The sequence below is a fragment of the Halichoerus grypus genome, chromosome 10, assembly GCF_964656455.1.
Source record: "Halichoerus grypus chromosome 10, mHalGry1.hap1.1, whole genome shotgun sequence".
Lineage (NCBI taxonomy): Eukaryota > Metazoa > Chordata > Mammalia > Carnivora > Phocidae > Halichoerus > Halichoerus grypus.
This window is the reverse complement of record NC_135721.1, coordinates 15,615,565-15,903,922: the sequence shown is the minus strand read 5'-3', so window position 1 is coordinate 15,903,922 and position 288,358 is coordinate 15,615,565. Positions and strand designations below refer to the sequence as shown.

The window sequence follows — 288,358 nt, the reverse complement described above, 5'->3', positions numbered from 1 at the left end:
CCACTGATGTGCCTTGGCCAAGCCACTCCCACTTACACTTTGCTCTGCCCAGCCCAGCACAGAGAGCATTATGAGGTTTAGATGAGGAAATAGGAAAACAAATGTTTTGTGAAATGCAAAGTTCACACAATCCTACATGGTTAGGAATAGCCATCCAAAGCCAGAAGCCCTAAGGACACAGTAGATGGGAAAATGATTAAAGAGCCATACATATTCTCTTCTACCTAATGCCCTTGCCACTCTGTCCCTGTTCCTGTTTCAACATCAGGCAGATGACCACTTCTAGCCAGGAGACAGTCCTGCTCACTGTAATATGAAGTAGTATTTCCCCTCTGCTGACATGGGACACAGGAGAAATGGAGAGGCAGAGACTGAGGAATAGGCTGCTGTATGAGCCAAAGACTCATCTTAGTGGAGATTTCCAGATTTAATCTATGAAAGAAGGAATAGTCAAGGCCAGTTGTGCACTTTGCTTGCCCTGACTTGTTCTGCATCTTAGTAGGGCAGAAGAGAAGCTTCAAGCACTGAATATGGAGGAAGAGAGGGGAGAGGAAACTAAAAATCCTAAAAAGCAGTCTGAATAGGTGAATCTCCTGCTAGCTTGTCTCCTTTTCCTTATTATGGAACAAAGTCTATTTCCTGTCCAGCCTTGAGTTATACTGTCATAAAGTAAAAATATTTTAATTTCTCAACCTTAGGAGGCATCAAGCTTAAAGAAGAAGAGGTGATGGGGTGCACAGTACATTTGTGTGGAGTAAAGCCTGGCAGAGTGCATGTTAAACCCTAACAGTGCTCCTTTCAGGGAGATAGGCTTTCTACCTGACCGTGTGAAGCTTTCTATACTACCTAAATTTTGCATAACTGTATGTGACTTCTTGCCAGAAGAACAGTAGATTCTTCACATAAATGGAAGCATAAAGAACTGTTTAAAGTGTGGTCAAAGTTGAAAGAAATTGAAGATGACACAAAGGGAAAGATATTCCATGTTCATGGATTGAGAGAACAAATATAGTTAAAATATCCATACTACTCAAAGCAATCTATAGATTTAACACAATCCCTATCAAAATACCAACGTCATTTTTCATAGAGCTAGAACAAACAGTCCAGAAATTTGTATGGAACCACAAAAGATCCCAAATAACCAAAGCAATATTGAAAAAGAAGAACAAAATTGGATGTATCACAATCTTAGATTTCAAGATATACTACAAAGCTGTAGTCATCAAAACAGTATGGTCCTGGCACAAAAATAGACATAGATCAATGGAACAGAATAGAGAGCCCAGAAATAAACCTACGGTTATATGGACAATTAATCTTTGACAAAGGAGGCAAGAATATGCAATGTTAAAAGACAGTCTCTTTAACAAATGGTGTTGGGAAAACTGGAAACCACGTGCAAAAGAATAAAACAGGACCACTTTCTTACACTACACACAATAAACTCCAAACGGATTGAAGACCTAAATGTGAGACCTGAAACCATAAAGTCATAGAAGAGAGCATAGGCAGTAATTTCTCTGACATCAGCTATAGTAATATCTTTCTAGATATGTCTCCTGAGGCAAGGGAAACAAAAGCAAAAATAAATTATTGGTACTACGTCAAAATAAAAAGCTCTACAAAGCAAAGGAAACAATCAACAAAACTAAAAGGCAACCTACTGAATGGGGAAGATAATTGCAAATGACATATCCCATAAAGGGTCAGTATCCCAAATATATAAAAAACTTATACAACTCAACACCCAAAAAAAACCAAATAATCCAATTAAAAATTGGCTAAGGACATGACATTTCTCCAAAGAAGACATCCAGATGGCCAAGAGACACATGAAAAGCTGCTCAACATCTTTTCATGCTTCAACATCAATCAGGGAAATGCAAATCAAAACCACAATGAGATACCACCTCACGCTTGTCAGAACGGCTAAAATCAAAAACACAAGAAACAACAAGTGTTGGTGAGGATGTGGAGAAAAAGGAACCCTCATGTAATATTGTTAGGAATGCAAACTGGTGCAGCCACTGTGGAAAACAGTATGGAGGTTCCTCAAAAAATTAAAAGTAGAACTACCATGTGATCCCATAATTCCACTACTGGGTATTTACCCATAGAATAAGAAAACACTAATTCAAAAAGATATACAAACCCCCATGTTTATAGCAGCATTATCTACAATAGCCCAATTATGGAAGCAGCTCAAGTGTCTATTGATGGATGAATGGATAAAGAAGATGGAACATTATTCAGCCATAAAAAAGAATAAAATCTTGTCATTTGCAACAACATGGATGGAGTTAGGGAATATAATGTTAAGCAAAGTAAGTCAGAGAAAGACAAATGTTCTATGGTTTCACTCATATGTGGAATTTAAGAAACACAACAAATGAACAAAGCAAAAAGAGACAAACCAAAAAACAGACTCTTATTATAGAAACCAGATGGTTACCAGAGGGGAGGTGGTGGGGGGATGGGCCAAATAGGTGATGGGGATTAAGGAGGGCACTTATCACGATGAGCGCGGAGTAATGTATGGAAGGGTTGAATCACTGTATTGTACATCTGAAACTAACATAACGCTGTACGTTAACTACGCTGGAATTAAAATAAAAAATAAAGTGTGGTCAAAGTCATTTGCTTTGGTCACTACAAACGAGCATGGAGGTGTGCACAGGGAAGCTCTGAGGGGACTGTAGCCAGGAGCTGCAGGAACTGGCCCTGGGCACAGTCAGGAGCCTTCTAGGCAGAACAAAAGAAATAGAAAGGCCATCACCAAAGAGACAGATGACAGGAGGGAGAAGGACAAGAGGGACGCCTGATACTGAACAGTATTCATTAATGTGACGCTATTGTTTTTAAACTACAAAGCCCTGTTCCTTTGGGAAATTTTGCTGTTGTCATTACTATAGGGGATGGGAAAGGAACCCTCTAAAGGGCCAGGCACAGAAATGGGACAGGATCTCCGTAAGGTTTGATTTTGTTTTGTGAGAGAGAGAGAGAGAATGGGGGAGGTAGGGAAGGGGTAGAGAAAGAGAGAGAATCTTAAGCAGACTCTGGGCTGAGCACAGATCCTCACTCTGGGCTCGATCTCAGGATCATGAAATCATGACCTGAGCCAAAATCAAGAGTCGATGCTTGACCTACTGCTGTCACCCAGGCGCCCCTCCATTAGGTTTTTAAAAGAACTAAACTGTTGTCCCAAATCAGGGAAAAGAAATGGCAGAGATTGTCATACTTACAAATAGCGAAGAGCTAGAAGAACCATACAGATCCTTCTAGTCCAGTCTCCTCATTTCCCAGGGAGGAATCGGGGATGCGGGGAAGTCCACGCAGGTGCTGTGGCCCCCCTGCACGCCCTGCCAGAGCCAGGCCCAGGATCTCAGCGGCCACCAGCCACAGCACACTTGCCCGCCTGCCCCTGCTGTGCTGTGAGGGGGCACGTCCTTCAGAAGTCAGAGAGGCGGAGCTGGATCCCAGGTCGCAAAACACCTTCTCGCTCAGAGTCTGAAGACAGGGCTGGACTCTCAGGAGACTCTACGGGACAGAGCAGGGGCAGGAGAACTCCTTGCTCAATGTTAAAACATGAGCTGCCACCTTGCTCTGGCCACAGGGTGAAGCCTCTCACCCCAGCCCCCACCCCGGCAGCCCCACAGCCACAGCAGGTTTCCTCCCCAGAACGCAGGTGCCGGACGGAGGAATTACAGAAGCAAGGGTAGAGGTGTGGGTGGAGGGAGTCAGAAGGGAAAGGTGGGCTTTATCCAGATCTGGTTTATACAGATTCTGCAGCAGGTTTGGATCCCTGCTCACCATTCAGGTGTGCGATTCACCTGTTTTTCTATAACTTCATGTTTATTTTGAGTCCCACTGCACTGGGATAGCAGAAGCTTAATCTCAAGCACCTCTGTTTTCCCCTGGACTGTGTGTGTTCTGGGAAGCTCACATAGTGCTAAGGGACTGGCTGGGAGGGCTCACGGAACCTCTGCAGGCATCCTCCCCCCGGTCGTCAGTTTTCAGTCCTTGGCAGGACGTCCCTCATGCCAGGCAGAAATCCCTTCAGATCTGACTATTCCATTAGCTTTCCTGTGCTGCCTATGAAGGCACAGGACTCATTTTATGCCATGTCGGGGCCGGAGAATCTTCCCAGACAGAATTGCCAACAGGTAGACCACAGAGCTCTCTATCCACCCTCCTTCCCCCAGGAGGGCCCTTCCTAAAGATGGCAGGAGTGGGCATCTTTGCTCTTATTCACGATGTCCATCCTATCTTGTCTTAACACAGAGTCCTTGCTTCTCCTTTAAGAGTTTCAGCTTCTGGAAACATATGTCAAGACAACCCTTCATTGTCTCTTCTCCCTACTTTCCCCATCCCCTTGCTGAGGGACTGAGTAAAGAACAGCCTTGTTGTTTAAACTGGTTGAGTGGAGAGGGAGGGGCAAATCGTTAACTATAGGGAGAAAAAAAAACCTCACATAAGTTAATGTCACAAAGTGTTGCCATGCTATGCATCCCATTGCTATAGGATGTGGATATGGAAGAAAATCCTTCATGCGCACTGCATCTTTGTGGGCGGGAGAATCACTGAAGAAGCTGAAAATAAATAGGGAAGATTAAGCACTTGTGGGCAATGGCAGGAGAGGAGAAATTCCTCCCCCCTGGTCTCTCCTTGGCCCTAGAGAAGCCTGAGGGTCCCCTGGAGGCGGAGGCCAGGGAAACACCAAGATGGTAAGGAGCACGGCAGACATAGCTTACAGTGCTTCTGGGCAAGAGGGTGCCCCTCTGAGAGGACAAGTTACACAAAGACGCCCCACCCTCTGGGCCCACACAGCCCAGGACCAGAGGGTAAGGCCTGGCCGGCAAAGGAGGGCTGCATCCCAGCCCGACAAGTGCCACCCCTCCCCGCCCCCCGGGCCATGTATTTTTACACCTCGCACCAACTGCATGACTCTGAGCGGGAACCGGCTACTTTTCATTACAAAACCATGTTGTACTTTCGATAAGATTTCAAGGGAACCTGCAGGAGGGCATGGCTTGATACTCAATAATCATGGGTAGTTAAGAAACTCAAAACACAAAACACCAAGGTCATCAGACATTAGCTGTCCAAGGACTTGGTTAACTTTGGTCTGTTGTTTTCGTTAAAGGCACCTCCACCTCTCAGGTAATGAGCCAAAGCTCAAGAATGGCACGTTCAAAAAGTTCTACACTCAAAAGCTTCCTTGCTACTCTAAATGGTTTTCATGTGTTACGTATCTGTGCTCCTCGGCGTCAATGCCGCGGGATGCTCTGTAGGGAACACAGAACTTTAGAAATCACCTCCCAAGGTTACAAAATGATAAACAAGAGCCAAGCAAAGACTAAAGTCGTTAGGCCAGCCACCCCCCCCCCACCCCCGCACAAGCCCAATTTTCTGGTAACCCCGATCATATCTGATGCAAAAGCTGCTTCTAATCAAAGGTGGTTGCATAGCTGTTATAATACTTTCCACATTGGACATTTTCACTAGTGCATGGTGTATCAGGAGGTCTGTGCATAAACAGACTGTCAGGTTGAGGAGATATGCTCTCTCAAAGGAAAGCCTGCAGAAACACATATGGAATGATAAACCTCCAAGGAACCTCCTGCCCTCGCTCACAATGACCCAGTGGAAAATTGCTGAGCAAGTTGCCAAGTTAACCTGATTCGAGGCTGCTTTTTACACTATGGAAGTGAACTGTTCAACTGAGGAGCTTTCCAGTATCATCTGAACCACAGAACATGAAAAATTACTGTAATGACTATTTTCCTACTTTTCCAAGGACGGCATATAACTGGTACCATTCCAAATGCACACAAGAGAAATTAGCTTGTTGTGTACTACTGAGGCTGCTAGCCTGTCGATCAATGAATGGAAAGCCAGCAGAGTGTTAGGGAGGGTGGGAGACACGGAAGTACAGAATGTTTATGATCTGATGGAGAAGGTTCTGATTTTGCACACATAATCAAGAAGGAAAAACTAACTCTGGCTCTGCAGAAAGGTCCTGGATGGTGGGGTTACTCAGTGGGCCACCACAGAGCGGGTAGCATCTAGCGTAAGGATGATGCTGTTGGGGGTCAGCTCAGCTGTCATCCTGCCTCACGTTACTCTGGGATAGACTGTGCGCAAAATCATGTAGAAGGGACAGCAATCAAATCCTTTGAAAGGCATGACTAAGAAATTTTGGAAAATGTGAGGGTGGGTTCGATGTCAATGGGGGATTAAGATAATTTTTCACAGAAGACACACGGCCTGCCAGGCCTTTGAAGGAAAATGTAATCAGTGCCTGGGGATGGATTGTTTCCATGTGTTTATTTGTCAACAGCCTAATGAAATAATGCAAAAGCGGTGAGGATGTCCCAGCCCCAGATCTTCCAACTTGGGGTGCTAAGCAGCCCACCAGGCTTGAGGGAGCTGGGCTCTATTTCCTCCCCCTGCTCCAGAAAAGCCTTCAGCTCTCAGAGCCAGGGTGATAGGGTTTCACGTCAGTGGGGACTTTGCCTTTTCCCCCCATTGATCTTTTCCTCATTCTGCCCCAGCACACACAGAACCTGAATGCCTTCTCCCCTTTGCTGGGGCCTCCTTCTTTTATGTAGAAGATGGTCCAACTTCCCTGTTGTCACAGAGTTGGGGGAAAGAGACTTTTTTAAAACAATGGGTGTGATAACAATTGCTAGGTCTAATGTTTGCTCCATCCATGGGCCAACACCCTGACCCTTTGGTATGATGGGGGATGTTACTTCGGCAATCCTGGGCTCTATCTCAGACCAGGTAATGGGCTGACCTGGGATAAGAAAACCAACACTGGCCATAGTCATTGACAAAGACCTGTAATCTTTTTAAAAATGTTTTGTAGTGAGTTCATTAGGTTATAAGGATGCTTTTCTCAGAGACACTCTCCTTAAGTCAATCAGTTTCTTGAAGGTGGGGGGGCGGGGGAGTAGTAAAATTATTCAGAATAACACAGATAAAAAAAAAGCACAAGTTTGCCTGTCCAGCCCAATGCTTAGGTATGCCTAGGCCATACTTTGGAAAGAGGTTCGCACCCAGGGAGTGCCCAGTATTTTATGTCATTCCTGATATTTCATATGAATATTTAATGAACTAACTAACACATGCTCCTTCTCCGAGGCCCTGGTTACACCATTCCCCTGTCTCTCTTGGTTGGCATGCTCCTGATGCTCCATTATTAACCATCTAATGCTTCACACACACCCAACAATGTGTGTCCATTGTTAGGGAATGATTTCCTCATCTGGCTCTGAAAACCGGTCACTTCAAATATCCATTCATTCATTCATTCATTTATCATTCATTCATTTGTTTATCCAAAATTACCTGAGGGCTTTCTGTATGCCATGAACAATGGTAGGCATCAGAAATAGATGTACTGGGCGCCTGGGTGGCTCAGTTGGTTAAGCGACTGCCTTCGGCTCAGGTCATGATCCTGGAGTCCCTGGATCGAGTCCCGCATCGGGCTCCCTGCTCGGCGGGGAGTCTGCTTCTCCCTCTGACCCTCCCCCCTCTCATGTGCTTGCTCGCTCTCATTCTCTCTCTCTCAAATAAATAAATAAAAAAAAAAAATCTTTAAAAAAAAAAAAAAAAAAAAAGAAATAGATGTACTGCCTTCAGGGAGCCTACAGTGCAATGGCCAAGACAGAGATGAACAGACAATTATGACACATGCAAAGAAATCATATGGCAGAAGGGCATACAAAGCAGGCACAGTGGAGGGGTTGTGAAGTTCACTCTATCAGGGATGGGAAGGGTACATGTAAGTTGAGTCTTAGAAGACTAGCAGGAGCTACCCAGAGCATCATCAGTCATTCCCAGGAGTTTTGATTTTCCTATTCCGCATCAGACCTGCTCATATAGCAATTTATAATTATAACAATACTAAACCCTCAAAAATTCTTCCCTAAGATGCCAACAGTTGTTGCCAAGTTGGCTGTCTATAACCACGGTGCTCTGGCATCGGCGAGCTGATGCTGGCTCTGCAATCACTGGGCCCTGAGTCAGCCAATCCCAGAGGAGGACTCTTTTAGGCTCACCTCACTCTACAAAGATCTCCCAAGCACACACCGTGTGACAGGGTCTGTGTATTCTCAGTCATTGTATGGCTGTCTTAATATCGGTCATTGTTCAATTTAGAAAAGAAACAAGTGGGTCCCTAGGGGCCTTTCCTCAGCTCCTATTGCTGCCCATGCTTGTCCTAAGGCCTCCTTCCCCTCCCATGGGTTCTGAAAACCCTCACTTCCACACTGCGCTTCCCTGAACACAGTGATTCCATCCTCCTGTTTTCTAAAATGGTGGATTACAAAGTAGCTGGAGAACCAAGGCTTTACGTATAGGAATCAGGAAGAGTTTTGAGGACGGTTCGAAGATAGAAGGACAATATTATTTTCCCAAATATGCAGGCCATCTGTTTTGCCTGTAGTTGGTTGGGGATTTCTTCTTTGCTTCTTAAGAACTACAAAATTCACTTATCTGTCGTCTATGCCTTCTGTCACCAAAACTCCCAACCTGTCCAGTTCCTCTACCAACCAGACACGCTTCAGTCACCTGCAGCTATTGGGGTATGGATGCTGGAGAAGATCCTTTGGGGTGGGATCAATTATATAATACTCCCTGGAGCCTCTCTCAGCTGCAATAGGCCCACTATGTCCTTCACTTGTAGGGACCTGGCCAAAGCACCAAGAGATAATTCACATGTGGTGTGAAGAACAGAGAGCTGCAGATGGGTTCCCAAGGAGCTGCCGGATCCAAGACAGAGGATCCTACCGTGGACAGTGGTATGGTCAGCCGGTTGGAGGGAATGAGAGGGGCGAAAGCCAGCAGTCATTCCAAAAGAATGCATTGGTGCCAGGGGTCACATGCCCCAAGGAGGCCAGTTAGACAAGGCTTAAATGGGTATCCACCAGAGTCAGGGATCAGAAGGCTGTTCATGAGCAAGAGTGGTCTCAGTGCGGTGGTGTAGACAGCAGCAGAACAGACAATGATGGTGTACTTAATGCCCCCGAATTATACACTTAGAACACTTGAAGGGGTCAGAATGGTGCCTCATATGTTATATATATATATATATATATTACCACACACACAGAGAATAAAACACCAAAGGTGGGCAGGGTGGGGGTGTGTGTGCAGGGGAGGCAAGGAAAGAAGAGAAGATGGAGATGGAAGAGATACGAAGTCATGAATTTCTGCTTTGTTTTAAGACGGGAGTGACTTGAGTGTTCATAGGCCCAGAGGAATGACTGCTAACAATACAGGACAGAAGACTCGATGGTCTAAAAGAAGGACAGATGAGGGAAATGAAGTCAAGGGCAAAGCAGAATGACTGGCCTTGGAAAGGAAGAGGACTGGATCCTCCTGCAGAGTCAGAGTGGAAGACGGGAGGTCAGAGCAAAGTCAAACCCCCCGGGGCCGCAGTGAGACAGCCCACGTGTGGTGTGGTGGAAAGAGCAAGACAGCTGTGGTAGGGCTGGAGAAGGTGCTCACCTAGAGATATGTGAAAGGTCCCCTAGTTTTCGTACCAAGTTTATCAAGTAAGAAAAGGCGGTGAGTCTTCTATCTACTCTTGGTCACTTGCTCTCATCCTGACTCCAGCTGCTGAAGTGTCTTCAGGAGGACACCTGGACAAGTGCTCCTTGGCCCATAGGTCAGGGTGTCAGGCCACCACAGCTGCGCAGAAGCCAACAGAATTCTGACCGGACCCCCAGGCTCGGCTTTGGAGAGCAAACACAGACTTGGGGATGACTCCAGGTTGGCAGCCCCTCCAGCAGAGTGGCTGGGACTGGGAGGACCTGCAGTTACTGGGCCCTATTACTTGGGCTTCCTGTCTAATTGGCCAGGACAACATGCACCAGACAGGGCCAGACCAGTGTCAGGATCCCCCCTTGGGTTCCTGCTTTTCTCTTTTATCATCATGTGGTTGTTGTGATTGCTGATGGTACTGTTACCATCATCATCATTATTGTAGTTGAATTCCACCCAATGGGATTTGGAGGCCAATGTGGAACACCGATGTGGCACAAAAGCATTTTTTTTATCTTGCCTGCCTCGTATATTAAGTTTCAGTTTTATGGGATTAAAACCAGCTGAGGTCTGAGGGACTCCTCAGGCCCACTTGACTACCTTCAGGCGTCCTGCTGTGGTTTGCCACCCACAGCGGCGAGGACCCTTCTGGGATGCAGACAGCAGGGCCTTAGGCCGGCAGGAGGGTGGTCTGGAGAAGCCTCTAATTAAAGCTCTTCAGACCTGCAGCCATGGGATCCTAACCTCTGTTTCTCAGTGTCTGAACACATCTCAAATCTCAGGCCTTTCTCAGGATTCTGAGGGACAGAAAACCCAAAATGTAAAGGGTCTGCACGGAGGGAGGGCACGGGGGCAAGGGTTGGGCTGGAGGCTGGGTCTGACTCTCAGTTGCCCTGATTCTTCAGATGGCAGACGTCAGTGCCAAGGGAGCAAGAACCACCATCATGGTCTGTGTTCAACTGCAGGAATAAGCCCCTGGGAAAGGAGCATAAACACACCATTCTAGAGTTTTTCGGGGAATCATGGCATCATCCCTGGGGCTCCCCAGCAATCCAATACACCTTGGCTGAAGCTCTGGAGTTGAGTAAGCATGGACATTCCTGCTCCCCTACTTAGCCACTTGCTCTTGGAGGCCCTGGCAAGGCTTCCTACACTGAGAGTCCCTCTTGGCGAAATAATTCCCTGTGAGAAACAGGCATTCATTCAATAAAATACATTTATTGGATTTCTCACGTACACCTGCTTAAAACACCAGACTCCAAAAGAGATTTAACTCTGAGTGCCCCTTAGAGATGGTTTTCACACTGGGAATGAGTTGCAGATCTCTGATAGGCAGAGAGCCAAGGGTGTGTAGTGGTGGACTGGTGGGCAGGTAGCTCAGAACAAGATCGGGCCTTGACTACCAGGTTCAAAGACTTCCCAAACTTCCTGCATGCAAAACTCCTTTGATGTCCTAGCAAGATGCCAGAGAACGCTTGGAGACTACTTTCAAGTTGGGCTTTCTGAAGGCTGTGATAAGTGTCCCTGGAGCCAAGACTCCAACCCAAGATGTCCTGGTTCTAAAGCATATGGTCCTCTAGCTTTACTTCAGTCTGACTTCTCTCTTGCATGTTCCCACAGATGGCTCCTGGGACAGCATGCATTCCCCGGTTATCTTGGGGGATGTGTGTTCCCACTGGATGTGCTTAGGGGTGGGCTGGAACAAGGAAACCTGCAGAAATGAACATGGTAAAAGATCAGTCCCCATTGGGCCACAGATAGATCCTCGCCCACTGCACTCAATTTTCGTTCTTCTTTCCTAGAGGGAAAATCCAGGCAGAATCCAGGGGCCAGAGAACACTGTTTTCAGAGAAGTTATTGGTCTCCTGGATGCTCCAAGCTAATGTGGTGGGAAGGGGAATGGACAAAGCTGGGGGAGTTGGAGAAAAAACTAGCCCTATGCCGGGAGTAGATGCACGTTATTGCGACATACCAGAAAGGAATAGGAACTAGTCTCTTAAAGGAAAAACATATTTAGGAATGAGAGGAAAAGCTTCTTCATGGAAGGCATGAAGTGTAAGATCAGAAGGAAGGAGAGGCAAACAGAAGGAAAAAATACCAGCAAGGGATTAAAACTAAAGAGAAATTACATGAAGATCCTAAGAATAAAGAAGTGACTAATGCACAAGAGATATGTTGTCAGAGAATAGCTAGCCTCTAATTTGGGTTTTTTTCTGGCTTCTTTGAGAGCTAAGCCTGTTTTCACAGGCCATGATCGAGGAGGGTCATCCCGGCTTCCTTGAGCATGTCTACTTGCAGAAGAGCAGTGACACTGAGAAAGGCTAGGATGGAATCAAGTCTAATCAGACCCCAGCATATCAGACCAGACCCCGATCTAATCAGCTCACAAATGTGTGTGGATTCATGTCATATTTCTGCAACTTACAGCCTTAAGACTTCGGGCAAGTTTATTTAAATTGTCTGGATCTTAATCTCTTCATCAGTAAAATCGATTTATTATCTACCTCAAGTAGTCATTGTGGGGTCTACATTAGATAAGATAATGTTATAAACACCTAGTAATATGCCTGGCATACAGTAAGCCCTTACCAAATGTGGTCATTCTACTGATCCATCTGGATTTCTTGCATTTAATTACATTTCCTGGAGCAAAATATCCAAGACACCTCAAAAATTAGAGTGAACTTAAAAACCAGGCAAAGCCCAGTTAACATCTAGAGATGTTCAGCCATGCTTCCTTTCAGTGGTTTTACCAACCTTCAAATGGCCAGAAAATAGATCCCACTACTCCCAGCCCCTACCACCATTAAATAACGTTTAGGTTATTTTTTTTAGCCCACCATCCCATTCATATGGGACTCTGAGCGGGTGAATGGCATGCTGCAGCCAGAGTATTAACAAATCCTGGCTTCTTTCTCCACTGGACGTGGTGAATGGTTAGACATACCATGCTACCCTTTGTGCTCGAGCATCGCTGTCATTTAAACTCCATGGTCAACATTATTTCAGAGGTGTAGTATGCAATGTGGGTTTTGGTTGAATGTGTAAAGAACTTACATGAGAAGCTCTTCATTCAATAGGCTTACAATGACGAAGGTAAAGTGTTTCCCAACACAGACATTAGAATCACTTCTTCACGTTCTTTGTATTTTCTACTGGGGCAAGTGGTTTTCTCAATAGAATTGCTCCTCTGAAATGGAATGGAAATTAGAAGGGAAGTACACATTTTTACTTTTCATTCAGTTTTTCATAGCAAGTAGAAGTAAAATAAGATGAATATACATGTAATGTACATTATTATATATAAAATACTGTGTTATATATAATGTGCTTTATGTATGAATTATGATATATATTACGTGTCTATATAAAATATCATGTATGCATAAAATACTATAAAGATTACACAGTAACCGTAGCAGAGGCAATAATGCTCACCATACAGTTCGTTTGCTCTCCTTCTAGCCTATCTGGTCAATGGATTCTGGTCAGAAATGAGACTTGTCACTTTCAGATCCATTCATTGAAGAGCAAATGTGATTTCTCTATGCTTCTCTCTTCCTCTGCTTTGGCAAATGAGGTGTGTTCCACATAGGTGTAGCAACAAGATGGTGGAGCATCCATTAGCATCCATTAGCAGAGCCCCCTCTCCTACCCAATCCTTTGGCTGACTCACAATGGACAGGCTGCATGAGGGGTAAACCCTTGTTGTGTTAAGCCCCTGGGGTGCTGCAGTTAATTTGTTATCCCAGTATAACTTACCCTAATCTTGATTGATACCGTAACTATTCCTTGGAATTCTCTAAATCAGACCTCAAGCAGAAATTTAAACTCAGAGTGAAGAGTAGCGGGTTTTAGAAGCAATGATTGCATTCTATGATCCTTTTTCAAAATGATGTTAAAAAATCAAGTAATCACACAATTTTATTAAAAATATCTAAGTGTTTTCCTCTTAAATCTGGATAATTTTGTTTAAAATTCCAAACTCTTTTATCTGGATGAGGTTTAAATGATTTTAAGTGTTCAAAGTTCCTCTTATTTCTAGACTACTTTCAAGCAAAGGGACTTTCCCTAATAACTAATAAGAATGTTTCCAAATCTAGTAAGACAGAGGGCTTAGAGTTGTGTCTCACTTGCTCTGCAGAAGGTATTCACCAGATATTTTTGTAACATTAAGATAATTGAGCTAATGCTTACAATGTAAAAAATAATAATCATAATAAAAACAAAAACAGCAAACTTCTGCCAGCTTTATAGTTTATGGGAGACAAAATGAAATGGTGAAGGAAACATTTTTCTATTATTATTTTCATTAACATATAATGTAATATTTGTTTCAGGGGTACAGGTCTGTGATTCATCAGTCTTACACAATTCACAGGGTACACCATAGCACATTTTTCACAATTCATCCACCCCAGGTGGATCCAAGTGATAGAGAAGGAAGCAAACACACTTCAGTGGTTTGAGTTTGAGACTATGAAGTGAGAATACTGTACTGCTTGCTGACTTCCTCACCTCACAGGGGTTTTCAGAGGATTAAATGGTTAAAACACTTTGAAGATGACAAATGCTTAAGAGCTAAGCATTATTATTATCTGAAACTATTATTACATCAATTCCTTGTATAATCAAGTATTATTACTGGAAGCGCTACAAGAAAATCTAATCTTTGGAGATTTTCAGCTCTATTTGCAGAACAAAGGGGCATGGGTATCATTCATCCTAAGTACTTTAGACATGTGAATCGAGAGTATCTAGACAGTGAGTGAGTATTTCTTGTTTGCCCATATTTCAACTAATAAGAACTTTGTATTTATTGGCATGACCCAAAAAGCAATATGGTACTTTGGGGAGGAAAAAACCCACAAGATTTAGATTCTAGAATAAGGTAAAACTAAAATGGAACCTACCCAAACATTTTCAGCTGAGATTAAAACCCCTCCTGGCTATTTGAATAAATTGCTCTTTAAGTAATTAAAACTGTAACCTATGGTCTTTAGTAAATTCTAGCAATTTCTCTGTAGTCAATTTCAAGTATTTTCTAACTGGCTTCTTTCCAAAGAGTACACCTGTGTGTTAGTTGAACAATGTCTTACTGAAAGATGAAATTAACTAATTTTGTTTGATTTGGATCTTGGTTAAAACTCTGAAGTTAGATATTTATATGCAGAGCCACATAAAGAATACTAGCTTAAATTATTCCACCAGGGACTATAATAAGATTTCCATTTAGCTAACAGAACATTAGAATATGCTTAGATAATGAAAACGATTTATCTGTTTTTCTATCAAACACAAGAATTGGAGGAGGGGCAAAGAACTATTATTTTAAGTATAGAACTTCTAGTATTTTACCTTTCTTCCCTTCCATGCCACATCCTCTTCCTAAATTTATTCACTTTTGTTTCTGAACTTTGAAAAGACCTTGATCTACTTTAATTCATGAAAACCCAATAAAACATTGTTTTGACTTTAAATAATGGGCCTTTAATGCCTTTGATCCCCCTTTTCCATGTAAAATAAAAGCCTAATGATTCCTATAAATGGGAGGAATAAAGTTTATTTCAATAACTATTTTCATTTTATGAGGGTAATTTAAGTTTTCACTTTTGTCCATTAATTATATGGGATGTCACAAGTGTTAGAAAATGGGATTTGTTTATGTTTCCAGTTTTGATCTCAGTTTTTGCTTTGTATGGAATTAACACATAAGAGCATGGATACCACCATCCACCCCTGTGCCACCTCAAGAGTGCAGGTGTGTGCAGTAAGGATCCGCCATTCACAACCCTACTACAATTCCTGAACAATCACACTTTCCATGGCCCCACAATGGCCTCCAAGGAACCCCCATCTTGCTGTCAGAACATGCAAGCTCTCCTTACCCTTGGACATGTGGACTTCATACAGCCTTGATGGGAACGAATGTGGCTGGTTTCCCATGCCATGTTCTCTGGGACCCAAACCTAGTCAAGATTAGGAGAGATACTCAAGTTTATGAGAGGAGATTTTTAACTGTGCCTCGTATGCCTCTTTTATTACCTCTCCAGTTTTTGTAGACTACCTCGGGGAAAGTAATAAATGTTTGTGATTTTTTAAAAAGAATATTCAATTCTACAATCAAAACATTAGAGAAACAAATAAATGAGGATAAATGAAAACAAGTATGGAAATAGATATCATGTGAGAAACATTTTGGAAAAAAAAAAAGTAGAACACACGTGTGCTAAAAACAGATTGGAATGGATGGAAGGCCCGAGTAGGCACTAAATATTCATGAGGCATGGGATGCATCAGATTTTCATGAGGCACTAAATAAATATTCATGAGACCTTTAATTAGCCACTTGGTGGTGGTACCCATTTAACCTCCATTTGTTGTCAACCTACTACTCAGTTTGCAAGCTTGTTCTGCAACAATATTATTCATGGGACACTAGTGACCCACAGGGCTGATGCCCCAAGAGTAGCATTTGCATCTTTGAAGGGCATATGTTCTAAAACCTTAAACACACACATACAAGAAAGTCCTAATTATATTAACATATATATAAAGAACTCTTATAAATCAATAATATAAACACAATAAAAAATTGGCAAGAATTATAAACATGCAGATTCACAGTAAGAGAAATATATGTTAAAGCATGTTTTAGAAGTATATAAGATCAAAGAGAGAAAGAGAGAGTCTTTCAGATACTCTCATAGCCACCCTCTTGTAGCTCCTCCAGGGTTGGGGTAGGACCAGGGAAAGGAAGGAAAAGGCAAATGGATGCTGCACCCTCTTCTCTGTGGGCTGTTGGGACCGACAACCCAATGGTGGCTCTCTCATCAACACACATGTGGTTGGAGGGCCACATACTTCTCAACTTTTATCCGGTTCACCAAAACAATGTTTTTCTAAGCATTCCCAGAGAAGTCTTATGTATGCTGCCTTATACACCTCGATTGCATGTGGCAGCTTCTATTCCAGTCCTTTTCCTGGAAAACTGATGCCTCTGCTTCAAAGGTTTCACTACCCTGAAGTCACGGTGTCTCCCTGCACAAAATGAGGAGAATGGACCACCCCACACTCTGCATCGCCCTTTGTCACACAGATTCAAGAGAAGCAAACAGCTATAATTCTTACAAGACAAAATTCTGTCATGGACCCTACTAAGGAGATTCAGTTGCAGAAGAATCTAAAGGACCTCCTCTGGAAGTAGTCCCATGGGGTGATCCACAGAGTAACCATTAGGATTTTATCCCTCCATCTTTCCTTCATTTCCTTCATTCTTTTTCTACCTTATGTTCAATTTATAGCGTTGCTACTAAAGTGGGGTCCAGCAACATTGCCTCACCCGGCAGCTGTTAGAAATGTAGAGCCTCAGTCCTACCCCAGACCCACTCCATCAGAATCTCCACGTTAACAAGATCTTCTGGTTATTCAAAGGTACATTAAAGTTGGAGAAGTACTGATTTCTAGAACAGAATTTCTGGATTCTCCTGCTCCAGTCTCTCAAGTCCATATGCATTCTTAGCTGGGGTGGCTCCTTTCTCCATCAGACTCCACCTCATACAAAGCTGTCCTTGGCAATATTTTAGTCCCCGTACCCCTTCTTTTCCGTTTTCTGATGCCCTTTCTTGTGACCTTTGTCCTTCCCTTCCTGTTGAGAAATGTCCACTCAGGCTCCTCGGCTCCACTTACCTTCCTCCCAGAGAGGCTAGAAACACACTCTGAGGATCAGCTGGGACTGGCTCAAAGGACCCCGCCCCACCTCTTCTAGTGCCAGATGTAATTTAATCATTCCCAGAGTTCAGAGGTTTATGACTTGTTTCTTGTAGTTCCAAATGTGCGGTCAAGATGCCCCGGTGTTGAGTTGGCAGGACTAATGGCTTATTTAAATATTTTCCAATTCTGCTCTTTCAGACCACTGTTTCCACATTGCTATCACTTGGAAATGAATGTAGTGAAATCATGAAGCTTCTGTCAAGTTTGCCTTTAAACTTTTATACTGATTAAGTCATTATACCAGCAGTTTCTATGAACTAAATCTATTCTGAAAGAAGGAGTATCTGGAATTGGGACCCAAAATCTTTCCATTGGTTCTTGGACATACTTTGTGAGTGTGCTTTTGTTTCCTAGACATGGCAAAAAAAATTGTATTTGAAATCCAAAACGGTCGTGGATGACTTTCTGTATTTCTGGGGCACTTGGAGAATCCAACTGCATCCACAGAGTGAAGTGCTTTTATCTGAGTGCGCGCGCACACACACACACACACACGCACACACACACACACACACGCACACACACGCACACACACACACACGCACACACACACAACTGCTGTACCTTATTGTCCAAACTTCTTGTCCCTGTCAGAGATGGAAAAAAAAAGGTTATCGCTAGGGGAAAAAATCAACTCTAATACTGGTGATATTATGCATTTTATATATTGGACTATTGAGAACAATTCAGCTGAAAGACATCACTAGTTACACAACTCAGATGACTGATGCTGTGGTTCACACAGGCTACAAAAGAAAAATATAGGTAAACTGGACTCCATTAAAATTAAAAACTTTTGGGGGTGTCTGGGTGGCTCAGTCGGTTAAGCATCTGACTCCTGGTTTTGGCTCAAGTCATTATCACAGGGTCCTGAGATCAAGCCCCATGCTGGGCTCTGCTCTCAGCACAGAGTCTGCTTGTCCCTCTCCCTCTGCTCCTCCCCCTACTCATGTGCATTCGCTCTCTCAAGTAAATGAATAAATAAAATCTTTTAAAAAATTAAGAACTTTTGTGCATCAAAAGACACTATCAACAGAGTGAAAAGGCAACCACAGAAAGGGAAAAAATCTTTGCAAATCATACATCTGGTAAGAGGTTAATATCCATAATATGTAAGGAATACCTACGACTTAACAACAGAAAGGCAAAGAGCTCAATTAGAAAATGGGCAAAGGATTTGATAGACATGTCTCCGAAGAAGATCTACAATGGCCAATAAGCAGGTAAAAAGATTCTCCACACCACTAGTCATTAGAAAAATACAAATCAAAATCACAATGAGATGCCACCTCACAACTACTAGAATGGTTATAAAAATGTCAAGTGGTGCAGCCACTCTGGAAATAGTTTGTTGGTTCCCCAACAAAACTAAACAAAGAATTTTCACATTGAACCAGCAATTCTGCTCACAGTATACATCTGAAAACAGGGACTCAAACAGATACTTTTATGCCAATGTTCATAGTAGTGTTATCCACAATAGCCAAAAAGTGAAGATAACCTGAGTGTCCATCAACAGATGAACAAATAGGTAAACAAAATGTGGCAAATGCATACAATGGAATATTGTTCAATAATAAAAGAGAATGAAGTTCTATGCATACAACAATGTGAATGAACCTTGAAGACATTATGTCAAATGAAATTAGCCAGAGTATCTAGAATAGGCAAATTCATAGAGACGGAAAGTGGATACAGTTTACCAGGGGCTGGGGGAAGGGAGCAATCAGTAATTATTGTTCAATGGGTAGGTCACTAGATTCATACAGAGAAGCCATAGACCCCTCCCCTTAAGGGAAGGAATCTCAAAGAATTTGGGGCCATGTTTTAAAACCACCACACTCTCTGTAATGGGTTGAATTGTGTCCCCCACACACACACACCTAGTCCTAAATCCTGGTACTATAAATGTGACCTTTTTTGGAAATAGGGTCTTTGTAGATCTAATTAAGTTAAAGATCTTGGTATGAGATCATCTTGAATTTAGGGTGGGCCCTAAATCCAATAACTAGTATCCTAATTAGAGAAAGGAGAGAGAAATTTGAGATGCACAGACATAGAGACCCAGGAAAGAAAGCTTTGTGAAGATGAAGGCAGAGACTGGAGTTATGACAAGCCAAGGAATGGCAGGACCACCAGAGGCTGGGAGAGGGAAGGAAGGATTCTTCCCTAGAGACTTCAGATGGAATGTGGCCCTGCCAACACCTTGATTTCAAACTTCTGGCCTCCAAAACTGTGATAAAATACATTTCTGCCATTTTAGGCTGCCAAGTTTATGGAAATTTCTTATGGCAGCTCTAGGAAACTAATACACTACACCTGTGAAGAAATAAAGAATTGTGTAAGTTTTTAGCTTTTACGTCTTCCAATAAATTTGGGGAACTGGGAGGTGCTGCTGTCAGGATAGAATCTGTCGCCTCTACTCTACTCCTCTCCTCCTCTATTCTACCCTGTTTTCAGATGGTGGGGTCTCTGATACAGCGCTGTCGTCTTTGACTATCCTTGGTGGCAAATCAAGTTCAAGAGCACTCCTGCTATCACTCTGCTCATGATACTCCCATCATTCCAAATAAGAAATTGTTGATTTTGCCCCTCAGGATGGGCCATCCACTTTACAGAACTCTCCTCTGCCAGCGTTCTCTGAGACATCCAAGACACACGCATCATCTCTTGGTTTCTCCTGGTTGATCTCCACCGCATTTCTTCATAGATTGTGGTTCAAGGTTATAGATGTTTCCTTTTTTGTTGAAGATGGGGATACGTCTGATTTTTTTTTTACTTTGTTGCTTTGATTTACTATCCAAGATGAGAAGGTAGCATAATCTTAACATTATTCTGCCTCTTAAAAACTGGGAGTCCAATCATGCCATCCCAAATTTTGATATTCTACAGCAGAGGTTGGCAAACTTTTCCTGTCAAGGGCCAGATAGTAAATATTTGAGGTCTTGCATTGCAACCGCTCAACTCTGCCATTGTAGTAAGAAGCAGTCATAGGCAACATGTAAACAAATAAGCATGGCTGTTTTCCAATCAAACTTTGTTTGTGAACAACAATGGAATATAGTACATGCAACGTGCAATGTGATTTTCGAGGCTGGGTCATAAAAGACATGCAGCTTCTGCCCTGTTTCCTGGGACACTGAGAAGTCTGACCATCCTGAACTGCCATGCTGGAGAGCCTCTAAAATCCCTAATGAGATACTACACACAGAAACATGTGAGGGAGCTCCTCTCCTCCTAACGGCCACCAGCACCAAATGTTTCTAGCCCTATGCTGTCCGTTACCTTACCCATGTGGCTAAGGAGCACTTGAAATGTGGCTGGAGTACCTGAGGAACTGAATTTTAAATTTTAGTTTATTTTAACATTAGGGTTAATGTAAAATACATCATTACTAATTTTTATACTAATGGCATGTTGAAATGATAACATTTTGGATATACTGGGTAAAATAAAATATATTATTAAAAATTAATTTTACCTGCTTCTTTTTCCTTTTTTTATTTTTTTTTAAAGATTTTATTTATTTATTTGAGAGAGAGAGAATGAGAGACAGAGAGCATGAGAGGGAGGAGGGTCAGAGGGAGAAGCAGACTCCCTGCCGAGCAGGGAGCCCGATGCGGGACTCGATCCTGGGACTCCGGGATCATGACCTGAGCCGAAGGCAGTCGCCTAACCAACTGAGCCACCCAGGCGCCCCCTTTCTCCTTTTTTTAAAATATGGCTACTATGGGGTGCCTGAGTGGCTCAGTTGTTAAGCGTCTGCCTTCGCCTCAGGTCATGGTCCCAGCGTCCTGGGATCGAGCCCCGCATCGGGCTCCCTGCTCCGCGGGAAGCCTGCTTCTCCCTCTCCCACTCCCCCTGCTTGTGTTCCCTCTCTCGCTGTGTCTCTTTCTGTCAAATAAATATTTTTTAAAATGTGGCTACTAGGAAATTCTAAATTAATTATGGCTCACATTATATATTTTTAATTTTATTTATTTATTTTAAAACCAGTATAATTAACATACAGTGTTACATTATTTTCAGGTGTACAATATAGTGATTCAACAATTCAATAGATTACTCAGTGCTCATCAAGGTAAGTGTACTTTTAATCCCCTTAATCTATATCACCCACCCTCCCACCCATTTCTCCTCTGGCAACCAGCAGTCTGTTTTTTTTTGTTTGTTTGTCTCTTTTTTTAAGTTTGTTCATTTGTTTGTTTCTTAAATTCCACATATGAATGAAATCATATGGTATTTTTGTCTTTTTCTGACTGACTTATTTCACTTAGCATTATACCCTCTAGATCCACCCACATTGTTACAAATGACAAGATACTCTTTTTATAGCTGAATAATATTCCATTATATATACCACATCTTCTTTATCTATTCATCTATCAGTGGACACTGGGGCTGCTTCCATCATTTGGCTACTGTAAGTAATGCTGCAATAAACATAGGGGTACAGAAATATTTTCAAATTCATGTTTTCATTTTCTTTGTGTAAATAGGCAGTAGTAGAATTACTTTATATTTCTATTGGAAAGAGTATCTCAAGCATCATCTCCAGGTTCAGGAGTCCAGAGCTGGGGACCCTAGGCAGTTGTCTCCCACCTCGCCAGGTGAGTCACTTGAACCAGATGAGCTTTCACAGGACTTTCATGCCTCTGCTGTCCCCAAGCCTGGAACAAACCTAAATTCACAGTGGGTCCTGCTGGAGGTTAAAGGACACTTTGGAACAGACAAAAAGTTCTTTCTTTGCCTGGTGCTGTTTGCTCCTCTAGAGCACTAAGGCATTTTAGAACAATTTTAGTTGCTTGCTTTAAATACCAGCTCATCTCATTATTAGCTGTCTGATCTTAAGTGTGTTTCTATACCTCTCTGAACATCTTATTCTTCATGTTAAAAAAAGAGAGAGAGAGAGAGATTTATTGTGAATCCATTTAACCTGCCCTACTCTGTGAGTTTCTTGAAGATGTGATGTGATCCCTGCCTGGTGGAGATATTGTGAGGATCAGGCATCAGGGCCCACCGAACATCTAATGCTCAATCAACAAATAAATAATACTCAGTGCCTAAGAGTTCTGAAGGACCAGGAGGGGAAAGCCCTCGAGAACACAGTACTGATGAAAGAGTTTACATTCGTGTGCGTGCGTGTGTGTGTGCATGCATATATGTATCACACATGTATGTGTGTGTGTGTGTGTGTTGCTTGGGAGGAAGGGGGTGCAGGAGACAGACAATAAGCAAATAAACAAATACGTACATAACTCCAGGTGGGGTCTGTACTGGGAGGAAGGATAAAGTAGGATGAATTGCTGCTGAGGGCCAGGGTGGAAAGGCTGGTTGGGGAAGTCTTCTCGCTAAAGGGACCTCCACCGAGGGTCAGCGTTGGCCATGTCTCCATTTCATCAAGTGCCAGGCCTGCAAGGATACAGCCTTTGGGCAGAAACCTGTCCTTTAACACTGCCTCTTTTTGCTTTTCCTGTATCCACCAACACTGTTTTTCTTTTTACTCCAAAACTGCCGGTATAATCCCAGAATCACCAGATCAGGGCAATTTTCTAAGAAAACAATTTAACAAAAGCCATTTCGCCTAAAATCAATCCCTCTAAAGTGAATTTGCATCTAGGCAACTTGCTCAGGGATGCTACTTACACCTACCTTTTTAAAAAAATAACTACTAGAGCTTTTTCTATGCAGTAAGTCAGTTTTATCCTCGTGAAATTTTTTTTCTAATTATTTTTCTGTTTCAGTCACTTGCTAAAACATCTCTTATTTTCCTGTTTCTGATAAATATGTCTGTGGTTATTCCCATATGATTAACCAAATTGATCACTCTTGCGATTTCTACCTGCTTGATTCTTTGTTTATATCTATGTGTCTCTCTGGGATTACGGACACAAATCACCCCTCCTGTGGTTGATGCATTTACTACTGGGACAGAGACAAACCATTCTGCAGAAAGCTTCCTAGTGGAAAGTTTTTACTATGTGCTTCTAGCTTCGTAAATTGGAAAAATAAAATGACAATTTCTGTGTGGCTGTGCACCTTAAACCCACCTGGCGAGGGCAAGCTTCGGTAGCCCATGTGTGTGGGCAGAGACCGGGCGAAAGGTTTTCTGACTCCAGACTCAGTGCGTCAATTAAGCACTCTACACTGCTTCCATTAATAATTTTGTAAATGTACTAGTTATGCTGCTAATTAGTTAAATAAGACACCGTTGATCTACCATTTGCTCAAACACTATCTCATTTGCACTTCCAAAAGGTCATTTCTTGTTACCACTATCACTTTAATGAGAAGGAGATGTGATTGAATGGATGAACAAATTAATTATGTAAAGCAGGGTTTAGAAACTTCGTCCAGTGATGGAAGAAAAAAAAGAAAAGAAAAGAAAAACTGAGCCCAGGAAATAGTTGAACAAAGTAACAAAGAAACATCCTCCTTTAGAACATATAGGCCAGTCATTCTCAGATGGGGGAGATCTTGTACCCACCCACGGCACCTCTAGAAATGTCTGGAAATTTTTATCGTCACATTGGAGAGAGGGTCCCACTGGCATCTCCTAGACGAGGTTACAGATGCCGCTAAAACACCCTACAATGCACGGGACAGCCCCTCACAAGAAAGGACTCTCTGACCCAAAATTGTCTCTGAGGGAGAAAAACCTGGATTTAAGGGCTGCTGATATAAGGAGATTAAAATGGGATGTGCTCTGAGGACTAACTGATCTTGAAGGGGATATTCTTCTCTGTGTAATGTGTCCCCAGTAGTCCCTTCCGTGTTTTGCCATTCACAGCCAAGCCCCATGTCAGAAAGAAATCCTGTTCTTATGTTCATTTTCTCAGCCTGCAGTCTTGGGTGAGGTGGTTTTGCTTCTCTGTTTTCTCCGGCACAGTCCCCTTCTCCAAGCCTAACTCTTGCTCTCAGCAGAGAGAAAGGCCATTATGTCCTCAAATTGGGTCCCTGCTCCCAGATGCGTTGTCTGGGCGAGGCTCCCCTGATCAGGCAGAGTGGGCGGGGTCTCTGGCTCAATCTACTCCCTTTCTGGCCAAGGCCAGCCTGAAACCAATGGAGGCAGGGGAGGGTTTTCTGTTTCTTTCCATCTGTCCTTCTGACACCACGCTCCCCGTGTCTCTGCTCTTCCTCGTCTTTCTTCCCTCACTCCTCCTTCAGACAACCTGTAGAATCCTTACCCCTGGCTTTCTGACCAGCCCGCCCCATGGATGTCTAGACCTCAGGCCTCCTTTCTTTCAGGCTTCCTTTTATTTTTTTATTTTTTATTTTTTTTTATTTTATTATGTTATGTTAGTCACCATACAGTACATCACTGGTTTTTGATGTGGTGATCCACGATCCATTGTTTTCGTATAACACCCAGTGCTCCATGCAGTACGTGCCCTCCTTAATACCTATCACTGGGCTAACCCACCCCCCTCCCCTCTAAAACCCTGTTTGTTTCTCAGGCTTCCTTTTAAACCCCATTCTCGGATAGGGTCACTCAGGAAAGAGTCAAGAAGTTGATGACTGATAATTAGTGTCTGACCCCTTCAGGCAGAGCTGCCTTTTAGCAAAGGACTGTGGCAAAGTAGGACAACTACCTAATGCACCCCAACAAATGTGCAACACTTATTCTGAGGCCTGCCTTCATCTTAGCCCTGCCATGATCATCTGGTTTCATTACTGTCTACAGCTGAGCCTCCTTATCCCAGCTGGCCTCTCCCTGCCCTTTCCCTCGAAACTCCCACCGCGATCCTACCATTCTTAGTCCAAGGTTTTGTTTTGTTTTGTTTTGTTTTCACGGGACATTTACCTGTTCCAAATAACTTTTTTATTTATTTATTTTTAAAGATTTTATTTATTTATTTGACAGAGAGACACAGCGAGAGAGGGAACACAAGCAGGGGGAGTGGGAGAGGGAGAAGCAGGCTCCCCGCAGAGCAGGGAGCCTGATGCAGGGCTCGATCCCAGGACCCTGGGATCATGACCGGAGCTGAAGGCAGACGTTTAATGACTGAGCCTGGCCCGACACCATCATGCACTGTGGGACAGAGGTCATTTTCCAAGGCCCAGATGGAAGAAGCATGTTTATTCTTTGAGAGAAAATTAATGGGTAGAAGTATCCCAGTGTTGGAAAGGACAGTCCTTTTTTTGTGGCTATGCTTCTCTCCATTGCCAGACATGCTAGGGCTTGTGCCTCTTGAACTGTGGAACAAAATCCCCCATTCTCATTTCTCGGCTCTTAAGAAATTAGAAATTGAGTCTCTGGTTCATTTGGTTACATCGGTGCAAAATGCTTAAAGCACATGTGTGAGAACACAGTTAAACACAATAGCAATTAAATCAGCACTTTAAAAAATGGTTTTGGTTTGTTAAAATGCTTGAGTCTAGATGAGGTGGTTAAAGCGTATTCTGAGATCCCATTTAGGGACTGTATTAGGTCATAAAAGTTCTTTGCAAATCCCACTTGAATTTCGTAGCCTGTTTAAATTATGTAGTATTGGACCATCATTGAAACCATTCCAGATCTAAGCGATTTGCCAACATGGCCTCATGTACCGTCTACTACTGTTGGATTATGCTTTGAGCCCACCAACACTGACGAAGCAAACACTCTGCAGAGAGCTAGCCACAGAGATCACGGGGCTGCTGGGAGCTAAGAATTGAGAGAAAACGTTAATGAGGAGCATACCTTATGGATTGTGAATTTGGGGAGCATTTTGAGGGGATATCTTTTTTTATGCAAAGCTTCTTTTTAGATTTCCACGCTTTATCATGAAAAATGACAAGGATTTTCAAAATGTGTCTTTGGCAGTGAAGACTATATTTTGGTCTGATAAAAATCTTAGCAGCTTCCTCTTTTAACCAACAGCTCATCTAAAACCTTTTACCAAATTCAGAATGTAAGAAAAATTACAATTAAGTCTGGAGGGTAGGAAACACAAAATCGGCTGATGGGAAACTCAGTTATGCTTGGATGCAGCCTGTGCAAAATCATATGCATTTCTGTGTCCAACTACACAGAGCAACGTCCGTGGTGCTGAACGCAAAAGCTTCAGGCACAAGGAGCAATGATTAAACTAGATCAGGTCCAGGAACACACATTGGGACTAGAAAGAGGGATCTTCCAAAACTCTGAGTTTTGCTTTCATCTGTACTCATCTTGCGAATAAATAGAAATTCTATTATGTGAAATCCTGGCACCTTGTTACTACAAAAGAGCCATGTGTACAATTACTATGAGCTATTACACCTTGTCAATTCTAGACCACAGAGAAAGAAGTATAGGTGCCTTCACATGGTTAATGATCTCCTAATGAAGTGCATTTCTGCATTGATAGGGACAATTTAAATATTTCTAACTGATTACCTGAGTTTCATTTCTCTGTTAAACAAATATCTGTAATATTGAATAATATGCTTCTGTTTGGGTTTATCTTGAGGAAATTTGAATTGTCTTAATATTTGCTAATCACGTACAGATTTCAAGCACCATGTTTTCAAATTAAGCTTGCTTTTGTTTGAGATCTTTCCTTTAAAAATATATAGATTTAGCTAACTAATCTACAATTTATTGTATTTTAAGCAAAGACAGAAGGAAGCTTTGAGGAAAAAGTTAGCATGCACTGTTTTCTTTTTTCAATAGCTGTAAAGGAAAATAGTATGATCAGCCAAAAGCAAATGACCAAAAGGATTGACAGGTTGTAAGATGACAGGTTTAGGAACTGGGTAGCTAAAACACACTGTCTTCTTCAAAGGCTTCAGAGAAGAGATTAGCTTACTTATATTTCCAGCAGCACGGTGGATTCAATCCTCTGAATGACTCCTGATAAACACCACCAAAATTTCTGAATAAAATAATTTTATTCACTTTTTTAACTTGACAGAAATGTCAGGAATCTTCAGAAGAAAAAAAAAGGGGGGAACTAAACAAACACCAAAGTCAGCTAAATGAAAGCACATAAGTGCCAGAAGAAAACACGAGTGAGCACCACTTTAACCTCAATGTAGAAAGAGACTTTCTTGCTGTAACTCAAAATCCAGAGGCAATAAAACTGGGAGAAAATATTCATGACAGGTATCACAGATAAAGGGCTCATAGCTCTAGTTTTAAAATTCGGGAGGAAAAAAGGACAAAACCACAGATAATTCACAAAAAGAGATATAAAAATGGCTCCAAACATGAAAAGGTGTTGTCCTTACTCATGATAAGAAAAATAGAAGTAAAACCATACTGAAATACCATTTTTTACCCAATAGATTAGTACAATTTAAAAATGTGGCAGTGCACTCTGTTGGCAAGGCTGTGGGAAATTGATGGTTTTGTACATTGCTGGTGGAGTTTCAAAAGGGGAAGGACCCTGTATAGAGAGCAGTTTGGCAATATCCAACAGAACCATGTATGCTTCTCAACCCATAAATCCCCCTGCTAGAAATCTACCTAGAGGATACCCCTCCAACAACACGAACATTCATGTGCACAAAGCTATTCATGATAGCATCTTTTGTAATTACAAAATGTTGGAAACTACCTGAATATCCAAGCACAGGAGATCAGTCGAATCAACTCTGGTGTATACACTCTATGGAATACTATGCAGCCGTTAAAAAAATGAGGGCGATCACTATGAACTGCTGTGGAGTTATTTCTGGGAGATATTATTAAGTGAAAAAAGCAAAATGCTGAAGAGTATGCTACCTTTTGTGAAAGGCTGAAAAAAAAATAAACATATATGCCTCTATTTGCCATTATAAAACAGAAATACAGGATGCATTCACCAGAAAACAATGAGGTCGGTTACAAGCAAGAAGGGAGAATGGAATGTAAAGGACATGAGAGGGAGTGAAATATCTTTGACTTTTGAAAGCATTTCATTGTCTTCGATGTTCAAAAAGGAAATTAAATCAATCAGAACAGGAACAGGATGGAGGAAGCTGGGAGTCACCTAAAACACAGAGCAAGAAAATGAGAAGAGAGAGGAAAGAATGTGCAAATGAGAAACCCAGTGGAGTAAAACATTACCAACAGGTGTATTGGGTTGAATAGCATCCCCCCAAGAATTCATGTCCTTCCCAGAACCTCAAAATGGGACCTTATTTGGAAATAGGGTTGTTGTAAGTGTAATTAAGGTAAACTGAGGTTACACTGGATGCACTCTTAATCCAGTGTGACCGATGGTCTTATAAGAGGAGAAGGGACACACGGAAAGACATCACTGAGAAAAAGATGAGAAGATACACCAGGGAGAAGGACATGTGATAAAGGAGGTGGAGATTGGAGTGGTCTGTCCATGAGCCAAGGGATGTCAGGATTGCCGGCAGCAGCCCCAGCCAGGAGGGCACATAGCCAATTCTCCACAAGAGCTTTCAGAAAGAGGGGGGCCCTGTCAACACCTTGATTTTGGACTCCAGCCTCCAGAACTGTTGGAGGATAAATTTCTGCTGCTTTTAGATACCCAGTCTGTGGTAATGTGTTACAGCAACCACAACAAACTAATACAATAAGCACATCTGGGTAAAGGGAAGAGAGGATATACCTTGTACTGTTTTGTTTTGTCTTCTGCAGCTCTTTCTAAATTTGAAAGTATTTCTAAATAAAGGCAAACAAACAAAAAAAAAATAGGGCTTCTAAGAGTCTTAAGAGCCTGGTCCCATTGATTGCAGTCCCTCAGGGAGCCTAGAGATTTGTGAGTGTGACTTTGGTCTAACAGAGAGACTTATAAATTGATACACGAAAAGCTCACAACATCTTTTCAGGAATTTTATCAACTTAGACTGAAAGCAACAAAGAGAACACAAAGCGAAAAGAGGACTTTGTACTCCCAGACTGCTATGGGCAGGAAACTGCCTTAAAAAACTCCCCAGCTCCAAACACAGACCGTTTCTTATGGAAAAGGACAGGTGACTCAGAGGGCAGAACCAAGAGCCCAGAGAGCAAACGGTCCTGGAGAACAATTCCCAGGCAATCCGACTGAGCCCTAAGCAAGGAACAGGTGACATATACCTGGCTGAATTTCAGAATTACTCTGACCAAGTAACTGCTGTGTACTCTCGCGTCTCCTGTTTTGGGATGGGAGTGTCTATAGCAGCTGATTTATGTGTGTCTCAGTCTTTCAGGCTGAATGCATAAAGGACAGAAAACTTGTCTCTTCTCTCCACAGGTCTTCAGGTTAAACAGAATGATACTCGAGGAATTGTACCTGAGGGACAGTATACCCCACAGAGGAGCTTTATCTGCACCTGGACCTGATATAGATGGTGAGATCCTGACTTCGAGGTGACTGTTAAAGGGATGAGAACTGGTGGTTTAGGGGTGAGAGATGGGTGTATTTTGCATATGTGAGGGATGGCAACACTTGTGGCCAGAGGGCAGACTGGGACAGGCAGAGGGAGGGTCTTTTCCAACTATGGGCACGACAATATTGTCATTTCATTTGCTCTCCTTACTATGTGACTTTGACTCTTCTCCCATCAGTACAGGTCTGTAAGAGGGTTGCCAGGCATAACAAGTGAAAATGCAAGAAACCCAAATAATTTTTTAGTATACCTATGACCCCAAAATTGTATGTGACACACTTAATGCTAAAAAATATTGTTATTTATCTAAAATCCAAATATAACTGAGCATCCTGTATTTTATCTGACAATCCTAGAATTCCTCCCACTGAAGTCGGTGGGCTTGTGATTATGGCAGAGATGCTATGTGAGTTCCTGGGCGAGGTCAGAAAGGATGGTACAGCGGCCTGGTCCTCTCCCTTAGGTTGTTTGCTGTTGGAATCTAATCACCGTGCTGTGAGCAAGCCCACGTAGTCTGTGGTCCACATGGAGGGCAACAGGGTTGCTGGCCCAACAGCTCTGGCTAAGCCCCAGACAGGGGCTGGCAGCAACTTGCTAGCCACATGTGAGAGTGATCTTCAAAGTGGATCTGGGGGCGCCTGGCTGGCTCAGTCAGTGGAGCGTGCGACTCTTGATCTCCGGGTTGTGAGTGCGAGTCCCACGTTGGGTGTAGAGATGGTTTTAAAAAAAAAAGTGATCTTTACTCCAGTGCATCCCTGAGCTAGCCCAGCTCAGCCACTAAGTTTTAGGGTTGTTTGTTATGTAACAATAAGATAACTAGAAAAACAGGTCACATGTTATATTAATCAGGGTTCTCCAAAAAAATGAAACCAACGGTATAAATATATACACACAGCATATATATATAGAGAGAGAGACAGAGACAAAGAGACAAAACAGAGAGAAAGGGGGAGACCAAGAGAGGTTGAGAATTCAAGGAATTGTCTTAAATGATTGTGGAAGCTTGGCAAGTCCTAAATCTGCAGGGTGGGCCAGAGGCTGGAGACCCAAGCAAGAGTTGCAGCTGCAATCCAAAGGCAATCTTGTGGCAGAATTCTCTCTTTCTTGGGGGTAGGGGGCAGTCAATCTTTGTTCTATGAAGGCCTTTATCTGATTAGATGAGGCCCACCTGCATTATGAAGAGTGACCAAAGTCTACCAATTTAAATATTAATCTCTTCTGAAAAATAACTTCACAGAAATATCCAGAATAAGTTTGACCAAATATCTTGGCACCATGGACCAGCCAAGTTGACATATAAAATTAACCATCACACACATCAAAGGCTTGTAGCTCATGATTTGTCTAAAACAACACTTTTCTTCTGGGCCCTAGAGAGGTCTTGATATTTTTGTATATATGACTTCATAGGAAATGACATAAGTACATGCTCTTTGCTGCCAAGATTTACCATGATTGGCATTGAAATTACAACTCTGGGGGGTAACATTCATTAGATGACAGAACAGGTTTGAACAATCCCCTTAACACCATACAGAGAATGACCCAAGTGGCAGGTATCTCTCTCAGAACCCCAGAAACTATGAGAGGAGGTCAAGACAGCTTTGATAAAAGGCATACATGTTTCAAGGCTTTGACACAAACGACCAGTGTCCAGAGATGAAAATGGATGGGAGGGTTACTGCCTACTTCCACTTACCCCTGACCTGTGGAAACGGGGTGGTGAGAACACGCAGTGCTGCTCCATCCATAGTTCTGGAATGTACCCAGCAAGGGATGGACATGACAGGAGCATCTCTTCCCGTCCTGTAAGAATCACAACGGTGGAGTGTATTGTTTCAAGGAGGCCTTTCTATCGTTCTCTTACCTCTCCACCTTTATGCTTTATTCTGGCCCCATCCCTCAACTTGCTTAGATGAAACAATTATTCCTCTTTGAAAGGAAAAAAAAGGGGGAACTCTTTATGCTATATACCAGAAAATATTTAAAAACCTAAACCCAAGGTCACAAGACTTTTGCTCTCACCACAAGACTTACCGACCAGGACTCTGCCTTCCTTCAGAGGGATCGTGGATTGTCCTAGGACATCAGAAGAGAGATAGTTCCACACAGTGTGATTGGGTAGAGCATGATCAAAAGCCCTGGAAAGAATGTTATAACTACTCCAGGGGCCACTGGTAGCATGTTGACTGCTGCAAGGAGGTTTCTCTTTGAGAAGCTAGCCCCAAGAGCAAGTGGCATAGCTCCTCAACCCAGGGGATACTCACAAGGAGTCTAGACAACCTGTGAGCACTGGCTTAACTCCTTTATGGCTCATGCATAGTGACTACCTTGGCTGCTTGCTCACGTGAACACGAATTTTCTCCAGATGCCATCTCTCTTCCTCTCCCATGGCCCATCCTCCTTCCCCACCTTCTTCCCTAACTAATCGTATCTTCCCCCTTTCTCTCTCAATGTCCCTAGCCTAAAGAATGTCTCCAAGCTTTCTCTTACCACATAATCTTCCAGTCAACAGTCCAGGTACTGTAAGGAAGTTCCTCCCCTTTCTCTGAGACTTAGAGTTTTGAAACACAAAAGCAAGGATTGCCTTCTTTCTGTTTTCTGCTCTGTCTTTCCTACCCTGCTTCAGGGAATGTGAAATGCCCATTCCACCAGATGGGAGAAGGGCCAGAAGGACACACCAGGGACGAAACTGGATTAGTTATTATTTCAACAGCATCATACCACAGGCATGCTCATTTTGAAAGCATGGAGTAGGTAGGAGACACCAATGACCCAATCAAGGTGAGCGGCAACTTCGCAGACTCCATCCACAGCTACACCTGGACCCAATGTTTCTCCTTCAAAGCGCTGTTTATTCATTCATTCATTCACTCACTCACTCAGTGATGTTAACATTTTAAATTTTATTTTGCTAACTACTTAGTCTGATTGAAGTGTGAGGCATAAACTCTATAATAAAATGAGTAAAGAAAAAAATCACTTGGGAAAAGGACATAATTTTCTAAGTCCACAGAGGTCAGAAATTATATTGAATGAGTGAGCAACCAAGTTCAAATTATCATGTTGAACGGAGCAAACACTTGTGAAGAATGAAGGAAAATATTAGCACTGACTGTAGAGCACCAGGCCTTCCAATGCAGCCAACGTTGATAGAAACAAACATTCATCTGTCAGCAGGTGGGGGAGGATATGGAAACGCCACACGCCTCCGAATGGAGCACCTACCGTAATAAAGGTATTTTCCCAACAAAGCCTTAGTTACAATTACAGTAAAACATCAAAGAAAAAAAGATTACATTGAAAATACAAGCTACTTTCCTTCAGGAGAAACAGCTTGGTAGATAGAGTTAGGGAGTGAGAGGGACTTACCTGTTGGAATCTCATTCACAGGATCTTGGAAAAACAGATGAAGAAGTGACTAAAATTGCCATTCTCCCAACCTTTACTGTTTATGCTATGGCTCATGGATGTCCTTGCAAATTTGATTTAAAAAAAAAAAACAAACCTGTGGATTTCTTCTCCCTAAAATTACATAAACATGCAATTCTTAAAATTTCTTTTATTTCATTGAAAATTGATTTGTTCAGTGACCTGATATCAATATTGGGTAGTGGAAAGAACACTGAACTAGCTCTGCCACGAGCATGGGCAAGTTCATGTAACCTCTGTGGATCTCAGTTTCTCATCTGTAAAATAAGAAGTTTGGACTAAATGACCTCCATGTGCCCTTCTATTATGATGTGTTCATAATTGAAGGGAAGTTCAGTATTTTTTAATGGACAGTCTTGCATTAGAAGCAAGTGCTCTTCGTGGAAGGGGTGGCTGGCCCCTTGATTCACTTTTCTCACCCTTTCTTCCTGAGTTCTCCTTTACTCTGTAGACCCTGGTCAATTTGTGCAGCTACCCTCATGCTGACTTCAGAAGGACTCTACATACCCTCAGGCTCAGGATGGAAACAGATGCTGCCTTGGCACTCCTGAATAATGCTTAGATAGGGCTGAAACATTTAAAATGTAAATACACAGAGAGAACAGCATGCATCTAGAGTGAATCAACTTATAAGCTATGGCTTACTCAATTTTACTCTGTGATGCACAACGGTCCCAACTTAGTCTGCATCCCCATATGCCTCCTCACCTGAAAGTGTCCTTATGGAAATCCAGACTCCTCACAGTTCAGGCTCAGAAGATGAGAAAGGCCCAGTTATTTATCAACTGAGTTCCCCCTTACAATTGTTCTGGTTTTATCTGAAGACTTTGCCTGTTCTCTAGATGATAGACACCAAGAATGGCCTTTTGGGAAGGCCCCATTCTCACCCCTCACCACCAATTCAAGAGTCATGTCCTGGCAGAACTCAGCATGATAGTCTTGTTATATTAGAACACAACACAGTAACCCTGGCTCTCCTCCTGCAAAATAACAGAGTGGGGGGCATATATATGAAAACAGATCAATATTATAACTTTGGTAATTGCTATAATGCGGATGCATTAGTCACAATTAGAGTTGGTGAATATAAGAGAAAACCTAACTAATGACTGCATACCATAAGCATATTTCAAAAGCACAAAGTGGATAAACAAATTTTTATCTCTTAGGTAAAAGAAGTTCAGAAGTACATAGCCCAAGGCTATTAGCTTTTAAGACAGCCTCACAGTGTCAATTGCTGATTTTTCCATCTTTCTGCCCCACCATCTCTAATACATGGTATTCATTCTTAACAGAGCCTTATGGTCCAAGATGGGTGCTACAGGTCCAGCCAATACATCCACATTCCAGGCAGTATGTAAATACAAAAAGGGTCAGTGCCAGCTGTCAGTCTGCAGTCCAAGATTTCTTGGAAGTTCCACCCAGCATCTATTTGTAGCTTATTGGCCAGAGATTGGTCGCTTGGACACAAGACGTTTGGGAACTGGGCACACTGCCACTCCAAATAAAATTAAAAAGCCTTTATGAGGGAAAGAGAGAAGAATGGATATTGGATTGGCAGTAAATTAGCCATCTCTGCTTTAGTAGGTGTGTACAAAGTACAGTGGGAATTCTGGAATACGCCTGAGGCAGGTAGGAAAGGCTTCCTTGAAAAGGTTTAGCATTTGAACTGAAGACAATTAATTAGCCTCCCCAGTTGGTGAAGGCCACCCAAGATTATACAAAATAGATGTGTAAAGACAAAGGGATCAAATTTAGCTTGTAGGAAAACTCTAGATTGTTCAACTCCTAGAGAAGGGGAGATGAGAACAGAATGGAAGATTGGGGCCAGATCATAAAGACCTTGTTTGCTGGATAGAGGAGTGTGGGTTTCATCCTATAAGTAAGAGGGAGCCAATGAGCAATTTTAAGCATGGGAGTGACACAGTCTGATTTGCACGACTGTAAGATTACTCAGCACTTACACCAGGATACGTTCATTGGTGAGTGGGACAAGGGGAATTCTGTCTTATCCCAAATGGCTCACCTCAACAGGGAGTCACTAACAGATGCTAAAAGGACATCTTTGGTGATGGGGAAAAAAAAAAAAGGAGGAGCAAGGCAAATAACTGGGCTAAAAACACTTTCCAAAACTTCTTGCAAAGATCACACACACACACACACACTACAGACAAACCCAGTATAAACACATTCCAAATCTGCAGAAGTTTACAGGGAAATTTTGGGATTCAGGTAAACATAAAGGAGGGAAAAAAATTAAGAGATGGATAAAAAGTCACAGATTTAATTCTGATCTATTCCTTTGTTCTGCCTTTTACAGATCAGTCTCCCCCACCACCACTTAAATTCTATCTCACTTTTAACATAATGGAGAGCCAATTTTTTAATCAAAAGCCATTTTTAGGATCAAAGAGAAACATATTTCTAGGCGGATAGTATGTTAGCTCTATCTTGTAATATCATATGGTGAGGGGTATTCAACTAAAATTAGAGATGATATTTACTGAAATTCTCAAAAAAAAAATCAAATGCCTCCAAATCCAGGGGAGGCAAATTGAATCTTTTTTCTTTTAGGATATTTTTCTCAAGTACTAGCGGAAGTGCTAATGAGAGACAGGCCTCCTTGCCATCCAGTGACAAATGTAATAGGTTACATGAAACCACAGAAAATGAGTCTATTTAAAAATGTCAGATACAACACTAAAGGAAAACTCAGTCTTGTATTTTTTCCTCTTGATCACGGCCTAATAGAGACAATTCAGAAATGATTTCTTCTGAACTTGGTGATATTCATGATTGAAATAGTGTTGCTAATGATAACAATGTGTAGAATTATTACATGGAAAGTACTAATAATGCAAATCATATGGTCTGTAGATGCAGCTCCCCGAAGATTATTTTTTCCTAGGCACATTTGATTACTCAGAGATTAGCATACTAGAACTCAGATTTGTACTAACATATCAAGAATTGGGGTTTATAAGAACAAAATTAGACATTTAACCAAATTTTTGCTTATGCCAGCTTTGCCATGTACAATAATGATAACACAGAAAGGGATGTACCGAACCAAAATTAATATTTTCAAATACTTTTGGCATCTTATGCTTTTGCATAAGACAAAATGTGTTCCATAAGACATAATATTAAAATAATTGTAAAATTACATAAGTACGCACCAAATAAAAGTACAACTCTTAATCTGTGGTTTCAAAATGAGATGCATATTTTGGAATCTTTAAACATTAGCTGACTTCTTGATGATGGTTTCAAGAAAAAATTAAAATGTTTTCTTTTTCCTATTTAAAGGAATTTTTAAAAAATATTTCATTTATTTGAGAGAGAGCACGAGCGGAGGTGGGATGGGGATGGAGGCAGCGGAAGAGGGAGAAGCAGACTCCCCACTGAGCAGGGAGCCCAATGCAGGGCTCAATCCCAGGACCCCAGGATCATCACCTGAGCCGAAGGCAGATGCTTAACCGACTAAGCCATCCCACTTATGGACATCAAAATAAAATCCTACATAAAATATTAGCCCATAGAATATAGCAGCAGATTGACATCATATCTTATGATTGTTTATATCTTTGAGAATACTCACAAAATAGTACCCTTCATTGCCATCAGTGTTCTAAAAACACCGAGAAGACTAGGAATAGAATGTATGGAGACCAAAACATCATCTGGATTTCCAATAAAGGCTATATTAGGGTCCATAGCTGGCATGTGAGTCCAAAAGGACCGCACAGTGAACCCCAGAATTAGATTTACCCAAACAGTGTTCTACTAGAGTGGAGACTTGCCCAGGTTATATCATGGAGAAGCAAAGACCTCCTATACCCAGTGCAAAGCTAGCTCCAAGAAGAAAACAGAGATGAGTTAAGCATGTACAGTTTATTCTTCCAAAACTTACATATCAGGCAAATCACACCACTTTCCTGGGCAGAGTGAGGGAGGGATTGAGAGAGGCCAGGAATGTTACACTTATTTAGATCCTTCACCTTGAAAAGAAACATTGAGAGTGGAAAAAATATTCCAGCTTTTTTTTACTATTATTCGTTTGGTTTGACCATGAGTCTATGGTCTATATCCCTCAAGAAAGAGACCCATAAGAAGAGTCCTGTTCTTACCCTCAGGAGGCTATTCTGCCTCTAAATGTTCTTGGGGTGTCCTGGGACTACGGATGGACAAGGTGGATTTCTCCCCCGAAAGGCTATGAACTGGCTCAGAAGAGTATATTATTTTTTTTCAACTAAGATCTTCTCTTTTTTTAAATTTTATTTTATTTAAATTCAATTAATTAACATATAGTGTATTACTAGTTTCAGAGGTAGAGTTCAGTGACTCATCAGTCTTATATAACACCCAGTGTTCATTCCATCATGAGCCCTCCTTAATGTCCATCACCCAGTTACCCCATCCCCCCACCCACCTCCCCTCCAACAACCCTCAGTTTGTTTCCTATAGTTAAGGGTCTTTCTCTGCATCCTCGCCGACACATGTTATTTCCTGACTTGTTAATTTTAGCCATTCTGACTGGTGTAAAGTGGTATCTCATTGTGGTTTTGATTTGTATTTCCCTGAGAAAAGTACACTATGTAATAAATCCAAAGCCATGAGTCCTCAAGGCTGAAATTTTATGCTCCATTCTATTTCCTATCTTAATTTTTGTCCTTGCTGTGCTGTTTAAAACAAAGTTTCTGCAATCAGTTTAAATGGCAATATTATGGTACTCCAATGGTAAAACACAAATCTTTATTGTTGTCCTAGAAGCCCCAGATTGGAACCTTGAGGATGTAGTCAGCTAAATCCGTTTTAGAGAAATTGAAGAAATTTAATAAAGACTGGGTAATAGAAAGATATTACAGAGTTATTGTTAATTTTATGAGGTGTGATAATAGTGTTGTTCTGTTCTTAAAAGTTCTTATCTCAAAAAACGTCCTTATTTATTAGAGACTCATACTAAAATATTCGAGGTTAAAATAATATGATTTCAGGAATTCGCGTTTAAATGTTCCAGCAAAAAAAGCAAACAAACAAAACTACAGTAATGTGAACATACTGTAGATGTAGTAAGTGCTAGACTCTAGATATGTTCAAGGTATCTCAAAAGCCCAGGAGCCTGATTCTGCCTGGGAATATGAGGGCAGTGTTATTTGTGTGTTGAAAGATGTGTAAGACTTTTCTGGTCTATTTGGGGTAAGGTTACCAGGGAAGGCAACAGCATTCTAAACAGAGGGCATGTGATATGTAAGGGCACACAGGTTTGCAAGTGGATGGTGAAATAGACATGGAGGAGCTCAGGGCAATTTTTCAGTAGAAAATGTGCATATTTAAGGTAAAAAGTTCTATTTGTTCTAATTGTGCAGAGTTGAGACTGAGTTGACTTTTCTCCACTGGATCACACCATTTCAGACCAGTTAATTTTGTTAAATTTTCTCCTCATCTAGAATGCCATTTTCTTTTTTCCTTTATGAAAATACCAGCTATCTTTCAAGACAGGACTCAAGAACTCCCTTTAGTCAAAAGTTCTCCTTACCCAACTTATAGTTCACTGAATTCCCCCTCTTCTGACTTGGCAGCAGACTTTTCATTGTGATACTGGATGATGAGCTCATCTACAAAACCAGGACAATTTTATGTCGATAATCTCATCGCCTTAGAAGACATTATCTCTAACCAAGCCTAGGACAATCCTTAAGTTCTTATAGGACTCATCTATGGGGCATTTCCCCAAACACAGGGAGGGAGAGGGCCAGATATGGGCAGTCAAAAGTTCATGCATCCACTCAATACCCACAGATGCTCTTTGGGGTTGATATTTCAGTTTTACCATCTGGGGGGAGAAATCCCCTAGAAAGGGAAAATGAATGTAATTCCCTGATGTTTCTGAAATGTTAAAAAAAATGGATAATATCAGAACTAAAAGCTGAGATGCTCTAATAATATTGGAATTTCAACATTTCTTTTAAATTTTTGTTTAACTTTGTCAATTTCACTTAAGATTTCTAAAGAAAATGATGAATTAAAATGGAATCTAAGAATGGATTTGAACTCTATGTTAACAATGCAACTACATTTTGGTTTTTAGGAACTAGACTATGAAAAGAAAGGCAAGCATGAAACTCTTTTAAAGGTATCTAAATCCAAGAAGGCAAGAGTTTAACAAAGAAACTACAATATAGGGTAAGAGAATAGTACACATTTAGTTCCTCTGCTATGTGGTACCCAGGATCATAGAGGGCAGTATCTCTGATGGATAATTCAGAGAGCTGAATTGTAGGCCTGGGCCTCATTAAAGCTATTAAATATGTGAGTTTGATTGGTTTGAGCTGAGTATAAAATGGTTTTGCAATTTTTAGGGTCACAACATACTGTAATTCTAAGCTAGAAACTTAGAAAACTAACACATATGGCTAAGCCCAAAGAAAACTAAGCATTAGAGAAAAACATATATTAGCTGAGTCAGTTGGCTTTCTCTCTGTCGAGACTGAATACATGTCAAAAGTCACATCAAACAGGAATATTCAGCCAACAGTAGGATAAAGGTACAACGAAGGGTAAATGTTTGGTGGAAGTAAGAGAAAGCATAGTATTTTGGCAAGAGCTAACACTCTGAAGCTTGAAATCTACCTGGCTAATATTATTCACTTGTCTACAAAACAGAAATGATCTAAGCCATTATTTAGTTGGTATATTCCTTTCCTATTGCTGCTGCCACAAGTTACCACAAATCTGTGGCTTAAAACAACATAAATTTACCATCTTACAGTTCTGGAAGTCAGAACTTCAAAGTCAACCTCACTGGCCAAAATCAAGATGGCGGCAGGCTTGTGTTCCTCTGGAAGATGTAGAAGAGAACGCACTTTCTTGGTTTGTCCAGCAATTGGCTGCCTGCATTCCTTGGTTTTTGGCCCCTTCCTGCATCTTCAAGCCAGCAGCATATCACTTTCTGACCTGTCTTTCTAAGAGTGTTGCTTCCACCTTCATATTCTCCTCTCTGATTCTTCCCCCTCCAATCCCCTCTACTATGGCCCCTTGGGATTACATTAGATCCACCTGGGAATCCAGAATAATCTCCCCATCTTGAGATCCTTAACACAGCTTAATCACATCTGCAAAGTCCTTTCTGTCATGTAAGGTAGCAGATCCACTGGCTCCAGAGATTAGGACATGGACATCTTTGAAGGGCCGTTTTTCAGTCCACAACAGTTCGATAAATGGATGATATGGGAAGACATTTTGATTTATGAAAAATTTCATTCTTATTTTACTGGGGAGTTTCCATTAAAAAATTAAAAAAGAAGAAATAATTTGTAAAAGTAGCAATATGATTAGCCCACAAAAACCTTACTGAACAGAACATTAGTTTCTGAGGAATCCAATAAAATGGAAGCATATAATACTCTAAAGGAATATTCATGTGTAGCTAGTCCCAAACTCTACTTTGTCTTTAATTTATAGAGATAGTTGAACTACCTATCCCATATTTTCTTATCCTCACCGTTCCCTGTCCTGACATTAAAAGCTTCTTTATGATGTGGTTTCATTGAGGGGAATTAAGGGATCATATCGATGGATTATAACAAAACATTTGGAGCTGCAGTTACATTATATATGGTGAATGACCCTAAAAGTGTTAAATGTATATACATATATAAATTGTCGATGGCCCAAACATCGAAATGTTGATGTTTGCCAGATTTTTAAAAATTCATTCTTTTTATAAGCCCAGTGCCTCTGTGAAGGCAATGCTATCAGTGAACAATCCTTTAGCAAGAATTTCCAAGTCTCACAGCTCAAGTTTTCTGGCTCTTAGGACCATCTATCTCTTTGGGTCTCTGCATAATTAAATGCCAACTAGAATAGGATAGCTATAATGTAGGAGTTAAATATGGCTTTGTCAATGGTTTAGCTACTGATTTTCAACTTATGCTTAAGATAAATCATTATGTAGATCAGTTTTCTTGATCTAAGGTGTTTGAAAAAGATACTAATATGGATTTCAGGGTGCACCAGAGCCATCTTATGGAGGCTGCATGAAGCAATCATATATATACAAGCTTTTAGAATTACCTATACTAAAAAATTTACAAAGGAGAAAATTCACTATTAGAGCCAGTGGAAAACCACAATTCAAAAGCTAACTGATATTTATGTCTAGTGATTCTATCTCTAGAACATATATTGAGAATAAATTTTAGTTGTCTTCTATATTTAGAAAAAAATCTTTATTTTCTTCTATTTCTTTGCTCTTTTTCTTCCTCTTGTTCCTTTTTACATAACCTTCAATCTCCATATCTTAGTTCAAAGGGGGTTTAACCAAGAGTTTCAACTTTCTGTGCAATGGAATAATGAGGAAGAGGAGAACATATTTTACTAGTAAGAACAGGTCCTTCTAACATCTTTCTAACATCCACCAGAAGTATTCTTTCCTGTCATAAATATCTAAGTGCCACACTTTTCTCCGTTTCATTCTCATTGCTATTGTGGGTCCTCCATCCCTTCTGCGAAGTGTCCCCAGCAACTTTCTTACCTTCACTAAAGGGTCCTCAACAACCATGGCACTTTCTAGTTGTCTTCAAGGGTCCCTACATAATTGATCGGGGCCATATCAGAGATGCTACCATTTTTCCTCTCTTTCTCTTCATTAACATTGCCCATTTCTGATACTACCTCCACTGAAGCTCCCTCCTCGTAAGGGCTGCATGTAGTCGACAGTCCCCTGAAATCACTTCATCTCCATGGGACACTGTGCAGAGGCCTCTCTGAGCTCAACAAGAGACATATTTCCTTGGTACCATACTCTGTCTCGGTAGTTCCTGAGGAGTACTGCCTTAGGATCCCCAAATCTCTCATAGATTATGTGGGAGAATTACTTCTTTCTGCTTCCTGCTATAATCCTTCTCTCTCTAAGACTCAGACATGAATTAGAATGGATAAAAGAGGAGACCATTTATCTGAGATCATCATCCTGAACTCTGTCTTGAAATTTCTCTTCCCCTTCTAAAACTCTATAAAGCATTTGGCACAAAACTCAGCACATAGTAAATGTTCAATAAATATTAATTGACAAAAGTCTCTCTCTCCTTCTGGTCATTTACAATCCTTAGAGTTCTATAATTAGCCTCTTCTACATAAGCCTCAATTTATAATTTGAAGCTTTCTTTCCATAAATTATACCTTGCCACCCAGTCCTGAAGTTAAATAATCAGAAAACCTTGGATTGCATCTTTTTGTGGACATTCCTTCATCAGTGAAATGTGGAGTCAGCTCCTGAATGCTTTTATAATGAGCCCAAAGATGCCCCTGGAGTAGGTCAGCCACTGGCCAGCAGCCAATGAGGAACAGTGACTGGCCAATAATCACATGATTGAGCTCAGCCGTGGGTTCTCCAGCCCCAGTGGAGCTTTGAGATGTCTGCAGCTCTGCCCAACCAGCTTGGCTGAGACCTTACAAAAGACTTGGAGCTAGATCTTTCCATCTAGGCTTCTCCTGGAGTCCTGACCCTCAAAAACTCTGTGGGATAATAAATGTCTACTGTTTTAAGATGCTATGTTTTGGGGTAATTTGTTAAGCAACAATAGGTAGCCAATGCACTCCTCTATCTTGATTCTTACCCTTTTAGTTCCCCCATCATTTTATATTAATGTATTTTCATTTATTTGCTGTGTTTCTGTGAGAGCAAGGGTTTTTCTCTCTGGATTGCTTTTGCGTCCTTGGTGCCTAGAAGAGTTTGGAATGTAACAGATGGTAAATAAACATTGAATGAGTAATAAGAGTCTAAAATTTTTATGTAAAAGGTTAAAGTGTTTCAATTTCATATACTGTTTTTAAATCAGTATACAATGGTCTAATTTTATAGCCATATGTTTACAGTAGACACCCTTGTGGAATATTTGCCTACTTACTATGATCCCCTTTACTGTAGCAGAGGGCCCCTCTGTATAAGGTACAGTATGACCCCTGGCCCTGGTCATTGATCATTGGATAACTGCTGGAAACCAGACACAAACTGAGCCAATCAGAAAATCTCCCCTGAGTATTTGGAATTAAAATCAAGAGAAGAGAAGAAAGAGCCTCTCTGTGTGGCTGTCCCCGTGTGTCAGTCTGCACAGGCGACATTTTACTGCCATAACAACACCAAAAATAACAATAGAGATGTATTTCTTTCTCTCATGTGTCCATCACAGGATGATCAGTAGGCTTTATACAAGAGAAGCTACTCAAGGATACAGACTGTTAAGACAGACACCATCTTGAATGTTGACATCACCTTGTCAAAGAAACAAGTGAAGCTTTGGAGGAACTCACATAATGAATCAACTGCTCAACCTGGAAGTGACATAACATTTTTCTTCACAACTCATTGGACAGAACTACTCACATCCTCTCAGTCACTCCCCTCCTCCTGCCCTCCCCTGAACTATAAAGGAAGTATATTCCTAGCAAGTGCCTAGACGGTAGAAAGTAGAAACTATTTGGACAGCACTAATGACTCCTCAATCTACAACATAGATTGCATGAGCCGTAAAGAGCCATATTCTGTCATGAACCTAGGGATCAAAGAATGATGACAAAACAGATACCCAGAGAGAAGTAAAGGCAGCAGAGAGAATTCTGCCTTGGTTCCCAACTGGTTTTTTTTTTCCAGATCCTGTTTCAACTTTGTACTTAGATCTGGATGCATTCCTGCCCTTGGAGTGGGAAATCAATAGTTCTGTGTGCTTTGAGATGCCTATTTGGCTTTCAAGTGGAAATGTTAGGGAGACTGTCTGATCTATAAGCCTGGAACCCATGGAAACAGTTTAGGCTGGAGATGTGACTTTGAGAGTTATCTATAAATGGTATTTAAAGCTGTGGGGGTGGGGAGAGTGTTTAGATAGAGAAGTGGATCAAGGACAGTGCTCTAGGATACAAGTCAGCTAGTATTAAAGGACAGTATGGAGGTTCCTCCAAAAATTAAAAATAGAACTGTATGATCCAGGAATCACACTACTAGGTATTTACCCAATGAATACAAAAACATTAATTCAAAGGGATTCAGGCACTCCTATGTTTATAGCAATATTTTCTACACTAGCCAAATAATGGAAGCAGCCCATGTGCCCATCGATAGATGAATGGATAGAGAAGATGTGGTATATATATACAATGGAATATTACTCAGCCATAAAAAAGAATGAAATCTTGCCATTTGCAACAACATGGATGGAGCTAGAGAGTATGACGCTAAGCGTAATAAGCCAGTCGGAAAAAGACAAATACCATATGATTTTGCTCACGTGTGCAATTTAAGAAACAAATGAACAAAGGGACCAAAAAAAGAGACAAACCAAGAAACAGACTCTTAACTATAGAGACCAAAATGGTTATGGGGGGCGGGGAGGGGGAATAGGTGAAATAGGTGACAGGGATTAAGAGGACACATACCGTGATGAGCGCTGAGTAATATGTGGAATTACTGAATCACTATATCATACACCTGAAACTAATATAACACTGCATGTTAACTACACTAGAATTAAAATTTTTTTAAATAAATAAATAAAGAGGGGTACCTAGGTGGCTCAGCTGGTTAAGCATCTGTCTTCAGCTCAGGTCATGATCCCCGAACCCTAGGATCGAGCCCTGCGTCAGGCTCCCTGCTCAGAAGGGAGTCTGCTTCTCTCTCTCCCTCTGCCCTTCCCCACTGCTCATGCGCTCTCTCTCTCTCAAATAAATAAATAAAATTTAAATAAATAAACAAATAAATGGCACAGGAAATGAGAAGGAATGCAGGAATTACCTTCCACTACATCTTCTGGCTGATTTCTTACCATTTAGGACAGCTCAGATGTTTCCCTGACTGCCCAACCTAACTGAGCCACTCTCTTTCACATTACCATTTAATTTTCTTTTTTATTTTTAAAAATTTATTTATTTATTTTAGAGAGAGAGTGTGTGTGCATAAGCATGGGTGGGGGGAGGACAGAGGGAGAGGGGGAGAGAGAGAACCTCAAGCAGACTTCCCACGAAGTGCAGAGCCCAACACAGGGCTTGAATTCACAATCCCAAGATCATGATCTGAGCTGAAATCAAGAGTTGGACACTTACCTGACTGACCCATCCAGGTGCCGCACCATTTAATTTTCTTTTATTACTTTCTTATTTCTTACTTTCTCACATATTGTTTGCTGTCCTTCAAGAAAGCAAAGACCTTTCTGTTTTGTCCCTAGCACCTGAAACAATACCCAGCACATAGTAGGCACTCAATATATATATTTTTGAAAGAATGGATAAATGAATGCTGTGGTGCAAATCTATTTCACAAAAATATTTTGTGGAACTTCTGTTGTGAATGCTAGAAGTGAAGACACTTATACATAGTCTTAGGTAAAAATGACTATAAGTCAAGACCATCGCCCTCCCACAAAGCATTGTCTCTATGCCCATCATATAATGCAGAGCCAGGAAAAGTATGACCTGAGGAATAGCAATAGTAGCAGCTTTATCTGAGTTTGAAATGCAAATTCTAGACCACCCAAGACCTACTAAATCAGAATCTCAGTTTTAATAAATTCTCTGGATGAATCTTATGCACACTAAAATTTCAGAAGCATTGATGGAGGATAATACTAGAAAAGATTATTTGATTTCAAAATATCCAGCCCTTCAAATAAATTAATATATGTACAAGAACATTAGCACTGTCTTTATTCAAGGACTGTATGGAGCATAATTTTCAGGGCAATCTCTGCCTTAATTAGACCTGAAAAAAGTATGGAAAAAAAGATACTCACACAAAAATTCTGAAATACCAGTTTACCTGGAACACATGCCAAACAGATCCTCACAGGGCACTGTACTCCACTTGAGTGGAATCACTTAAACATAGATTTATGGAATGCTCACCATGTCTCAGACCCTTTTCTAGACCTAAGGAATACAAAGATAAAAGAAGGAAGGGGTACTTGTCCTCTGGAATCTCACAGTCTGATGCTGGAGACAAACAAGCACCCTCACAGAAGAAAGCAAATGTGATACAGGACTACAAAGGAGGGACCTCACCACACCTGGGGGCACCAGGGAATGCCATGCCAAAGTGAATCTTGCATATATGTTAGAGTTAGTCAGGGGGGAATGGAGGGATAAGGAAGGGAACCCCAGCAGAGAGAATAGTGTGCACAAAAATATGAAAGCTTTACTGAAGAGAGCATGGGAATTCCAGAAACAGCAAGGAGAGAAGACGTAGAAAACAATGAGGCTGCTGCAAGTAACCCACGTGTAGAAGAGTAAGTGCTTCAACAATAGCAAAGGTGGTGGGAACTCATCCAAGCATGGTGTACTATATAGAGTTGTAGAATCCAGCTCTGCCAAGTGACCTCGGGCAAGTTAATTTCTCTGTGCCTTATTTTATCTTGCAAATAAAAATGGGGATAATAATAGAGTGGCCATCAGTCTGGAAAGATAGATTTTTTTTTTTTTAATGATTGAACTCCCTTGGTTAGGTTTTCTGGCATAGGCTTCTTTAAGGAAATCAGAGTCATAAATCACTTGAGCAGTGCACCACAAATGCACTTGCACTTGCAAGGATTGAAAGAAGGGCTGCATTAGTGAATCATGTTCATTGAAATGCACACATTGAGTTGTGCATTAGTAATGAGAGAGAATACCTTGAACATATCGCGTAATGCCATTGTAATGTAATCACTCATTTATTTTGTGTATTTGTTTCTAGACTCTGTGGTCACATGTTAATACTGACCTCATTAGGCTGCTATGAGGATTAAAAATGAGTTAATTCATTAAAAAAAAAAAAAAAAAGCTCCTAGGCCGTGAGAGGCTTTTTCTAAACTCATCATGTTAACTATTGTATTAAGGAAGTAAAACTGAAAAGTGGAAAGGTAATGAACAAGAGGTACCAGTCTATGCCAACAACTGGTTGGAGAGTGGTGCCTATCATTGAGATGTTGAATACAAAATGATCAAGGTTTCTTTCCTACCTGTGGATAAGTTTCACTGGTTTGCCAGTCTACTCATCTGCTTTTCCCCGACTCCAAAACGATCTCACATTCACTACTGCACTTTTGGACATCTAAACACTGATCACCTACTATGTGGCAGGTGCTGAGAATGGAACAGTTCACAAAACTAAGGTGACCTTTGTCTTCACAGAGGTTAGGTGCATTAAGTTCGAGATGAATCGACATTTTCCACATTTTGCTAAAATGAGGAGTAGCAGAGGTTGGCCATATTACTGCTAATAAACAAGGTCAACTGATAACCAACTGTCCTGCGTATGTGGGTAAGGGAAAGGAAGAGATGCAACCATTAACGGGCGTAGGAAAAAATGAGCACGGAGAACGGCGTAAGGGAAGCAGAAGTATATCAGAATGACTGAAATAAGAGGAGGAGACATTCGAATGAAAGGGAAGAGAAAATTCCAGCACAGCTACACCCTCCCAACGGTCTCGCGGGACCTGGAACACACGCCCCAAGCCAGGTTCAAAACCTTCCAACCCAGAGCAGGTCGCGCGTCTAAACGGACCGCCTCCCCGTAGCGCGGCACGGCGCTGCGCTGTGACGTCAGGGTAGGCGGGACTTCCGCTCCCGGTGACGTCAAAGCAGGAGCGGTGCGGTGGAGCCGGTTGCTTTGTAGGCGAACAGGTGAGGCATTGCTCGCAGTTCGGGGCGGATGATTTTGCGCGAGGGCTGACTGGCGAGCAGGCACATGGGAGCTAGAGCCCTTCCTTTGTGTGGCTCCTCGCAGAGCCCGTGCTGCCCTGGGCCAGACGGCCCGCAGGGGCATGAATAACCCTGCTGCGACCGCTCGGGGTTCAGAACCACTTTGGTGCTGTCCCAGCAGTCGCTCCTCTGGGCGCAGTAACGAGCCATTTGTACTGCTAACTCTAGCCTGCCGGCCGGGCGTCTTACAACGACCCTTTTGGGGGTTGGGGCCAGGATATTGGGCAACTAACCAGGAGGAGTGACTAGAAGGGGCCAAAGTCTGGGCCGGGGACTCCAAAAATCAGAGTTTTTGTACCAACTAAGCCTTCTAACTAGCCCTGGACAAGTCACTGTCTTCGCTCCGTGCATCTCAAGTTTCCTCACTTGTCCATCGGCGGGGTCATTAAAGGCTCTTTTGGTTTGATCTCAGGTTTTTCCGTAGGATCAGCCTCCTCCCCCAAATTTGTTACACCAGGTACCCTTGAGAATGGACTCGTGGACCAATCTTTGAACTTCACACGCCCCTAACCACATGCTTGATGTTCAGCCTTAGTTGCGCAAGTATTTTTCTGCGGCATAGGGGTGCCTTGGTGGCTCAGTCGGTTGAGTGCCCACTCTTGATTTCAGCTCTGGTCATGATCTCAGAGTTGTGGGATCCAGCCCGGAGTGGGGCTCTGAGCTCAGCTCGGAATCTGCTTGAGAGTCTCTCTCTCCCTCTGCCCCTCCCCCTGCTCACGGGTTCTCTCCCCTCTCTAAACTAAAAAATGTTTATTTTTCTGTGGCACCAAGGTCAGAACGGAGCTTGGTCCCTTGAATTTAGAGTGCAGCATGTTCAGGAAACCATTGAGGCTTTCAGTTGCCTCTACCACTTGCCCTGCATGGTGGTATTTTACGGAAGGCGTCTGTGCCTTAATTTTTCTCATCTGTAAAATGGGATACATTAGTATCCATTTGTTAAGATTGTTTTATTCATTGAGGTAATTCATATAGCACTTCGAACAGTGTTTTACACACAGTAAGCACTCATTAAACGCCAACTGTTTTGGAATGACAAACCCATACCCACAGCTCTCTAGAAGGTCTTTGCGGCGGGCATCTGGTACTCACACTGCTTTACAATCACCCTTCACCCTGAGGCCTTGACTGTAAACTCTCACCCTTGAATTTTTTATTTTTCCACACAAGGCAGGATGAGACATGTATTCTTTGATTCACAAATTCATTTCTTCCCACAGGAGTAGTAACCTGACACCTGCTTTGTGTCTGGTATGCCAACACTGGAGAGTTCATAGTCTAACGTCGGGACCCGTAGTTCTTAGCCACTTTCATTGGAAGAGCAAATCCCTATGGTGAAAGTGACAGGTATAACAAAAAGCAAAAAGAAACCCAGAAAAGTTAGGAAAATCTCTGGAATCTTTATTCATGAAGGTTTTTTTGTTTTGTTTTGTTTTGTTTTTTAAACTTCTTTCTGAAACAATAAATAGGAATGTCTCTTTTGGATTTTTTTTTTTCCATTTTTCCACCTAAAGATAAAGAAGGGTTATAGACCTAAGGCCCCTCTTCCCAGCATAGGTATATAGGGGGGCAATCAAAGCAACACAGTAGGTGCTCCTCTAAAATTGGTATTTATTTTGATAACTTAGACCTTTGTAATAGGTGATTTTCTTTTTTTCTTCCTAAGAGCCCATCCTCTTTTCAGCATTTTCTCATTTGTAGTAGTATTATAATGTATTTAATTCTGAAATCTACTTTAAGTATACTTTAAAGAAAAATTAGTATATCACTTTTAATGAGCGTATTTAATATATAAATAGAGCAGGTCATACAAATTTGTAAAATTCTTGGTTTTCACTGATGTCCAGAAGCTGAAAGCTCCTTTCTGGGGCATTAAAAAAATTATTTTGTGTGTGATTACAATACAATTTGAAGTAATAGTTGGTAGCTTAAATCCCCAGAGGAGTTATGAAAAAAAAAAAATTTTTTTTTTTGCCTTTTTCAAGAAAAGAGAAAAGATAATTCTGCAAGTTCATCATGAGTGTAGTATATGCTTCAGTTTTGATATTTCCGCAGTGGGGGTGATAGACTTTATATTCATCATATAAGCTCATCCAGTTATACAGGTTGAGAAGAATCTCACTGGAGATTAGTATGCAGTCATTAAAATAGCAAAATCAGATTAAATATAAAAGTTGTAAAAAAAAAAAAAAGTTGTAAAATTGCTGGCCTCATGACCACTTATCAAGAGACTGTTGCACAGCATTTTGGTATAATATGCATCATGCCTTCCTTCTCTGACCTTCTACAATATTATGCTATGTTTTTGGATTCTATAATACTGCATAAAATTTCAGAGTGATATGTGACTGGAAAATACTGGAATAGGAGTCAGAAGACTATAGAATTGATTTTGCCATTTAAAAGCCCTATAACCTTGGACAAATAATATTACAACGGTTGTACTGCCTCGTTTGCAGGCATTGTTAAGGTCAGATGAGAAGGATGAGAATGTACTTCACAAATGAAAAGAACTACAAAAAAGAAGGTGGTTTTGGTGCAGTTGGTGAGATGATCATCAAGTCAACATAGAAAATGATTACTTCCTCCAATATGTTATTTGGAGAAAGATGGGATAGAGATAAATTTAATGGTTAGAGCAGATTGTAAAAAAGGTTCTGTTCATACATTTGTATTATGTGTTGACTTTCAGCTGTATGTTTTGAAGCTTACATGGGGCTGCGTGGCAAGATTCCCAGTTTTTCTCTTTAATTCCACTTAAAACAATTGCAATTAAATAAATATATGTGTAGTTTTAATTTTCTTATTTTGAAATAATTATAGATTAACAGGAAGTTGGAAAAAACTGTACAAGGAGGTCTCCCCAATGGTAGCATCTTGTATAACTGTAGTACAATTTTTAAATCAGAAAATTGGCATTACTATATCCACAGAATTTACTGAGATTCCCCCATTTCACAAGCACTCATTTGTGTGTGTATACATGTATATAGCTTCATATAACCAACCATCTCATCCCACCCCAGTCCCTAACCGCTGGCAACCACTAGTCTGTTCTCTAACTCTACAGTTTTGCCTATTTCAAGAGTGTAGTATAAACACAGTCATACAGTATATAACTCTTTTTGAGATTTCTTTACTTTGCATAATTCCTTTGGGATCCATTCAAGTTGGTGAGTATGTCAATAGTTTGTTTCTTTTTATTGCTGAGTAGTATTCTGTGGTATGATTGTACCAGTTTGTTTAACCATTCACTTGAAGGACATTTGGGTTGTGTCCAGTTATGGGCTATTATAATTACAACTGCTATGAACCTTTGAAGTTTTTGTGTGAATATGTTTTTATTTCTCTTGGATAAATGCCCAAGAATGCAATTGCTGGGTCATATTGTTTGTATTTGTTAATTTATATGATCATATGCTTTTTCTTCTTCAGCATTTTGATATGGTGGATTACACTGATTAATTTTTGAATGTTAACCATACCTGGAAGAGGTCGCACTTGATTGTGGTATGTAATACTTTTTATACATTGCTGGATTCTTTTTGCTAATATTTTAATATATAGATATAAGAGGTATTGGTATATAGTTTTCTTTTTTGTGTGCTGTCTGGTTTTTACTTTATCAGTGTACTATTATTCTGTAGAGTCTTTAGTGTTAAACCTGTTTCATTCCTGATATTAGTAATTTGTGCCTTCTCTCTTTTTATCTTTCTCAGTGGAATGTTATTGATTTTATTGGTCTTTTTCAAAGAACTAGTTCTTTATTTAATTCATTTTTCTCTACTTCCAATTTTATTGATTTTTGCTCTGATATTTATCATTTTCTTCCTCTGCTTGCTTTAGGTTTATTTTACTCTTTTTTTTCTAGTTTCTTCATTATTGATTTGAGACCTTTCTCATTTCTAATGTTAGCATATAGTGCTATAGATTTCCCTCTCAACATTGCTTTTGTTGCATCTCACATATTTTTATATATTGTATTTTCATTTTCACTGAGTTTTCTGTATTCTTAAAATTTCCTTTGAAACTTCCTCTTTGACCTGTGGGTTATGTAGACATGTGTTCTTTAGTTTCTGAGTATTTGGAGATTTGTCTTGTCTTTCTATTGTCTATTGTCTTTCTATTGTGTTTATTATTGTCTTTCTATTATTGATTTCTAGCCTTATTCCATAATGAAGACATAAGCTATATGATTTTAATTCTTTTACATTTACATATGTTGTATAACCCAAAATATGGTGTATCTTGGTGAGTGTTCCATGGGCGCTTGGAAAGAATGCCTGTTCTGCTGTTGTTGGATATCAGTTACGTGTCAATTACATCCTGTTGGTTGATGGTGTTGTTCCATTCTTCCACATATTATTGATTGTCTATCTAGTAGTTCTTTTCATTGCTGAGAGATTCCCAACTATAATTGTGCATTTTTCTCGTTCTCCTTTTCAGTTCTATTAGTCTGCTTTGTGTATTTTGAATGTCTATTGTTCATTGCATATACCAGATATCTTTTTGGTGGATTAATCCTTTTATGATTATGACATGTCCCTCTATCCAATTATTTTCTTTGCTGTGAAGTCCACTTTTTCTGACAGTAATATAGCCAGTGTTGCTTTTAAGAAATAATATTAGCACAATATATCTTTTTTCATTCTTTTATCTTCAGGCTACCCCTGTCATTATGTTTGAAATGAGTTTCCTGTAGACAACATATAATTTGGTCATGTTTCTTTTTAAATCCTTAATACCAATCTCTGCCTTTCAACTTGTATAATTAGACCATTTATATTTAAAGTAATTATAGCTATGTTAGGACTTAATTCAGCCATTTTATTATTTGTTTTCTGGTTTTTTCCTCTTATTATCTTTCTGTTTCTCTTTTCTTGCCTTGTAGGCTACTTGAATATTTTTTAGAATTCCATTTGGGGCCACCTGGGTGATTCATTCAGTTAAGCATCCAACTCTTGATTTCAACTCAGGTCATGATCGCTCAGTCATGAGATTAACGCGCCCCCCCCCCCCCCCCCCCCGTTGGGCTCAGTGCTGATCCTGGAGCCTGCTTGGGATCCTCTCTCCCCCTCTCCCTCTGCCCCTCCCTGCCCCACTTGTGCTCGCGCTCTCTCTTAAAAAAAAAATTCCATTTGACCTATTTATAGAGTTTTTGAGTTTATTGCTTAGTATACTATTTTTTTAGTGATTGCCCTAGATATAACAGTATATGTACATAACGTCACACTGCCTACTAGTATTGATATTTTACCACCTCAAGTGAAATGTAGAAACCTTACTTAACATTTAGGACCTTTTACCCTCTCCACTTTTTATATATAATTGTCATGTTTCCTCTATATACATTGAGCACCACATCAAATGATGCTATAACTTTTAGTTCAATCATCAAATATGATTTAAGAAATTCATAAGGATAGTCCCGTATTAACCACTGCTTTTAACCATTCCATTGTTCGTCCTCTTCTGAAGTTAAACTTTATTCACTTATTTCTGTTTGGAGAACTTCCTAAGAATAGGTCTGTTAGTGACAGATTCCTTTAGTTTTTCTCCATTTGAGAATATCTTTATTTCCCCTTCATTTTTGAGGGGTCATTTTTCCTGATACGGAATTTGGGGTTGACAGTTATTTTCCTTCAGTACTTGAAAAATGTTGTGTCACATTTTCCTGGCCTCCCTGATTTCTGATGAGAAATCTGACATTCAAATTATTGTTCCCCTATAGATACTATGTCATTTCTCTCTCTGCTTTTAAGATTTTTTCCCTTGTTTTGGTTTTCTAAAGTTTGACTATAAGGTGCTTTGTATTTCTGTAGTTAAGAAGCTCCCAGTAAGGGGCACCTGGGTGACTCAGTCGGTTAAGCGTCTGCCTTCGGCTCAGGTCATGATCCCAGGGTCCTGGGATCAAGCCCCACATCAGGTTCTCCCACTCCCCCCTGCTTGTGTTCCCTCTCTCGCGGTCTTTCTCTGTCAAATAAATAAAATCTTAAAAAAAAAAAAAAAAAAAAAGAAGGTCCCAGTAAGTATGAAAATTTATTATATGAAAAAGATTGCATTTTAATTCAATGGAGAAAAGATGGTTTTAGCACATGTAGCTCTCTATCTGAAAGAAAACAAAGTGGATACTTACATAGGTGGATTAAAAGTTTAAATGTGAACACTAGAATAATAAAAATGAAAATAAACATCTAGGAAGTTGTATGTAAAATGTAGGAGCCCAGAAAAGTGTTGAGGGTCAGTGGTATACAAAATTCTCTTACAAGCCAATAAGAAGAAGATAAATAACCCATTTGAAACATGGGCATGGAATATAAATAGTTCACAGAAGAAAAGTTCAAAAGCCCAGCAAACATGAAAAGATGTTCAAATGCACTAGCAGCCAAAGAAATGCAAACTAAAGAGTGAGATATTTTGTACCTGAAGACTTAAAAATAGTGGTACCACTTTTTAATGATAGGATTATAGAGGGAAAATAGATTGCTAGAGGAAATGTGATTCTTACACTCTTTTTCAGAAAACAATCTGGCAATACCTATTAAAATTCTACCAAGTAATTCCACACTCGGGAATCTGGCCATTAGAAACAAAAGACCTGGTATATATGGATATATGTAAGAACATGGGAGATTTAAGAGTACGTACTGTGACATTGTCCCAAAACACTGGGAACTAATTGAGGCCTGTCAGCAGGGAAATGGTCACATGAATTATAGTGTACCCATATTATACAACCATTAAAAATAATGAATTGGAGTTATGCTATTTGACTTGGCAGGATTTTCGTGTGTTATTAAGTATGAGAGCAAAATGCATTGAAGTGTGTATAATATGCTTCTATTTATCAAACACTGACAACTCATATTTATCAAAATGTGTATAAATGCTTATGTATATTTGTAGTTGATTATAGAAAAACATGGAAGACTTTATACTGAGTTAATAACATGAGTTTCTGAGTGATATGCATGGAAGTGAAAAGAAGTAGAGATGAGGCATGTAAAAGATTAAAAAATAATCAGCTGTTTAAAAAAAATCCCAGCATATATTATATCTCATCCATTCAAATGAAATTATATATATATATATATGTAAAATTTCTCAAAGAACATGACCTCTGGAGTCATTCAGACATCTGGGTTCAAATTCTGGCTCTACCACCATCCAGCTTACTAGTTGTTACATAATTTCCATAATATCTTTCAGTTTTCTCTTCACTTGTTTTGTTGGGGTAGAGGGAGGAAACAATAGTATACATCTCATAAGATTGTTTTCAGGGTTAAGTGGTACAATATAAAGTGCTTAGCACAGTACCTGGTTTATAGAAAGTATTCTTAAAATGTGAGCTCTTACTATTGCCTCATTTCTCTTGCTCTTTGACATTTATATATTTTTAAAAATTCATTACCAGCCCCTAACTTACTTGAAGCATTCCCCCATGACTTACATGATTTTACATATCTTCATAGTTCATGCCTATTTTTAATTGTTCCTTTTCATTCTTTTGCTGGCTTCTTTTTTTCTTGCTTAGGGATATCCCTCCCCACCCCCTACCCCCTCAAATTCCAGCAGGAGCTGTCTGTCAAAGAATCTTTTGAGTTAGGTGACTGGGTGAATAATGGTACTCTGAATGGTGACAGAGAAGTCAGGATATAGGGTCTGTAGAGTTGATTTTTGAAACAAAATGATTTTTATTTTTGGCGCTTATTAAAGTTTGATGCATCAATGAGGCACCCAGATAAGTGCTCAGTAGTTAGCACGCAGAGGAAGAAGAGGGCCCAGGGCAGAACCTTTGGGTACAGGGAATGGGGGAGGAAAATGTTCTCATTGAAGATGGGGAGGTATCAGTGAAGCCAAGATAAGGGAGCTCCTTAAGAAGGAGCTGGGCAAATCATATCTCTACTGTGACCTTCTGGAGCTTTAGTTCTGTGGCTCCCACTGCCTTCTGGTCTTGTCCCTTATTTTTTTGAAACTTACTATGTTTGTAACTGAATCAATTTCCTTTCCTCCAGCTAACTTCCCTTCCCTGGTAGTTCCCCTTTATGTGCATAGTGCTTCCATTCTCCTCATCTTTAGCATCAAAATCCAAGTCATCTTTGTCATTTACCCTTCCCTGGCTTCTCATATAGAATCATTACTAAGACTTGAGTCTCACACTCACTCCTTTATTCCCACCCTCATTTCTTGCTTAGGTTATTTTGATAGTTTTCAAACTTTAATGTAGTCTTCTGTTTTTTTCTGTCTTTCACAATCTTTTTAAAAGAACTACATTAATCAAATCCTTCCCCATTTTATTTTTTTTATTTAAATTCAATTAACCAGTTTATAGTACATCATTAGTTTCAGATGTAGAGTTCAGTAATTCATCAGTAGCATATAACACCCAGTGCTCATCACATCACGTGCCCTCCTTAATGCCCATCACCCAGTTACCCCATCCCTCCACCCACCTCCCCTCCAGAAGCCCTCAGTTTGTTTTCTATAGTTAAGAGTCTCTCATGGTTTGTCTCCCTCTCTGATTTCTTCCCATTCAGTTTTCCCTCCCTTCCCCTATGGTCCTCTGCACTGTTTCTTATATTCCACCTATGAGTGAAACCATATGATAATTGTCTTTCTCTAATTGACTTATTTCGCTCAGCATAATACCCTCCAGTTCCATCCACATTGATGTAAATGATAAGGTTTCATCCTTTCTGATGGCTGAATAGTATTCCATACCACATCTTCTTTAACCATTCCTCTGTTGATGGACATCTGGGCTCTTTCCATAGTTTGACTATTGTGGACATTGCTGCTGTAAACATTGGGGTGCAGGTGCCCCTTCAGATCACTACATTTGTATCTTTGGGGTAAATACCTAGTAGTGCAGTTGCTCTATTTTTAACTTCTTGAGGAACCTCCATACTGTTTTTCAAAGTGGCTGTACCAGCTTGCATTCCCACCAACAGTGTAAGAGGGTTCCCCTTTCTCCGCATCCCCGCCAACATTTGTTTCCTGACTTGTTAATTTTACCCATTCTGACTGGTGTGAGGTGGTATCTCATTGTGTTTTTGATTTGTATTTTTCTGATGCCAAGTACTGTTGAGCAATTTTCCACTCTCACCACTGTTGTTCAACATGGTACTAGAAGTCCTTCCCCATTTTAAAAACCGTCAGACTTCCTGTGCCTTCAACATTTTCCCAAACCATTCAGAAAAAGTGAGATATTAGTAAGAAAGGTTAGCAGGATCACCATTGACAAAATTGGTCAAATTGCTTTTAGAAGGTTGTATGTATACTTTGTCCCTCTCTTAAAGGTTCAAAAATTCTTATTAGTGTAATTTGAAAAGTTCTGCAGAACTGAAATTTATATATCTTTGTTTAACCTATTTTGGTAGATTGTTTTCCAAAGTTGGCCACAATAACTCCCATGCTGCGTATTCTTCCAACAATCGAACTTTGACATGCCCTCTATTGAGAGAGGTCCTTTTTTCCTCCCTTTGAACATGGGTGGGCTATGGCTGACATGGAAGTGATGCCGTGTGACTTCTGAGGCTGGGTCTCAAAAGGTCACATGGTTTTAATCTGGCCCTCTTGAGAAATTGCTGTTGAAACTCAGCCATCACGTTCTGAACAAGTCCAAGTAGTCCATGTGGAGAGACTGTATATAGTCAGCCCATGTATGTGTTCCTGGCCCAAACCTGACAACAGCATCTGTCATCAGACATGTGACTAGAGGTACTTCCAGATGACAACAACTCCGGCCCTCACTGAACATATCACACCCAGCCGTTGAACCTTCTCAGCAAAGGCCCCAGACATTATGGATTAGAGATGGGCTATTCTTGCTGTGCTGTTGTCAATTCCTGACCCAAAGAATCTATGAGTATAATAAAATGGTTGCTTTAAGCAACTAAGTTTTGGGGTAGTATGTTATGTAGCAAGAGTAACTGGAACACTCATAAATATATATATATCTACATATATATATGATATATATGTATTATCTTGTTATTTGTGAATGACAGTTTTCTTTCTTCTTAGCCAATCCACATACATTTATTTCTTTTTGTGTTGTCTTACATTGGCTAGGACCTCAAGTACAATATACAAGTGCTAATAGCAGATTTCTTTGTCTTGATCTCAAACTTTCAGAGGGGCTTTCAGCATTTCACCCTTAGTAAAATGTTTACTGTAGGTGTTTTTTTTTTAAAGGTTTATTTATTTATTTGAGAGAGAGAGAGAGCATTGGGGTGGGGGGAGGGCGGGAAGAGAGAGAGGGAGAGAGAATTCCAAACAAGCCTGATCTCATAACCCTAAGATCAGCACCTGAGCCAGGACCAAGAGTTGGGTGCTCAATGGACTGCGCCACCTAGGCACCCCACTGTAGGTGTTTTTTAAGATACTTATATTTCATCAAGGAAGATCCCTCTATTTCTCCTTTTCTTAAAGAGATTTTTCATGATTCTTTATTGTATTTTATCAAATGTATTTTCATTTCATTCATTGGTTGAGATGATTCTATGATTTTTCTCCTTTATTAATGTGATAAATTGACTAAATTTTGAATGTTTAAACAGTCTTACATTTCTGATATATACACATTTTGGTTGTATGTATCACTGGATTTGGTCTGCTAATATTTTGAATAGAGTTTTCGCATCTCTTTTCATAGGAGAGGTTGGCTTGTAATTGTCCTTTCATATGAAGACTTTGTCAGGTATTGATATCAAGGTTTACACGGCTCATAAAATGAATTGGGAAGTGGTCCCTCTTTTTCTGTTTTCTGGACAACTCTGTAAGATTGGTGTTATTTCTTCCTTAAGTGTTGACTCATCTGGACCAGAAATTATGGATTCAATGTCTTCTATTGGACTGTTAAGAGTCTTCTAGACTTTTTGTGTTTTAGAATTTTACCATATCAAATTTATTGGCATAAAGCTCTTCATGATACTCTTTCATTATCTTTTTAATGTCCATAGAACCTAGAGTGATAATCGTCTTTTCACGTCTCACTGGTTATTTGTGCCCTTTTTCTTGATGATTCTTCTTGGGGGGTTATTTATTTATAGGTCTTTTCAAAGGCTAGACTTCAGGCTTTGTTAATACTCTCAAATGTAAACTTTTTTCCTATTCTATTAATTTCTATTCTTTATTATTTTTTTCTATTTTTCTTTATTTGGATTCATTTAGTTTTTCTAACTCCTTAAGATAGGTGTTTAGATCTTTAATTTCCAGCCCTTTTTTCTAATATTTTAGAAAGCATTTTAAGACTTTGAATTTTCTTCAGTCATGCCTTTATCTGCATCCCATACATTTTGATATGTCTTATTTTCATTATTTCATTATTATTTAGTTCTCAATTACATTGTGAATTCTTCCCCCACTCATCAGTTATTTGGAGGTTTATTGCTTAATTTCCAAAATTTGGGGGATTTTCTTACTATTTTTGCTATTTTTAGCTTAATTCCACTGTGATTAGAGAATATATTATTTCACTTTTTGGAAATTTGTTGAGACTTGCTGTGTGGCCCAGTATATGGTCAGTTTATGTTCCATGTGCACTTGAAAAGGATGTGCATTTTGCCATTATTTGGCATAGAATTCTACACATGCCAATTATGTTCATTATGTTAATATAAACAATTATTCAAATTTTCTATATTTTCATTGACTTTTTTCTTTGTTTATTCTATCAGATACTGAGGTATGTCAGAATCTTCCATTATGATTGTGGTCTTTATTTCTCCTTTTACATTTGTCAATTTTTAATTTATCTCTGGAGGCTAAAATATTATGTACATGCTAATTGAAAATTGTTATGGTCTCCTGGTGGATTGACTTTCTGAAATGCTCCTGTTTATCTCTCATGTACTTCTTACTTTAAAGTTTACTTTTTAAGTTTGATTTCAGTATAACTATACCACCCCTTCATTGATTAGTATTGCCGTGATATGTTGTTTCCACCCTTTCACTTTTATTCTTTATTCTTAATGTGTATCATTTATAAGTAGCATACAGTTACTTGTTTATTTTTATCCAATCTGATCATCTTTGCCTTCAATTAGCATAATTGGTCTATTTACATTTAATTTATTACTGATATATTTGGGTTTAAATATAAAATTTTACTACCGTTTTAAATTTTAAAAAAATAAAATTTATTTGTTACAACTGTTCTATATTCTCTGCTTTCTTCTCATTTTCATATTAAATATATTCTTTACTTCCTCTTTTATTACACATTCTTGAATGATCCTTTTATTGGTTACTGATTTTTTTTAACAGATTTTTTTTTCCAACATTTTTTTCTGGCTTTTCAAATTGTTCTCAGTGGAAGGTTGTTTCAACACAAGCTAGTCTTTCCTTGCTAACACGGGATTGAACTTAATTTTAGTGTACATTTTAAACTAAAACAAAACAAAACAAAAAAAACCCTCTAATTTAAAACAACTCCCAGATTGACCAGATTCATAGAGATCGCCAGCATGTTAATGTTAGCTACTAGAGTAACTAAAAATTTACAGAATTTAAATACAGCTTCTGCTGCTGTTTTTGTACATATGTGTACTTCTTATATTGTGTTTTGAAAACAATTACAAATTTTGTGTCTTGTCCCCGGGACTTGAAAAATTTAATTTTCACTTGCTCAGTCACTAAATATTTTACAAGTAGTTTTAGTATTAGTGCCCAGAAATAACATTAATTAAGTGCCAGGCAGAGCTCAGAGACATGCATAGTATATGCTTTGTTCTGTGTAGTTGTGGGACAATAACACAGCCTACAACTTGTATTTAATAACATTATGTATAAAGTTTTTGTCATCTGAAAAAGCTTAGGCTTTTTAGCTGCCTTGTTTATATATATGATAAATAGCACAAGTTATTGTTACATATTGTTAGTGTTTCAACTTTGAAAGAAAATCATCTCACTACCTCTATTTCAAAGGTAGTATAGTTTAACTGAAGACTGGACGTAGCAGCACAAGTTTGTTTGGTTTTTTTGTTTGTTTGTTTCAAGTTTTTAATTAAATTCCATTTAGTTAACATATAGTGCAATATTAGTTTCAGGAGTAGAATTGAGTGATTCATCACTTACATACAACACCCAGCACTCATCACAACAAGTGCCCTCCTTAATACCCATCACCCATCTAGCCCACCCCCCACCCACCTCCTTTCATCAACCCTCAGTTTGTTCTCTGTTGTTAAGTGTCTCCCTTTCTTTTTTTTTTAATCCCCTTCCCTTATGTTCATCTGTTTTGTTTCTTAAATTCCACGTATGAGTGAAATCATATGGTATTTATTTTTCTCTGACTTTGCTTAGCATAATATACTCTAGCTCCATCCATGTTGTTGCAAATGGCAAGATTTCATTCTTTTTGATGGCTGAGTAATATTCCATTGTGTATATACACCATCTATTCTTTAATCTGTCCATCAGTCAATGGACATTTGGGCTTTCTCCAGAATTTGGCTATTGCTGGTAATGCTGCTATAAACATCCAGGTGCATGTGCCCCTTCGAATCAGTATTTTTGTATTCTTTGGGTAAATACCTACTAGGGGGCACCTGGGTGGCTCAGTTGGTTAAGCGACTGCCTTCGGCTCAGGGCATGATCCTGGAGTCCCTGGATCGAGTCCCGCATCGGGCTCCCTGCTCGGCAGGGAGTCTGCTTCTCCCTCTGACCCTAACCCTTCTCATGTGCTCTCTCTCATTCTCTCTCTCTCAAATAAATAAAATCTTTAAAAAAATTTAAAAATAAAATAAATAAATAAATACCTAATAGGTATTGCTAGGTTGTAGAGTGGTTCTATTTTTAACTTTTTGAGGAACCTCCATACTATTTGATCATCAAGTTTGCATTCCCACCAACAGTGCAAGAGGGTTCCCCTTTCTCCACATCCTCGCCACCATCTGTTGTTGCCTGTGTTGTTAATTTTAGCCATTCTGACAGGTGTGAGATCGTATCTCATTGTGGTTTTGATTTGTATTACACAAGTTTTTTTTTTTTAAAACCTTTCTTACGTGGATGAATAAAGCAGAATTCTTATTGAGTAGCCAAAATAAAATGCACACATTATTTGGATTTGGATGCTAAAGCTAAATGAGACTCATTTATAACTCCACTTTCAAATATTTGTGTTCATTAGTATAGCCTCGTTGTTCTCACTGGCTGACTATATAATAAATAAATATTATAAATTTGAACCTCTAAAATTTATACTGATCAAATGCTTTTCTGTTTTATATATTGTCTTGGTTTGTTTAAGATTTAATTGGAAAAAAAAATTTTTTTTTTTTAAAGATTTTATTTATTTGACAGAGAGAGACACAGCGAGAGAGGGAACACAAGCAAGGGGAGTGGGAGAGGGAGAAGCAGGCTTCCCGCGGAGCAGGGAGCCCGATGCGGGGCTCGATCCCAGGACCCTGGGTATCATGACCTGAGCCGAAGGCAGACGCTTAAAGACTGAGCCACCCAGGCGCCCCGGAAAAAAATTTTTTACTAAATAAAATTAAGGTCATCAATATAAGCAGATGAATACCTATATTTAAATAAGGCGTGCCTTAGTTGTACACATTGTATCCACACTTGGTTTTTATCCAGCCTAAGTCTTGATGTTTATCAAAACTGATTTCAGTGGAGATTGCTTGTAGGCTGTGGCTGTTAGGTGGGGTCATCAGCCTCCACTATTATATAATTAGAACACATTGTCCCTTAATCAGACACTTGTTTGCAGACTGAATTACCGTGGATTCTTAGGTAGGGAAGATTTTGAATTCTCATACTCTAAGGTTTCCTTTGCCGTTTTTTGTTTTGTTTTTTTGGGCAGTGTACGATTCAGAAACATAAGAGTGAAGTAAAATAAAAAGATGTTTTATAATATACAGGTTTACTCCATGTTTCTCAGTTGTATTTTATTTGAGATGTTTTAGAGGTGTAGTTACTTTTTTGTTTGTTTTCCAAATTCTATAGACTGTGTTTGAGTTTCATATCTATTTGAATTCTCATTAATTTTGTGGCTAATCAAACTCTCAAGATGTCATTTGCTTAAAGTTAACTATTTGTGAGTTGAATATAGTTAATAACTTTAGATTCTCTTCTGGTGCAAGTATTCAGTTTACCAGTGTCTTCTCTGATGGTATTCTACTATAAGGCCGTATAGAACAGCTAAATCTAATGTTGTTTCCAATGTTTTATAAATGTCATAAGACCTTTATAAATATAATGTATTTTGTGACAGTTTAAGAGATTGGACTACAGTGACATTTATTAATAAACTAAAAATCAGTCCTTAAGAAAATGTGAGATAATACTTTTATTTATATAGTCAATTTATTTTGAATGAAGAGGAGTTCCCACTTTTTGAGTGAGAATTTTTTTATTTTCTAAGTAGTTTTATTTAAGAGACTTTTGGTCATACATGGAGATTAGAATATGTTTATTTCTTCCTCATTCCTAAATCCAGTAGAATGATGGTAAAATTAATAAGGGCATAATGAAGAAAATGAAAGAGGCAACATAATATCTGACTAGAGAAGTGAGGTTTTAGAAATGTTAGAAAGCAGATGGATAAATTATCACCATTTAGCAGAGCTGAGCAGTTTTGATTGAACATAATAGTGGTCAGAAGATTGAACTGTAACATCCCCCTGAATGTTGAGTCATATATATCATTTTTAGTGTCTGTATAATGAATTATCATATTTTAGGTAACCATTCTCCCATTAATGAACATTGAAGTTCTTCAGCTCTTCAGTGTTGTAAATAGCATTCCATGCATTTATTCTTTGAAAAATATTTTAGATTTCCTTTTTAAAATTGTTTCCCCAAAATTGCTGAGTCAAAGTTTATGTCTTATGGATATTGCCCCCTTCTGCCAGACTGCTTCCCAAAGGCCATTCTCACCATCACCATGAATGTGGAATCTCTGGTGTTGCTACACCCTAACTACCATTACGTTTACCTTAAGGTGGGTGTCAGGGGAGGAGTGGGTGGTCTTGCCGTAGATTTATTGACTGTTGTGCTGGGAGAGACATGAATAACAAGTGTACAGATTTCTAGGTAGAGTTGACCTGGCTACCTTTACCATTATTGACTTATGATAACGACAGGTGCTATGAGTTTAGAGGAAGAGGAGATTTCCTTTATTTGAGATTTTCAGGGAGACTTCAAGTAGGAAGTAGAATTTGAGCTACATCTAAGATGGCAAAGATTTGAAGAGAAAAATTGGATAGACAACGAAAGATATGTCAGTCTAGATCCATTCAGGAGACAGAAACCACACAGTAACTTAAATAGTTAAGAAATTACTAATCTGTGGAAAAAGAGAAACTCTAAAATTACTATATAAAGAAAACTCTCTATATAGAGATAGCCTAGGGCTGAGGGAGAGTACCCAAGAAAGGACAAACATAGAATGTGGGTTTAGATCTCATTGAAGAAGGTGTGGTTGCAGGTGAGTGGTAGAGAAATTTGGTGGTTGCCTGCACCAAAGCTGGTCCCCAGGCACTGCGTCAGCAGGTGAACCAAGACTGGTGAGAGGTTGTGCAGAGTGAATCAGGGAGCTGGTGCAGGTGTGAGGTCTGGAGTGGTGGCGCATCTGTTGGAAGGGCCACAGTAAGCCACTCTGGGATCCATCCAGGTGAGTTGAGGCTGCTAAGCATGGTCAGAGGAGGTTGGGGCACTGCTTTGGGTACTGCTATGAATGGGCGGTTGGAGAAGCTTCCCTCTTAAGCAACTCAGAGCTCTATTGGGCAGGGCGGTTCCAGGCTACTGTGTGGTCAGGTGGCTGGTTCTTTAGTGTGCCTGTGGGCTGAGGAGAGGATGCAGGGAGCAGCCGCCTGGTCTGAGGTACACGCCTGTGCCATCTGGGACTCTTGCTGTATTGTTGCTGTTGCTGCCAGAAGAGAGAGCAGGAGAAAGAGGAAACACATAGCAGCCAGCCAGAGGCTGGAGAAAGCTGTGCTCTTCAGGCACGTTAGCACTAGAGCAGGGTGTTTTTTCAGTCTTGATGCTCTTGACTTTTTGGGCTAGTTAGTTCTTTGTTGCGAGTGCTGCCCTCAGCACTGTAGGATGTTAGGCAGGATCCCCGGCTAATCGGATCCCGAGTCACGCTCCTGTCTAGTCTTTCACTTCACTGAAGACATGTCTGTTTCTCCTTACTCGTAACGGTTCGTTTTAATTTTGTGTGTGTGTGTGTGATCCTATAATCAGAATACTTGACTAGTCCTATACCTCCTGCATTTGCTTGTCTGTGTTGAAATTCGCCTTTTTTAAAATTCTTGAATATTGCCTTTGGCTCAAAGCTTTACATTTTAGCGACTCACTATATTGTTTTTCTCCTCTTATTTAGAAATGGACTCGGAAATCAAGGAAGAAGTTCCTGTACATGAGGAATTTATTTTATGTTGTGGAGTTGAAACCCAGGTTCTGAAATGTGGGCCCTGGACTAACCTCTTCAGTGAGCCAAGAGCCAATAGGCCTAAGCTGCTTATTTTTATTATTACAGGTAAGTTTAAAAATCTGGATGAGGAGTCTTTCTACAGATACTTAAAATAACTTTTTCAGATTTTAAAGAGAAATTAATAAATATAAAAAAACTCTGTGGAAGGAAATAAAATTACTCAAACCATTGATAACAACCACCCTTGGTCCTTTAGTGGCTGGGCTTTTTGGGTTTTTTCTATGCATTTATATTATGTATGTTATGTTGTCTGTTATATGTATTTTAAATCATAATTGGAAGTATACCATACATATAGTTTTGCAATCCACTATTTAAAATTCCTTAATATTTAGAATAATTAGAACTATCACATTTTGACAGTTTTCTTAATAGTTTTTTCTGTCTCACTCCAAGATGATTATAAGTTTAGTAGAACATTTATTTATCCTGAGATTTGGCAACTGAATCATTTGTGACTTTTGCTGGATCACTATCAATAGAATGTTAGGTAGGGGTAGATGCTTGATTGTAGGTATTCAAAGTGCTTTTAAAATTGTGAGTTAGAACATATTTATATCAGCCTGAAAGATTAAAAGCGAAACTGTAAATATGTATCATATCATATATAGCTAAGTCAATGGGGTATTATGATTGCATTTCTTTTCTTTTCTTTTTTTTTTAACAATTTTATTTATTTGAGAGAGAGGCAGAGATAGCGATAGAGAGCACGAGCAGGGAGGAGAGGGAGAAGCAGGTTCCCCCTGGAGCAGGGAGTCTGACACAGGGCTCCATCCCAGGACCCTGGGATCATGACCTGAGCCCAAGGCAGACGCTTAGCCAACTGAGCCACCCAGGTGCACCGCATTTCTTTTCTTGTACATTTTTTCTTATTTGTTCTCCCTGGGTTAATGATTGTCTTATTTGCTTAGTTTTCTGTTTTTGAATCACTATTTATCCTAAAATTATTCTCTAGGAAGTGGGAAAAAAATCCTCTTACTGCGTTTGAGTAATCAGTCAGGTTTTGTGTTTTTCTTTCTTTGGAGATATCCTTCACAGAACTCTGTTCTTTGGCTCCAGTCTGGACTGACTAACCTGTGGGTCTGCTGTACAGGCCATCCTGGGGATTCTTTTCACTTTCCTCCTGGGTTAGATTCCATTTCCTGGATCCCATATTTTCTTATTTCTTGGTTTATTGCTTAAGCACATCTCCTAGTAACTTCCTGAGAATAGGTGCATGGGAAGTAATCTTTTAAAGATCTATCATGTCAGAAAATGTTTTAGACTTCTAGATTGCAGATTATTTTTCCTGACAATTTAGAGGGCGTTTTAGCTGTTTTCTAGGGTTCAGAGCTATTTTGAGAAGTCTCAATATCATTCTGATTTTTTATTTTTTTGTATTTGAAGCTCCCCTGCAAGGAAAAACATTTTAGATCTTTTCTTTGTTGTAAGATTCTGAAATTTTATAGTAAAAGTACCTTGCTGTGGATGTTTTTTCATCCACTGTAAGCTTTAGTGGACCCTTTTATGCCAGAAACTCATATACTTCAATTCTAAAAGCTCTGTTTTTTCTTTTTTTATAGTCTCTTGTTTCATGGGTACATACATTATCATTTCCTTTGGCTTCTTGCATTGTTAGAGTTTTTACCGTTTGTTTACATTAGTGTTTGTTTTTCCTCAAATGTTTGGTAACCCTTTCATTTTTCAGAGGAAGACATAAACAGCTAATTGAAATCTTTGTGTTCAGTGATGAGACTTGTCTTACAGTTGCGCCTAGAGTGACCAACCATCGCAGTCTGAGAGATTTTCCAGGACACATGATTTCTGGTACTAAAACCACAACAGCCCTAGGCAAAACAGGATGGCTGGTCACCCTAGGAATCCTCATGCTAGGGTAATTGGGTAGGGACCCAGCATTTCACTGGAGAATTTCCAGCTTTCAGTATCTGTAGCTGTTTCTTGGGCCGTTCAGTTTTTCCAGGAAGGAATCTTCCAGTATCCAGTTTGAGGATGGGAAGCCTGTTTGCTGATGTTCAGGGCTGAACAAGGGAAAGAAGGTTGGGAGTTTCAGTGTTTAGTAAACAATTAATCTAATCCCTTTTCAGTATAGTGCTTCTGTTTGCAGCTGGCCTAAGATTCCTGATCCAAAGCGTCTCTTCCGTTTAACCTCTTCTGGAAATAAAACTTCCAGTCTCCTGCCATGATGTAAAAGTCTTTTTGGAAAGCAGTCTTTTGACATCTATTAAAATTAAAAATACATATGCTTTGCTAGCAGCGAGGGAGAGTTTGAAATTATAGGCATGACACTTCTGTTTGATGGAGCAGAGATTTGAGGCCAGGGCAGAGTATAGAATTGAGAAAGTAAGTAGAAACGTTGTCTTAGACCGGAGATGGAATATTCTTCTGAGGCGAGCATGAAGGAGGTGAAGTTCATTACTCAAGTGGAGAAGCGTGAAGGCATGTCAGAGGGAGTAAAGTAGTTCGTGCCTCCTGAACTCTGTGTTCTCTGCTAATTAAGAGTTGAGGTGATCTGTTGAGAATAAGTATGGCAGAGGGTAGATAAGGGCCCTGAGGAAAATGATCAGCATTGAGAATAGCAGATATGTAGGATGAAAAGAATTATCAACCAAAACCAAGTAGACAAATTTTGAGCAGCACTGTGATGGAATAGCGGGTGTATTGGGAGTGAGATCTGAAAGAGTAGAAGGCCTATCAGAGTGAGAATGGTTTGAATGTTAACCATTTCTGAGTAATGAGAAAATCTAAGCCTGTGATTCTTAAAGTTGGGGTCGGGACCAGCAGTATCATCCGAGAACTCCCTAGATATGCAGGTTCTGGGGCCCCATTGTAGACCTTTTGAACCAGAAACTCTGGGGATGGAGCAGCCTCTGTTTTAACAAACCCTCCAGAGGATTATGATATGCACACCACTGATCTAGGGCGTAGCTCATTGTATAAGCTTAATGTACCTGAAGTTCTTTGAATTTGATCAAGGTAATGAGTTACGAGACAAAGATGTTGGCTCAGTGAATCCACCTGGAATTTAAAATCTCCTGACGTGGAATGGCAAGTGAAACTGTCATTTAAGGATCAAGGTTTTCGGGGAATGTGTGAGAATGACTAAACAGTTGATAAATGGAAATGGAGGCAGAGAGGTTGTTACAGTAAAATGGATTAGTAAGTGGAGCTGATTGCTCACTGTGCTTCCCCACTCAGAGGTGCTCATTCACTCACTCACGTGCCCTCTCGGTAAGGGGAACCCTGTGTTGCAGAAGTCTTTGCTCTCCTTGAGGCGAAAGAGGTGTTAGAGAAGAGTGCCTGCTTTACTACACAGGCGTGAAAGGAAGAGTCCTTGCTAGGGGAGGGCCAGGTTTAACATACGACGAAGAGGTAGATAGAGGGAGCATTCAGTGAAGACCTGGTGGAGAAAGGGAAACTTAAAACATTTGTTGTTTTATGGTGTCGCTGTTTTATAATGCTTTGACATTTTCAGATGATACTTAGTTTCTTAGTGTTCTTTCATGTTTGTCCTTCTATTCTCATTGCTGCCCTTGGCCCTTTTTCTTGGAGTTCATGGGAGCTGTAGGCTGGTGCTGCTCATTAGTTTTTGGAATTCAGAACCGTATTTTGTATTTGGGCTGAGTCTATTTATACTGCGGGGAAAATTAGGATGACAGTACTTAGCAAAATTAATCAATTACTTTTAAGTTGGTAATGATAATGAGGAGTGATTTATTAGAATCCACAGATTGAGGAACTTTTAATTTCATCTTTTCCAGTGAACCTATGTTTTAGAGTTTTTGTTAAGTAACGATATCCTTGGACTTTCTTTAAATAGGGACATGAGCAAAGGAAGCCAATTTGAGAACTCACTCTAGAACATATTGAGTCATTATAACTCTCAAGGGGTCATCTGGGTATAATAGAGTCATGAATTGTGTCTTGTATGGAGTATAGTGATTGGAAATGGAACGGACAAGGCTCCTTAGGTAAGCCCAAAGTTCTGTCCACCTGACAGCCTTCTGTGTAGATGCTGTGCCACATTAACTTTATATGTGGCAGTGTTTGTCCCCTACAAGATTAACTGGAAGGTATGAGTCTGCAGTTGCAATGTTGAATAGTTAGAGTTTATTGACAACTGGGGTCTAGAGATGGTCACTGCAGCCTCTGTTATATGTTGCTCAGGCATTTGACTATATGTTCAGTCAAGTATGTGTTTATAACACATTTTGATATGCTTTGATAAAGTGTTTTACTGGCATTTTTATATTGGAATGTTTTCAAACATCCCTACACCTGAAGATACAAATATACATGCATGCATGTGTGTGTATCTGATTTTAGTTGCATAAACAAGACCCTTTTCAATCTTTTGTGGTTTCCTAACCAAGAAATTAAGTTCATGGCTCATAAAGTGTTAACATAAGCCATAATATTTACATGGCGAAGTATGCAATGACCTTTAAATAGTGTGTTACGTTTTCCACTTCTATCTCAGTTGTAAGTTGGATCTTCATGTTACTTACTGGCCATTGTGGACTCTTCTGTTTCTTCTGGAGCCAAGCTCTTCATTGCTTGAGGGCCTTTGCACCTGTTCTTCCCCTATTCTGGTCTCCTACCTCACATTTTTACAAGGTTGATTTGTTTTCATCTTTTCAGTCGTAGCTAAATGCCACCTCCTCAGACATTTTTCTCAGGCCACCCTAATTTCTTCCCTTTTCTATCACGTACTGTTTATTTCCCTCATAGAAGTTATCACACTCTTGAGTTATCTTATTTACTTATTAAGTTATGTGTATATATTTTCCTACTAGAATATGAATTACAAAAAGACCTTTATCTGTCCTGTGCCTGACACAGTGACTTCCATGTAGTAAGTGGTCAATAAATAACTGATAGCTAAAAGAATATACAAAAGAAGCTATAGCACTGACTAGAATGAAATCAGAATGGAGTAGTTGACATTACCATTTACTTAATGATGATAAAATGGTGAACAAGAAAGCTTAAGATCTTATAGTCATTAAGGGAAAGAACTCAGAACCCAGAGATAGGGAGAAAACATTGTTTTACAGCAGTTCATTAGCTAGTACTCTTCAGTTTCATATTGTAACTCATCATAATTATTGCATCTAAATCATGTAGTTGTTACCTATGGATTCTTCTGAAACCAGTTTTAACATGCTGTACACCTTAAACCACAGAATGTCACATGTCAAATTTATTCAATAAAAAATAAATACGTAATAATAATGTTAGCAATAATAGCTCCCATTTATTCAGCACTTACTATGTGCCAAGTGTTGTGCAAGTGATTGCCCGTGCATTACCCCTAATGGTAATGCCAGCCGCTTTGTGGGCCTTTTGTAAGATTAACTAAAGGTATGCAGAAGATCCTAAACCAGGTAATTTATGCTCTTTTTTAAATTCATTATTACTATTTTCTTTTGTATATTCTTCCAGCCATCAAATATTTATTGAGCACTTATCATCTGTGTGATCTTGGGCAAGCTATTTAACCTCCTTGTGCCTCAGTTTCCTCATCCATACAATGGAAATAAGAATAACACTACCTCATGGGAGGACTAAATGAGTTAATACGTGCAAAACACTTAAATGCTGCCTGGCATGTAATAACATATAGCACTTTAAAATGTGGACTAGGGGCGCCTGGGTGGCTCAGTTGGTTGAGCGTCCAACTTGTGATTGCAGCTCAGGTCATGATCTCAGGGTCAGGAGATCAAGCCCTGCATCAGGATCCACACTCAGCGGAGAGTCTTCTTCAGACTCTCTCTCCCTCTCCCTCTGCCCCTCCCCTGCTTGCTCTCTCTTTCTCTCTCTCTCTCAAATAAATAAATAAATAAAATTTAAAAAAATAAAATGTGGACTGTTATTATTTTCTAGCCATATGAAAACCACTGTAAAACTTTGTGAGAGACATAAAACATTTGAATGAGACATGACCCATTCCTAAAAGATTATACTCAGTAATGTAAAAAAATCAAATCTTTCTAAATTAATGTATAAATGAGATGAAATTTCAGTCAGAATTCCAAAAAGATTTTTAAAAATTGAAGCTGGTGAAAGTAATTCTAAAGGTTATGAGACCAGCCTAGAAAATCTAGGGGGAAAAATTAAGAGAAGGGACTTGCCCTGTCAGTTACTGAAACATTAATTAATAAATAAATAAATAAATACCCGAGATAGTAATCAAGACAGTATGGCACTGGCAGAGGAGAAAAGGAAAAAAATAAGTGGAATTATTTGGAATCAGAATTAGCAAGCTAGGGGCGCCTGGGTGGCTCAGTCGGTTAAGCGGCTGCCTTCGGCTCAGTTCATGATCCTGGGGTCCTGGGATCGAGCCCCACATCTGGCTCCCTGCTCATTGGAGAGCCTGCTTTTCCCTCTCCCTCTGCCTGCCACTCTGCCTACTTGTGCTCTCTCTCTATCTCTCTGTCAAATAAATAATATCTTAAAAAAAAAAAAAGAATTAGCGAGCTAATGTAAAAATTCAGTGTTAAATTCAGAAGACATTTCAAATCAATCCAGAAAGAATAGATTATATAATAAATGGTCTTGGGACACTTGGCTAATCACTTGGAATGAAGTTGGATTGCTACTTTGTACTTTATACTCAAAAATATTCCAGACCTACTGAAGATTTAGATATAAAACATGAAACAATGCTATCCACATCCACCACAGATGTTACAGCCCCATGCTATACACCCCTCCTCTCCTCCTCCTCCTCAAGCTGCCCCATGTCAGTCAGCCAACCAGAGAGCATATTACTGTGTTTGAGGAAGTTTCTGTGCTATTTAACAAAGATGACACTAGCACAATAACAAAAAGAAATTTGGAGCATGGGTTAGTAGGTCAGAATGCAACAGAAGCAAAATAGCAATATGAGTGATAAGGCCATTTATTACCATCACGGCTAGACATGACAAGTCTGAAGAGCCAACATTTGTGCAGCCTTGTGTATCAGGCAGTGTTTAAGTACTTTACATATGTTAATTCACTTATTTTTTAAGTGACGTAGTTGATTATTATCCTCATCTTGTGGACGAAGAAGCTAAGACCCAGAGAGGTTAGGTAACTTGCCGAAGGTCACACACTTGGTAAGTAGCAAAGCCAGGATTCGACCTCACACAGTCTGGCTCCAGAGTTTATGCCCTTAACCACTTTGCTTCTTTGCCTGTCTAGGACACTGAAAGATGCAGGTAATGAAGAAATCAGTGTCATTTGACAAGGGTGGCAGAGGTTCAGTTAGTGCAGCAAAATCATGTCATGTAATTGCAAAGAGGAGAAAACCTAATAGCATGAAGAAATAATAAATTGATTGGCAAATTGATATTGATGGAAGTGGACCAGTATCTGAAAGCATTATACAGATGATGATTGCAGGATGAAAGCCCCATTTCACTGTCTTTTCCCCTAAAGATGTATCAGATTGACTCTTTTTCTAAAAGGTCATTATTCATTCCATTTCTCTATAGCAAACCCATGTCAAAAATACCTTCTGTATATACACAAGAAAAGTCTGTATGTATTAGTTGGTGGTCTTTTTCCCAAAAGGTGAAACTATACATCTGCTTATAATATAAGTACTTGTGATAAATGATGAGGAAACCTCAGTAAACTCAAAGTACTGTTTGTGAATGATTCTTACACTGATTTGTTTTCATGCAGCTTGCTAACTGAGCACAATAAAATCTTGAAGGGCTTTAGAGACAGGATTATAATGACTTTAAACTACTAGGATGATAATGGGAAGCCACTGAGAGGTGTTTAAATTAGGATACTGCTATGAGTTGAAGTTTGAAGGTATCTTTCTGGGCACCCTGCAGAATGGGCTCCCAGGGGACAAGAGTAGATAGAAGGCCCATGAGGAGGCTGCTGCAGGAAACTCAAAGTGGTAATACTAATGGAGAGACATGAGATGCATAAGATGTGAGATCTATTTTGGAAACAAAGTTGACAGGACTTATTAGTGAATTGGATGTGAAAAACAGGGAGAAACCAAGAGTGACTCCTGGTGTTAGGACTTGAGTATTGGGTTTAGGATTGGTGGTTCCATTTATTAAGCTGAGGAATAGGGAGGAAGAATTTATCTTGAAACCGTTGGGGAACGAAGCAGGAGCAGAAATTTTCTGAGTGATCATTCCCAGACTTACGGTATAAAGGATATTAAAATTGAAGTGTATGTATAAATGTTAGTAGATTTGTAGAAGAAAGTGTGAGGTCAAATAAATTGTTCTTTTCCACTCTGCATATCTTATGTGAGCTTATTGCTTTAGTTAACTAAGGTCTGTGTTTCTTTTCTTAGGTAATCCAGGTTTTTCTGCCTTTTATGTACCATTTGCAAAGGCTTTGTACTCCTCAATAAACCGACGCTTTCCAGTTTGGGTTATCAGTCATGCTGGACATGTTTTGGTCCCCAAAGGCAAGAAGGTTCTTAGAACCTCAGACGGTATGTCTTTATTAACATCTCCTTTCCTTTACAGCGAGTGGGTGTTCATGTGTCTCGAAAGTCTGCTAAGGTTAAGAGTTACACCATTGGAAACCTCTGCTTGTGGCATTGGGCCCATGCTGCCACGTTTTGGTAATTTTAGGATTTTTAAACTCCTTTTCATTTTCTGCAGGTAGTTTTCTCTAAAAATTTGAGTAGATCAAACAATTGTCTAAAATTGCCTTCTCTGTGGACCAACTAGTAATCAACTATATATTTATTGATCAAGCACTATATTTCCAGGGCTGTACTAAGAGGAATGGTGGAGGAAAAAATATCGTAAGCCATGGTCCTTACTCTAAAGAGGCTCCTACCCTAAATTTTGGAGAATGATTAAGTGATAAACTCTGGCCTGCTGATCATGTGGATATTTGGGAAATAAACAAAGGAAAGCACACGGTATGGGTTTGAAAAGACTTTGTGGAGTAGACGGGTTCCAACAGTTGAGTAGAATTTGGATCCGGGGGCTGTGGGGAGCGCAGAGGTGTAACAGGCAGAAGACGTAGCACAACAGGGAGAGAGATTCAATAGGTCTGCTAGTGCTGGGCAGGGCCAGACCTAGAGGAACCTTGGAGCTGGAGAGAGAGCCATGACTCCATTGGTAGACTCCTGGAGGCCTTTAAATGGAGGAAGTAGCACCAGGTAGCTGCAAATTACCTGCTCCTAACATATGAAAATTCAGCATTCTCACTCTTCTAAGAAAGAAAAATATAACTTCACTTCTCTGTAGGCATTCCATTTAAGGGCCATTTGTCCCAAGCATGACCCTTAGCTAATCTGAGGTGGGAGAGAAGTGGCTGTGGCTTTGGTTTGCTCCTGTTTCTGGTATGCCTCTCCTATGGTATGAGCATCTTACTGAGCATCTAATGATAGGGGAAACCGTGTGTGGGGAGGGAGGGAGAAAGGAGCAGGTGATGTACTAATCTGTACTCTCTGTACTAATCTGTTCAAATTTTCTGTAAATCTAAAACCATTCTTTAAAACAAAACCTGTAAAAAAAATACTGGAATTTAAAAATAATTTGGTATTTACATTTTGCTTTTTATCATTGCCATAACAGAAACTGTAGATTAGGTAGCTTGATTAATAGGAATTTATTTTCTCATAGTCTGGAGGCTACAGGCCCAACATTAGGGTTTCAGCATGGTTAGGTTTTGGGGAGAGCCCTCCTGGCTTGCAAGTGCCCTCTTTCTCTTTGTGTCCTCATATGACAGAGAAGGAGAGAAAATGATTTCATGTGCTCCAGGAAGCTCTCTGATATCTCTCCTTACAAGGCCACTAATCCCATCATGAGGGCCCCAACCTTATGGCCACCTTTAATCCTAATTAACTCCCAAAGGCCCTATCTCTCAATACCATCACATGGCGGTTAGGGCTTCAATATAAGAATTTTAAGGGACATGGCTGCCTGGGTGGCTCAATCGGTTTAAGTCTGCCTTCAGCTCAGGTCATGATCCCAGGCTCCTGGGATCAAGTCCCACGTCAGGCTCCCTGTTCAGTGGGGAGTCTGCTTCTCCCTCTCCCTCTGCTGCTGTATGCGCTCTCCCTCTGTCTCTGTCTCTCTCTCTCTCTGTGTCAAATAAATAAATAAAATCTTAAAAAAAAAGGAATTTTTTTTTTTTTTAGATTATTTATTTATTTGACAGAGACAAAGCGAGAGAGGGAACACAAGCAGGGGGAGCGGGAGAGGGAGAAACAGGCTTCCCGTGGAGCAGAGAGCCGGATGGCAGGGCTCGATCCCAGGACCTTGGGATCATGCCCTGAGCCGAAGGCAGACGCTTAATGACTGAGCCACCCAGGCGCCCCCCAAAAAAAGGAATTTTAAGGGACACAAACATTTAGTCTGTAACAATCCTGAGTAGGGATGCTATATACCAACATTCCAAATCTGATCACAAGTATAGGTCAGCACATACATATGAACGTTGCACCTGAATAATAGTAAACATACAAGTTACTTTTTGAAACATTTTTACTAAATATTTATTCAGGTTTAGTAGTTGCCTTTGGTCTATCCTCAGAAGTATTTCCTGACAGTTTATAGAAACTGGTCCTTTTTGAAGCTTTGACCCTATTGAGTAACAGAAGTTTCTAAGTGGAATTTCTTTGCACATTTATGAACATCTACAGGTATGCTAAGTTTATAAAAATTGCTTTATTTGAAGAAGTGGGTGACAGTTAAGAGGTGATTCATGTTTTTATCCACATCCTATTTATGGCTGTTAATTGGAGCATATGGTCAAGACACAATATAATTATTGCAGAATTTAGGAAACAAAATCACCATCATGCATACAGGGTAGATACTCTTCAGTTCTGTAGTTAGTAGGGAATTTGGTTGTCTGTTCTTTTTCCTTCTAAAGCCATAGCTCAAACTCTTTGTGTGTCACCTCACTGTGAACATCTCAGTGATTCTTTTTTTTTTTTTTTTTTGAGAGAAAGAGAGAGAGCTCCCAGAGCACAAGCAAGTTGGGGGGGCCGGGGGGGGAAGGAGGGCAGAAAGTGAGAGAGAATATTAAGCAGGCTGCATGCACTCCACGCACTGTGCTGATGCCCGCGGCTCAGTCTCACAACCCATGAGATCATGACCTGACCCAAAATCAAGAGTCGGACGCTTACCTGACGGAGCCACCAGGTGCCCCACAACTCCCCAGTTCTTGACCTCTGTCTTACTTCTCACATGTAGTAGTATAGATCAGCTTCCTGAAATCTTAGTTCTGGTTCCAGAATCCTGTGTTAACTTTAAATTGATAACGTCAGATACCAGCTCTTGAGGATGGAATTCAGTCTCCTTTTTTTTCCCCTAATTCCACTACATTTAGTCATTTCTGAGTACCTGCTGTGAATATGCCTCTTTGCTAGCACTTAGGGAAAAATACACCTGTACTTAAAACACATCTGTTGCACTTAATTGTTTATGGTTAGGTGATGTCACCGGCCAGACTTCCTGTGTCCTCCTCTTTAAGGCATCACATGTAAGATTACCCTCCTCAGGAAACCCTCTACTCACAGTTTCCACTGTCAGTGCTCAGGCCCTTGGTGAGCCTCTATGCTTCCATACTTCAACCACTCAGAGTTCTACTGCCACCTCCACTACCTTGTTTACTGCCCTAATTATCTTCCATTTAGAATTACAGATCTATAGATTCAGAGTGATCCCTGTGTGAATTCCCACCAAAATTCCAGTTGTGGCATTTTTCACAGAAATAGAAAAAAATCCCAAAACTCGTGTGGAATCATAAAAGTCACCGAATAGCCAATACAATCTTGAGAAAGAAAACAAAGCTGAAGGCACCACACTTCCTGATTTCAAACTATATTGCAAAGCTGATAATCAAAACGGTATAGCACTGGCATAAAAACAAACCAGTGGAAAGGAATAGAGAGCCCAGAAATAAACACACATGTATAGAGCCAATTAATCTTTGATGGGGGCTCCAAGAATACACAATGGAGAAAGAGATAGTATCTTCAATAAATGGTGTTAGGAAAACTGGATATCCACATGCAAGAGAATAAACAAATACACATAAAATTAATTCAAAATGGATTAAATACTTAAATTTAGGACTGGAAGTCATAAAACTTCTAGAAGAAAACATAGGGGAAAAGCTCCTTGACACTGGTCTTGACAGTGATTTCTTGAGTATGACACCAAAAGTACAGGTAACAAAAGCAGAAATAAATATTGGGACTGTGTTAAACTAAAAGCTTCTGCAGAGCAAAAGAAACAATCAACAAAACGAAAAGGCAACCTATGGAATAAGAGAAAATATTTGTAAACCATCTATCTGACCCAAAATGTATAAGGAACTCATATGCCTCGATAGCAAAAAAAACTAATAGTCTGATTTAAAAATGGGCAGGGGCGCCTGGGTGGCTCAGTTGTTAAGCGTCTGCCTTCGGCTCAGGTCATGATCCCAGGGTCCTGGGATCGAGCCCCGCATTGAGCCCCTGGGATCCTGCTCCACGGGAAGCCTGCTTCTCCCTCTCCCACTCCTCCTGCTTGTGTTCCCTCTCTCACTGTATCTCTTTCTGTCAAATAAATAAAATCTTTAAAAATAAATAAATAAATAAATAAATAAATAAAAATGGGCAAATTTTTCCAAAGAAAACATACCATTGGCCAGCAGGAACATGAAAAGATGCTCAACCTCACTAATCATTAGGGAAATGCAAATCAAAACCACAGTGAGACTCACTTCACTCCTGTTATGATGACTATTATCAAAAAGACAAAAAATAACACATATTGGCAAAGATGTGGAGAAAAGGGAACTCAGCACTGTTCGGACAACCATTACAGAAAACAATATGGGAGCTCCTCAAAAATTAAAAATAGAACTCCCATATGACCCAACAATCCCACTTCTGGATCTATATCTAAAGAAAATGAAATCAGTATCTCAGAGAGATATCTATATACCCATATTCATTGCAGTGTTATTCACAGTATGTGGATAATTCCAAGATATGGAAACAACTTGTGTCTGTTAATGGATGAATAGGTAAGGAAAATGTGGTATACACACACACACACACACACACACACACACACACACATACATACACAATGCAATATTATTCAGCCATGAAGAAAGAAGGAAATCCTGCCATTTTCAACAGCATGGATAAACCTGGAGGATATTATGCTAAGTGAAATAAGCCAGACACAGGAAGACAAATACTGTATGATCTCAGTTATATATGGAATCGAAGAAAAGTCGAACTCATAGAATCAGAGAGTTCTATGAGCAGTTGCCAGGATTTGAGGGATGGGGGAAGTGGGGAGATGTTGGTCAAAGGGTACAGACTTCCAGTTATAAGATGAATAAGTTCTGGGGATCTAATGTACAACATGATGATTTTAGTTAATAATACTATATTGTATAATTGAAATTTGCTAAGAGAGTATATCTTAATGGTCTCACCATCACAAAAAAAAAAAGAAAGAAGGTAGTTACTCTGTCCATCCCAAGCCCCCTGATGGCAGTGGCCTCAGTTAGGAGTGCCTGCTGTGCGTGCCCAGGACACATCACTGGTAGGGAGCTCCACAGACATTTCCTCCATGGGGGCCCTTATTTATGGCTGGGCTAGGTCTTGTGGTTCTTACTATGATTGCAGGATGCACTTCAGGAAGACACCCTGAGGGAACTTCGAGGAACAAGATTTATTACCTACAGTTTCTTGAGGGTACATGGCAGGGGGAGCAGACCTGGGGCCCTGCCTTTATTAGAGCCCGAGGGTGGGGTGCCTACAGTTTTGCAGGTTCACTCTTTACTGGCTAATGTAAGGCGTAAGAGCCAGAGTTAGGGCTTGGGAAGGAAGAAGTGGGTCACACAAGAAGTCAGTTACCTTAACTTACCCAAGGCTTTCTGAAAGGTACCTTCGTGGGTGGGGTGGCCTAGTTCCTTATCTGGTGGTTTTACTAGTAGTTGTGCCATACAGGTGGCAATATGCTCATTCCAGATGGTGTCTTTTGAAATGGAGGCCTCGTCAATCAAAAGCTTAACGCCGGGCACTTACACTACACTGTGTGAGATGATGGGTATGTTCATCTGATTGTGGTAATCATTTCACGGTGTATCCGTATATTAAATCATCACATAAAAACAATTATGTGGTACAACCTAAGTATATACAGTTTTTATTTGTCAATCCTACTTCAGTAAAGCGGAAAAATTATAGAAAGTGGAAGATGGGTACATGCGGATCTATTACATGTTCTCTCTACTTTTATGTATGTTTGAAAGTTTCCACTATTAAAAAAAAAAAACTTTAAAGAAAGAAAAAAAATTATAGAATCGTAGAGCTAAAAGTATCCACATCAAATCCTACCTTGAACCCTTATTTTTCAAGGAAGGAAAGTAAGGCCCAACAGGGCTAAATCACCTGCTCGTGAGTGGCAGAACCTTGACAAGAAGCCAGCACTTTGAATGTTTAGTTCAGTGTTCTAGTCCTGTTGGTGGGTCGTCTTAGGTGACTAATGCAAAGTGCTAATGAGACTCCGTTTTTAGGTTTAGTTACTCTATGAGCTAATTCTCAGATTGGCCCTTCCATGATCACCAGTTATACCTGGTCTGTGACCCTTTTCCTGCTGTGGTTCATAGGGGAACAGGGTAATGGGGTGTAGAAGAAACAGAACAACTCATGGCAAATACTTGTATAAATACTTCAAAGTGCCTTTTTTCATAGTATCTTTTTCTGTGTGAATGCACACGTGTGTGTGTGTGTGTGTGTGTGTGTGTGTGTTTATGAATGCAGTTCACTTGAGAGTCTTTAACACTTCGCTTGAAGACTAGGGTATACTTTGAAAGACAAGTAAATATTGATTACCTAGCAGTGAAAGGTTTTCAGAGCAGTAGTGAGGTGAAACTGAATATACTTTTGCTTCCTTGATTAAAAACGTGTATTTCAACAGCCATCATATTGAAACGTGACTGAAGGTGAACAGAATGTGTAGCAGATACTTGCTCTGCTATGAGATATCTTAAACAACTTTATTGTTCTGTGCCCAAAGAAAATTTTAGGTTCAATACCATAGTTTTTCCTTTGTCAGGAAATGTATATGTTCGCCTGGGAGTGTGTTTTTACTATCTTAGGTTGTGTTTGGAAAACAGAGGTGTTAGAATTCTTCTTAGAAAACAGACTTGAGGGACACCTGGGTGGCTCAGTAGGTTAAGCGTCTGCCTTCAGCTCATTTGGCTCAGGTCATGATCCCAGGGTCCTGGGATCGAGTCCCACATCGGGCTTCCTGCTCAGCTCGGAGCCTGTTTCTCCCTCTGCCTGCAGCTCCCCCTGCTTGTGCACGCTCTCTCTCTCTGACAAATAAAATCTTTAAAAAAAAAAAAGGAAAACAGACTTGAGGTGGCTTAGTCTGTTGGGTGTCTGACTCTTGATTTCAGCTCTGGTCATGATCACAGGGTTGTGAGATCGGGCCCAGTTGGGCTCCGTGCTGGGTGTGGAATTGGCTTCGGATTCTCTCTTTCCCTTTCCCTTTGCCCCTCCCCTGTGCATGTACGAATGGTCTCTCTCTCTTTCTTTCTTCTCTCTCAATAGATAGATAGATAGATAGAATCTTTTTGGAAAAAAGAGAAAAATGGAAAACAGACTTAATTAACATGCTAAACCTCCAAAAGCCTCCAGCCCTGCTGGTCTGTTATTGCTGGCCTGTCATCTTACCTCTGGCAAGAGATAAGCCCAAGACAGAAGGAGCTAGGAAGTAGTGAAAATAACCTCAGGATACTCAGTGAAGAATAATAAATCTTTCGTGTAATGTAGGTCATATGTCTAATTCCTACATTCTTAACCTGGGTGAGAAGCTATGTACTGAATTACTTAATGAGAGCAACGTTCAACTCCATTATCACAGTAAGCCCTTACGTGAAGACAAAATCAAGCATTTGAACACGAAGAGCAACTTTGAAAGTTGCAAATAGATTCAAAGGGTAACCATAGATCAGGGCTTCTCAAATTTTGGCAGGCATCAGAATCACCTGGAGGATTCATTAAAACACAGATGAGTGGGTGTCACCTCAAGTTGTTGATTCAGTAGATGTGGGGTGGGACCTGAGAATTTGCATCTTTAACAAGTTCTCGGAGTAATGTTGATGCTGTTAGTCCTAGGACCCTATTTTCAGAACCACTACCGTAGATCTTGAGGAAAACCAGTTGAAATTATCTGTTTTGTCTCTGAATTTCTGGGAAATGTCTTTAGTTCTCATTTTAAATTGACATCTTATTATTTATAACTTTGAGTATGCTTATTGCTTAGACTGCTTGTGTACTGTTGAGTTAATAACTTAGTAATTGGAGCCTGGTTCCTTTGCTACCTAATGAAAACAGTGCCATCTAGAGGCATTAGCCCAAAGGGCCACCAGAGGGCCAAAGGAAGCTGCGGTTTTCTAGACAGGGTGAATGGGCAGCTCATCATCATCAAGGATTTATTGACAACCTACTAGGTTATTACGTTGGTACCACAGTGTCTACAAAGAAATAGACATTCCAGTCTCTGCCTTTTAGGTTAATGACTTTCCATCTGTGTTCTGAGGAGCCCAAAAGTTCTATGAAGGGCAGGCGGGGCTCTGGGCCCCACCATCACCCCCATTCAGCCAGACAGTTCTGCTTTCATCTGTTTTACATATTGAAGGTTATGTTTGCAAATGCATGCTATGGTAGATTGCTTTGGATCAGCAGAACAGATAGATTATTCATCATCCAAGATTATTGCTCTAAAGTACAGGTTTTCTGACATGCAAAATATGGTGTGAAAAATATGTAATCATTGAGAGAGAGGACATAAGCTATAACCACCCATCAAATGTTGAAAGTATGTTTTGCTTCATATTAGCACATGTTAAAATTATGAACAGTTGGAAATAATATTCTAGTTGCACCACATTATCACAATCATAAATTGAGTGTAATTGGGAGAACAGATGTTCACCAATGTCAGGAGGGGGTGATTCAAGACAAAAAAAAAGTGTGAAAAGAAAATGTGAGGAATTAGAAGTATAAACTCTTTCTGGCTTTGATTTACTATAGAGTCAGCTTACTTGACGGCAGATTCATTATCAACTATTTTAAGTCATTTGTTCAAAAAGTGTAACATAAAAGCTAGAAATCACAGTGGTTTCGTTTCAGCTGATAAAACACTACCTAAAAAAGTTACACAATCTTTCAACTAATGATGAATTTGGGTCATGCTTATCCAGGGAAACAATAAACCACTCCCATTCCAGTATTCAAACAGAAGGAAAGAGAGAAAAACAGTCGGGTGTTGTCTCTTGCCAGGACCATGATTGGCAGAGGAACATGGAGGCAGAATGGAATGGCTAGAAGAGCCCAAGGCAGGGACAGTCTGTCAGTCAGTCTCGGGGGCTCACAGTCACTGAAAGTAAACGAGTCTGTGAGTAGGTGGGAAGAAACAGAAAAAAAACAAAGGGCGGAGCCAGAGAAGAAGTTAGGAACCCAGCACATTGTTAGAGGCTCAGGGAAGCCGAAGTGGGAAGCGCAGCAGGATCGAGGAGAGCAGTCGTGCAGTTAGTTAGTGGCCCGCTGCCTGGCCGGCCCACCGCCCCATCTTCGGGGGCCTTAGCATCTTCTCAGTGCTCCCGACAGTGGAGCCCAGACTCCGTGGTGGTGGCCGGTGTCCTCCTCCATCTAGTAGCAGCCTTCCTTTCTAGCCTCGTTTGCTCCACCTCCCTATCAACCACAAACAGCCACAGAATTCATCACTGTCCAGAATTACACCTCACACTTTTGTCTTTGGCTTTTGTTATTTGCTAAGTCAATAAACATTATGTTCTCCTCGCTAAATTAATCTCAGTCTCTCTCTTTTTCTCTCTCATTTCCCGTATTTTTCCCACTGAAATCTGTAGCAGAGCACTGGGTTTTGTCATGTGGAAAGGATCATTTAATGACCCTGGTTTTTAACCATCTATTTGGAGAATAATAATAAAAAATTATTTTTGTAAGGTATGTTTGGGGTTTACAAAGTTTTGTTTGCTTGATAGCAGTTTTAAATAGGATGCCTACCTACCATAAGCTAACCACAACCTGTGTTGCATGCCTTAAAAGCTAACACACTTGCACCAATGTTTAGATGCAAGGAGCTTGCAGAAATACTTAGGGGGCCAGGGACAGTGGAGGCCTAAATTATGAGAGTATGCTTTCACATCAGCTTAGTAAAGTCAGGGTACAGTCATGAAAGGAAGGCCTTTGGATCAGTGAATTAAATAAGCATAAAGAATTAGGGACAGTTCTCATCTACTATCACTACTATTCCATTGAGAGTAGTGGAGAAGCAAATGGTAAGTTCCCCTATAAAACTGATATAAGGTAGGTAGGATCATCATGTCAAAGCATTCTAAAGTAAAATTTTTTCTTTTATTTTGAGAAAAAAAAATTTTAAATATAGAAAAGTACAAACAATAGTGTAACAGTCCAAGATTCTGTTACTCGATTTTCTCTTCATAGTTAACACTTGGCCATAATTGCCATATTTGCCGTAATTGCTTTAATATTTTCTGTTAATAAATAAAACAGTACAGAAAAAGTTCCATTTTTAAATTTATTTTTATTATTATTTTTTTTAGAGATGGGGGAAGGAGCAGAGGGAGAGAGAGAATCTTAAGCAGGCTCCACGCCCAGCAAGGAGCCCGACATGGGGCTTGATCCCACAACCCTGAGATCATGACCTGAGCTGAAATCAAGAGTTGGGCGCTTAACCTACTGAGCCACCCGGGTGCCCTGATAAAATTCCATTTCTTAGATCCCATCTCCAGTTTTACTGTCACAAATTTAAATTTCATGTCTCTTTTTATATTTTTGGTGACATTTATGTAATGATGAACAACATATGATACTGTTTTGTGTTTTTAAAGCTTTACCTAAAGAGTAAACCATATATAGATAGCTAGATAGATAGATAGATATCTTCCTCAAAGCATTCTTTAAAATATGAAGTGCTATTTTTAGCCTTTTAATCTCCACATGTAGGTTGTTTAATTAAATTATTAAGATACAGCTTTGGAGTAATGATGGGGGCAGGATGGAAGAGTTCACTAGTTGAGAAATTCTGGTATGAGATTTGGAGAGTTACTGTGTGCAGACTCAGTCCTAGCAGAAGGCTCATGTAGCACTAATCTCCCAATTTTGTTAGTTGTGGTCACAGGTGACTTGTAAATAAATCTGCTTATGTGTTATGCGTTTATATTCAGTATGTACCTAGACATACATATATGTGTATGTATTATTAAATTTAGGCCATATGATTGCATTCAAGTATGTAAAGTTACATATTTATAGTAGTGTGCATTAGTAAGGAATATTTTCTAGATATTTATCTTGATTTATTTGGAGAAGGTCCCAGTAGTTTTCATGAATCCAAAGGGGCATTACCTTTCAATTGTGATGCAGTAAAAATTTGTTCTTTTCTCAAGGAAATGCTTGAGATATACTTATTTCAGTGTTTTATAATTGTGTTTTTATCTATTTGTTTGCTCTTATTAGATTGTGAACTCCTTGAAGATAAGGGGAGCACATTGTATTTATATCTGTATTTTCAAAGTCACCTTCGGCCATTTAGTCACTGTTTTCTGTCAGAGTAGTCAATTTAGTTGATGTAAAATAGAACAAAATAATAGTTATCAGATACCTGTGTCCTGAAGCTGTAAAGGGATGCATAATATTTTGATCCAAAATTGACAAAATTTTAATAACTGGATCAATCAATTTGTACAACAGATGAAAAATAAATGTGAAGTACTAATATTACTTAATTCTTCTATGAACTATGTAGGAACAGATTATATGTACCTTTTGAAATAAACTCCAGAATCAATAAATGAGCTACAAAGTAAATTCCATAGAAATGGGTCTAAGAAATAGGGTCAGGTTCTTTTTTTCTTTCTTTTTTTTTTTTTTTTTTGAGAGAGAGAGTACAAGCAGGGGGAGCTACAGAGGGAGAGGGAGAAACAGACCCCCCGCTGAGCAGGGAACCCGATGCAGGGCTCGATCCCGGAACCCCAGGATCATGACCTGAGCTGCAGGCAGACACTTAACTGACTGAGCCACCCAGTGCCCCAAATAGGATCAGGTTCTAAAAGGGAATTGTCAGTATCATATTTAAGACCATATCTTGATAAAGTTTATGTTCCAAACATACTTAGTTGTTGTAACTTGGAATACATTTTTCTACAGGAAGAATGGCTTAAGTAATTTCCATATCATTCTTCTGATCTTGGTACAATTGCATGTAATTTTTTTTACTGTATTTTATGGAAAGTTAATGATTTCTAGTATTTTTTTCAGAGTATATTAAAATAATAATAGGCGTGAAAATATATAAAGAAGTATATAGTCCTTTAACCTTTAGTTTTTGCTAGTAAAATAATGTCCAGATAGCACATTTAATATTTGCTGTCATTATTATTTCTAGAAAGTGTTTTCTTCTCCTCTAACCTCATTACTACGGCAGATGCTAGTAAGTAATGTCTTTATCTTGGAAAGCTACTGAGCAGTTCCCAGAGGTAAAACCAGATTTACTTCTGAAATACTCATTTGATTAATCTTTTGAATTATAATGTTCATTAAAGTTCATCTGAAATACAATCTTTTAGAACCTTATTTCTGGTGTCAGTGAAGTTTTAAAATGTTTACTGCATTTAGCTCATTTTCTTTCTTTTTGCACTATCTAAGTAAATGTTCTTGGTATATATTCGAGGGAGGACTTAAATGACAGGAATTGAAATGATAGCAGTCGTAACTCATTTCTCTCACAATTTAGGCCAGACGCTTGTGCTATGTGCTTTAAAAGTATTATGCTTACACTCTTAGGAGCCTAGAATTATTATCTCTGTTATAGATAAGAGGACACTGAAGATTTGCCCTAGCCACCAAGTTAATAAGGTGCTCAGCTGGGATTTAGACCCAGATTTATCTTGTCTCCAGCACCCATGATGTTACTACACCATGTTGTCCCAATGAAATGAAGATTTTTACATTTTCAAACCATTATGTATTTTGAAAAATAAAGAATTTGGTTTGCAAGTATTATAGATGTTTGTTTGGGGGTATCTGAGAATAATATGATCCCTTCTGGATGGAGTGATCAGAGCAGATAAACTGAAAGGGGAGCATAACATACTCAAGTGTAATACTCAGTGAACATTTGCCTTTGGAGCTATCAGGAGTCCTACCAAAGTCAGACTTCCAGATTCTCTTCCCCATTCTGTTTTATGCTGAACTTCCTTGTTAAACAGAGAATGGATTCTAGGCTGACCTAGGAAGAAGGATTCGGGCAGAGCACATCTTAACCTGAGAGATCAATAATACCATGGAAAAAGGGAACTAAGCCTCATTGACTCAGTAAAAAGGTCTTCAATAACTGTATGCCAGGCACTGAGGGACAGAGATAAGCAAGACATAAATTGTAAAATAGGAATAAGCTAGGAGTAGTGTGGTAAGATAAACATGGGATATCGGGAGACCTGAAAGGAAGGCTGCTTTACTCCTCGCCCACTGAATCATAAAGTGGCTTCTCAGAGGAGATAACACTTGTTGGGAGTTTGAAGGATGAAGAAGAGTTAGCCAGATTAACAAGGGGAGCTGAGCATTGAAGGAAATGGAAACAGCACGCACAGATAAAACTGAAGAGCAGTCCTTTGCAGTGAGTTCTGGGTGCCTTTCAAATGAGCTGCATTGTGGCTCATTACAGTTCCCATCAGTAACTTGTAGGAGTCGAAGGCAAGAAATTTAGTATTCCAGTAATTCAAACTTTAATAAACAATTTACTACCTTGTGATATTTTGAAATATTACAGGTGCGTAGGGAAAACCTATTGAAATTTCCCATATTTATAGACTACCAGAGCTGGCAGCATCCTCAGAGACTGTCCAGTGAGTTCAATTTTTTCAGTCCACATTAGTATTTACTGTGTGCTAGTCACAGAGGACACAGAGGAAAAAGTGGACCTTGCCTCCAAGGAGCTCACAGGCTACGAGAGGAAATAAACAGACAATTATACAAGTATGATAAAGTGCTCTAATAAGAGTGGAAGGGGACTGGTTAAGCACAAAGGGAGGCTCATTCATTTTTCTTGGAGATTAGCTAGATAAAGTTTTAATTAGCTCTTGAAGATTTCAGAAGACAGTTCATTTATGAAAGGAAGAAAGGATATTTCAGGTTAAGACTGCTGGTTAAAAGGAACAATTTACAACATTTCTCCTTAAGCCCTTCAGTCTAAGTTCTTCAGCAAACAAAGATTATCTAAAATAATGAAGCAGTGTCATGGGTTTTCTTAGTTGTCTATTAATAATATAAAATAGCCTAACCAGTGGTTCTCAGTGTGTGGTCCTGGGACCAGCAATATCAACATCTCCTGGAAACTTAGAAATTCTTTTTTTTTTTTTTTAAACTTAGAAATTCTTGAGCCCCAACCCCGACCTACTGAATCAGGGAGTTTGGTGGTGGGGCCCAGCAGTTATCACTTTCCTAAGTCCTGCAGAGGATTCTGATACATGATCAAGTTTGAGAGCTAGTGGCCTAAGCTAACTGTAGTTCATAGACTAGTTGAAAGTTCATGGACTTTGAGGACAGAGAGACCTGGGTTTGAATCTCACTGTTCTCACTTCGTAGATGTGTGACTGTCAGTCTGTCACCTAATGTCTGTGAGCTTTGAGATTTTCATCTGTAAAATGAAAATAATGCTTCCTTTCTGGGGCTGTTTTGAAGACTTGATGTAATTTAAGTAAAGTGTTTAACACTGTAGCTAGCACATTGTAGGCTTTAAATAAATGGGAACTACTACTGTTGTTAGTTTTTTTTTTTAAGATAGTTTTCCCAGTGAATTTATTACTTTACCTTATTGAGTGAAAATATATTCATATTTTTGCTTTTAGATTCAAATGCTCCAGAAATTAACGACATCTATGGACTACAAGGTCAAGTGGAACACAAGCTAGCTTTCCTGAGAACTCATGTGCCAAAGGAAATAAAACTTGTGGTCATTGGCCATTCAGTAGGCTGCTATATTAGCCTTGAGGTTATGAAGCTTGCTCCTGAACTCCCAGTAAGTATGCCTCAGGAGATGACTGTAGGTGCTAGATTATGCACTTGCGCAAATCCTTCTCAGCTTTCCTTCCCTCTTTTGTCTCTTGTCTAATTGATAAATATAACAGAGAGGGGGATATTTGGTAGCTGCCTTTATCTTTATCCATATTACTGTGGGCCTATGTGAGTGTATGTTCAGGCAATTTCCATGTGTTTCAAAAAATAATACTGAAGGAGGTAGAAATTTTCCAGATGAATGCCATTTAATCTAGGGTTATCTGGAAATCTGAAGTTGCATATAACTTGCCATTTATAAAGGAATATTTAAGAGTAGTCCCCCGCCAAGACCTAGACAAGAATCTGTCTTTATTGAGAGAATATTTTGCAAATGTTCATGCCTCCTTTCAAAAGGAAGAAAATTTATCATCATCATCATCAGTAAGCAAACAGCTGTCCTTATGGAACACTAAATCTTTATTTAGTCATAAGCCTGGATCCTTCTCCATTCTATAGGTTGGCAGCCTTTTTGAGTTCATTCGTTTACAAATGATTGGGTACCACTGGGTGTCAGATATTAAGTGAGATGCTGGAGACACAAAGACCTATTTAAAGTGCCCAAGAAAGCTAGTGAGCTAGAAGAGACTTCAAAACAAAACAGAAACTCATACTCTCAATAACATGTACCACTGAAAGGATCTATTGAATGTATGCAATTCACAACATAAATTATTTCTTGATTCAACAAACACATATTAAACACTGGCCATATGTCAGGCCCTGAGCTGTGTTTTGAGGACATCCCAGTGAATAAGACAGTCTTTGAGGTAAGAGAGTCCAAAGTCTAATGGAGGAGACACAGTAATCCATAGGTCTGGTAACTACTGTGTAGGAGTGTGAGGGAATGCTATTTAACCTTGTAATCTGAATGCAAGAAAGGAAGTGATTCCTTCCTGGAATCTCTGTGTCCTAGGATTTTGACTTTTCTCATTCCATATGATAAAAATTTCAAGAGGAGTTTCAGAGGTCCCTGGAAATTTTCTTCTACTTCTACCAGCTTGACAAATGTAGGTCTCACTCATAATTGCCCTTAGGAAATGTACAACTATAGCCTCCCTGGGTGTGGTTTTTAATACCAAATGGAGGTTGGTAATTTTTGCTTCTTGGGTATAAGAAAATGTATTTTTCATTTCTAAGTGTGATTTCAGTAAATTCAGGATTGCTTTCCGTTCACTGTATTATTGCTTCTACTCTTTTTTTCCATAGAAAAGGCACCTTAATTGGAAAGGAGACTTTTTCTTTTTAGCATTCTGCATGGCTTCTGATCTTTTTTGTGTCTTCTAAATCTCCTCTAGTACTGTGTGATGAGGTTACCTTCTTTACGGTGCCCAGCCCTGCCAGTCTGTGGTTCTGTCTGCACAGTTGCCAAAAGCCCTGGCTCTAGAGCCAGGACACCTAGGTTCATGTACTTGCTGTGTATTTTGTCTGTGTGACCTGGGACAAGTTATTGAGTATCTCTGTACCTCCCTTTCCTCATCTGTGAAATGGGGATAATAATATGTTCTCCAAGGGAGACTTAAGAATGGTGCCTCAGCCTTAGAAGTTTCCTAATAGGTATTAGCTGCTATTATGGTGATGGAAATAACAGTGGAATCATCGGCTCAGTCACTAGGTTAAGTACCATATCAGTTATCTACAGCTGTGTAACAAATTGCCCCAAAATGTAATGCCCTAAAACCATACATATTTATTCTCTCAACAGTTTCTGTGGGTCTGGGATCTGGCCACAACTTAGCTGGGTCCTCTGCTTCAGGGTCTCTCATAAGACTGCACTCAAGATATCTTCCAGGACTGTAGTCTCATCTGAAGATTTGAATTGAGAAGGATGTGCTTCTAAGCTCATTAACATGATTGTTGGCAGGACTCCGTTCCGTGAGGGTTGTTGGACTGAGGGCCTTGGTCCATCAGTGGCCCGTGGGTGGAGGCCACCCTCAGTTCCTTAATATGTGGGTCTTTCTAACTTGCCTCATTAGAGCAAGTGTAGTAGAAGAGCCAGAGAAAGTCTGCTGGCAAGATGGAAGTCACAGACTATCCCCTAATTATGGAAATCACATCCCATTACTTGTACAGTATTCCATTTGTTAGAAGCAAGTCCCTAGGTCCAGCCCCCACTCAAGAGAAGCAGATTACACTGGAGCATGAACACTAGAAAGTGAGGATCATGTCAGAAGCTGCCTACTCCACAACTACTACAGTTAGTATTTCACTTGTGTGGTATACAATCAAGCATATAGGTACATAGATACATATAAATTAAAATACCCAGTTTACTTCCCAGTGTAGGAGGTGAGTTGGTCCTGTCTAATAAAATATAGCAAACTGATATGAAATACAGTTTGGGGTTATTAGTTATCCCAGGTGTTTTGAAAACTTAAAAAAAAAACAAAAACAAAACTTTTGAAGAAAAGAGTACTTGCATGTGTGAAATAATAATAGCATTACTATTTGTGATGGTTAATTTTATGTGTCAACTGGACCGGGCTAAGGGACAGCTAGATAGCTGGTAAAACGTTTCTCAGTGTGTCTTTGAGGATGTTTCCAGAAGAGACTAGCATTTGAATCAGTAGACTGAAAAAAGATTTGTTCTCACCATTGTGAGCAGGCATCCTCCAATCTGTTGAGGTCCCAAATAAAACAAAACTCAGGGAAGGGGGGTTCTCTCTCTCTCTCTGTCTTCTTGAGCTGAGACATCCATCTTTTCCTTCCCTCTGACATTGGAGCTCCAGGTTTGCTGGCCTTCAACTCTAGGACTTACACCATCAGCTCCTCCTGTTCTGAGGCCTTCAAACTCAGACTGAATCATACCCCTGGCTTTCCTGGTTCCCAGCTTGCAGATGCATATTGTGGGACTTTCTGGCCTCCATAATCATGTGAGCCAATTCCTATAATAAATCTCCTTTCATATATACGCATACTTATGTATCCTATTGGTTCTTTTTCTCTGGGGAACCCTGACAAATACACTATTCTATAAACATAGGGAAGAAAATATTCATTGCTGAGTCCTTCACAGTCTGTTAACTTAATCACTGATCTTTTTGGTTTTTGTTTGCTTCCCATTGATTCTGCATGTATTGTATAGTTTCTCTTGTGCATATTTGCGAACAGTTGTTAACACATTTGTTTTGAACCCATCTCTCCTTTTTGGCATGCACTCACATGTCTTTTGGGAAAGAAGTACAATGCATCTTAAGGTTAATGCAGCTTCTTATAGCTCCTTTTGCTTTAGAGCTTTCTAATTATTGCTCTCCTTCCAGGTGTTCTCGCCCTTGCAGGAACCATGGTGAAAAGGGGAAAGGGAAATGAGACATGAGTGTAATGTAGTCTGTTTGTGGAGGCATAACTCATACTGCGATTATAGAGTTTTCAGAGAGACATATGAAACTGTGTTTTCTTAAAAAGGGTGTTTTCTAGAAAATAATGCGTGCAATAAATTGTCCATAAAGGTTACCAGGGAGGAGGGTGAACATCTGTATGATTTTTTATTATTATTATTCAAAAGCTTTGTCTGGTTTCAATTAACTGCCTTGTTGAAGTCCCCCCACCCCTCTTTAAACACCTGGCCCGGTTAATATCATCGGTGTGATCCCTGCTGAAGTGTTGAAATTTCAGTGTCTCTGGGCTACTCTAAGACAGCACAGTGCCTGCATGCCTGAAGTTAGCATGACACGCTCCATTTAAGATGCATTTGACAATCAAATAAGTTTGTGTAAGCCAGAGTGTTGCAATCCCTAATCATTTTGCCAAAAATAAGTTAGCTGTTATGTTTTATAACATATGAAGTGTGATAATAAGAAACTTGTGTTTCCATCTCTTCTGTTATTTTTACTGGAATATTTGACTCCCATAAGATTTTGAAGACATATGTGTAGTTTAGTAGCTGGTTTATTTGGTTTCATTTTGGTTCAGTTGTTTACAATATTTTTATAACTAATTATAGGAAACTTTGGTCTTAAAATCATTTTAAGAGACTTATTGCATACTTTAGACATTATCTGACATATTTTAATATACTAAGAAAATTGCCTCTTTTAAAAATCTGGTATTAAAAGTTTTTTGTTTCTTTAAGCAAATTTGGTACATAGAATTATAGAAATTCTTCCTGTTTTGAGTGTAATGTCCAGTAATAAAGAATTTAACAAGAAGCCTGAGAAAATAGGTAATTGGAAGACTATTCAATAGTAGCTGTCATGACTTGTAATAACAAACATAGTTTTAGACTCACAGAATCTTAGAACTGAAATAGGCTTTAGAAACAGTCTAGTCCCGTCTTTCATTTCATGGTTAGGAACTGAGAGCAAGGTCCCTTGCCAGGATGCAGCCTCAGCTCTGTCTCAATCCAGGGGTGGGGTACAGTTATATTAGCTGTGGGTATAAAGAGCGTCTAAGAAGATATTTGATGGCTCTTTCAAACTTTGGATGATAGCAGAGCCTGCAGATAGCACGGTATACTCCTGGACTACACACAACGAGCTTCATGCAGTCCATTATATTGCAGCTCAAGGAGCAGGAGACCCCATAAAATGCTGCTTTAGCAATTGGGGCCTGGGGGGGGGGGAGTAACTGGAACAAAAAAGTGATAGTCTTATCCCCACTATTTAGAGTCTTCTTTCAACATTGGTCCTCTGTATGTTAAAAATGTGCCATCTGATTTTGCCGGTAAATAGTTCGCATAAAGTTGAAGGTTGGGAGTTGAGAGACCTTGATTCTTAAGTGGACTCTGCACTGAGTTGTGAGGTGAACCTCAAGTAATTTTACTTTTATTCTCCTCTAAGCATTTGTATAGCATTTTATGAAAACATTTCGTTCCCTTCCAGGGATAGCAGATCCTTCAAAAACTTAATTTTTTATATCATTTGGCCTTTGTTGGGGAAAATGCACAATAATATAGAGCTTCCTTTGTCTGTCCTGTTGGCAAAAATATCTTCTCTCTAAATGAAATTTCCAGATTACTTAAACTCAACTTTTTTAAGCACCAGACTCTTTTATCCAGTTGGATAAAAAATTGTCTAAAATATATTATTTACTTATCTGTCTTCTTCAACAATGCATATTGATTGTGGAGGAATTAGTAATTCAGGGGCATCATTTTCATAATGTTATTATACTAGAGTAAAATACAATCAAAGAGATTTTGCCTATGTCCTGAAATTTCTTAGATGATAGTGCCTTAAAAAAAAAAAAAAAACTTGTCTGTTTATTTTATAGTTTCTCCGTCTTCTCCCTCAGTGTTAGGTTCCACTTCTCTTCGCTACTTATAATATGTTACTATAATTTGCTTCTAATAGAGAAAACAGATAATCATGTTAGAATTTTGTCTCAAGTAAGGATGAACAGGTCTTAAATGCATACACAAGAGTAAAGTTGATGAAGTTAAGTACATGGATTTTGTTATTGCTCAGAGCTTTTTTGTTTGTTTCTTTTGGGTGCCCAGCGGTGTTTTAGATACTCAAAATCTGAGAGACTCAAAATACACCACAGGTACAGCTGAGAAGCTTGAAAATTTTTACTGAAAGAATTAAAATACCATGTTAGATCATGTGTGTGTTGATTTAGGAGTACATCTTGTCGGAGAGGGGGAAAAGATGGTGGAGGAGTAGGGGACCCTATTCTAACCAGTCCCTGGAATTGAGCTGGATATCTACTAGACCACTCTGAACACCCACGAAATCAGCCTGAGATGTAAGAAGATAGATCTGGATCTCTACAAACAGAATATTGCAGGTGGTTGGTTTCGAGGTACAAAGCGGGGAGCCGTGATTTCACGAGCAGATATCAGAGGATAAACGGGAGGGGGAGGGAGTCGAGCCATGGGGATCCTACACCACCAGTGAGCGATAGCCTCCCATGCTGGGGACGGGGCACAGATTCGCAGACCCCTAGCAGTGGAGAAAGGACTTTAGGGCAGCCCTCCAGACAGAAACCCGGAGCGCGGGGCAAGGCGTGCGAACGGGGGATGGCTGGTGGTTTTAGAAGCACAAAGGGCAGAGACGTGCCCTGACCTGGAGGCGAGGACTGGGAGCACTGCTGAGGGGTGCACAACCCAGGACGCTGCAGTTTTAGCAGCACAAACAGAAACGAGATAGTGTGGCCTGGACAGCTCACTGAAGAACAGACTGCGATCTCTCTGCTCTGAGGCAGAGGGTTGGAAACTGTCTCTTCTGCTCTGACTCTTGAAAGCCGCCAGGGAAAGCCACCAGAGAACAAAAGCCTCAAAAAACCGTTTTTCACTGTGCCCATCCCCCGCCACAGGGGGCAGGGCAACTCTGTCCAAACAGGGTTGCCTGAGTAACAGCGTGGCAGGCCCCTCCCCCAGAAGAGAGGCTGGGAAAACAAGAGGCCAGCAACCCTAAGGTCTCTAGAAAACAGGTGATTCTTGCTTGGGTTGTGGTCAATAATTTGGACTCTATACATTCCCTCAACCACCCCTCAACAGAATAGGAGGAGGAACCCCAAAAATAGGAAAGACTCAGAGATTATGACTTATGCCACAGATTTACAAATGGATTCAGATATAACCAAGATGTCGGAGATGGAATTCAGGCTAACAGTTGTGAAGACAATAGCTAGAATGGAGAAATTGATTAATGGCAACATAGAGTCTCTAAGGACAGAAATGAAAGCTGAATTGGCAGAACTTAAAAATGCCATTGATGAGATCCAATCTAATCTAGATAATCTAACAGCTAGGGTAAGCAAAGCAGAAGAATGAATTAGTGACCTAGAAGACCAAATAATAAAAAGAAAAAGGGAAAAGAGGAGACCAGGGAAAAACAACTCAGAATCCATGAAAATAGAATCAGAGAAATAAGTGACACCATGAAACGTTCCGATGTCAGAATTATTGGAATCCCTGAGGGGGTAGAGAGAGAGAGAGGACTAGAAGATAATATTTGAGCAAATCGTAGCTAAGAACTTCCCTAATCTGGGGAATGAAAGAAACATTCGTGTCCTAGAGGCAGAGAGGACCCTTCCCAAGATCAAGGAAAACAGGCCAACACCCGGGCATGTAATAGTAAAACTCGCAAATCTTAGAACCAAGGAAACCATCCTAAGGGCAGTTAGGGGGAAGAGATTCCTTATGTACAGAGGGAGGAACATCAGAACACCGTCAGATCTATCCACAGAGACCTGGCAAGCCAGAAAGTCCTGGCAAGACATATTCAGGGTACTAAATGAGAAGAACATGCAGCCAAGAATACTTTATCCGGCAAGACTGTCATTTAGAATGGATGGAGAGATACAGAGCTTCCAAGACCAGCAGAAACTGAGAGGATATGTGACCACTAAGCCGGCCCTGCAAGAAATACTAAGGGGGGTTCTATAAAAGGAGAAAGACCCTAAGAGTGATATAGAACAGAAATTTACAGGGACAGTCTATAAAAACAAGGTCTTCACAGGCAACATGATGACAATAAATTCATATCTTTCAATAATCACTCTCAACGTGAACGGCCTAAATGCTCCCATAAAACGGCACAGGGTTGCAGATTGGATAAAAAGACAGGACCCATCCATATGCTGTCTACAAGAGACTCCTTCTGAACCTAAAGATACATCCAGACTGAAAGTGAAGGGATGGAGATCCATCTTCCATGCCAACGGACCTCAAAAGAAAGCTGGGGTAGCAATTCTTATATCAGGTAAATTAGATTTTAAACTAAAGACTATAGAGACACAGAAGGACACTATATCATTCTTAAAGGGTCTATCCAACAAGAAGATCTAACAGTTGTAAATATCTACACCCCCAACATGGGAGCAGCCATCTACATAAGCCAACTGTTAACCAAAATAGAGTCATACTGATAACAATACGTTAATTGTAGGAGACCTCAATATTCCACTCTCAGCAATAGACAGATCATCTAAGCAGAAAATCAACAGAGAAACAAGAGCTTTGAATGACACACTGGACCAGATGGACCTCATAGATATATACAGAACATTCCACCCTAAAACAACAGAATACTCATTCTTCTCGAACGCACATGGAACTTTCTCCAGAATAGACCACATACTGGGTCACAAATCAGGTCTCAACCGATACCAAAAGATTGAGATTATTCCCTGCATATTCTCAGACCACAATGCTCTAAAACTGGAACTCAATCACAAGAAAAAATTTGGAAGAAATTCAAACACTCGGATGCCAAAGACCACCCTGCTCAAGAATGTTTGGGTCAACCAGGAAATCAAAGAAGAACTTAAACAATTTATGGAAACCAATGGGAACGAAAACACATCGGTCCAAAACCTATGGGATACTGCAAAGGGGAAATACATAGCCATCCAAGCCTCACTCAAAAAAATAGAAAAATCCCAAATTCACCATCTAACTCTACACCTTAAAGAACTAGAGAAAAAGCAACAAACGAAGCCTAAGCCACGAATTAGAAGAGAAATAATTAAGATTAGAGCAGAGATCAATGAATTAGAAACCAGAAACACAGTAGATCAGATCAATGAAACTAGAAGCTGGTTCTTTGAAAGAATTAATAAGATCGATAAACCACTGGCCAGACTTATCCAAAAGAAAAGAGAAAGGACCCAAATTAATAAAATTAGGAATGAAAGGGGAGAGATCACGAGTAACACCAAGGAAATAGAAACAATTATTAGAAATTATTATCAACAACTATATGCCAATAAGCTGAGCAACCTGGATGAAATGTATGCCTTCCTGGAAACCTATAAACTCCCAGACTGAAACAGGAAGAAATTGACAACCTGAATAGGCCAATAACCTGTAATGAGATTGAAGCAATGATCAAAAACCTCCCAAAAAACAAGAGTCCAGGGCCTGATGGATTCCCTGGGGAATTCTACCAAACATTTAAAGAAGAAATAATACCTATTCTCCTGAAGCTGTTTCAAAAAATAGAAACAGAAGGAAAGCTTCCAGACTCATTCTATGAGGCCAGCATTACCTTGATCCCCAAACCAGGCAAAGACCCTATCAAAAAGGAGAATTTCAGACCGATACCCTGATGAATATGGATTCCAAAGTCCTCAACAAAATCCTAGCTAATAGGATCCAACAGTACATTAAAAGGATCATCCACCATGACCAAGTGGGATTTATCCCTGAGATACAAGGGTGGTTCAACATTCGCAAATCAATCAATGTGATAGAACACAATAAGAGGAGAGAGAAGAACCATAAGGTCCTCTCGATTGATGCAGAAAAAGCATTTGACAAAATACAGCATCCTTTGCTGATTAAAACTCTTCAGAGTATAGGGATAGAGGGAACATTCCTCAAGCTCATAAAATCCATCTATGAAAAACCCACAGCAAGCATCATCCTCAATGGGGAAAAGCTGAGAGCCTTTCCCTTAAGATCAGGAACACGTCAAGGATGCCCACTCTCGCCAGTGTTGTTCAACATAGTACTAGAAGTCCTAGCAACAGCAATCAGACAACAAAAAGAAATAAAAGGTATTCAAATTGGCAAAGAAGTCAAACTCTCTCTTTTCGCAGATGACATGATACTTATATGGAAAACCCAAAAGACTCCACCGCAAATTACTAGAACTCGTACAGCAATTCAGTAATGTGGCAGAATCAAAATCAATGGACAGAAATCAGTTGCTTTCTTATACACTAATAATGCATCTGTAGAAAGAGAAATTAGAGAAACGATTCCATTTACAATAGGACCAAAAACCATAAGATATCGGAATAAACCTAACCAAAGAGGTAAAGGATCTATACTCTAGGAACTACAGAACACTCATGAAAGAAATTGAAGAAGACACAAAAAGATGGAAAAACATTCCATGCTCATGGATCAGAAGAATAAACATTGTTAAAATGTCTATGCTACCCAGAGCAATCTATACCTTCAGTGCCATCCCAATCAAAATTCCAATGACATTTTTCAAAGTGCTGGAACAAACAATCCTAAAACTTGTATGGAATCAGAAAAGACCCCGAATCTCCAAAGAAATGTTGAAAAAGAAAAAGCTGGGGGCATCACGTTGCCCGATTTCAAGCTATATTACAAAGCAGTGATCACAAAGACAGCATGGTACTGGCACAAAAACAGACATATAGACCAATGGAACAGAATAGAGATCCCAGATATGGACCCTCAACTCTGTGGTCAAATAATCTTCGACAAAGCAGGAAAAAATATTCAATGGAAAAAAGACAGTCTCTTCAATAAATGGTGCTGGGGAAATTGGACAGCCACATGCAGAAGAATGAAACTCGACCATTCTCTAACACCATACACAAAGATAAACTCAAAATGGATGAAAGACCTCAATTTGAGACAGGAATCCATCAAAATCCTAGAGGAGAACATAGGCAGTAACCTCTTTGACATCGGCCACAGCAACTTCTTTCAAGATACATCTCCAAAGGCAAGTGAAGCAAAAGCAAAAATGAACTTTTGGGACTTCATCAAGATAAAAAGTTTCTGCACAGCAAAGGAAACAGTCAACAAAACAAAGAGGCAACCCACAGAATGGGAGAAGATATTTGCAAATGACACTACAGACAAAAGGCTGATATCCAAGATCTATAAAGAGCTTCTCAAACTCAACACCCAAAAAACAAATAAGTCAAAAAAATGGGCAGAAGACATGAACAGACACTTCTTCAAAGAAGACTACAAATGGCTAACAGACACATGAAAGAATGTTCATCATCATTAGCCCTCAGGGAAATTCAAATCAAAACCACACTGAGATACCACCTTACACCAGTTAGAATGGCCAAAATGGACAGGGAAAGAAACAACAAATGTTGGAGAGGTTGTGGAGAAAGGGGAACCCTCTTACACTGTTGGTGGGAATGCAAGTTGGTACAGCCACTTTGGAAAACAGTGGGGAGGTGCCTCAGAAAATTAAAAATAGAGCTACCCTATGACCCAGCAATTGCACTCCTGGGTATTTACCCCAAAGACACAGATGTAGTGAAAAGGGCCATATACACCCCAATGTTCATAGCAACAATGTCCGCAAAAGCCAAACTGTGGAAAGAGCTGAGATGCCCTTCAACAGATGAATGGATAAAGAAGATGTGGTCCATATATACAATGGAATATTACTCAGCTGTCAGGATGAATACCCAACTTTTACATCAACATGGATGGGACTGGAGGAGATTATGCTAAGTGAAATAAGTCAAGCAGAGAAAGTCAATTATCATTTGGTTTCACTTATTTGTGGAACATAAGGAAAAGCATGGATGACATTAGGAGAAGGAAGCAAAAAATGAAAAGGGGGAAATCAGAGGGAGAGATGAACCATGAGAGACTATGGACTCTGAGAAACAAACTGCAGGTTTTAGAGGGGAGGGGGGTGGGGGGATGGGTTAGCCCGATGATGGGTATTAAGGAGGGCACGTACTGCATGGAGCACTGGGTGTTATATGAAAACAATGAACCGTGGAGCACTACATCAAAAACTAATGATGTATGGTGACTAACGTAACATAATAAAATAAAATTTTTTTTAAAATTTCAACTAAAAAAGGAGTGCATCTTGTCTACAGTAGGGAAAAAAATAAAATCAACTATCCTGTGGAAAGTGAGATTATTTAGACCATGATGCACTTACACTATTCTGATGAACCTTCATGTCTGCAGTTAAAGTTAGATACGCTTGTGATAAGCATTCATATAACATCACTGCATTGTGTTCAACAGGCAAGATAAACTGGAGAGAGGGGAAAGAATAGGAGGTCATTCATATGTCAAAGTAAAGGTTGTCAGAGTCCTGTCCCTAGATTAACTGATAAGAAACAGAAGGCAAAATGAGGAAGTACCATAAGGCTCTGAATATTTTGAAGAAAGAGATGGCTCCTAACTGGGAAGATCAGAAAAAGCCTCATGAAGAGCTGGTATTTGAGCAGGGGAAGACTGAGTCAATACTTCGAAATGTTTAGAAGTAGAGAGTTTGATGTGTTGGTGGTAGGGGGTTGTTGTATATTCTAAGCAGTGGGAACAGTATGCAAAAATGATTTTTATCATTGGACACATGAAAAGAGCAGTGAATGGTCTGATCTGGATGCAACCTATTGTGTGCATGCACAGAGCAGTGGGATGTAAGAACCTAGGCTGACAGAAGTGCAAACAAGAAAGTTTGCACTAGGGGGTGTGGACTCTATTTCTTGGACAGTAAGGAGCCACTGCGGGAACTGTGATGATAATAGTCCTGAATCAGATATATTAATCTCTCAGCAAAAAGGAGAGTGGATTGGAGAGAGAGTGTAGAATAAGAAGCTAACAACTAAGTGATAAGCAAGTTATACTAGTTTAGATGAGAAATAATGAAGATGGTATTTGGGATTTGCCAAGGGAAATTGTTAAGAGAGAAAAGAAACAGGTCGTAGATGTATATTAGGAGAATGACTTTATTTGACAGAAAGGAGGAGGAAGAAGAGGAAGAGGCACAGGTATAGTAATTTACCAAATTACTGACTACATTAGTCCATTAGTGGATTCTGGATTCTGCAGTGGGTTGCAGCCAGTGGCTCAGTCAAGACAGGGCAGACTGTGGTACAGTAACACAGTGTCAGCATCTTTTAACAACAAAGATTTATTTACTGCTCATGCTACAAGTCTTCTGAGGGTTGGCTGTCCCATGAGGTTGTCACTGTGCACTCCTCCAGAATCCAGATTGATGGAGTAGCTTCTATCTGTCATACTCCAGTCTCATGGCAGAAGATAAAAAGGAAATAATGAACCACCCACTGCATTTTAAAACCTCTGCCTGGAGGTGACATTTGTCACCCTTCACACAGCATTGCACAGAGCAAGTTATATGACCAAGTCTACCATCAAGGAGGCTGCAAAGTGTCATCCTCCTCAGAGCAGAGAAGCATATGTTTGTGAACAATAAAATAGCATTTTTAAATATATATATAATAGAGTAAAATAGAATAGAAAATATTAGAATGGACTGTATTGTGAAATTTCTGTTTCACTTTTTGTGTGTTGATTATCCTAGATTACAATGTAGAGTATATATCTTACTGTGGATCAAGGTAAAAAAAAAAAGAAAGAAAGCCATTACCCTAGACCAGAGTGTACCACATGCTAAAAGAAGAGAAAGGAGAACATCAAGAAAGATGTAGATATGTGGTGGATTAAAGATGGCCACAGATTCTTTGCCATTCTTCTCTCAAGGGGTGAAGTCTCCTTCCCTTCTGTTTTGAATTTGGGCTGGGCATGTGACTTTCACCAACGGGATACAGTGGAAGTGATGTTAATTCCAAGCCTAAGGCGACTGGGAGCTTCTATTTCTTCCCTCTTGGAAGCCAGCTGCCATATACAAAGTTCAACTACCTGAGATCACCACGCTGTGAAAAAGCCAAAGGTGGCCACATAAGAGGATCATGCAGCACCAGATGTGGGTGAAACCTTCTTGAACCTTTCAGCCCATCCCATCTGCTACTGAATGCAGCCCAGGGAGTTACCCCTGCCGATGACATATGGAGCAGAAGTCCAGCTGAGTCCTGTTTGAATTCCTGACCCCACAGAATAAGAGTAATCACTATGGTTTTAAACCATAAGGTGAGGGGATGGTACATTATATAGATAACTGAAACAGGATAAGAGTTTAGTTCAAAGAGAATGTAAAGCTGCTGGTATTGGTAATCAGAAGGTCATTAATGACCCAGAAGAGAACATTTTTAGTAAAATAGTGGGAGAAGGGGGTCTCAGGCAGTTGGTGATAAATGAATCATGTTCCAGGAACTGGCCAGTGAAGAGGAGGAGACAAGATGATAACTTAAGGTAGGCTGATCAAGACAACATTTTTTCCTGTAAGTGGGAGAGACTTTAACATAACCTGGGGGAAATAGCCCATGCAGAGAGATATGTTGAAAATGAAAGAGGAACAGGAACATATGTTGGAGGAACGTCAGCATCTATTTGTCTTTTAAATCTGCACACATGAAAACTAGGAAAGTTGACTTTTTCTTAATCGTTGACTACATCCTTGCGAAAGCGTTTTTGTGATTTAGCTTGGTTCTTCATTTGATACATGTGCCTTGTACTTGGTTCTTCATTTGAGTCTGGAAACCTGAAACAGTTTTTAAAATTGATGTATTGTCATTACTAACAATTATACCCAACAGTCATTTGAAATTTACAGAACATGTTTACATGTAACAAGGTCATGTGACAACCTAATTTTTCCATTTTGCAGATGTGGAGACTGAAGTAACTGGGAGTTACTAACATGTCAGTTAGCCATGAAGGGGCACAACTAGGACTCTGTCTTTTGTTTTCTGACTTTCCCATTATCTGTTTTCCAGGTGAAGTGGCTAGGGAGGTGATGATTATAGATGGGTTAGAGTAAGTTACTTTAACAAACCACCAAAACCTATTTGACCTAAACATAAGATTTCTACTACTGTTTCTTTAATACTTGAGTTCTTCAAATAACACAAGGAAGGCTTTAGTGGGAAGCAGGTTGATGCTTTTGGGGGCAGTTTGGAGAGAATTTGGAGAAGTGAGAACGTGTGTGTTTTCTAGTGCAAGGAAGATAAAGGGACTTGGTGTTGAGGCATGGGCCAAGGGCAGAAATTGAACTTGGAAGACAATGAATCGGAATCCTGGAATTGAGCTGGGGGTAACGGGGATGGGAGTATGAAAGTGGGTGGTTCTGGAGACACAGTGCACAGGAGTACCACACTTATGTCCTCGGGAGCCATCAGTGACCATCAGTGACCCCTGCTACGTGAAAACCACAGGTGTCAGGCAGTCAACAGCTAGCGACTCTGCTTGGTGAAAGACTCCCTTACAGAAAACAATAAATCCCCTCCTGAGGAAGGCTTGTATTGAATATGATGAAATGCGACTTTGCCAATCACTTGTGCATTTATTTAAACGCATATATTTATCTGTTTGTGTGTGTGCACACACATTATCTTTTCTAATTACCCAGGAGACTACCTTGCTAAAAGCCGAACACATGGAAAGTTTCAACTTTGTGACTTCAGCCATGTTTTAGTCATCTGCATATTTTTTTAAAATCCTAAAATTGCTTTCAAAGTGGAAAAATTGTGTGGGCTTTTTTCATCTTTTCATAACTCAAAAACTATTTAATATATTTTTCTCAAACTTTGCAAAAAAAAAAAAAATCACCTTTGGGCTGAAACCAAGCATGGAAAATTTCACCACAAAGGGCTAATTTTTTGGAAAGCTGCAAGAAAGTGAAAACAGGGGTTTATAATAAAACATTCTTCATGCATGTTAATCCTTAGTACTTTATCTAATGCATTTCATCTGAGTATTTCTGAGCACTTTTCAGATTTAAATATTGCACCATTTTAATATTGGTGTATCCACAATCCAGTCAGATATGGAAAATGTCCCCCATCTTCTCGCAGGTCCAGTGTATTGAGAGTTAGTGAGATGTGTTTAAAGGGACAAGTAGGGCAAGTGAAGTGAAGTGGCCACAAGGCAGAGAAAACCTTCCATACTGCTCGCACATATGTTAGCACCTTGTCTTCCTGGCCTGGGAGTAGCTGTGAGCTGAATGTGGGAGAGGACAGTAGGCACTCATTCAGATAGCTAAGCCAGCATTTCTCAAAGCAGCATCAGCATTACTTGGGGTGTTGTTAGAAATGTAAATTATCGGGCCCCACTCAGAACTCCTGAATCTGAAACTTTCTCGGGTTCGGACCCAGCTATCAGTGTTCTCACAGGTGCTCCAGGTGGGGGGCCACCAACCTAAGCTTTCCAAAAGCTGGGAGCACAGAATGAATGGAGATTTTGTGGACAATTAAATCTGTCCTTGGTCTTTCGGGAACGTGTCAGTCTCTCTGGATACTACACATCACACCCTGGAAGCAGGAGGAACACTAATCAGGTTCTCTAAAGGAAAGTTCTTTTTGTCTCTATTTCATGTATCCTTGCTCTTTCTGCCTATGATCTGATCCGTAAGCATTGCAACCCTCTTGAGTAAAGGTGCTGATACCCAGATTGTTCAGGGAAATGGCGCTACCAAGAAGTATTTTCTCATTTCCTTGAGTTATCACGGTCACACCTGGAGTGGACCCATGTATGTCACTCTCATTTCTTTGCAGTCTTACATCCCAAGATTTAAGTGGCAAGGTAGCAGAAGTCTGTCAGTGGAAGCTGACTTAAGCCCCTCTCTTCTGTGTGCAAGTTCTTGGTCATGTTTTGCACTGGCCCTCTGCATTCCAGCAAAGCCCAGTGTCTACGTTAGTGTGTCTCTAGGCACTGAGGCAGCTGTGTTTGTGGCATTGTATCAAATTCTGAGAATATTCTCCTGGTGATGGAAGTCATCAGTCTGCTCTATGTGGACCTTTAGCCAATCACCCAGTGCTTGTTGTTAGGATGAAAAATTCAGACATAGCCTGGGAGAGGTGTTTAAGCAGTTTAAAGGTATATTCAGTTACAGCCCATCTCAGTGAAGCATGAATACAGCTACCTAAGCTGATATAGATGGAAAGGAAAAAGAGACTCATTTTTAAATTGATCATTCAAAATTTTTATTATGAAAAACTTCAAAAAGAAAAAGAATTGTATAATGAATCTCCAGAACCCATTATCCAGATTAATATAGCTACTAATATTTTGTTATCTTTATCTCATTTTTTTAATACTTTCAGTTGAATTGTAGCCCTCATGGTATTTCACCCATAATTACTTCACTGTGCATTGTTATAAAAGGACGTTTTCTTATATAACTACCATGTCATTATCACACCTAACAAAATTAATGGTAATTCTTTGATAACATTTAATATAGTCCATACTCATATTTTCTTTGTCCCCAAAATGTTCTTTTACAGTTGGTTTGCAAGATCTTTCTTTAGTTTAAAAGTTTTTCTTCCTGTTACCAAAGTTCATATGTTTTTAAGTTTCAGGAAGGTAGGAGAAAAAGTTAAAAAAAAAAGTAATGTACCATGAATTGTTCTCATAACTCAACAAGTAGCTTTTTAAAACTGAACGTAAAATTGCTTAAAGAAAAGTGTGGATAGATCATGACTTTATATAGGTCATTTTAAACCTAACTAACTGTCCCTTGAGTTTCCATGTTTAGACCAGAGGATAATACAGCACGCCCTCTCAATTTTGTTTTTGTTTAATAAGAAAACAAACTTTGAACTGTTTTTGCATTGTTATTTATTAGGATTTAAAAATTTATATAAGATACTTAGTTCTCTTGTAAATAGAGTGATTGAAGATTAAACTATGCACTGTTTTTACTATGACAATTATTATATCACTGTAGCTATCATTTGTGGGTCTTAATCCGCTCAGCAAGTCTTCGATGGGCTCCTGTTCCCATTTTCTACATGAGGAACCCGAGACCTAGTACAGAAGTAAGTTGCTCAGGGTTAGATAGCTGGTAAGTGCCTATGCTAGAATTTGAACCCATGTGTGTTTGACTCCAAAGTCCGTACTCCTGCTGAAGAGCTAGCTAATAAAATCTATCAAAAAAATGTACCCAGAACAATGCGTGACCCAGTGCTTAATAAATTAGTATATGGTAGCACTGGGTAATGTCTGCTTATTGAGTATATAGTAGCATTTAATAATGCTTGCTAAGTGGACCTCAACAGTAATCAAAATGAGCTGCTACTATTGCAGTATTTAAAAGAAAAATGTAGTGTTACGTGTATATATACTTCTGTATACACTTTTAGAAAGTCTGAACAGGTAAACACCAAGTGGCTTATAGTAGTGACCTCTGGGGTTAGAGGTAAGGGTATGTTGGTGGTAGAGACTCTGCATCGTTTCTGCTATTTTACTGTGACTGTGTGTTATCAGGAAAAAAAAAAAAATTCTCCTAAAAAACGTCCATTCTTTTCTTTGGAATCTATGTTAAGAAAATAATCTCAAAGATAGAGAAAACACTCATATACAAAAAATATTATTTGTTGTAACAAAAAATTGGAAACACCCTACTGTCCTACTATAAAGAAGAGGTTAAGTAGAGTATGGAATGTGCAAGTATCAAAAATACATTCTCAGAAGACACTGTAGAACATAAATTATAAAATGTTAAGGGTGTTAAAATATATACAGAATATATGAGTACAGCTATATTAAAAGAAAACATACATTTAAAAGCTTGAAATAAAATTACCAAAATGAATATAGTGATTGTGTTTGAGTGGTGAGTTTGGGGGTGATTTTTTTTTCTATTTACTTTTTGTTTTAAAAATTTCCTTTAATGGCATATGTTTCTTCACTGTCCTAATCATTTGGGGGTTATACATTCTCTCTGTTTTTTAAAAACAGCAATGTGATTGTAAGAGTTCATAACAGAAAGTTGGCTCAGGAGAGAAAATTGTTGGTTATTTGTTACACAGCGATAGATAACAAATAAGAGGGGAAAAGTAAAAAGGTCAAGTCTGCATCATGGTTCTTGTGCAGGAGAACTCGCCCCCAGGACCAGTAGCGGCACCAGGTGGATAGCAGCATCTTTAGCAATAGCTGTGATCCTCGCCTCTTATCTGACTTACTCTTCCTCCTCTACTCAGGTAGCTAGGCTTTTGTCCTTCCTTGCAATTTTTTATTAACCTGCTTCTCCCCACTCCTAGAATAATTGGGATTATTGATAGGTATGTCTTTTGATGGTCTCTTCGTGACTGTTATTTGAATATGATTAAAAAAAAAAACAACCACAGGTTGGGATTAGCATCGTCATTCATCATACTGTTAGAATGAAGCAGGTTCTTTTTTAGAATAGGAGAGCCATCATCGGACCATGAGGTTCATAGTGGCTATGACTCTAAGAGGCTCTGGGGTATGAGTGAGTGGCCATGCTAAAGCAGAAGTGTTATCTTTGTGAATACCGTTACAGTTAGATGGATACAGGTCTGAAAAATAGAGCTCATACCTTGCTACATTTAGACTTTGTTTTGCCAGTGAACTGGGCGTTCGCAGAAGAGCAGATTCATAGAGCCTTAGTGGATGGGAGGACAGAAGAGATAGCATGCAAGAGTATGAAAACAGATGAACACATTTCTGTGAAGTTGTTCTTCTGTGGCTCTTATTTATTCTATCCAGAAGATTCTTTTTAGGTCTATCAGTTTGTGGAGATGAGAATGGTGAATGTGATCTAGAAAGGAAAAGGCTCTCTAATATGGTTATCCTGCGTGCATGAGGCTATTTTACCCTCCCCTCTTGCTCTTACGGAAAATCTGTGAACAGTATGCAATGCAGGCCACAAAAAATTCCCTGAAGTGGAAAAGGCCTAGCAGGTACTAAATGAAAGATGCTTCACAAAAATAAAATGTGGTTGCTTTGAGATCTTGCATTCCAAGCCAGTTCAGACTAATTGCATTTGGTTGGGAAGAAGCCAGATTATCAGGTGTCAGAAAGGTATATTGATGAATGGGTAAAGATTGAAGCCAGCATCATTTCTGGCAGCCTGTCCCTAGGAAAGCAAGACAGTAAATCATTTCCCAGTATCAGTCCTACAGAGACCAGAGGGAGCGTGCATAAATGAAGCCTGTAGACAAGCCAGAAACTCCATTTCAACAAATAATTTTATCTCCTCACCAGTAGAGTTCTGGGAGCTTCTGTAGTAAACCAAATTGAGTGTTAAAGATTCAGCCTTTTCCTTTTTCATAGCCCGGGACCCTTAAGGAAATGCTGAGGAGCTTCTTGAGCCCCATTGCAGAGGAGAAAGGCTCTGAGGGCTTCCGTCATATTATATGAATGTTGACTGATGCCGATTCAGAAGTGATTTCATAAAATCTTAGGGGCCCATTGTGATTATCTGGGTGCCGGGGAGTTCTCCTCCAGGTTCTCTGAGGGAGATGGCCTCCTCTGTCTCCCTCAGCCATAGTCCCTGCACCTAGTGCATACCTAGTGCTCCCTCCTACCTATTAGTATTTCTTCCTACCTACTTCCTTTCTGCTTCCTCCTACCACCACCTAACAGATGCCTTCCGCCCATCTTCTGAAATCTCAGATGCCAACTCCTGCGTGAACTCTTTCCTCATTCTTCTTAGTCATTTTTATTATCCTTCCTTTGAAACCGTTTTCTCATAATTCTTATATATTCTACCTTGTATTATAGGTATTGCATATTTATTTGATTCTCCCTATTAGATTTATAAGCTTTTCTTTTTTTTTTTAAGCTGAGGTATAATTTACATATAACAACTCTTTTTTTCTCTCCCTGCCTCAATCTAGATACTTTCTGCAACCTATTTTTCAGTACACCAATCTTCCCTTCAGCTATGTATAAACTCCATTTACACCCATCTTTTGTAGTCTCAATTCAGTTATTGTAATTTTTGCTTGTAAAATTTCCATTTTATTATTTTTGTTGTTACCAATTCCTGAAATTCTGTTGTGTTGGATACTTTCAATATCCAAGTCTTGTGTGGTTGCATTTCTTTTCTTTTTCCTTGTTTGTTTCTGGTTGTCCATCTTGTCCCTCAGCATGTTTGTATACAAATCAGAGTTCTCTAGAGAAACAGAACCAGTAGGATATGTGTACATATAGAAGGAGATTAACTATAAGAAATTGGCTGACACAGTTCTGGAGGCTGATGAGTCCTAAGAACTGTAGTCCGTAAACTGGAGACCCAGGAGGACGGATGGTGTATAAGTTCTAGTCACAAGGCAGGCAAGCTTGAGACCTAGGAAGAGCTGATGTTTCAGTTAGAGCCCAACGGCAGAAGAAAAACCATGTCCCTGCTCAAAAACAGCAGAAGGAATTCCCTCCTACTCAGCCTTTCTGATTGGATGAGGCCCACTTATATCAAGGAGGGCAATCTCTGCTTGACTTGATCCACTGATTCAAATATATATCTCATCCAAAGCACCCTCACAGATGCACCCAGGATAGTGTTTGACCATATCTGATCACCCCATGGCCCAATCAAGTTGACACAGAAAATGAACCATTGGGGCGCCTGGGTGGCTCAGTTGGTTGAGCATCCAACTCTTGTTTCAGCTCAGGTCATGGTCTCATGGGGTCATGAGATCAAGCCCCACGTCAGGCTCTGTGCTCATTGGGGAGTCTGCTTGAGATTCTCTCCCTCTGCCCCTCCCCCAGCTCGCTTGCTTGCTCTCTCTCTCAAATGAATAAATAAATAAATCTCAAAAAAAAAAAGAAAAGAAAATGAACCATCACTGCTTAGTAAGGTGCTCTTTTTTTAATTGAATTCCTGATGTTATATATGAAAAATTGTTAAGACAATATGAGGCTCCTATATTCCTCCATGGAGAATTTCCTTTTGCTTTTGACTAGCAATTACAGTAAGGACTGATCACACGTTAATGCCATCTGGACTCAGGCTGAGTCAACGCTACCTCTGTGAGAGTTGGTCTATGTCCAGTTGGTCTCTACTTCTAGGGGGTAACCCTTCAGTAGTTCCCACTGAAAGCCTGGGGTGCCTTCTCTTGAATGGGCACCAAATGCCCAAATTTTGACCCTTGAGCCATGGTATACTTCTAGAAACCCAGCTTCTTGTCCTCTTATCTACTGCTCATGAATTGGTAAAAAAAAAGAAGAGCTATTTGAATAACACACCTCTCTTGAGTTTCCTTTTTCTCTAGGATTTTGGCCCTTTCAGTCTCTTCTGCCTTTGATGCTTTCAAAGGCACTTTTAAAAAATACTTTTTCCAGCTTTTCTAATTGTTCTTGGCAGGAGGGTTGCTTTGCAGTAAGCTAGTCTGCCACCCCCACTCCCCATCTCCACCATTACCAGCTGTTGCCTGGCTTCAGGTTCTTCAAGCTCTGCTGTTGAAAAGTATGCCATTTCAAATTTTTGATTCTTTATGTGACTCGTTTCTTCTCTGGACAGTTTTAGAATCTTCACTTTATCCCCATTACTACATTTTATGATGATAATCCTTGGACTGTTTATCCTTTTTAATATGGAAACTGGCATCCTTATGTACCAAAAGCTTCTCCTGTATTTTTTTCCTCCTTGTTTTCTCATTATTTACATGTTAAACATCCAGAAATGATTCTCTTGATTTATTTTACATTGTCAATCTCTTTCTTCCTTCCCCCTCTTTTTAGTTTTATACAGTGAGAAATACCGGATATTTTCCCAACTTTTTCTTGTAATTTATATAATTAAACTTTTTATTTCAGCCTTCATGAAAATAATTTCTAAGATAATTTCTTGTTCTTTGTTCCCTTTTTGTAGTGTCCTTTTTAATTCATGGCTTACTTGCTTTCTCTTTCTGAGGAGAAAAATTTCTGGAGTTTTGTTGTATTTCAGCACTATCACGATTCATTCTGAATTCCTTTTTTCATGTTTCATTTATGTTGGTCTGTCTAGTACAGTTGAAGCTTTGCTTAAATGTCTGACATTCCTTTGTTATCTATTCATATGTAAGAATGAAGCACTGAAAATCCTAGGAGGTTTTGTGTGAGAGTGGGCCTTATCAGCTAGTCGGCCTCACTGCAGGGTGATTGGACAGGTATCCTGACATTTTGTGTGTGTGTGTGTGTGTGTGTGTGTGTGTGTGTGTGGTATTCCTCAGCGTCACTATCTATATGGTTTTTCTCTAGAGCCATTCAGTTTCTCCAAAAAAATTCTCCAAATCTCCTGCCTAAGGGCAGCAGCATCAGAGCAAAACAGCATGAGAGGCTGGTGTTTGCATGTGAGAGTTTCAGCATTTAGTGTTTGGGCTTTCGTTTAATCCCTCTTTCCTGTGGGCCCTTTGCCCTGCCTTTCTCTGTGCCTGCGTACCTAGCTCAGAAAGCTCTTTCCTTCAGTTTCTAAATAAACCCACAGTCCTGAGCTGGGCTTGTAGAGGATTTCTTGCTTGGGGATATTGGATGAGGCAGTCATCTTGGAAGCCTCACTGCCCCTCAGCCAGACCTGCATTCATTCAGTCTGCTAGGCGCCGTGCACCGTCACTGAGCACCTGTAATAGACAGGAAGGTGCCCGTGAACAAAGCAGAAAAGAAGCTCTGCCCTCTCAGAGTTCACAGTCTGCTAAGGGGAAATGATAATAAACATGAAAAATGCAGAAATTAATATGTTCAAAGGTGCTAGCACTTTGATAAAGAGTGGAGCAAGATCAAGGGGATTGGAAGTGCCATGGCTGGGGGATAGAGGGCAGTGGTGGACTGTATTTTATTATTTATCATTTTATTTGGAAACAGTTTCAAACGTACAGAAGAGTGAGAAGAATAAGAATAGTACGTAGAACACCATATACACTTTACCCACATTTACAATTGTTAATATTTTACCTCATTTGCTTTATTATTTGTTCTCCCTCTCCCCACCCTCATACTCCATCTGTCTCTGTCTTCTCTCATATATATAGGATAGGGGTATGTATACACTATATATGTGTGTGTGTGTGTGTATGTATATATGTGTATATACACATACACACACACACATATGTATATATATGTGTGTGTGTATATATATATATATATAAAATATTAGTTGCTGGCTAAAATTTGAGCTGGTAACAGAGTAAATGATGCCCATTTCCATCATACAGCATTTTCAGATACCATGGAACATTTTTAACTGATAAATTAGTGACCTATCATATTTGTATGCCAAACACTCTTAAGAGCAGAGATGTTTGTAGGCTCTCAGGAATGCCGTCCAACCCTGTTAGAGAAGGTAAGGAAGGGCCTTCCCAGGGGCACTTGTCCTCTCTCTGAGCTCCGTAGAAGCCGAGGTCTCAGAAGTTCAGTGAGTTGCAGCGTTAGGACTCAGAAACTAACTCAGGTGTTGGCCAAGCCCAGGAGACCACCCAGAGGGATACTACCTTCAAGAACTTGGGAGTCAATGGGAGGAGGAGCACCCTGTTCAGAGGCCTAGAAGGGAGAAGATATGTTAAGATACTTCGATATATCTCTATTTTTTCGTGATCTGAAAGGAGGACACATCCTTAGCTCCTCCATTATCAAAGCTGGTAATGGGGTTTCTGCATGAACTTCAGTTATTTAGACCTAACCGTTTGCTGTGAATCAATTACTTCTTTTCCCAAGTTTTAATCTCTGTCTCCTGGGGCCTTAGCTGCCCTGACTGCCCTGGGGTCTTAGCTGCCCTACATTTTTGCCGGATAATATGTAGCAAGAAAGCCGTATTTTGAGCCTTCCTTTTGACTTCTGAGAAGGTAGGCGTGTTGTCTGGGACAGCTTCTGTGGCAGAAGTCACTCACTGTGTGCTGCTTGGCACGCACCCAGCGTGTGCCTCTGGCCATGGGCCTTTCCATTGTTCCACTCTCTGTCAGTCTGAAAACCTGTGATGGATACCTCATCTTAGCTTAGGTATTAAAATGGTACTTCAGTATATGAAACAGAGGTGTACATGTTTCACAGTGTCTTTAGCAAAGTTAAATGGGGAGGAGTCTTTTGTACAGATTTCCCCCAAATAACCCTGATCTCTGTCATCAGCACTTTGCTCATGGAGGTACCCAGTGAATATTTGTCAATTTCTCTTTCCAAGGCCCTTCTCAAAGGTTCCTAGGCCATGATGAATCAGAGGTGTCTAGTGCCCATTTTATGGTTCTGTTGTACTCTTTCTTTCCTGTAGCGTACTTCCTATCATGCATTATTATAAATGTCTCTCTGCTCAGGGTCAGGTTCTCTAAGAGCAGAGACTACTTTGTCTTGTCCCCCAGTGAGTCTCCTGCACTCCCCACAGCATTGGTGTATTGTAGGTACCAGTATATCATGAATGAATGAATCAACCAACCAACCAAAAAACAAGCAATAGACCTAATGAATGACCCTTCCTTCTCAGTCATTCTTGGCTTAAGCTTTTAAAGACTGCCATTTCTAACTTTGGAAAGTCCCAACCCCATTGTGAACAACTGGGATTTTTTTCTTTTTTTTTTTTTTTTGCTTCCTGACCCACATAGACTCCTCCAGCTCCAAGTTTAGGGAATTGCCAACTAGCAAAACCATCCTTTCTGATTCTATGTAGCTTTGCCATTGAAAACCAAGAGAAAGCTGAAATTGCCAAAGGCCCATAGTAGTCCTGTGAGAATGTTGTAGTACACAGTGTAGACGTGAGGATAGATTGGCTATAGTCCCCATTCACTGAGGCTGCCTGGAGGACACTGTTCAGTTCGGAGTAACATGCTCTGTAATAGAAGGCTGTGCTGCCCAGCAGCCTGTGAAGAATAATCTGCAGTGGGTCTGTGAGCATCACTATTTTCTATTTGAGTTCTTTGTGATTCTGAATCTGAAAGACTCAAAAGGAAGTGAATTCCAAGAGATACCAAGCTGAGAAGAAGAGCATTTTGCATTCAAAAGAAAATAAATGTGAAGTGTATGAAATGACAAAAGCTTGAGAAGAATGGGCTCTAGGAAGATTTTGAACCTATGTTTCAAATGTTTAAGTGTAATCAGTCATAAGCTATATAAATCTGTCTGCAAATATGCAAGCATTCCTTGTAATTAGCAGCACCGACATGTAGGTTAAATGCATGGAATGGCTTTTTTTTTTTTTTTTTAACATTCAGGTAATTAAAGTATAGAAAAATCTCTGTCCCAGAGGGTCATGAGTATAATTCACATGAATGGAAAATGATAAAAGTGGTCATTTTCTTGAATGCCATCCATCTTAAGAAAAACATGTTGAAGTGGCATAATTTTTTTCAGCGATCAATTGTCGAAGGATCTCATGCTTTACTTCTTAGGATATGGAGTTAGTAATTTCTGAAGCTGAATGGTTTGAAACACTCGTAAATATTGGCCTGCCTCTAACAATAATGATGGTGATTGGCTCACCCGTAGGAAATTAGGTCACAAACAATGATTGCTAAGAAATTATTTTGTATGAAAGCATTTAGTGTATATAATAGTTAATGGCATGGGCTCTGGAGTTACCCTGCTTGAGTGTGTACCTCGTCTTTGTCGCCAAACCTCAGTTTTCTCAGGAGTGAAGAAACTTACTTGATAAGGTTGTCACAGGTATTAAATGAGATAATGTACATAAGGTGCCTTAGCATAGTTCCTAGAAAGTAGTCAACGGACAGTACTACTGTTGTTATAAGCACTTCCCTACTGTGGGGCATGTTCCTATCGTACTCCTGTATGAAACTGTTAAGACAGAACACAAGATCTCAGAAAGCAAGCACTTGATCATTAGAACTGAGTGGCATCTGCGGTTTATAAACTGCGTACATGTGATTAAATAAGCTGAATAGTCTAAGGAGAGGAAAACATGCCTCATGGGGAGAAGAGATAAACAGTTTAAACTAGGATTATTTCTAGGTCTGTGCCTTGATCCCTAGCAACTTTATCTTTAAAGGCTATGTGGTTCTCTAACATGTCTTAACAATGTTGGCAATCATGTAAAAGGAAAAACCATGTGCTCTGTGCTCTTGTTTTCACCATTGCAGTAGAGAAGCACCCTGCCCTTACTGCAGCAGGTGGGCTCAGCTAATAAACAGATAGGGAAAGTGGCAGTGATACTGCTCTTTTGACAGTGTTGAAGCACCATTTATCTTGGCTTCATTCAGTCCAAACATAGAGGCATTGTGGCTGCATCCCAGAAAGACGATGTATCTGTAGTATACTATCTGAACAATAACATTTATTGATGATTCTTTAGATTGTACTCTTTGTTTAAAAAACATGCCTATTTAATGAAACAGATTGCATATAACCCATGTCTGAACATCAGACATCTTACCTTACCTTATCTTCAAATTGTTCCTAACTTCCTTTCTATCAAATAATTAACAATAATAATAAATTCAGAAAAAATAAACATCAAAATACTATCTCTAATCCCCCAAAATGTACCTTCTATAAAAAGTCCCAGTGTGGAAAGAAAAAAAAAAAAAGTCCCAATGTGTATATTTACTTTCCTGCACTATTCAAGAAAACATGGTGGTGCTTCATCATCAAAGTTGACTCTGGTAGATTTCAAATGAGCATGTGAAGTATTTGAGAATGTTTCCTTAGAGTAGAATGAACTGGCCAGCCTAGAAGTTCTTTCTTTAATGAGACCATAACATAAGAAAATGTTTTGTCACGTACACAGATTTGAAAACCTTCTCTGCACAGCTGTGTTATAAAATTGGGTATACTTCCTTGACCTTGGTGATTTTTTTGCCAATAGGTTTCTGTATGAATAAAAAAATGTTTATTACTGTGGCTTATCCTATCAAATTTGGACTATAAATTTCATTGAAGTTACCATTATGGTATCTATGAAAAGTATGTTTCACCCAACAGGTGATAACTGTTGTTCTCCAAAGGCAAGAGAGGAAAACCAGTCTCATCAACTAAGTATTAGTTGTGATAAGCAATCTTTGGTCTTCTTACAGTTTTGAGAGGTAATGATGCATTCAGAGTATGTATTCGAACTTCCTTATTGTTTCAGCACATTCCCATGATTTCAGAGTGCACTTGAATTCTCATTTCATTATTGATACAGATCAAACACATGTAACCCTGTAGTTGCTTGTGTATTTTTAGAGTTTCCCTTGCATGCAGTTTTGTTTAACATGGGTCACAGTAATGGATCATTTATACAAAGTAATGGATTGCTTCCTCTTTCTGCCAGCTGATTGGATCAGTCTGAAGTTCTTTGTACTGTGGGTTACATAACTAGTATGGAATCTGTATGGTGTATTTTTTAGTATGACAGTAACTGTATTAACAATTTATATTCTCTAAATCTTTTAAGGACATTTTAATAAACACAAAGAAGCCCTTGTTTTGAAGTGAGTAAACTTGAAACTAAAATGAGCAATGAGTTTTCATAAAGGACTAAACCACCAGACTTCTTGGAAAGCAGGTCATTTTCATTAGGTGATTGTTCTGGTTTAACTGTGGATTGGCCAGGAAAAAAAATGAAAACATTTCTTTCTAGCTTTCCCATTTAATGTATTTTTCTGCTTTTACAAACAGAGTTCAAGAGAACATATATTCGTTTTACTTTCCTAATGAAGAATTTGTAGCACCTGAGGGTCCTAGTTCTGAATATTTTCATTTATCATCCACGGTGCTATTTTATAAGTGGCAGAAGGTTTAGGGGATTAGGATTAAATGTACTGATCTCACATTATTCCTTGGAATTATCCTTTTAGCCAAATCCCTGATGATAGTAGTTGGTTTCGTTTTTTACTAATACGGCTTAAAAGTTGCCTGGAGGAGAAAATAAGATTGAGAGCTGAACAGTTAAATTCCAGTTGGTGGAGACTGCATTATTCAGTGACGTTAATTCTCCAGGTATCATTCATAGGATGTAGTTGAAAAACCTGAAAATAAGCAAAATTGCCTTTGTGTTTTCAGAATTGAAAGCCCTAAGAGCATATGAGCCCAAATACATAGAATGATTCCTTTAAAGTTTGCTAACTCCCTTTTATTCACAGTCCCGACCAGCTGGTCTCAAAGAAGAAAGAGAATTTGGACATCCTTGTTGTCAGCACATGCAAATCTACCTGATGTCTCATTGTAATATAGTTTTCCATTGTATGGGCACACCACCATATGTGGGTCCACTCCTCCTTATGAACTCTCATCTCCAATCCTTGGCTACTCCAAGTAATTCTTTTTTCCAGTTTTCCCAACAGCATTTATTGAACAACTTTTCTTCTCCACTGATGCTTTCATTATAAATTTTATTCCCGCATGTATTCAGGTTTGTTCTGAGACTCTTTTATGTTCCACTGAGCTATGTGATTGTTTTCTGATAAATAGTTTCAACTATTGTAGCTTCATAATCTGTCCAGTATTTCAGAGAGCCGATCTCTTTCTCTTCTTTTTCAGAATTCCTAGTTAGTGCATTTTATTTTCCAAATGAACATTAATACAATTCATTAAATTTCAAAATAAGAATCATCTTTTAGTATTTTAATTGGGATTGAAATGAATTGAATTGATGCATTAATTTAGTGGGAGAATTTAGATCTCTTTTGCAACGGAAGAACAAAGAAATGTCCCATTGTGTTTTAAAGTTTTCTTTAGATAAGTGCACTACATTTCTTCTTACATTTGTATTTAGCTATTATTTTTGTACATGGGATTTTTTAATGTTTTAAACATAAGTCATAAATAATGGTAATTTTGCCTTTCCAATATTTATAACTCATTTTTTATCTTGTCTAATTTCATTGATTTAGCACTTTTGAGACAGTATTAACAGTACAACAACAGAGTAATTCTATTAAAATGGAAGTCAAACACATCAATCTTGTTTCCAGAACCCTTCAAAGGCTTCTTAGCTACTCACAGTAAAACCCAAAGTCCTATCAGACCCTACATCCTCTCTCCCCCCCGCTGTCCCTGTGATCACAGCATGACCTGCTGTCCTTTCACACACCCCACCCCAGCGATACTGTTCTCTGTGCTTTTGCTCAACACACCAAATTAGGTTCTGTCTTACACCCTTTGCACTTGACTTGCTCCTCCGTCTCCCAGAAAAACTTTTTTTCCGAATATCTTCCAGCTCACTCCATGACTGCCTTTGCACAAATGTCAGCTTTCTTTGTAGCCTTCCCTCGACACCCAATTAAAACTACACCACCACTTCCAGTAGTTCCTAATCTCCTTTCATTGTATTTCTTCCCTATATCACCATGGACTTGAGTTTACTAACATGCACATTTTTGCTTATTTATTACTTTATTATTTATTGTTATTTATTCCTTAAATTGTCCTTTAATTACTTTAGAATTATTAATCATTTTTGTGACTTACATACATGCTTTAATCACTTTTGGATCATTTACTCAATTATTTAATATTTATTATCAATTTTATTTATTATTTATATCTTTCTCATTGCAAAAGGTAGTAAGAAAGAAGAAAAAATAAGGTGAAGGTACACAAAAAATAAAAAAGCAACAAAGTAGGATTTTAGGTTTAGATTTTAGACTTAGCTCCAAAATATTAGGAATTGTTTAAATAAAAAAGTAGTAAGCATATTAATCATATTAGTTAAAAGACAAAGACTGTCAGATTAGTTAGAGAAAAACATCCAAATATAACCTCTGAATATAAGGCCATAGAAAGGTAGAAAGTGAAAGAGTGAGAAAAGTTGTATCTTATAAATTCTAACCAAAAGAAAGCTGTAGTAGCTATGTTCATATTAAAATAAGCCCTAAGGGAAAAGCATGCTAGAAATGAAGAGAGTTTTTTTTTTTCTTAAGATTTTATTTATTCATTTGACAGAGAGTGAATGAGCATAAGCAGGGGGAGGAGCAGAGGGAGAGAGAGAAGCAGACTTCCCACGGAGCAGGGAGCCTGATGTGGGGCTCCATCCCAGAGTCCTGGGATCACAACATGAGCCCAAGGCAGACACTTAACTGACTGAGCCACCCAGGCGCCCCTGAAGAGAGTTCTTTCATAATTATAAAGGTTTACTCTGTCAGGTAGTAATAGTCAATATCAGGAATGAAAGAGGTAATATCACTACTGTGGTCCAGAGATTGAAGTATAATCACAGGATATTATAAATAACTTCATGCCAGTAAATTTTGAAGTTTAAATGAAATAGACAAACCCCTAGGAAAAGAAAACATTAAACATATTGAAGAAGAACTTTTATTATTTTTCCAAGAAGAACTTTTAAAAGCCTGAATGGTCCTAAGCCATTAAATAAATTGAATCCATCAATGGGCAAAACTTCCTAAAACTATACTCCAGGCTTCACTGATGAATTCTATCAAATATTTGGAGAATAAATCATTATTATTTTACAAAATCCTCTAGGCAACAGAAGAGGAGACCATACTCTCCAACTCAATTTCCTCAAACTAGCAAACCCTTTACATCTAAACCTGGAAAAAAGTAATACAAGAAAAGAAAGTCATAGACCAGACTCACTTATCAACATGCAAAAGCCCTACACAAAATACTAGGAAACCATGTAAAAAGGATGAATCATGACCACATGGGTTTATCCCAAGAATGAAAAGTTAATTTCACATTAGAAAATCAATTGATAGTTTACCACATTAATAAATGAAAGGAAAAAAATCATAAAATCATCCCAATAGATACAAAAAAGGTAACTGATAAAACTCAACATCCATTTATGATTTTTAAAAGCAATTAACGAACTAGGAATAGAAGAAATGTTTTTAATCTGACAAAGTATATCTCTGGAAAACCTTCAGTGCATATCATGTTTTGTGATTATATTGGGAAAAAAATTTTTTTTAGTTTGGGAACAAGAATTATTTCTGTTAGCATTGTATTAAAGTTTTGGTTAGCTTAGGTAATGTAAGAAAAAAAGATACAAGGATCTGAAAGGAAGAAATAACACTATCATTACATGTGGATGATAAGACTATGTACTTAGAAAATCCAAAATTATCTACAGACAACTTACTAGAACTAAGGGACTTTAATAAGTTTGCTGGACACAAAATCAACATGTAAATATTATTTATATCATATATAAGCAGCAACCATTTAGAAAATGAATTTTTTTTAAAGACTTTATTTGAGACAGAGAGTACAAGCGGGAGGGAGAGGGAAAGAGAATCTGAGGCAGACTGCACTGAGCACAGAGCCCAGCACAGGGCTCGATCCCACGACCATGAGATCATGACCTGAGCTGGACAAAACCAAGAGTCAGATGCTTAACCAACTAAGCCACCCAAGCACTCCTAGAAAATGAAATTTTTAAAATACCCCATTTACAATAGCATAAAAAAATAAGTACCTAATAATCTGACAAAAGTTGTGCAAGATGACTACATGTAAAATGTATAAACATTTTTAGAGACACAAAAAAGAACTATCCCATGTTCATGGGTTGGAAAACTCAATATTGTAAAGATACTACTTTTCCTCGAGTTAATTTTTAAATTTAGCACAATCAGAATCTCAATGAGATGTTTGTGGAACTTGAATAGCCAATTCCAAAATGTTTATGGAAATGCAGAGAGCCAAAAATACCCAAGGCATTTTTGAAGAACAAGCTGGGGTTTAACTTACTGTACCAAATATCAAAATATAATGAAGCTTTTCTAAGTATGACACTGTGCTCTTGGCACAGACTGAGAGAGGTAGGCCAGCAGAACGGGTCAGAGAGCACCGAAAAGAACCCATTCACATCTGCATGGGATTCACAACAGGAGTGTCCGTGCAGAAAAGCAGGGAAAGGGCAGCCTTTACAGTTCATAGTGCTGGGACAATCGCGTTTCCATATGTTAAGAAATTAAATTAGACCCATATTTCATGGCACACATAACAATCAGCTTCAGGTAGATTATGAACGTAAGTGTGGAAGACTAGACCACAGAGCTTTTGGGGATACTATTAAAGAATGCTAGCTGCCGGGGAGCCTGCCGTGCCCGTGGACTCTGGCTCACCTGGATTTGTCAGCGTGGTGTGTTCCTAAGGCTCCTGGTGAGACTGGCGAATGAGAGCCCAGCTGAAGCCAAGAAGTCAGTTCCTTCATCTTTTCCTTTGCGGCCACTGCAGCTGCTAACACCTGCTTCCAGCCTCAAGGGAGAAGACTTCCTGTGGTTGGGAAAAGTAGCTCCTTCTTGGCCCTTCTGCTGGGAGGCCTCCGCAGGGCAGCTAGAAACCCTGCCTCTCCCAGCACCAAAGATTGCTCTGTGTAAATCCATCCCTGTTTGAATCTCTCACGACTTGTTAAGTCCAATAGAACATTGGTAGCACTTACAGGTATAAAAGGACTCATGATGTTAGAACCAACCAAGAGATAAGGAAGACTTTTGAATTTGAAGGTGTAAAAATCAGTGGTTAATTGTAACACCACTGCAGTGCTGAGAGAATTCATCATTTCTACATCTCAGACTCTTAAAGCATGCTGCTTGCTAAACAAGTAAGTGCCAGATCCCCAAATTAAACTGGTAACATTTGACAAAATGATAAAATTGTACTTTCTGTGTGAGTTCCAGACACCCACTAAAGTGGGGTCTCAAAAACAGAGGCAGAAAGTGTAATAGTCATTAATGTCATGTTGTGTAAGAGTTCGTATTGGTCCATATCTTTAACACTCGGTATTGTGAGACTTCGTAATTTTTGCCAGTCTGAAGGGGATATTCCACGTCTCTAAGAGTGACAGCAGTCACATTTGACTTTGAGCCATTGGTCGTGGTCCTGAAGAATGTCTTTGGACAGAAAGGCAGAAGTGAAGTATCAGCATACCACTGTTCAGGGCTGTTGGATTCTTTACAGGTGCCTCTGATGGCAGAGGCCTGCAGTTATGATGCTGGTGCGGCGTGCCCTGCTTACCCTGTGTTCTCACCCTGTGGTGGTTATGGCAGAATCAGGAATGCCATATCCCAGTGCTACACCAGAGGGGAAGAAGAAGACCGAATATCCGAGAAGTCCTGGGATTCCAGAGCTGATCTCATTCCTTCTCTGTCTGTGTTTGAATACCTGGGTTGGAATTCACACTGAAAGTGGCATCCAGGGAGGATGATTCCTTTAACTGACTTTTCTTGGTTAGTCAGACTTCACAGAGATTCCATAACTTTTTTTTTTTTAATTTTTTTTATTGTTATGTTAATCCCCATACATTACATCATTAGTTTTAGAGATTCCATAACTTTTATGTGAATCTTTATATGTAATCTTTGTATAAACCCATTGCAGAGTAGGCAGCTGGCTCTGAATGGAGGATTCTGGATCATACCTGATGCTCTGGAGTCCACAGTCATCTGCATCACAAGTCCCCATGAATGCCTTAATTAAGCACACACAGTCCATCTACCATCTCCTCTGCTTTGTACTGAAGAAGATGTTAAGGTGGCAGAAACTCACATATTCTAGCTGAAACCCTACATTCACTCCAAAAGCACATTATGAGCATTTTACATGTAAAGTTGCCAAGGCAGCATTTAAAAAAGTCATCAGAAAAAGCTGTGGCTTCCTGCTCCCAAAGAATGTCTTATTCACCACCAAGACCACAAGGAACAGTACATTCTTACTGATGTGACAGAGGAGGAGACCTAGTAGAGGTCAAATTATTATGACCAAAAAGGAAACAACTAAAATATCTCAGCTACTATTGAGAGAAAAGGAAAAGTCTAAAGGTAATGGCTGAGCACTCAACTGACAGATATGACCAAGGAAAAACAAGAAAGATGATTAGAAAGAAAAGAGTCCTCCACAGTTTCACCCTCAAATCCCTGTTCTTTATTAGAGACACTAACAGAGAGACTGTATATTAGTGAGAATTACAGATCAACTTGAATGTTTGGGCAGTGCCACCCTACAGGTTATTATGGAAAAGGACTGTCAGTGTAGGTGTACTGCTGGGTCCTTCCAGGAAAAGTGCATTCAGTTCATCCAAGAGGAGGAATGTAAACACATAAGGGAAATGACAAATCACTGAAAGCTGGAATCAAAGGAAAAGACTCCACTAAGAGGTAGCTTTACCTAATTTCTAAAGGAGCATTTTGAATGAAAAAAAGTAATATCTTCATGATTTGAGGTTGGACAAGAACTTTTTGAGCTAGGCACAAAGAATAGTAAGTACAAAAGAAAAGATTTAAATTCAACTGCATCGAACTTAAGGAATTTATGTCCGTTAAGAAAAAAATAAGAGAGGAACAGGCAAGCCAAGACTACAAAATGACAAAGGGCTAGTATCTAGAATAAAAAAACAAAAGACTACAAATCAAGGAGAGAAAATGATAGGCAGCCTAATAGAAAAGTGTGCAAGAGACTTAAATAAACATTTCAGGGGATATAGAAAATGTAAACACATAAAAGTTGTTCAACCTTACTGGTCATCAGAGAAACACAAAGCCACAGTAAAATACCACTATTCATCAGGTTAGTCAGAATTAAAGAGTTTGTCAGTACCAAATGGAGTGCAGATACGTGACAATATGAGTCTTGTGTCTGTTGGTGTGGGGGTACATTAGTACAACTACTTTGGGAAACTATTTGGAATTATCTACTAAAGCTGAACTTACAGATACCATATGACATAGTATTTCTACCTTGAGTGATATTATCAACAGAAATACATGCATACATGCACCAAGAGACACTTACAAAAATGTTCATAGCAGCATGTTTGTAATATCTCTGGACTGAAAACAACCCAAATATCTATCAGTAAAATAAATAACAGTATATTCATACGGTGGAAAACTATAGAGCCAAGATAATAAGCTGTTGCTACATATATCAACATGGATGAATCCTACAGTGTTGAGTGAAGGAAGTAAAACACAAAAACATACTGCTGATTGCATTTAAATAAAATTCATCAACAGACAAGATTTAACTTTATATGTATTAGTCTGCTCGAACTGCCGTAGCAAAATACCATTAGACTAGGGGGCTCAAACAAGTGACATTTATTTTCTCGCCATTCTGGAGGCTTGAAGTCCAAGATCAGCATGACAGCATGGTCAGGTCCTGGTGAGACGTGTGTTCACCAGACCTCTTTGTGTGTGCTTGGGAAGAGAGAGCGAGCTCTCTGGTGAATCTCCTTGTAAGGACACTAATCCTACCTATCAGAGCCCCACCCTGTGACCTCATTTATCTCTACATATAATCATGTTTTATCACATTTCAGGGGAGTCACAATTCAGTCAATTGCAGGATGGTAACTATTAATGTAAAGCAAAAGAAGGAAGTGATTATAGTATTAAGGAATGTTAAGTATTGGTATAAAGCAAAGTAAGGAAGTCAGGATAGAGGTTACCTATGATGTGAGCAGAGGTAGGAGTTGGGATTGGAAAACGCCATGCTGGGAGTGTTTTGTTGTTGGATCCACATAGCTGTTCATTTTATCCATTATGTGTTAAATTGCCCATTAAAGTTTTATATGCTTTTGTGTTTGTAGCTTATACTTAATTTAAACATTTTTTTAAAAAATAAAACCATTGTGTCCATTCTCATTTTCTGTTCTACAATCTGTTAACATTGGTGATCTATTTCACTTATATTACTCTGTTATTAATAGGGATTGTGCTTAACTATTTGCCTTTTCTGGCCCCTCATAGAAATTATTTTTATATATTTTTAAAATATTAATATGGTAGATAATGGTAAATTTAAAATGTTTTAGCAATGCTCTTCTTTCTTGTGGAGTATATATTTCCTGATATCCTGATGAGTTCAGTTGAAATTACATTTTTGTCCTTGAACATTTTCCCATGTAGGTAGAGATTTCCAGCTTTGCTTGTTTCTGGCCTGCACTTTAGTAAGGTTAAATTAGGTCTTAGCAATGTATTTGGTGTATTTGTCCTCTTAAAGATTATCTTTTATTGGTAAGAGTAAGGAAAAGACATTTTCCAAAGTGAACTATCCCCAAATATAATCAGTAAAAGAAATGCTGACTAGAACCAGGATTCTTTATGTAGCTCTACTTTCTTCTGGTATCACTAGTCAGTCGAGGTGGTGTAACTACTGAGATGGGACATGAATTCCTAATTCCAGCAGTCTTTCAAAAGGATTGTGAATTGCTGTCCCAGTCAGGAAGGTATCTAGGAATCTGACATGCTCCTCACCCTAAAAATTAACCCCAGTAACTCAAGGGGACATCCTTATATTCTCCCCCAGATGGCTTGTGCAGTAAGAAGACAAGCAGATGGTGGTTCTCTTTCACAACAGATCTTTAGTCATATTCTGAAACCCCATTTGTCCATACTGTATGGAAGAAACAATAAAACAGTGGGTTATCCCTTAAGAAAACTTCTCATCAAAGTATGTTTTTTATTATAGATAATTCGCTCCTTTCTGCTCTTTCCAACAATTGAGCGAATGGCCGAGTCACCGAATGGCAGGATCGCCACTCCACTTCTGTGCCAGCTTCGATATGCTCTTTATGTTTTTGCCTACCTTCTACTTAAACCATGGCCTGAGAAAATCAAGTCCTTTGTGATCAGAATTGGCCTTCGAATGATGAACCTGCAGAGCGAATTTTCGGTTCTGAATGTATTAGAACCATTCTGCCTTGGTAAGCACATTTTAAAATGTGTATGTTTTTCCATCTCTTTGTGTCTTCCTCACTTTCTTTCTTAAGTGTTCTATAGTTTTCAGAGTACAGATCTTTTACCTCTTTGGCTAGGTTTATTCTTAGGTATCTTGTGGTTTTTTGGTGCAATTATAAATGGGATCGATTCCTTGATTTCTCTTTCTGCTGCTTCATTATTGGTGTATAGAAATGCAAACAGACTTCTGTGCAGTGATTAAAAGAATGAAGTCCTAACTGACTTGCCATTTGCAACTACATGGATGGAACTAGAGTGTACTATGTTAAGCGAAACAAGTCAGAGAAAGACAAATACCATATGATTTCACTCATGTGGAATTGAAGAAACAACTGATGAACATAGGAGAAGGGAAGGAAAAATAAGATAAAGAGAGGGAGAGAAACCATAAGAGACTCTTAACTATGGGCTAACTGGGTGATGAGCATTAAGGAGGCACTTGATGTAATGAGCACTGGGTATTATATGTAACTGACAAAACACTAAATTCTACCAATGAAACTAATAATACTCTATGTTAACTAACTTGTATTTAAATAAAATCTAAAAAATAAAATTTAAAAATAAAAGAAAGGAAAAATAAAATGTATATGTTTATTCTAGTATCAGAAAGTGGTAAGAGAATAACCTCAGACAGTCGGTGAATATTGAGCAAGGAATTATTTGTTGGTTTCTTTCTCCCAAAAGCTTAAAAAAAAAAAATAGACATAAAATAAAAATAGAAATAGAAGGTTTAATTTTAATTTTCATCAAGCTTTAATTTTAAAACTTATCCTTCTGATTCTCCACCCTAGCTGTCAGATGGTGGGAAAAATTCTGTATATAGTACATACGGAATCTTTATAGGAATCCAGGGGGCACCCTGTTAGTCCAGTGTGAGAACTTAGGAGAAACCAGCCAAGGAAACCAGGCCCAATATTCCTGTAGAGTGAACAGGCAGTGCTTTTATTTTCCTCTTTAAATGTTTTGGAGGGGTTTAAATGATAAAAGTAATAAATAATAGTCATAGTAATACAACAGTGGGTGTTGTGCTGATTATATTTTCTGAATGTGCCAGGAAATATTTGCTACTTTACTTTTTGGCTTCAACCTTGGTTTTTAAATGTAATCTGCCTTTTTAGTTAATAGTAATTAGAATATTTATAAATCATTTTCATAATAAAATAATCCTTTCTTAAATGAAGGGAGGGGAATTGGAGGGGGAGATGAACCATGAGAGACTATGGACTCTGAGAAACAAACTGAGGGTTCTAGAGGGGAGGGGGTGGGGGGATGGGTTAGCCCGGTGATGGGTATTAAGGAAGACACTTACTGCATGGAGCACTGGGTGTTATACGCAAACAATGAATCATGGATCACTACATCAAAAACTAATGATGTAATGTATGGTGACTAACATAATAAAATTAATTAAAATAAATAGATAGATAATCCTTTCTTAATCTATACCTCAAAAAGTTATTGTAGGATTAAATATGATAATATATGCAAAGTATCTATATAATATTTTATTTATAATAAGCCTTCAGTGAATGATATAACAACAGTTGCAGCAGCAGCTAATGGCACTGTTCTAAGCTTTTACTTGTAGTCCTCAGAACTAATCAGGTTTGGGTATTTTACTGTTGCCATTTTACAGATGAAGATACAGAGATACAGAAAAGTTACATGATTTGCACAGTCATACAACTAGTGGGTAGTGTTCAAACTTGGCAATCTACCACTATGCTAAAGCTTCCTTTTACCATAACTGCTACTATCATCTTTTTGCCCCAGTTGATCATAAAGGCAGGACTCCCAAATAAAGCTTACCATGCTCACCTGCGTTAAGAGTGCCACACTAAAAAAAAAAAAGAGTGCCACACTATCATGTATATAATGAATCTAGAAACAAGTCGCAGCCCTGTTGTGCAGCTACAGATTGGTTGTATGAGGTATGTTTTCCAAATATGTAGTAAGAAAAGTGATTGCAAATACAAAGTTCAATATATTTTCTGTATTTGTAGATTTTTGTCTGTTCCATACTCTCTCTAACCCCCATTCTTTATTATAGACTTAGCATAGCAGTGGAAGAAGATGAGATAGGAAGAAGGGAAGCAGGGCTAAGGACAGTTATAAAAACCACCAATGACCAAAGTTGGAGAGGCCCCTTAAAGACGTGGTCCGGCCCCTTATCCTTTCCCTCCTATTATAGAAGAGAAAGAGATGCCCTAAGTGAGAAAGGCATTGACTGCAAGTCAGAAACCCTTCCCCTGTCTGGTTCTTGGTCATTGATCAGACCAAAAGTTAGACTTGATGATTTCTAAGGGCCAATACACCTTTGGAAATTATTTGAGACCAAATGGAAGTTACTTGAAATTGCGGCAAATGAATATAAAATTACTCCACATATACTTCAATAAATCATTTTATTTCCCTAGACATAAAATAAAAATAGAAATAGAAGGTTTAATTTTAATTTTCATCAAGCTTTAATTTTAAAACTTATCCTTCTGATTCTCCACCCTAGCTGTCAGATGGTGGGAAAAATTCTGTATATAGTATATATGGACTCTTTATAGGAATCCGGGGGGCACCCTGTTAGTCCAGTGTGAGAACTTAGGAGAAACCAGCCAAGGAAACCAGGCCCAATATTCCTGTAGAGTGAACAGGCAGTGTTTTGGTATTTTTCTTTTTACCCTATAGAGGAGATTATAAAAAGCATTTTCCAGTTAGGGACTCCATTTTCCTCCAAGGAATTCTGCTTCCAGGAAAATGGAATGGATGTACTTTTCCCTGCTTTTCCTACTAAGTACCAAAACCCCTGCATATTCAGTAACATGTAGGAAGGCAAGAGAAAGAACACAGAGAAACAAAAAAATAGAACAAACAGAAAACAAATAATAAAATGGCATTGAAGCTCTAACATACCAATAATTACATTACATGTAAATGGTCAAAATACACCAATTAAAAAACAAAGATTGGCAGAGTGGATTAAAAAACATTACCTAAGTATGTGCTGTCTTCAGACATCCCAGTTCAAATATAATTATATAGGTAGATTGAAAGTAAAAGAATGGGAAAAGATACATTATGTAAACATTAATCAAAAGGAACCAGGAATGACTGTATTAATACTAGATAAAATAGACTTAAGAGCAAAGAAAATTACGAGGGACAGAGAGGGACATTGCATAATAATAATAAAAGGTTCAGTCTACCAAGAAGACAGAAGACATAGCAATCCTAAACGTGTGTGCACCAAACAAGAGAGCTGCAAAATATATGAAGCAAAGCTGATAGAACTGAAAGGAGTAATGGACAAATCCCCAATTACAGTTGGGTACTTAAGCACACCTCTCTCAACAGTTGATAGAACAAGACAGAAAATTAGCAAGGATATAGAAGAATTCAACCACAGTATCAACCAACAGGATTTAATAGACTTTTATAGAACACTTCACCCAAAACATCTGAGTTTCAGATAGGCATTAGATAGGCAGCCACCTGTGCTTTGCTTATACGTCCTTAGAAATAGTTTCTAAACCCAAACCAGGACATGGGGTATATGAAAGTTTTATTTGTTTTTCTGTATACGTTTAGTGACTATGTAACACATATGACATATAGTCAAGTGTTTAATGTTTTTAACTAAAAGAGGTAATTATATAAAGGTATTTTCCAATTTTTCTACACCAGAGTTCTAAGCACCCTCTTTGAGAAGTGGGCTGATTAAGCTGCACATAAGAGAAAGGAATCATCCATCCAGCTGTAGCAGTTGACCTCCTGCTATGTCTTCCAGAGACCCCAAGTGCAGGCATCAAGAAACAGATAGTTCGGACATGACACACTACCCTCCTTGGCTCAAGCCAACCAGAGCCTTCCAGCCACATTGCTGCTTGGGGAGCCCTGGGATTCCTTTTCCACACAACCACTGTAGAGTGATACTATGTGCAAATTAGACTCTAGACTGAGCTCCCAGCTGCCTTGCTTCATCTCTGTGCCAAACAACTAACATGCAAACAAACTTTTGGAGCACAGCTCTGCTATTTCTGCCATCCTTCCTTCTCTGATTTTCTATTCTCTTTGTTCTAGATCTGGCCTTCTGATGTTCAAGTGAGCGGTACTTCAGGGGTCTTTTTCCCTGTTACCCACTCGGTCTGTGTACCTTGGGTAAAGGCAAAGCAGGCAAAAATTACTTGTCTTTTTTCTTTGGGTTCTTGGTTCATGGTTTACATGGGTCTTAATTAAGTCTCCTGGTAGTGACCCTAGGCTGATTTCAGTCATCCTAGCCAGCCTCTTCCTACCTGTCCCCTTGGGATCCCACATCACCCTGGTCTCCTCTTGCAACAAGTACCCCGGAAACTGCCTTTGCCCGGGCTTGCCCTGGCTATCCCTTAGGTGATTCCCATTACCTTGCTTACTATAAAAGGAAGACAGTCTCAGCTGAGCGAGACCAATACTCATAAGACCTGGGCTTTTGCAAATGATTAATGGGCTCCTGCCGAGCTTGTATCCCATGAATGGTGAAGGTAATCAGTATTCAAACCAACCCACTTGAGTTGGAAGGTATGATTTTTAGGTTACACAAAGAGAGCGCTCACCAAGGGAAAGGAAGACGGGCTCCAGGATCATTCTCAGTGGTCTGTGCCATCCGTGACATCCCCTGCAGACCTGTTTCTCTGCCTTTCCTGTCATCTAGACAGTGACCTTTAACACGCCCACTTGACTTTTAGGAAGCCTTGCAGTGTTTGCACATTATGTAATGTCTGTGCTCCAGTAGAAATCTCACAGAAACAAATGGAGGAAGTTTGCTAGTCCAAATAGTGGATAATAAATCCTGCGCTATCTAGATAGACACTGATTTTCTGTATCCTTTAGTTTATACACATATTTTTTTGTTGTAGTAAGGTCTGAAAAATTCAAGGAACCAAAATATTCAAGTATTTCAAATGCTATTGCCCTTTTGGCAAAGAAGGCATTTCCTACAGGCTGGGAGTCTACGCGTTAGCCTTCTTCAGCAGATTGAGGGAGTGAAACATCGCTTCCTACCCAGCATTCAAAGAGTACCCTAATTCTAGTTAGCATACTTTATAAACTCTACCACCATGTTCATCAGATCAATTTGCCTAATCAGATTGTTTTAAATGTTGTTTTTAAAGAAAATATATGGGGGTTTTTTTAGCTTAATTTTAATTCTGGAATGTTTGCTACTGCATATTTTCTCTACAATAGATGTTCTTCTGTTTCATAAGAAATAGGCTTTTCACTGAGACAGCTAAATTGGATCTCTTGATCAAAGCTAAAAGCAAATATATTTTAGCTTAGCAATATCACAGGTCAAGATAATTAAAAAATATTCTAGGGTCTTTTCATTAGTTAGGCCAAATTCATGTTTTAATTCATATCAGTTACCTATCTAGAAAAACATAGTGCAGAGACAAAGGGCATTCCTGGTAGGTTCTGTTACTTTGTTGCATACATTCTTTTTTTTTTTTAGATTTTTATTTATTTATTTGAGAGAGAGAGAATGAGAGAGAGAGCACATGAGAGGGGGGAGGGTCAGAGGGAGGAGCAGACTCCCTGCAGAGCAGGGAGCCCGATGCGGGACTCGATCCCGGGACTCCAGGATCATGACCTGAGCCGAAGGCAGTCGCTTAACCAACTGAGCCACCCAGGCGCCCTTGTTGCATACATTCTTATAAAAAAAAACTTTCATTATCTTTCCTTTCCTTGAGCTATATGGAAATAACTGTTTTAAACATGTACAGTGATATGAAAAGAACACACTTCTTCTCAAAATATTTTTAACTCAATCTCAGAATAATTTTTTGAGTAAGACAAAACCAGACTCCCATGTTACCTATTCTCTCATTTATGCGTGTAGCTTAGAAAAATCTATTGTTAAAAGGCAACTGGAGCTTTAATAATTCATGGAAATTTAGCCTAAAATGCAACATGACAGAAAAGTTTTGTGTATGTGTATGTGGTCGGTATTAGGATTTAGGACAAAAGGTGATTGGATACAACACTAGGTAGGATATCACCTCAGATTTAGAATTCAATGATTCAATGAAAGTTTTACTATATTTTTCTAAAGAAATTTATATGTATATATTATCTGCTACTCTAAAAAGTTGTATTATTTTTCCCAAAAAGAAAAAAAATCATACACCTTGAGTTGTGTTTTTCCCTTTGGTGAACTCAGCATCACAGAGGTAAGATGATCTGTTTGCAGACTAAATGGATGGTTATAATAACCAGTATAATGGCAAAATCAAACAAACGGGGGCATTCTACTGTGAAACCTTACAGGAGGCTCTAGATTACCTGTCACCAAACCAGCAAGACAACTTGGCTTCCAGTCCCCAAGTTCTACCTCGGAAAACTGTGTGTGCATCTGCCCCATATCACTCACTGTGGGTGTACCTCTCTCTGCATTTTCCCTCACTGCTGAGACCAGTGCTTTATGAGGCCTAAATTTTGGTCAGTCTCAACAGAATCTCTTAGACTCTCCCTCTTCCCTGCAGTGATTTGTGCTAGTCTTATACCAGTACATCCCAGCTCAGCTCACCAGTGTCCGTGTGTGTCTGCCTTCAGTTCTGGTCTCCACTGTAACATCAGTTCATGCACCACTTCAAGGAAAGCAGCAGGTTTTTCCTCCTGGCCACCAGCCCCCACACCTCCCAAAAAAACCAACACCAGCTCAGTCCCTTCCCATTTCATTTAACAACGCTTACTGACACCTGCCATGAACCAAGTACTCAGCTAAGCCCTGAAAAGAATAGTAAATGAAATAAAGCTCCTGCCTTTAAGCTCACTTCCAGCATGGCAAGGGAGACAAATGTGAAGAATTGTCATCTGTCACAGGGCTATCATGAGAACAGATGCCCAGCATGAGTGGTGCCAATAAAGGAGAAATCAGTTCTACCTAGGTAAGGAAGGGAGAAGACAAATGAATTTGGACTTGAAGATGAGTTGGGATTTTTCCAGAAAGAATAGCATCAAGACAGGTGATGGAGTTCAGCAGAAAGCAGTTTTCCGTCGTAGATTATGTGTACTTGGAGAACTTAATGATGCCATCTGACCTGTGAGCTGAAAGTCTTACTGGTCTTCCAACGTCAGCCCCCACTCCTTTCATTCCATTAGCCACTCTCCTGCGAGGGGAAGTCCTGTAGTGATACTTGAACACTAAGCAGGTTTCAGAAGATACAGTAGCAAATAGAATAGAGTATTAAACTCCTCAGTGAGTTTTCTTATACCTCTATTTAGATTTGTAATGGGAAAAAAGTAAACAATTCATTCACATTCTTCTAAATCATTCTCTTTCCTTCATGTTCATGTTTTTGTTTCCATTACTCCTGCTCCTGGATATTTCCTTCACTGTGGTGCTTGAAACTCTGAATTCTGCTGGGTTTCCAGGAATGCTGTTGACAGTCATTGCCAAGAGAAATGTGTTTTCCCCTTAGGAAATTACATGTCCATTTGGTATTATTATTTCTGACCACTGTGTTGTGTTATGAGCATTTCTGAGGAATGAAAAAGATGGCTTCCTTGGAGCAATTACTGGAAAGGAAACTGGTATGTTACTTTCTTTAAAAAAAAAAAAATATATATATATATATACCCAGGGGCACCTGGGTGGCTCAGTCCAAAAAAAAAAAAAGTATACTTAGATCAGAAATTATCAGGGGAAAAAAAAGAATAGAAATAAAGACAGGGTGAGGTACATTCCCTGATTAAAAAGAAAAAAAAATTTACTTTTAGAAATATAAAATTCCTTATAAGTTATTTGAATTTTTAAGTTGTTTCTGATTCAGGAATAACACTACAGAAAAGTGATTAAAACATGAATGTTTTTACCTCCATGAATTATCCCAAAGTAAACTCCCATGTAACTCCCACCCAGCTCAAGAGTCACTGTTGCCTCGATCTCAGAAACCTCCCTTATTGGCCCTGCACATCCAAAAATCCACTTCTGAGCTCATTTGGGTTGTTGACAAAGTCCAGTTTATGTGACTTTATAACTGAGGTACCCACTGTCTTGCTCACTGTGAGCCAGGGGTCCCTCTCAGCTTCGAGAGGTCACTCTTCGTTCCCTTCCACATGAACTCTAGCTTCAAACCAGCGGTGGTACTTCTAATCCTTTTAGCACTTTGAATCTCTGACTTCCTCTTCTCCCACCAGCCAGAGGAAAACTCACATTTTGAAGGACTTGTGTGATTAGGTTAGGCCCACCAGGATAATCATCCTTAAAGTCATCTCTGCTGTATAACATAACCTAGTCATGGGGGTAAGATGTCATCAGATTCACAGGTGACACCCACACTCAAAAGGGAGGAGACTGTAGAAGGGCAAGGATTATCTGTGTCAGCTTAGAATTCTGCCTACCATAGACCACTACTTTCTGCTGCTCTTAAATGCTCCCTCTGTCTGTCAAAAACCCAATATCCATATATGTGTAGTCATTTCTGGAAGAGTTTATATAAAATCAGTATTATTTCTTCCTTAAATGTTTGGTAGAGTGGACCAATGAAGTCCTCTTACCCTGGAGTTTTCTTTGTGAAAAGGCTTGAAATTACAAATTTAATTTCTTTAATAGATATAAGACTTTTCAGGTTATCTGTTTGTTTTCAAGTAAGCTTAAAATTTGTGACTTTGTTCATTTTATCTCAGTTGTTGAATTTCTTGGCATAAAGTCGTTTACAAGATTACCTGATTATCCTTTTGGCGTCTGTAAGATCTATAGGGTGTCACTTCTCTTTCCTGATATTGATAATGTTTTATATCTCATGTCTTCTCATGTATTTTTTTTTCCTGATCAGTCTGGTTAAAGACTTATCAATTTTACTGAACTTGTTCTTGGTTTCATTTATTTTCTCAGTTGTTTTTCTGCCTTCTGTTTCACTAATTTCTGCTATGAATATTATTATTCACTTTATTCTCCCTACTTTGGAGTTAATTTTCTAGTTTCCTACAGTGGAACTGAGGTCATTCATTTGAGATCTTTTTCCATTTCTAAAATAGGTTTTTAGTGCTTTATAAATTGCTCTCTAAATACTACTGTGGTCATGTCCCACAAATTTGGATATGATGTGTTTTTGTTTTTATTCACTTCACAATACTCTCTTATTTCCCTTTAGATTTCTTCTTTGACCCAGGGGTTATTTCGAAATGGGTTATTTCATTTCTATATATTTGGCGATTTTCCAGGTATCTTTCTGTTATTGATTTCTAATTTAGTTCCATTATGGCCAGAGAACATGTTTTATATGATTTTAATTGATACATGTTTTATGGACCAGGATGTGACTTTACTTGGGAAATGCTTTGTGGATACTTGAAAAGAATGTATATTCTTCTGTTCTTGATCGGGAGACTGTTCTATAGATATGACTTAGGTCAAGTTGATTGATGGTGTCATTTTCTGTATCCTTACTGACTTTCTTTCTAACTGTTCTAATCAATTATTAGAAGATGAGTATTGAAATCTCCAACTATATTTGTGGATTTGTCTGTTTCTTTTTATATTTCTATTAGTTTTTACTTCACATATTTTGAAGTTCAAACATATTAGGTGCAAAAACATTTAGGACTTTTATACCTTCCTGATGAATTGACCCTTTATCTCTGGTAATATTCTTGTCTCTGAAATCCAGTTTTTCTGATATTAATATAGTCATTCCAGCTTCCTTTGGGCTAATGTTAGCATGATGTATCTTTTTCCATTTTTTAACTTTTAGCCTATTTATGTCTTTATATGTAAGATCCACTTCTTGTAGGCAGCAAATAGTTGAATCTTGCTTTCTTACCCACTCTGCCTTTTGATTCGAATGTTGAGACAATTTATATTTAATGTAGTTATGAATTGGGCTGGCTTAAATCTGTAATCCTGACATATATTTTCTATTTGTCTCCTATGTTCTTTGTTCCATTGTTGCTTTTTTCCTACCTTCCTATGAATCAGTTGGGTATTTTTTATGGTTTCATCTCCTTCATTGGCTTATTAGTCATTCTTTGTTTTGCTGTGTCAGTGGTCACTTTAGGATTTACAATGAACACCTTTAACTTTTACAGTCTTCAAATGATATTATACCACTTGAAGTACGCCATAAGAAACTTAACAACAGTGAGCCCTTTCTCCCTCCTAGCATTTGTGATACTGTTGTTATATATTTACTTCTTTGATATGTTATTACTGTTTTCGATTAAACAGTCAATTGTCTTATAAAGAGATATAAATAACAGAGAAATGTATTTTAAATTTACTCACATAATTACTATGTCTGATGTCCTTTATCTCTTTGTGTAGACACAATTTCCATCAGATATCATCTTGCTTTAAGTATTTCTCATAACATGTCTTGTAATTCCACTGATAGTTAATTCTTTCAGCTTTTGTATGTCTGGAAATGTATTTTCTCTCCATTTTTGAAAGCTATTTTCACTGACTATAGAATTCTAGATTGGCAAGTTTTTTTCCCCTTTCATTACTTTAGAAATGTTCCTCCATTGTCTCCTAGTTACATCATTTCAAGAAGAAATCTGCTGTCATGTTAACTCTTGGTTCCTCTGTATGTAATACAGTTGACCCTTGAACAATATGAGGGATGGGGCACCAACCCCCTGTGCAGTCAAAAATCTGTGTATAACTTTTGACTCCCCAAAAATTTAACTATTAATAGCCTACTGTTGATCAGAGCCTTACCAATAACATAAACAGTCAATTAACACATGCTGTGTATGTTGCATTTTTATATACTGTATTCTTACAATAAAGTAAGCTAGAGAAAAGAAAACATTATTGAGAAAATCAGAAGTAAGAGAAAATACATTTACAGTACTGTCCTGTATTTATCAGAAAGAATCCGTGTATAAGTGGACCCACACACTTCAAACCCATGTTGTAAAAGGGTCAACTGTAAATCATTTTTCTCTGTCTACTTTTAAGATTTTCTCTTTATCACTAGTTTGAAGCCATTCATTATATACTTTGGTATAGTTTTGTTCATGGTTCTTGTGCTTTGGGATTCTTTGAGCTTCTTGAATTTGTGGGTTTATGGTTGCAATATTTTAATATTTCTTCAGGTATTTTTTCTGTACCTCCCTCCTTCAGGGACTCCAGTTACATGGTATATGATGTATGACACCACTTTGAAGTTCACTTGTGGTTCACCGAGGTTCTGGTCTTCCCCTTGCCCCCCCCACCCCAGGTTCTTTCTTTCTCTGTTTCCTTTTGGATAGTACCTATTGCTATGTCTTCAGTTCACTAATTTTTCTTTTATGATATCTACTCTGCTGTTATCCCATCCAGTGTATTTTTCATCTCTAGAAGTTTGATATGAGTCTTTCTTATATCTTCCCTAATTCTGTTTAACATGCTCAATATTTCTCACTTCTCAAATATATGGAATATTATAAAACTTTCAATATCTGTGAATACCAATTTTTTTAAAAATAGCCTAATTTTGATATAATTAAAATGCAATAAAACTCACTCTTCAGTGGTTGTTTTTTAGTATATTCTCAGAGTAATGCAACCTTGACAAATGTCTGACTTTAGAATATTTTCATCACCTCAAAAAGAAACCCCATGCCCATCACTCCCCATTTCCACCTTCCCCCAGTCCCTGACAACCACTAATCTACTTTCTCTCTCAATGTATTTGCCTATAATGGACATTTAACATAAAAGGAATTATACAGTACGTGGCCCTTTGTGACTTGCTTCTTTCATTTAGCATGGTGTGTCCAGGGTTCATTCATGTTGTGGCATGTATCAGTACTTCATTATTGCTCAATAATATTCATTTTATGCATATTTTGGTTTTCCATTCATCAGTTGATGACCATACAGATTGTTTCTACTTTTTGGTTATCATGGACAATGTTGCTGTACATGTTCACATCAAATTTTCTGTGGACCTCTGTTTTCAGTTCTCTTGGGTTTGTGCATACAAATGGAATTGCTGGATATATATGGTAACTCTATATTTAACATTTTGAGCAACTGTCAAACTATTTTCCAAAGTGCCTGTACCAATTTACAATGCCACCCACAGTGTATGAGGGCTTCAGTTTCTCTGCATCCCTGTCAACACTGGCTTTTGTTTGTCTTTTTTCTTGTAGCCATCCTGTTAGATGTGCTGTGGTATGACACTGTGGTTTTGATTGCGTTTTTTTGATGACTAATGATGTTGAGCACCTTTTCACACACTTACTGGCCATCTGTACTTCTTTAGAGTAAGGTCTATTCAAATCCTTTGCCCATTTTTATTTATTTATTTATTTTAAGATTTATTTATTTATTTTAGACAGAGAGAGAAAGAGAGCACATGCGAGCATGGGGGTGAGGAGCAGAGGAAGAGGGAGAGAGAAACTCAAGCACACTCCAAGCTGAGTGTGTGGAGCCCAATGCAGGGCTCAAGCTCATGACCCTGAGATCACAACCTGAGCCAAAACCAAGAGTTGGACACTTAACTAACTGTGCCACTAGGCACTCCCTTTTGCCCATTTTTAATCAAGTTTTATATAAAGAGTTCTTTATATATTCTGGATACTAGATCCTTATTGGATATATGATTTTTTTTTTCATTCTTTGGGTTGTCTTTTCACTTTCTCGATGGGGTCCTTTACAGTGCGAACGGTGGTAATTTTTATGAAAACCAGTTTATTTTTCCTTTTCTCACTTGTGCTTTTAGTGTCATGTCTTAGAACCCATTGCCTCATCTGAGATCACAAAGATTTATTCTTATATTTCCTTCTAAGACTTTTATAGATAGATTTAATTGTTAAATTAAGGACTGTGATCCATTGTTAGTTAATTTTTGTATACGGTATAAGGTAGTGGTCCAACTCATTCTTGTGTGTGTGTATATCCAGTTTTCCCAGCACCATTACTTGAATGTTTGCCAATTTTATTATCTTTGTCATTTTGGAGTCAGTTTTAACTATTTTTTTTTCCTTATTTTGGGTTGTATTTTCTTGCCTTGCATGTTTGATAACTGTTTATGGCATGCTTTACATTGTTAATTTTACCTTTTTGGGTGCTGGATATTTTTGTATTTATGTAGATGTTCTTGAGCTTTGTTACAGGACAGTTATGTTATTTGGAAATAGTTTAATACTTTCTGTTCTTGCTTTTAAGCTTTGTTAGTTGGTTGCAAGACACATTTAGTTTAGGGCTAATTTCACCCCATTACCAAGGCAAAACTTTTCCAAGTTCTACAGTTGATACACCATGAATTACGAGATTTTCCTACTAGGCCAGTGGAAACAATAACTACTCCCAGTTTGGGCATTGTTCCCTCCAAGTCCTTTCAGGTGGTTCTTTCCCCAGCTTCTGGTGGTGTCCGACATGATAGTGCCAATTAGTACTTAGCTGGAGCTGAAGAGGAACCCTCTGCTGATCTCTGGAGCTGCCTCCCCACCCCCTTTTTCGGCAGCTCTCTCCCCTCCACTACTCTGCCCTACAAAACCAGGGCACTGACCTCCCCAGAATACCAGCTCGGCCTCCTTGTTTTACAGTGTGTCCAGAATTTGTTTGAATCAGCGGTGGTAAAGTGACACGCATGGAGAACTGCCTTTGGAGTAAGAGTTTATTACCTACAGTTCCCAGGAGGAGACAGGGTAGAAGGAAGGCATGAGGAAAGTGCAGGATGCCAGGGGCCACCTTGTTTGGATGGAGAGATTATTGACACTGATTAATTCCAGACAGCAATAGAAAAAAATATAAGTTTTCCAAAATTTTAGGTACAGCTAACCACTTGGTGAATAAAAACAGAATTTGTGCTTTCAGACTATTTAGTGGAAAGAAATTTTTAAGAGATAGTAAAGGGGCATGTGGCTGGCTCAGTCAGAAGAGCGTGCGACTCTTGATCTTAGGGTTGTGAGTTCGAGCCCCATGTTGGGTGTAGAGATTACTTAAAAAAAATAAATGAACTTTAAAATAAATAGGAGAAGAAAACATCATTCACTAAAGGGAGTAGAAAGGAGAGTTGGAAATCAAAAGAAAGCAAAGCATATACAAAACAGGATGACTGGAGTCAGACCAGATCTCTCTTATATTAATATATGTGACTGTGTTAAGTCCCTTTATTTAAGAGATACTTTCAAATTACATTTTTAAAGAGGTCTGCTTATGATTTCAAGAGACATACTTAAAACAAAATGAGGAAAGATTGAAAAATAAAGAAAAGGACACATATATCAGGCAGATGACAGAAAAGCAAGCAAAGTGACAATAATACACCAATCAAAATGGAACCCAAGGCACACAGCATTTAATGAAAATTTGCAGACCAGTTCGAGAAAGCCACATAAATTCACATTGTCTCTGATTCTCTTCCTCTTTCTCCGATATGTGACATCTTGAAACGGAGAGGGTCAACTTTGCTCATTATGCAGTCAGTACAATGGGACTAACTCTCAGTAAAAACTCTTAGGGAGCCTTTAAACCTATTTTAAAATAAACATTCATTTTAGTTGTAACTTTAAAAAATAAATAAATAAAAGGTCAGGAAAGTTTCACATTAGTAACTGCATGCAGTTTCCCTGGTATACGTGAGTTAGCTGTAGAAGTGTGTGCTTTTACTCCTTAAATCACAAACACACCTCGATCGGGTACACCACACCCCATCAGCTCTGTGGCTGACACTCGGCGGTCCTGTCGCTGCTGTGTGCCACTGTCGAGAAAGGCAGGTGAGGGGAACATACCTCTCTTGGCCTCAGTGACACCTCACATCAGGCAGTGCTTGCTGAAAGGAAGAGGGGGAACAGGAATTAAATCCAATTAACTTGACATTTGTGTTCGTTCTCTGTATTCTAAATGTTTGACTCTTTTTTTTAAATGTAGCTAATGTTGCCTACCTTGGGGGCCAAGAAATGATGAAGGTGGTGAAGAGAGACAACGAAACCATAAAGACATACTTACCTAAGGTAATCACTTTGGTGCTGCAAGGAAGTAAGTAGATGGGCAGAAATATTTACTGACCATGAAGTGCTAGAATTGGTTAAGAGTCTGTAAGACCTCAAGGGTTTGTAGATTTCACATAGAGTTCTACTTCTAGTTCAAATAAGGCAGATCTTGAAAGTTGCATAGGAAGTAAGTAAAGCTGACTATACACTTCAGTATATTCTTAAATAAAGTTTTACCACCTGTTTTTGTTAGGTTTGTTTCTAGAATCAGTGCTTCTGTCTAGGGTCTTATACTGAGGAGATCTCAATAATATTTATCAAATAAATGAGTTATATCAAAATGTGAGTAAAACACTGGACAAGAACTAACATCACTATGACCTGTTGACTTAGCCTGTCTTTCTTTATTCTCCAGTGCATTAGAATAGGAATGTTCAGCTCTGACACCAAGACCAGATTTCTATACAAGGAGGTGCAGAAAGGCAAAGATTGAAATATTTAGCATTTGGGAGTTACTGCTCCAAATGTTAGCATCTTTTTTTATTTTATTTTATTTTATTTATTTATTTCAGAGAAAGAGAGAGCATGGGCAGGGAGAGGGGCAGAGGGAGAGGGAGAAGCAGACTCCCCGCTGAGCAGGGAGCCTGATGGGGGGCTTGATCCCAGGACCCTGGGATCATGACCTGAGCCGAAGGCAGACGCCCAACTGACTGAGCCACCCAGGCACCCCCAAATGTTAGAGTCTTACACAAACACATTTGGAAGCACCAGTCTCTGAAACTGTGAGGGTACTGTGTTTGAGAATATGTCTGAGAACCCTAGAATTGGTGGCTCTGGTACTCCCATGGCATCATTTGTCTGCTGTCCATTCTGAATAGGATAGAACTGAACTGTCTAAATATGACAGCCACCAGCCACGTGTGGTTCTTTGTGGCTAGTCTGAAAGGAGATGTGCTGTAAGTATAACAGACATATTGGATTTCAGAAACTTAGTACCCATAAGAGATAAAATATTTCAATAATATTTTTATATCGATTACATGTTGAAATGATAATATTTTAGACTATTGGGATAAATAAAATAGACTGTTAAAAGTAATTTCATCCATTCTTTTATACTTTTTAATGTAGTTACTAGAAAGTTTTAAAGTACATATGTGCTTATATATCTCTGGGGGGCTGTGCTAATCTAGAATCTAGAGCTTTACAGTCAGTGCTGAGCTGTGACATCTGCAGGGCCCAGTGCAGTGAGCCCTGCTGAGTGGTCAGCTCTTCCAGGGCCCAAGAACCTACAGTCTGCAAGTCATATCTCAGATACCCTCCCCTTAGGTTTAGAATGTCTTCATAAACTTTGAGACATTTGACTTCAACTTGCTACAGTGTTAATTCATATTTCTAGAACCTCCCAATACAATTATCTTAAAGCAAAAAATGTATACGTTCTCTTAAAAAAAAATTTTCAGAATATTGATCTATAAGAGCTTCACCCGGAGAGGACTTTTGAAAATCTGTGTTTGACTTATGGCCATAGTGGTCATCTTTTTCTAAAACAGCATTTGGCTAGAGATTGAAATTTTGAAGCCAGAAGGAAACCCTCACTAGCTGAATAGGGGAAGTTGGGGCCTCAGAAAAACACTTTTCTCCAGGGCTTTCAGCTGTTTCCAGTCACTGAAGGATGTAAAAATACAAGAAAAACAGTATTTTATTTTTCAGCTAAATTATAAGTGAATTTGTTTCAAAAATGCATTTAAGTTCTCAAGGCCAGAAGTTCATAAAAACAACTCAATTCCCAGTTAATAAGATGCCCACTTCCAAAATTCACACTTTCAGAATGACTAGACCCATCATGTGTCGAAGCCTGTCTTACCACCTGTGGAAGCCAGCTGCTATAAAGTACTCATCATTTCTGGATTCTGTTTGTATGTTATGCTCAGAAAGAGGTCAAAAGAAGGTGCTAACTTATTCCTGTCCTAAGTTAAATCCATATGCAAGTGTAATCATTCCCAGATCGAAGTCTGCTTATGGTAACTGTGTCAGGACTGTAAGTTCACGGAAACTTTTAAAAGAGAAATGGGGGTATAATGGTAGATGGCAGGCCATTTCAAGGTTATTATTAACACAGTCACAGGAATAAACTTTTCCAACTACAGAGAATAGTTTTTGTTTTGTTTTTTGAGACAGCACTAAAGGGACTTATGGAATTTGGGAAAGCAAGGCATTGTTTAGTTTAACGATGCAAAACTACCTTGCCATTAATTGATTATCCTTTGTACCGGCTCAGTTTGATCTGTCCACTAGAATAAGCAAAACGAGGTACAGAGAGACAGGAAGTTTATTACAACTTTTTGTTTCTGTAATGAAGAAAGAGGAAACATGCTGTAATTTAATATTGGTGAAGGTTGATTCAACAGACATCCCAGTCTGCTTGAGAAAATAAGGAAACTTGAAAGGGCACACAGTCTTAGGAAGGTGGTGGGCATTGCCTCGTGCCTTCCAAACAATCCTGATACGTGTTTCAACTTGAAAACCGATTTCCAAGACTAGACATATCCCTTCTTAGATACTCTGGTCAGGGATACTCTGTCCCATTTCAGCCGCAAATATAGGGGTTCAAAAACTTCCTACCTATCCAGGACTGTCGCGTGTGGAGACTCCATGAACCACATATTTTGTTGCAAAAATACTTTAAGGTATCTCAATTATTCAACAAATTTTTGAAACAGTTCTGAAAAATGTCTTTGTGCCATCTAGTCAGGAAGCCACAAGAAAGTCTAAAAATAGCCTCTCTACTACATCATGTGGACGGCTTTGGGATTCTTTCTGATCCCCTAGAAAACTATCATACCATAATCAGCAGGCTTTGGCTCTACATTCAAATTTTCTACCACTGGATTTCCATTGTCCATGTGAAGAGAACGTTTATCTTCTTGAGGTAAATGGGCCTTTTTAACTCTGAAAAATCTACTGGGCTGATTGCCTGCCTCCCTCCCAGGTCTAGAGACATTATACACAGTATCAGAGAGTTGCATTTATTAGCAGTGCTTCAGTACTACAGAAAGTTGTTTCCCTTTCCTGGAGCAAATATACCAGACTCATAGTTGTTTCTAAAAGAGTGTACCATGACCTGTGGCATCATAGATTGTGTTCTGTCTTCACCTGACTGAATCCTACCTGTCCTTTAAAACTTGGCTCCAGAGGCGCCTGGGTGGCTCAGTTGTTAAGCGTCTGCCTTCGGCTCAGGTCATGGTCCCAGGGTCCTCGGATTGAGCCCCATGTCGGGCTCCCTGCTCGGCAGAAAGCCTGCTTCTCCCTCTCCCACTCCCCCTGCTTGTGTTCACTCTCTCGCTGTGTCTCTCTGTGTCAAATAAATAAATAAAATCTTTTTTTTTTTTTTATAAATAAATAAAATCTTAAAAAAAAAAAATAGGGGCGCCTGGGTGGCTCAGTTGGTTAAGCGACTGCCTTCGGCTCGGGTCATGATCCTGGAGTCCCGGGATCGAGTCCCGCATCGGACTCCCTGCTCAGCGGGGGGTCTGCTTCTCCCTCTGACCCTCTTCCCGCTCGTGCTCTCTGTCTCTCATTCTCTCTCAAATAAATAAAATCTTTAAATAAATAAATAAATAATAAATTTAATTAATTAATTAATTAAATAAAACTTGGCTCCATTGTCATCTCCAAGAGGCCTTCCCCAGCCCCAGCCCCTGGTTTTGGTTAGATGTCCCTCCTCCAGCTTCCCTGGCTCCCTGTGTAGTTATAATATTGCATTTTTTACAGAGTATTTAAGTAGTCAGTTTGCCCCTCTTGTCTACCTACAGGTCAGAAACTATGTTTTTCTCATCTTGGTATCTCTAAAGACTCAGAACAATGTATGATACCTGCAGAGTTAATAAATAAGTTAATGTATACTAGATGGATGGATGGGGAAGCCATCAGGGTATAGATTCTAAGCCTTTTTTGTGCCAGGGGTCTCTTTGGCCCTCTCATGTATGGACCCCTACTCAGAATAACATTTTTAAGTATGTAAAATAAATACATGAAATTACTACCAAAAAAAGCAATTGTATTGAAGTACAGTTATCACAATAACTTAAAAAAACAAATTTGTGGTATATAGTATGTGCACCTTTATTAACACATTAAATAATGAGATATAATAGTCAGAATTAAAATTGTAAATTTGTAGCAATGAGCATAAATAACTTTTTAGTTATCTTCACCAAGTTTCCTGTGATTTGAAAATTTCCATAATTTTATAGGTAACAAAATATAGGTGTTACTCATACAACTATTGTTTGTTGCCTATATTCCTAATTGAAGGAAATATGAAATTATAGTTAGAGGTTAGCAAAAATAAAGATGTCATCTTTTTCCCAAGCAAGTTTACATTACCCCTCCCCCACTGTCACCGCATCCACATGAACTCACGTGGACCCATAGACCCCCCAGTGAGGAGGCCCTACTCTTGTGACACCAGACAAGGTTAGGCAGCATGATGGTGTGGCTTGGGTGCTGGCAAATGCTACACTAAAAAGATGAGGTTATTTTGAGCTGTTGGGGAGCTAGTGCATGGTTTCAGCAAAGGGGTAATGATCAGGGTGATATATAAAATGTTTGACCACCATCTGACATAGCGACTTACCTATCCGAGCGTGTGCCATCCGTGAACAGCTAGCCAGCTGAGAGCGACCAGTTCATATCAGTCATCCCTAGGAATGTGGCTGGATTAACAAATGAGAGGGATTATTGGGGGGGATGTATGGAAAATATTGGAGCAGAGGGAAATTTGAGATAGGGAGATCATTCAGAAGGCTTTTACAAGGACTGAGGCAGTGGGATGGGGGCGGAGAGGAGGTAGGATAGGGAAGATTGAGGAAGTAGAATCAGAAGCACTTGTACTAATAGGACATGAGAGAATGAGAAGGAAGAGTCTCAGATTATGTTTCCTATGTAGATTGGTAACAAGATAGGGAATGTGGGAGAAGTACCAGCAAGTCGTGGGAGGTGGTTGAGAAAGTAGTTCACGTGGGTACTTTGTTTGAGACACCTGTGGGACCCCCAAGCGGACACATGTCTGGCAGGCAGCTGGACATATGGGTATGAAGCTTAGAATGGTGGTCGGGGCAGAATTTGGATTTGGATATAATGAGGATAGACTCGAAGCCATGAGCCTGGGTAACAGTAACAAAAGGGAGTAGTATATGGAGAGAAGACATCTAAAGATTGATCCTTGGGAGCACAGCTTAAAAGGTTGGGAGGAAGTAGAGGAGCTAATGAACAAGACAGGAGTGGAGGGGGAGGGATGGGAATGAGAACCAGGAGAGAATAAACCCAAGTAAGAGAATCAGCTGTACCTTTTCGCCACCCCAGTCCCAGTTGTTTGGGGAACCCCTGGGGTATGTTCTGCTTTATGAGCCACCTGGTGTGTCTGAGGCAAATAGGTCAGCATTCCCTTGTTCTGTCATTGTTCTAAACTGTAAGGGAATGTATGTCTCACTCACAGAAAAGTGAATTAGTGTTTGGTTTAGAAACTTGAAGTTTTCATTTAAAACTCACTTAGGAGGGAAATTCTAAACTGCCGTGACCATCTCTGGCCTAGGCATATGGAAACAGCTGGTCTGTGCTCCTGCCAGACCGAATCTGAACACCACTGTCAGTCGGCAAGGGTCTCAGATCATTCCCGGCAAGAACACACGAGGTGCAGCTTTGTGACAAAGGCGGGCAGCCGTCAAGGGGCCACCTGCAAAGTGGTGCTGTCCCTGCCCCCAGGGGGCCAGGCCAGGGCAAAGGGAGGTTTGGGAAAGGGGCAGAATGTCCTCAGGAACAGGAACCCCTCTGCTATGGCTCTTTCTTGGCCCCCCTGAGCCCAGAGGTGCATGTTGCCTTTGGGAACAAACCTTGTGCAGTTGTTTGCAGACTTGGGCATGTAAATCCTTCGGACACGCACACGTCCTGCTTAGCGGGGCATAGGAAGTCTGCCTGCACCAGCTAACCAGGACTGCCTTCCGCCACTCCTCCGTCTGAAACTGATGGTGTTAGTTCTGCCTGTGTCATCTGAAACCTGTTCAGAATGTCATAATCATCCTGGAAATACATAGGTTTGTTTTTATCTCAATCATTTGAGATTGCAAGGAGCTGGTGTGTACTGGGGAGCAGTCTTCTGAGTCGCAGCCTGGGCAGCTGCACATATGGTATGAAGCTTAGAATGGTGGTCGGGTGGAATTTGGATTTGGATATAATGAGGATAGACTCGAAGCCATGAGCCTGGGTAACAGTAACAAAAGGGAGTAGTATATGGAGAGAAGACATCTAAAGATTGATCCTTGGGAGCGACCAGTTCATATCAGTCATCCCTAGGAATGTGGCTGGATTAACAAATGAGAGGGATTATGGGGGGGCGGAGCTCTACCACTGGCTTACTTATGGAACCTTGATTAAGTTACGTGACCTCACTGTGCCTCCTTTTTTCATCAATAAAACGGTTTAATAATAGTATCTAATATCATACATTTGTTCCAAAAATATAATGCTATAATTGATGTAAAGACCTTTCAAGAGTATCTGTCATGGACTAAGCACTCAAAAGTTTATCATTATTATTATTATTACTATTGTTATTATCATAAAGTTAGTTATATCCTAGATATGCCTCTGAGTGCTTTAAAAAGACTATTTGCTTAACTTCTCCCCCCCCCCCCCACACTCCTTCCCAGATATTTTCATTCTGCAGTGAAAGATTTTGGTGATATTAAATATATAGCCAAGAGACCCTGGAATGCCCCAGCCCCATTCTAGATCACAGCCACTGCTCCCCTTGAGATGCCTAAGGGAAATGTACAGGAACAAACAGTGGTGAAGGAAAGCGCCAGGAGTACTTAATCTTTACCAGGACTTGGGCCAGTACCCTCGTGCAGAGAATTCAGATGAGCTGCACTTGGCCATTTCTCTAAGTTAGTTAAACAAGACCCTTGAGCACATCTGCCAGTTTCCTGAGGCATATGACTAGGGAGAAAAAGAAACAAGAGGATAAATTTGTTCCCGATGCCTCATACTCTGTAGCCTCACCAGAAGAAAGTTGATGCCTCAGGTCAGCTTCTTACTCCAGTCCTAGATAAGAAAGAGACAAAGCCAGCCACTAGCTTGTCCAGTGCTTTCCATTTGGGAGCGTGTTCTGGCCCTTTACACTTGAGTCAGAAAGGAGAGAGCCTCACTGTGCAAGCCTGTTGATGCTCAGTTGTAGCCACTGGAGAGGGGTCCAGTCAGTAACCCACCGGCCTTTCTCCTCCTCCTCCGCGTCCTTTGGTGCCTCGAGTCCCACCGCTCCCTGAGGTGCTTGCACAGGGAAGAGGGCTCTGGTCACAAAGGATTGTGTTGTCACCTCCATCCTCAGCCATGTTTCTTCATCTTGGGGGATTTTAATTCTCATGTTCTCAAGAATGATAATTGAGCCAATTCTGGATGAAAGGAAGAAAGGAAAAAAGGTAAATTGGAAAATGAATTTCCTAAACTATCTCCCTTTCTTTAGCAATTCTTCAAGTTCCTAAAAAGGGTTGCTCAGAAAGACTGCAGTGAAATTGTAAAGCTTAGTGACTGCTATCCATCTGTTCCCAAGAGGAATGTGGTTTTTAAATAACAGAAAAGAAGAGGCTTATGTTACAGAGTAGGCCTCTTCTGCGGGTGCAGGTCTGACTATCCAGGGAAAACAGCAGCCTGCCCTGGGTTCTCTGCAGGGTGGAATGCATGGAGGAGGGTTAGTACCCTGAGCCTGGGAAAGCTGGAGGGAGGGGGGGATGCAAACAGGAAAATAAAGGCAGGACAGGGAGATCTAGCTGGGGGGTACCTAGATGTGCGGGTACTGATTTGACCCCTTGGTAGGCTGCTAGCTGCTTTGTATCTGATCTTTGGCTTCTTTGAGCATAAACAAAACAAAAACAAAACAAAAAAACAGACCCAAACCTGTCAGGTGGCAGTTATTTCTGAGAAGGAGAGGAAAAGTGGAGAAAGCAGGAATGACAATTTTTCTGACTTCTCAGAGCATGAAGGAGAAAATGTGTCTCTTCCCTGAGCATCTACACCATTGCTCTGTGGTTACTCTCGCAATGCAGCGGGCTTCCCCTGCGGCACAGCGTGACAGCTCAGCACTCTTTCTAAAGAAGTCGGCTTGTACACGTACTGGGCACCCAGGGAGCTACAGCTCTTCATGGAATGCTAACAGAGGAATCTGCAAAAGCAGCCCAGGAAAGCAGGGGGCCTTATCTCTGCTGCTGCGAGAGCCCGGGGGTTCCCCCTGTGAACCCTACCAGGAGGCGAAGTGACAGTCTTCAAATGCTGGTGCCGTCCTTCATTTTAGAAAACACTCAACCAGGAATGCCCAGATGGCACTGCAATGTAGGCTCCAGGTCTCGTTAATAAGTAAAAGTGGTGAGAGTCACCTCAGCGAGCCAAGCGTGAGTGGTGGCTTGAAGACAGGCTGTGTTTCACTGTGTATCTGGTTGACAGCTGATCTTGGATCTTCCAACCAGTGTCTTTCCCCATGATCTGCTCGGGAATACAGCATGTCTGTGTGTGTGTGTGTGTGTGTGTGTGTGTGTGTGTGTGTGTGTGTGTACTATATGATAATAATGTATATAGTAAAGCACTTTGCTTTAGGCTTAAAGAGTGTATAAGGGGCGCCTGGGTCGGTTAAAGCAACTGACTCTTGATTTCAGCTCAGGTCATGATCTCGAGGTTGTGGGATCAAGCCCCATGTCAGGTTCCATGCTTGGCAGGGAATCTGTTTGAGATTCTCTCTCTCTCCCTCTGTCCCTCCTGTCCCCCAAAAAATAAATACATCTTTTTTAAAAAAAAGGAAAGAAAGCATATAATACTTATATATTTTCTGAGCCTGACATATCAAAAGCAGCTTATCAGAAGAAAATGTATTTTCTTAAAAATTAAAGTCATGTGGCTGCTTTCTCCTCTGACCTGAGCACAGCTCCCACTGTAGGGAAGAACCTAGACAGATGTTACCCCCACAGGAGATCCCTTTGTCTTCATTGTCATCAGCAGTAGAATAGCAACTGCCCTTTAGAGTGTTTACTATATGTCAGGTACTTGATACGCTTGTTTTCTGATCTTACCATCCCACACTTTACAGAGAAGGAAACAGGCACAGAGAGGCTAAGAAATTGGCCCAAGATAACAATGCTAGTAAATGGAAGAACCAAGATTCCAGTCGAGGCAGGCATGGCTCAGGGCCCAAGCTCTCAACATTGCACCCACTGCACCGTTCTCCCCCTGTAACTGCATAATGAACTTGAGCAGTTTCACAGATTATTTTACCATAATAGAACATGAAGGCTTTATGAGAAGCCCTTTCACTCTGAGTATATTGGCCCTGAAATACCATTTACCCCTCTGCTCAGGTCTACGCTCTATCATGAAACAGATTGCCTGAAGACCACTTGAAGAGAGGAAGTTCAATTTGTTTAACCGCCAGGAACTAGTTTATACCAAACTTGGCTATGTGGTGAATTATGTTCTAAGGAGCTTCTCAAATTCAGCTTATCCGTAGGGTTAACAAAATGAATAAATGAATAAATGAATGAATACATAAATAAAATAAATTAAATAAGTAAAGTTAAATAAATAAATAACATTCAAAGACTATGAAAAACTTCCTTTTATTAGACCTGTGATTCCTGTAATGCCTATAGTCCTACTGGATTGTTGAACAAAGAGAAGTGATACAATCAGAGATTTTTTTTCCAGTTTTATTGAGATATAATTGACAAAACATTGTGTTAGTTTAAGGTATACAACATGATGAATTTGGTATATGTATATATTGCAAAATGATTACCACAGTTAAGTTTAGTTAACATAATCACCTCACGTAGTTATAAATTTAAATGTCTAGTGATGAAAACTTTTAAGGTCTACTGTCTTAGCAGCCTTTAAGTATACAGTACAATACTGTTAACTATAGTCACCATGCTGTGCATTAGATCACCAGGACTTATTCATCTTATAACTGAAAGTTTGTACCTTTTGACCACCTTTACCCAATCCCTCCCACCCCCGTAGCCCCCATCTCTGGAAACTACCAATGTGTTCTCTGTTTCTAGGAGTTCTTTTTTTTTTTTTTTGGTAGATCCCACCTATAAGTGAAATCATACAGTATTTGTCTTTCTCTGACTTACTTCACTTAGCATAATGCCTTTAGGGGCCATCCATATTGTCACAAACAGCAGTATTTCCTTCCTTTTTATGGTTGAATAGTATTCCCGTGTGTGTGTGTGTGTGTACACCACCAGATAGAGATTTTTGTGCTTTTTTTCTTGTTTATTATTTTAAGATATGTCGTTGAAAGTGATTTTTATTAGTTATTAGCTAAATCAAATATATAAACTTAGGTCATAAGATGGTTTCTAGCATTTCTTTTGTTCTTAAAATAAATCCTCTGTTAGTAATGCATAAAAGCCAGCAATACAAAACGTGTACTAAAACAAAGCTTTGTTGACTCCTTCAGGGCAGAATTCGGGTTTTCCTACGTTGGGCTCCTGTAACAGTACCTCTCTCTCTGCCTATTGTGTTGAAGGGCCAGTTTGTACATGCCTGTGTTTTTCCCTAGTCTGGCAGCTTCTCCAGGGCAGAGCTGTTTTACTCACTGGTGAATTTCAACCACTTAGCTAATACCAGATGGGAGATACAGTTAGAGTCATTTTTAGTGGGACTGCTTTGAATCTGTGAGTTTTAGCAGCAAAAAGTGAGAGAAAAAAACACCCACATGAGAAAAGACAAATGTCTTTCTGTATGGTGGCAAACTACAACCATTTGCAGGGACATTTCTGCAGGGACATATCTCCTTAGGGGCACACTGAAAGGTTAAAGGATAATATGTCTGTGAGCACAGAGACCATAGTAACCATAATTCCACCTTACCGCAGAAAACACATGAGGAAAAGCAAAAAGCAGTCCTGAGAAGACAAAATGTACAAAAACTGGGAAAATTAAATTTTGTGTTTAATAGAGAAATGGATTACTTAACATGACAGCAATTTGGAAACACAGAATAATTCCCATTCAATAATGTGTACTTCTTATCAAGTCCCATGCATATCAAAGCAAGTGCCAAGGAGAAAGAAACTATAGGAAATAATTTATCTTCTTACAAACCTTTGGATTTAAATGTGCCGCTGATAGCCTGAGATTCTCAGGTAACAATTCCAGTAATTTCCCAGCAGTTATCCCGCCCATGACATGCAGCGCCCTGGAACTACATAGACTGTGAAGAAGGATGTAAGTACAGGTGTTGGGTGTGCTCCTGCCCTTGCTGACCACACTCAATTCTCATAGCCAGTTTAAGACCCTCTCCCTCCAGTCTTTAGCTTTTGTGTTTTCATAACATGGGTCAGTTCATTTTTTTTTATTATGTTATGTTAATCACCATACATTACATCATTAGTTTTTGATGTAGTGTTCCATGATTCATTGTTTGCGTATAACACGCAGTGCTCCATGCAGTACGTGCCCTCTTTAATACCCATCACCAGGCTAACCCATCCCCCCACCCCCTCCCCTCTAGAACCCTCAGTTTGTTTCTCAGATTCCATAGTCTCTCATGGTTCGTCCCCCCCTCCAATTTTCCCCCCTTCATTCTTCCCTTCCTGCTATCTTCTTCTTCTTCTTCTTTTTTTTTAACATATAATGTATTACTTGTTTCAGAGGTACAGGTCTGTGATTCAACAGTCTTACATAATTCACAGCGCTCACCATAGCACATACCCTCCCCAATGTCTATCACCCAGCCACCCCATCCCTCCCATCCCCCACCACTCCAGCAACCCTCAGTTTGTTTCCTGAGATTAAGAATTCCTCATATCAGTGAGGTCATATGATACATGTCTTTCTCTGATTGACTTATTTCACTCAGCATAATACCCTCCAGTTCCATCCATGTCGTTGCAAATGGCAAGATTTCATTCCTTTTGATGGCTGCATAATATTCCATTATATATATAAACCACATCTTCTTTATCCATTCATCTGTCGATGGACATCTTGGCTCTTTCCATAGTTTGGCTATTGTGGACATTGCTGCTATAAACATCGGGGTGCACGTACCCCTTCGGATCCCTACATTTGTATATTTGGGGTAAATACCCAGTAGTGCAATTGCTGGATCGTATGGTAGCTCTATTTTCAACTTTTTGAGGAACCTCCATACTGTTTTCCAGAGTGGCTGCACCAGCTTGCATTCCCACCAACAGTGTAGGAGGGTTCCCCTTTCTCCGCATCCCTGCCAACATCTGTCGTTTCCTGACTTGTTAATTTTAGCCATTCTGACTGGTGTGCTGCGGTATCTCATTGAGGTTTTGATTTGTATGTCCCTGATGCCAAGCGATGTTGAGCACTTTTTCATGTGTCTGTCGGCCATTTGGATGTCTTCTTTGGAAAAATGTCTGTTCACGTCTTCTGCCCATTTCTTGATTGGATCATTTGTTCTTTGGGTGTTGAGTTTAAGAAGTTCTTTATAGATTTTGGATACTAGCCCTTTATCTGATATGTCATTTGCAAATATCTTCTCCCATTCTGTCGGTTGTCTTTGGTTTTATTGACTGTTTCTTTTGCTGTGCAAAAGCTTTTTATCTTGATGAAGTCCCAATAGTTCATTTTTGCCCTTGCTTTCCTTGCCTTTGGCGGTGTTTCTAGGAAGAAGTTGCTGCGGCTGAGGTCAAAGAGGTTGCTGCCTGTGTTCTCCTTTAGGACTTTGATGGACTCCTGTCTCACATTTAGGTCTTTCAACCATTTTGAGTCTGTTTTTGTGTGTGGTGTAAGGAAATGGTCCAGTTTCATTCTTCTGCATGTGGCAGTCCAATTTTCCCAGCACCATTTGTTGAAGAGACTGTCTTTTTTCCATTGGACATTCTTTCCTGCTTCATCGAAGATGAGTTGACCGTAGAGTTGAGGGTCCATTTCTGGTCTCTCTATTCTGTTCCATTGATCTATGTGTCTGTTTTTATGCCAGTACCATACTGTCTTGATGATGACAGTTTTGTAATAGAGCTGGAAGTCCGGAATTGTGATGCCGCCAGCTTTGCTTTTCTTTTTCAACATTCCTCTGGCTATTCGGGGTCTTTTCTGGTTCCATACAAATTTTAGGATTATTTGTTCCATTTCTTTGAAAAAAGTTGATGGTATTTTGATAGGGATTGCATTAAATGTGTATATTGCTCTAGGTAGCATTGACATCTTCACAATATTTGTTCTTCCAATCCATGAGCATGGAACGTTTTTCCATTTCTTTGTGTCTTCCTCAATTTCTTTCATGAGTATTTTGTGGTTTTCTGAGTACAGATTCTTTGCCTCTTTGGTTGGGTCAGTTCATTGTTAATTGTAAAGAGTAGCAAAAAGAACTGATTAGGAATGTTGTCCCTGGATTTATAACGCAGCTTTACAACTCACTAGTTGTTTGAACTTAAGCAACATACTCCCACTAAGACTCAGTTTCCTTTTCTATAAAATAGGGATAAAATGCCTTCCTCAGAGTGTTGTTGTGAGGACTCCATGAGTACAGACCTTAGCACATTATTCTCAGTTTTTATCAGTTCATTATTATGTGTTGTGATGGTAATTTGCTTTGACATATGGACATAACAGTAGTATACACTCTTAACCACCATGCTTTGGTGTCCAGTTCTTCCTTTCTACTTCACCTGTCTGTCCCCAACCCCCACTAGTACCTCTACACACCCCATCCTTTTTCAGTTTCCTGTTTAGGGTTACAGGTGCAGAGTCTTCTGTTCAGATCTATTGCCTATGACTTGTAATCTATAGGGACGGGAAGTATCTTGAGCCAGTGTATGTAAAGGCATTCGAATAACCATGTGTTTTACTTGTAAGCCAAGATTTTCATAGAGGGCCCTTCAGTGAATATAGTCTGAAGAAGAATTACAAAAAAAAAAAAAAAAAAAAAGACCTTACCGCACCATCACTTAGAAATTTAACAATATCTAGCCCACTCTAAATGGTTACTGGTCATGGAGGATTGAGAAATAAAATTAGATGAACATATGGGCAATCTGGAATCCTCACTATTAGGCCGTCTTGAACACTTTGTGTTAAGGTTCCTAGTACATGCCTTGGGTAGCGCATGCCCGTAACTACTTGGACTTGACTTGTCTCTTGATACCTGAAGCTAGGTGTAGGGTCCCTGGAATCCATGTGTATTATTCCTTCTCAGCTGTCTGACACTTTCATGCATGAGGGAAGGAATGGTGTTTCCCCAGTGCTGAGGCTCATCAAGCTGGACTTCTCAGGAGAGACATTTCAAGTGGTGATTGCCTCACTGAAAAGTAAATGCTGAGTTCGCCATAGAAAGAGTCTCTGAGATGTGAGGCAGAAGCAGCAGCGGGTGCAGGATGGTGATAGTCCTCTTCGTCGGAGAGGCTCTTTCCGCCTGGCCCTCCTTCCGGTTGACCCTTTCATAGTAGGGCTTCTCCCAGGACTTCACCACCAGCTTGTGCTGCTCTGAGGGCTCCCAGAGTGCCTCTCTCGGTGTCCAGGAATCTTCCGGCAGGAGAGTGCGCTGGAGCAGAGGAACACCCCTGATGGCCACGAGCCCAAGTCAGCATTTCCAGATTTTGCAGCACTGTTTCCTACTCTGAGGAAGTGCAGAACCACTGGGCACGATGACTGTTCCATACACTATTTCCCAGATAGAATTTCAAAGGTTCTTGTGGGTAAGGGTAGGACGTGGTGTAGAGAGAACCTAAAGTTATTAGCCCTGTTGGTAGGTAATTAATGCCTGCAGGCAGCTGGTCCTCCCAGGATACCTCAAAGGGAAGCTGTGGCGTGGCCCTGGCAGGAATAGTCACCCACTGGCCGTGAGGCCACACCACACCTGAGCTGTAGAGACACTGACCCCCGAAGGAAGGAACCAGGCCACTGCCAGGTCCTCTGGTCTCCAGCAACAGGAAGGACCTCACACTCTGCTACGAGCCATGGAAAAATGAATTTCCGTTTTAAGGCCTTTGGAGTGCCCAGAAATGGTTGCAGTGAGCAAAAACCAGGAGAATGGGAGGAATAAGTGAGCAGCCTATGAGCCACAGATCCTTTGCAGCATTCAAAACTAAGACCCCAGGTGACACCCAGAAAAATCTCTGTGAAGTAATTCATAGGAAGTCTGCACTTCCAGGTTTAGCTGTTAGTAATTGACTCTCTGGACACTAAGTCACATATTTTCCTCTTTACAGTATTAATTATCCTTTTAAACATTGGTTAAGTCATAAGGGTATTGTAATAAAGACCAACGTTTTTATAAGCACAGTCTCTCTTGTCCATATTCAGCTAATGGATTTAATGGCTGTTCGAGCAGAATCAGTGGACAGTAACACACGTGCCCGTCTTGTCCTCCCACCTCACCTTGACTCCTCCAGCCTCTCGTCGCCATTGTAGCCAGAGTACGTGGCCTACCGTGCAGACCTTATCATGACACTTCATTGTGTGAAGTCCTGGGGACTTCCTCTTTCCCCCACTATCTGAAAGTCGAGCGTTCCTGTGAAACCTTTTATAAGTTGAAATGGCATAAAGCAAAAAAGCCATCACCTTTAACCTATATGGTGAAAATTTTTTGAGTGTTCCCAGACCCCAAAAATAAGCTCTCGTAGGCTTTTCTGATATCTTAGGACACATCTTGCTAGTGGATGCACACAGTAAATTCAGGTAAAGCACAGATGCTTGCAGACACAGTGCAAAGCTCTGGTGGCTGGATGTGGAATGGCGTTCCGGCGGGGAGGTGCTCCGGGTGCAACACGCCGCCTCTCTACCTGCCCACTGCCAAACAAACACTGAACACTACTTTCACTTTTAGCCTTTATTCATAAAAGCGAAAGTCTCTTTGGATTTCTTTCAGTTGGCGAAAACAGGTACTAACATAGGTATTTCATAAAAGCAAAGCAGCAGAACACAGACTTTGGAAAAGCAGGGGTTACCTGTGTGTGTGTGTGTGTGTGTGTGTGTGTGTGTGTGTATCATGGGCAGGTCTAGATCAGTATCCATTAAGGGTCTTAGTAATGTCTTCACAGAGGCTCTGTCTCCATGCAGCTGCTTGCTCTCACCTGAAGTATGAGTATGTCACCTGCCCACTGAATCAACATGCTCTCCTGCTACACGGAGCCTATTCGTAGAAATGTTACCAGGGTTCTGGTCACTTTTCATCTGCTACATTGAGAAGCCTGAGTCTATCTGATTCATCTTTGGATGCATTCAACAAACCTATCGCATCTGCCTACCCATGTGGGTGCATGGAAATGGTGAAGTTGTAGTGAATGAATGGTCACTAGTCACTCAGTGATTATGTCTCAGTAACTCGTCCTTGTCCTCACCAGTCATCTCTCCAGTGCCCATCCCAACCTCGATGTACACAACTTGGCTGGCACGTCCTTTTAGTGACTCATGGGTGATCTCTCACATAAGACTCTCCCTAGATGGGGATGGGTTTCTTTCCATCAGATGCCTCTTAATTGACTCCCGTACACCATGAAGGTCATGGCCTTGAGAGAGCCATGCTCTGGAGGGAGCCTGGGGACTAGCCTACAGGGCCAGGGATGGGAGCTGTTTTCAAAGCACTGCAGGTTGCTGGTGTCATGTTTGTGTTGGAAGAGGAAAATGTTTTCTAATGAAATGTTTTTGTCTTGTCTTTTAGCTTACATTTTACTATGGAACTACAGATGCTTGGTGTCCAACGGAATACTATGAAGACATAAAGAAAGATTTTCCAGAAGGAGATTTTCGACTCTGTGAGAAAAAAATACCTCATGCTTTTATCCTCCATTTTCCCCAGGAAATGGCTGACATGGTAGCTGACTGGCTAAAGGATGATCTGTCTAAAATATAAGTACTGACCCAGAAACATCACTGACAGCTAATACATAGCAGCAGTGCTGTGCCTTCTCTTAGTAGCTAGTAGTATCCTTAGTCGGCAAGTGTTCATTGTTAATGTTTGATATTAGAAGAGAAAAACAAAAAAGAACCTCTTGGCTTACTGTCAGCTCCCAGCTAGCTCCCCATACTACCGGCCGAAGTAAACACAACTGATGAAATACACCATAGGTTTAACAGCACATTTTCCAAGACTCAGGGAACGCAGTGATCAGTGACCTAAACAAGACCCCTTCCTTACGTTTGCGTGAGATACACCAGTGGCACCACGCAGTTGATATTAGTAGGCAGGATGCTTGCAGACAAAAGGAAGTCTAAATTTAGTTGATTTTAATCCAGTTACCATGTACAATAGGCTCTCCTAGAAGAAATTATGAAACACCCACTAGAAAACGTGAAAGAGATCAGTGAATGTGAAGTGTAGAGTCAGATATGTAAGTGTATGAGATCATGAGGACACACAGTCCAGTAGCAGGAAGTGATGAGTAGTGGATCTTGGAAGTGGACCTGGGTCTCCCTTAAAGACAAGCTGAAGATCAGCCCGGACTAACTCTGTACAGGTCTTGGCTGAGGTCATCGGAATCAGGCTGGATACCAGCATGGCCTCCGTCACCCCCCCACTCCCCCTCCCACCCCATTCCCACCTTGCAGCATGTCATGAACCACAAACAGAGCCGACATCAGCGGGGGAGGCACCACTTGTCTGCATCTCCAAGAAGTTCCCCCGAGGAGTGAGACTTCCTGATCTTCCTGCGTTAGACAGAGAATAAAGTTCACCAGACGTTGCTTTGGCGAAGGAACCCGGTAAGAGTTGTTGAAGAATCCTGACTGCCTCCTGCCACAAGACAACCAGCAAGCTCTGTGCTGAGCCCTAGCCTGCCAGGTTGTGTGCTCCCTGCAGGCTCCTCTTCTGCAGGGCCAGGATGTGGAGGCCCCGGGTGTCCCAAAGCCAGCCTGTACCTGTCTCCTGGAGTTGCCTCTGCTGTGATTTTTCCAAGAAAACTACATTGAGGACCAGCTATGAGCCAAGTACTACGCTAGGCATCGAGGACCGAGTTCTTAGCTATGTCATGATTTTTTCTTCTGAAAATCTTCCAGTAAGTAATTTTTGAGAGGGCATCTTTCAGTCACTGAATAGAGAATTACCATAAATGAGTTCTACATTTCTGCCTTGGCTTTGTTAGTTGGAAAGAAATTGTTTGACTACTGAACCAAAACAAGCCATAATGAATTATGTGACTTCACCTTCTCTGGATGCCTTGAGGTCCAGTAGGGAAGAAGCTTGTTCTCCAGCCTAGAGTAGGCTCACAATATTTCTGCCTTCCCTAAAATGACTCAATCCTGGGACCCTAGGGGCCAGTAATTCCCACTGACAGCAGTGCTAGTTGACAGTTGATCAGAAACATTCAGTTTTCTCCTAGAGGAGACCCCTCATGGTGTTACCATTCCTTAAGAACAATAGAATGTTGTCCTTCCTTTCAAAGCCTAAAGCCCCGATGAAAGATCCCGCTCTGATATGCTGCCAACCCAGTGGTGAGTGTTGAACGAGTTACTGTCCCTTGGCATGGCTTCTGCATCCAAGCAAATGACTTCTCAGAGGGGAAGAGCCAAGCCCCAGGCCAGGAGTGCTCTTGGCCCTGGAGAGAAGCCAGGAGACACACATTGGCACAGGGCTGTACACAAAATGCTGATCAGCCTCTGTGTGGGGAGGCCTTCTGGAAGTCTGATTTTAGAAGCTTAGGATTCATGGCTCTGGAGTGCCTTGTGTATAGGAGATGCTCAGTAGTACTGACTTGAAGCATTCGAGCAAGTGAATCACACCTACTCAAAAGGATAACACCACCCCAGCTTTTCTTTCTGCATTATTTTATTTTACTCCATATTTCACAAGTCCACATGTATGACATTGTGTCTTATTTTGTTTTTTCAGAGCTTAAAGAAATGATATAAAGTAAAAGATACGGGCTTTTTCTGTTTAGCATCTGATCACCAAATGAATTTGCAAAATAAATGTTTTACCAGCACTTAATGACTACCTGGCCTGATTTCTGTGTTGGGGGAGGAGGGTATAATCTCAGCAGTCCTCCTGAGTTAGACTCAGGCCAAAGTCTCTCCGTTAAACTGAAAAGCCATTTTCTCAGTACGTCTTTTAGAGAAGGAAGATTCCGATTTTAGGAGATTGAAGTTCATTTTATTTCATTAGGAATTAAACAAAACACTAAATGTTCTCATGCATATGTATGAGGTGATGATACGGTATAAGAATTCTGGAGGCCTCATCGTCTGATTTTTAGGCAACTTTCTCTAATTTTCCATGCCTCGGTGTCCTCACTTATAAGATAGGATTAATAATAAAGCATACCTCATATTGTTGGAAGAATTAAGTGGGATGATAAAGCATTTAGTGCAATTCTTGGCCGAGAGTATCTTCTCAATAAAGATTGGCTATAATAATTATTATCATTATTAAACATCATCATCATAAAAAAGAAAAGACTAAAATTGATAAGCAGTGGATGAAATTCATTTTTCCAGAAGCATTTCTGCCTGTATGTACCAGTCAACCACATGGATTGTCCTTGTCAAAGATTTAGCTTCATAAGGGTTTATCTAGTGCTTAGTGAAAAGTCTAAGCTGGAGTCATACCCAGTGCCCACAGGTTGTTCTCAGGCTGCCCCGGGCCAGGGGACAGAGAGGATCTCCAGAGGCAGCTCCCATGGCCCTCTGGACTCATGTCTGAGGTGGCTAGGGACCTCTCACCATCCACTTCTCCACCCAACCCTTGGAGAGCCAGGGACCTCCAAAGGCTTGATTTCTCTTCACCCTACATTATATTAAAGTTAATTCCATATTTTTTTTAAAGATTTATTCATTTATTTGAGAGACAGCTGGCGCAAGTGGGGGGAAGGGCAGAGGGAGAGAATCTTCAAATAGACTCCCCACTGAGGGCAGAATCCAACAAGGCGCTCAATCCCACAACCCTGAGATCATGACCTGAGCTGAAACCAAGAGTCAGACACTTAACCGACTGAACCACCCAGGCGACCAAAATTAATTCCATTAAAGGAGACTAAAAAGACATGACAACTTAATGTAACACTTGATTCTGGATCAGATGCTTTCTTATAAAAGAAAACATTGTTGGGACAGTTTGCACAACTTGATTGGGGTCTACAGATGAGCTAGGAGTAAGAGATGAATGTTAATTTTCCAGCTTCAGTGGTTTGTGAAGAGAATGTCTTTATTTGTACTGAAGACACACTGAAGTTTCTGGTGGTGATGAGGCATCATGTCATTTTACTCCAAATGGTTCAGAGAGGAAAGAAAATGTTCTTTGTGCTTGGCAATTTTTTTGTAAGTTTGAGATGAGTTTGAAACTTGTAAAAGCAATTTTTAAAAAGTCACCATGCGCTCTCCTGCATCTGTCTCTCATTGCTTCTTTTCCAGAAAGTAAATTTCTTCTTCTAAGCAGTAAGTGGAGATCTGAGTTCACATCCTGGATCTGTCATTTACTGGGTTTGCGATGCTACATTGGCTTAGCCTCCCTGAGGCTCCCCGCCGCCCATCTTGTTGTCCATGAAAATACTTGCTTTCATTTGGGGATGTTAGAATGTTAGATTTGGGGAGGGTTTTTGTTTGTTTTTAATGGAGCTAACTGAGGTCATGCATAACAGCATCTAGCACCCTGTCTGTCTTATGGTAGATGTTCTGTAAAATGGTACCTGAAGGAAAGTCTAGCAGACTTTTGCTGTCTCTTCTCTTTGGTGCAGCGGACGACCCGGTGATGTTTCAGCTTCGACATGGTTTCACCCAGCCTGCAACTTGATTCTTGCAGTCTTAGCATTTCTGGTTCCTATGGGGGGGGGGGGGGGGCGGGGCCGGGGGGAAAACAGTTTCTCACCTGGCTCAGCTTTCTGGCCCCAGGCCATGCAGGCCTCCCACATGCAGCGCAGGATGTTGGAACATCACCTTGAGGACCTTATGGTGGATTTAGAAAAGGTGCAGGAAGCAAAACATTTCTTAACCTGAGACATCATCTTTGTCCTGGCCTTCTCTTGCAGGACAGAAGAGGACATCCTTGGGCTGCTCCGTCCCATGGGAGATGGGGTTTAAAGAGGCGTCAGTGGCTGGAACTAAGTGTGTCCTGTGAACAGCTCTCTCTCCAAGGCCTTAAAGCGGAAGCTGTCCTGCAGGAGTCCCTTTCCAAAGGGGCTGCGATTCCTTCCTATGCCCTGTAGAGATGTAGGCGAGTGAAGGCTCCGGTCCACGGGGGGAGCCACTGTGGGACACGGGTCTGGCCTCTTCCACCAGACTGAAGGCTCTGGTTTGCTGCAGTCCTGTGAAGAGGAAAGCCCCAGAGGGAGAGGGGAGGCGGCTGCTCCTAGTGCCAGAAAGACAGAGCTTGGGTGGTGTGGGGGAGAGAGGAGAGCCCACAGAAAGAAGCTGCTGCCCACCTACCCCCTGCCGCACTTTCAGTGTCTCAGTTAAGCCTTGTGGTCCCGTAGGCCATAGGCTAGGGCCGTACTCAGTACAGACCGTCACAGAGGGGACAGGTAAGTGACTGGCTCAAGATCTCACAGCTACTGAGAGGCCGCGGGAATTCAAAGGCAGCCTCTACTCAAGAGTCAAGGCTTCCTCCCCTTTCCACGGCACCGGGCTGCCTCCTGGAGGCAACCGTGGGCCGCCCAGCAAGAGCGGAAGTCTGGACGAGGGAGTCGAGGGAAGGGCAAATGAGGGCCGGGTTAGCAGGCCCAGGGTAGAGTAGGTAGTTGGTAACACGGGAATAGTTTTAGAAGACTGAGGGAGAGAACAGACCAGCTGGCCAGGGAGGGGAGCGTGAGGGGCACGGTGCGTCAGGCAGCGGATCGCAAGGAGGAAGGCCTGCCTGCAGGCGTCAAAGCAGAGGCCGCCGTGCCTCATTGTGACCCTCTGCGCTCCGCCGCAGCTGCCTCGGCCTCCAGGTGCTGACCTCTCCGACCGCACCTGTGCTCTGAAACCTTAGGAGTCCATAGCTCCAGATCAGAGCCTGCCCGTGCCCCTACCCTCCCCTGCCCCCAGACACAGCCCCAAAGGCCAACAGCTCCTGCCTCCTAGCGTAGCTCCCTCCCTCTGAGCCCTCAGGGTGCCCTGGCCTTGTCTCTACCGGAGTACTTACCAGATACTGCTGGAATTCTATTTTTCCAATCTGCTCCTCCCACCCCCACTGCCAAACTCCTTTCTGCCCTTAAAAGGAGAGTCCTAGGACATGGAACTTGTGTCTTGTCATCTCCGTGTTCTCAGGGCTTACAGAATAGGGCCCGCCGCACGGAATATTCAACAAGCTTTACCTAACTCAATACAAGTTTCTACCATACCTGATAGTCAACCTCTCAAGAAACACAATTCTCTCAGTTGGTCAGACTCTCAGGGAATCACATCTCAGGGACTCTGTGTCCCTCACGACTGAATGTGTAAATGGAAGTGGGAGGTGGACTAGCTCTTTTGTCCCTGAAGCCTTTCCCCAGCTGAGCCGGGCACAGCCGGGGCAGTTAGACTTGGGGACATGGAATGGTGGCTTTCCGGCACTGGGCAACCACAGAAAGCAAGGCCCCCGCACTTTGTGGCCATTCTTGTCCCCTCCAACTGCAATGGTTACTTCCATTCTTCCATGGTCAGAAAGCCTCTGGAGTTTGAGTCTTAGCAACTACCAAATATGCGGTTAGTATTTGTTGAGCGCCAACCCGGTGCAGCACCCCAAGTGGGAATTACAGCCACAATACATGAGACGGGGCTTTAAGAGCAGAGCGTTTTCATTTTGCAGTGCATTCCTCAGACATTCTGGCCAAGGGGCCTGTGCTGACCTCCCTACGTTGGGACAGACTTCCTTGCTGGGTAAGTCTATGGGAAAATTCCTCTTCCCCAGGATGGGAATGTGACCCGGTGACTGGGTGTCCATTACAGCCAGGGGTGCCGGTGCACCTGCAGGGCCTCCTCCTCACAGAGGGACCAGAATCCCGTCTCTGCAAGTCCAGCCTGCGCCGGCTCCACACCACAGCTGGGCCTCCTCCTGCTGGCACTGCCAAAGGGCTGCGCACCTGCATGCGATTAGGACTGGCAGGCGCCCCCGGCCTCGCAGTCCGAGGCTGCACGCTGGTGACACGTTGCAACGGAGGAGTTCCTCCCCAGATCCCCCCTCCTCCCGTACAGAAGAGTGTGGGATCCGCCGGGGTGCAGGAGCACGATGCACGCACAGCCAGGTCAGGGGGGCACCACCCCCGGCAGGACAGCAGGTGGCACGCATCCGCCTCGGCTGCTGGGCAGGGACAGGCAGGGGGCATGCAGGGCGGGTCGGGCGCACGAGCACCCACCTGAGAGGGCGCAGCAGGCAGACAGCACCTCCCATTAGCGTCTGTCACTGTGGACCGTGGACGCTTGCTCGCATCAGTGTTCGGGGACCCGGATCAACGTCTAAAGGCTACCCCTGACTTTCCTTTCTCCCCGAAACTGCCCCTTGTCTGCTGACTCTGCATCCCCCTCACCACGGAATGCCGGGGTAGGCCACGTGGAGACCGAGAAAGAGGAAAATGAAGAACCGACCCAGGATCCTTATAAACAATCATGACAAGACCTCACACTCTTCGATGGCAGAGTCTGAAATCTTACACTTGAATGTACCTACCAAGTGAGTTACTTGAAAGGTGAACATGATTTTCTTCCAAAGAAAAAAGACTCCCTTATTTAGTAGTAATGAAATTAAGAAGCAGAAGGGGAGCCGACTTTCTTGATCTACCTTTCGCCAGAGAGAGACAAACGTGACCACGGGGACTGGCGTTGACCCGCGGCAGGAACAGCCGACATTGCTCTGCAGGAAGGGGGCTCCCCCTGGCCGCGCCCGTGTCCCAGAGGAGGTAATTCTGGTACCAAGCCATTCCCATCACCTTCCCCATACAGCTGCTCTGTCGCTAATCCTCTCCCAGAAGTACGTGAGGAACAGATGAAATAGCTTTCTCCTTCCTGTGTTGCAGGAAAAAGTTGTGAGTGGCTGGTCCTCTCCCGCCCGGTCTGGGAGAGGTCCTGAAGGATGCGAGGTGGTGCCACAGAGCACAGGTCGCTGGACTCGTCTGAAGAGTCCTGAGCAAGAGCGGCCGCAGATGCTGAAGCAGCTGCGGTTGCTGTTGGTTTCCCTAAAATATGTAACGGGCCCTGCAGAGGAAGCTGCCGCAGTTAGGCATTGCTGTGGCTGTGGGGCGCCGAGGCCTCCCTGTGCAGCCTCAGAATGGGGGTGCTCAGGCTTTGCGGCCTGCTGTGTATGGAGCAAAACCTTTCCACTTGGACTGTGTTTGCAGGACAACGCTCACTCGCGACACATGGTGGTGCTAGTTTTCTAAAGCGAAAATGCTTTCTGCTGCATGTTGGCCCCTTCACCCCCGCACCCCAGCTTGGATACCTTCCCGTGCAGTGGCTTCCTGCAGTACGGGCTGTGCCGTGTCCTACGGAGCCACACCAGTCACGAAGACCCGAAGCAGGTGACAGCCGAAGCTGTTTCAAGGGGGAACGGTGGACATAAAGACCGAGAGGCCCAGAGCGACCACGAGCCCCGTTTCCATGCAGGTGTCCTACCGCCTAAGTGGTCGGCTTCTGTTCTCAGTGCGCAGCAGTGGGAGCAGACGACCAGAGAAAGGCTGAATAACAAGGCAAAACACAGTTCTCTAAAGGCCAGCCAGGAGCAGGTTTATCAATAAAATATTTAATCAACTTATCTGTACAAAATATTAAAATGGTTAATGTGAAGAGCATACAAGAGCATGTTTAACAAATATATACTGCTATGTAACTGTCAAGAAAAATAGAGATTGCTGTTTTACAGTTCATTTACATTCCAATATGTACAATCTATTTAAACTTGAGAATACATATACACAGTGGGTTTGTACCTGGCCTTGAGCTCCCTGCCAGCCGGCCTGGGCGTGGGCAGCACTCACAACATCAGCTGCTGCTGCCCCAGCGACCCCGCGGAGCAGAGGGGAGATGGCCCGGTCTCCAGCCTCCAAGCCTCGGAGCTCTGCTCCGGCCAGACCAGAGCTGGAAGACTGCCGACAAGGGGAGTTCAGCTTGCATTCAGTGAGTTTACAATTCTCACCACCTGCCCCATCTTACTCCCGAGCTGAGCTGAGAAATAGTGGGTATCACTGCGAAAGGAAAGGGACTTCAGGCCCCCAAAATAATACATTCTGTCTTTAGCTGCTGGAATGTGCGTATTGAGCTGTGATGGTATAGCTGTCACTTTGAGTTTTGCCCATTTCCTTAGAACCACAGCATTGGCGGCAGGGTCAAGGTGCTGGCTAAGAGGCAGGGCGCCCGTCTTGCCAGACGACGCTGCCCACGCAGAGCCTGCACAAAGAGGGGCACGCCGTAAGCTGGGGCCCGTGTTCTGCAGCAACCTCTTGATAGGTATTTTTTTAAAGAAAGCTTACCAAACTTTTCTGAATCCCCTATTCTCTGATGAATGGCAAGTTGCAGTCAGTATGCTAATCCTTCTAAAAAAAAAATGTATTAACTTTTCATTTGGGGCGAAATACTTCAGCTGAAAGACCTAAAGTGACTCGGTTATGATTCTTTGTCACAGGAAACACAGAAGCTCTTTGCACTACTGTCAAAAGTGGACTACAAAACAAAACATCCCAAACAACAACCACAACAACAAAACAGCCGTTACTGTAAGGAAGCTTATGTTGGATCTGTGACTTATCCGAGGTGGAGAAAGCCAGAGAAACTCTGCCTTCCAGAGTCTCTGTTCCTGGCTTGGAACACTCGAGGATTTCCCAGCCAGAAAATACATTCTTGCTTTCTCCCTGAACATGTATCATCATTTTCTAAACAGAATGCTGAATGGCTGGCTTTCCTCGGACTCTGACAGGCCCTGACCCGGAAATGTAAACTGCAAAGAAAAATAAGCCCTGTCTTGCAGGTGCACCCCATCCTCGAACCAGCCTGCTCATCTCAAGCCGCGCTGCTGCTGTCCTGAGCCCCCGGGGAAACCTGGGACGCGTGTGTCATCTTCGGCCCTCGGCAGCCTTCGGTCACTCGGAGACAAGCACGCAGACCGGGAAAGGCTTCCCCTGCACATCGTCAGACTTGCTTCTCAGACTCCCTGGGCTGACAAGTCCAGGCTAGGGCTGCCCATGCGTGAGGTCTGCGAGAGGCCAGGCTCGCCGGGAAGCCGTGCGCAGACAGAAGACGGCCGCACGCCGCGTGCAGGTGCACCGGGCCACCACGCCCCCTCCCATCCTGCAGCCCGGGGACCGGCTTCAGGGGCTGGTTAGCCTCGGTGCCTCGGATGGGTTTGTGTTTGCCTCCACTTCAGCAGGACTCCCATGAATAAGCCTCCCAGGGCATCTGCTTTCTGTCAACCACAAGCACACCTCAGCCCCAGAAGGTTCAGACGAGGTTCTAGATTCTGGCCGCCAAGCGGCCGAGCAGGGTGTAGGCTCAGCACAGGCATCCGGCCCCGGCTCTAGCTGCAGGAGCTGGGTGTGGTCGCTGCCACCGCGGGCCCGACGGAGCAGTGCGGAGACGACTGTGCAAAGGACAGCCACCGGCCCACCTCCTGCCTGGCCAAACCTCCAGCTGCCCCGGGGCCACGCTCCTGTTCGCCGACAGCTCAAAAGATGGTGGAATAGAGACGCGGAAACCAAGCAGCCAGCCACATCCCGGCAGGTCTGTACTACCCAGCGGCAAGGTGCCTGGGACTCGCTCGACCATCAGAAGCTTGTCCTTGTTTTTCTCAACGACTTGTTTCAGCTTCCTATCACCGACTTAGAGCAAGGAGAAAGTTTCTGCACCACAGCTCTTACCTGGTGGGCCTGTCTGGAATGCAGAGCGTCCAACCTGGCGGAAGGAAGTGCTCCCTAGACCAGCGTGCGAAGCGGTCCTGCCAACAGACCCCCTGACTACAGAAACACCTCTTGGCAGAAGTCTCCGTGCACACTGAGCCCTCTTGCCCTTATAGGGAGATCCCAGGGGGAGCCGCCAGCCCCTTCCTCTGCACACCCCCACAGACACAGATGCTGCAGGGGCCTGAGGTCTGCTCCCTGGGGGTCGGCACGGGCAGGAGCAAGCGGCCCATCGCCCACCAGCCGAGCCGCTCGGAGCACGTGCTCGCACTTTTCAACAACTCTGAGCACAACTGGAAAGGCGGGCCAGCTTTTCAGTGACTCTGACTCCACCCTTCCCTGGGTTGCTCGGCCAGAAGTGCAGCTGCCACCGTGAAGTGCCAGCCCAACTCTGCCCAGTCAGAAGGCCTATGGCCGGGTCCCAGGCCGGCTTCAAGCACGGCCCCTGCGCCGGCCGTTTTGGAGCGGGGGGCGGGTGGGGAGAAGCCCGGCTCTGGTGACGCTGGGTGTGCGCACATCATGAGCAGAGGCCCACACAGCAAACGTCAGGCCCTCGGTCACCCCCACTGATTTACTAAGCCAACTTCCAACCCTCTTCCTACAGCTACATCTGGGTAGGTGACTCCACATAAGGGACGTGTGGCCTTCCTGACAAGAACGGGCTTCTCTCACCTTGAGCCCCGTTGGGATTTAACTAATTTAACAGATTAAAGTCCAGAAATGGCACAAAAGGAGGAAGAAGCTTGCTCCAGCCTAAATGGCCAGAAGGCTCTAGGGACAAAAGGCAGAGTTGTCTGAAAAAATTATAAATAACCTCTTTTGACTCCTCCCTGTTTCTTAATGTTAAACTCCGCCACCATTTTTCACAAAATGGTGAGAAGAAGCAGCTCTCAAGGTGCCCAGTCCTGAGTCACTCCTCCAGCAAGCTGGACCAGACATGGGCATGGCAGTGAGGAGGGGGTGGGGGCCCGTGGGGACCTGCTGGGGCACGCCACCCTTACACAGGCCTGCTTTCCTGGTCCGGGGACTCTGGGACAGCCCCGGGTCCCCGCCAGGCTGCCGACAGGGCCTGGGCTTGCTTGCTTCCGCTGCTCCCACAGAAGCACCAGCAGGAGGCAGCAACCTTCCCAGGATTGGGTCACAGAACAATCTCAGCAGGCCTGGCTCTACCCCCCACTGTGTGAGCACAGGGGAGCTCCAGCTGGGTTGGTAGGGCCCCTCACCTGGAACACAGGAAAGGTCGTGGCTTTGGTGAACTGAGCCCTGCCCATGAGATCCTGGCCTCCCCTGCACCTGCCATGACCCAGGTGGAAATCAAAGCCACATACATGAGGCACCAACAGAGGCCAGGGATGTAACACACACACACACACACACACACACACACACACACACACAGGCAGGAGCTGTGATACTTGTGAGAAGTGGCTCTGGGATGGGGAGGGGACCCTTTCCAGGAACAGTCACATCTGCTCTGCCTTTAAACTATGTTAGTGGGCTTTTGGGCCAACTAGAATCCTAGAACCATGGGACTGGAGAGCTTCTCCTTTTACAGGGACCGAATGGAAGCTCCAGGTAGGGAGGTGGCTGCCCACGGTTGTCCCAGACCTCTCAGGAGGCACCGTGGGGGAGCTCTAGCACTCAAGTGACTCAAGTGACCGCGCATCAGGCAGACAGCAGGCGACAGCATGGGGTGGTTCCCTCCTGGGTACATAGAAGGCCCCAGACACACCAGTGCAGCTCAGACACACCTCAGAGGGACCCAGTTCTCTCCCATCTCACTCCCAACATCTTCCAACTGCTGGGTTCACTTGTCAGCTGCCTCTCTTCCCTTCCCAATCCAGACCCCTGAGGGGACAATGCAGGTCCTTCCCTGCCAATGACAGATGGCTGCCTTCCAGACCCTCAATCCTCCCAGCCCACTGGGCACCTGCTTGAAGCCTCCTGGCCCAGGCCCACTGAGAGGGCCCTGCTTTCTGAGCCCGGGGAGGCTTCTGCATCCCCACCGACGCGCTCTCAGGAGATCGGCGAGGCCCCGTGATGTTTGTGTCCCAGAAACAGCTGTAGTGCTGGCTCTTCTTCTCACCCCGTTTTCTGGAGACCAGATTCAAGCAAGGCAAGAGTCTGCCTTTTTCTGTGCACAAGCTCCTCTTGGAAAGAATTCAATTTTTTCCCTGCTTTAAGAAGAAAATCAGTCTACAGTCCTGGGTTATTTTCTGCTATGAGTTTCAATAAAATTACAAACAGGGTAAATGACTTGTGGAATTTGGGTTACACTCTGATTACATCCACAGGGTGGTCCGTACTCCCTTCAGCACTGACAGCAAGGTCCCCGCTCCTGCTGACACTTCCGGGACACTGTCCTGGGAGCAGTCACCGCACCGGGTTTGCCAGATTTGACTCGACATCACACAATCCACGCTCTTCTTTTCCCCATGCCACTGCGGTAGTAAGATGGCGGCACACTAGGATGAAGGGGAGTCCGTGCGTAAGGAATGGACAGAGCTCAAGCTGAGACAACAGAGCCTGACACCCTCTCGGGAGGACACGACCCTGCTGCTTGGAAAGCCAGAATTCAACCAGGCAAGCGTTTGGGCATCATGTCTCCCTTAATACAGAAGCCTGGCTCCAGCAGCACTGACCAGCCTGTCTTCATGTTTAGCAAACCCAGCACCAACCCCCTTGGGCCTCAGCTGGCCCGCCCTGTGCTCTCCAAGCAGGGATGCCCACCCTATTCTCTAGCAGGAAGGAGTGGTTCACATGGTCTCAACTGGAAGTGCACAAGTCTCCCCCAACAAAATGGAAAATTCGCTGGACTTGAGGAAGACTATTGTGGTGGCCCCAGACCCAGGGGGCCCTGAGTTGGGAAAGGGACGCTGCCTTCGCTCACAGTGCTGACACGCTTTAACCCTGCTTGCCAGCAGCCCGCTCTCCCGAGGGTGGGGACCGGGGCTTCCAGCTGAGTGACTTGGCCCCGCACCCCCCCTGCCTAGAAGACAGCCAGTACAGGGCACTCCCAGCTGCGGCGGCAGGATCCTTCTCCAAATCCTGGCAAAGCGGCTCGAGCCACATCACAGCAGCAAAAACACGTCTGTCTCTACACGCAGTGGCCCTTCTGCTGTCACTTTTACAAAGTGTGACACATCTTCTCCGTTCACCTACTTTTAACTCTGAGATGCCAGAGGCCCAAGCAGAGTTGTGGCAGGCACAGGTCATCCCTGGGGGCGACAGGCAGCTCCAGAGCAATTCCCGGAGGCATTGCTTCTAGTCAGTAAACAAGGACACACTGAGGACATCTGAGACGATCCGAGGAACTGTCACTGCCCATGGACAACCCCCACCCTGGATGCAGCCGGGACCTCCAGATGCAGGAAGATGCCTACTTCCTACACCACTTACAACACAACTTGGTAGAAGGAGGTCATCAGGAAAAAAAAAAAAAAAACCACAGAGAAAATGGACATTTTTTTTCCTGCCACAAAAAGCTCAGGCTAAATCAAAACAGGTCTTCTCAAAACTTTGTTTTTCCTAGTCACTAAAAAAGAACCAAAATGTCTCCTTTTGTCCAAGATATTAAATAACCTAGAATTTCTTCAAAGTATAGCTAGTTTTTTCATTAACTCCCTTTCTAAAACTTCAAATACTACAATCTTTAATATTTTAGTGTCATTTTTTTATTCTTCGCTATGACAGAGCAATCACCATGCAATTATTAAAAACAGTTTAGAAAAGCGAAGGTTCTCTGGCAAAATCCATAAATGTAAGGGGACCACAGGTCACTGAAATTGGGAGGAGGTGTACCGTAGCTGCCACCTCGGGAATTTTGTGTGTTTTAACCTAAAAAGACTTGCATTTTCTCATTATTTATAGCTACTCAGATAGCCACAGCATATAAATTCACATTGTAAATGTATTTTCTTTTCCTTTGGGGGAATTTTAGGGGATAGAACGGACTCAGGTGGGGCCCTTAAGTAAAGTAGCTGTATCTAAATTCTTAGTATTCCTCCCTCTTGAATGTTTAATCACTGAGAATTAAAATTTGTATAACTCATCTGGACCTTAGCATCCAAGACAAGAAGGATGGAATGGATGCCTTTCTCAGGGACCCCAAAGGTGAAAGCCCAACACAGCCTTAAAGAGGAGTACTCAGGAGGGCTGCACGGGTTTTCAAAGAAGCCCTCGGAGCCCCAGACAGGTGGAATCCAAATTGTTTCTCATCCCTCTCTCAGCCACTTACACAAGGCCACAAAGGACTCTGGGGCAGAAATGAACTAAATAAAACAATGTAGGCTGGCATGTTCTAGCTTCCCTAGACAAGGACCGGCAGTCCTACCATCAACAAGACAAAAACAGGACTGGGGGAGGAGGCTTCCACCTCTGCCCTCCCCCCTGCACCAAGGCCCCGCCCTTCTGAAGGGGCCACAACAGCCAAGCTGCAAATGCCCCTCTACATTGGGGGGGGGGCGGGGGCGGCTTCCTCCTGCTCTGAACCACTGGGTTGTGGGGAGCTGAAATCTCACAAAAGCACTTTTGTGTAGCTTCACTTCCCGTTACTATCACACTGCCAAAACCTACAGCAACAACACAGTGAAAGCGTGTAAAAGCCAACACAGACTTGATAGCTAAGCGCAAGCACATGTTGGCCCATTCTGAGCACACCATTTGGAGAGGGTTGCGCCTACCTGGCAGACAAGCCTGAGTCTTCTGCAGAAGCCCGCCCGCCCGCCCGCCCCCAGACGCCTCCCCGCCTCTTTCAAAGCCCTAAGAGCCTCTTTCCCAGCTCCTTAGCAAAACCTCCTGGCAGGTCTCTAGGAAAAGGCATAGCTGCCCGCCTTCCCCCATTCCCAGCCACTGCACTAAGCCTCCTCCTCAGCACCCCCCAAGGCACCGCCACCACGTTGAACTGCCCAGCCTAGGAGCTTCAGAACCTGACACGTGCCATCCCCCCCCCAAGTTCATATCAGTTCAGACTGGCAGTTTATAACCTCTCCTCCATTTCACTTCCCCCCCAAAAGAAAAACACTTTTTTCCACATTCTAGATCATCCCCAATTGGAACTGACTTTTTTAAAAGTGTAGTGCTGACCTTTGCAAAGATCTGGGTAGCTCCACCATGAATTCTTTAGGACAAATGTTCCCTTTCAAAATTGAAGGGGCACGTTAGATTTTTTTAAATTAAAGAATAAACATGCCTTTTTGCAGCGGTTCCTTCCCAGAGTAAATGCAACACAAACCTTGGGAAAGGGCATGACAGCCGTTCTGTCCATTCCAGGTGCAACACCAGGCACTCAGCCACCCAGCCGGGCGTTCCCCCACACGCAGCCACAAACAAAAACGGGTGAGATAAAACTCCAGTACCCCCATTAATTCATCCATTCTGGAACCCCCAATTCCCTAACCCATTTCTACCCCATTTAGTGCCTGTTATTGTAACATTAACACAAACAGCATCCTCTCTCCAAAAGGGGGCGGTGGGTGCGATGGTGCGTTTGCAGAGTGAGTTCGGTAGCGTCAGGTCGTCTCTTGCCAGGGCTTTGGGTGCTGCCCAAGGTAAATGTGTGCATGAGTGAACGAGTGTGTGGGTGTGAGTGCTGGTGTGAGTGTGAACGTGCGCTCGCCCTCCACCGTGCGGGCCCGGGGCCGGTGTCCGATGCGCACCCACGCTCGGCGGCAGACCCGGGCCGCAGCTGCTCTTCAGCAGGGGGTCCTGGGTGGCGCGGCCGCCCCCTCCCCGGGCCCGCAGGCTACCTGCAGCCGCACGCCTCCACCACCATGTCCTCGTACTGCTTGTAGACCACGTTGTTGGCCGCGTCGATGTAGAGGATGCTGATGGGGCTGAGGCGCGCCGGCACGCAGCAGGAGGCCGGCGCCGCGTCGGGCGCCATGGAGTTGAGCAGCGTCTGAATGATGGCGTGGTTGGTGGGCTCAAGGTGCGAGCGCAGCGGGAAGTCGCAAACGCCCTCGCAGTGGTACGCCTCGTAGTCCAGCGGCGCGATGATCCAGTCGTCCCAGCCCAGCTCCTTGAAGTCCACGTGCAGCGGCCTGCGGCTACAGCGGCTCCGGCCCCTTCGCCCGTGGCCCCGGCCCGCGCCCCCGCCGCTGCCCTGCGCCGCTCGCGCCCCGGCCAGCGCCGTCCGCCGCCGCCTGCGACCGCCGATGACCGCCGTCGGCGACCCCGTGCCGGGTCCCGGGTCGGGCGGCGGCTCCGCCGCCAGCGCGGCCCCGAGCGCGCGGGCCTGGGCGCGGATCTCCCGGAATAGGCTCCCCTTCCTCTGCGTGCGGGAGGAGACGACGAGCAGAGCGCGCTCTTCCGCCGCCGCGCGGCCCCTGCCCGGTGAGCCGAAGCCCAGCAGCCGCAGTGCCAGCGGGCCCCGCGAGGGACCGGCCACTGAGCGCAGCAACAGGCAGAACGCACGGGTGGCGCGCGGCTCCTGGCGGTGGCGCCGCACGGCGTCTGCCACGTCGAACACCTCCCAGCGCGCTCCGGCCAGGGGCTGCGCGGCCCGCGAGTGCAGCAAGCGGGGCGCTCGGGCGGCGCCGGGGCACGTAGACAGCAGGAGCAGCGGCGGGGCAGTCGCGCCGCCAGGGCCCAGCTCCGGGGACTCGTGGCGCAGCACGCGCAGCTCGGCTCCCACCACCTCGTCGGTGTCGGGAAGGCTGGACACGTCGAACAGGAAGCTTTGGCCGGTCTCGGCGGGCGATTCGTCTGCAGGAGTCGGGCAGAGACAGAGAAAGAGCGCGGTGAGAGCGGAGAGCGGAGCCCGCACTCCCTCCCGGCCGCGGGGCCTCCACACTGCAAAGAGCCCCACTGCCCGGGATGCGGGAGCGAGCCCGCGGCTCCCGGCCCAGCCAGAAAGCTGCCAGCCTGGCCCAGAGTAAAGGGAGCCTTCGCCCTGACTAGTGATTATCGGGACCGGGGCTTCGGTTCATCGAGCCAAAGTTCTGCCACCGCGACGGCCCACGGGCATTCACTTATCGCCGAGCCCCGGGGCCAGGACCACACCCCTACACCCGATGCCACTACAGTTCCGCTGCCTGACCCGGAGCCACGGGTTTGCGGGGCCTAGATCGGAAGGCAGACTTTCGGGCGGGTGGCGGGGCGAAGGCCGGGTGGGCGCCTCAGAAGTCCTGAGCCTCTTCCAGGGGCCGGAGGCCAGGCCGAGGTCCCGCGCTGGGCCGGGACTGCCTGTTATTGCCCTGCTGAGGCCACGAAGTCCCGGCTGTGCGAAAACGGAAAATTCGTGTCCCCTGAAAACTTTGCTCCTTGCGCTACCGCTCTTCCCCAGCTCAGCCTGGACATTCCTGCTGGCCACCGTCTCCCGTGCAGTCTGGGCCTTGCGTGCGAGTCGTCCAGAGGGGACCGCGTCAGCGGGGCCGCAGACCCTCCGGCGCATCCAGCCTCCCGCTATGCTGAACGGGAACTAAGGCCCAGATGGGGGGGGGGGGGCCGGCTCGGCCCAAGGTCTCCTAGCGATGAGCGCTGCTGGTGGCGATGGGAAACTCCTGGTTTAGCCTCTCCCTGCTTTCCGCGACCTGCGCTGGAGGAGGGAAGGCGGCAGAGGAGGGCAAAGAAGCTTCTCTGAAGGGTTGGGGGCAGCCCGGGACTGCCTGCCTTGCCGCACTGAGGGCAGCGGCTCAAGGAGGTCTCGCCTCCGGGACCCACCGATCCTTTGGCATATTCTTTCCCTCCGTTATGCCTGCTCTCTAAGAGTTTGGGGGTTTTATTTCTGGTCGTGGGCACTTTTTTTCTTCTGGGGCTCAGGCAAAAAAAAGTTGAAATTCCACCGAGCAGCAGATAAGGAGCTCCCTTTGAAGAGGGTCATATGGTTTCGTTTTGCCCCAAACTCGGAGAGACTGTGCAGACTGCCCCACCACCGGAGATTTGCTCACCCACCACTGCCGCCGCCGGCCCTCACCTCCTGAGGTCCCAAGTCTGGGCTCTGCCGGTGGCTTCTGGGGGCCTCAGGTAGCCCTGCTCCAAGTTGAACCACAGAGTGGAGAGAGAGCGAGGCCCAAAGTACTCCGCAAGTGCGGCCTCCTCCCTGCCACTGCTTTCCCCCAGGGCTCCCTGGAGCACTTTTCCTGAGCTTCTCCTGCAGCATCTCTCCGCTGCAGGGTGCAGCCACCGCAGGCCCTCTTTCCAGAAGGAGGAAGGAAAGGTGCCCTCAGAGCCTTGCCAGCCAAGCAGAGCTCCACAGGAAAGGTTTAGCTCAGGCTGAAGCTAACAGTAGGCCTAACTCTACCTGAGAAAGAGCAGCTGGTGCCTGTGCAGCTCAGAGCCCGGCACACCCATCTGTCCTCTAGCCCGTGGGCCCACACAGCAGCCTCAGGGCTGCGGCCTTCCCTGGCCCTGTACACCAGGACTCAGGCTTGGTAGGAGTACCCCAGCATCCAGTCCCGGGGGCCTTCAGAGAGTGCTTGGGACTTCCCACTGCACCGTAGGACCATCTGGGCCCAGGCTGTCCCAGCACCCGAAACAAAGCAGTCTGTGTGTAGGCATCGTGTGTGTCGGAGGAGGTGGGTGATTTGGTTACTGCTCCACCTCTACCTGCTCTCCCAGGCTAGGGTGTGGGGTGTGCGGCCAGCAGATCCTCCCTCCTCCCGGCGTCTGCTGCTTCCCTTCCAGCCCTACTCCCCTTTCTTTCCCTCCTGCCTTCCATGCTGGGTCTCTGGCTGGATAGAATTAAGGCCAACATTACTTGCATTTCTGCCTGAAATTAGTTAAATTTTCCCTATCTGTCTGCTTTAATGACTTCAATAGAGATTAATAAAATCCAGATGACACACAGCAACCACCACAGTCATACCCACGTCCTACCTTTGAAGGACCCAGGGCAGAGTAAGGTGGGTGCCTGCTCCCAGCCAGGCCTGCATTCGGGCAGGGGCTCACTGCCCATCCTCTCCTCCTCCGGAGCCTGGAGTCCTCCACCTCTGGCTGTCCTGGGGGGGCCCAGGCACCCATAGCCCCATGGCTCCACCCTGACACAGCCTGCCCAGAGGGGACCTCCGTGTACCTGGTGATGCCACCAGCCTCTCCTGGGGCCATTTACTTCAGCCTGCCTCTTTCCCTCATTCCCCTGAGTTCCCCCCAATTTATGCGGCCCCCAGGAGACTAGAAGCTGCAGAGTTTGCTGCAATGCAACAGCCGCGGCCACCACCACCATCACTGCGCCGTCCCTCTCGGCCCGGGCCCCTTCTTGCTTCCGATCCTGCCTCTCTTCGAGGGGACCCGCCGGCCGGCAGGGCCAGGGCAATCCGGCGGAGGGACGGGCTCAGCCCCGAGAGCTGCCGCGTCTCTCGCCACAGTCCAGAGGGTTCGGGTGCGTGGGCCTCGGCGGAGTTTCCACCACTGAGGCTGGGGCGTGGGGGGGGCCGCGCCCCGAAGGGTCTGGAGCTGGGGCTCGGGCTCTGGCGGTGGCCTCAGCCTAGGAGCGGACAGGACGGACGGGCGCAGAAGAGGCGTGAGTACCTTGGTTCGCCCGGTCTGCGAAGCCGGTGATTGTGTCCGCGCGGCCGTGGCGGCCAGAGCCCGAGGTGGAGGCGGCGGCTGCCCCGGCGGGAGCCCTCCCGGCCAGGTTCCGGTAAAGCGACATCATGAACTGGTGCGGCACCACCGAGCCGTTCCTGAAGCCGGAGCCGGCGGCCCGGCGCGCGGCGCGGGCTCCGGGAGCCGCGGCGGCCGGGGCAGCGGAGACGCCCGCAGCCGGGGCGAGGGTCCGCCCGCCGCCGCCGCCGCCGCCGCCGCCGCCGCCGACCCCCGGACTCCCGACCGGCCCTGCCCCCGCCGCTCGCAGCACGGCGGCCGCTTCGAGCCCGTCGCGGGGCCGGCAGGCGCTCAGCAGCCAGAGGCACAGCGCGGCGGCCGCGCTCAGGTCCATGGGCTCCGTGGGCCAGGCGGGCGGGCGGCGCGGGCTCCGTGGCTCCGGGAAGTCCCCCGGCGCCTTTTGAACATAGTGTTTAATAATGGGGGAAGTGTGCGCAGCAAGTCGCGGCCCCCCCTCCTCTCCCACCCCACCCCCGCCCAACGCCCGGAGCAGCGCCCCCTGCTGAACACTGGAGTGGCAGCACCGCGCCCCCCACTCCGGCCTAACGCCGAGTCCGGGACAGGAGCCTCCTCCCGGCGCCGCAGCGCTTCGCCCCCACTCTCGCCTAGCGAGTGTTAACCCGCCCGAGGCTCCCGCCACAAACCGGAGCCCCGCCTCCCTTCCCCACGGCGGTGCGATCCCCCGCCGCCCACGCCGCGCGCCGGCCAAACGCGCCCGCCGGAGTTCGAGGCTCCGAGGCATCGCGCGCACCAGCCCAGCTTCGTCCCCACTGCCCTGCGGAGGAGCAGCACCCGCCCCTGCCCGCTCCAGTTCTGCGAGTGCCCGACACGCCAGAGGTGGGGCCGCGGAAGGGCTCGGCGCCGCCGGTCACTGCCGGCACCTCGGGGCCGGGACGCACCGAGAGGCCACCAGGGCGTCCGGAGGCCACAGGGGCGCGCAGGGTTGCCACAAAGGCGCGTTTTTCATCAGCGGTTCGAAGGCTGCCCAGCCTGCCACAGCCTCCAAAGACCGGAGCGGGGGTGGGGACCCGGAGGGAAGAGAGGGCTAGCGGCTGGAAGGGCAGGCCGGAAAGACAGATGGACGTGGATCGACAGTCGGAAAGCAAAGGTTTGGGCGGAGAACGTGCGCTTAAGCTGGAGCCAACATCTCAAAGGAGCGCGGGAATCACGGAGGCAGCCCCGGGGTGATGGGGAGACTCCTGCGCGGGAGCGGCTCCCCGAGTTCATTTGTGCGTCGAAAGTGATAACCTTCCGCCCTCCTTCTAGGGGGGCCGGTCGACGGAAGCGGGCTACCTGGTATGTTGGGGCGCGGCCAGAAGCCGGGAGGGCGGGCGGCCGAGAGCCCCAGGGTGGTGCCTCCGTACCTCTCTGGCCGCGGTGATGGGTGATGGGTGGAGGGGACGCCCAGCGGCCACGGCGGCGGCACCCCGGAGCGCACTGGGCTAGGGTAGGGAGGTGGTTGACCGGTATTGATCTGTTCAGCTCCACGGCAGCCCGACATACCCCAGTGCGGGAACATCCAGCGGATGGACGAGGTCCTGGTAGGCAGACAGAGGGCCTGAGCCGGACAGACCCTCGAAGCAGCGCAGATGCGTTCTTTATCCTTTAAAATTTCACTTACTACTGAACTTGAAATCTAGACGGTCACTTTGAGTGGGTGACCAGCGTCCACACGATACCATAGGACCCAAAGCTGAGGGAGTCCCGAGTCTCTCCCGGTTGTGCCACACTGGCCCTCAGAAGAGGCTCGGCCCAGGGAGCTCCCGGGTGGATTCCAGCCCAGGCTCGGTGTTCCCCTGCACCAGATGCTTGGTCCGGAGCGAACTCCTCAGTCATCGCCATGCGGGCCACCTCAGAGACGCCATGGCCCTCTTCTGGGCACTTTGGTCCACCCATCACCACCGGGGACGTGTGGGGGCAGGAGAGATCTGGCCAGGGGCCACTCCTCCCGCACCCCAGGCCCATCCGGTGGGCAGAGGAGAAAGAGCTGAGATTAGTGTGGGAAGGTGTGGTTGGGAAGGGCAGTGGGGGGCTGCCACGACAAGAACTGCATTAACCCAGCCTGCTTTGGGGACTGAGGGTGGAGTGCCAGGGACAAGGCTTTGGCCCCAGGTCTCCCTCTCTGGGTAGTGCTGCTACAAAGGGCCCTGCAGAAACCTCCAGAGCGTGCCCCTAGAGACCCCCCCCAGGGGTCTCCGCCATTGCCAGTGCTGGGGCCCTGCTGTCTTTCTCAGCTCCTTCCCCCTACAGCCACAGGGGAACAGTCTCAACTGATTATGATTTGCACAAACACCCTGGAACCCTGGGCTGAGGTCAGTAGTGCAAGTTCTAGTCCTGGCTTTGACCTCGTAATAGCAAGGAGAGAACGGAAAGGTGTGGCACAGACGTGGCATAGTGTGTGCCAAATAAACGTGTGTGGATTATGTGTGATTCCCCTGCCCTGCGGCAGTCCGTGGGCTTAGGAATTAGTACTGGCTTGGAACCCTGCGCTGCTGCTGCCCCAGTGGGAGCAGGGCCACTTAGCTTCTTTGAGACCAAATTCCCTCATCTGTGCAATAGGAGGATTCTCACCTCGAGGAGCTGGTGTGTGGCCAGGCTAACAGGCTGGCACGGAGGAGGCTCAGTAGCCTTGCCCCCGACCCGCCCTGCACCCGGTCTGTTCTGGGGCCCAAGGGTGATGATGGCCCCAGAGAGGAACAGCTCCTAGGCACCGGAAAGGCTCTGGAAAAGACTGCCTGCCTGCTGTCTGTGCTTGAGCCAGGACTTAACCACTCTCACCTGTGTTTCTTGTCTGTAAAGTGAGGTCATCATTCATTCCGTCGTCATTTATCCATCCCCCAATTCATTCTTTCTTTCCAGTAAATACTCACTGCCAGTAGCCTTCTCTGTGTTGCTGGTCCAGCGATGCACAGGTCGGATGCATGGGAAACCAGGGCTGGGGGGCTTTCCGATCAGCAGCAGAGGACACCCTAGAGCTGAGCCCAGAGAAGAGGGGGGCACAGGGCCGCCTGGGCCCCGTCTGGCTCCCTGTCCTTCCCCTGAAATCGTGACAGTAACCCTTTGTTCTCTGAATGCTGGGCTCCATGCCATCTGCTCAGCCTGCCTCATGTCACTTCATTGCCACCGCTGCTGTGTCCCGTGGGGTAGGGATGGTTATTCCCATTTCGTAGACAAAGACGGTAGAGCTACAGAGAAATTCAGCACCTTGCGCAGGGTCACCTGCTAAGTGGCAGAGCCTGGATTCGCCAGCTGTTTTTGCCCAACCCTTGGCTGCCCACGGGGGAGGCAGGCATGGGAAAGGCTTGGTCTGGAATATCCTCCCCAACCCCGGTGAACAGGCAGAGGGCCCTGCCTTTCCTCTCTAGCTCTCTGGAAAATTCTTGGCAGAGAATAAACTCTCTGTTCCGGTGCAGGTGAAGACCATGACAGTGTCACCCTGGGGACTCCTTCCTGCCGCTGCTGCCGGCTAGGAGCTGACAACATCTGCCTTGGAACACATCCTGTCCTCCCAGCTTCTGGGCCACAGAGCTCAGAGCAGGGAGGGCTCGCAGGAGCGTGTGCTCCAACTGCTAAGTTTCCATGATGTGACCTGATAGCCTAGCGGGTCAGGCCCACACACGGGGCCTGACCTGATCCCTGTCTCTGGATGTCTTGGGGCCCAGGACTAAGTATCTGTCTGCAGTGAAGACGGTGCCCTCCCACAGGAGAGAGAAATGTGAGACCAGCAGTTTCTAGTCCTCCATCCCTGACTCTCCATCCCTGTGAAGCTGAGCAGGTGGCCCTCGGTGGGCGCACAATGCCAGGCTGGACCAGGCATGCTTGGGCCTCCTCTTGGGGGATGGGGGAGCCTTTGGGGGGGTGGGCCGGGCAGGAGGGAGCTTGCACTCCCGGCCTGAAGACCCAGAAGTCATGTTCTTCATGATGCTTTCGAAGGGGGTTTCCTCTGTCCTCTGTGTTGCCCCAGAAGTCACTGGGAAGCTGTGAATGAGGCCCTGAGGCCGGTGCAGGAAGTTACAAGAGGGCTGCAGAAAACTTCTCACTTCCGCTCATCAGTCTGGTGACTGCTCTCCGACCCCCCGAAATCCAGACTCCAGCTGTCTCCCCCTCAGAGAGAGGAGGTGAGACTGGCTGCAAGGGGGGAAGAGGGGTAAAAGCAGCCTGGTGGTTGGGGTGGGTGTTCACTGACTGGGGTGGGCAGGAAGGATCCCCACATTCTCACCTACGGACCCTGCCCGTGGAGAGCACTTTGCTGGTCCTCTGTTCCTTGCAGAAGCTGTGTGCTTTCTCAGAGCACCAGGACTCTGGTTCAGGTCACAGAATCCCAGAACCCAAAGGAACATTTTGAGTTATATGGGCCAATGTTCCGCACCATACCTGAGTGATGACAAATTGTGTACCTGTAGAGATGAGAAGCCCCCTATCCCACGCACCCTTCTGGGAGTTCTGAGCCTGAGCAAGTTCTCCACACTGCACCTGGGATGGCCACAACAGCTCTCAAAGGGAGGTCACATGTCATCGGGAGCACCAGCCTGGCACGCTGGGTCGATGCCCTTTAGGAAGTTACATTTGACCCTTGAACAAGGCAGGAGTTAGGTGTCATCCCCCTACCCCTGCGCAGTCAAAAATCTGAATTTGGCTTCTCACTCCCTCACAACTTAACTACGAATAGCATACCATGGACCAGGAGCCTTGCTGATAACATAAACCATCAATTTTGGTTATCACACACGTTTTGTATATTACATGTATTATGTACTGTGTTCTAACAATAAACTAGAAAAAAGCAAATGTCATTGAGAAAATCGTAAGGAAGAGAAAACACATTTACAGTACTGTCCTGTGTTTATTGAAATAAATCCAGATATAGGTGGACCCATACAGTTCAAACCCTTGTGGCTCAAGGGTCAGCAGCTGTCCTGGATTCCGCCAGCTAGAGCCACCTCGTAGTGACCTTCAAGCACCAGGACCTGCACCAGCCCCAGCTGCATAGGAGCACGGAGGTCCCTCGAAGATGGCCTGCTCCACGGCTTCTGCTGTCCACAAAGAAGCCAAGTCTCTGGGAACGGAAGCGATCAGTGCTCTGTTCTTTGGCCTTGAACCATCTGGGATGGCGGGTCCCTTCTGTGATCCTGTGCCTTTGCTATCCATGCAGCTCAGCTGGTCTCATCCCACCTGCGCCTCAGGCACCCTGTAGATGAGGCAGATGAGGGCTCAGCCTCTGCCCTGTCCACCAGGCAAGCCAGGCATTATTCTGGAAGGGTTCTGGGTCCCTGCAGCCAAGCAGTATTTTGGAAGGTAAAATAGATGCCCCCTGACTATGACTGGTCGATGCTCCTGAGAGTCTAGAGACCAGAATCCAAATCCAGCCCCTAACCTGGGGCTGCAAGTCCCTCAGCCCTTCCTGGCAAATGCACAGTGAGGTTGACAATCAAATGGCCACCATGGGTCCAGCTGTGAGAGGTGGAGAGCCTGTGAGGGTGGGGCCCACTGCCGGGGACCCAGCCAAGAGCCTTCCTCAGTCTGGACCCACCATGGCCCCTGGCCTTTGCAACTCAAAGCTGGAGAGAGGGTTAGTGGTGAGGAGGCAGGGCCCAGGGTGAGCCTGGGGTTCTGCCCCTGAAGACAGTCTCCCTGGGAGGGTGTGAAGGGAAGATGGTGACCAAGGCCCACAGAGGGAGCCAGTTACCATTGCATCCGGGGCTTCTGGTCTCTGCAGCAGTCCTCTCCCCCGGAAAGACCTGGGCGGAGGCTGCTTGGGTGTGGGAAGATTGCGGCAGGGCTCTGGCTCAGCCCCATGTCTGATGTCCCCGGCTTCTGGCGGCGTCAGGCTCCCAGGAATTTTCCATGCTCAACCCAGGGCTGCCTCTCCCCAGGTTCCCGGGCAACGGCTCTGGCATCCACACCGGGTCGATGGCAGCCTGGCCTTGGGACCACCTGCTCAACCTGCCCCCTGGGGCCTGGTCTGCTGAGTGGGGGAGGGGAGGGGACAGAGAAGAAAGGAGTGGGTGGCTTCTTTCCTGGAAGTTCCACAGGGGATCTCTCAGAGCCCTTCCTTCCCCTTGGGACAAGGGGTGAAGGGCTGGTGGACACTGCCATCTGCTGGTCACTCATTATAATAGCATCACAGTGTGACCAAACTCCCCCCTCCCCTCAGATTTACAAAGACCAGGACTGCCCTGCCAGTCTGGGGGAAGACTCTGGAGCCCCTGCCCCGGGGCCACAGGCCTCCACTGAGGTCAGGAAAGAAACTACAGTATGGGGTCATGATAAAGAGCTGGCTTGCAAACCACCTTTGCAGTGCACTAGCTTTGTGACCTTGGTTAAGTTAATGAACCTGCAGTCTTCCATCTCCTCATCTTTAAACGGAGATAGGGATTCCTACCTGTCAGGGTGTGCCAAGGTGTAAAGGGCATAAAGTAGGTAAAGTCCTTACCACAGTGCCTGGCTCAATAAGTGGTGGCTTTTATTGTTTTCTGGGCCAGTCTCAGTTTAACCAGTTGGAAGGCTGGTTAATTTAACCTGTATGTCCAGCATCCTGTCTGGCCACTGTCTTTGAGATGTTTCCCTTCTGTCAGCTTGTTATCTTTGAATATCAGTAGTCTGAATGTTCTGGAGATTTTCTTGGAGACCTTTGTAGACACATAAGGTTAAAAAAAACCCAAAACTCCTTTTGGAATAAAAAACAGGTACTCTTAGAATATCCAACGATTTGGACTGCATGGTCCTTTAGCCTTGGTCAAATAGGAGCCCAGGATTTCTGTTGTAGACACACAATGAATAGGGGACCACACTGTCTTCGTCTGGGAAGACGGGGGCTGGCATGGGTGAGGAGCAGATTCGAGGAGCCAGATGTGTCCCCCAGTCTGGGATGTGAGGCCTCCAAGGATGAGGACACTGGGACCAAAAAGTGTCATGGTTCCCACAGCAGAGTGTCCAGTGGGAGCATCCTGGGGCTGACCTGGGGACCCAGTGTCATCAGGTTGGATGGCCTCCCTCGGGTCTTCTGGCCCCACGAGGCAAAGGCATCTGTGAGATCCGTCTGCAAGAGACACTCTCTGAGGCTGCCCTGAAGAGGAAGAAACTGGTTACAAAACTGGGAACTTGGCCCTAGGCCATGGCCACCCCCACGTGCTCCCTGCTTACCTAGGTAGCTGATCCACCTCTAAGTAATACCTAAATTTAGGGCAACACCCCAGCTGGGTTCTGTCCTCCCAGACTTCCTTCCTGGGTTGGATAAAGAGTTGGAAGACTCTAATTAAAATGCTTATCCTGATCGCTGGGGACACAAATCTGAGAGACTTCGGAAAACATTGGGTGACAGAATCAAAATCCCAAAAGCCATCAGCAAAATCATGGCAAATTAAAAGAACAGTGAGACACCATTTTTTCTTTACTTCTCAGGTTAGTAAAACCACAGAAGATAAAACCCGTTACTGGTGAGCAGTGGACAAGCGGGCATTCTGTAGATCCTTGGCAGGAACGTAAGTTCATAGATCTTCCAAGAGCAATGTGACAGCATCGACATTTGAAAGAAGGAAATGCTTTGACTCAGCACTTTCATAGGAATTTAAGTTGTTATGGGTATACTTACACAAGTAAAGATAAATATACAAGCATTTTTAATATTGAGGAAATCGTGAAAACTGGAAATTACCAAAATGGCTTTTAATAGGGTCATAATAAAATAAATTATGATACACCCTCACATGGATTGCTCTTCCCCTGTTATAAGACTGAGTTAGATTTCGGCATGTGGCACGGAAAGATGCCTGCAATATATGATACTGAAATGCTAGGTGGCGAGAGTAGAGGAAGAGGAAGGAGCCTCCATCCACACAAAAGGTTCAGGCTGCATTGATGGATGTGTGTCTGTCCACCTGTCAGTCACCGTCCCACTCAAGCTCTGTACCCCGCCCTCTTCTCTCCTCAGGGATCTCTCTTACTTCTTTCTCCTCCATCTAAAAACAGATGCACATTGTTTACATCATAAAACAATAAATCTGCCTCGGAGAGCTTCATTATTAGATATCAGTATAAAGGAATTCCCTTGGAGCACAGATTGCTAAGCTGAACTGACAGATCAAGGCAACAGAATAGGGAGTCCAGATCACAATGTTTGCAAATAACAGCGTTTGTGAGTATTTAGAATACAACATAGTGACAATTCTAGTGGAAGAAAGGACAAATCGTTCAAAAAAACTTACCAATGAATGGTACTGGATACTTAACCAAGTATTTGGGGGGAGAAATGACCCTTATCTCATGACATAAACCAAAATGAATTCCCAGTGACTCAAAGAATTGGTTGTGGAAAATATATCTGGAGAAAATTTGTGACTATTTATATAGTCTGGGGTAAGGAATACTTCTCTAAGTATCATTTCATTGTAAAAACCACCAAGAGGAGTGTCCAAGGGTGGGAACTACATAAAAATCTTAAAACCTGCATGTGAAAAATGCAAAAAACAGAATTGACCTTAGGAAAATTATCCAACTTGACATCACCAATCATGAGAGACGCTGGCATCCCGTGCCCCGACTGACCACCCGCATGGAACCCTGAGAAATCACTAGACAAATACCAGCCAAGGAGCAGCCTGCACAACTGGTGTGGACGCCCCACAGATGTCAGCGTCAGGGAAGACGGACGAGCCCGGGCACCGTAGAATGAAGGAGACTAAATGCACACGACAGTTAAATACAGGGCATGACCCTTAATTCGATTCTTGCTTGAAGAGGAGGACAGGGGAGCAGTTGTGAAGAAAAGCCATTATTGGGACAAGTGGGCACACTGGAATATGATCGTATGTTAGGTAAGAGTAATGCGTCCGTGTCACATTGCCCGAGTAGGACCACTGCATTTTGGTTAGGCAGGACAAGGCTCCGCGCTGTGCTTCTAAGAAAGCGCACGTTCAGGTATTTAGAGTGAAGTGTCATGGCTTCTGCGAGGAACGCTTCAGTGTTTCAGGAAGAACGCAGAGAGAGAAAGGAGAAGGCAAATGGCAGCGTTAACCACTGTGCAGTTCCTCTGCTAGGGCAGCCCCACACCCCTCTCCCTTTCCGGGGCTGAAGGACTTACCCCCTCGCTGCTGCTGGGAGGATTGAGTCTCTGCTCAGTCCTCCCTGGGACTTGGGACTGAAGAGAGTGAGCTGCCTCACCAAGGTCAGACCCCTCCGGGGGTGGCCCACAACCAACAGCTGGCCTGGTGAATGTGAGGGTATCAAGTCCTGCCTCCTCCTCTCAATTCAGGAGGCCCTGCCCCGGGTTGGGCCTCTGCTCTGACCTTGGCACTCAGCCCCCTGTGTCCAGCCCTGCTCCCCTGGTCATCTGCGGGTTCCATCTCGAAAACCCAGTGTGGGCCTAGATGAAGGGTGTACATGTAGGGTATGAACCAGTCCACTTCTCTGTGAGTTTGAAACTTTCTCAAAATAAAAACTTAAGGGGAAAAATAAGTTAAAGACAAACGGGATAATACGTATCAGAAAAGGTTAGGATCTTTCATATATGATGCATTCTTACAAATCAGTAAGAAAAAGACAAACAGCCCAATTTTTAACACACGCAAAGGAAATAAACAGGAGCGTTAGAAAGAAGCATTCTGAGACCAACAAACCGGTGGAAACATGTTTAACCTCACTAGGAATCAAATACATGTCCTTCTAAAACAAGAAATATCACTTTTCCCTTAACAAATTTGAGAGGATTTAAGGAAATGAACCCAGGGCTGGCGTGGGTTTGGGGACGAGCTCTGTGCCCAGCCTCCTGGGAAAGGTCTGGCGGCCATTATCAAAGCCACTGAAAGCTTTGTGTCCCTGTGTGTGCGCCCAAGTTCTCCAGACTTCGGCAGTCCTTTTCCTTTAGCGTCCAAACAGAAAGGCTGGATTTGCCGTGCCCCAGGCAGTGGGGGGTGTCCTGGAGGAGCGTCACAGAGCAGAACAGGATCAAGGCAGCCCCGGGACGCCACCGTCCCAGCAGTGTCCTTCTCCAGCTGGCCGGGGTGCTCACCTCACCTGCCTCTCCCAGAGCTCACAAGTTGCCGACAGACAGCTCCTCCCAAATGTCCGTTCCTTTTTAATACAAAAAGATGAAGCTCTTTGTCTTCCTGCTCTTCTCCGCATCTCCTGAGACCTTCCTTTACTCAACAAAGGACACAGAGACTCACCAAAGTGTTTTTTGACACATTAGCACTTTGCTCCCAAACGGCCTCCTGGTGTACCTGGCTCAAACAGCTAGCTAGCCTCGAAAAGACCACCCAATCATCTCCTGCCATACACCCCACCTTTCCATCATACGTCCATACCTTAAGGACTGGACACGTAAGTTATTGTATATCGGTACATGGCATCCTAAGTAAAGATTTAAAATGATGGTTTGGGAGGTAATTTAACATGGAAAAATGTTTACAGGGTGACAAATGAAAAAGCAAGTTACAAAATAGTACATCCAGTAAGATTTTGTATTGTTTAAAGATATATATACATACATACATATATATATATATGTATAGAACAAAATGTCAAGAGAGAAGGAACAACAAAATGTTCGTGGTTGTTATGTCTGATATAGAATGAATGATGAATTTTATGTCATTTTTGCACTATACATATTTTCTGTATTTATTCTGCAATGAGGATGAATTAGATCTATACAACAGTTCTAGAAGATCCCCTGCTTGCCTCCTCTGCTTCAGGATCATGCTTCTGGTGAAGGATGCCTCACTCACTACCCCACCTTGTCATCTCCATCCTGAGGCCCACCTTGACTCTGGCCTCAGCTTCCTGGAAGAGTATTGTTCATCACACCCCAGTCCCCGTCCTGAAATACTCTTTCCTTTGTTCATTCTGTGAGTCCACTCACTTCTCCTTTGGAATAAATGTAAACTCTTGGGCGTGGCACACAAGGCCCCCCAGGGGCAGGCCCCACATGGTGTCTGCAGCCTCCTGACCTAGCCACCCCTGGGCACGCCCTCCTCCCCAGCCCCAAGGACACTGTGCTCTCTGGAGGCATGTTGGCTTTGCACTGCTGGCTAGGACACACTTTATGTCTTCTCTCCCTCCTCCTCCTCCTCAAGCACCCCTACCCCCTACTGAACAGTTTCTAGTTCCGGCCTTATGTAAGTGCTTTACAGCTGTACCAATAAGAAGCCATTGCAGAAAACCCCCACTTAGAGTGGTCTCAGCACTCGTGCAAGGAGAAGTCTTGACACATCTCAAGAAAGAGTCTAGGGGCGCCCGGGTGGCTCAGTCGTTAAGAGTCTGCCTTCGGCTTAGGTCATGATCCCAGGGTCCTGGGATCGAGCCCCGCATCGGGCTCCCTGCTCCGTGGAAAGCCTGCTTCTCCCTCTCCCACTCCCCCTGCCTGTGTTCCCTCTCTCACTGTGTCTCTCTCTGTCAAATAAATAAATAAAATCTTAAAAAAAAAAAAAAAAAAGAGTCTAGGGCTTGTATGATAGTTCATGGGCCATCAGGTCCCCCTCTTCAATGGATAAGTCCCAAATTCATGCCTGTGCTTCACAGCCACAAGATGGTTGCTGCCTCTCCAGCATCACATCTCCTTTCCAGGCAGAAGACAAGGAAGAAACAAAGAGTTTTCTCCTAGCAAGGTAAATCATCCTCAGGAACTTCTATATATGTGGCCAGAATTGTCACATGTGCCCTCCTAACTGCAAAGAGGGCTGGGGGTATGAGAGTTTCACCTTTCCAGCCTCTGTGGCAGTAGAAGTTGAAGAGGAAGGGTGCTATGAATGGCTTCGGGGTCACTAATCTACAGTGCTTACCATACATTTCCTCTCATCCCAGTCATATTTAGTCTCAAGCAGTGCTGTGAATTAAAGGTTTCCATTATGTGTGTTTCACCAATAAGAAAACCCAAAGCTCAGAGACAACATTCACATTTTTCATGACCCAGGTCTGGAACCACCTCCTCCCGGAAGAGTTCCTGGTATGGCCCAACCCCAGGCGGAGTTAGTTGTTTGTCTTTCCCTGTGCATCTTGGGCCTGCATCCATGTTGACATCTCCAACTGTTCCTGAGTGATGTATGAGCCCCCCAAGGGTCTTCTGCATCCTCAAAGCCTGGCAGGGTCGCAGGCCCAGAGCTGTGGCTGGGAGCGTTTGCTGAGTAACCAGGCAGGTGGTGGTCCGGCTCCACTTGGGATGCCTAGACCCCTACAGTGCTAAAGCGTCACTTTAGAGGACAGAGAAAAATCAGCAGATCCCCAGAAGACCCACCCCACCAGAAACAAGGGAGTGTTAGTGCATGATGCGGCCCGAGCTCGGATCAGACTCCCCTGGGCTGCAGACTGCACTGCCCCTGGGGCCCAGGGACTTTCCTGGGGTACGGGGAAACTGATGCCTGCAGCATTCCTCCAGGGCAGTGCGAAGGGAAATTAGAAGATCCTCTGCAATGTGGTTTGCATTATTGCAGCTTCAGCCATGGAAGGGGCTCCCTGAGTCAGGCAGGAAGCAGAAAATATCAGATTTAGATCCCACATTCCGTGCATTGTATACAATTATCCACTGGAGCCACATAGGGGCAAGCAGGACCCACAGACACAGAAAGTGGGATTGCTCTCAGGGACCGGGTTGCTCTGTTCTGGGGAGCCAGTCGTGTTCTTGGCAGGCACCAGGAGCCCCAAGTGCCCCAGTGCTGTGCACTCAGGAACCCTGCGGCCAGGGGTGAGTTTCACTTGCCTGCAAGCCATGGGTGACAGGCAAGCTACGAGTTGCAGCAACAAGGGGGAGTCCCCTCAACCCCCCACCTGTGCTCAGGGTGTAAGTGCTTCCCTAGATCCTCCTGGACTGTCTCCTTGACCAAACTTTAGGCTCCTCTGATCCCTCTTCTCCAATCGGCCTTGACCTTGACCCCACTCTCCCCCTGCAACCTGCATGGATGGCCCAGTCTTAGCAAGAATCCGGTTGAGTCAGCTAAGAGACAATTGCCTCCCACCATCCCACCACCCCACCCCACCCCAGAGGGAATCTGATCACCCTCCACATCTGCACCTGTGATGTCTAAGCTCTGGCCTGCCTTCAGCAAGAATCCTGCTAGGTCGGTTGAGCAGGAACCTCCTCCCCTTGCTGTCTCCTCCAGACCCTTGGGCATCGATCCCCACGTGCCCTTGCTCGACCGAGCTGAGCCTGATGCCCCTGCTGTGATAGTCCAGAGCCCACTGCAGTAGTCTCAGGAAGTCTTCCGTGGGGTTTTAACAAGAGTCAGAACAATTATCTCTTTAGCAGGGGAGAGGAAAGAAGCTTTGAGAAGCTTTTGTTGAGAAGGCCCTGTTGCTCTTTTACTGGAAGGCCTCTGGAGTCGTCCGGGGCTGCTTCTTGGGACAACGCCCCACCCGCGGGTCTAATTGATCTTGTTTGCTGGGTTATAGGTTACCTCATCTGACCCTCCTCTAAGCACCCCCGGGGCCATGACCACTGGCTGCCTTGTTTCCCAACACTCTCCCCAGGGCAGCGGAGCCCAGTAATTTACCGTGTGAACCGGGACACTCTGGGCACTCTCCTAAGAGTGACCCGGGCGCGGTCGCCACCAGGACAAGTGGCGCAGCCCAGGCCTTGCGGTTACCAACAAGCCTCCTGGCCGCCGCGTTGGCTCAGGACCCTGGTCCGGGCACGGGGGGTGCGGGTGGGGAGACAGGGGGCGTGGCCTAGCTGGACACGGGCCTCCGACAGCGCCGAGCCGGCGCAGGGCGGTCGGTGCGTGGTCACTGCTCAAAGTTCCAGAAAGGCCGGAAATGCACGGCGGCCGCTGGCCGAGCTCGGTGGCCACCAGGGGGCAGGCGGAGGCCGGAGCCGGGGCGGGCCGAGCGCGCGGGGCGGGGACGCGGCGACGCTGGCGCCCGCGGGTCCCGTGACCGTGCGCCCCGCCCGGAGTCGCCGCGGTCATGCAGTCCCCGGCGGTGCTCGTCACCTCCAGGTGAGCCAGACCCCCGTGCCCGGCGCCGCGTCTCGGGTGCGCGCGAACGAGCCGGATGCGCCCCCGTCGGAGGAGCAGGCGGAGGCGGCCGGCCCCGTGGGCCCGCGGCGCGGCCTCGCCAGCGCCCGGGCGGGTTGTCCGGGGTCGGCCCCTCCACCGCCCTCCAGGAGAGGTGGGCGCATTGAGTGTCCCCGTTTTACAGATGGGGAAAACTGAGGCCCTTAAAAGGGTAACGAACTCGCCCCGGACCCAGTGGAAGGCCGGGATTGGCTGGCCCCGCAGGCGGGCGGAGAGGGGGTCTCCTGTCCCCTTTGCAGACGTGCGTTCATTTCTTTTGAGCCCGAAAATACAGTTTATGGCTCCTTTCAGTGCTCACTGTGCCAGGCCCGGTGCGCGGCCCTGGGGATGGGGGTGAATCAAAAAAGGCCCGGCCCTGCAGGGGACACGGAATGAACACAAACCTGCGGGGGGGCCAGAAGCTGGGGGGGGGGGCAGTAGGTTCAGGTTCCTTGGGAGCACAGTGCAAGTGCGGAACCCGGCTTCGAGGAGTGGGCGAATGAGGCCACGTCCCTCAGGAAGAGTGGGAGTTAACCAGGTGAAGGCAAGAGAAGAGGTGGCAGCTCCTCAAGGAGGTAGCTCAGGAGAAGTGCAAGTTGGAGCCCTCGGAGGCAGAAGGTGCCGGGTGGGCTCACCCTGACCCAGACCTGGGGGACCCGGTGCAAGATGGATCCTGGGAAGCATGGGATGCACATGCTTTGAGTCTTTTGTAGAGTGACTCACTTAAGGTATTTTCATAGACCCCACTCTCGTTCCCCCTACACAGGATCTTGGTCTAAGATGCCAGTTTATTGCTTAAATGAATGTATGTCTTTCCCAGCCCAACTGTTCTTTTTCCAGCTGTAATCTGAGCGCCCCTGTGACTTCAGGTCTAGAAAAATGTGATTCTGTAAGTAAACCCTGATCCCAGAACCTGCTTGGTGCCCCCTGCATGGCCCAGGGAGGTCACAGGCTGTGTCTTCATAGGCGCAAGAGGTGTACCTGGTGCTCCCTAAGTCACCTCCCTGAGCCTGTTTCATTCTCTGCAAAAAGGAGGTTTGAGATTGGAAGGTGTGAGTAGTGCCGGCAGCAGATACCCGTCTCAGCCACACGCAGTGGGGTGTGACTTTGGTGCGGGGTGCTTGGGAAGGGGGTGGGTGGCTTCCCTCCCTGCCCCGATCCTGCAGGGCCTGCCCACGGGCATGGGTGCTGGTGATGAAGGCCCAGGGGGCGGTGCTCACTCCTTCCTACTCGCACCTGCCCACAGGGTGGGTTCAGACGCTCGAGACCAGTCACCGGGCAGGCTCCTCGCAGTCAGGCCCCAGCGCAGCCCCCCACCGCTCATCACTCGCACCTGCGTTCGTCCAGCAGCTACTGACCTGCTCTGTGCCAAGGACTGGTGCAGATTCTAGGGCACAGCAGTGAACAGAATGAAGCCCATCTCATGGAGCTTTAGTGGGGACAGCTAGACAGGAGGTAGACAGATGATGTGTCAGGGATGATAAATGGTATGAAGGAAAATTCAACGGCGGGGAAAAAGAGATAGGAGTGAGTGCTGTTTTGTCCAGGAGTGTCGTTCTGATAGAGGGGCAGTTGGGCAGATCCTGACTCCCTGAGGGAGAGAGCCATGAGGATATCTTGAACAAGACCGTACGAGCAGAGAGGACAGCAGAGCCAATGTCCTAGGGCAGGGGTGAGGGGGGGCGGGGAGGGATGGTGCTTGGGCACCAGCAAGGAGGCCAGCATGGCTGGAGTGGAGTGGGCCTGGGGGAGTGTTGGGTGAGACAGTGAAGAACTGTGGGTTTGGGAGCAGGGGGACAGTGCGGCGGGGTGGAGGGAGAGAGAGAAGGGGGGAAGGAAGACTTGCAGAAGCGTGCCTTGAGTAGGAGATGGCCTCAGGTAGGAGCCAACCAGTGTGTCCCCGGCGGTGGGGGAGGCTCAGGGATTTCTCTCATTGCTGCCCTTCTTGGTGAAATAAGCAGGGCTGTCGGGAGAACAGGCATTGGGGGTTTATCGGGGGTTTGTTGAGAGAGGCGGCTTAGACTCCATGTCTTGCTGCTCAGCGGATGGTCCCAGGAGCAGCAGAATAGCATCAGCATCACGGGGGAGCTGGCTGGAAATGCAGACTCTCAGGCCCCGGCCCCGACCTGCTGAATCCAGATCTGCCTATTGACAGCTTCTTCAGGTGACTCGGATGCCCGTGAGGTTCGAGAAAATTGGTCTAAGGCGTAGCTGACCACGCTACGCCCGTGAGCCATGTCATGCCCATAAATAAAGTTTCTGTATCGGCTGTGGCTGCTGCATCTGTTACCTGGCGGAGTTGTCAACTCCTCCAGTTGAAGATAGTGTGTCCACCGCCGCCCCACCCCCCTCCCCCCCCCCCCCCCCGCCGGGCCCGGGGCTTCTGATTCAGTGGCCTGAATTTCCCAGGTGACACCCGTGCGGCGGGGACCACACTTGGAGAAGCCCAGGTCTAGAGCAAGGGAGGGGTGCCAGGCCCAGGCTGCAGCTTGCTGCTTGTGGCCATGAATTCCCTGTGGGACCGGGTGGCATGTCCGAGTGTTTGTCCCCGTCCCGGGCAGCTGCTGGGCCCTGGTACAAAGGAGGCAGAGAACTGGAGAGTTCGGGACGGGGCGGGGGAGCTGGGGCCCGAAGCCATGGTTCCAGCCGTGGCACCCCAGGGCCTCCCAGCTGAGGAGGCGTGACAGGAACTGGAGGGACAGCGGAAGGCAGCAGGATTGTGGACTGCGGGTCCCGGTGTGGTCAGATGCGGGGTACTGAGAGGGAGAGTGTGAGCCCGGCCGTAGGCCCCCCTCCTCTGCACTTCCGCCCGCCTGTGCTTCGTGGCCATAATGATCCTGAGTCCTCCCTCCACGCTGCAAGAGGCAGCCCCGGCTCTGGGGTAGCTCTGACCTGCGGAGACCCGGGCAGGTGACTCCCTTGTGTCTCTTTCCCGCTCTTTAAATGGGTCCCAGCGGTGGTGTCCCCTGTAGGGCTGCCGGAGCAGGAGGGGCTCAGCTGAGGTCCCGAGAGCTTGCAGCAGTGCCGGCCGCCGCGAGGCTCACCTTAGTGGGCTCTGCGCTCCTGCGCTCGTCACGGGAACACGCGTGCACACCGCGCGCTAAGCCAGGAGCAGCCCGGCTCGCTCGGCGCAAGGCCAAGCATGCTCATTCGGTTACTGGGCAAAGGAAAGGAGGGCTGATACCTTAGGTGTGGTTTTCCATCTCACAGAGGTACATCTGGTGTCGCCTGGGCCTCCCCGAGTCATCAGTGCCTATGGCAGTGTGCTTTGGGTCCCGGGAAAGTGCTCGGGTAGGTGCACGCTTCACATGCGGGCGTATGGCGTTGTCCCTGGTGGGTGACAAACGGCATCCCCGTGGTGACTGTGTTGCATGCCTGGTGTGGAGGTGGGAGAAATCCGCGCGGAAGGAGTCCTGGGGGACAGAGTGTCTTTGAGGGATTGGGACCTTAGTCCAGAGAGGGAAAGGGCCTTGCCCTGGTACAGTTTTAGCCCGGAAGCGCCCTCCTCCTAGGAGCACCCCTTTACTTGTGTTCTGGAAGTCCTGCCCAGCCCATAGAAGGTTTGACCTTGATGATGAGGGGTCCTGTCCACGTGTATTTGTACACGTGGGTCTGCATCACCCCCTTACAAAGGATGGGGATGCAGTTACCATATTTTTTTATCACTTCAGGGAAAACGTTTCATGACTTGTTTGCCCCCCATACAACTCAGTACGTTGGTGTAGCGTTGACAGATTCTGCGAGAGCTGTGCTGTTTTGCTGAGCACCCTTTCCAAGCCTCATGCAGCAGCCTTCTCAGTGCCTTGCAGGGCCCCGAGGCTAAGGAGGACCCTGCATCCAGGGCCCTGGGCAGGTTCCGTTGTAGCCCCGCTGCCTTCCGGTTCGCTGAAGAGATGTGTATCTACCCAGGCTCCCGGCGGCGTCTCGTTCTTGCACTACGCGCAGGGAGCTAGGCGCGTTCCTTGTCGGGAATAGAGCCCCCAGATGCCATCCCTCCGAATCCTGCAGGGGCTCATGCACCGAGTGTATGGAACACTCCTCCCCGTGGGTGACTTTCCACAAGCCCGTCTCTTCTGCTCCCACTTGCTTTGCTGCTGGGGACGGCCCGGGGTCTGGGAGCAGCCCATAGGCAGGACCCACACATGAGGCTTGGGAAGCCAGGCCTTAGGAGAGGCTGGTGTGTGGCAGGGCAGGTGGCCCGAAGCAGTGACCACTGAGGACAGCCTGCAGAGTGCCCCCCACCCAGGCCTGCAGGATCCCCCTGAGGTCCTGTCTGCGTGTCGCTCGAGAGGCCTGCTGACTTAAACCTGAGCTTCCTTTGCCTTCTCTCCCTTTGGCAGGCGAGTGCAGAATGTCCACACGGGCCTCGACCTGACCGTGCCCCAGCACCAGGAGGTGCGGGGCAAGATGATGTCAGGCCACGTGGAGTACCAGATCCTGGTGGTTACCCGGCTGGCTGCTTTCAAGTCGGCTAAGCACAGGCCCGAGGATGTCGTCCAGTTCTTGGTGAGCTGGGGGCTCTGCCAGGATGTTCCAGGGGGGGCCCAGGGGGCAGGGGCCAGGCGCACAGACACACCTGCCACCACGGTGTGAGCAGCATCAGGGAGCGGGCGCTTCTCTAGCCAGCACTAGGGCACAGGGGCCCCCCAGCAGAGGGCACAGCCTAAGCGGAGGCTAGCCGTGGGGGTCGCGTGCGGGGAACTGCGTGCAGTGGAGCATCATCCCGAAGGAAGCGGGAGACAACGGGCAGAGTCCGGGTCATGGAGGGCGTGTAGGGAGCCTGACTTGCCTTGCAGCCGAGGAGGAGTTTTAAGTAGGGGAGTGACTCACTGGCCCATCCGGTGGGGAGTGGAGTTGGGTTGGAAGGAACCGGGCAGGGGCAGGGGGCCCAGCGACCAGGCCAGTGATGCTCCAGGGGAGGGCTGGAGGCAGGCCAGCAGTGGTTGGTGTGAGGGAGACAGAGGGTTGTAAAATATCTCCACGGTAACGTGCATATCATCTGCTGACCGACCATGTGCACCAGTGGAAGTAAGGAGCGGAGGGGCAGGTCTCGGGGCAGGGGGGCTGTGTAGAGTATAAAGTGTCTGTCTGACGGACACAGGAGGACGAATCCATGAGGCTAGAGCCAGGGACCTGTCAGGCCTAGGAGGCAGGTGTGGGAGGCGTCAGCTTGGAGGTGATGTTGAAAGTCTGGGAGTGGATGAGGTTGCCCAGAGAATGGACGTGCAGGGCGGAGGGAAGGGCTTAGGAGGGAACCCCAGACTCAGCAGCCCAGGGACGGTCGCAGAGAGGGAGGAGCCTCTGAGGCCAAGGGAGGAGAAGGGGGCATCGTGGAGTCACAGGAGCTAAGGGAAGAGAGAGCTTTGAAATAAAGGTAAGATGAACCAGAGCCCTGTGGTCTAGACGGGATCAGTAGCTACAGGTTTGCACGCGGTTCGTTCTGAATCTCCTGGCAGCCAAGACAGGAAGGGAACAGTGAGTGACCCCGCTCCGGTGCCCTAGGAGCAGAGACGTCACCTTCTCAGAGAGAAAAATGCATGGCATGGGTCTTTCTTTGAGGGAGATTTAACACATGGGAAGCATCTAAAGGACATGTCTTTCATGTGCTACTTTGACTTTGGGTGAGAATCAAGGTCTAATGTTAGGTGGCGGTTCTGGTTCTGCTTGGCCCCGAGTGGTGGGGGTTTGCAGCTCCTGACAATCTGGCCCGACCCCCTGTGGAGCTCCACACACGCCCGTTTTCGGGGACGGGAGCAGAAGAGCATATCTGAGGTCACGTCTCCGGGCATAACGGAGAGGCAGCATTCGGGGAGCCCCGAGGAGCATCCAGGCAAGCCTGTTCGTGCTGTGCCGACAGCCAGCCTCACGTGTGACGACAGCTTGACCCCTCCATGCATCACACCAGTGCCGCTTTCTTCTGACCAGTAACACCCACGCCCTGCGAAGGGTGCGTGTGCATGGCCTGGGTGGCCATTCCTGCAGGTGCTTCTCAGACATTTTGAACCACCTGTGAGGGCAGAGGAGAATGCATTTACCACCACCCCCCCCCCAATGAAATCTGGGGATGTAACCCAAAGCTGGAAAATCTCTGAAGTTTCATGCTTTAGCTTAAAAAAAAAAAAAAAATTTTGCATTCTATTCCTGGAAAGGATACACATGCTTTAACATAAAAATGAATTTAATTGCTAATCAGAAAGTAAAACCAGCCCCAGAAAGGGGCACTGGGTATGCCTGCCGATTAGCGGACTCCCCGTGTGCTGGTGCCGTCTGCCCTGCACGTGGACACGCCGGACACACGGGAGCTCCCATCCTCTGCACTCCCTGCCCCTCTCAGCCTCTTGCCACTGTTCAGGTAGCTACTTGAAAAGCCCTGGCTTTGGAACACTGATGAATGTGGGTCCTGGATGGGGTGACACCTCTGACTTAAAACTTCCTGGCCCCTCGCACGGTCAGTGCTCTAGAGACTCGAAGCTTCCATGACCACAGTCCCGGTGGGTCCGTGGGCTGGGCCAGTGTGGAGCTGTCAGGCCAGCAGAGGGCGCTCAACCCTCAGGGTCAGAGCTTCCCGGATGGGGCCTGGCTGGAGTCACCTGTTCTCAGGACCGCGGGGGCGGGGCTTGGCGCCTGCATCCCTTGTGTGAAGGGATCCTCTTACCTTTCCTTGAGGGCTGTTCTCAGGAAAGCTCCAGAGCCAGGCTCTTGTGTTGACAACTGCAGGCTACAGTCCCCTGTCCCAGGTGACTCCCCAGTGTGTGGGGGGGTGGGGGTGCTGGGAATCTAAATTCCACCCAGCCACCTGCCGGCATCTGAACCCCTCACAGGCTGGGGGTTCTGGGAGAGTTCTAGTTGGCCAGGGTGCATGCTCTGACACCGCCGTGCCCCGGGGTTCCCGGGTCTCGTCCATCAGCCACACCGGCATTTCCAGCATTGGCCTGGGAGTAGGAGTGGGACTATCCTTGTTTGTATGCTCCGTGCTCCCTCAGAGGAGCTGGGGAGACAGGTCTCGCATAAGGGGAGAGCACAGAGTCCAAGACAAGGGAGGATGCTAGGCGGCTGGTGGGGTGTGTGGCTGGGAGCTGAGAGCCCACCTTGGGTTACATCCGCAGCGATGCCTCGACCCTGCCACGCTTCAGGCTGCTCACGCCACGTGAGGCCCGGGCGGCGTGGGGCAGAGACCATGCTGGGGTGGCCTCACACGGAGCGGACTCAGCCGGAGACGGGGTGCTGTCTCAGGGTGACTCAGATGGCCTGGGACGCCCTTCCTGCCTGCTTCCCTGAGGTCCCAGGGTGCGGGGAGCGGGGTGGGGGGGAGTCCTGGCTGACAGTAGCACCGAAAACAACCTTGCCATATGTGGTTCTTCTCCACGTGAGCACTGTAAGGACCGTCCCCACCAGAAGGCTGATGCTCCTGCAGGGGAGAATGATCCAGAGAGCCGTGCTGAGAAGAGGTGATTCCTGTTGTTGTAGGAAGATGACCTAACAGCTGGCCAGACCATGAGGTCCCCCCACTAATGTGCTGCAGGCCCGTAATGGAAGCAGGCATGGTCACCCGTGGGCCAGGCCGGGGTCCCTGTGTCACAGGTCTCTACCTGGACCTGTGACAGGGCATGGAATGCACCATGATTTATCTCCCCTTTGGCTACTAAGACTTTCATAATTTAGCCTAGCACGGATTAGGGGGTGTTGGGAATGGAACCCCAGGCAGGGGGATGGGTGGAGGGTCAGAGGGAGCGAGGCACGCCCAAGGCACCTGTCTGTCCTGGGGCAGCTGTCCTGGGGACCGTCTCTCCAAACAGGCCGGCCTCCACGCTGTCTGGGCGGGGTGAGGGGGAGAATATTCGGGAAGCCTCATGCTCCTCTCATTCCAGGTCTCCAAAAAGTACAGTGAGATCGAGGAGTTCTACCAGAAACTGAGCAGTCGTTACCCCACGTCCAGCCTTCCCCCGCTCCCCAAGAAGGTCCTGTTCGTTGGGGAGTCCGACATCCGGGAAAGAAGAGCTGTGTTCAATGAGATTCTGCGCTGTGTCTCAAAGGACGCCGAGTTGGCAGGAAGCCCAGAGCTGCTAGAATTCTTAGGTACCTGAGGCTCTGTCCCTAACCTCTGAGGTCTCTGTTGGCCCAGAACCAGGCCTCACTCCCCTGGCTGGGCCGGAGCGGGCCCACCGCTGCCGGCAGGAGGACGCTGCCTGCCTGGGTGCCGGACGGGGCTCACACGGGGCCTTCTCTGTGGTCTGACCCCACCCGTGCCCCTCCTGGCCACCCCCAGAGCGCCCCAACCCATACGCACCCACCCCCCACGTTGCCTCCTGCCAGCCAGGCCTGCGGACCAGGCCCCCAGGGACACCCCCCTCGGCTTGCGCCCGCCAGCAACATTAATGGCTCTGGCAGCAGGCGGAGGCTCAGCCCGCACTGGTCCAGTACTGGGGACCTCAAACCCTGCAGGTCGTGTCCACAGCTACCTCCTCCCCCTTTCCGGTTTCCTCAGCTGTCAGACGGGAGGATGCCTGGCTGCCAGGTGGCGTGAGCATTCCGCGAGCCCCTGCGTGTGAAGCACGTTCGATGGAGCCTGCCCTCTAGAAGGACGGCTGACATGCACCCCCCGCTCCGCACACCCCAGTGTCCAGGCCTGCACAGAGGCCCCAAGGCAGATGAAGTGCTTATGTGCCCCTGGGCGGGGAGGGGTCTCCTCGGGAGGTGCTGGGCTCTCCCCACTGACTTTCTCCCTTCTTTGGACCACTCTGTTTAACTTTTCTTCCCAATGACTGCCGTCTCTAAGCGTCACAAGACAGATAGGAGTTTTTCAGAAGACAACAGCAAATAAGCCAAAAAATTTTTTAAAGGGGTGAGGAAGAAAAAAAGCAAAGCCAGTGAATGCACAGAGGCTGGGGCAGAGCCCCGGCTACTTGTCTCCTTTTCCAGCCCCTCCCCTGCACCCGTGGGCCCCGAGTTGTTTGCTACGAGATCACAACCTGCTTGTCCCCCAGTGGGCTGTGTTGCCTGTGACATGGGGGCTCCCGCTGATCCATAACTGGAAGAAACTCCAGATCTCCTGGTCCCTCTGTTACAGAGAAGCAAGATACAGTGGTTTGACTCTCTTAGGCTTTCTGTGCCTCCGTTTCCTTATCTGTAAAGTAGAGGCATGAACAGCATCTCTCACGTGGATTTTTACAATAGTTCAATGAGTCCATACCTGTGAAATGCTTTTTACACAATGCCTATTACACGGAATTGAAATTTTGAGTGGTATTTTCACATTTGTCCTAATAACAAAGCATAATATAAGGCAACGTATGATTACTGCCTAGGTTTATGTAACGCAGTAACACATATTACTTTGATGTATGTGTTAATATCTTATTCCCAGGCATACTGTAGGTTCCTTATCTAAGGGTGGTATTTTTTTTTTTTTTTTAATAGGAACTGCTTTCAAAGATCTTCTACCCAGTAACTATCTGGATAGAGGTGAACAAGTAGTCTAAACCCACATTTCTCAATCCATCTGTGGGGAAGGACTAGATTTGTATTCCCAATCTGTCACGGACAGATACTTTCACAAATACAAAATCACATGTCTAGATGTGACAATGCCAAGCTGCTATGGATGTTTCCAGATGCTTGCTCTCCCTTTCTGTGCTTACCGCATCATGGATATCCATCTGGGGACCATGCTTTGAGAAGTGCTGATGTAAGCCACTTTGTAATGGAGCCATTACAGTTCGTTCTGGAATCTTCCATGAGCTCACTGTGCACCCATTGGGTTCATAGTCTAAGCGCCCAGACCCTTGGAGCCAGCCTTCATCTGTGGCTGGATTGCCAGAGCTCCGTGATATGCCCCACAGATGTAAGCTGGCCGGCTTTTTTGCCCTTAGCCAGTGGACATAGGCTCGGCTATTGCCCTGCTACCAACTGGGTCCAAGGCTCGCACCTATAACCACTCCGCTCCAGGCCTCGCTACAGGCTCGGGGCTTGGAGCCCCAGCTGCCCCCTGTGCACCCAGACCCGGCACCCTGTCCCAGGACGCTGTGGGAGGCCCCCAGCTCAGGGCCCAGCACAGGAGCTTGGGTGCAGGGCAGCGCTGCCTCATCCCCTGGTTGTGGATGTCAGGGGCCCTCCTCCATCTCCTTCGACAGGCACCAGATCCCCAGGGGCTGTGGACCTCACCAGCAGAGATGTCTCTGTCCTGGATGCACACAGCCAGGCCCAGGATGATGGGGAGGCTTTCGACTTCTTCGAGCAACAGGACCGAGCGGAGGCTGAGGGTCTGCCCATCTCAGGCCGGAAGGGCGAGGATGCAAGAAACTCCTCCGAGGAGGAAGAGGAGGAGGCACTGGACCCTCTGGGCATCATGCGGTAGGTCTCCACGTCCTGGATAGGGCCTCCTTCTGGCCTGCTCCAGGCTCTCTGGTGAGGGCTCCTCTCTCCCTCCGTCCCTCCCTCCGTCCCAGGCGTCTGAGAAAACCTGTCTCCCTGGGTCATCACTCCCTGTGGCCTGGTGTGCTAGGGCAGGGCTCAGATGTTACCTTCTCCTCCCTGGCCACAGGGCAGCCCCTGGTCCTCAGTTCTGTACGGACTCCCGGCAGGGCTGCCCACCCCCGAAGCCCAGCAGCCCAGGAGCCCTGGGCTCTCCACGCAGCTCATCACCGATGGCCTGGGGCTTGTGGCCCGTGATCGAAGCCCCCTGGGCCCCGTGTCACTGTTCTTAAAGCAGGGCTGTTGACCTGGGCCCTGCCTTCCGACAAGGCAGTTGTAAGGCCCACGAATCACATGAGTGGAAGGGACTGATAACCTGGAAGGTGCCCACTGTGTGTGATGAAGAAGGTAGAGTGAGCCGCAGGCCCCCTGGCCGCTCAGCTGAGTTCCCTTTACCTGCACATACATGCACACAGGTGTGTGCACACAGGTACACTGGGGAAGTAGAGGTAAGCCAGGTATGGTCTCAGCGGTCCCTCGGTGTCCTGGTGCTGTCATCTGCCGCCTTCCCCTTTCCTGATCCCCTGACTGCCTTCCCTAGTCAGTGCGCTGCTCCCAAGCTCCCACTGGACAACCACCCTGTGCTGGGGCAGCATGAGACCAGAGAGACATCTGCTCCCAAGGCCCGTCCAGTGGGCACAAGCTGAGGTGTTGGGGTGGGACCTCCCAGACAGACAGACTCAGCCACCCCATGGCCCTTACCACTTCTGGGCCCAAACGTGCAAGAACAAGGCGGGAACCAGTGTTTCTGAGCACCTCCTACACGCTGAGCTTGGTCCTCTGCACTTCATGTACTCGGTCTCCTTGACACCCTGCCTGCAAGGAGATGCTATTATCCCATTCTACAGATTAAAGAAACTGAAGCCTGCAGAGGCCGAGTGCCCTGCCTGAGGTCAGGCAGCTGGTAAATAATGGTCCTGGGATTCCAGTCTAGCTCAGGGTCCTGGACACTGCTTGGCCTTGATCCTGGCTCTGCCATTTACCAGCAGTATGCCCTGGCAATTTACCCCTTGTCTTCAGTTTTCTGCAGTGAATAGGGTCATGGTAGCATCGCTCTGTAGGGCTCTTGTGGAGACTGAGTTACCATGAATGCTAGCGCCCACTCTTCTCATGGCCGCAGCTTGCTGCCCCACCCCCTCTGCTGAATCAGATCGCAGACCTGGGGTGACAGTCCCTCTGCCCTGATGAGAGATCGAAGTGCAGTCAACAGACAAGAGAGGCCCGTCTCGCAGGTCCTGTTCCAGAAATCAGGGAGGGGCAAGTTCAGTGTAAAGGACATGAAAATCACAGTCCCGAAGCTCTGCCCACCATCCACCAGCTTTCCTATCCTGGGGGAGTCGGGGGGCATGTGAGGCTGGGGACACGCAGGAGGAGGTGTGGTTGCAGGGCTGCCCTATGACCAGCCTAGAGAGGACAAGGATGCACACTCAGGGAAGATCCGGCGCTGCAGGACACCCGGGCCCAGAGCCGGAGGTCGTGCAGCACCCTGATGCCCCGAGTCAGGTCCCCCCGCCCTCCACAGCCGCCCTGACCTGGACGGGGGGTCAGCAGCCCTGGGGGTGAGGCAGCGAGGTTGTGTGGGGAGACCTCTGTGGTAGCCTCTTCTTATCGGCCTGACACGGCCTGCAGGCCCTTCTTGGGCTTTATTTTGGTTGGGAGGAGGCTGTGTTTGAACTCAGGCTCTCTGTTGTTCTGAGTAACCACACGTAAAGCCAGACCGAGAAGGACTTCAGTGGTTTGCGCCAGCCTTTGGCTGAGGGTCATGCTTAGCAAAGCGGCTCCTTTTTTGGGTAGGAAAATGCTCTTTGGGGTTGGCAAGGGCCGCCTTGAATTTCCTACTTATTCCGGTAGCAGATTGTCAAGGGATGTGTCAGCCGTCTGGGACCACCTGCCCCCCAGCACTGTCGCCAGTCCCGGGAAAACATAGCACCTAAAAGGGACCCCAGAGGGGCGCCTGGGTGGCTCAGTCGTTAAGCGGCTGCCTTCGGCTCAGGTCATGATCCCAGGGTCCTGGGATGGAGCCCCGCATCAGGCTCCCTGCTCCGCGGGAGGCCTGCTTCTCCCTCTCCCACTCCCCCTGCTTGTGTTCCCTCTCTCGCTGTGTTTCTCTCTGTCAAATAAATAAATAAAATCTTTAAAAAAAAATAAAAGGGAGCCCAGAGGCTTAAGACCTTCTGCTGGTTTCCCCTGTAAGGGCTGGTGTGACATTAGTCCGTACTGCTGCCCTCATCGGGGAGAATAACACCTAAGGTTTCTGAGAGCTTATTAAATGCCAGGAACCGATTCCCATTCCTGGGACGAGACATTTCTGTCTCTGCTTTTTTTTTTTTAAGAGGTCATGACACACCATATGGCTCTCGGGACCTGTGTGGGTTTGGTGTGGAAAATGGTGCTCTAGGAGCCGCAGTGGTATCAGGCTCATGGTGTGTGTGGGTGGGGGGTGTGTGGAAGCTGAAGTTTGGGGACAGGTCGCTCCTGCAAATTCATGCAGCCCCAAATGGCAGGTCACGACTCAGCGGCGTCACCCTGACTGCCCCTTGATTCCAGTCATTCTGCAGTGTGGGAGGTGGGCAGGGCCCTGGGATTATCCCCCTTTCACAGATGGGGACGTTGAGGACAGTTGAGCAGGGACTTGGTGGAGCCTTGCAGGTGGCAGCCCCCCGCACCCGTGTCCTCTCCTGGGACACCCAGGTGGGCCTGTTGACTCTTTTTTTTTTTAAGATTTTATTTATTTATTTGAGAGAGAGAATGAGAGAGAGAGAGAGAGAGCACATGAGAGGGGGGAGGGTCAGAGGGAGAAGCAGACTCCCCGCTGAGCAGGGCGCCCGATGCGGGACTCGATCCTGGGACTCCAGGATCATGACCTGAGCCGAAGGCAGTCGCTTAACCAACTGAGCCACCCAGGCGCCCCGGGCCTGTTGACTCTTGAACAGGCTGCCCACCCTGGCTGTTAGTGGGGAGTGGGGAGCATTGTGGTTTTCGCAGGAGACGTGGGCATTGCATGCATATTTCTCCGCCCCCCCAGGGCCCTCAGTTGCCCTGCAGATGCAGCACCCCGCTGCCCCAGCTGAGCGCCCTGCCCCCGCCGGCAAGCGCCCATCTGGGCCTGGCTTTCTGGAGCAGACTCAGTTCCAGGGTGCGGGCGTCCATCCGTCCTTCCTGCCGTGGGCCCGGCGGGGCGCTGTTGCCCTACCACAAGGCTGCTGGAAGGGGGGGCTGGCCAGCACAAAGCCCCGTGCTGGGACTGGCCTGGCTTTTCTTTGTCTCTTAAACCTGGTGTTGATTAGGGGCAAAGGCGAGTTGCTGCACAGTGCCGAGAGCCCTGAGACAGAAGGAGCTTTCGGCCGGCCCGTCCTGGCCCTGCTGCTCCCCTGTCCGTGGGGTTTGGAGCAGCCCCGTGCTGGGGTGACCCGCGGACTGCACGCAGAGCGCACGTGCCTCTTGCGCTGGCTCTTCTCTCCGCGTCCTCTCTCAGTCCCCTCCTGTCCCACGGAGTTTTCGGGTTTTGCTCTCTGTTTTCGAGACTTCGCACATCTGAGAAAGATAGAGTTCTACCAGAATAGTTCTGCCTTCTGCTGGAAATACCCTGTTAGGAACATCTTTAATTGTAACTTGAATAATACACGACTGGTAACAGAAAATCTGAAAACACAGTGAAAAGGCCTTTCGCCCTGAAGGAATACGCTTCTGGATGTACGTTTCTCGTAACCCAAAATGGGGCTGTGTTGTATGCACCATTCCATAATTTGCTCATTTTCAGCTTATATACTGGGTCTTTCCAGATCAGTAAGTAGACTTCTACGTTCTTAACTTCGTGCTAGTCCACGGGGTCGATGCGTTCTAAGTGGCATTGTCAGGCGCCTGCCTGGGGGCATTCGGGTGTTTTCTGTAGGTTTTTGCTATTACAGGCAGTGAGGAACTTTATCGTGTATGGAGCTTTTCCCCCCAGATAACTGCCCTAGAGCCAGTTCCTGGAAGCTTTGGCCTGGAGGCCTTGGTTGTGCCCCTCCAGTGAAGGATTCTTTTTTTTTTTTTTTTTTTTTTTTTTAATATTTTATTTATTTATCTGACAGAGAGAGACACAGCAAGAGAGGGAACACAAGCAGGGGGGTGGGAGAGGGAGAAGCAGGGTTCCTGCCGAGCAGGGAGCCTGATGCGGGGCTCGATCCCAGGACCCTGGGACCATGACCTGAGCTGAGGGCAGCCGTTTAACTGACTGAGCCACCCAGGTGCCCCTCCAGTGAAGGATTCTTTAGGGACTTAATCCCTCTCTTTTGGGAAGGCCTCTCTGCTTTTGCAAACCCTGCGTACCTGCGAGGCCGCTGCCTCCACCCCTTCCTCTGGTGCCCAGGGAGCACCCCCCCCATCCAACCCCCAGTCCGGGAGGATCCTCAGCACCCCGAGGGACAGGCTGGTTCCTGCATGGACATGCCTTCCCTCGAAGCTGGACTTCCCGCTCTCTGCTCACAGAAGGGGGGCCACCGCCCAGTGTCCTGTGCATGGCCTCCAGCGGGGAAGCTGGACCTTTTTTTGGAGTGTGAATCATGTATTTTGTCACAATTGTTTATACAAATGTTGCTTTATCTTCACAAAAGAATCATACGCGTTTTAGTATAAAAATGTCTTACTGCCTACGTTTAGATAAAATCACTGCTTTGGGATGACCCTGTGGTTTTGAAGACCTCCCGGCACACTGCCAGGTACCCCCAGACTTGCTCCCGTTGGAGATTTATTGACTTCTGCCCCAGCTTTATCGAGAACTAATCGGCATATAGCACTGTGTGAGTTTAAGGTGTACGGTGTGACTTAATACACGTATATATTGCGAAGAAGTAACCACAATAAGGTTAGTTGCCAAGTCCATCAATCGCCACACAAAACTACTATTTCTGAGATTTGGAAGCAAGATGTCCCCCAGGTGGGCCACGGCGGGGTGTGCAGGTGGTCTCAGCCGCACCTGGGGAGATGCACAGCCGCGGCTTCTCGGCCGCCTCGCTCGCGGGCTTGGGACGCCTTTGGTGTTCTGGCCCCCGCCAAGGGTAGCAGGCCCACTGGGAACCCTGCAGCACCCTGGAGTGCGTGAGAGGCCCCCTTGGACTGGGGCTCCCGGGAGTTCTTTAGTGATTCATGGGGAAATTCACGCTTGAGGAGCCCCAGAAACCAAAGTTGCTGAAAGCCTGGGATATGGCAGGAGGGCAATGAGGCAGGAGCAGCAGGTTCACTGGCCGCGGGGCTTCCAGGAGGGTGGGCTCAGGGGTCCTTGGGGGCCCCCCTTCCACCTGCCATCTGCCAGGAGCGGTTCTCCGGGTCACAGGAGGGCCAGGAGCCAGGGCTGGCGGGCCTTGTCGTGTACCTCTGCGGACAGCACTCAGCCCTGGCCTGGCCTGGGACCAAAATCAATGAGGAATGCAGGGGGCACGGTGACAGACGTCCTGCTGGTCACCACCACATCCCTCATTAGGGCGGCAGCACGTGCTCTACTGACTGGATCTCCCCATCCATGTTAGCGCACAAAGACTGGCCTGGATGAACACTGTGGCGGTGCTTTCTACTTCTTTGTTTCTTTTTTTAAGGTGCTATTTTGAAGATTTATTTCTTTATTTGTCAGAGAGAGAGAGAGAGAGAGCACAAGCAGGGGGAGCGGCAGAGGGAGAGGGAGAAGCAGGCTTCCCCCGAGGAAGGAGCCCGATGTGGGACTCGATCCCAGGACCCTGGGATCATGGCCTGAGCCGAAGGCAGATGCTTAACCGACTGAGCCACCCAGGCATCCGTTTTCCACTTTTTAAATCCAGTAGTAAGAATTCCAGTGCGGGAGAAATTCCTACAGAGCCCCAGTGTGTATCAAACAGCCTGAGGGAGAATTGGCCCGGTTGGGACAGGAGCAGAGACTGGGTGTCTGCCCCCTCGGCCTCAGCCCACCTCCCCGTGGCCCTGAGTGGCTCCGTGGAAGGCCGAGGCCCTTCGAGCGTGGTCTGAAAGCCCCTGGGAAAGCTGGGTGTGCGGTCAGCCCAGAGCAGAATCAGAGGCAGGCAGTCCCGGGTTCAAATCCCGGAGGGCACTGGGCACGTCGTTGAACATCTTCGCGCCTCAGTTTCTCTCTTTATAAATGAAAGACAAAGTCCAGCCCCAGTGGTAGAAGGATAAAGTGAGACGTGGTACAGGAAGTTTCCTTTGTGTGTTGTTATCGCTACTTCAGCTTTGCTCTGAGGAAGCCCTGGGCTGTTTGAAGTAAAGGCAGCCTTCCCATTCCCTGTGGTGGCATGCGGCTCCTGGCGCCCAGTACAAGCTGTGGGACTTACTGCAGCCAGGGGCAGGGCCGCCTCCTGCAGCCTGGCTCCCCAGCAGCGGCTTGATTGGCTCTCCGTCATGGGATTGAAGGGACAGTCCCTGGGGATTGGAATCTTGGGAGGTCATACCTGCCATCCCCCTGCCTCAGGCTGCCCCCAAGGAAGAGCATTAGAATGACAGACAGAGCCTTTCACCTGAGGGACTGGAGGGCAAATCCAGTGTCTTCGTGGTTATTACTCGGGAACCTGCCCAAGATCACCCAGTCACGCACCGTGGGGCTCCGGGCAGGACCTTGCCTCTTCCCTCCAGGCTAAGACCCAACTTGGGCCAGCATGCCAGTTTCCCAGCCCTCGTCCATGCGTTCTCTGGGGTGGGTGATGGGGATGATGGGTTTTTGCAATCGCAGGGACTGCCAGGCCTCAGGGGTCACGTGAGCATTTGGAGTGTCACCGGGGATGTGGGAAGAAACCAAGACGGCCCAAGTGAGAACAGGCAGAGGCCTTGATTGAGAGCTGGCCATAGCAAGGAAGGGGTCAGCCGCCAGACCTGCATTTAGCGGAGACTCGGAGGCAGGCTGGGAGTAGGAACGATCCCTAGTGGGAAGGAGAAGGCTCGGGTGTGCCCCAGCTGGAGGCTGGTGGCGAGGGAGGCTGCCGCCTGGAGGTGGGGCGTCCTGCACGCTCTGCGATCGGTTGGGGGAGCATATTTGGCCTGCTCTGGCTGGTCCTATGAAGAGGGAAACCGGGGTAAAGATTAGGGTAGCTGGCAGTTATCGATCACGCCCCGGCCATGGCGGGCCCTAGCCGCAGAGCTGTGGTTTGATTTCCTGGGCTGGTTGCCGCAGGGTGTGGGACACAGGTCTGCCTGACCTCTGCTCTGCCCATTTGTATACTCGGTCTCTCGGGGCACTTCGGGTGCGGCCAGAGCTGGGTCCTTGCTTTCCAGCAGTGGGGGGCGGACCGCCTGCACCCAGACCAGCCTGGTTCCGTGGTGGTGCAGGTGCGTGCTAGGTGAGGGGCAGGGTTTGGCCCCCGTGCAGAGAAGACACGTCAGCACGCACGGGCTGAGAGGGCAGGGGCATCGTGAGGGCCTGGTCAGTGAGCCCTCGGGTGAGGCTCAGTGGCCTGGGGAGTCAGGCTCCGGCTGTTGAGAAAGATCCTTGAGTGTGACCCTGGGGCTACAGCAAATGATGGGTGTTTACCAGGCAGGCCTTGTTTATTTATTTAGGGCCCAGAATAAAGTCGAGGGGCGGAAACATGATGTGAACCTTGTCAGCATCAGGCTCCCACTGTGCCCTGTGCCAGTCTGCATGCGGGCTCCAGCTTCCAGAGCATTCCTTATTCCCATGCAAGAGCTAAGGGAACAGACCCAGAGAAGTGAATGACTGGCCTGAGGTCATATGTGGATTCCCTGGCATTCCCCCTCCAGGGCTGCTTACCCGGAACAGAAAGGCCAGACTCTTCCCCAGGCCCTTTGGGCTGTGCCCCGACTTCCCCTCAGACTCTCCTCCCCCGTGTGCCTGCTGCCTGGCTCTTGGCCACTTGGCGCTTCCCACCTTGGCCTTTGTGCCGGGCCGGTCTCTGCCTGGAGCGCCGCTTTCCGGACTCTGCTCAGCCCCCGTTCAGCGCTTCCCCGAAGCTCCTGTCCGGGGAGGCTGGCCCAGCTCCTGGGGCGGCTGCCTGTCCTCCATGAGCCACACCACGTTGATGACCGGGTCATCGTGGAGGCCCCGAGGCCTGGTGCTGCTACAAATAGCATTGTCCTGGAATACATTTCACAAAAGCTCATTTATGGGCACTCTGAAGATTTTCCCTCAGTGAAAAAGAAGCTGAATTTAAAATTTTAAAATGAAAAATACTTTATTGGAAAGCAGGAACATTGTATGATTGGAAAGGAGGTTGACTTCTGTATTTGGTTAAACATCACCCTGGCTTGGAAGGTAAGTCGTGCTGTCTGTGAGTCTTGGCTTCAGAAGGATCCAGCGCCTTCTGTTTCGTCCAGGAGATGCTCCCGCTACTCAAGTGACGCAGGTCCTGGGCAGCTGGTGCCCCTCGGTGGTCGGCCAGGGGGGCAGGTACATCCGGGAACACGGACACAGACCCCCTAGGTGGCCGAAGGGGAAGCTGCCGTCGTTTGTCCGTCACTGTCGCCACAACTCCCTGAGCCCCGTGAGCAGGGCTGCTCCTTGGACTGTCGGAGCTGTCGGCCTCGCCAGGCCGCCACCCTCCAGTTTGCTCCGCCCGCACGATGTGGCCCGCCCTGGACCGCTGTCTACCATCAGGCACACAAAGCAGGAGAGCTGGACCTGCATGCTACAGGGACTTGCTTCCACACGCCTGCTCCCACCCCCTCCCCCCATGCCACCTGTGCCGGGCCGGAGCCTGCCCAAGTTCAGGTGACCTCCTTCCTGCTCACCAGGAGGTCTGTCCACCGCTCACTTCTCTGTTCCGTGCCCCGTTGCCCTAGCCCTGGTGACAAGAGTCTAATCCTGTTGGCCCGCCCTTCGCTGAAGGGAGAAGAGAAGCATTCTTTATCGTGCAGCGGCGGGTGGCAGATGGGCACGGCAGAGTTGGGCGGCGCAACCCACAGACAGTGGGCAGGAGCAGAGCAGGGACGGGGCTGGTGGGGGCGGGCAGGGCCGCAGCCCGTGTATGCAGCCTGAGTCCACGTTCATGCAGTCTGTGAATGAGGGGAAGAAACTGGGCTTGGAGATACCTTACCCAGGACACGCCTGACCTCTCCCTGAGGCCAGAAGTCTGGCATCGTTCTAGACATGCCCCTTCTGCTCACTGATCACTTCACAGTCCAAATGTTCTAGGAGCTCTTTTGCCTTCTGACGTTCCCCCTGACCCCATCTCCCCGTCACACTGCAGTGCTCCCCCAGGCCAGGCCCTCATTTCTCCATGGACCATGAGCCAAGCTGCCCTGGGGACCCAGTTCCTGATCATGCCCGAGCCATGCCCCTGGCAGACCCCCACAGATGAGGGGCTCACTTCCTCTGCCTGAGTCCATGTCTATTTCACTTTGCCTCCTCCAGGAAGCCCTAGGGCTGGGTTGGATCCTTCCCCTGTGCTCCGCGTATTCCGGAACTGTTGCCCAGTGTGATCATGATGGGTTTATGGGCTTCTGTATTCCGGGACAATGCTGTGAGTCTCAGCTGTGAGCGTCTGGGGACACTGCTGAGCCCGGAGGTGCTTCGTGAGTGCTGGGTCACAGAGGGCGTTCAGACTGAACGCACCTGCTGCGTACAGAGTGGCTGAGGGCGGGTGAGGAGACCAGCTTCGGAGGAGCGAAGCCTTCCAGGTACCGTCTCTGTCTCCGACTAGTGCTGGGAACCCCCCGTCTTCATGCCCTTTCCACTCTTCCTGGAGGAGCAGGTGGAGATCAGTCTGGACAAGAGATGTACTATCACCTGTGTCCATCTATCTGTTCATTTGTCTGTCCTTCCCTTTTTCCCCTCCTTCCTTCCTTCCTTCCATCCCTCCATCCTTCTTTCATCCAGTATCTATTGAGCGTCTGCTCTGGACCAGGCACGCTCTCGCGTCCCAGAGACTAAAGATCAGGGGCCGACCAGAGCAGGACCCTGGGGCTTTGAGCTGTCAGTGCTCCATATTTCCTGCCTGTTCTTTGTGTCCCCTGGAGACGGTCAGGGAGAGTTGGGGATGGAGGACAGCCTGGGTGGATGGGGTAGAGTAGATGGTGCCCGACTGAACGGCCCCACGAGCCATAGATTCGCTTTATGTCAGTTCAAGACAGTGAAAGATCAGAAATGTCTCTGGGGAGAAAAACAAGATCATGCATCCAATTTGAGAGGAAAATTCACATAGCAGGAAAGTCCGGCCTAACCTGTGTCCTCAGACCCAGAAGTAGGTGTAAGAAGGGAAATCACTGAGATCTCTGAAGCTTCTCCAGACAGAATTCATCATGTTTGTTCTCTCACTTCCTTTGTTCTCCAGACAGTTTCCTCCTTTCCGTGGTTCCTCTGATTTCTGGTCCGTGGGAAGTCTCTGGCCCCCCTGCTCCGGGGCGCCAGGTGAGGGCTGGCTGTTGGGTGACTGAGGGCAGCAGTGAGGCAGAACCTACAGGCCCCGGGCTGGGCCAGTGGCTCCAGATTCCTCGGAGAGTCCAACACAGCTTCCTGGGCCGGCCCTGGGGTTCTGACCTCGTAGCTCTCGGCTAGGGCCGTCTCTGGCTGGCCTGCCTCGAGGGGCATGGCCTGTCATTGGTACCCACTTCCCAGGGGTCATGAAGGTGAACTGGCTCGGCCTGATCTGTGAAACTAAAAGCAGGTGTCCCTGTCGGAGCAGGCTACCTTGGCCCTTCAGGGTGTGTGAGGTGGCATGGCTGAAGTTTCTGGAAAGCACTCGCTGTGAGGAGGGAGAAGGCCTGGCTCCTTCCACCTTGCCCAGCACCACAAGCAGGGCCTGGGGGGTGGCACCAAAGCAGAGGCGTGTCCCTAGGGGTCTGTGACCTGAGCCTGTCTGGCTTGTGCCCATGATGGAGGAGGCAGGGACAGGGGCGCTTGGGACTTCCAGGCACAACCTTGCCACTGAGCCTCTGCTCTCCATCTCGTCCTCGAAATGTGTAGGCCCGAGCCTGTTGTCCTCACCCCATCCTGGATCTCCTCCCTGCTATGGGGACAATTCAAGGGGACAAGAGCACAGGACCGTGAGCGGGGCCTCGGCCCTGAGTGCATAGGTGTGCTCCGTCCTGGAGGTGTGACCCTGCAGCAGGTGCATTTCCAGCTCCCGTAGCTTCTCCCATCTCAGCTGAGCCTGAGATTCTACCGCAAGTCTGCAGCCAGACGTGGGAATGGTCGCCTCTGAGCACCCTGCCCTCCAGCACCCAGGGCCGCCTGCCGTTCTGTCCATCTGCCTCTGGTTGGTCGGTGCCATCAAGGAGGGCAGGGGTTCTGCGTGCACTTTCCTGCATTGTGTTGCCAACAGGCGCTCAGACGGTGACCTCTGTCCAGCGGATCTGCCCGCCAGACAGACAGGCACACCAGAAATCCTGTTTCCAGTAAAAAGCGTATTTTCACTATTTGCGGGAACCTTATAATGGCTAATTTTGGCATCCACAGCAGGGATTGGATCGCCGTATTAAAGTAAAACCAAGTTTGTTTATTTATTTGCAATGTGATTTATGTATGCAGACCTGCAGGGTTCGAGTCCGTAAAGGCTTCCATGCGCTCTGTGTCACCACCACCCGGGGCAGGAAAGGAAGCAGTCCCATAGCCCAGAAGCTTCCGTCGTGCCCTCTCCCAGTTTCCCAAAGCACCATCTGGTCCAAGGCAGGACCTTGGCCAGTGGATGAATGAGACATCAAGGGACCTTGGTGGGGGTGACAGAGCCAGTGGGGCTCTGAGTAGCCAGAGAGGTTTCCTGAAGGAGGTGGGGTTCGCTCAGTGGGACTGAAGTGTTTGCTGGAGTGACAGAGGTTTCACTTCTCGAGGCTGCTTTCTGCTGGTCCCTGGGTACCACCTGTTCCCAGCCTCAGACTACATCCGTCCCCCTTTCCAAGTGGCTCTGAAGTGACTGAGCCTGGCCCTGGGGGCACTAGGGGCCATTGGCCCCCACAGTGTCCAGAAGGAGAGCAGCTTCTCTGCCCGGTGCTCATGCAGGCAGGCCTGAGTCCTGGCTGGCCCTTCCGGGCGGGGAGCTGTCCGGCAGCCATCTGGTTCGTTCAGACATTCCCCTGCTCCTCCCGCACACCCTGACGGGGCACAGGGCTCAGCTGCTTCCGGTAGCAGGGCCTCACACCTCAGGGCACCTGGAAGTTCCTTCTTCACACAAGCTCAGGCTCACCTCGCCTGCGTGGCTCTGACCAGGCCACCTGCGCCGGCCGGCCGGGCTCTCATGAAAAGTGCTAACCTTGAGCTGTGTCTGTGATTCCGTAGCTCTAAGAAGTCCAAGAAACGCCCCGAAGTGGCTGTGAAGCCTAAACCCTCACCCCGACTCACCATTTTTGATGAGGAGGTGGACCCTGATGAGGGGCTCTTCGGCCCAAGCACGAAGTTCTCCCCCCAGCGCCCCGCAGAGGACGTGCCCCTCCAGGACCGTAAGTAGAGCCTCCAGGCGTTTCCTTCACTCTGGGTGTCCGCTCAGTGACCCAACGAGCCTTTTGTAAGTGGTTTTGGACCTGCACATGTGAGCACAGTGGAAATCTCCTTGTTCTGTTTCCACGTGGTACATACTCAGCTTATGGAGATTTTCTGCTGGAGAAATCTAGTCTTGCACTTTGTGTCCCCATAGCCTGGAACATTCCAGGGCTGTATGTTTATTCTGATCCTCCCATGGAAGAGGAGGTGGCATCTTTGTCATTCCAGTGGCCAGATGTGGGCACCGTCTGGGAAGGAGATGCAACCACCCAGGTGTGCTGGGGCTCTGTACGATTTGGATTCTAATGAGAGATTTTGTGTGACCTGAATAAACCCCACTAGAGGGTCCCGTGCAGAGTCGGAAAGGGGAAAGCTGAGCAGCCTTGGGACTTCTATACTTGTCCCTGGGTCTGACCTTTTGTCACCCCACCTGGGTCCTCATTCAGGATGGACAAATGCTGTCGCCCATTAATCCAGCCAGCACTTGGTGACCACCCACTGAGGGCCAGACTCTGTGCTGAGCCTGAGAACACACTGATGAGACAGACACAGTCCTGGCCTCACGGCTCTGAGGACGTGTCCTGACAATTTCAGTGTCGCCTTTGAGTGCTGTCCCTTGCCCTCTTTCCCCACCTGGGCCTCTTCCTCGGGTTCTCTGTGCTCAGCCGTGTCCCTTGCCCACTGTCTCCAGGCTGGGCCAGGAGGCTGGGCGGGGCTGTCTCCACCTGTACCCGCTTGGCAGCTGAGGACGGACCAGGACGTCCTCTGACCATTCTGCTCCTCCCTTCTCCACAGCCCTGAAGTTGTTTGAAGATCCTGACCTCGGCGGTGCAGTCCCTCTGGGTGACCCCTTACTGCTGCCTGCCGCCGGTGAGAGTGGAGGGCCCGTGTCCCACGCGGAGCTGTTCAGGTACCACCTGTCCCTTTCGGTGCTTCTCCGCCAGCCCTGAGAGTAGCCTAGACAGAGCCAGGGACCTGTCCCTGTGTGGGAGCGTCTCCCAGCTTCGGCCTCGAAGGGAGGCCATCTTGGCCCCTCCGAGGCAGGAGCCTGTGGGTGGGCGCTGACGAGGAGGCAGTGGGGGGGGCTGGGCTGGGGTGGGGGTGGGCCGCAGCCCCGCGCAGCCCTGCAGGTTCCAGAAAGAACTTCATGAATACAAGTCTTTTCCTTTCCACGTTCACATTTTTATAGTTTATGTGAAGAATAATTAAATTATATAATTGCAAGAGCAAGTATAATTGGCATAAGTGGGTTTGGGAACAACTACGATGGGTTCTTGGTAGCACACAGCCCTGCCGGGGGGAGCAAAGTGCAGATGTGCCGGACCGCGGCCAGTCCCGGCAGGGTCCCAGCACGGGCTGGAGAGGGAAGGGTGAGGCGTAGTCTGTTCCGCGGAGGTGGGTGGACAAGTGCCGGCGCTATTCAGAGCACGTGCCGTGGTCTGTGTGCTGGACTCCACATGCGGCCCGATTTCATCCTCACGACGGCCCCCGACCTGGGCTCGATCTCTGTTTTAGAGAACAGAGTGTGGGAGAGGTAACTGGGCCGAGGCCACGGCTCCCCCGATTGGAGGACAGGACACCGGCCTGTGTCCTGTCCTCCCCGCTCCTTCCAGGACTCTCGAAGCACTTAGAGGAGAGGAGGCTGGGAGATCTGCCTCCCGCCCCGGGCCGGCAGCGCTCCCCGGGCTTCGGCGTGTGCCGGCTGCGTTCTCCACGTGCTTCGTACTGTGCGTCTCCGTTGTGTCATCCGTGCCCCCAGAACGCGGCCTTGCTCAGCGGTGTACGGGAGGCCGAGCTGTGTCTTTCCAGGAATGGTTACGTGGTGCCGAGAGGCTGTCACCTGCGCCCTCGTTAGCAGCCTCGGCTGTTACGCAGCCCTGTCAATGCCCGGGTCACAGCGAACGCTGTCTCGTCTTTACATCTCCCCGTGGTCCCTGGCGTCTCTTCGCTGTCATCTGTGTCCTCGGCCCCGACCGCCCCGGCAGGCTGGGAGAAGCTGGGGTGGTGCTGTCTTAGAGGAGAGACTGAGGCAGGGGGAAGCAGACTCAGCCGTGAGGAGGGCGGCAGGGCCCCTCTGAGTGCGCCCTGCCCGGGGAGGCTCCGCCATCTCCAGGACTCAGTGCGTCCCAGGGAGGCCGTTCCCCGGGGACTTCGCTGGCACGGTTCCTCCTGAGTCTGTGATGCCAGCGCCTCCCGCCCCGCGTTCTGCAGAACTCGGGTGTTCCCTTCAAGGGGGTTCTGTGGCCGGATGGCTGGGGCAATACCAGTGTTCAGCAGGACTCTGAGGGCATGAGTGGGAAGCAGCGTGGGGTACTGCACGTTCCCGTTGGTCTCGGGGACCCTCTCCCTTTGGCGTGCCTCTTGGCATCCCCCAGAGCCGTCTGGGGGTCACTGGAGAACGGGTGTCCGTGGCCCTGCCTTCACTCTGCCACACAGCTGGTGATAAAGAATTCGCGTTCGGAGAGCAGGAGCCGGGTTTTATTCGCCTTTGTGCTGGTTCTGTGACTATCCGGGCAGCGATCGGGGTTCCTTATGATAAAAAAGCTTCCTGACGCTCATTCATTCACTGATGCTGTCACCCGTCTGTTCATGCCATCGTGGCCAGCAGCGAGCCTGAAGCCCCCGGAGCGCTGTGCCCGGCAGGTGCTGGAGTCTGACAAGCCTCAGTTCCCTCTTGCTGAGCAGCCAGGCCAGTGGGTGGCCTGTCCCCTGCAGGGACCTGGGGAGGGGGAGTGGGACTGGGGTCTTTGGAGCTCCCCGCAGCCTCTCTGTGGGAGCCGGACCTTGCGTTAGTGGGACCCAATTCCAGCCGTGACTCAGGGCGCCTGGGTAGAAATAGAGCACGTGGAAAGGGGTGCCCCGCCGCCACCTACACCCCGAGTGTGACTGCCCCCCCCCACCACCTCAGCAGCTTCTGGTGAGTTCCCAGCAGTGTTTGCCCCGGCTGTATAAATCCTGGACGCTGACATGAGCTGTTAGCTGCTGGTCTGTTTCCCTGTGGGCCCCTGCGTGCAGATAGTTCGGTCCCCCCAAGCTTTCCCTGGGCTCCAGCTCCGGTGGAGGATGCGGGAGGAGCCAGCAGCTGCCGTGGGGAGCTCAGGGAAGAGCTGCTGCCTGGGGGGGTGGTCAGGAGCAGCCCGTGCTGGGTCACACTTGGGACTGCTGCAAGCCCAAGACAGCTCCCTCTCTTCGGAGGCCTGGCTTGGGCCGGGCCCTCTCGGTCTGGGCTGGAAGGACATCTCTGCCGTCCACAGAGGCTCTGACTTCTGCTTTTGGGGTCTTTGCCCCGCTGCAGGTGGTGACCCGGAGCTCCTCTGGCAGCTGGTACTTGGCAGGCAGGGTGGTGCTGGGCACGCCACGCTCAAACAGGCCTCTTCCTAGGCAGGCCCATGTCTGAGCTGGATCCCGATGACAGATGGGGAGACTGAGGACCAGGGAAGGAGCGTGATGAAGCGGACCCAAGGCCGCTGGTGAAGGCGTAGTGGGAGAGAAACGGAACTGCGCTCCGGGCTCGGTGCTGTGCTTCGGGCCCACGCGGCTCTGCAGCCCTTGCTGGGTGATGCCGCCGTTCCTGTCTCGCGGCTGGGGACTCCGGGGTCTTCCGCCTCCAGCACCTGAACCCTCCTCCCCTGTCCCCATGCGGCCTACTGAGATGCCCTTAGACACCTTGCCCAGGTGTGGGCAGCACCTGTCCGGATGTCTCTGCTGGTCGCTGGTTTAGGAAGCATGTAAAGGGCCGGGAATCCTCTTTTAAGAATTCAAAAATTGGCCCTAGGATTTCAAAGGGAATTTTCCGTGTGACTCTGTGAAAGCCCCTAGGATAGTGTTACCAGACTCCCCCCTGCCCCCAACCCTGGGTCTCCTTCTGTCTCCTGGTTCCAGACCAAATGGAGTTCTTCCGCCAGGAACTGGCAGCAGGTGCTCCTCAGGCAAAGAGGGCAGAGCTGGGCTGTGGTCTGCTTTGCTCAACCGCCGTCCGGTACCTGGGGCGGGTCCTGTGTGACCGTCCCCCTGCTGCGGGCTCTAGTCCCACCGCACGGTGGGCTCTCAGGTCCGGGACCATGGCTCCGCTCTCAGCGGGCTCTGTCTAGCACCCGGGTGGCCCACAGTGGGCACCGTGGATGGGCAGCCCCACCCCACCATGGTCAGATCCCCTCATTTAGTCTTTCTCGGGCTGAACTTGGTCCAGATGAGGGCTCAGCTTCTGAAGTCAGACGCCCTGGTCCTGACTCAGGCAGCATCACACGCGGTCATCTCGCGGGTCTGCGGGTGGACAGCAGCTGTACCGCAAAGGGTTTGGGGATAAAGCGAGACACTGTGTCTGGGCTGCTTGGCACGGAGCGGGAGCCCTGCATCCAGCAGCTGTTTCTCCTACTTCTTGAGAGGTTGAAGGACGAGTCCCCTAAAGGGCCATCGTCTAGAGGGGGACCACGTGAAAAGCAGAGCCCTCCAGAGGCTGCCGAGGGGCCGGCTCTGCTCCCCCTGTGCTGTGGGGCTGTGGGGCGGGCGAAGCCTGTCCCCCGGTTCCTCCCTGGGGGCAGGCTGGCAGAAAGGAGAGGTTGGGGCGCGGCCTGTCGCGCTCCCCGGAGTGGGGTGCTGTTGCCTCGGGGCCTTGCTCCCTTTGCAGGGGGTCATATTCAGAGCTTCCCCTCTGGTTCCCTAGAGTTGAAGAGGACTTGGACCAGCTTCTGAACCTGGGGGCTGAGCCCACCCCCAAGCCCCAGCCTGAGTGTAAAGTACCAGTGGCCGCTAGGCCGGCGCTTCCCAGAAAGCCAGCTGTCCCCCCCCGAGTGGGCCTGTCGGAGGCCGTGGCGGGGCAGCGGAAGCAGCAACAGATTCAAGCCATGGATGAGATGGACATCTTACAGTATATCCGGGACCACGATGCGCCCGGCCAGGCCGACCCCAGCCTCTTCTGACACCCCCACCCCCCGGACTGGCCCTGGGCCGGCAGAGCCTCTCCGTGGAGCGATGTGGTGAGGTGGGCACTGTGCCCTGCAGGGCCAGGACCTCTGTTCCCAGGGGAGGGGGGTGGACGCCCAGGTCATAGGACCCCTGTACTGCCTTGGGTTTTTGTCTTGTCTTGTTTGCCTGTGGGGTCGTAGAACCCTGCAGGGCACAGAGAGAGAGGTCACCATAGGAATTGGAGCCCGAATTGTCTCAGCCACATGGATGTGGAGGGGAGAGCATGTGGGGTGCCTTGCTACCCAGGAGCTCAGCCCCCAGGATGAAGTTGAGACTGCAGCGACCCTGGGATGTCCTACTCAGGGCAGGGACACTTTGTGTCCATTCGTGCCTACTGCATAGTAGGTCCGCCCAGCCTGGGAGTGGGGGCTGGAGTCCCTGGGCAGTGTGGCTCCTGGGGGCCTGCAGGATCCGAGAGGGTCTCCGGGGGACGGATGCTGAGTGGGTACCTGGGAGAGCCTGGTCGGGTGGAGTGTCCCTGAGCTGCCTCTGGTCCTCAGGTGCTAAGCAAGCTACCTTCCCATGTGCCCATCTTGAGGGAGACACGAGGCCCAGCCCTGCCTCTCTCGGGTGTGGACGGCCTGACAAGCGCCTGGTCGTCCTCCCTCCTTTCCCAGGGAATACCTGGCCAGACCATGGCCTCCGGGGGCCTCTGGCCGTATGGCCAGTGTCCACCCTTGCAGCTCTGAGCAGCGTGGTCAGAACACTGCCTGGGCCTGCAGCTAGGCCTACTCACGGGGGGCCTAGGTGGATGCTCCTGGCTACTGCTTGGAGCACTTTGTCCAGGGGTGGGTGCTGCCAGGCCTTCCCTGTCCCCCAGATCTGGACGTGCTCACCGGCCTCTCAGCAGTGGGGACCGTGTCTCCAGGGAGAAGGAGCCCTGTGCCAGAGCAGGGCCAGTGCCTTAGACTTCCCTTGGACCCCCCATGCCCTGGCACCCGGGTCGGGGCATGGCGCAGTGCTCAGGAAATTCTCAGTGAACGATGTTTAATAGAGCAAAGAATATCTTTTTAAATATATTCTTCATGTTCCGAACTAGTTTTTAATGAAACACGGTTTTTAGTGAAACGCAACCCCTGTTGTCCCTCGGCTTCTCCTGCTTGAAAGGACCCTGGAAGGGGGTTTGGAAGTAGGACCCCAGATGCTTTCCTGATCGGGGGCAACAGCAAGCCCTGAGGGAGGCCCCCAAGCAAGCTGGTTGTTGGCCACCATCAGTCTCTAGTACCCTGCTCCTGCCCCGTGCCCAGACCCGTAGGGCGTGGGAGCACCCCCTCTGCTCTGTCCTGCGTCTCTTGCACCCCGGGACCCTCAGCAGCTGTCCAGTCCGAGGAGGCTGCCCTCCCCCAGCCTGGGCCAGAGGGACGGGAAGTAGGCAGTCGTGAGGTCTGAGAGCCGCACGCCTTCTCTGCCTTACCCGGGCTCCAAGGCCTCTCTCCCCGGGGCCCTGCGCAGGCTCCAGGGCTCCTCGCACCTGCCACTCCACTTCCCCTTCAGCGCCGGGCCTTGGCGCCCCCACCCCGCAAGGCCTGGAAAGGAGCGAGTGCTGAGGGGAGGGCTGCCTCTCTGTCCTGCCACCACTGCTCAGCAACTGTGACATCGGAGCAGGGGGCTCAGCTGCCAGGTGCCTGGAAGGGGTCATTCCAGTGTGGGTTCATCCACTCAGACTGGCCTCCTCCCTGGGGGCCTGGTGCTTCCTAGACACTTAAGTGAGGATGTGCACGTCCCCGGATAGTGATGCTCGAACTGTGGCTGGTTCTCCACCGCGGGTCTGTGATCTGGTGAACCCATGACACCCAGTGATCCAATAAAGTTCATGTCAGTGACTCATTCCAGCATTTGTTAATGGTGGTTTTTTTCTGTGCCTGGGCTAATGGGGAATGTTGGGGAGGGCGGGGGATTATCTTGTTAACAGTGGGCTCGGCAAGGGGAGCTGCCCAGGAAGGACCCTGGGGTCTGCCACGGCTCTACCCAGGCCCCCAGGCTGCTGCTCGGTAGGGTGAGTTGAGGCTAGAGGGAGGATTCCACTGTGTAAACTGAGGCAGAGGGGCCAGAGGCCCAGGCCCCAAAGGAATCATTGGGTCAGTAACTGGCCAGCCAGGATGCTTGGAAAGAGGACCCTTCCCTTCTCCAGGCTTACCGTCTCCTCATGGTGGGGACTGACCTAGGCTTGGACTGGTCTTCGGCTCTTTAAGCCCCGACATCAAGTAAACCCACCCCTCCATGCACACACCTGTCCTGGCCTCCTCACCCCTGCTGGAGCTCAAAGTCTGAGATGCTGCTTTGTGCCAGGACCCCAGAGGTCCTGGGCAGATGGCTGTGCGGACTGACAGCCACTGGAGACCTAGAACTAGTCCCCAGGAGCCAGCGAGGCCCTGAGCCGGGGCAGGCTGTGGGCCAACACTGGCCTCCTCCCACCACTTGGCTTTGGCTCTTGTAGCCAAGCTTGAATTGGGGTCTTGGCTCCCAAGGACAAACAGTTGGGCTCTTCTGAGAAGGACCCCACAGCCAAGAGCCTGTAGCTGAGAGCTCGCCAGACAAAGAAAACGGAGAGGTGGAACTGGGGGACAGTGGCCTTTGGAAGCTGCTGGGAGCTCCATGGGCAGGATGCGCCATCTGTGGCCGGAGTCCCCTTCCCTCCCGGCATTGTTCCTCTCGGGAAGCCAGGAGCTCCAGTTCTGCTGGAAAGTCCCCCTCCTAGCTCCTGGCCTTGCCAGGCTGTGCAGTGGGGCTCTCTGGGGAGCGCCCACCCTTCTGAGCTCTGGTGCCCCGTGTTCATGTCCATGCAGCTGTCTGGAACATTCCTTCTCCTCCACGTGCTCTGGCGGCTGCCCCAGAGCTCGAGTCCTCACACTGGATACAGACAAGAGAGCAAAAGTCCCGCCGCTTTTCAGGGCCCTCTGGCCTCAGTGCCTCACTGCCCCCTTGGCACCGTGTTGATACGCTCTGTGTGGAGATTAAACACCCAGCGTTAGGCTTTGGTTTGCCTCCACCCCTGGGATCTCCAGGGAGGCCTGGTGTGGGAAATCCTGCTCAGCCGTCCAGCTCCCCGGCCGTCCGGCTGAGCGTATCCTGGGGAAGAGAGAAGGGCCCGGATGCTGGCCCCGACTGGGCAGCAGGCACCTCGCGGTCTGCTGGGGCTTTGTGTGGGTTGATGGCTGCCCAGAGCAGGCCTGGCCAACACCCAGAGCCTTTTTGAGTGGCTGACCTTTCAGTGTCAAGTTTTGGAGGGTACTATTCAGTGCAAACCCTGATCACTCCAAACCATTCCCCGTCAGCACCCTGAGGCCTCCCCGGTGGGGATCGTTGACTGAAGGACCCTTGGAGAAACCAGCCATCGGGCTCAGGGCATGGAAGGATCTAGGTTTCAGTGCAGCTGGGCTGTGTGACATCCTCTTACCCCACAGCCCACAGTGCCACGTGAAGAGACTCCCCTGGGCTCTCGCAAAGGGGCCAGCAGGACTCTGACGTCCTATTCGTGCTGGAAGAGTTTCCGTGGGCTGGTCACTTGCGCATCACAGGGGGACCCCTGCCCGGGACGAGCTGAACGCTGATGGGAAGCGGCCGGCTGTTGGGTGGGCGGTCAGAAGCTGCCGGCAAGCTCAGCTCGGCCCGGCGTCCAGCCTGGGCACTGAGCACTCATTGCCAGGTGCTGAATACAGACAACGTGGTGAATGGAACGACGTGGTGAGCATAACGTGGAGGGCCGATGCTAATCCCGCTCCTGGCTGACCTCGGGCTCTCGTTCTCCATGGCTCACACTCAGGATAAAACCACAGCCTCTGGAGCGGCGATCATGGGCTGAGCCCGTAGCCTGGGTAAGCAGGAATCCCTCCTGACAACTTTCAGAGGTGCCAACGCGTAGCTGCCAACTCAGCAGCCAGCAGCAGCCTCGAAATTGGTTTTTTAGTAAAGCTGAGTTAGCTCCGTCCAGCCCGACTGGCCAGTCCCGCCATCGATCCAGGGCGAAGCAGAGGGAGGCCAGGACCAGGCAGGAGGCCCAGCTCCGGGGCTCGGGGGACACAGGGAGCGAGAGATGCCATGAACGTCTCCTGAGCACCCACGGGGTACGGTCCCAAAGATGGAGAACCATGAGCCGTTAAAGCTGGATCTGCCATGAGCCGTGCCGAGCCCCCAGTTTCAGTTCTGTTCCGTGGCCTCCTGTCCAAACAGCAGACGCAGCTGAAGGAGGCAGCCCCCTCCCGTGCAGCCTCTCACCCCGTCTTCCCTCCCCTCCGACACCTGCCCGCACAGAGAGTGTTGCGTGTGACGTGAGCCCAGCCTCCCGTCTGCTGTAACGAAGTGCCACAAACTGGGTGACTTGAAGCAACAGGAATTTGTTCTGTCCCAGTTCTGGAGTCCAGAAATCCGAAATCAAGGTGTTGGCAGAGCTGCACTCTCTCCTAAGGCTCCAGGGAGAATCCTTCCTTGCCTCTTCCGGCTTCCGGTGTTGCTGGCACTCCTTGGACTTCCTTGGCTTGTAGCTGCGTCCCTCCCATCGCTGTCTTCATGTGGCCATCTCTTCTGTGTCTGCTCTGGGTTTGTGTCCAAATTCCCTCTTCTTGTAAGAATACCAGTCATTGGATTAGGACCCGGTATGATCTCATTTTACCTTAATGACACCTGCAAAGCCCCGATTTCCAAAGAAGGTCCCATTCACGGGTGCGGGTGGACATGAATTTTGGGAGGACGCTGTTCCACCCAGTATGGTTACTAAGGGCCTGGGACCTCCCGGCAGGCTGAAGTGATGATTTCTGCACCTCTACTGTCTGCTCCAGGGCCTGGCAAGGACCTTCTCTGAGGGCCCGTCGGCTGCCATCTGGAACTTACCATATAAGGTTTGGGAGATACTTACGATAGTGTCTGATAGCGGACGCAGCCTCCGTCATCACTTGTGACCAGAGGTTAGTGTGTGACGTGTGGAGCTCCAGGTCCTTCCCCACGCGGCCCAAGGGGTGGCCTGACCCCCCTGGGCCATCGTGCCTTCTCTTCCCCGAGCGATGACAGGCCCACATTGGGTCTCCGTTACTTCCTGTCCTGAGCCATGGGCTGTTAGGAGTAAGCTGAGGCAGGCAGCGTCCCATTCCATCCCGTCACATCCCGGCCTGTGCCCTCCCTGTGGGCTCCGTGGCTATGGCAGCAGGACCCTGTCTGTGCCGGGGAGTCCCTGTGGGCCGCCCGCCACAGGCCAGGGTCAGCGTTCTCGTTGGAGCTGCCACCCGAAATGTCGAAACCTCTTTGTCAACCGTTGCATCTCTTCACTGAATAGGGAAACCTCAAACCTTACTAAAAAAACAACTCTTTGGGGCGACATGTAGCACACAGTGGCGAGTCGGCCGTGGTCGGAGCGGCCCCGGCTGATGGGGGGCTGTGTCCCCCTTCCTAGAGGGGTGCACCGTGCGGAGGAGGCCTTTCCCGGCGGGGCCACAGCACCTCCTGCTCAGAACCCTGGCTCAGTGGAAACCCGACGGCTCTCCCAGGCCGCTGGCCGCCAGGGCTGCCCTCCGGCCGTCACCCCATCCTCTTCTCACTGGGCGTCTGAGGAAGCTGGAAAAGGCCGTGACAGAGCTGGTGGCGGGAAGCAGCCTCCAGAGCGTGAGGGCCACTGGCCCACTCACCAGGCGCCCGAGGGGGCCTCCCCTGCTCTCTCCAGTGGCTTTTCTTCCTTGGCGAGATCTCTCTCGACGTCTCCACATTTTCCTTTTGGTTTAATAGCCACTTTGCTGATTTCCCCCGGCAAGTGCTGTTGGTCCCGGAAGGTGATCCTTCTAGATGACAGCGGAACAGCTGACGTCGTGTCTCCCTGTTTCTCAGACCATCAGGAGCAGCAGAGAGGCTCTGCTTGACCTGCCGGGGGCCCGAGGGCCTCGCTTTACTGCCTGCTGGTCTGGGATTCTCATTAGGCTCATCCGGTTTTATGGGTGGCCCTGGGACGGGAACCCTGGCCCCCGCCGACTGTAAAATCCACGGGCACAGGAATAAAAAATGCTTCAGCACCTCGGTGAAAGTCTGGCAGTTTCTTCAAAGCAATTCTACTTCTACGAATATACCCAAAGAGAGAGGGAAACGCATGTCCTCACAAAGAGTTGTAGACAAATGTTCACAGCTGGCGAATGGATAAGCAAAATTTAGACTAGCCACACTGTGGAATATTACTCAGCAATAAAAAAGAACGAAGTGCCGATGACTACACGACACGGACCGGTCTCAAAACCATCATGCTGAGCGAAAGATGCCCGACTCAAAAAGACCACAGAGCGTATGATTCTGTTTCCCTGGCATTTCCACAAGAGGCAAATCTGCAGAGACGGAAAGTAGATTAGCAGTTGCGTCAGGCTAGAGGTCAAAACGAACAGTGACTGCAGATGGACGCAAAGGATCTTTTGGGGGGTTTGTTGCAATGATTGCACCATTCTATAAATCTACTGAAATTCTTCTACTGCACATTTAAAATGGGTGAATTTTAGATTAAGTTATACCGTTAAATTATACCTCAGTAAAACAGTTTTACAAATTAACGACTGAATGAAACCAGCAAACCGACCCGTGGGCAGCAGAGCGCAGTGGCCGAAAGTGTGGGTCAGCTCTCTGCTCTCCCACCAGCCAGCTATGTGCCCTGGGCCAGTTACCTACTCTCTCTGTGCCTTGGTGTCCTCACCTATAAATGGGGATAATAATCTGCTTCATTGGGGTCATTGTAAGGAGAAAATGAGTTAACATTTGTAAAGTTCTTTGATCGGGACCTGACGCATAGTACACATTATATGTGAAGAACTGAAACTCCACTACATTGTGACTCAGTTGTTTGTTGCACTGCAAGCAGGTCTAGGGTTCAAATGCTCCTTCTCACTCTTCTGAAAGTGAGAGCCAGACCTTTAGGGGAGAAAGGGGAAGCCGATGGGGCTTGCTGTATGAGGATGGTCGGAGGTGAGAGGCTGTGTTCTCTGCCAGCCTCTCGGCTTATCTGTGCCCATGTGCCACACGGGGCAACAGAGCCTATTCAGCCACCGCACGTAGGGTCAGGGTCATGGGCCACAGCTGTGGATCCACAGAGGGGATCCACAGAGATCCACAGAGGGGCCTGGTGGCTAGGGGCTCTGGGATGTGACCTGCGTCCTAGATCTGGATGGGCAGTGGAGGGTGACCAGAGGGAGGGCAGATGGAACATGCTGGAAACGAGCCTCTGGAGAAGACATCATTCTGATGGGGATTACTAGTAACACCTGCAGGGCCATGCATCAGGGAGCTCGTCCCAGCACACCCCACACCCCAAAACAAGTACAGCTTTTTCCAGCACCATGGAGACGAGGAAATAAACACATTGTTTCCCTCTCCTGGCCCCTGACCTTTTGTACAGAGCCTCTGGCCAGGCGGGGCTGGGGCGGGAAAGTGGGGTGGAGAGAGGTTTCTGGCAGTCCTGGCTGCTTGTGGCCTGCCCAGACTGTGAAGAGGGCCTGGACGTGATGCCCCTTCCTCTTTATGCCTCGAGCCTCCTCCAGCTTCCTCATCTCCCAGGACTGGGGGTGGGGTTCCTGCATTCCCCTTTGGAAAGAAGCTACACCCACAAAGACATATGCAAATGCTCATAGCACCAGGATTCAGAACACACCCAACCGAAAGAAGGAACCCGCGTATCCACGAGCTGGTCAACAGATAAACCAACAAGGACACCCATACGGTGCAAAACTGCTCAGCAAAGAAAAGAAAAATGCTAACAGATATGATGACATGGTGGATCTCAGACACAGACTAAGTGAAAGAAGCTAGACCCCAAAAACTGCAAACTGGGTGATTCCATTTATATGAAATTCTAGAAAAAGCAAAACTATAGTGACAGAAAGCAGATCAGTGGTTGCCAGGGGCTGGGGCTGGGCAAGGGTGCCTGAGGAAACTTTCTGAGGTGACAAACACTAAAATTTGAGCATGACTATAAACAAAACTCATTAAATTGTACACTTAAAATAGGGGAATTTTATTGTATGTAAATTGTATGTCCAGAAAGCTGTTGAAAAAGGAACCATAGTACAAAACTAAACATACTCTTAACCCTTCAATCCAGCAATCCTGCTCCTCGGTATTTACCCAAAGGAGTTGAAAACTTACATCCACACAAAAACCTGCACACCGATGTTTATAGCAGCTTTATTCACGATTTCCAAACCTTGGAAGTATCCAAGTAACCAAGATGTCCTTCAGTAGGTGAATAGATAAACAAACAGTGATACATCCAGACAATGGAATATTACTCAGCACAAAAAGAAATGAATCATCGAGGTATGAAAAGACCTTCTTTCCATGGAGGAACCTGAAATGCATGTGAAAGAAACCAATCTAAACAAAGGCTCCACACCCTATGATCCCAACAACAGGACATTCTGCAAGAAGCACAACTATGGAGACAGTAGAAGGATCCGTGGTGACCAGGGACTGAGGGGAAAGAGGGATGAACAGATGGAGCATGCAGGATGTTTAGGGCAGTGAGACTACGCTGTATGATACTGTAAGGAGGGATACGTGTCATTCTACATTTGTGCAAACACATAGAATGTACACCACCACGAGCGACCCCTAATGTAAACCCTGGACTTTGTTGAGATGGTGGGTCTATGCAGGTTCATCATTTACAACAAACGTACTGCTCTGGCGGGGGGTGGTGATAACGGGAGAGGCTGTGTGTGCGGGCGGCGGGGGGGATGTAGGAACTCTCTGTACTTCCTATTTAATTTTGCTGTGAACTGAAAATTGCTCTAAAATGTAAAGTCTGTTTTTAAAAAGAGGAACCACAAGTTGAGGCTCATTAGCCCAGAAGCCCAGAAGCTGTCTGCCTCTCCAGGGGGTCAGCCCTACTGCCCCAGGCCGGGCCCCACCTTCAGTGACGCTCCCCACAGCCTCCAGGGAGCCCTGGGCTCCAGCTGAGGCTCACGAACATTTGGTTCATGGTGGTAGGGCTTCCTGGTCCAGCAGATGGGCAACCCTGAGGGAAGGAACTGGAGGCCCCCCATGAAGGGGAAAATGAGGGGTCAAAACCCCGTCAGCCTGGAAGCTTCGGGCACTGACTGGCCTTGGTTCTTGGTTCCTTGAAAGCTTCTCTCTCTTCTGTATGATATTCATCTTAGTTTTCCTCCCTGTAGTTGTCCCGCACAGGCAGATGGAGAAGATTTATTGCAAGATGGCACAGTGCTTTTCGGAGGTGGGTGAGCTCCCCGGAGCAAATCATGAGGCAGCATGACCAGGTTTTCCTTCTTCTGTCTTCTCATGGAATGAAGCTGAGGGGCGTCGGTACTAGGAAAACATGCTAGGGGCTCTCCCAAAGGCCATCAAGCTCCAGGGGCTTGGACTACATGGGCCCTCAAGAGAATGAACCTTGGGGCACCTGGGTGGCTCAATTGGTTGGGCATCTGCCTTCGGCTAAGGTCATGATCCTGGGGCCCCTGCTCGGAGGGGGGGAGTCTGCTTCTCCCTCTGCCCCTCCCTGTGCTTGTGCTCTCTCTGTCTCAAATAAATAAATAAAATCTTAAAGAAAAAGAGAGAGAGAGAGAATGAACCTTCCTGGGAGGAAACTCAGTGGTCCACCAGGACCCCAGGAGCAGGCTTTGAAGTCTCAGTCCTGCCGAAGGCCTCCACCGGCTCTCCTTTTGGGTTGGAAAGTGCACGAACCTTTGCTTGCTGCGATCAAGGAAGTCCTGTTGTGTGGCTCTCGAGGGGTAGCGAGCCAAAGACTGCTCACGAGGCCCTGCAGCAAGTAGGGATGCTGGCGTGGGCAGGGCTGGGCCTCTGTCTCGCAGGAGAGTCTTATCCTGCAGTGGCATTGGACAGAGAGGTTTCGTTTTGTCCCGTGCTCAGCTACGCGCAGACATGCTACGTGGCTACATTCGAGGAGGTTTACACACGGGTACCTCATTTCCCTTGAATGGAAGCCTAAGGTGTTATTTTTGCTAATAAGTGAGAAGCAGCTCCTGCTGGTGTCCCTGCCTGTTCCTGAAGGAATTTTTCTCTTGGCATTGGTGTCTTTGGGCTCAGCTTGCGGAAGATGCCCTTAGACCTGAGGCTTAAGGGTCCCAAGTTTAGAGAGAAGAGAGGAGGGAGCCCCGAGCCTGAACCCAAGAACTGGGTCCCCAGGCTCACGTGGAGATCAGAACAGACATGCTGTAAAGATGACGCAGCACTTGGTGAAGCCCCCCGGCCAGCCCCCAGGTCTGCTCCTCCTCCTCCTCGCGCTGGGCCCTCATCCCCACCGGCCACTCACCTCTGAAAGGCCCTGCTCTCTGGAGGGGCTTAGCTCATTGTAATTATTCCGGTTCTTCGATGAACATGAATTTGCTCATGTTTTTTAAGTCTTTTCAAGTTAATTTTGATCATTTAGATTTTTCTAGAAAGTTGTCCAGATGTCAAATACTTATCATGTTGTTTTATAACTTTAAACATTGTCTTCATGTTGGTGGCTATTTTCATTTACTGCAATTTTAATTTCTAGGTTTTTTTATTGTCTCTCTTTTTTTTTTAAGATTTTATTTGTTTGTCAGAGAGAGAGACACACAAGCAGGGGGAGCTGCAGACAGAGGCAGAAGCAGGCTCCCCGCTGAGCAGGGAGCCCGATGCGGGACTCGATCCCAGGACCCTGGGATCATGACCTGAGCCGAAGGCAGACGCTTAACCAACCGAGCCACCCAGGTGTCCCTTTATTCTCTTTTTTTAATTGGGTATATTTGTCAGAAATTTATTCTGTTCATTTTTTCAAAGAACTGGTTTTTGGTTTTAAGGATCTATTTTACTTTTCCATCTAATTCATTAACTTCCACTTTAACTTGATCCATTTCTCCTTTTCGTTTTGTTTTGGGGTTTTTTGTTTTTTGGGTTTTTTTTTTTTTAGTTCTTTTTTTTAGAATCACATTTTTAATTTACTTTCCCTTTTTTGTTGTTACTTTCAAAAATATGTAAGGCTACAGAATTTTCTCTGACACAGTTTGGGTCACTGCCCACAGATTTCATAATCCTCTCATTTTCATTAATTTTTTAGTAGTCTAAATTGGAAGTTTTTATTTCCTGTTTAAAAGTGAGGAGCTATTTTAAATACTAGTAGTGTTGATGTGTTTGTGCTTTTGCTTCCAAGGTTTTATCACTATTATTATTATTATCCATCTGTGATTCATTTCTAGTCTTATTGCATTATGGTCTGGAAATAGGGATCTGTATGATTTCTGCTTTCTATAATTTAAAAATCTTTCTTTACAGCCTAGCACTTAACTTTTATAAATGTTCAATGGGTATTTTAAAATATATATTCCTCTTGTAGAATATATGGAATTTTAAAATTATTAATTATGTTTCTCAGAATTCTATATTCTTATTTACTCTGGGTCCACCTGACCCATCATTTCTGAAGGGGCATACCACCGTCATGATGGTTTTGTCCGATTCTCCTGGGAGTTATTGGTGCCAATCCTAGCCGAGGATCCCCCACAGACTCTGGCCTGGTCTCAGAGAGGTGCTGAGGGCTCCCATGAGGGTATGACCTCACATAATGGTGCTAGACTCATCTGGCTTGTTTCTGGACTTACCCTCCAAGCTTGCCTTTTCTGTGGCTCAAATCATTGTCTTCACAGAGGTGCCTGGCTTCAGGGGCCTGGGCATCACTGTGGGCACTTACAGGATTTCTCTCCAGCTAAGAGGGAAGGGAGCAAGAGGTCCTGCCCACAAACAGAAGTTTTCCTGCCAAGTCAGCAGCCTCCACCTGCCACCTGCCCTCTAACACCTGTGTCTCTTGGATGGCCATCAGTTCTCTCTGGGCACCTGCCAGTCAGACCAGCAAGAACTGGTGATTTGGCCATCCTCTGGCCAGGCAGGCCCAGACATAAACATAAAATATGTATCAAATTGCAAGGAACCCTGAATAGCTAAAACAATTTTGCAAAAGAAGAATAACATTGGAGGATTCACACTTCCTGATTTAAAAACTGCTACACCTGTCCTGTGGGCGACCGTTGAATAAAGCCATCTCGGTGAAAAAAATAAATAAAAATAAAAATAAATAAAAATAAAAACTGCTACAAAGCTACATTTATCAAAATAGTGTGGCGAGAATGCAAACTGGTACAACCACTCTGAGGACAATTTGGAGATTCCTCAAAAAGTTAAAAAGAGAACTATCCTACGACCCAGCAACTGCACTACTAGGTATTTACCCAAAGGATACAAAAATACTGATTCAAAGGGGCACATGCACCCCGATGTTTATAGCAGCAATGTCCACAATAGCCAAATTATGGAAAGAGCCCAAATGTTCATCGACTAATAACAGATAAAGAAGATGTGGTGTATATATACAATGGAATATTACTCAGCCATCAAAAAGAATGAAATCTTGCCATTTGCAACGATGTGGATGGAGCTAGAGTGTATTATGCTAAGTGAAATAAGTCAGAAAAAGACAATTATATGATCTCATTCATATATGGAATTTAAGAAACAAAACATATGAACATAGGGGAAGGGGATAAAAAAGGAGGCGAAACTCTTATCTATAGACAACAAACTGAGGTTGCTGGAGGGATGTGGGCAAGGGATGGGCTAGACGGGTGATGGGTATTAAGGAGGGCACTTGTGATGAGCACTGGGTATTGTATGTAAGTGATGAATCACTAAATTCTACTCCTAAAACCAATATTACACCAGATGTTAACTAACTAGAATTTAAATTTAAAAAATTGAAAAATATATACCAGAGTTTAAGCAAAATAGTGTAGTACTAGTACAAGGATAGACATATAGATCAATGGAATGGACTGAGAGTCCAGAAATAAATCCATGTATCTATGGTCAATTGATTTTTGACAAAGGTGCCAGGAGCATTGAATGCAGAAAGAATAGTCTTTTCAACAGATGGTGCCAGAGAGGATATCTACATGCAGATGAATGCACTTGGATCCTACCTCACATCATGTACAAAAATTGTCTCAAAATGGATCAAAGACCTAAATTAATATAGAAGCTAAATCTATAAAATCCTTGGGAAAAAACCATAAGGGCAGATTTTCATGACCTTGGATTTGGCAATGGATTCTTGTATATGCCCCAAAAACACAAGCAGCAAAAGAAAAAATAAATTTAATGTCATCAAAATTAAGGGAGGTCGTGCTTCAAAGGACATCACCAAGAGAGTAGAACATTTACTCAGAGAATGGGAGAAAGTACGTGTAAACCATATATGTGATAATGATCTAGAATCCAGAATATATAATGAGCTCTTACAACTCAACAATACAATAAATAATTTAAAAATGCCCAGAGGACTTTGACAGGCATTTCTCCAAAGAAGATATACAAATGGCGCATGAAAATATGCTCAATACCAATAGTCATCAGGAAAACACAAATCCGAACCACAATGAGATACCATTTCACACTCACTAGGATGGCTTTAATTTAAACAGATTGGAAAAATAACAAGTTTGTGAGGCTATGGAGAAATTGGAACCCTCACACACTGCTGGTGGGAATGTAAAATGGTACAGCTGGCGAGGAAAAAAAATGCTGGTTCCCCAAAAAGTTCAACAAAAAATTATTGCAATATCCAGCAATTCCACTCAAAGGTATATGCCCCAAAGAATTGAAAACAGGTGTTCAAACAAAACTTGCACAAGAATATTCATGGTAGAGGGGCGCCTGGCTGGCTCAGCTGGTAGAGCATGTGACTCTTGATCTCAGGGTTGTGAGTTCAAGCTCCATGTTGGGGGAAGAGCCTACTTAAAAATAAATAAAAATTTTAAAAATTAAAGAATTTTCATGGTAGCCCCATTCATAAAATCGCTCACAGATAGAAACAGCTGAAATGTCCATCAGCTGATGGATGAATAAACAAAAGGTGGTAGATCTGCACAGTGGAATATTATTCGGCCAGAGCGCGTCAGCCCATGAAGTACTGATATGTGCTCCAACATGGGTGAACCTTGAAGACATTAAGCCGAGCAGAAGAAACCAAACACAAGAGGCCACATGCTGTATGAAGCCATTTATATGAAATGTCCAGAATGGGAAAATCCGTAGAGACAGAAAGTGGATTCGTGGTTGCCAGGGGCTAGGGGCTGGAGAAATGGGGAGTGCCCATTTCTGTCCGTCTAATGACTATGGGCTCTTCTTTTGGGGTGATGAAATGATCAGAAGTAGATAGTTGTGATGGGCGTACAACGTTGTGAATGTACCAACCCACTGGATTGTACACTGTAAAATGGATAAAATGGTAAATTTTACGTTATGTGTGTTTTACCACACACACAAAAGTGTACCTAAGGCATGTTGGGAAACAAGCCCAGCAAGGGAGTTGGCCTTGCCTGCGAGGACAAGAGGCCATGGAGTCACTAGATGATGGGGAGCAGAGGGGTGGCGGGGAACCCAGGGGGCCGTGGAGGATGGAAGGCGTGAGGCAGATGGAGGAAGGGGGGCAGCATGTTTCAACAGCTGATGTTGAAATCCTGGCCACTGGAGTGCAGGCCTCCCAGGTTTGAGAAGCCCGTGTGTGTTTGCGCGTTTCCTGGGAATGATATGGGCTGGGACTTGTCTTTCTTGGCTACTTCTAAACCAAAGACAAGCTCTCCCCTGGTTTGGCAGGAAACCTGTGAAGTTATTGCCAGACATCTGTTTCATTTTCCTTGGCAACAAAAGACATCCTAAGAGATAGACTCAAGGCTTAGAATTAGGAATGTCCATAATGCTTTCTCCTTCTCTCCCATGGGAGTTGAAACCCAAGCTCCAAAGCTCAAGTTGAGAGAGGGCCAGACCTGGGCTGGGGAGAATGGAGCTCCTGGAAGAAGAAATGAGTGAGGTGGGAGGGAGGGAGAGGGGAGGGCAGCTGCACAACCAGGCCAGGCGCAAGCAAACTCTGGAAATCCAGAGTCTAGAGCAGGAGTCCTTTGTGGGGGACGAGGGTGGAGGGGACCCCTCTCCCTGTGACCTGCTTGACTTCTGAAATGGAGAAACCAGGAGACCAGTCCGGGAGAAAGAACATGGGCTTTGGCATCAGGCAGGCTGCTTTGAATCCCAGCGTGCTTACTCTCCGAGTGACCTTGGGCAAGTCTCTGGGCTCCCATCTGTAGAAGGGGAAATAACATCTACCTCATCAAGTTGTTGCTGGGATTAAGTGCGGGAACACACTTGAACAGTGAGCAGAGCGGAGCACACTAGAGGGGGTCCGTGAATGTATCTGAATCCTCCAGAGAACTGGGCTGGGGAGGCCACTGTGGCCGGGCCTGCCCATCTCTGTGCCTCTGTCCCCTCATCTGGAACAGCAGTGGCCTCGCACTGACTTTCTATAATTTTACGACTAAGAACTCCAGACCCAGGCTGTTCCTGGGGATTGTTAAAAAGTAGGGCAGCTTATGGGGCGCCTGGGTGGCTCAGTCGGTTAAGCATCTGCCTTCGGCTCAGGTCGTGATTTCGGGGTCCTAGGACCAAGCCCCACATGGCATCAGGCCCCTTGCTCAGCGGGGAGCTTCTCCTTCTCCCTCTGCCCCTTCCCCCCTCTCGTGCTCACTCTCTCTCAAATAAATAAATAAATAAAATCTTAAAAAAAAAAAGTAGGGCAGCTTATCTAGGGCCTGAGAGACACACAAGGTGTAGACTGAAAAGCTCTTCATTTCTCAGCTGAGGTTCAAGCAATGAAATGACCACTGACAGGCAGACAGCCACCTCTCTGACCATCCCAGGCCCACCCTGGGCCAGGCTCCCTGGGGAACAGGGGTGGAAAAAGTGGCCCCAGCTACACTCCTGCCTTCCAGCATCTTCTCTGAGTTTCTCAGACCTGTAAAGTCTGAAGTACTGTTATTTAAATATTTAAACATTAACAAGGCCAATGGCAGTCAATTCCCATAAAGAGAATCTGCAAGTCCCAGTCATTTAGGAAAGGTGGGGGTGGGGGACTTTGGAGGGCCCTCCAGAAAACAGCAGGGTCTGTCCCTACTGAGTGCAGCCCTCTTAGGACCAGCACGAGCCCACCGTGCATCTAATATCACTGTCTCCATTTTAGGGAGGTGAAGGGACTCGCGTGAGAAGGTTACCCAGCAGGGAAGTGGCTGAGCTGTAGTTTCAGCCCATCTCTGCTGCTATGTAGACCTGGGTTGCCAAGAACACTCAGTCTACTGAGTGGGCCAAGCATGGCGACTTCCCAGGATTTTTTAACAAGCTTTGTTGAGATATAATTCACATACTATACAATTCTCCCACTTAAAATGTACAATTCACTGGTTCTTATTATATTCACAGAGTTGCACAACCATCCCCACAATAAATTTCAGAGGGTTTTTCATCACCTAAGAAACCCCACACTCTTTAGCTACCATATGCCAGTCTCCCCAACCCCCCTAGACCTAAGCATTCAATCTATTTCTGTCTTCTATACATTTGCCCATTCTGGACATTTCATATAAGTAAAACGATCAAATATATGGCTTTTTGTTCCTTGCTTCTTTCACCTAGCACAATATTTTCAAGGTTCCTCCATGTTCTAGCATGTGTCAGCATTTCATTCTTTTTATGGCCAAATAATACTGCCATGTATGGCTAGACCACACTTCGGTTATCCATTTATTAATTGATGGACATTTGGGTTGTTTCTACCTTTTGACTATTATGAATAACATTGCTCTGAATATTCACACGCAAGTTTTTGTGTAGACACACGTGTTCATTTCTCTTGGATATATACCTGCAGTAGAATTGCTGAATCATATGGTAATTCTATGTTTAACTTTTTGAGGAATGCCAGACTGTTTTCCCAAGTAGATGCAACACTTTACATTCCCAGCAGTGCTGGGTGAAGGCTTGGATTTTTCTACATCCTCCCCAACACTTGTTACTATCTGTCTTTTCATTATAGCCATCCTCGTGAGTATGAAGTGGTATCTCATTGTGCTTTTGATTTGCATTTCCCACTAATGATACTGAGCATCTTTTCATGTGCTTATTAGCCATTCCTATATCTTCTTTGGAGAAAGATCCATTCAGATTCTCTCCCATTTTGTAATTGGATTGTTTGACTTTTTATTATTGAGTTATAAGGGGTCCTTAACGTACTCCAGATATAAGTCTCCTATCAGATCTATGACTTGCAAGTATTTTTTCCCATGCTGTGGGCTACCTTTTCACTTTTTCCATAGTGTCCTTTGAAGCACAGAAGTTTCAAATTGTTATGAAGTCCAGTGTATTTTGTTTTTCTTTGGTAGTGTATAGTTTTGGTGTCATAGACTTCCCTGTTTTTTAAAGCAATATTTAACATAGAGAAATATGCCCATACGAAAACAGCAAAAGCTATTGATTTTCTTTTTTGTTTTCTCAAGCTAAGACTTTTAAAGGGTTTTTTTATTGATACTATACATTGATCCAAACATAATTTGATACTACTTCTGGAAATTCAAATAAGGAGGATACTATACATAAAGAATTCTAGGCAAAATGAAAGTATGCATCTCAGAGAACTAAGGGTAAAGTCAGTGTGTGAATTACATACACAGGGCTTCCTAGTGGCCAAAGCAAAGAGGAAAATGCAATTAGTTATAAGATTCACAGGCCAATGGCATAAAAATCTATCTATAGCTTGAGGGAGGCCTCCCTTTTCCTGGCACAGAGGCCAGAAAGAAATTTCTCCTATGGCTCCTCCTAAGGGGAGAATGTGTTTGGGCTCATCAGCTAGAAGAGAACACACATATAATGTCCCCAATAACCTATTTATCCACAACCGAATTCCCTTCCCTTCATGTTTCCAGACCCCTGTCTCTTCCTGCCAACCGTTTTGCCCCACGTGAAATTGTCCTTGTAGTCATCTTTTTACAAAACACCAATATGAGTACCTCACTTCCCTTCTTGAAATTCTTCAATAGCCCCCAGCTGCCCTTAGGATAAAGTCCAAGCTCTTTAACTTGACTTATGTGATGCTACATGATTTGACCCCAGCCTACAGGAGCTGGTAATTTTGAACACGTCCGCAACTCTGGATCTTAGCCTGTCAGGGCCTCCACTTTGAGGCCTCACTCAGCTCTCTGTTCTCTTAATTCACTCACGCTTTTAACAAGTACACTGTCTACATCTTTTTCCAAGGTGACAGCAGATTTGAAGCACCAGACTAGAAAGAACGGGAAAGAGTTGCTCTAGGCAGGATGCTCATACTACCAGTTTCTCAGCAGTGGGACAGACTGAAAAATTACAAAAAGCAGGTCTAGGTACTCAATAAGTTGGGTAATCTGAGGCCATTCATTCACCACACGTACAAACACTCTGCTCATCCAATAGCCCTGCCGATCAGCCTATGCCATAATACGGTAGAATTTGGACCATTCACAATGATAAAGCTAACGATAAATTCTTTTCATTACACTGTTGTAATACTGCCTGAGGATATGCAGTATCATTTAGAATAAGTTCCTTATATACTGGTTGATGCAAAATTTAAAAAATATATATTTGTTCTTGAGTTAATATTACATTATAAATATTAGAATATAAATATTCTTTATAAGAAAACTTGACCCTCCAAATCAATGTCCTCTTATGAATTTTATTAACTGAAGTTTGATTACAGAGGGAAAGGATGACCACCCTCTAATTCTCTGTACCAATGTTTAAGAAAATAAAAGTTTTTAGAAATACAAGAGAAATCAATATATGTTCATTATAAAAAGAAAAAATACAGATAAACCAAAAGAAAAAAATGACACTTTCCAAAGATAATCACTGGCAATATTTTAAAATATTTTCTTCTGTATTTTTACTGTGTGTATATATATGTATATATGTAAATGATTTTTATATATATATATACACACGATGTACATATATATGTGATTTTTTTTTTAAATGTCATCTCATGGACAGATTTTGTAACCTGTTTCTGTGTACTGTGAGGACATCAATGCAATAATATCATGAACGTTGGTGTGTGCGTGAGTGCGGGCCGGGCTGTGGTTTGGCCACACTATGCTTTATGTAACCATCTATTGGACATTTGGGTGTTTCTCATTTTTCTCCTCCTCCTCTGATTCTGGGCTCAGGGTGACTTGGAGGCTGATGCTGGAACCATTCTGTTTGGTGTACTGGGCTCTCTGTGGCTTGAAAACATGGTGCATCTCCTGGTAGGGCCATTTCGACTTGTAATAATGGTGCTTTGTGGCTTAATGAGAACAGGGCTCTATTAATCCCTCTTTGTCTGACCTCAGCCAACCTCGCTCTCAGTGAAAGCAGGATTCTTAGGCCCTGGGGACCCTATTGAGCTGTTGTCATAGCAATTGGTGCCGGGGGCAGGGTCACTGGGCCAATGTCCCTAACCAGACCATCTCTGTCTTAATGACACACACAGGTCACGGCTGTTCAATCCCCAACTCGGAGAGAGACATGACTAACCCTACTGCTATGCCAGTGTTTGTCCTGACTGCCCCGAGGCTGGGGGCCCCTGAAGGCTTTCGGAGGCCTGGCATACTCTCCCCAGGAAGGGCAGCTCAGCTCACCTGCCCAAGGAACCCCCGGGCTGCTCTGCTGTCCCCCCTGGCCCTGGGACCATGGCCAACACTCTGCACACTTGCAGCTCAGAGGACATTGCAGCTGCAGTGAGCCCTGCCCACCTTGAGAAGGCCCGGGGGAAGCCAGAGGGACAGGCCATTTGCTGCCTCACACAGCGAAGCTTCTTGGTACATGATGTCAGGGCTGGAAGGACCTTGGAGACTATCGGGTCCACCTCCCCATTGTAGAGATGGACAAACTGAGGCCCAAGGAGCCAGATCTGATTCCAAACCACCTGACAAGTCAGGAGAACTGTCTGAACCAGTCAATCCCGACCCCCATCTCGAAATAGGAACATGTTTGGAGTCAACCGTAAGACAGTTGATATTTTTACGGGAAGTTCTTTAAGTTATTTTTTTATTATTATTATTACCCAAGTACTCCATGAATACATTTTCCTTAGGGGGGAAAAAAAAGAACATTGCAGAGAAGGTTCAGAGTTCCTTTGGCCTCTGTCTCCAATCCCAGTTCTCTCCCCTGAGACAGACTCCCAGTTTGGAATGTATCAGAATCAGACTTTAAAGTACCCACATCTCATTGGCTTTACCTGGGTGGCCAGGGTGATTGGGGTGAGCAGGCTCGTGTCCCCAACTGGGCATGAATCCAGGCGGCACACTGTGGCTGGGAGCATTGCCCACGTGAGAGACATTTCCCTGGCCCCCGGGGTAGAAGGGAGTGTGGGACATGCCAGCACGGCTGTGTCCTCGCTCAGCCCTGGGCTGTAACAGCTCCTCCATCTTCTTGCCCCAGTTCCTGTTTTGGAATCCCAACAGCCCCTGCCACTGGCCTGGCTTGGATGCCAGGAGCCTGAGCAGAAAAATAGAAACTTTTCCAGCAGAGTTTAGTAATCTCTCCAATAGGCCACGGGCCCCAGGGACTGGTGCTCACTCAGGCTTCAGGTCCCTGTGCCCCTCTTGCGTTTCCACACACCCCCACCCCATTCCAGCCATTCCCCAACCTGACCCTACCTCCCCAGCATCTGTCCCCTCCCTCCCATATGCCAGGGAAAAGCTCAGCGGACCATCCCAGGAACCCATGCAAAAGGAGGGAGGTTTCAAAGAAGAATTTAAAGAGCACAGCAATGTACCCGAAGTAGTCAGTCTTAATGTGGAGGAAAGGCTGACCCTGGAGGCAAGAGACCGGGAGGCAAGAGGCTTTCCAGGCCCCCCTGCCGTGCAATGTTGTAACATAGCCGAGGTCTGCGGCTGGGAAACCAAGCCGCTCCTTTTCCCTCGAACTTCTCTCAGTCCCAATCTTTGAGAACCTCCTAGAATTTCAGGACACACTGTTTGGATTTCTAAATGCATCGAAATTTACAAGTTTTTTTTTTTATCAGTTAAAATCTTTATTTTTTTTCTCAAGCAAAAAATCTTACCCAGAGCTTTAACATGTCTGACATCAAAAAAATCAATGCGTTTTCTCCAGGCAAAGTAGTTTGCTTGGCAAAAGTCCCTTTATGTCTGTAGAATCCTAAGGTTTCTTCAGCCCAGTTTTGATCACCTCTCACCAAAATCAGCTTCCTTCTCTTACAGCTGAGAGAACTGAAGCAGAAGGCTCAGGGGCTTTCAGAAGGTCCCCCCTCCCCCAAATAAGTCAGCGGCAGATCTTACACCACCCAGGATACCTGGAGATCTGGCCAGGGCTCAAACACTGGCACAAGACCTTCCTTAGCCTGAAACTGTAAATTTGGACAAGATCCGAGCTTGTGAGGACACTTGGCTAGTCTGCGGCTACTGGGGGAGAGGGGAAGGGAGGGGATCATGCTGCCATGGTTACCCCGGCCCAGGAAGTGACCTTTTGCTTCAGAGTCCTGGAATGGATGCCTTTTTCCTACTGGGCTGGGAGCCGAGGGGGATGGCCGGAGCTAAAGTGGAGGGCCTTATAAGGCCTATAACATCTGTCCCCCACTTCCCCCAGCCCCAAGGCCACACCATAAACATGGAGGGAGCCCAGGGTCCCTCCCTCCTCTGGTCTCCCTCTTCATGTGGAAATTAGCAATGATGCATGTGTGTGGCCATGAGGGGTGGCCCTGAGCTGGACCTCCAAACACAATCAAGTGGCCCAGATCCCACCTAGAGTCCAGTGAGCTGAGTCCCTCGGGTCCACACAGAGCAGTCACCTATATGGGGCAGATGGGTTCCCAGCCCAGGGAATGCAGGAGGTGAAGAGACGCCAGACTCTGAAGGAGATTAGACACTTGTAGGGACAAACAGGGAAACAGGCACTTCAAACACAGTAGAAGGAATACTTTGCTGTTGGTGGTGGGGGGTGGGGAGGATGAAGTATAGAGAGAGGAAGAAAGGGCCACTTTGTCTTTGTATGCAAGGGCTGGTGGAGGGAGATCAAGGTAAGCTTCTCTGCCAAAGTGGTATCCTAGCTGGGGTCTTGAAGGATGAGTAGGAGTTTTCCAGGAGAAAAAATGGGAGGGATGGAGGAAGAAAGGGAGCGAGATCAGCAATCAGGATGACAAAGCAGATAGTGTCCAAACCTGTTAGGGCCTGGACAGGGACAGGGAGTACCTGGTGTGGCCGCAGGTGGGGCTGCAGAGGCGGGGGGCAAACAGAAGGGAGAAGTTACGAAGAGATGTAAACATTTGGGTCACATCCTGTGGGTCAGTAGTTTTCAGACTACTGGTGGCCCAAGAAGTGTTTCAGGAGGGCCCCCCAAAAGTGGGTAAGGAGTAAGCTCTGGGTCACTGCTTCCTCCATCTTATATTCTGGGGCTCCACACAGGAAAACCTTTGAATTAAGCTTCAAGTGGTAAAAAAAACAAAACAAAACAAAAAAACAAAGAATGTGAAAAATCCAGCCATGAGCCGTGCTAATTCTTGTTGATTGGCGTCAAACTCTGGCCCCTGGCTACCCTCTCTTCTTGGCCGCTCAGGGGCCTCGGGGCCCTGAAAAGGCCTCCTCCCCGGCAGGGCCCGGGAGGGCAGGCGCTGAGGGACAGGTTGGCCCAGCTTCCCTGCCCAGCAGGGTCCCGCGGGGACAGCTCCCTCCGCAGGCCTCCTTGGCTCTGAAGTTGTTGTGCTTGTTGTCTCATTTGCATTTATGTCACAGAAGAATCAGCAGAAACCAAAATATAAAAGTAGGAAAGAAGACCGCTGTGCTGGGAAAGGCAGCAGCACCGAGCGGGCCGCGGTGCCCTCTGGGGGACGTCAGCGGTCCAGACTCGGGCTCTGGCTGTCATCATGGCTACGGGCCCCACAAGGCCCCGCTCAAACCCTCCCTCCCCCATGACGCCTTCCGGGTGCCACGTGGAATGACTCCCTCTTTCTGGGCCCGCCTGCCTCATTTAGAGCATGAAGAACTGGAACGATGGAGCTGGTGGTTCGGCATGATCTGGACCACAGAGCTACCCGCAGTCCACAGGGCCCCTCTGAGCACAGTGGGAACAGGTGGTCCCTCCTCTAGGGGAGCAAAGCTCTGCCCCGGGACTCGGGGCTCCCACTCACCCACCCGGCCGTTGCCTTTCTGCCAGGCACAGCTACACAGCCCCGTGTAGACATGTAGCCCGAAGCACCCTCATGTATCATCTCATTGAGCCTTCCCACACCGTGGCGCTCACTCTCATGTCTCCCATGGCCGACATCACTAATTGATCGCTGTGCTTCTTGTGACCCTGGACTGAACCTCAGAATCCTTCTCAACTCTGTGCTCCAGGCAGCCACCACAGAGCTCTTTGAGTCAATATATAAGGAGAATCCCATTTTAGCTCTCCCTCCCGTGTTCGAGTGCCTGGATTTGGAGATGAGGAAGCAAAAGGCCAGCAACGGCTGTGAGGGGAAGGCCAGTGTCCTGTCTGCCTCCAGGCCCAGGGCTCTCTCTTCTGGACCATCATCCACCTCTTCTCAAGTGGAGACTGGTGGTTAGGGATTTTCAACCAAATGTAGGGGTTGTGTTTTGGAGGAGTTCCCCCCACAGTTAGCCCTGCCCATGTGCGTTCCTTTAATGCCCACCGTGGAGGCCTTCATCCCAGGCTTTAGTGCATCAGAAGGACCTGTCCCACCCTCCACCCCTCCCCCATGGCAGCTCTGGAGGGGCACAGGGGCAGCAGGGCCCGCCTGTCCTTCCCACACCGGTCCCCGGGCACGCATGGCTGAATGTGACCAGGGCGAGAATGGGCCAGGTGGGAGCAAGAAGGGCCAGAAAAGATCCAGGGCCTGGGGCTGACTTGGTTGTGGGCTCAGGGAGTGTCTGCAGAACCAACAGTGACCCTCTTCTAGACTTAGACTTGATAAGGAGGATGCTCACAGGTTGACTTGTGGGCCCTCCGAGGCCAGGTTGTCCCAGGAGTTCAGGGGAGTGGGGCTAGCATGTCCATGAAGGCTTCTGGGAACCCAGAACTCAGCCGGAGCGGAGGCTTGTCCATTCACTCATTGGTTCGTTCATTCATTCATGCGTTCATGCATTCATGCATTCAACCAAGGCCGCCTAGCCTCAGGCAACTAGCTGCTGGGACAGAGCAGTGAGCAGAACCAGCAGAAACAGCCCTGCCTCCTAGGGAAGGGCAGAGAGCACACAGGATAAAGGAGGAAAATGCATGCGTGTTCAATGTGATAAGCGCTGGGGGAAAGACACAGCAGGAGACAGAGAGGAAGTGCTTGGGAGAGCGTCGAAAGTTGAGACGAGGTGGCCGGGGAGGCCTCCACATCCGAAGACTGACCCCCTGAAGAAGGCTCTCTCTGACGGCGAGAGCCGTGTGCAGCTCCACGAAAGACCTGGGTGCAGCGGAACCCAGGCCCGAGCAAGCCCGGTGTGCTAAAGAAATAGCGGGGGCCCTGGGGCGGGAGTGGGGGGCAGGAGTGGACAGCGGCAGGCTGAGGTCTGGGGGCCATGAGCTGGGAGGGGCAGAGGTTGGATAGTGTAGACGTGCGATGTGTTATGTAATGACCTGTCATGGGTTGAATTGGGGTCCCCCCAAAAGATATGTCTACATTCTGGGGGCGCCTGGGTGGCTCAGTCGTTAAGCGTCTGCCTTCGGCTCAGGTCATGATCTCAGGGTCCTGGGATCGAGCCCCACGTCGGGCTCCCTGATCAGCGGGAAGCCTGCTTCTCCCTCTCCCACTCCCCCTGCTTGTGTTCCCTCTCTCGCTGTGTCTCTCTCTCTCAAATAAATAAAATCTTTTAAAAAAAAAAGATATGTCTACATTCTGACCCCCAGAACCTATGAATGTAGCCTTATTTGGAAAAGGTGGTTTTATAGATGTAATTAAATTAAGGATTGTGAGATGAGATCATCCAGCGACAAGGGTCCTTATAAGAGACGCTCAGAGGATGGACACAGAGCGGAGGAGAAGGCAGACAATGGAGGGGACGCAGCCGCAAGCCAAGGAACGCCTGGGGCCACAGAAGCTGGAAGAGGCCAGGAAGGATGCTCCCCGGAGCCTCCAGATGGTGTCCTTCCTCTGGACCAGGGCTGTGCTGTCCTTTGACCGGCTGCAGGAGGGAATGTGGAACCGGCCCCTCGCGGACCTGCCAGCGACTGTAAGATTTCATTGCCTCCCCGACCCAGCCACCAGTGGCGGGGCTCCTGCTCGCAAAGCTCGGACAAGATCCCAGGGGCTCCGAAGGGCCAGAGGGCAGCAGGGCGGCCTGTGCGGCCGGTACCCGTCTGACGACAGACACCCTGACGGGAAATCCTCGAGCGCCTTCTGATCCCCAGCAGCCGAGGCTTTCTGGCGCCTGGTGGCCGTGCTTGCGTCCGAGGCTTTCTGTGGCCTGGCGGTGGGCAGCTCCAGGCAAGACTGGGTCCCGTTTCTGTGAAGCAGGGGAAGGGTGTCCAGGCGGTGAGTGTCGCCGGAGGGCTGTTTCTTGCTCCAGGAAGATGACAGAAGGTTTCTCTTCCCTTGGCGGCTCCCATCGAGGACAGCCGGTGGCATCACAGGGACACGGGCACAGATGGAGATGCCCCTCTCCGGCGGCTGCGACAGCCTTTGATTCTGCCCCCTGCGTTGTGAGGACAACTGTAAACTATCAGCATCTGGCTGGCTGGCTCCAGGCGCCCCCCCCGGCCCCCCCCCCCCCCCCCCGGGGAGACCACTGTGCCCGGTGTCCTGGCCTAGAGCCTGGCTTTCCTCCTGAGGGCTCACACGGCTCAGAGAGGCCATGCTTGCCAGCACTCAGGGCCTCTGCAGGGTGAGTAACATGAACGTGAGGGAGGGGGAAAGCTGGGGGGGGACCCTGGGTGGCTGTGTGGAAAAACACCAGCTCTGCTCTTTGTCCTGGGCCAGTAGCTTCAACCCTCTGCACCTCAGTTTCCTTGAATGGAACATGGAGACAGTACACTGCACTTGACAGAGTCCGACAAGGATCACCAAAGTCGGTAGAGGTGAAACACCGAGCTCAGTGCCAGGGCTGTATCCACACCTGCGTGGACTCTGAATCTAGAAATACAGGTTGATCCAGTTACGGGGCAGGGCCCCATCCATCTGTCAGCTCTGTCAGGTGGGGACGGAGAGGGATGAGGGGCCAATGAGTCAGACAGAGCTGGGACCTGGGACAGGAGAGAGGCCAAGGAGCTGCTTCAGGGCGAGAGGCAGGCCCCACAGGCCCTCTGCAATGACCCAAGCCCAGTGTTGCCCTCAAGGAGCCCCAGAGGCCGTCGACACACCCTTCCACGAGCTTCAGTGAAGAGGAAGTGGAGGATGCCACTCACCCGCCCCTGGTGTCTCCCAGACCCTGGAGAGTGGGAGGAAGGGAGGCCCACAGCCAGGTTGGACGTGAGGAGGATACCAGGGATGAAGATTAGGCTCAAGCCTGGGGCCAAAGGGCACGCACAGAGCCCAGAGGCTGAGGTCCAAGCCACTCAGACAGAAGTGCCAGGGCCGGCGGGCTGCCTGGCCTCTGCCTCAACACCCCCATCTGTCCACCTGGAGGGGAGTGGGGAATCCAGCAAGGGCAGCCTGCGAACTGCTGAGACCTGGATGACTCGACGCATTGGCCTCACTCATTCATTCATTCATCCATTCATTCATTCAGATGTTGACTAAGTGCCAACTCCGTACCAGGCACCAGGGACACAGCAGTAAATGGAGAGCTCCTGGGACCCACTGGTCCAGTTGGAGGTTCTGGGGCTCCAGCACCCACAGGAGCCTCCATCCCCTTTCTCTCCCCTCCTGGGGCATGAGACCTTCACCACCCCTGCCCCCATAATTCTCCTCCCCAGCTGTGAAGGGGATGGATCCCAGAGCTGGCCGGGGCTCCCACGCCCAGTGTCACAACTTCTCCTGTACGGCCTTTTACTGGGAAGTGAGTGACTCTCGGTGAGCAGGACATCGATCCCTTCGTGCAGGGACCACATGGCTGGAAGAAGAGCCTTCCTGCTCAGACAAGTCTACGCTTCCCCTCTGGGACAGGGGACAGGCCATAGCACTTGGTGGCCAGTTCTGTGGCTACCCGATGCTGGGGCCCGAGGACAACACTCCTCACAGAGGTCCTCCTCAGGACCGATCATGGGACCCCTTTCACTAAGGGGACCCAAACATTTAGTTCCGGGCCCTTGGCCTCCAGCAGCTAAGGGGTTAAGGAGTGTGTGGGGGGGAAGGGGGTGGGTGACAATTCTGTAACAAGCACCTGGGACACAGTAGTAAACTGAGAGTCACTGGGACCCTCTGGTTTTTGTTTAGTGGCCAAAAAACCATAGAGATACATACATACATTCCAAGTCTGAGGTGACCGTGTGTTGGAGCGTGTGAATATATCCGGATCCACAACAGGCTCTTGGCTTGGAGGAAAGCAGTCATTTCCTCTGGCCCCTCAGTGATCAGAGTCAGTGCTCCTGGACCAAGAGCTCTTCCTCCCCATCTGCAGCGGCATTTTAGCCTACAGGGCCCCCGCCTGGCAGCTGGCATCTGTGCTGGGGCCGGGGGAGGGGGGGGACCAGCTCCTGCCCCAGCTCAGTGCTGAGCTGAACTGTGGCGTTAAGTAGAAAGATCTGGGCTTCGGTAGAGCAGAGGTCTGAGGCAGTCGTAGAACATTAACCTGGGGAAGGCAGTCGTGTCAGGTGTGAGTTCTCGAGGGCCAAGTTCAGAGAGGTTCACGCCCAGGCTTCACCTCATGGTCAAGGCAGCTTTCTAATTCTGCTTGCTAGCCGCCATGCCCTACAGCTAGAGCCCCGCTCCGGGCAGCTCTAGGCTGCTGTAGCAGGCAGGGGTGGGGACAGGGGACAGGTTCTGAGCGTTCTGTAGCATTGGGAACGTTCTGGCCCGCACGTTAGTCAGAGGGACCAATGAGCTCAGCATTCGGCCGGGGCGAGAAGCCGCCCCTTGCTGTTCCCAGGGCTGAGCCTGTGGGCAGGCTGTGCTTCTGTCCTTCGGCCGTGAAGGCTGTGCCTGGCTGTTTCCGTCTCAAGGCCCCCGCCCCAGCGATCCCGAGCCTCCCTGCAGAGACCGCAGCACTCGGCCACAGAGACGCAGGGGCAAACCGGCTGGCCTTCCCCAGCCTTCTCACCATGCGGAGGACAGTGAACACGCTGAGACCCGTGGAAACGTCTCCTTCACAGAAGCTGGGCAGTGTCCCCGAGCAAGGACTCTAGCTTCTGACTTTCCTGACGACCCAGCCAGGGACAGCCAACGTCTGAGACCCATCCTGGGAGGGCGCTCTCTAGACAGACATACTGAGGGTCTCGCGTCCCTGTGTTTCATTTGCACGGGCCCTGGTTTTAGATGACTAATTAGCACCTCCCCTTTGGAGAACTCACCCCTAGTTTTCTGGTGACAGGATTGCTGTCGACTGCTTCTGGGCACTTGACTTACCTAAAGTCAAGGGGAGGCAGGGCCCCCACGGGTTTGAATAGGCTATGCGTTTTCTGAGGAGGAGGGCAGCCAGCCAGGAGATGCTGATCCTGAGAACGCGGTCTCAGAATCTTAGGATTTACACCGCTTAGAATTCTCTGTCCTCTGAATCTCAAGGTCCTGGGTGCTTACAGGCCTGGAACTCAATGCTTTGGTATCTGGAAGAGAGCTTTGAAGTAACACAGCCCATCGGGGCACTTGTAAGTTAAACAGCCTCAGCTCCAACACCCCTTACCTTCCCCCAGCAAGAGCCTTGTCCCTCAGTGGATTTCCACCGTCAACAGGGGCAGGGTCTGGTCTCTAGACAGGCCCTTGAGTAACCTGCTGCAGTGCCCACCCCCACCTCCAGGGGGAGCCAGAGCAGAGCAGCCATACAATTGCAAGGGACACTGGTCCATCAGCCTCAGAGACAAGCATTTCTCAACTCCCACTATGTTCTCCAGAGCTTGGGGCACAGTGGATGGTCATTGGTAGACAACCATCTGACAATGTAATTGTAAAGACAAGCTTTTCACACATGAAGCAGCTGGGGACCCAATGAAAGACAGGATCTGTGTGGTCAGGCAGAAAGCTCTGGAGGGGTCCAGAGGAAACAGGCCTGGGGCTTGCGGAAAGGGAAGGCTTCCAGGAAGAGGCTGGCTTTGGAGGGGCCCATGGCTATTAAGTCCTGGATTCAGCCCCCTCCCACAGACGCCCGCAGGGATCTACAGATCCCTCCACAGTATACACGGCCTGCTTCGGTCCTCACCACAAGCAGGCCAAGGGGGGCTAACATCCAGTGTTAGAGATGAGCTAATGGAGGCTAGAGAAGCTCGGACTCTCACCAGGATCATGTGGTGACTTGGGGCAGAGACAGAGGCCGACCCAGTCCTCCTGACTTCTAGTGCAGTAGTGGCTCAGCCTGACCCCCGAGCATGCCCGCGTCTACGGAGCCAATCTGGGGACTGACTCTTGCTACTGTCATCTGGACTTGAATTGTGGTTATATTCTTGGTCCACTGGCCCTGACACTCTCTGACCTACCATTACTGGTGGCACCTAGTCATCCTGCTCTTCAGGCCCTTTTGCTCTGGACCTTCCCCCAGGCTCCTTCCCATCCCCAGCCTCACCTCTGTCCTCTGGAACATTAAGTGGTCTCGTGACATGCCTACCATCCTTGGAGGGCAGGGGATGGTGCCAGATTTCATGCCTTAGAGATCGTGCTTGAAGGGAAAGCATCATGACTTACACTTCCTGCCATGGATGTACCTGGTCGACAGTCATCATGTTTGTACATAGCCATGTCATTTATATATGTCTGCACGCTTTTTAAAATTGGGACCATACAGTTGCTTTGCAGTCTACTTTGCTCAATAATATTTCATAGTTCTTTTTGCTTTGCATGAACATTCTTCAAAAAAATACCATTTTAAAGGGCTGTGCAATCATAGAGCTGCATTTAATTTTAATTAATCTATTTAATTTTTCACTTATTTTGGAGTATCTGGGCTTCTTTTTTTTTTTTTTTTTTTGCTACTCCACATTCCCTTTATGGATCATCTTTGTCTATAATTTTTTGTTTGAGTTTCTAATGATTTCCTCAGAGAAAATTCCAAGGCATTTATGTTTTCTAGTTAAATATACTTGATACATTCTGCCAAAGTATTTCTAGAAGGGTTGTCCCTGACTTCTATGCCCCTACCAGCGGAGGTCTGAGAGGGCCAGTGTCATGGGTCTGCACCAGCTCATGGAAATACCAGCAAAGCAAATTCTATGATCTAAAAGGCAAATAATGTTATTTCAAAATTAGAACTTACATGATGATCAAGGACACAAAAATGCTCATAATTATTAAACCATTTTAAATTTGGGGGGTCAGTTCTCTGCTTTCTTCACCAGCTTTTCTAACACAGTTTTGATGGACTTATTTAAAAATCATCCTACAAAACCCTCCTACACTGTTGGTGGGAATGCAAGCTGGTGCAGCCACTCTGGGAAAACAGTATGGAGGTTCCTCAAAAAGTCAAAAATAGAGCCACCCTATGACCCAGCAATTGCACTACTGGATATTTACCCCAAAGATACAAATGTAGTGATCTGAAGGGGCACGTGCACCCCAATGTTTATAGCAGCAATGTCCACAATAGCCAAACTATGGAAAGAGGCTAGATGTCTATCAACAGATGAATGGATAAAGAAGATGTGGTATATATATATATATATATATATACAATGGAATATTATGCGGCCATCAAAAGGAATGAGATCTTGCCATTTGCAACGACGTGGATGGAACTAGAGGGTATGATGCTAAGTGAAATAAGTCAATCAGAGAAAGAATTATCATATGATCTCACTGATATGAGGAATTTGGGAAACAAAACAGAGGATCATAGAGGAAGGGAGGGAAAAATGAAACAAGACGAAACCAGAGAGGGAGACAAACCATAAGAGACTCTTAATCTCAGGAAACAAACTGAGGGTTGCTGGAGTTGAGGGGGGTCGGAGGGATGGGGGGCTGGGTGATAGACATTGGGGAGGGTATGTGTTATGGTGAACACTGTGAATTGTGTAAGACTGATGAATCACAGACCTGTACCCCTGAAACAAATAATACGTTATATGTTAATAAAAACACAATACTAAATAAATAAATAAACATCGTCCTACAAGCTCTCTCGACATTGCCGTTGCGACATTTGTAGCGTATGTGTTTTACTAGTGTGTTGTTTCCTTTTATTTTTGTTTTTGATGGTTTTTAACCTCCCAATGTTTTATATTTTTACATTGTCAAAGCCGCTGGCTTTTCCTCTTGTGACATTGTCCACTACTTACTTAGAAAGTCCTTCCTGGGAAATAGCTTTTTAAATGGGTCAAGACTCTTGTTCTCTATTTTTGGTAAATTTTGAACAAACATCCTTTTCCCAAATCCCCTTTTCCCTGGACCATCTGGACTGTGCTTGCTTTTATTTCTCCCTCCCCCGGGGCCAGTGTGTTGGGGTGGGAAGAGGCTCTCACAACGTACTGATCTCTGGGTGTAGAAACTGGAGCAAGGGCCTCTGGGCTCCAGAAAGGGTTTGTTCTCCACCTTTAAGGTGGACATGCTCTGCTCTGAACATTGTCTGATCTTTCCCACCAAAGAAATGAAAACGCCGTCCAAAAACCTTTTTAATGTGTTGTATCTGCAAGTGAAGACTATCTGTATATGGGCCGTAGACCCATTCACAGGGCCCTATTGCTGTGCTGTGCTCTTGGGCAAGACAGCCCTGGCTCCTTTGTAGCCAAAACGCCTGGGGGCCTTGAGGGTCTTTGGGTCCATAATGTGGTCCAGCCATTTGTCTGTGCCATGGGCGCACTGGAATCTTATTCCCTTGCAGCCCACACAGCAATCCGTTGCTGAGCTTCTGTAGTGTATGGAACCAAAATGGCACCACCCTGTGGAGAGTTGGCTTGGCGCAAAGCTGGGATCTCCGCATTCTGACCCCGGCTCTGCCTCCTCGCAGGTATACGACCTCGGGGAGTTTCCTTTCTGCGCAAGGAGGACCCTAACAGCCAGCTCGCAGGGTCGGTGTGAGGATACTTCCGCCGCCAATGAGCAGACCAGATTTGTGCATGCTGTCTCTCCAAAAGGGAAGAACATGCCAAAGATAGCCAAAGTGTGGGACTGGGAAGAGAGCCAAGATAAACTCCTGGACTTTAATTGTTATTTCTCTACTATGTGGAGATACTAGATTCTCAGTCCTTCAAAGCATCAAAGGATTTTAGGAGAGGAAATTTGGTGTTGTGGCTAAGCCGAGGGACTTTGAAGTCAAGAGCTGAGTTCCTAACAGCTTCCGGATCTGTCCCTTCCGACTGTATGACCTTGGGCAAGTTACTTCTCTTCTGTAAACCTTAGTTTCTGTATCATAAAATGGGGCTATCAGCAGTGCCCCTCTTGTAGGGCATTGTGGGGATTAAATAAGATAATATCTGTAAAATTAGGGTGAATATATACCTATCTTCCAAACCAGGACACTTTTGAGAGGGAAAAGAGATGCAATTAATAATTGTCCAGCAACCCAGGACTGTCCCAGGCAAACCAGGGCAAACGGCTTCACAACATAAAGGGCTTGGCACAGTGCCTGACCGAATATGCCCTCTGTGACAGCAGCCGATTTACTGAGGAGTCTGTGGGTTCGCTCTACGGCTGGGTGGCTCATGCTGGAGACAGAAAAGAACCATCTCGACACAGTGCCCTGGATGGAGCAGAGGCAAGGGGCTGGGATTCACAGCCATGACTCAGGGGGAGCCAGGAGCCACCAGGGCCTCACCCAGCCCTCGGTGCCCTCCGGGAGGTCGTCCTTCCTGGAAGGAGGTGGTGAGGGGCCAAGTCCCTTTCCCAGGGTTGCTGCAAGGGAGCCCTGCTTGGACTGGTCCCTTTCCACTCTATCCCATGGGATCAAATTAAAGCCAACTCTGGACAAGGCAAAGGCTCCAGTTCCTGCCTGAGTCTGGCCCTTTCCTTCTCGGGTCCTCTGGGGCCCATGCAGAACCTCATCCCAGTAGCTCCAGAGGTCACAGCCTCTCATCCTTGCGTGGGCCCCTCATCCCTCGCCCCAAGCCAGCCGGACACAAAGTGAACTGCCTCTGGTGTGTGCAATCCCTCTCGGGCCCTCAGCTCTCCTCCCAAGCGTTAGCACAAACACATTCCTGAAGACAAGCAGGAACCGGGAGTGACTCAGGCCTCAGGAATGTGCAATCTGATCCCCTTGCTTGGGGGGCAAATTCCTCAGCCTGAGGTGGGCAGCTAGCTGGCCGAGCCTAGAAGCCCTGGAGGAGGGCTCTGAGGGAATAGGCTCTCTGTAGCAGCCTTCAGACCCCAGAGCCTAATGGTGTTGGGGGTTGGTTGTGGGGTCAAGGGAATGCTCAGAGACCCCATTCCATGTTCAGGGCCAGTATTCAGAATCACTGGAGCAAGCAGGCTGAGTCCCCATGGGCAGGAGTCTGGAAGCAGAACCACGGGGGGGATGGGCACCTCACCCTCCCCGGGCCCATCCCCTGAGCAGTGGGAGAGGAGAGAAGCCTCTAGATGCAGGACTGAGAGAGCAGTCTGTTCTATCCTCCTGGCCTCGCAGCTGTCCTGCAGGACGCAGGCTATCTTCAGTTGGGAGGCTGTAGCTCCGGGTCACTCACGCCCTGCCTGGCCCAGCCTCGGCCAAGGATTCTTTACGTCCTTGTGCAGAACCACCAAACAATTGTATAGGCAATCTTTTAAAATCATAGAAGAAATCCCGCATTTGATGACTCGGAGGCTGGATGTTCGCTAGAGGAGCAAAACACTAGTTGAGCCTAAGTCTGTGAGTCAGGTACCAAATCTGGCGAGTCAGAAACCCCAAGTGATGGAACACAAATAAGAAATGCAGGCCCTTTGGCCTGAAACGGACACCTGGGCAGCTTGGTGGGGGACCCGGTTCTGGGACGAAACAAGGCACAGATGCTTGCCATCAGCATAAGTGGAAGAGTGCGCTGGCCAGGTCCACAGAGTGACCTGTCTTCCAGCCACCCTGAGACAGGTCAGAGAGACCTCAACCCATCCTGCGCGGTCTGGTGCACACGGGCAGTGCTGGGCCCCAGGTATCACGATGGCCAAGACGGCAGATCTGACCTGAGAGGGTCGTGGCCACGCCCTCCCTCTGTTGGACGACTCCCAAGCAAGGGGAGCCCACCTCCTCCCACCACAGAAGATGGTGTGGGGCTGCTGGCCCCTCCTCACTCCTCAGCCAGAGTGGTAGCTGGGACTTGTGCTTGACCAATCGAACCCTTGTCCCTGGGGCTTGGAATCTGGAGGGAGTGATACAAAGCTTCCGAGAGAGGCTGACAGGACTGGGGGATCCAGCCGGGTCCATCTGGGGGTGGAAGGTATTAGCACACTGTCCCCAAGGGGGACACTGTCCAACGGTGCTCACCTCCCTTGTTCTCCAGCCTTCCTGATAATCCAGTGTGAGCAGCCCAACATTCTTCCACTAAAATCTTTTCCTAAGTAAGTTAGCCAAAGCTGGTTTCTGTGGTTTGCTCACGAAGGCCAAGTGCAACAGACCAGCGTGTGCCAAGGCCAGCACAGCTCAGAGGGGTTATCCCTAGTGCCAGGGCCCCACCTCTGACTGCATATGTCTTGCTCTAGAATCCTTGCTTGATTAAGGTGTGAGCAGAGGCTGGGGGGGACCGGGGAGGTTGGTTCTGGGTGGGGGAGCTGGTCCTGGGAGCACTCAGCTTAGGGTGAGAGTGGCAGGTAGGCCAGAAGGAGGGGAAATTGAGGCGGTCAGCGGCACAGGGCTGGGACCCCTCGTGGGCCTGGGCAGAGGCAGGTATGCAACCCATCCAGCTCACAGCCTGGCAGGCACAGAGGGATTAAAGGTGGTTCAGGTGAAGAGGCACGGCAGGGAGAAGTTCTCAAGGACTGGGCAGGGAGGGGGGCAGGGCATCTGGGCGGGATCCCTGATTCAAGTACTCGCGCCCACCCGGGCCACCTGCCTCGAGCCTTATCTCTCAGCAGGGCATGGAGTCCTGAAGCCTGGGCTGCCAGGGCAGCCCACCGACACTGGAGGCTCTGACCCTCCCAGAGGGTCCCCGCTGGATCTGAACCCCACAGTGGGAGGAGCCCCAGCATAGTGGGTGCTTGTTCCTGTTTGACAGTTGTGCCTCCCGGGAGCAGGCTGAGCTGAGGCCAGCAGGCTGACAATCCTCCCACTGTCCCTCTGTGGGGACGTACAGTGCCCTCCCATCTGCCCCTTAGCCGACTTCTTAGGTGCCCGTGAAAGCCGAGGGGAGGAGGGGTGGGTCCCCTGATGGCAAGGACAGTGGGGACAGAAGAGGATACAATGTAAGGGGTTGACATGAATAGGGGTGCCCGTCCCTGGGGCCCTCTCAGCTGGAAATGGAGAAATGGCCGTCCCAGGGCACCTGCAGAGCACACCGTGCCCGCTGCTCCCAGCCCTTCCTCACTTACTCCTGCTGCCTGAGAGACCAGCCCTGCCCAGGACCTCTTTTCCCACCCACCCCTCTCTCTTAGCGTCCTCCACACCTCAGGTGGACAAGCACCCCAGCACCACCCCTGCCCACCCTCCCTCCACAGCCCTGCCTTGTCCCACCCTGCACTCAGTACCCTGTCCCACCCTGCACTCAGTACCCCGTCCCACCCTGCACGGGGAGGGCTGCGTCTTCCAGGGCTGTTCTGTGCAGCCTCCCTTCAGTAGATGTGGAGCCTTCCTCTACGGGAAGACAGAAAAAGTGGTGGACAGACCCTAGAGTGGCGCCATGTTTTCCTGCCCAACGTTCGGTCCATAATTCCCTCCCCTTGGGTGTGGGCAGGACCTGTGACTTGGTCCTAGCTCGTAGAATATGAAGGGATTTTGCAGGTGTCAGGAAGATCCCAAATCAGTTGGTTTTGAGTTCATCAAAACAGAGATTATTCTGTGTGGGGCTGGCTTAATTGGGTAAGAACCCGTAAACATGGGCTTGGGCCTGCTCTGAGTGCAGAGCCCATCCTTGCCAGCTTGATGGAATAAGCAGCCGTCAAGGAAGCCCACCTGGCAAAGAACCACAGGTGGTCTCGATCAGGGGGTGGCCTCCAGCCGACAGTCAGAAGAGTAGGCCCTCAGTCATCCGGCTGCAAGGAAATGCCTGAACTCAGGAGAAGGCTCTTCCCCACACGAACCTCCCGATGAGAATGCTGCCAGCTTCCACTTAGATGGCAGTCTTATGAGGCCCCGAGCAAAGGACCCAGCTAAGCCAGGCCCAGATTCCTGACCCACAGCAACTGTGAGATGAGAGGATAAATGTGTGCTATTTTAAGCTGCCAGGTTTGTGGTAATTTGTTACCCAAAGATAGAAAGTTCATATTGAGCTGGAAGGGTTGGGGTGTTAACCTGGAGCTTGGAACAGGAATGGGGTGTCTTGCCTTCTTTAGAGTCAGAGCCCTGAACCCAAGCCCCCAAGGGCCAGAATCCACAGCCAGGTAGTGGCTGGCTCCAGGCAGGACAGCAGCTGAGGGCCCTCACTGGGGCCTGGTCTCCAGGTTTTGCTGATGGAAGCCCGCATGCTGGGGAGTATGTGGGGGTGTGGGGGTATGGGGGAGACCCTTACCTGGGGAGGGGTCCTCTGCTTTGGTACTCTAGGGCCTCATCCAATACTCTGGGGCTGAGCTCCACAGGAGTAGGGGTCCTGTTCAGAGGTCTATACACACTGAATTTACATAAAGATTTTCAATGAAAACTCATCATGTGCCTGCCTGGTGTTCATTCCCACCAGCTCCTGAGGCCTCCCTCTTCCCCATGCCGCCAGCTCTTGAGAGTATCTGTCTTGGTCCTTTTTGCCAATCTCATGGGTGTGAAATAGTACCTCATTGTTTCAATTTGCATTTCCTTGATAACTAGTGAGGTTTACAACCTCTTGGTGAATTTGTTAGTCATTTGGATTTCCCTTCCTGTGAATTCTCTTATATCCTTTGATTTCTCTAAAAAAAAAAAAAAAAATGATTTTTTTGGTTTTTTCCCCTTGAGGTTTGTAAGGGCACCCAGCTTGGTGCATACCCAGGGGCAGCAGGTCAGCCCGCTCCTTCTTCCCCAGCTCCACCCAGCTCTGGTCACCTGCCCTGTGCGTTCCACGCCAGCCCCTTGGGTCTGTGTCCCTGAGGGGGCCCTACATGAGGGCCTGGAGAGAGCAGGGAGAAACAGGTCCTAGCTGCCTCTCCTGCTGGTCCACAACCCTTCCACTCGCTTTTTTTTTAAGCCAGGAGGGAGAAAGAGGGGGTGCCGTATCAGGGTTATTCTTGTGGGATTTATGGGGGAGTGACTGGATACTGGCTTTCCTCCCATTGCAGGGACCCAGGCTGCCTGGTGGACCCCCACCCCCTCCCCCAGGACTATGGTTCCAGAGAACCCGGGAGAAAACACAAATGACCCCTTTGAGCCTGCAGGGCCAGCGGGGGCTTCCGGGGCAAACAATGGTCCTCTGTGTCTGGTTTCTCCTGAGGGCCGGAAGCCCCTGGTGCGTGGCCCACCGATGAGTCATGCAGGATATCTCCTGGGCCTGCTTTGTTGTGCCTGAGGATCTCTCAGCCCAGCCTGAAATGGCAGATGATCTCATCGGCTCTTCAGGGGAAGCCCTGTCAATGGACAGCCCCGGGAAGCTCACTGCCCACGAGCGCTGGAGAGTCCTGGTCCCCCGGCCTTGAGCGAGTTCCCGGAGGCGGGGGTGGGGGGTGGGGGTGGGATGCTGGGCAGAGAGAGCCAACAGGAACAAAAGACCCCGTGCTCATGGAGTCCAGGGAAACCCCCTTCTGCTCTCTCTGGACTCCGCACGCGTGTGGTGGCCGCCCAGCTCCAGCTGTGTCCTGGGGAGTTTCCTGAACTCAGGAGAAGCCCCAGACAAGTGTATTAGGAACATCCCAAGCAGGGTCGACCTGGGACTGGCAGGAAGTCAAGGGCTGGGGTGGCCACCGATCCTGGCTTGGCCTATGAGGCTTGGAAGGGAACAAGGGTCGGACTTTCCACTTGGCTGGACTCAACTGAGATTTCAGAAACAATGAGCCATGTGGTACCGAGGCCATTTCAGTTCTCGGAACTTGGACATTTCTGTTAATGGTTGTTGTTGTTGTTTAAAAGATACCTCCCTTCCTGGTACAGAAGCATGGCCCCTAAGTCACAGAGCCACACACCCACTCGCTGTGTGGCCTTGACCAAGTTACTCTACCTTTCTGAGCCTCAGTTTCCCCCTCAATAACTGCTCCTGAGGCTGTTGCGGGCAGACCCAAGTGTATGCTCATAGCTGGCCCTCATTAACCAGTAGTCTCCTCTCTTCCCTTCATTCCCCCATAGCTTTGGAGACGCTCTTGGTTGGGCTTCTGTTCTGGTTCACCCCCCAGAAGCTCACGGCTGAACACGTTCCTTGGACGGCCCCCCTTTCTTCTGGATGCAGGGGATGGGCACCTGCCAGAGCCTCCGAGGAAAGAACCTCCCCAGTCTGTCTGAGGGCCAAGAATGGGGTCATGTCGCCTTCTGCTGGAAACACCATAGGGATAGAGTCCAGGCCTGCAGGTGTGGGGAGGCCAGAGCTCAACCCCAGAAATCACCGAGACCAAGGTCCGTCCCGCGCCGACTGCACCCATCCCACCGCTGAGCGCTACCCTGAGCAGCTGGAGAGCCTCAGGGAGGAGGCCAGGCACCGGGCAAGAGAAGCTCTTCCCGGCGGGCTGCCTGCCCAGCTCTGCCCTTCGCCTCTGTCCGAGATTCAGGAGCACTGCCCCCAAGCCTTCTCCCTGTACCCCTCGCCAGGGCTCGGCACGTTACCTGAGGAGAAATGACACAGCGCTGAGTGTTCCGTGTCAGAGGTTGCCAGCCTGGTGGGTCATTGTGAGAAACTGGACATGGTACCGTGGCTTTTGCAAGTCCATGGTCGCCCCCCCGGCCACCAAAACATCCACCTGAGAAGTGAGTCGAAGAGTCACACTGCTAGGTTTGATGAAAGAGGCCATGTTGGTTCGGACACGGCCTGCATGTGTGTTCTGATCTGTGTTACAGTCTCTGGAGGGCCCATCCCCCCCCCCGCGCCCCAGCCTCAGTGCCAGGGACGGATGCTTGGACAGGAGCCCCCCGCACGGCCCCCTGTCTGCACGCAGCAGCTGCTCTAAGAACATGACTTGCCTCAGGCTCAAAAGCGTGGGCATTTGAACTTGCGCGCCAAGGCCTTAGTCACTCTGGCCCCTGCTCAGCCCCAGCTCCTGCCCATCTCTACTCCCAGTCTACCCTCCAGCCACGGGGAAGCCCCCTTACACTTCCCAGATGGGCCCTTCTTCCCCCTGGAGGGTCTTTCGTCCCCATGCCCCCTCTGCCCACGTCGGGCCTGTATGAAAGCCACTGACGTGTCTGAGGGAACGCAGGGAGCTGGGAAGATGGCGTGAACTAGAACTTCTCTCGGGGAGAACAGCGCACATGATTTCAAAGGAGTTCTTGGACAAGACCCTTGGGAGGAGGTAAGACCCCCAAGAATCACACTGGGCCCCACAGATGGTTGGGAGCTTTCTAAGGAGGCCTTTGGTCTCTCCGAATGGGCCGTGTGTGGGGCCAGGGCTGAACGGGTTCTCCTTTCTCTGCTTCCCTCTTCTCAGGCTCCCCCCCACATATAAATATCGAGTCGACATTAAAAGAACATCAATTTCTAGTGTCCCTATTTCCACGCCCTCAGCCCGCACTGGGCTGCCCCAAGTCTTAGCGGCCCACCCCTGCTCGCCCGGCAAACCCGACTCAACAGCAGGTGTGGCTTTTGTTCTTTCTCCATAACTTACCCCAGGCTTGGCCGCGTCTGCGCTCCACCATGTTTGCAAGGACGGCAGGGCCTCCTGCCCCGAGTCAGCGGTGGGCACGGCGTGACGCCCCCTTACAGCCCAGCATGTGCGGACATAGGGGTGCATGCAGAGAGACGTGTGTGATCACTTCAAGTGTCTACACCAGATTCATGCCCTCGCCTGCACCGGATATGCTCCTGCCTGGCCCCGGGAGCCTCTCAGCCAGCTCAGCACACCTGAAGTCTGTCTTTAAATCCAGGCACATCTGTCCTCTTCATCCCACCCCTGATGGCCAGGCCCCAAATTCAGGTTCCAATCCTCTCTCTTTTTTTTTTTTTTTTTTTAAGATTTTATTTATTCATTTGAGAGAGAGAGAGAGCATGAGCCGGGGTGCAGAGGCAGGTGAAGAGGCAGAGGGAGAAGGAAAAGCAGGCAGGGAGCCCGATGCAGGGACCCGGAGATCGTGACCTGAGCCAAAGGCAGAGGCTTAACCATCTGAGCCACCCAGGCGCCCAGGTTCCAATCCTCTCCACTCGGACCCCGCCAGCTATACCAGACGCAGTCAGGTCAGGAGTCCCCGGCCCAGCTTTCTTCTAGACAGGATTCTGCCTTCCAGATACAGCCACGGCCCCACTGTTACCCGCCGCCCCCACTTAGGGCTCCTGCGACACGGCATGTTTGGCGGAGCCCCTCTAACGTGCACCCTCTGCCCCAAGCCTCGTTGTGGCTCCCACACAGTTCACGCTCCACCCCAGGTCTGGGTCTCCACCGCCGACTCTTCTCCACCCACCGCGCTCCCTTCTCCTCTCTGCCGGTCCAGGGCAGCCGTCAGTCACCCCCATGTCACCCTCTGGCCAACGTAGCTGCCACGATTCTGCCTTCCTCTGTACTCCTGTGGGCTTGATTATGCCACAAAGTTAGGGTCTTTGAGCCTCAGTCTAATCCATGTTATCATGAGCACCTACTACGTACAGGACACTAATCCAAAGTCAGACTGGCCACGGCCGAACCGAACGTGGACTCCGCGCACAAAGCCCCCCGGAATCCGTGTTGCCCTGGGGCAGAACCTTTGGGGACACTTGCATGATGCATCAGTGCAGGCCTGGCCTCTGCAGTGGTCAGATCTGCAGCTAGGCCTTCAGGCAACGGGGCTGGTCAGAGACGGTAGACCCCAAACAAATTGCTGCTGGGAATTCACAGAAACCATCCATCCTGGACATCTCCCCGGGAAAGGATCCCTGCGGGGGAATTCTGACTTTATCATTTGTTTTCCACTGAACAGAAGGATATGACTGTGTATCCTTTGGTTCATAGAAAGCAACCACTCCATCCAGAACAGAAACAGAAACTTCAGCCTGCATTGTCCCTTTGGAAATCAATTTCGTTTCCCAGAAGGCAGGGAAGGCCCAAGAAACAGCACAGACTCAGTGTGATGGGGTCAGCTTCCATTTCTGTTGTAGAATTTAAAAATGCCCAGATTGTGGCACGTGCCCTGGACTCACACTGAGGGACCCACTCCAGTCTCCCCCTCTGCAGAATATCGGGGGCCCCTGCTGTGGGCCGGGTGCTTCCAACACTGTGAGGGAGGTAATGCTCTCCCCACTTCAGAGAGGAAGTCATATGGCCAGGAAATGGCAGAGCCTCTGGAATCAGGCCTGAGTCTCAGAGAGGCCCCATACAAAGCCTAGAAAATGGGATACCAGTAGATGTGGCTCCCGTGGCAGAAGGGTCTGCGTGGGGAAGGCTTTTTGGAGGACGTAAAGCTCAGGCTGGTTCTCAGAGGGCAGGAGAGAAGGAGGGACAGGCAGCGTCCCAGGGGAAGGAAGAACACGAGCAGAGATGGAGAGAAGCTGGCCAGAAAGAAGATGGGACGGGATGGATTGGAGGCCCCCCCGTCCTCAATAACCTGTCAGAAGCGTCTTAAGCATCACCCTTTATGTAGATAGCTGTCTTTTAACGGGCAGTCCCTCCTTGAGTGCGGGCATCAAGGGCCTCGTAGCGGCTCACACCTTAAAGGAATTCCTCAGCTGCTCCTGTCCTCCCTGGAAAGGGTGGGCCCAAGGGAGGGGGTGACACAGAGGGCGTGGAGGAATCACAGACCGGCGCCCCGCGTGTAAGGGCTCAGGCCTGCGGACGCCAGGCCGGTGGTTAAATCATGTGGGTGCTTTGAGGCCCAAGCCTAGAGAGCCCAGGAGGGAGGAGGAATGCTTGGCTTCCTCCCTAGGGCCCTGCCCCTCACCTGACACTGCAGTGGGGCCTCCAGAGATGCTTAAAGGGGGGCTCACTACCTTTGGGGGCCGACAAGGTAGGAGCCCCATGGCTCAAGAGCTGGAGAGCCTGGTAGCTAGAGACTGCCGAGGCCATCAGAGCTGGAGGAAGGGGTTGGCACTTCTTGGCCTTTTCCGACTTAAAGAGTCAGCTGAAGACTTAAAAGAAGCACAGGAGGCTTTGGGCGAGGCCTGTGGGCTGACATGGTAATGCTCCTGGCTCCCGAGGCTGCAGGACTGAGCCAGGGAAACATCCCTCCAGACCCCTTACTCTCAGAATGTGGCCTCAGCTCCGCAAATGCATCCTTGGGGGTGTGAATAGCTGCAGAGCCAACCCCCAGAGCCCATTGTTCTGGAAGTTCCAAAACAACCAAAACAAACTCTCAACAATATGGGAGTGAGGAGGGAGGACGGAAAGGGCCAGTGGGGGCCTTTGTCCTGAGGCAGCCAGACGTTTACATTTTCCACATTAATGAGCTAGGAAATGGCTCTTTTTATGCCAATAATAACAACCACCACCCCCTCCATGTTCTCATCTAATCCTGGCAAAAAACCAAGCAAGGCCAATATGAGCATCCTGTTACAGAGATGAGGGGCTGACGTTCCAAGAGGCCCATGACCGCCAGTGTCGCGAACGCTAGAGCTGAGGCTTGAACCCAGTGCCCCAGCTTCTCTCCATCCAGCTCAGTGGGGCCAGCAGCACCAGCCCAGGGACAGGATCGGCCTGAAGGAAATTGCCTGGTTCCCTTGAGCCTCCCAACACCATGAGCCAGATAAGGAAGCAGACTCTTGCGAGGTGGCCAGGAGGCCAGGCTGCCCCAGCATTGCGTGCCCCCAAGTGCCACTGTGTGACGGCCAGGGGCCGGTCCAGTGGGGCTGGCCAGGCCATCGCCCTCTCATCAACCTGCGCTGACTGGGTTCCCTGTCTATAGCCACACACTGTCCCGGCCAGGCAGTACTCCTGTCTTCCTGCTGGTGCCCTGGCCCTTGGGGGCCTGAGAATGAGGTCTCCCACACTCCCTCTCCCAGGCCAGCTCAGCCCTGCTCCCCGAGCCCTGAGCCTTGTGCAGTGGTGGGAAGAAGGTAGCGACGGATCAACCTCTTGTACACAATTAACAATCGACTGTATCTCTTCCAACACTGTAAGATTTTCACGGGCTAATATTTTTAGCAGCAAAAGAAAAATTGCTGAACTCATAAATTGTGATTTTGTGTACTCATCTATTTCCAAAGCTCATTGCTAGATAACTAAGAGCTTGTTCTTTGATTATGGCCATTTAGTAAAAGGGATTCTAACAGGCTTGCTCGAGTCTCACGAGCCTTTCAGTTTGCACCAAGAAGCTGTGTGTGACAACACTTCCATCTGGCAGATGGCCTCACTGGAATGCACTCAGAAGTCTGCAGAATGGAGACATCAACAGAAGCACAATTAATCAGCGCAATTGTTTTCCCTGCTGTGAACAGGACATTTCTCTGGATTTTTGAGGGCAACACACATGGCAAGGACCTGGCTTGGCGTTCTGTGTGGCTTTCAAAACCATGTTTAGTGGCGGGCATGCTTTGGTTTCCGATACTGGTCTTCCTGCTCACGTTCTGTCTCAGGCCAGGGCAGCAAAGCCCTCAGCCCTCCTTGCTCCAGTGGGAGGGAGCAGCCTGAAGTTACTGGCTCTGACTAGAGGCTCTCTGGACCCTGGCTTTGGTAATTGTTATTTTTATGGGGAAATTTCTTGGTTTTGTAACTTGCAGACCAGAAAAAGAAAAACCATTTAAGCCAATAACTGAACAGGAAGGGGAAAGCCAAAAACTCCTTACTGAGTGAACTGCTGGGAGTTGTAGATTTGGTGAAGCCTCCAGAAGCACTCCTTCGGGACTGCTGGTCTACCCTGAGCTAGTCCTTTTTAAGGAACCTCTGAGTCTTAGATTTCTCAGTCTACAAAAGGCATCTCACAACCTGCCAAATGATGCAGGTTTCAGGATTAACATGAATGAGACAGGGGCTTTGGGGTCTTCCTTGAAAGAACAGTTATAAAACACACCTCCTAGAGAGACCCAAGACACTGTGGGTGGGGGTGGGGAGTCTCAAGGTTGAAGAGGAGAGGGTTTTTCTGTGGGAAGGATGAGGTGGGGGGAAGGCCAGACAAGATCATGGAGCTGCCGGCCTTTCTTCCTCAGGACCCCAGGGCCTGGCTCCCCGGCCCAGAGCTGGCAGAAACCCAGGGGCCTGGGCTGGCAGCACCGAGACAAAGTCTCCCCTCTCCCAAGTGTGGGGGCTCCCAAACTTCCCCTCCCCCACATTAAGAGGGAAGGGCCTGATCACCCAGTTTCCAACTGGTTAGAGGAAAAGGTCCTCGGTGTTTTCACAACATCATGCTGTTTCTCCTTGGAAGGAACCTAGAGTTCTAAATCACAGGCATGGAGGGGAGGAGGATGTGAGGAAATCATTTCAAAGCCTTAGGGCTACACCAAGAGCTGAATCAGGAGTCTTTGTAGCCCCAGGGCCTGGGTCATGGGTGGCTTGGGGCAGCGAGAGGAGATTCTGGTAGGAACAGAAGTCTTCAAAAAACAGTTATTATGACACTTGTTACAGAATGGTAAGGCAGATGTTACTCAGGGGGACCGTCACAATAGGTACAGGGAACACAGCGGTGGGGTTTTACAGTGGGGGAGAGAGACTGGGCTCACTCTGACTACAAGGAAACGAGGGAATTATAGCCAAGGAGCAAGGGTGGGGTGGGGATGGAAAAGTACTAAGAGGAAACACCTGGGGTCAGGGAATTCTGGCTACATGAACCTCACGGGATTCCTGCTGAAGGCAGGCCAGGGCGGCCACAAGTCACCCGGGGAAGGTGGGGGATGGGAACCCCATCAGATGTTGAGGGTGATCAGATACCGAGGAGGGGGGATTCTGGATGAGCTGATTTAGCAGGATTCTTGCTAAATTGGACAATGCAGAGACAAATATGGAAGGCCCAAACCAAGGCCTAGTTGAGAAGAGAGCTCAGAAGAGCCTGACAGGGGTTCCGTCCAGGGGAGAATGTCAGTCAGAAGAAAGTGGCCCCAAGCCGGAAAGCTGGGTGCTCGGAGCTGGAAGGAGGCAGCTGAGCCAGATAAGAGCCTGATGGGAACCGCATTAAAAGTTGGTGGCAGAGTCAGGCCTGAGCCAGGCTTCCCAGCCTCTCCCTGGGCCTCGCGCTCCCCCTCCTTCTCCCCACGGAACCAACCCTGGACACAGGGAGGAGAGAGCACTGGGTGTGAACCCAGGAGTCCGGATCTCGGGGCCAGTCCTAGCTCTATCAGCTCTGTGGCCTTACAAGATGACCTAAACCCCTCGGAGCCTGAATTCCTTGGAAATAAAGTGAGGACATATAATAAGGTGAGGCATGCGGCTTCGGCGAGGTGGTTGCAAGTCTGAGCCCTGTTCCCCTCTGCCGCTCCCGCCTATCAGCGAGATGTGCAGACAGGACTCAATGATTTGAGGTCTGTCCTGGTGTCCCAGGAGTGGCCTCAGGGAGGCGGCAGGTTCCGTCTCAAGTTCATGAATCGACGCCTGCTGCCATTAGGTCAGCCACCAGCTTTGCCTGGGGACCCAGGGACTTCATGGGTTCACTGCCCCTGGGGCACACAGGCCACCTCCAGAGAAAGCCTCTCTTGGGAAGGCCAGTGGACATGGGTCCAGGGCAGGATCACAGAAGCCCGTGTGGGCCAGGATGAGGGTCCCATGAGGCCTGCGAGGGCTAGAGGGGAGGAAGCAGGCTGGAAGGGTCTCTGCTATCTTCCTCAGCAGGAGGAGGTCCTGGGGGTTTGTGGGACTCTGTTTTCTCCAATCTGTGGCGCCAGTCTGAGTTTGGCAAATGACCCCTGGAGAGAACCAGGGCAATAAAGTTAGAATAGCTCAGGCACAGGAAAAAGGACACAAAGGCGAACAATGTGGGGAGTGTTCAGCAGGAAGAGATGGGAACAGGGCCGGGGCCCCTGGGCAGGCCTAGGCTCCAAGCGTCTGGAAGTGTGTGGGTGACCCCGAGGCTCAGGCAGTGCCAGGAGAGGAGGGGGCCTGTGTCCAGAGGTGGACAAACACAGAGGGAGCAGAGGAAGGGGAAGGCCTGAGAAAAAGGGGTACAGCCCAAGGAAGAGGTTTCTGGTATGGAGGGCTGAGGAAGAGCTGTCTCCAGAGTCAGGCCTAGTTTTTGTCTTTTTCTTTTTTAGGGAGCAGAGATTTCTGTCTGTTCAGACCCCAGTTGACTTCACAAACATTGGGCCCCTGCTGCATGCAAGGTCTGGGCTACAAGGGAGTGAGTGATGAAGGAGATGGAGTCCCTGCTTCTAGAACCTGGACACCCCCTCTCCCCCCGCCCCCCCAGTGGCCTCACTGCTCCTATCATGGCTCAGGTGAGCAGGGGTCTCTCCTTGAATTCTGCGATCCTTCCTAGCCCTCCCGTGGCTCTTTAGGGTAAAACCCAAGCTCCCAGCCAGCATCCAAGGCCTGCCCTGCTGCCTGTCTGGGCCTCACCTCCCCCAAACCCTCTCGCTCAGAGAGCTACTCGCTCCCAAGCCTCCAGGCCTTTGCTTCCCTTGCTCCCCTTTCTGAAACACCATTTCTTCTCTCCTTCCCCAGTAGAATCTTAACTAACTTCTAGGGACTCAGCTCAGGCATTGCCTCCTCGGGGAAACTCACCCTGCTTTCTCAGTTTGGGTAGTCCCCAAACCCCCGCCATGGCAAGCCTGGAATCATCATAAGGTGAGGAGACATTTACCCATCTCTCTCCTACCATCCTTAGCTCCTTGAGGCCACAATGGAGCCTCTTTATGTCCTAATCCCCCTGAGACCAAGCTGGGCCTTGCCGAAAGCAGGTGTCCAGAGGGTGTTTCCAGATAAGTGAGCCAAAGAGCTCAGGGTCAGTGACTTGCAGGTGACCTGTTGGAGGTGGTAGAACAGAAGAGAGGTATTTCGTCTGTTCTAGGGGTCCATAAAGTTGGAAACAAACGTACCTCAATGGTTAGGATGTAATGCTTTCGAATGGAAGTGGGATCCCAGATTCGGGTATCTCAGCCAGCAAAGAGGGAGAAAGCCCCCGCCTTTCACGCGCCTCCCTCCGGGGCAAGGGCTGGGGGTGAGAGGCCCAGCTCTGGGGCGTCAAGAGCCCCAGCAGAGTTCGTGGCCAGGGAGCAGCAATGCAGGACTGTTTCAGGGGGAGGCAGCCCCCCTTGTAAGGGGCCCAATTTTGGTTTGCCTCCCTCGTGTTGAGGCCAGAAAGCCAGGGCAGGGGGCGGGGCCAGGGCACAACTCCTCCTGAAGGACCAAGTTGAGGGTCCTGACCTCAGGGAGGAAGACTGTAAGGGGCAGGGGACAGCACCTCTTGTCAGCCGTTGCTGAAAGGAGAAAGAGAGGTGGGGAGCAAATGGGGAGCAGGGCAAGGCTTAGGGATGTGTGGCGGCTCTAGAGCTCGGCCCCCAGTTTGGCCTGTGACCTGAGGGCCCCAGGGCCCACCTCCCGGGACACCGGCGGAGCTGAGCCAGTGGTTGGGAGACAGAGGACCCTCCCTAGGGTCAGTGGACTCAGGAGGGGCCTCGGGGACTCATGCGGCTGGTGGCCAGGAGTGGCATGCTCAGTGGACCGAGGGGCAGGTGGCTAAGTAAAAAAGAAGTTAAATTTGAATTTCAGATAAAAGAATAATTTTTTTTTTTTTTTTTTAGTTTAAGTATGTCCCAAATATTGCATGGCTCGTTCTTAGACTAAAAAAGTATTTGTTCATTTGAAATTCAAATGTAGCTGCACGTCCTGTGTTTTTATTTGCCATATAGGGCCATTCTATTTAGGGGGCAGCCTGGTCTGAGGGCCAGCATGGCCCACAGACCCCATAACAATAAAACGTTTCAAAAACAAACACCACCCCCGGCGGCTTGCACAGAAAAACAAAACGTGTAACTTCCTGAGAACACATTATTGTCTGAAGGTGGAAGTCTGTGATTTTGAAGGAAAAAACAGGTTTCTGCTAAGGAAGAGTGAGTCACAGGCAAGCTTGAAAATGTGTCTCTGGCTTTTGGGGTAGGGTGGACCCCGGCCCCCTTTCTCTCTCCTTTGCATATTCCCTCATTCTGCCACCTTGGGCAAGGCCCAGCTGGCCTGGGTGCGCTGGGCTGGGCCCTGACTCTCAGTTTACCAAGAACCCCACCAACAATGCCACTTCTGGCCCCCCTGGGTCCCTGAGGCCCCTCCTGACTCCGCTGACCCCAAGGGGGGTCCCTCTCCCAACTACCGGACCAGCTCTGCCTGTGCCCTTCGGAGGTGGGCGCTGGGGTCCTTGGGTCACAGGCCAGACTGGGGGCCGAGCTTTAGAGCAACAAGAAGGCCTCTTGGGCGGCAGGCAGGCACCGAGCCAGACGTAGAGAGGGTGTGGTGTGCCCACAGGGAGGTCTCAACCCTGAGCTCCGGGGCTCAGAACTAGGAGAGGCTGCCTGGGCCTGCTTCCCCATCAGAAGGGGGCTCTATGGGAGAGACACAGTGTCCCGTGGCCGTGCGTCCCATCCTGTGCTCCAGCCCAGCGTTTTGTCTGCCCACTGAGTGTAGAATGGATGTATACTTGGCAACTGCACTAGCCCGGGCCCTGGGCACAGGCTGCCGTGGGGCAGGCAGAGATGTGTGCGGGCTGGCCGGGCCACCACTGGGCCTGGGAGCCTCCTCGGGTGACTCCTGCCTCCACCCCCAGTCTGGTCTGCATGGGCAGCAGAGGGCCATGTTAAATCCCGGCACCCCTCTGCTCAAAACCCCCAAAGGGCACCCACCTCACCCAGAATGAGCGCTGAGACCTGGCAATGGCCCGGCCCTCGCTCTGCCCCCCATCGCCCTTGGACTTGGCTCCTAGGAGCCTCCCCTTGCCGACATCGCTCTTCTTGCTGTGCCCTGAACAAGCAGGACTTTGTACTTGCTTCCTTTTTTCTGGAATGCTCTTCCCCCCAAAAGGCTCACCTCCTTCAACTCTTTACTCAAACTTCTTTTTCAGACCTCCTGACCACACTGACTGAGATCGCAACCCTTCCCACTACCCAGCACTACCCTCTCTTTCTCCGAAGCACGCCTCACAATGAGGTTTGGCCTTATTGTCCATCTCCCTCGCTAGCACACACGCTCGCTCGTGAGGCGGGATTCACATCTGCTCCTAGGACTGTCAGGGCTCCCCGTGGGTGTGTGTGGGGCGGGGGGCCTGGGGGAACAGGGGAGGTGGGGGCTGGATGGGCCACTGCCCAGGGAGCCTCCACACTGGGGAGGAGGGGGACCGAGATGCGTCTTCAGGGTAGGGTCCAGCCTCCTGGGGACAATCTGTATGAGCTCCCAGTCAGTTCTCCCTCTTCTCCTTCCCGAAGGTGCTGCAAACTTGGGGCCAGGTCCCTCTGTCATGGAAGGGACACTGAGGTTCCCAGGAGGGAAGCCCGGACTCCCCCAGAGACAGAATGAGAGGGCAGGGTCACAGGTCAGGGAGTGACCTTTCTAACTTGGGGTCAGTTGTCCAGGCAAACTGCACACAAAGCCAGCCCGCCCCTCTGCAGGAGGCTGTCTGGCCCCACGACATTCCAGGCATTCTTTGGGGTCCTTGTGGCCGAGGTCTGTGTCTGGGGGGGAAGTAGGGCTTTGTGCAGTGAGGAAGTGTCTGACTGCAGACCCCTTTGTTTGGCTGTGAGCGCTGCCTGCCTTCCTTGGGGGGCCCCCTGTCTGGCCCAGCTGAGCAGCTGGGGTGGGGGGGCAGGGCAGAGGTCCCCGGGCTAATGCCCCGCGGGTGCCCCCTACTGCCCTGCAGGCACACAGCCCTTGCCGGGTCCTGCCTGCCCAGCGTGGTTCAAGGCTGCCCTCAGGCAGTCCAGGAGGGATCCGGCTGAGGGCTCCAAGCTTCTGCCCCTCATTCCAGAAGTAGCGCCCTAAGTGGGATGCAGTTTGGCCTGTTGCGAAAACTCAAACCCAGGGGTCACCCACATGGGTTTGAATCCCAGCACCGCTGCTTACTACGGAGGTGGCCTTCCCCCAGCGACGTCAGCTCTCCAAATCTTAGCTTTTCGCATCTGTGAAATGGGCTAGTAATACTCACTGGATAAAGCAATTGAGAGGTGGTTTCTGGCGCATACACCCAATCACCGTGAATCCCATGGTGTCGGGAGGCTCTGAGAGGGAGAGGGGCCACGAAGGGTGAGGGGCACATAGTCGTCACGGGGAAACAGCTGCAACTCGACCGCAGACAGAATAAGTCCGGCCGCCTCAGGAAGGGCTCCCTCAGGGGGAGCTTCCGGTCAGCGGTGGGTGAAGCAGAGCTGCTGAGTGTCCCCGTCCCGGGCAACGGGTCATGTCCAGCCCTGAGGGCTAGAGCTCCTAGAGGAGATGAGCTAGCTTGACAAGCTCATTAAGCTCTTTCTTCCTTAGGAAAATAGGATCCTCATAACCACTGCGCTGAGTGGCAAAGCCTGGGAAATTGCTAGCCCAGAGCTTCTGTCTATAGGTGATGGCTGTTCCCATAGAAGCCTCGGCCTGTGAGCCTGGCTCAGCTCAAGCCCTGGCTCGGCATCCAGAGCGCTGTGTGACCCCAGCCGGTCTCTGGCTCTCTCTGGGCTGCCCTTTCTCTCTCTGTATCCTGAGAAGAGTGACAGAACTTCCTGCTCTGGCCTACTTGGTGGCCTTGGCTTGTCCCGGGAGGGTCTTGCTCAGCGCAGGTGGAGCAGGGTCAGAGGTCCTATGTTTATCTTCTAGCTGCAGGGCATGCCGGGAGCGTAGCTGGCCTGCCCACAGCAGGGAGCAGGTGCCCACTGCTGCCCACTCCGGGTGTGTCTCAGGCTGCAGATGTCTGCAGGGGTCGAGCCCCAGAGGCAGCCTCCTGAGCACCCCCGGGTCAGGCGTGGTATGGGCAGGGAGGTACCCTCTGCCAAGATCAGTAATTGTGGAGATGGGGCTGGCAGGGGCCAGGGTGTTTGGAGGGATCCCTAGACCGTGTGGCAAGTGAAACAGGAGTGGCAGGGTGCAGTGGCCTTGGAAACGTCTGGGCGGCCTGGTGGAGGCCCAGTCATGGCAGGGCGGAGAGCAAGCTGCGGGCCAGGGAGGCAGCCAAGAGATGTGCGCCACAGGGGAGCGTGCAATGTTTGCAGGCCACGAGTGTTCAGGATCCTGAGCTCCCTGTGCCCTTGCCCCCACTTCAAGCATCTGGCACCGAGGCCTCTCTGTTGGCTGGCTGAGCCGGTGGGAGAGACCTGCCCTCCCTTGGGAGTGAAGCTTCAAAAGCGAGCACCTATCCGTGGCTGGACACTGCAGCCCTGTATTCCCCCCCAGAGAGCCTTGGCTGCTGGCAGGAGGGGGGAGCTCCAGATGCAGAGTGAGCTCGAGGCCGGACAAGGCGTGGACAGAGGCTGGGCCTGCTGCCATCCCTGTCCTGAGCCCCCAGAGAGCAGGATGGAGCTCTGATGGACAGGACACAAGGCTCCGCGTCTGCTTCGGGGTAGCAAGTTTGGACAGAGCAGGACATGCTCTGGGACATGTTGAACTTCAGCAACTATTTCGTGGAACCCCTGATGGACTCGGCCTTCTAGATCAGAGGTCTCAAACTGAAATGTGCATCTGACTGACCTGGAGGGCCAGGGGATACACAGATTCCTGGGCCCGACCCCCAGAGCTTCTGAGCGAGCAGGTCCGGGGTGGGGCCCGAGACTCTGCATCTGCCAGCCATTCCCACTGGGGCTGGCGCTGGTGGGGCCATGCAGAGCAGGACCATAGGTCTTCGCTGCTCCAGGTGCTGGGCTCAGCCCAGCCGCTTGTCGGAGATGCAGAACCTGCCCCACCACCAGCCTCGGAGGCCAAGTCTGCACCTTAATAAGAACCCAGGCGATTCCAGGCACCTGGGTGACGCAGTGGGTTGAGCGTCTGCTTTTGGCTCAGGTCATGACCCCAGGGTCTTGGGATCGAGCCCCGCATTTGGCTCCCTGCTCAGTGGGGAGTCTGCTTCTCCCTCTGCCCCTCCTCCCACTCTTTCTCTCAATCTCTCTCTCTCAGATAAGTAAATACAATCTTTTTTTTTTTTTTTTAAGATTTTATTTACTTATATGACAGAGAGAGAGCACAAGCAGGGGGAGTGGCAGGCAGGTTAACTAACCACAGGTTTCCATTGGTCAGCACAGGTCTAGAGTGACCCAGCTCAGAGGGCCCATGGGGGTTGACGTTGTGTAGACAGGGAAAAGGTTCAGAGAGAGATCAGAACCTGCCTGAGTCAGGGACGGGGTAGGACCAGAACAATGTCCCTGGGCTCTGAGGCCAGTGCTTTCTCCTCCGCAAAGCGCTGCCACCATGCGCCTGGGCCCTGGCCCTGCCTCTCTCTCCACCAGCCCCTGGATGCTACAGCTCTGTGGACTGACGGGTCCCTGGATCTCAGGAGGCAGCCCGGTGTGAACACGGAGCTCGGCAGTGCGAGAGCCGGGCCATGTGTCCACAACGAGTACCGGGTTTGCTGCGGAGATCGGCCAGCTGGGAACGGACGCATGGCACCTGTGAGCCACAACGGACACACGGCCCACAGCACACTCAAGTGCACAGTGGGCTCAGGGTAGAGACCATATCCAGCGTTCACCGTTGTAAGTCGTCAAGGTTAAATGAAATCATAGGGGTGGAGCCCTGATCTAACGGGATTAGTGTCCTTCTACGAAGAGACACCAGAGAACTCGCTGGCTCTCTCTCTCCACCACTTGAGGATACAGCGAGAAAGTGAGTATCTGCTCGCTGGGAAGAGGGCCCTTACCAGAAACCGGCCCCATCAGACCTTGTTTGGGGCCCGCAAAACTGAGGAAATAAACAGTGGCCAAGCCACGCAGTCTGTGGTATTTTGTTATGGAAGCCCGAGCAGACCAAACACAGGGAAACTGGTTTGACTTTTAAAACCTAGAGGAGAAAAAAATACTAATAATAAAAATAAATAAAAGTTAGCGGAGAACCAGCTACATCTCATAAGCACTGTGTCTGCCTCCTCCAGGAAGCCGGAGGACCCTGGGACAGAGCCCATCCTTCCAGTCCACAGTGCAGCAGTGACTGGGGAGGGGGACCCCATTGACCTCTAACTCCATAGCTGAGAACTTTGCAAGACTCAAAAGGGATTTGGGGACCTGATCCTTAACAATGGCAAGAGTTACCAGTGTGTGGGACAGGGAAGTTTCCAGGGGAGCAGAAGAGATTTCAAAGGCAGGGGTGCCGTCTTCCTGGAGGGGAGAAAGAAGGGTGGGGAGAGGGATGAGGAAGGGCTGCAGAGAACCCTAAGATTTGGACCCTAGCAGGTCTGGCCTTAAAGCCCATAGTGCCCCCTCAACCCCCCCAAACCCTGAGAGCCTTGTGGGCCCCACTAAAGAGACTGAATTTGGTGCCACAGGCCTGGGGTTTGAAGAATTGCAGACATGCAGGTTTCTGTGATAGTGTTTACGTTTCAGAAAGATCACTCCGCCATTCGTTTGGATGGTAGACTGTAGGAGAGACTAGGGGTATAGGACCAATTAAGAGGCAACAGGTAAAAAGTTCAAGGGCTTTGATAGGGTCACTAGCAATGGAGTAGAGAAGAGAAAACAGAATTGAGATCTGAAGGAGATGGAATTAGCAGAACCAATCCCAGAATCCGTGGAACTCCATAGGAGGCATGGAGGAGATAAGGAGGGAGCAGGAGGGCAGAGCTGAAGGTGGCCCCTAGGTTGTGGCTTGGACTCTGGGTACCAGCGGAACCACTCAGAAGGATGAGACACAGCACGGTGCAGGGCAGGGGAGGATGAGTTCAGCTCTAGAAGGTACGAGTTTAAGGCCTCTGGGCAGTCGGAGGTGTCCCGAGGTCAAGAGCTGGAGCCCCACAGAGAGTGCACGCTGGGGACCCCAGTGCAGCGCACGTCTGCTGTCTTTAACAGGTCTCACTGGGGTTCCTGGGGGCTCTGCCCATAGCAATGGGTGATGTACGAGCCGACCGCCCCCGTCTGCCGCTTCCAAAGACCCAGGGAGGTGCCACCTCCCCGTGCCTCTGGTTGCCCCAAGGCTGCCTGGTGCCCACTTGTCCAGTGGCCAGAAGGAGGGAGGAATGAGGCCAACGCGGCAAGTCCCGGCAGCCCAAGTTCTGCCTCTGCAGAAGCCTCCACGCACAGTGAAAAAAACTCTCCACACACAGACTATTTCTGGAACCAGAGAAAGAGCAAAGTGGTGGGGTGCCGAGGATCAAAGGAGGGACAGGCCTGGTTACCAGCAGCCCCAAGGGGACTGAGGGCTGGAGAGCAGGCCAGCTCTGCTCCCTGTCAGCGGGGCCTCACCAGGCCCGCAGCTGTCCCCCTCCGATGGACTGCCTGGGAGGTGGTGAGCTCCCCGTCAGGCTGGGAGCCCGAGATGGGCCTGGAGAGCAGCTGTGAGAGAGATTGCGGAGGAGCTCCCAGCCTTAAAAAAAGGGCAAGACAAAATCTCTCACCCCTTATTTTTCCAGACTGAATCATCCTATGAACCTCATTTCTCCAAAGGAGCTGGGTGGCAGTTTCTACTCTTCACATGGATTTGCCATCCTCGGGATCCCACCTTTTCCTATCCCACACCCCCCCCCAAGTCAATAATACCGTTTAGGTGCAATTACCCACAGGTGTCCCTGCCAGGTGAGTCACTGCCCGGTGAGGCCTGCTGCTTAGCGCTTCCATAGGCCAGTGCTTCCAGAACCCTGATGTGCGTAAGAATGCCTTGAGGATCGGATCCAGCTGGTCCAGGGCAGGGCCTGAGGCTCTGCATTTACAGCAAGCTCCCAGGTCCTGAGGGGGACCACCCGTGTAGAAACAAGGCTGTAGCTGCCAGTGAGACCCATCAGGGTTCTATGATGGAAGTCGGGGGCGGGGGGGGGGGGGGGGGGCGGGGAGTGCTAAGAAGAATCCAGTGCAGGAATCTCAAAAGAATGGACTCTGTTCTTTCTAGAGCAGCACTAAGTCCATCCCCCGCCACTCTCTATCTTGGGGGCCAATCCTAGTCTCCCCTGCTTGAGAAGCATGAACTGCTATAGGAAGATAGCTTCCTCATGGCTTGGTTCGACCTCCCCCCTAACCCCACCTGTCCCTGGTGAACTGTTTCTGCCAGGTGAACTCTTTACTCGATCCGTGGGGTGGCCAGGGCCCCATCACAACCAAGGGCCAGCCCAGCCGGGACCCTAGACAGAGGAGCTTTCTTCCTCCCCACCCCCAGCCGGCTGCTGGCCACAGAGGCAGCACCCTGCAGGGCCCTTCACTGGGAACCAAGAGGCCTCAGCCTCTGATCCTTCCCCCTCTGGGCCTCAGTTTCCCCGTCTATAATGTGGGGGTGAATGAAGGCTGTCTTGGAGGTGGCTCTGCACCTACCAATTCAGGCTCGTGGGGCTCAGAGCAGGTGGGGACGGCCTGGGCAGTCGGGGCAGGGCAGGCTGGCTCCGCCAGGGATGCACACGCCTTTGCAGGCTCTCTCTGTACTGAGGGTTCTCAGATATTTTTAGGAAGGTTGGCGCCTCTTGGGCTGTGATTCATTAATGCAGCTGACAGCGATCAGCATCTTTTAAAATCACAGGAGGAAGCTGAGAAGGTTCCCTAATGCTGCTGTGTGTGTTGGTGGAGAGAGGAGGGGTCACGGTCCTGGGGGAGCTGTGTGTGTCAGGGAGTGGGGAGGGTAGAGGGGACAAGCAAGTCCAAGAGCTGGTTTAGAGCAGCTCCTAGCCTAGAATGGTGAGAAAGCCAAGAAAACAAATGACAGGGGGCGCCTGGGTGGCTCAGTCTGTTGAGCATCTGCCTTCGGCCCAGGTTGTGATCCCAGGGTCCTGGGATCGAGCCCCACATCAGGCTCCCTGCTTAGTGGAGAGTCTGCTTCTCCCTCTGCCTCTCCCCTCCACTCATGCTCTCTCTGGCTCCCTCTCTCTCTCAAATAAAATCTTAAAAAAAAAAAAAAAGAGGGACTCCTGGGTGGCTCAGTCGGTTAAGCGTCTGCCTTCGGCTCAGGTCATGATCCCGGGATCCTGCGATCAAGCTCCGCTTCGGGCTCCCTGCTCAGCAGGGAGTCTGCTTCTCCCTCTCCCTCTGCTGCTCCCCCTGCTTGTGCTTTCTCTCTCTCTCTCTCTGTCTCTGTCAAGTAAGTAAAATCTTAAAAAGAAAGAAAAAAAGGAAAAGGAAAGAAAAGAAATGGCAGGTATAGCCCAGTGAGCTTAGTGGGACACTGGGCACAAACAGGGCTGTGGGAGGAAAGCAGGGGGAGGCAAGCGTTCCCGCTGCAGGTCCGTGAGTGGCCCCTGGTGGATTTCAGGCTGCGAGGGGCACGTGTGGGGAGTGGGCATGGGTTCACCAGAGAGCTCGAGGCAGGCGGGAACACTGGCGGAGGCTGGGTGCTGGGCTGTGGAGAAGGAGGAGAAGAAAGAGAGGAGGTCACAGGGGCAACAGGCCATATTAGAAAGCTGGAACCATGTCCTGCAGGCAGGGGCTTTTAAGTACAGGGGAAAAGCCATCATATTTCTGGGCCACTTTGGGCGCCTGGGCAGTTCAGTCGGTTAAGCGTCTGCCTTCGGCTCAGGTCATGATCTCAGGGTCCTGGGATCAAGCCCTGAATCGGGCTCCCTGCTCCATGGAGAGTCTGCTTCTCCCTCTCTCTCTGACCCTCCTCCCTGCTTGTACACTCTCTCTCTGTCTCAAATTAATTAAAAAAAAATTTTTTTTTAAATTTCTGGGCCACTTTAAAGTAAATGTGGAGAATGGATTCCAGTGGGAGGCTCAAGCTAAGCATTCTCAGTTTTACAAGGAAGAAAGGTGCTATCCTAAACCCTCCTGCCCAGACACTTCCTAAGCTTTGTGGATGGTAGGACACTGTGCGGACTTCTAGGCACACTGGAGTTCATGCTTGTGTGAATGTGTACTGGGAGTGTATCAGACTATAGGGATGCATATCTGAGGACGTAAGTGGCAGGAGACCATTCCCCCCGGATCTCAGGTTTCTGCACATCTTGCAAATTGAGCGCCAATACCCTTTGTTCTGGATTATCTATTCTTTTCTTTTTTCTTTAAGATTTATTTATTTATTTATTTATTTTTAGGGGGAGGGGCATAAGGGAGAGGGAGAGAGAGAAAATCTCAAGCAGACTCCCTGCTGAGCGCAGAGCCCCAATGCAGGGCTCCATCCCACGACCCCGAGATCATGACCCGAGCAGAAACCAGGAGTCCAACACTCAACCCACTGGGCCACCCAGGAGCCCCCCATTTTATCTTTTCAAGGATGTTGTAGAGCAAACAGCCTTGGTAGATAGAATTTGCATCTCCCTCCTGAGCAAAGGGCAGACACATTTCGTACTTACTGTAACAGGCAGGCGTCCTAAGCTCGGAGTTCCTCCCTCTAGTGCAACCCGCTGCATGTGGGGTGTCACCTGATCCTCTTCGCGTCACCCTGGGGGAACTAGGGCTCAGAACTGGCACTAAAGTACCGTGACTCTGGCGACTGTGATTGTTGTTAGAAATAAACTGTCCTGCCTCCCTGACTCGGGAAGCTTGTGTTTTCTGCCAGCATCCACAAAACCAGGACGGGTTAACCCGCTCGCCTGCTAGTAGAGAAAATCCCAGACCCTTCAGTTATTTTTTTTTTTTAAGATTTTATTTATTCATTTGACAGAGAGAGACATAGTGAGAGAGGGAACACAAGCAGGGTGGAGTGGGAGAGGGAGAAGCGGGCTTCCCGCTGAGCAGGGAGCCCGATGTGGGGCTCGATCCCAGGACCCTGGGACCATGACCTGAGGCGAAGGCAGACGCTTAACGACTGAGCCACCCAGGCGCCCAGACCCTTCAGTTATTGACGAGATGTTTGTAAATATGTGTGTTTCAGTGAGTCTGGCTTGGACCACATTTGTATGGACGTGCGAGAATTAGAGGGCTGTGGTGTCTCTGGGGAAAGGGGGTTCAAGAGTTTGTACATATTGGGAAACCAGCCTTTGGGTGTTGGAGTCTGTATGGGAAAATGATGAGCATATATGTAATAAGAGCTGCATCAGCTCTCCTCATTGAACCATAGGAAGGAGACGGTGAATTAGAACACGGAGAGACAGATGCCCTCTCCTACACCCACCCACCTGCCACCTGGGCTTCTGGGGGCCCCCGAGGGAGTGCTGCGTTTCCCCTGGGATGGCTGCAGACATACAGGAATAAGTCGTTGAGAAGGGGCCCCTGCTTTGTGGGATAGGTTCTTTCTCCCTGCCCCATCTTAACCTCACCGACCTTCGCAAGCTCTATCAACCCCCGGCCCACCCAGGCCAATTAAGTCAGACTCTGGGCCCTAAGCCCCAGCACCAGTTTTTAGAAATCTCCCTGGGTATCTCTTCCCTAGCAGCTAAGCTTGAGAACCTCTCCTGCAAGGTGCCTATTATCTCTTTCCAGCCAAGAAAACGGGATAGGGCGTTTATCAATTAACTCTCATATCATGTGGTTCCAACAGGAGCCTGAGTCCATCCCCACGGGATACCACTTCAGCCCTCCTCCCGTTTCCAATTATTTTGCTTGCATCTCTCGACACAATTGGCCTGGTGAAGAGGGAGGTTGGGTGGAAAAAGAAATAACACCTGAGTATTTATTGCTCTGAGCACAGCGCTGGGTGCTTTCCCTGCATTAAGCTCTCTGCCTCAAATAATGCCCAGTGGTGGATGCTGTTATCCCCATTTAAAAGGAGAAAGCTGAGGACCAGAGGAGCTTGGCAATCGGTCCAAGTTAATGCAGAGAAGGCAGAGCCCGGCCGGGCTTGGTGGTGAGGAGGGACAACGTAGGAAGTGAGAGGAGAATCCTCAATGTCGGGAGGTAGAGTATGCTCCCTCCAACAGTATGCTAAGGCACCAAGAAGGCTTTTCGGAGGGGGAATTGGCAGGAGGAGGGTGGGTAAGTGTTTTGAGAGGCAGGCTAGCTAGCTGGGGCCTCGAACCTTGTAATGGATTGAGCCAGAAGCCCTCCAGGCCGTAATCACAACCACATTTATATTCCTCTGCGTCATCTAGAGACCAAACTAGCCCCAATCCCATATCCACAACCACCCCAGAAATCCATAGACGGGTCTCTGCTGGCGGCTCAGCCCCAAGAGCAGCGGAGGAGGCACACAATGGCCTCATTTCCTTCTCTGGCTTCTCTCAACCGGTCTTATTAACATTCAGGCAGCTCCTCACACATTCATCGAAGGCCACAGAGGAGTTGAGATCTGATCTAGCCTGGCTGAGCCACATTAAAATCAATTAAAAATGAGAGATAAGCCCCTTCTTTCCGATTGAAAAATCCACGGGAGCCAGAGAAAGACACACACAGCCCATTGATCATCCAAGACTCTGCCTTCCTTGGCTTTCTTTTCTTTTTTTTTTTTTTTTGTCTAAGCAGCTTCTAGAGGAGTTGGCTGAGCAGGCGGGCAGCTCCCAGGCTGGATCTCAGCTGCCAACGGAACACGCCTGCTATCCTGTGGCATTGCCCACCTGGCCAGCCTGACGGCCTGGCAGTCTGACCCCCCTGGGAGTGAGCAGAGGCAGCCAGGGGAGAGTGCAGAGCCTGGTCCCTGAGCCCCATTCAGGGATCGGACACAGGTGCCCCTTTCACTCCCAGGCCCGGAAGGTAGACTTCGGGAAGACCATGGATTCCAGGCTGGCTCAGCTGTGTGTAGCGAACTGGGCAGAAGGAGGCTTCTTTCTTGTTTCTTCTTGGAGAATCCTTATCACTGTGATAATTCCTGTGAAGTTGCATTTCCTGATTTTCCAAGTAAACGCGTGTGTGCATGTGCGCCTGCGTGTGTGTATGACGTGCTGGGGCCTGTGCTGCAGGGCCTAGAACATCCGCAGGCGCTGAGTAAACACTTGTCAGGTGAATGGAAAAAATGAGGCCGCAAGACAGCTGCCGTCCGCCAGCCATAAGCAATCAATCCAACAGCATTTGGTGCTAGTTCTGGTATTTCTGAGCTTATCAATTGAACTTCTTTGTTCATTTAGTTATTTCACTGGGGACCAAGTCTTCACTGGGCCTTTTAACACACTGAGAAAGGGTTCATATAGGCACACTCGGCCCCGGCACGGTGTCATGCCAGGACGGCAGGCTCCCTGGAGCAGATGGGCCTGAGCTTCATCTGTCGGCGTGAGTGGACTTGGTTAGGCAAGGCTGGAGGGGAGAGCGTAAATGATCTTAATTGTCAGGGAAAGGGGTGCGGGCTTTCTCTGTGGGGGGGCACTCCTGTTCATACCACAGATGGCCCATCCGCATGCAAATAACAATTTCATACTCTCACCTGGGTCAGGGGTGACCCTAGAGTGGGGTTTCATGAACAATGAGAAAGTGTCCAGATCCAGAGCCGCTGGGGTTTTTTGGGTGTTCCAACATAGGCAGTGATTGGATTGGATTTAGAATACAATTCCTCTGAGCAATTTATGAAAAGTATTGACTCCAGTGCATAATTGTTTAAGTAATTGGAGCACTTTGAGTTCATTGGGTTAGGAGCTTAACCTGTAATGTGAGCTGTTAAATTACACTCGCAAAGGGTGAGGCCTCAGTAATGATCCCTCTGGACCAAGGATGTCTGCTGACTTACCCAAAAAAACCATACAATGCATTTCTTTGTAGGGTGGGGGTGTTCTCTGCTTCTAACGGCACAAGTGTGTGAAGATCTAGCAAGTTGGAAAGAGATTGGCTGTTAAGGGAGTTCGAGCTCTGATTATTTGCTATTGCGTGGTTCAGAGAAAACTATCATTGGCTGAGGAGCTCGGACTTTAGGGCAGTGCAGGATGTTTCAAATGCCAGCCCAGTGGTAAAGTAGAAGTGCCTTAATCACCAGCTCTGAGATGGGGGGCCTGAGTGTGGGGGCCTTAAACCAACTCACTTTGTGACTTTGAAGCCCAGAGCACTTGGTTCATTTCATTTATTTGTTCAACAAATATTTACTGAGTGCTTTCTTTCAAGGCCTTTGGAAGGGGTAGTCTTAAAAACATTGAACGACCAGGATGGTACGGGCGACAAGCACTCAGAATGAGGAACTGACCAATGAGAATGGACACTGCCTATAAACAACCAACACATTCTGATTTCCACAGGCGAGGCTTCAGCCCTGGAGCTGAGAGGACAGGGAGCACAACATTCTAGTGGCCTTGATAAGAGGGGTCAGTGGGGCTCCCCAGATGAGATGCTCCTAAGCTGAATCTTGCAGGACAAGAGGAAGCAAGGAAGGAGGCAGGCGTTTCAGGCACAAGTGGGGTGCAGGGTGGGCACCACACAGACAAAAAGTCAAAGCAAGAGAGATCCTGGGATTTCAGGAACCTTCCAGTAGCTGATTGAGGCTGGTGGGAAGTAATGATGCTGGGAGGGATCAGACCATGGAGGACCTTGCATGATTTAACAATACTTTAGGATTTAATTCCTCAAGTTGATTTGGAACAGTTGAAGGATTTCTAATCAGGGAGAAATAGGACCAAAGTGTTTTTAGAAAGATCAATGCCTATATTCTAATTAACAGGTGAACATAAGGAGACAGAGAGGTGACCAGAAACTCTCCAAGTGAGAGATGATGAGCTAGGGTTTAGAAAAGAGTTGCTCTTGGGGCGCCTGTGTGGCTCAGTCAGTTAAGCGTCTGCTTTCAGCTCAGGTCATGATCCCCAGGTCCTGGGATCAAGTCCCCCCATTGGGCTCCTTGCTCTGTGGGAAGCCTGCTTCTCCCTCTCCCACTCCCCCTGCTTGTGTTCCCTCTCTCACTGTGTCCCTCTCTGTCAAATAAATAAATAAAATCTTAAAAAAAAAAAAAAAGAGTTGCTCTTATGTACACCCTCAGTTTAGAGGGGTATAGGTCCTCCTAACATCTGCCTTCCACAGGGCATTTTCAGCTTACAAACAAGAAGTGATGCTTTGGTGTGTTACAGCCCAGGTAAACAGTCATGAATGCCATGGATGGGGGTGTAGGTGGGGTTTCCCTGATTACTACAGCCATTCGTGTTCAAAGGACATATTTCCAATATACATGCACTACCCTGAGACATCTTGTTAATGACTCAGCTACCAATGAAAGAGAGGCCTGACAAGGACCCCAGCTGTTAAGGGGCCTCCTTGTTCCACATCAGGCATTCTCAAACTTTTGGGTCTCTGGACCCCTATTTTATATTCTTGAAAATTATTGAGGACCCAGAAGAGCCTCTGTGTAGATGGGAGATAGCTATCAATATTTACCATATTAGAAATTAAAGCTGAGAAATTTTTAAGTTGTGTATTAATTCATTTAAAAACAATAATAATAAATCTTTTATGTGTTGGCATGTTTATTTTTATGAAAATAACTATATTTTCCAAAATAAAAATAATTAGTGACAAAGGTGGAATAGTCTTTAGTGTCTGGTTTAATAGACAGCTAGATGATCGTATCTGCTTCTGCATTCAATCCCCTGCAAAATGATGTACCACATGGATTCTGGAATATTCCACATTATTATAAGAAAGAATGAGTGAAAAAAGGCACATAATGTCTTAGTACAGTTATGAAAATAGTTTTTTAGCCCCGAATACCCCAGAGAAAATGTCGGCGCCCCACGGGGGCCACTGCTCTAGACCTTGTCCTGACAGATCTGCCCTTTGGAAGGAACCAAACCAATTTGCTAGTTCCTCATTGTCTCCCGCAAGGGTGCTGTCTGCTCTCCTAGACTGTGAGCCCTGATAGGACAGGGCCACGCCCAGAGGCCAGGGCTGGGCGGCACCATGTCCTGGAGACCGCTGGGCACTTCCCAGACAGAATGTCAGGGTCACACAGCGCCCCCACCCCCATTAAGTGTACTTGTCTGGATCTATCAGACCAGTTCAATCCCCAGATCACCCACAGATGTATGACCTAGAACTCCTCCCAGGCAGCCCCCTGTCCTTCACCCCCATGGCCATTTCATCGCAAGTACCCTCGATTCAACCCATGAACATCTCTCAATCTGTCCACCTCCCTCCATGTTCATTAACACCAACCATTAATGGTTCTAGACACCCCATCCCCTTCCTGGGCTCCTGCCAGGGCCCCCTCTACTAAAATCTGCCAACCAGGTTCCACAGGAACTAAAGGAACCTTTGCAAAAACAGACCTGAGCATGTTACTCATTTTCCTAAAAAACCCTTCAGGGGTGTCTGTGGCATTTAGGCTTAGGAGCAAATCCGTCAGCAGTAGAAGGCCCCTTCTGCCTTTCTAGGCCCATCTGCGTGCCTCTCTCCCTCACTGCCCTTTAACCCCTTGGCCTCCCCGATATTCCTGTGCCTCTGGCCCCTTCCCCACCCAGGGCCTTGGCTCAAGCTGCTTCTCCACCTGGAGTGCTCTTCCCCACCTTCTTCACCTCCTTTACCTGTACTTACCTCTTAGCCTCAGATCACCCATCACTCCCTTCCAGAAGCCTTCTCTGACCTCGCCAACTAGGTCAGTGCCCCCTAATGAAGGCATTTATAGCAACTTTCACGGTTGCCATTTTATAGCTATTGGTGCAATTAATCAATACCTAGTTCCCAACCAGACTGTGCTATTCTCTGAAGACCAGTGTGTCGGCTATCTATTGTTATGCCACAGATTTCCCCAAAACGTAGCAGCTTGCTGTAGCCAACAGTTATTATCTCACAGTTTCTGTTGGTCGGAAATCTGAGGGCACCTTAGCTGGGTGATTCTGACTTACGATCTCTCACGAGGTCGCAGTCAAGGTGTCAGGCCTGCCGTCCTCTGAAGGCTTGACTGGGGTTAGAAGGTCCGCTTCCTACATGGCTGCTGGGCCTCTCCATAGGGCTGAGCGTCCTTACAACATGGCATCTGGCTTCTGTTAGAGAACAAATGATCCAAGAGAGTAAGGCAGAAGCCACAGTGTCTCTTACGACATTGCTGTAGACCTCCTACCCCATCATTTCCACAATATTCTACTGATGACACAAGTCAGCCCTAATCAGTGTGGGAGGGAGCTCTGGAAGTGTATGACTACAGGAGTCACTGGGGGCCATCTTGAAGGGCTATCTAGCACAGCTGGAGAATCCCTTCTGTCTTTGCTCTCGTTACAGCTTCAGTGCCTGGCAGATACTGAAATCACAGGTTTTGAATGAATGAATGAAAGAGGGGTTGACTAAGTTATCGACTCCAAACAGTAAGTGAGGATGGGTAGAGAGAGGCTGCCTACCTCCCTTAGCATTTCCAGCAAATTCTCAGGGATGATTAAGCCCCAGCCTTTGCCTTGCCCCAGATCTCAAAGCCTGGGCATCTGTGTCCTACTCAGAGGGTCAGAGAACACAGGCCACAGCCCAGCCCGTAGTCAGCTGAGGCATCAGATGTCTTTTCCTGAGCGTAGTCCCTGGACAGCTGGTCATTCCTCAGACATTTGGATCAGAGGAACAGCAATTAAGAGAATTGGAAAGTGGTGGTTTCACCTTATTTGCATGTTCCATGTAGCTGCCCCCAGCCAGTCTGTGGCAAGGGTGGGGTGAGCCGCACAGACAGCTCTGGCAGGTGCCTATTTTTAGTGGCTCTGCCGGATTACAAAGCTCCATCACCGCGGAGCGAGGGAAGCAGCTGATACTCCAGCCTGCAATCTGGGTATCTCCCTGAACGTGTCTGCCACCGAAACATGGCTCTTCAATAATGCATGGGGCTATTAGCGCCAAGCTGGGGACGCCTTGCTCCCTCCCCGCGATCAAAGCTACCGCCTGGGAGCCAAGTCGGTGATCAGATTTCATGGGCTGCCCCTTCCTATGAGATTAGAATGGGCTGTTTCATGTCCAAGGATGAAAGCAGCAAGGATTTGGGAGAAAATCCGGCTTCCTAGAGAAATCAAAACACTTCCATTTCATTACAAATGGATGCATGGCACAGCTAATAGCTCCTCTGAGAGAGAACGCTGCGGGACCAGCTGTCTGCCTCGCAGCTCCTCTCAGATGCTGTGTTAAATGTGTGAGATGCAGGATTAGGGATGCCACTCCATTTCCTTCTGTTCAGGGCAGATCCCAGAGCACGGGGCTCTGCCGCAGGTCCTTGGGAGACTCACCTCCGCCGCACAGCATTAGCGGGGATCAGAACAATACCCGTGGAGGTGATCGGGTGATTGAAGAGGGACCCTGAGGAGGGAGTGCCCCCAGCCAGCAGCTGACATGATATTAACGGCCCCTCCCTGCCGCGTGTGACCCTGTATCTGGCACTTGGCCCACAGCGCCTCCCAGCCTTGCAGCAGCTATAGCAGTGTGTTAGTAGATCTCCTACACCGACACACTGCGGATCACGGAGCTTACGGGATCTGCTCAAGGCCCCCCGGTTAAGAGGTGCCGGAGCCCACAGGGGAGCCCCAGCCTGGGCCCGTGCCCTGTACCGGCCGCCCCCGCAAGTTCCCTCCAGAAGCAAGGCCAGAGCCAGTGGCACAGGGAGAGCTGCTGCAGGGGCGGGCCTTTCAGTCCCATGGGAACTGGGGGTGCAGGGGCGGGGGGGGGCTGGTCTGACTTCTGAGGCTTTCCGCAGTCAGACTGCGGCCTTCATCCCAGCTGCCTTTCTGTGCCTACGCCAAGGAGCTCTCTCCTTTCCAGCCCATTCGAACTGGCCTGGGTACGGTTCAGCTGAGAAGTCTCTGGGTGGTCCTTTATCTTCGCTGGCCTTGTTTCCATCCTCTGAATGGGAGGGAGTGGCGAGGCAGCACAGAAGACAGTCAGGAAGTTAAATGGAACCTTCCAGGCTTACCCTGTACGACGCACCGACCCACCTGCCCTTCCTTGCCTTCCTCTGCAGGAGATTTCCCTGATGAGTCTACATCCCCAACCTATGGAATGCTTGGGCCAAATCTGCTCCTTCAAGAAGAACCTCCCCATGTCAACATTCCCACGAGCCCACTGGGCCCCCCACCCGCTGTCTAATTATCTCTGGCTTTGTGAGATGAGTTCACATTGCACCAGCATGGCCAGGAGCTCTGTGGGGCAGCACGTGGTGTTTCTACCTCCACCGCCTGTCTGCCTTGTGCCCCAGACCTGCCTGAGCATCAGGCACAAGGCAAGCCCCAGCAGGGCTGATGCAATTTTGCGGGCCTGCTGTCGGAATGTTGGGCAGGCTCTGGGCGCACCGGCAATCGGCTCTGTCGGTCTTCCTGCCCAGTGGACAGGGGCTCCTCCCGCAGCTTCTGGTCAGAGGCAGGAACCCTCAGACAGTGTTGGCTTCCCCGCCTGGGCCGGGACGCAGAGTTAGGTACAGTGCGGGGCTAAAGGGAACAGGATTGAAGTCTGAAAATGTATGAGGGTCTCTTGGGCACATGAGGGGCCTCAGAGATGCTCATTTCGTGAGCAGAAAGGAACCCCAGTGACTGGGCTCTGTCTAGGGCATTTATGAAGAGGCATTTGCAAACCACAGAACTTGTGCCGTTGAACGGAGCTCCTAGCCCTGTCAGTCCCTTGGCCAGACTCAGTCTTATCTGCTACTAAAGTCATCTTTCCGCTTTCCATGTCACAAGCCCCGTGCTGAGGAAGGGACGTCAGTGTGCACGCATCTACTCCAGTGCCTGCTACCTTGTGGGTGCTCAGCGGGGTTCAAGGGCAGACACACCGGGAAAGTCAGCGTGCCTCTGACCCAGCTGCAGGCCACACAGCCCAGCGGCTCGTCAGACCCCCTCTGATAGCACTTCCTGCCGCCAAGCCCTGCCTTCCTGGCATCTGATCTGAATTCTTCCCGTGGAAATGTAAATAGCTGTTGGTTTAGAGATATCCCAGAGCCCTCCTGTCCTCCTGTCCTCAGTTGGCTGGCAGCTCCCTTTCTGACTCGATGACACTGGGCCACAGAGCAGACACCATCCCCGCCCAGTGCCCCACACCTCTTCTTGCCAGTCATCAGGGGTCTGCCGGGGCTTCCTCACCCCTCCCTCTGCAGCACTCTCTCTCCGGCACCCTCTCAGCTCTGCTCCCTGTCCTTTGACACTCACCGTGTTGGGTCCAGAAGTCACTGTGCTCACAGAGCCAGCCCAGGCGAGCGCCCCTGGCCCACTCTTCACCCGGCTAAGCCGTCCACTCCCGGCTGGCTCCCCTGCCCCTCAGACCTCTTGCGCATCCAGCTCTGAAGTTTTCTCCTTCCTTTCTTTTTTTCTAATTACACTTTTTATTTTCAGATAATTGTAGATTCACATGCAGTTATAAGAAATAATACAGAGAGGGGCGCCTGGGTGGCTCAGTCGTTAAGCGTCTGCCTTCGGCTCAGGTCATGATCCTAGGGTCCTGGGATCGAGCCCCGCATCGGGCTCCCTGCTCCGCGGGAAGCCTGCTTCTCCCCCTCCCACTCCCCCTGCTTGTGTTCCCTCTCTCACTGTGTCTCTCTCTGTCAAATAAATAAAATCTTTAAAAAAAAAAAAAAAAAGAAAGAAATAATACAGAGAGGGGCGCCTGGGTGGCTCAGTCATTAGGCATCTGCCTTCGGCTCGGGTCATGATCTCGGGGTCCTGGGATCGAGCCCCGCATCAGGCTCCCCTGCTCCGCGGGAAGCCTGCTTCTCCCCCTCCCACTCCCCCTGCTTGTGTTCCCTCTCTCACTGTGTCTCTCTCTGTCAAATAAATAAAATCTTTAAAAAAAAAAAAAAAAAGAAAGAAATAATACAGAGAGTGCCTGTATCCTCTCTCCCAATGGTGACGCTTTGCAGAGCCCTAGTGCCGTGCCACACCTGGACATCGGAGTACTGGCAACGCAGCCAAGATACAGAAGGTTCTGTCCCCACAAGGATCCTTCCTGGTGCCCTTTTACAGCCCCCCCCATCCCTTTCTTCCCCTCCCCCACCATGGACCCAGCTCAGAGGTTTTCTAAACTCCTCTCAGTTCAGACCCCAGGCTCCTCGACCCCACTCCTGGTCCCTGCCACTCTCCCTGGGCCTCAGCTTCCTCAGTCCTGCAGGGGAGCAAGCGTTGGGGTTCTCTAGAGCCCCATCACTGCCCGTGGAAGGAATGGTCATCGTCAAATTCTCTATGCTCTAGGCTCCCAGTAGTCCCCGCCCCACAGGTGGCGGGCAGAGCCCACCCTCCCACAGGGCGCTATCATCCTGTGGGAAGCAAGACTTACCCTATCAGAGGCCCCCCTTCCTTGGTTCTCCCCACTCTCTCAACCTCCGCCCGCTGAGCTGCTCACCTGCAGCTGGGGCTCAGGACCCAGGCCCCTGTTTGCTCTTCGGTAGCTCCTTGAGGATTGAAGCAAAAGTTTTGGCTCGGTTATCAGGGACAGCCAAAGGCTTCTATGCTCTCCGATGCTGCTCCTCACCCGAGGAGGGAGGCCCCTGAGCCACTTTGATGTGCAAAGGGACTTGAGTGAGCAACTAGGTCTGAGGAGAAAAGTACAAACAGATGTCCCTTTATGGAATGTAAATTGTTCCTCTTGCTGGACATCTTGGCTCAAGGTTGCCTCCAGAGAGACCCCAGCATGGGGAATGCTGGATGGAATTCCTTGAGAAGGGAGTAGAACATACGACACAGGTGTGCTTATCAACAAAGGACTCTGGAGCCAGAAGGCAGCTGAGAGGCGGGAGGATGGCCCAGGGCACTGCAACGCTCCCCGACAGCCATGGACCCTGAGAGCTGTCCCTCCCTGACAGCTTCCTCGGGCCGTAGACTGCTCTCGGCTCAGGGCAGGGACCCCCTTGTCTTCTGCCAGAGTCCAGTTTCCAAGAGTGAGCTAGTCAAGAGCTTTCTGGGATTTCTAAGAATAAACGTGGTGGGCGTGGTCACTGCTTTCTAGATCGCTCAGTATTTTACCGGAAACACTCTGGTTTTTTTGTGCAATCGCAGCCAACACCCACAGCCTTAATCACAGAACGTTCTGGGCTCACCCCCTTCTCTGGGCTGGGGGAGCGGAGCTCAGAGCAGAGGCTGTGCCCAGAGCAGCATGGCAGATCTGGGCCCGGCCTGGGCCTTTGTGTGGCAGGACCTGCCTTTCCGAGGAGAGACTCAGTGATGAGCAGCTGTGTCCGGGGCTGGCCTGGACTCCAGCGGGGCCCTCCCACATGCGGGTCACTTGTCAATGCCCAGGATGCCCTAAGAAGCTCGGCCTGGCCCTGCACTCCCTTATGTGCGGAGCCCTGAGCTCAGTGCCAGTCGTGGTGGGGGCCAAAGGACATGAAGACCCCCCAGGCTCTCCGGGGGCTCCTTGCTACAGGGAGTTCTGCCGATGGGACAGAAGATGTGGGGAGACCGAAGCAGAGCCTGGGAGGACGGCAGGATGGGAGGGGGACAATATCCAGGGCCTCTTCCAGGATGTCTGCGGTCCCTCCGAGGACAAAACAGTGACCAAGGAAGCCACATTGTGGGGGCTGGGTGAGGAGAGACTTTCGGAGGAGGCCTGGGTCACTTTAGGTCCTGCCAGGACCTTGCAGGACCCCCACCCCAGGCCTGGCTCAGGTAGAGGCAGGACAACACAGCGGGCTGGTCCCTGTGCCCTGAGGCTCCCGGCAGCCACCACCTGGGAAGCTCCAGACTGGAAGGCAGCCTTCCATCATCCCAGGTCAAGAATGAGAGGACGCAGAGGGCGGGGCCATCGGAAAAGTCGGGGCTGCCAGCCCAGTGCAGTGGTTCCTCTCTGCCCGCCCTGGGGCCTGGGGCCGTGTCCCAGGAAGCATTTCAGGCCTTCCATGACCAGCCGAGGCAGGCAGAGGTGCAGCCAGATACCTGGGCAGGAGAGCAAAGCACTCTCTCTTTTTTTTTTAAGATTTTATTTTTAAGGAATCTCTACACCCAGCCTGGGGCTCAAACTTACAATCCCGAGATCCAGAGTCGCAGGCTCCACTGACTCAGCCACCCAGGTGCCCCGGGGGCACGGCACACTCGATGCCTTCCTGACTTGGCTGAGCCCAGGCCTGAGAGCATCCTCTGACAGAGCCCCACGAATGCCTCAGCCTACTTCACTCCTTCCCTAGATCTCCTGGTGCCAGGCCCTGGGCTGGGCTCTCGGGGAGACAGAAAGGCAGTCCGACAGCCCCGTGGGACGTGAGAGTGAAAATAAATCAGTGACTCTAGATAGGCCAGTCGCAAATGCCATGAGAGATCAGGAGGATGGAGTTGGATGTGGACCCTGAAAAACTGAATTTGAATATCGTGAAGACAACAACAGCAAGGAATAAGCAAAGGCCCTGAGGCTGGCACTTTGGGGGGCGGGCGGTGCTGGCGTATGGGGCAGCAGTGACTGTGGAAGGAGAAGCCAGCTGGAGGCTGGAGGCAGCTGAAAAAGACCCGGGTGCTGGATTACAGAGTTGGAATTCATTCTCTAAGCTGCCGAAATGGTGTGAGCAGAGCTGCCTTCGGGAAGAGGCCCCTGGTG

General features: G+C 46.6%; 3 protein-coding genes and 1 long non-coding RNA gene across 24 annotated transcripts; 2 read left to right on the top strand and 2 right to left on the bottom strand.

Annotated features, from left to right (window-relative positions):
* Window positions 1-47,618: 47,618 nt before the first annotated feature.
* On the top strand, window positions 47,619-159,010 carry LDAH (lipid droplet associated hydrolase). 2 transcript variants are annotated; one of them, XM_036112762.2, is made up of 8 exons: window positions 47,619-47,697; window positions 51,208-51,282; window positions 65,111-65,266; window positions 73,530-73,673; window positions 88,115-88,284; window positions 124,900-125,134; window positions 140,005-140,087; window positions 156,751-159,010. In XM_036112762.2, exons 3-8 carry the CDS (start codon window positions 65,113-65,115, stop codon window positions 156,940-156,942), a joined length of 978 nt encoding a protein of 325 aa, XP_035968655.1. In that variant the 5' UTR covers window positions 47,619-47,697; window positions 51,208-51,282; window positions 65,111-65,112; the 3' UTR covers window positions 156,943-159,010. The 2 variants fall into 2 exon arrangements, with proteins under 2 accessions (XP_035968655.1, XP_035968674.1); XM_036112781.2 differs by lacking the exon at window positions 140,005-140,087 and having other exon boundaries at window positions 156,751-156,937.
* A 13,591-nt stretch (window positions 159,011-172,601) lies between these two features.
* GDF7 (growth differentiation factor 7) lies at window positions 172,602-176,735 on the bottom strand. The gene is made up of 2 exons (XM_036112794.2): window positions 176,327-176,735; window positions 172,602-173,563 (listed from the first exon to the last, which is right to left on the bottom strand). Exons 1-2 carry the CDS (start codon window positions 176,733-176,735, stop codon window positions 172,602-172,604), a joined length of 1,371 nt encoding a protein of 456 aa, XP_035968687.2.
* A 4,489-nt stretch (window positions 176,736-181,224) lies between these two features.
* Window positions 181,225-190,033, bottom strand: LOC118548780 (uncharacterized). Its single transcript, XR_004923745.2, has 2 exons — window positions 189,883-190,033; window positions 181,225-183,467 (listed from the first exon to the last, which is right to left on the bottom strand). It is a non-coding gene; the product is annotated as an uncharacterized LOC118548780 (long non-coding RNA).
* A 136-nt stretch (window positions 190,034-190,169) lies between these two features.
* On the top strand, window positions 190,170-270,645 carry HS1BP3 (HCLS1 binding protein 3). 20 transcript variants are annotated; one of them, XM_078056017.1, is made up of 11 exons: window positions 190,170-190,326; window positions 191,224-191,272; window positions 191,350-191,435; window positions 192,426-192,547; window positions 194,724-194,889; window positions 198,252-198,459; window positions 200,514-200,733; window positions 213,038-213,198; window positions 214,034-214,148; window positions 227,332-227,390; window positions 256,366-257,699. In XM_078056017.1, the coding sequence occupies exons 5-11, from the start codon at window positions 194,791-194,793 to the stop codon at window positions 256,848-256,850; spliced, it is 1,347 nt and encodes a 448-aa protein (XP_077912143.1). In that variant the 5' UTR covers window positions 190,170-190,326; window positions 191,224-191,272; window positions 191,350-191,435; window positions 192,426-192,547; window positions 194,724-194,790; the 3' UTR covers window positions 256,851-257,699. The 20 variants fall into 20 exon arrangements, 19 of the variants coding, with proteins under 19 accessions (XP_077912143.1, XP_077912137.1, XP_077912140.1 ...); XM_078056011.1 differs by having other exon boundaries at window positions 191,204-191,272; XM_078056014.1 differs by lacking the exon at window positions 191,350-191,435 and adding an exon at window positions 190,529-190,555 and having other exon boundaries at window positions 191,204-191,272.
* Window positions 270,646-288,358: the final 17,713 nt, after the last annotated feature.

Bases quoted from the DNA above. Each gene is read 5' to 3' on its own strand.
- LDAH (XM_036112762.2), top strand. From the start codon at position 65,113: ATGGACTCGGAAATCAAGGAAGAAGTTCCTGTACATGAGGAATTTATT. The intron at 88,285-124,899 runs GTAAGTATGCCT...TTTTTATTATAG, and splicing joins AGCTTGCTCCTGAACTCCCA to ATAATTCGCTCCTTTCTGCT. The intron at 140,088-156,750 runs GTAATCACTTTG...CTTGTCTTTTAG, and splicing joins TAAAGACATACTTACCTAAG to CTTACATTTTACTATGGAAC.
- GDF7 (XM_036112794.2), bottom strand. From the start codon at position 176,735: ATGGACCTGAGCGCGGCCGCCGCGCTGTGCCTCTGGCTGCTGAGCGCC. The intron at 173,564-176,326 runs GTACTCACGCCT...CGACTCCTGCAG, and splicing joins CGCAGACCGGGCGAACCAAG to ACGAATCGCCCGCCGAGACC.
- HS1BP3 (XM_036112809.2), top strand. From the start codon at position 190,295: ATGCAGTCCCCGGCGGTGCTCGTCACCTCCAG. The intron at 194,890-198,251 runs GTGAGCTGGGGG...CTCTCATTCCAG, and splicing joins AGGATGTCGTCCAGTTCTTG to GTCTCCAAAAAGTACAGTGA. The intron at 213,199-214,033 runs GTAAGTAGAGCC...CCTTCTCCACAG, and splicing joins GGACGTGCCCCTCCAGGACC to CCCTGAAGTTGTTTGAAGAT.